We start from the raw sequence: 288358 nt of genomic DNA, 5'->3' as shown, positions 1-288358 counted from the left end.
GGAGCCGTGTGGCACATCAGGCTGTGCTCATCCAGCACTCTGTATTCACTGGAGGATGGAGGGAGCCTTCCATTATTTTACCTGGGATCAGAGTTTCAGTGATGCTGGGTAATACTAGTTCATCTAATACTTGATTTACAATTTCTTTAATTTAAAAAAACTATTAATATATTTAGCTGCTGACATTTCATAGCATTAATGTAGGAGACAATAGCATTTTTTAAATTTACATTAATTACATTAAAATACATAAAATACATTAATTTATATTAATTTCCACAGTTCTTTGCATCTAGTAAATTTTAATGTTATTGAATCCATATGGTACCTAGTCCAAAAAGATTGATATAGGTACATTTTGCTGACATGGTATTCCCTAATAGTGTAGGATACCTATTTGAATAAACTGGGAAAAATAATTCAGCAAAGCAGATGTTGAAATTAGTCAGTCAGCTTGGTGACATTTAGAAGAAAAAATAAAAATTGAGATGGATTATTTCTGGACTAAAATGGAATCTATTGGCTGAGCAGTTTGACACAGAGTGATTATTGAGTGATATGTTATTTTCTGCTGCTGTTCTACAGCAAATAGAATGATTTAGATGACGTACTCTAACAGTAGAGACTACTGAAATCAGACGTTCCAGAGGAAAATAGGTTTATTCTATTTTACACATTGTATTTACTGCTTTCTGACAATACTATGGTCATTGTAAAGATTTAACTAATCATGCTGAAAAATATGTATTTCCTCATAAGAGATTCCCAATCTCTTAAACTGTTTCGCTTACATTTTTAAGATGTACATTTTTGGCGCAGCTTTTTCACTCATGGGTTTGGTCTCTTACTATTTTTAAGAACTGCTTTGATGTAAGAGCTCTCCTGTCACTCGAGCTCTGCGAAGTCCCCGTTTAATGCCACTATTGACACTGGCTGTTCCCTCTGGGTGAGGGGGAACACACTGGAGCTGACTGTGGGGCTGGGGCTGCGCGGGGGCTGCCGCTGCTCCGCTCCCTACTGGGGAGAGAATTCCGGCTCCTGATCCGTGCCAGAGTAAATGGAGGCTGCTGCCGTGCTGCCAGCCGGGGATGGGGAAGGGGTTGTGAGCTGTGCACACGAGCGGCACAGCAAAGGGAGCTTTGCGCCAGGAGCCACTCACCAGCAGCCCTTCTGCAGCACCTTGGCACATTCGTGTGCTGTCACCCCGTGTTTCAGGGCGCTGCAGGATCACGGGGAGTGCCGAGATGGGGGTTACCCTTGCGAGCCTTTCTGTTCCCTGGCACTTCCCTAAGATGGTTGTGCATCAGGACCCGCCCCGCCGCGCAGCATCCCTGGTGCTGCACCGGCCGGGCACATCGCCGGATCCCGGGGGGCCGGAGCCGGCCTGGGAGGGCCCCGGCAGGGTCGGGGAGCGGCGGCCGGGCCGTTGTGGCCGTGCGGGGCCCGCGCCGTGCCCGCGCCCGGCGCTGCCGCTGCGGCGGGCCCGACCCGTGCCCCTGCCCTCGCTCTGCCCCGCAGCGGGGCGGCGCTGGCCGGCAGGGGGCGCGCGCGGCGAGCGGGGACCGGCCGTGGGCGGAGCGCGGCGGGGCCCGCCCGGCGCGGGGGCGCCAAGAGGGAAGGAGGGCGGGATTGGGGAAGGTCCCGGCGTGCCCGGCCCCCGCCCGCTCTCCCGCCGGGCGCCGCGGCCGCAGTTACTTAGCGGTTGGGAGCGGGCGCTGGCTGCGGCTTTTTTTGCCGGGGAGGCTCTGCCGCCGGAGTGCGCGACGCAGCCGCCCCTCGCCTCGCCATGTCTAAGGAAACGAAGAAGCCCTTCCGCCAGAGCATGGCCGAGTGGCGGCAGTTCATCTACAACCCCAACAGCGGCGAGTTCCTGGGGCGCACGGCGAAGAGCTGGGGTAAGCGCTGCCGCGGGGGACAAGGGCGGGGCGGGGCGAAGGCGAGGGGCGGCGGGGAGTGGGGCCGAGCGCGGGAGGTGGGGGGCGCGGGATGCGGGAGGGCCCCTCGCGGGGATGAGGGGGCGGGCTGGAGGGTCCCCGCGGCGATGAGGGGGCGGGATGCGGGAGGACCCCCCGCGGGCATGAGGAGACGGGGTGCGGGAGGGTCCCCGCGGGGATGCGGGGGTGGCACGCGCCAGGTGAGGCGGCTGCGGCGGCGCACGCGCCCCGGAGTCCGTTACAACCGCTGGTCTAAAAATAGCTCCGTCCGTGATAGCGGCGGCGGGGGTCGGGGGAAGGGGCAGCTCCCGGGCCGCGTCCCGAGATGACTCAGCGCCCGCCCCGCAACCGGTGCGGGCCCGCGGGCTGCTCTCCCGCGCGCTCTGCCGGGGGCCGCCGCGATGCGGCCGTGACGGGTTTCCGCCGCGAGGTGCGGGGCGGCCCCGCCCGCGGCATCGCCCGCGCCGCCCGCAGCCTGCGCGTGCCGGGGCAGCTCCCCCGCTCCCGCCGTGCCCGGCGCCCCCCCGCGCTCCAGCGGCGCACGGAATCCAGAATGAATGGGCGCCAATCGCCTTTGTACTTGGAGCTGCAGCTCGGGGAGAGACAGTAAAGGAAAATCCCCAACCCTCCTCCCCAAAAGTTCATGAGCCCCAATTCCAGAAAGTGATCGTTGTGTGGGGTTGTGCGTCATCGTGCTAAATTTGTTCCAGCGTAGGGCTCTTGGGCCTTTTATTTTCTTAAAGGAAGCTTTAAATGAAGGCTCTCCAGTAAAGACTGTGAAGGCAGTGTTTGTTTTCCTATTTTCAGGTAGTCATCCTATTGCTTTCTTGTGAGCTGGAAAGCATGTTATCGTAATCTGGTTGCTTCCAATAAAAATATTTGGCTTTTCCGAGTGTGTTTTCTCATATTAAATAGTTGTACAAATGCTTAATATTAGGATGTTTCTTCAGCCCTCATGGGACATATTTACTGACTTCAGAAAATGCTGCGTCTCCTCCCAGAACTTGGATGTAGTTGGGATACTTAATAGTTGTGCTTACAAAACCAACAAGAGTCTCAGCGTGGTGTTAAGGAACAGGCCAATACATCCTTGGCCTTGACACGATCTCAATGAATGCTGATGTTGAAACTGCGAGGAGGAGCTTTAAGCGGACTGTGCATGGGCTGTGCTTTCTCTGCCGTGCCCCTGTCTCCTGTCTGTCGGGAAAGGGCCCGAGCTCTGACAGGAGTTCCCCTCCATTCAAATGGAAATAAGAGCTTGCAGCCACTCTGCCAGTTGAATAGCAAAGGATAGGAAATTTCCACTATGCTGTTGTCTAGTGATCTTTCTGTACAGGCAGGTTTCCTCAAGTGCGTGGGTTGGGTGTGTGGATTGCAGAAGTCTGGCTGTGTCATGAGTCTGAACAACACAGACGGTAGATATGTTGGAAATAGCTTGCGAGCCTGTTGAATTTTTTTAAAAAGGTGAACGTGAAATCTTCTCTGTTTAAACCTGTCTAGTAGGATAAGTCACTTAGGAAGTTACTAGTCCATGTTAGACCAAGGCCAATAGATAGCATTTGAAGTTGAGATGATTTAGTTGGTAACTGAGTTTCTACAGTTACTTGAGAAAGTATCTGTTGACAGTTTGAATAATTTTTGCTTTGTGTAGGCAAGTCAAATGATTTTACTTCATTAAGAAGTTTTATTTAGTAGTTCAGGTGATTGGCATGTGGTTACTACTATATACCACTTCCTCAGCCTAGACATTAGAAAGTGAGTGTTCAGTAACACCGTATTTTCAGTGTATTTTTTCATCAATACTTGTTTGTTTTGGCATTGCATGATTAACATACTGTGCTTCTTTAATTTAATTATAGTCTGTTTTGGGGTGTGGTGTGTGGCTTTCTGTTTGGCTTGAATTTTTAATGGCAAGACACTAATTGGGTGACTGTTGGCACAGGAGAATATTCAGGGTTTGTTCTCCTGCTCTTACCGTAGGGGTGTGAGCTTAGAGCTCTCTCTCACTGACTACAGTTCCTTTTCTGTTGCTGATCTCTGGGCTGAAAGGCAAAGACACAGGGGAGGAGAGCTCTTATTGCTGGGTCGTTGTGTCTCCAGGGGCAGCACCATGAGAATTCAGCTGGCTCTGGTTCTTCCGTGCATATTTCTCTTGTCTCAAGACAGCTTCCTCACAGAATTAAGACAGGAGCAGTAGAGAAACTGTTAAGTAATTATTCTCAGTATGTGCCTGTTTTGCCCTAGTCTGGCATAGTCCAGGGGTGCTTATGTAAATGGTAACTGCAAGGCAGTGATTCGCTGTGAATTCCAATTTTATGGCATTGGAGTACTCCTCTGCCATCTCCATGTCATGATTTGTGAAAAGATCAAACACAAGTGGTTCCTGCACTCATTTGTCATGTAACAGGTTGCAGTTTAGAGTTTGGTAGAGTTGCTTTTCACAGCTTGGTGCAAACCCTATATAGTGTCTCCTCTTGAGGAAAAAAATTGGAGACCTTATATTTTTGCAAATTTTAGGGGTACTTCAGTTTGAACCTTTCACAAGTTGACATCCAAACCTACACACCCCCCCTGCAAACTCTTCTATTTTTAATTATTTGCATAGTCATTGTTGCTATTAAAAGAGAAAATACTGGGAAAAGCTGCTGATTTGAGGCTGTGCTGTTGTCAGCAGCAAGGAATGAGGGATGCTGATGGTCTCCAAGAGGGGATGGGAATGAGGGTGGGATATAATAGGGTTGAGCAGAGAAAGGAGGATTCTGCAGTCTGCAGGGTGGGGCCTTCTCAAAGTAAAGGGAAGAACAGCATCTGTCTCTGCCTGTAATGGCAAAGTGCCTGTGTCTGCCTAGAGTTAGCAAGAATGGGGTGAGATGATCATAAACGTCTTGTAATGAGATGCTCACTGCATACTCGATGTGTGCACTGTCTTATAAGGTTTTAAATTCTTTTTTCATAAGGTTACAGGAAAATAAACTTTTGCCAAAAAGGATGGGCAACGCAGGCTGTAGCAATATTTAATCTCTGGTCACACTAGATGTCATGTCAAGTGTATTCAAGTCTTTCTGTAAAGCTGGTTGTGTAAGGGTGTTTGAGGTAGAGGTGGCATTGCCTTGAAGTATATAGAAATTCAGACCTACTGAATTTTCTTTTGAAAATAGTTGTATCCTTTGGTGCATATATGTGTTTGTAATTACAAAGACCCCACCGACAAACCCCAATACCTTATTTTTAAGGAGACTTTCCACCGTGTCAGTGGAAATAAATTCTTGTTGGCTGCCATAGCAAAGGATCCAGCTTTGCTTCCTTTTTTTTGTCCTCACTGAATTCCAGGTTCGAATTCAGTGAAGACAAAAGAAGTGCTGCCAGAATTTTAACTGCTTTTCTGACATGGTTATTTTGTCTTCTTTATTGGTGTTTTGAGCAGGGATTTATTGCCTTAGCTTTCTTCATGAGTAGTGTAATATTAAACATTCTGACATCACTATCTGCTATTGCAGTAGAATATTTTTATTTTCCTTGACTCAGATCACTCTGAAAAAAGGCATCTTGCTTTGTCTTCTTGCAGAAATCAATCAGTATGCTCTAGTAGTACATTAAGTGTATTTTGGGTGGGGGGGAGGCACGGGGGTGTTTTAAATGCTTCATCATAGCATCAGACCCTGGATTTTGTGATTCTTCACAGGTGTTGCACTTGAAAGTTTTTATTGTCTCCTGAGGTGTAGCCATATTCTCTGTGGAGCCCTGGTTTATTGTATCATAGAACATAACATGGGACTGAGGTTATATTTCTTCCAAGTCTTTCTCTTCCTCCTTCTGCTGTCATCCAAACCTGGAAAACTGTAATTATTGAGTGTCCAAGAGATAAGATTAGTGATTATTTCATGTGTATAGTTATGTTAGGTCACAGTAAGGAAGTTGTCTGCAGGTGGACTAAAACTGTTTGATGTTCCTGGTACTGGAACAGTGGAAGTCAGTAGGAACATCTCTTGGCTGTTTAAATCCCACTTGAAGATGCTGAAGGACAGTGATGCAGGTGATAGGATCAGTGCAGCATGGAATCTACCAAACCATAAAACCAGAATTCAATTTTTGTTGTTGCAGGTAATGTTGAATAGTTGCTACCCTGTTTGAGGGAGAATTTATATTGATACCTGTATATAAATAATTGTGCATTATAAACAGGTAGATTTGCCAGTCTGATTTATGCCAGAGTAACATGCTTTTCATGTTTGGAAAGCTTGTATTCCATGGAAATGATAGCCAGGCATGTGATACCTTGCATTCACCACGGTCAGAAATTCTGTTTTTCACAGTGGAGAAGTGTTTTTATTCCTGCGAATTAATTTCAGCTAATCACAGTACCAATATGTTGGTCCAGAAATTGAAGTTTTCCAGATTTGACTTGCGTGTCGATGTGGTTAGGATATGAAGAAGTGTTTTTGGTATGGTGATACCTTGCAAAAAGAAAAGCAAACCAAAACAACTAGGTAAATTGCCATTCATAATTTAAAGTTTTTCTTCTGTTATTGTTTTGGTGTGCAACAGTTGAGTTGGATTGCATGTTAGATGTGGAAGCTGTACTTTGTTTGGAGGAAGTATAGAAGATAGCTTTTCACTGTTAGTTGGGTACATCTTGTTTCCTGACAAGAAATCCAGTGTTATGTGAAATTATTTTGGCAGAGTTTCTTGACAGGTTATGGCTTGCACACTGTGATTAGCTAAGGATAATTAGTACTAATAGGCTCACAAAGAGCAGCTTACTCAGTTTGGGGCTGTTGGAAGTTGCACAGGGGATTTTTGTTGTTTGTTTTTTCCCTCTTTAATGTGGCAAAGTAGTGTAAATGGGTCAGTTTAGTGGTCAGCGTTCTGCGGTGCATTTACAAGCTATATTAAAATAAAGATTAAAAATAATCTGTATGTGAGCAGGGATGTGCTTTGCTGGGCTGGGGGAGGCCGGTGGAGCTTCAGGGCTGTGAACAGAAGCCGCCTTTTCCAGCCATGTTCCTGCAATGCCCGGTGGTTGGGCTGCTGCTGGGAGGGACGGGGGCTGGGGAAGGTGCTGCTGCCAGCGCAGTGTCCATCACCGAGTGGGGACCAGTCACTGTTACCCTGTTCTGGTGCTCCCTCGGGGCTGTGAGGGGTCCCAGCTCTGCCCCTTGCTGGGGAAGGGGCTGTGCGGGTGGGCTGGGCACCAGTGACCCCACCGGTGGGGGAGAGCTGCCCCTTCTGGCAGCTCCGAGGCAGGAATGCAGGTGATGTGGTAGTGTTGGCCAAACCAGGACTCTTCGTAGGGCCCTGTCTGCTTAGAGCTGCACACCACGGTGCTCTGATTGCCCATGTTACACCCATCAGTTTTTTCTTTTTCAAATGAAGTTTGGCATATTGTTCTAGAAATATGGGTGTATTCTGAAATAATTTCATTGATTTTTGGTAGCTGTTTGTCTTGTCTGACATGTCAAATTCTTCTGTTCCATTGGGACTGTTCAATAAATTTCTTGTTCCCTTGATGGAAAGTATACTTTCTAGACAGTTTGATGAAAATATCCAATAGTTGATTAGCTTGTATGGATCAAAATGAGAGCTGACCAGAGGCTTTGTAAGGGAGGTTGGTTTTTTTTGGGGTTTTTTTTTTTTTTTTGGTTGGTTTCATAATACTCAGAACACTTTGGATATTAACCAGAAGATCCTTGCTCTGTTTTGAATCCAGTTAAAGAAGTTATAAGCTTATAGGTAAAACAAATTGCTGCTGCTGTGCCAAATACAGATGCAATTTTTGTAATGGCTTTTGTTGACTAGAATTTCTGCTATTTGGCTTTATGTTCTCATTTTAACAGCTAAATAGCTCCTAAGTAACCTTCACAATAAATGTCCAGCTGTATTATTCATTATAGAGTAATCTTGTTTTTGTGTTTGCATACTTTGCTACTTCTAATTGCTGTGTAGACTCTTACATCCTGGTGATTTCAAGTGTGTTTTAAACAGCTGATCATTTTCAGGTTATTGCAGATTGATAGGTAACTTCTACAACATGTGAGACTGAAAGCTAAAATCCCACTGGCATTCAGCTGGTTGCTGTTGAGAACTTTACTTACAATAAAGAATTTGGAAAGCACGTCATTATTTTATTAGATGTACACAGAGTTCTTTTGGGAGAAATAAAACAGGTACTTGGATTTTTAGGAGTCATTGGTCTCTGGGGACCATATTACACTAGAGACTTTTTTCAGTGCAAAATGCAAGCAGTTTCTGGGATGGGAGCCAGGGCTTAGGCTTCCTTCTGTCATCTTCCAGTGGATAGTACATAGCACTGGGGTACAGTTGTTTGCTTTTGCTCTTTCCTTTTCTGTGAAAGGTTAAAAAGTTCTGCACTTGATTCTCTCACAAATCAAGTATCAGTGATAGGATGTTGCATAGTGGTTTTGAAGTGCTCCATAGCTGATTTACATCTCTGGCTTCTGATAGCACACTTACAGCTAGAATATCCAACGCAAAATGAATTTGTGTCAACATTTGGTTATATTTTTTGAATTGGAATGGTTTTCAAGATGACTCTCAGTCCAAGCATCCAGTCCCCTCAGTACTTTTAATAGCTCCCATTCTTGTTTGCAAAGTCTCTGCATATGTCCTTAAGTCTCACGTGCTCAGTCTTAGAACAGAATCCCACACAGTTTTTTTAGGTTGGTATTGAGTCCTCAGTTAATGAAACAAGTTGTAGCTGATAATATCTGTCTATTTGGTGGGGTTGCTGGGTCCCCAGGGTAGATTGGTAAAGCAGGTGTGTGTTAGGCTGGAAAAATCTGAAGAGAAGGCTTGGTTTGTTTTCAAAAACATGTGCAGGAGGCATTTTCACCTTGAGGAGTATCTTGTAACAGGACATGTGTGAAGGACTGCTCTGTGTGGAGTTCTCTCAAGTATCAGCTATGTTATTATAGCACCAATTGCTTCCTCCCTGGTCTGGATCCAGTATAATAATTTTATCTTTTCCCTCAGTTCTTTCATCCTCCCAACAACCAAATACAAAGCTAAAATTCCAGTAAAGAAGGGACAGGTTTTGTTTTTTTTCCTAATGCACTGCTTAGGCATTTTTGCCAGCTTTCTTATATGGTCCAAAGAGTGGTTTTTAATGCTTTTCATTTAAAAATAGAGATGTCAAAATGCCCTATAAGCTTTAGGAACCAGAAAGTATTAAGGAAACCTCTTTGTATGCATTATTGTGCACTGTGCATTACATATGTATGCTAGAGGCGTATATGTGATTACAAACATTGCATTGCTAATTTCCCATTCTTGTTTTTCAAAATAGATAATGGAATTAGATGAAACAAAACCAGTAATTTTATCCTTTTCTTTACAGGATTGATCTTGCTATTCTATCTGGTATTCTATGGCTTCCTAGCAGCACTCTTCACATTCACAATGTGGGTTATGCTTCAGACGCTGAGCAATGATATACCGAAATACCGTGACCGCATTTCTAGTCCAGGTAACACTGTATTTATTTTTTTCATAAGCCTCTGTCCAGTTAACAACTGAGGTTCATTTGAGAGCTTTTCTGAAGTGTGAACTACTTACTGGAGAGAGATCATGGTCACTGTGCAGTTATTTGCAGGTTGCAAAAGTAAAATTTGTTGTGGCAAGTTATATATGTTTATAGCATAAATTCAGGCAGAAGCTTTTCGTGTATATGTACTATTGCTGTCTTTTCCTCTAAGCTCCTGTCAGTGGTTTTTGTCATATAGACCACAGTTTTGCCTGCATATCCACACAGCATGCTGATATAGAAGTGGATTTATAATTTAACCAGATTGCTGTAAAGGTACTTTAAACCAGTTCTCTTGGATCAGATGGAAGACCACTTTGATGAGTGTTTGATACTTTGCAGAAGGTACAGGAAAGCTGTAACTGTTTATGTGATCTGCTCAAGAGCACATGAGGACTATGGGACAGAGGGATGTGCAGAGTTTTTGTTAGTATGTTAGGTAGTTTCCAGCTGACATGGAATGACTGTAAATTTCAGGGATTGTAGACCTGTTACATAGAGAAACTGCTACACTAGAGAAAGGGTCCTGTTTTATGATGAAGCCGAGTCTGTGTAACATGGAGCTACCACTGAAAGTGGTGTCTTGCTTCCTTTGTGTACGGCCTACCTGTCTCACTGCTGGCTGTTTCAAGGAACTGTATGTTAGAAAAAACAGCCCTGTACAAATAAGAATGAGTAATAAGGTGGTTGTCTTCCCCAGTATAATAATATATTGGTGGAAGTGAGACAACATTTTTTTGAATATTTTTTTCCTTCTCTTGAATGCAAAGCTCTTAAAATTAAACTTCATTTTGCAGCTGTATCCACACTGAAGATGGTAGTGATCTTTGTGTGAGCAAGTTGCAGTTGGGTCAGTGTGATAAACATCTCTGGATTCTTAACAGAATGTATTTTGGTATAGTGTTCTGGCTTCTCTAACAAGTGTCATATTGTAAGGGATTCTGAGGTTTTGTGCCATTTTTTCAAGATAAGAATGAACTAGATGCTGTAAAGAATTAACTTTTTTTTAAAAAGAGAGAAGAAAAATAAGTGAGGGGGAAAAGAAGTGGCTTAGTTGACCATTTTTCCCCATTTCCAATGTGTCTGTTGTAGAAGTCAGTAGCATTGTAGTGGATGGAGCTGTGGATAGCTGTGGTTTAATGTTAGGCTTGAGTGACATTTGTTCTCAAGTAGTTTAGAGTATTGATTTTCCTTGGCTTTGAAATAAGTCATAAGGGATGTTTGATTTTAGAAGTGTGTATGCCACAATTAGTTTTTAATTGAAGAATTCCTGTAACATTTCTGAATTAAATCTCTTTATTAATGATGTCTTTAGTAACTTATACATTAAAGGTAATCAAATTGCTTGTTTCTGTTTTAATGTTTCTCCTTAACTCTGTCGTTTTTCATTTACAGTGAGACATGTAATGTTCCTGGCTGTAAACTCAAATTCTTTAAAAAACCCTAAAATCTACACACAAAACGTGGATGCCGTAGGTCAAAGGTTCTGCTCTTATATTAAATGTACTTGGCAATCTCACAGTTGATTTGTTTGATAATTGATATCTGACTTGCATTGTACACTGGGGTGTAATAGTATAAATCAAGTCCAGATGATTTTGAAACCTTTTTTGTTAAATCCCTCCTGGAATTGTTAAATAATGTAATTTCTTCTGCAATCCTAGATGTGATCCTGTGCTGAGGCAGTTAATTCTGTTCCTCTAGAAGAGCTCAAATCCTGCATCTCTCACAGTCTATGCATCAGTCCTCAAATAGCTTTTTTGGTAGAATTTGCATCATAGTTTTTAGGCAGAATATAATCCACTGGAAGTGGAGTAGTTCCCTCTTCATAGGATGTTTCTGATGTTCCCCTGAAGCAGTAAATGTCTTGAAATTATTTTTTCATTCATTGATGACTAGTTTAGTTAGTCATATTCCCTTTGAAAAATACCATCTAAGTCCTTAGTTTACATTCTAGTTCTGTACATAAATCTCTTGTCCCCTAAAAGCTCTTAATGTGTAAAAACTCTTCAGTGATTTTTCAGCCCTGCTACTAATTGCCATTTATTTTGTTGGATCTCAGTTCAGTGTGAAAGCCAGAAAATTACTGTAATGATGCAAAGTAGTCTGCAGCCAAAATAGTGTTTGTAGTTTTATATGGACTGTCAGTCATTAAGGCCTTTACTTGTGGCTTCCATGAAAATAATTTAATTGCTGTTATTGCAAAAACGAGGATTTATGGTTGATTTGGAATCCTATAAAATACCTAGAATAAAAAACTTTAAATTGTATCTCGATTTTTTTAAAAGCTGAAAGGTATTTTTGGATGTGAATTTCTAGTATAGATGTTTATTATTTGCAAGTTGCAAGTATTTGTAAATAATTTCTGCCTTTGGGTGAGAAGCTTGGCCATTTCTGTAGGTAAATCTTTAACAGACTTGGATGCTGAGCTACACTCTTGATAGGCTTTACAAATCCTTACTGTGATGGTTAACAGCGATAACCAAACTATCTTCCCACTGCAGTCTTACTTTCTTAAATCTTTACTTTTTCATAAAGAAGGCCTGGTTTTAAGTTTTTGTTTGTGTGATTTTTGTTATCTGCCTTAAATTGAATTAATCTAGTTTTAATTGATTTTTGCCAGAGGACAGGAAAACATGGCATCCTAAGATCATACAATCAATTGCTGTGTAATTGCAGCTTCTTTCTTTTTGCCAAATTTTACTTTGATCAAATCATTTAAATCTCTGCTGCCATATCAGGTGCTATTTCATCTGCTGCTGAAGCTGTGATGAGTGATAGAAGCATCAGGTACCTGTGTAAGTGACAGCTCCTGGTGGTGCAGGCTGGGTGTGTCAGTGTGCTTTTTGCTTTCACCTGCTCCAGAGAAATCCCAAAGAATGAACTCTGCAGCTTTCTGGGCCATATGCTGGGAAGCAGGGGCAGTTGAGCCCTTGAGAGGGCCATGCTTACTCTGTTCCACGTGTGCCTTGTTGATCCTTCAGCTGGGGCTGAGGATGGTGCTCCGTGGTGCTCCGTGGCCCGGCAGCTCCCAGCTCTGGCTGCGGCCGTGGGCGCTTTGAGCCGGAGTCCCCAGGGACACCCGTGTGGCACAGGGAGGCAGCTCCGAGCTCCCAGCCCAGCTCCCGAGCTCTGGGAAGTGTCTTGCATTCTCCATGGAACAGGTGGCACCTAAACTTTGTTTGAGGAGAAAGCTGAAAACTAACTTGGCTTGTCTGTTTTGACTGGGGTGACTTTCAAGCCACCTTTATGCATAATCAAATTAAAAAAAAATAATTTTTTGTGTTTCTAGGAGAATAATGCGATCATAGCTTCACTTTGTATTGCATAAGGCTTTCAACTATTGATTGAAGATTTTCTGAGTGTGCTTTTGGGATTTTTTTTTTCAATTATTTTTTAAGCTTAATTTGCTGAGCGTGGAAAGCGGATCAATAAAAATCTTTGATTGAAAGTGATTAAACTTGTGATTTTGCTTTTTCTAATCACTTGGTTTGGTTTGTGAATTGCAGTTATACATTGGGTTGGATTTAAATGTTAATTAATATAATGCTGATTTTGATTACTGGAAACAGGAAGCATCTTCCAATACTGTGGAATATAGGGGCAACATTAATGTTTCTTTACAGATGATAGACATTTTCCAATTTAGGGCTATTTGAGTAGGGGTTAGAGTGATGAAGGAAAGATAAGTTGCTTAGTTCCTAACTTTGAACTCTTTTCTTTTTAAGGACTTATGATTTCACCAAAGCCAGACACTGCATTGGAATTTTACTTTAACAGGAGTGACAGCCAGTCATATTCAGAATATGTTACTACACTTCAAAACTTCCTTGAATGTAAGTTGCTTAGAATTGCCCAAGTCATTTCGGAGTCTTAATGCATTATTTTATATATGTGCCTATATGTACACTTACTCTAATTATATGGAAATAAATTGAAAATATTAATAAGTTTAACCCCTCAGAAAAGTTGTAAGCCAGAATGAAGAAGGTGCTGTGAAATCTCACCTGTGTGCATGAGTTGCTTTGTTAGCTATAGCTACACTTGAATCTCTCTATATTCATAGTTTTGGTGCCTGCTAAAAGCTTCTGTGAGTAGACTTTTCTTTCAGAGCTCTCTAAGGGTTCCTGGGAGGAGTGCTGCATTTCATGACTACCTGCCTCTCCTGCAGTTCTGTGGATCTTGCATTGAGGATGAACTTTCCCTTTTTCCACTGTATCTTACTAGCTGGGAGCTGGGGTGTAAGGGAAGAGAAGAAACCATGAAGTATCTTAAATGGAAGTAATTTAGCATTTGTGACAGTGTGGTCTATGCACTTCAGGAGCACAGGAAAGTGCAAAACAACTTGAGATGTTAATATAAATTACAGTACCTGATGTAAATGTAAATTTAATATTAATTATTGAAATACTTTTAACTTTATCTGTGTATTTGCAAAAGAAACAGGTGCAAAGGGTAAGCTGGTTGAGTTTCCTGGTAAAAACTTGATTGTATTTAATACATTATTGGCTTAAAATATGTACTAATTTTATGTACAGAAATTAATGTACAGAATGTGTACAGTATTGTACAGAAGTTGTGATTGTTACAATTTGAAAAGCAGGAAAGTATTAATTCTTCTGTAATACTCTCTTATTTTTCATTCCAGTACACTGCTACTTGTCTATATGCTTGGAAAAAGTGTTTAAGATAGATGTAAAAGGCAGTGCTCTGAAAATACTTCTTTGAGAAAACTATTAGGGAAGTAACACAATAATTATTTATATAGGCATTGCAGGTTTTGGCTACTTATATGCTTTGTACCATTGATTTACAATCTGTTTTTGTTTCATAGCATATAATGATTCAAAGCAGTCCCAAAACATAGTGTGTACCCCAGGACAGATCTTTGATCAGAGTGATGCTGCTGTTAAAAAGGCTTGTCGATTTAACATCTCTCAGCTTGGACAGTGCTCTGGGAAGGAAGATGCAAATTTTGGCTATTCTAAAGGAACTCCCTGTGTGCTTGTGAAAATGAATAGAGTAAGTGCATACTTATATTTTTATTTCTTAATACAAGTGCTATCAACTACTGCTGTATGAAAAAATTACTGTGGAAAGGACTGAAATATACATTCAGTTTGCTACTCAAGATATTTGCATTTTTGAGCAGTACAATTTACTGAAACATTGAGCAATTTTGGAGAGTAGTATGAAGTGACCTTTTTGAGCATTCTAATACTTACAAGTACTGGCTTTGACAGCTTGCACCAGAGTATCTGAATCCCATTTTAAGAAGTATACTTTTCTTTGCTTTTATTTGCTGTTTTATGAAACAGATTCTAAACCAGTCTGCAAAGTAGGGTTTTACGTCATGTCTGTGTTCCAGAGCTCTAACTAGAATGTAATGCATTCTGTAACTCTTAAACTATGAATGTTGAGGAAAGCTTTACAAAGTATTTGAATTTTCAGTGATGTTGCATGTTACATGAATTGTTGACTGGTTTGAGCCATTAAAATTGCATGCTAAATGTAAAATAAGAAAACAGTACTTTGTGACTACTGTACTACTATTTTGAGTTAAACTGAGTGAGCTATTTAATTTAACAATACTTTAAATCTTAGTCCTAGTTTAAAATTGTGTTCAGTTAATGACACTGGATAGATTTGATCCCTGTATGAACTTATATTTAGTGAGGGAAAAGTTATAATTCAGTCTGTAAAAATGGTCTGTAAATATTTTAACTTTGTCTCTTTTAGATAATTGGATTAAAGCCTGAAGGAGAGCCACGTATAGAGTGTACACCTAAGGTCAGTTCAGAATGTAAGAAATAAGTGTGTTGTTTATTTTCCTTGTGATTGAGGAATAATGAAGTAGCTTATTTCACTCTTCCCTTCTTAGAGATTTTGTACTTCTGTTTGTGTTTTTCATCTTACTTTGTGTCTAATTTAGTTTTATTGTCTTTAATTTCTTCAGTGTACTTATAGAAACATTTTTTTGGTTGTTCTTTCATCCTTAGATGTGTTTGAGCTACCTGGTTTGGTTTAGAGTTGAGGAAAATGCAGATCTGTTTTTGTGGTTTTGTTTACTTATTTATTATATTTTATTTTCCCATTTCATAACCTGTATTTTTATTTTTTCTCCATGCTGCAAGTGCACCTTAGACAATTTTATAAATGATGGGTAAGACAACTGTGTGTGAAAACTAATGTTACTGCTCAAGTAAAAGTTGCCTTCAAATCAAGTATAAACTACTTTTAATAACAGCTAATCTTTGCATATTTTGTTATGTACCAATGGATTTATACAGAATGTTTTATTGCAATTATAATAATTGCTTTGACTTATGGGTGTTTTTCCTAGACTGCTTGGGGAGCAGTGAAAGCCTTGGTAAGTCTAGCTTGAGCAAGAGGCAGAGTCCTGGCTTTTAGCTTCTGGTGACTGATAAAAGTGTAGGCTGGGAAATATCAGCAGTTAATGAGAAAAACACCTCTATGGGTTTCTGCCTTCATCCTAGATACCTGTGGTAGGCACAGACTTCAACAGTTGTTTTTTATGGAGTCTTTGAAAGTTTTGATCACTCCATGGCAGTCCATAGCAATCAAAGGCGATTCCTCCTCTTACTTGAAGTTGATTTTTTTTTCCTTCCATTCACAAACCGCACATCATTGTTCTCTTAAACAATATAAAGCAATTAAGCTCCTTCTACTGTACTCTTTTTTCCTTTGACTTGTCTAATTTATAATTTGTTTTGCAATGTGATAGCCCAAACTGGACAGAAGTTTGCCACTAGCTGAGGTATTGTTAATGACAGCATTTCTCCCTTTGTGATCACATTGAAAGCCAGGTGATTTTGTTTGTAATACACTAGTCTTTATTTTGTTTTACTACTTAAATAATTTTTCTGGTTATTTCCCAATCTGTATTTGTAGATGTGATTTCTTGAAATTCACAACTTTCAATATCTTTTTGGCCCCTCCTCTGCCATTTTTTTGGATCATTTTAAAGGGATCAAGTTCTCTGAAGTGTTTTGTACTACTTAGCTTGGTGCCATCAATGAATAAACTTGGGTTTGCATCTCAAGTCCTTATTGCAACATGGAATAGGATCCAGAGCAGTCATCTTGATTTCACCTGAAATATCTTGTGTTGAGAGCTAATGTTCAAGTGATTTATAAAATATCTATGGCAATCCTATTTTATGATTGTATTTCTTCAACTTTTGCCTATTGATGCTCTGAGACAATAGTAAAAACTAAGCAAATTATACTTTTATTTACTCTCTTAACTGGTTTCATTAGCAAAACAGTAAGCTTGATAAGAACTTGATTGATAATGGTGGCAGTTTTTGATTTTTTTTTTTTGTTTGTTTGTTTGTTTTACCCTTTGGGATACATGGAGATTTATTTTTTTTCTTGCATCCTCTTTCTATAGATACAAAGTTCTGCTACCGTATCCACTTCAAATTGTGTTCTACACAAATGAGATGGTTTTGAATTTGAAAATTATTAATCTTACTAGTTATTTAGTGACTTCCAGAGAAGTATTTGTCAGGCTTTGCTACTTGGAATGCATCTATTTTATCTTTACTAGCCTGTTCTCACCCTAATTCCAAATAATTTACTTTCTTAGGACATCTTAGGTACCAGTTAGAATTTTAGAATTCATCCTGTAGATTTACTGTTCACTGATTTTTATTTTCCTTTCATCTCTATTTTTAAATATTTCTTACAATTAAGAGTCATAGAATGGATACAGTTGGATGGGATCCCAGTGGTCATCTGGTCCCACCTCCCTACTCAGGCAGGGTCATCCTAGAGCCTGTGGCACAGGGCTGTGTCCAGACACTTCTGGAATATCTCCAGTGAGGGAGACTCCACACACTCTCTGGACAATCTATTCCAGTGCCCAGACACTGCACAGGAAAAAGGTTTCTCTTCGTGCTCAGATGGAACTTCTGTGCATCAATTCTGTGTATATTGAGAGTAATTTGGAGAAGTGTCTACCTGGACTTGGCATACCATGTGACTTTTAATGGTGTTTTTTCTTTTACAAGTCTCTCAAATACAAAATTAGGTTAAGAGCTTCTGTCTGCACATCCTGCCAGTCTTGGCCACCTGAAGCATTCTAAGTTTTTCAGTGTAGAATTTATGTTCTTCAGGTATTCTCATGTGAGGTGAATCCTTTTTATTCTCCCTGCACTTTTTATATGAGATTTTTTTTTAATGGAAAAATTTTACATAGATGGGTGATTTCAGAATCAGCACACTTATAGCTGGGGATGCTTCTTCTTCTGCCCTCATGTAGTTGAAGCAGTCATCACTGTAATTTCTGTAGATGAGGGAAGTTCACAGTATCAGACACTAATTTTACAGCTAGCTCTTCCTCTTGCATCCTGTAGGAAGTAATCTGTAGTGTTGAGAATCTCCACGAAGAAACAAGTCAACAAAAGATTCTGTCTCCAGGAAGTTTGAAACATTTTAGTTCTTTAATTTGGGGCCAGAGCTGTGCAGTTTCACATGTGCTAGAATATCTTGCAGCAGTATTTATTTCAAGTTAAAACAACCTCTACTGAAAACTGGTAATTTTTTTTTTTTTTTTTTGTTCTTAACTAGAGAAAAGAGGCCTTAATTCCAAAACACTTCTTTTTCTGCTGTTTATTGACCATCTTGACTTGGTGTTATGTATCACTTTGTAGTTGACAGGAATAAAGAGGGGCTGTATGAATGACAATCTACATGCCTTGCTTTTGTCAGCATACTCAGGATCTGAGTTAACTTGCTTTTTGTGTAGAAGTATGTTATTTTACAGTTCCTACTAATGGATGCTGCTCTTTATCTTCTCCATTTCTTCTAAAGTGATTATAGACCATTCCTTCTCAAGTTCTTTCCTTGGATCTTTATTATATTATTTCAACATCTAGCAAATTCTTCTTTCTAAACTAATCTTGATTAAGACCCAGTTAGTGAGGTGGAAGTCTGTCTGTCCAGCTAAGTTGTCTGATTTTTAGATTTGCTGACTGTCAGCAGCTCTTTGTAGAAACTACGTGATAAGCAGAAAGGGTGACACTCTCTAATGGACTGATTCTTGAAGTTCTTCAGCAAATGCAGCTTATTTAGGTGTTTTTTGGTTTGCTTTTTCATGTAGTGATATTAGTTAGGATTGTTTACTCAAGAAGATCTGGAACCTCCCCCCAGCAGTTGCACTAGATAGGCAGCTGCATGTCCCAGAACCTCCCTGCTCTTGCACTGATAGCCTAATGCATACATTTAGTGTATAGTGATGACTGCATGCATGCCTTGTATTTAGCTGCTCCAGAAAGCACTACTCCTATTTACTTTGCCTATATTATTCCATATGCTGATTATTTAACCATTATTTTAGCAATATATTTGAAAAGTGAGTATTTTCAGCTGCATGAGCTTTAAGTGTAATAAAGAATAATGGCAAAAATCAACATATTCCTGCTTAATAGTTATAAATACAAGCTCAAGGTCTGAAATACTTAATAAACATATATTAATGATTGCAGTAATTTTGACTGCAAAGGAATGCGAATGTGGCCATATCCTAAAAAAATATTACGTGTTCTTTTGAGGAGGTGAAAAGAAGATAACCTTGAGCTGTAGCTTGTTCTTAAATATGTTTTGATCTTACTGCAATTGTCTTCTGAATTTTGTACGCTATCTATTAAAATTTTTAGCTGTTGTGTATGGTAATAGAGAAACAACAATGAAACTTTCTGATACATTCCAAACTTGTGAGTTACATGGAACAAGCAGTGGTGTTCTGAGGTTACTTTTAGCTTTTTGGGGGGGTTGTTTTAATGACATTTTTCTTGGTTATGGTAATATATTTAATTTATTACAGAAAGTCCCATTAGCTGTGGGCATTTCCTGGTGGTTTGAACTTGCAGTAGTTTGATATTCTGCCAGGATATACAGGCTTGAAGAATGTTGCATATAGGGAGAAGTGTTTGTGTATTGCTATACTGATAACCTGTGTCTGGACAGCTATACATTTTGTATATTTTATGGATTGAGTGACTCCTTAGAAATTAGGCAGCAGCTTTGTAGGTAGCTGCTTCTTATTCCAGGATTTAGGATTGGAGGGGCCAGTGGAGTGATAATGCCTGCATCTGTATATATTGTTCCTCTGAGGTGGTGATGTAACTCCAGTAATATCACCATTTTAACCATTTGGGTTTCTTCTTATCTGGCCTGTATTTGAAGGATAGAGGGCACCTAATGTTAGGAATGACACTGTTGCAGAGAGGTGTCATTCTCTGTGAAGGCTTTTATCACTACATGCTTGAGAGGCTTAAAAGCCTGGTTTTAAATGAACATGGTTCACCAAAATACACAGGCTTGCTTGGAGATATTTGGAATTTTAATTAAATATTGGAGGGGTTGGGTTGTTAAATTACTCATTACAATGAACATACTCTTCCCCCCTCCTCATTTCTTTGACTCATAAGTGGGAAGGCAAGCTGTCTTTGACTTGATTGCCAATTTAAGCAGTACTGCTAATCCTTACTACTGCAGATGTGTGCAGTGTTTGCCACACATTTGCCAAAAGAAATCTACTTTGGGTTATTCTATGAGTTTGTAAGTCAGTTGCCCTTCTTTAGGTATCTTGCACTTCATCATTGGGTTATCATTTTAATTTCACTTGTTTTTATGCGAGTGAATGTTAATTTCTACTTTTGTTGCTGTCTGCAATTATAGGAAGAAGGCATGGTTAACATAAATTATTTTCCTCCTAATGGCATGATGGACTTGATGTACTTCCCATACTATGGGAAAAGCTTGCATGTAAGTATCCCTTAATGATGGTCTTCACTTTCAATGTTTTGTTTCTGTGTACATTTGCAGCTGCTAGTAGCAGATTAATTCTGAAGGTTGGACTTTGTAATGAGGTGCTGCTAAGGAATATTGGAGATACAGATGTTGCACAGCACTCCATGAGGCTGGAGATGTGCTTTGGCAGACATGAACAAACTGGACATTGTCCTGATGGAGGAGTGGCTGTACACCAGCAGTCTTGAGAGTGGCTGCTCTTTTTTGCTCATAGAAATCTTTTGGAGTATTTTTGAGTGCAGGGAAAGGCAGGGGAAGTGAACTGTCTTCATATTACAATACACTTTCTAGTACTTAATCTTGGGTGTTTTTGTATAGGATATTAAGTTTACTATTCCTTATGGTGGTGTTCATTATATTTTCTTTCTGTGGCTCTGTGTGTCATGTTTTCTCTTTGCCCTGTTTTATGAAGAAGGACTTCAAGGCAGCAGATAGGTTTGGGATTTCCAAAACTTTGTTGTAAAAACCCCAAACTCACTGTATACTTTATGAACGCAGTATACATGGAATCAAAATTCCAGTTTCTTTTGGAACTTGAATTTAATTTTTTCTTGCATCAATTTGTGATCACTGTATGCAGAAAATCTGTACCTTCTATAAAATAGGAAATTATATTGCCTATTATGACCAAGTTATTTAGTCTAATTGAAGATAAAGGTACTTTTTCAAACATAAATCTGATAGATCCATAGAGTACCATGGTGGGTGCTTGTAATTTCTCCTAAGTGATTTTTGTATTAAGTTACCCTTCTGTCAGTTATTTTTCCAGTGTACTCTCTACCTGTAGCAGTTCCATAACCTTTTTTTCCTCACATGGCTTTTACTAATGAGGAAGGAGCTTGTTTTCCTTCAGCATTTGCTTTCATGTTACTTCTGGGCAGTTGTGCATTTTCTGTTGTGTTGCCGTGTTATTTTATTGGTACTCCATCTATTCACTTAGGCATGCAAATTAAAGAGATTGTGTGTGCTTCCAGCAGCTGGAGTCAGTACAGACTCTATCCTGTTCTTGGAATGAAAGAATAGAAAAGGAGAGCACTGCTCCCCTAAGCAATGCAAAGCACAGCATCTGTGCACCTTGACATGTCAAGACCCAGTTTGTACCAAGGATGGGATGAAAAACTTTACTAACAAATTCCCATCTTGCTACTATACTGATCGAAAATGAAAGATTATGAAAAGACACTAGTGAAGAATGCTATTCCTTGCTTGAATTAGGTGATGTAGAAAAAGTTTTTTTATTATTATTTTTCCCTCCCCAGTTTTTGGTTCATTGTCTTTTCATGCTCTTTGTCATGTGGAGCAGGGGCTATGGTTTTATGGATTCTTGCTTATGTGAGGCCTAATTCTCCTAATATTTGCTAGTGAGGAAAAGAAGAGGTGGTAAGGAAAGTTGTGAGAAGTTTGCATGTTTGACTAGGTCTCAAGAGTCTGGATTGATTTCTTGGCTATGCAACAGAATTTTTATATCAGTGTGGAAATGTTAAATTACTTTCTTCTGTAAAGGAGTTGAGAAGATTTGAATAAACTTCCTGTCCTTGTTCAGGTAGGAGCCAGAAAAGTGCTAGTATCTGCAATTTTGTGGTCCAGGATGGTTTTTGTCTTTTGCTGCTCAGTACAATGAACCCAACTCTGACGTTGGAGAGTGTTCCAAAACAGGCAGAGGAGTCAGTAGAACAGGTTGGAAGACACTTGTTTCTGAGGTTCTTTCATTGGAGGTCTCTAGAAGAATTGGATCTAATAAAAAACGGTGAAGTCATATGTCTCTTCAAGATGCTGTCTGTGACTAAAATTATGCTGAATATATTAGTAAAGAAATATGAAGAATGTGTTTCTAACCTGGGAAAATAAAGTGTCTTACCTGAATCAGTTTGGACTTTGAAAAGTTGGGTTTCTAAGTAGCTTTTTGCTTAACTGTTCTGGTGGATTAAATGTTAATTTAATGCTAACTTATTCTGGTCTCTCAAATATTTTCCCCATCTTTCTGTTTACTAGGCTCACTATTTGCAGCCTCTAGTGGCTGTTCAACTAGCAATTAGCCCCAACGGTACCAAAGAAGAAATAGCAATTGAGTGTAAGATTCTGGGCTCACCTAATTTAAAAAATCAAGATGACCGTGACAAGTTTCTGGGACGAATTGCCTTCAAAGTTCTGATGTCTGAATAGCTGGAGTAAGCACTCTCCACAAAGTAAATGTTGTGTTGTCTGTTTTGCATCAGCTGGACATGCCATTCTAGGATATGAGACCACCTTGAAGAATGTTAAGGTGGTTTATGGCATTCAGGGTAGCATAATAATATGCTTCCAAATTGTATGTTTAAATTCCCTTAAAGTAAATGCCTATCCTGCTTTCTGCCTGCCCCGTTGGAACAGTGTACAGACTATAGTTATGTCATAGGGACCTGTAAATAGCTGTTTTCAAACACATAATAATGGTGACCTTTGTCCTGCTCTAAAACGTGGTTTTATCCTCCAAGTGAGTGTCTCATGCTTAATGTGCTGTGCTCTGTAAATATTGTATTGATTTAACACTGGTTTAACTGTCATATCTCAATGCTGACACAGTTAGAGGGATAAATAATAAATGGTACCTGATTGACATAGTGATTTCTTTGTAAGAGTAAACACCTCCAGCATAAATTGTGTGTATGGGAGTGGGTGGGTCAGTGGATGGATGGCTGTGTGGAGATGCCTTAAATTGTAGCCTGGGTGGCGTGGGAGAACTCAAGTGGATTTTAAGAGTTGGTGTGAATATCTGAAAGTAAGTGCTCAACTAGTACTTCCTTGTGCTTGTCACTGTGCAAGTATTGTGTACATGTAATACTTGGTATAGAGTTTGGTGTTCTAGCTGAGGAATTGAACCTTTCTTTGTGTTGTTAATTGCTTGTAATATGTGGAGCACAAATAAAATCTATACAATATTTTGAAACTTTTTAGTTCAGAAATATCAATAGAAAATTTAAATAGTTCAGGATCCTAGTAACAATTGTTCAACAGAGCTGCTTGAAAGAAGTGGCCTCACTATTGTGGGAATAGGCTTTGATTTTCCAATTTAAACATTTCTGGAAGAACCTCTGTTTAAGAAAAAAAAAAGGAAAAAGGATTGTCTTGATTAAACATTCTTTAATTTATACATCTGTTTTGTCGCATCATTTTAACATTTCATGTCTTCATCTGCTCTTTCATTTTGGGCTTTCTGTGTATTTCATCACCATCCATTTAGAAAATTGATGTCATCAACTGCTTTATACAAATACCTTCTTGACTTGTGATTAGTTACTTGCAGTGTTACTTAAAGTGCAGCTGCTAAAATAACTGCAACCAGCCTGGTTTGCTCGTGACTGTTGCTGACTTTGAAGCAGGCTGAGCCATGCTGTTAGGCTGACTTGGGCAGTTGAGCTGACATGCAATTTATATTACTCTTCCCCAAGGTTTTTGTGTCTTTTGGTCTAGGGGAGGGTGGGCTTGAGCACATGGTTCACATTCTGATGTCTTCCCAGTATTAAAGACCACAGCAAATCTGCATTTGTGTAAATACCTGTATGTTGTGCTAGTTAGGCCCAAATTTGTTACTTAATAATTTTTATACCTAATTATTACAGTGGTTTTTAATATTTTATTTAAACAAATGAAGGATTTCTAAAATTCAAGATCCGGTCTTAATGCCCTGCTTTAATTTTGGGGCCAGTCTAAGCCACATTAGTGAAAAACTTTTAACAGCTGTGCAAGCCTACAGTGATGCACAGTTGGAGGAAGCTGCTCTTAATGGGACTTGAACAGTGTCTTAAACCTCATTAAAAATAGATTTATATTGATCTGATACCATTCAGCATGCTTTTTGTTGTCTACAAAAGAAAGTTGTTGTTCCTACAAAAGGCAATGAATATTTTTGTAAAAATGGCATGCATTAATACTGAATGAGATGTTCTTTCAAAATATTCCATTACTAATGTTTTAAATTATGCACTTTTAGAGCTGGGATACCTGGCTTCTTGAAGATATGACTAATTGCTTCTCGTGTATTAATACTGCCTGAAGTATTTTAATAGTTGTGAGGGACCTTAGGTGTAGATGTTGCATCTGACAATGAAAAGGACTAGCTTCATGTAAAAACTTCTCACATTTGTGTTCACTTAGGAATAATAAGTTCTGGAGAAACACTCCATTTTCAAATGAGCTTGTTTTTTGCAACAATTTCTCTCTCGACCTATCTTGTCTATAGACAAAGCATGAAATGGCAACTTTTCACCAGCACTTTTCAGACAGATAAAACTCAATAAACTCCTGTTCTCCCTAGATTCTGTACAAGTGTTGTTTGTTTGGTTTGTTTTTTTTTTTAACATGTAAAGATTATCAGTTGGGAGAAGAACAGTGGGGGGGGGGAACCAAAACTACCACTTTGGGAAGGGTTCAGCTATCAAAATAAGCATGTAAAGTGTATGTGGGTAGTAAATCTAGTGTTAAACAATTAAACTGAACTATTTCTCATTTGCATCTTGAGTAGATAAAGATACAGCAATTATCTGTGAACAGGTGTACAGACTGTTAGGATAGGATAAAATTACTGTTTTCCTTCATATGAACTTTAGGATAAAGGTTTTTTAGCCTTCATTTTAAATTATTAATGAAGATTTAAATTACTTTACATTTTGCCAGAAACCTAAAATGTTAAACTTTTATACTGGTATATTCTTACAAGATAACTTTTAGTGTCTTCAAGTCTGGAACAAAGACTTTTAATTTCAGAACTGTAAAGTTGCCAGTGTGTATCCAAAAATGCTGAGGTGCCTTCTCCTTGCCATGCCCCACTCCCCCTGCCACCCCCCACCTGAACACACACACTGGGTTACAGGGAAGCTGAGGAGAAGCTTGTCAAGAGAAAAAATGAGCTGTAAGGTTTTATTTACATCCATCATGCAGTAGATAAGATGGTGCCTTGAGGACAGCTGACATTTAGCACTGACTGGCAATTCCAGCTGGGGATGAGGCTGCTTGTAGAACAATAGTAAAGAAAACTTTCCTTTGGTAGTGAAATGTCTGTTGTAGTAGTTCCCCAGCAGTAAAGAGAAAATCTGGATGCAAACGAAGAATAGAAAGAAGAATTCTAGACTAAAGGAGTTGTGAATCAGTATGGAAACAAAAACAGGAGTGGGGAGGGTGGGTATTGTTTTTTTTGTGGTTTTAATCCTCTGCACCCTGCCTCTTTGTCAGTAGGAGATTTGGAAAGGAAAAATATATTTCTCAGCACCAAGCCTTGCTGAATGGTCTCACACAATTTTTTAAATGCAGTGTTCTCAGGAACCTGGTACTGAACCTGGATTTGCCTTGTTTAAGTCTACCTCTCTGTGAAGCTAAATACTAATACTAAAATTCTTGTAGCTTTCAGTACTAGTAATAGCCTCACCTAAAGCTCAGACATTGCAAGAAAATAGTGAAAGAAAGATCATTGAGGCACTGTAATAGTAAGGTAAAAATTGGACTGAAATGGCAGGGCAAGAGTGATAACTGTCTATTAAAGCAGCTGTTGGTGAATAATGCTGGATGTCATTTAGCCTTAATGCTTTTGTCTGTATAGGAAAAGTCATGATAGTATGTATGGTCCTTGCTTCAACCATGCTTAAAACTTCCCTTAGTAACAGAACTTGGGGAGGGAAAAAACAAAAACAAACCAACCTTTGCAGCATTATTCTGATGATCTACCCTACTTTTGATCTTGAACTAGATCTTGAACTTCAACATAGTTTGCAGTGACAAGTGTCTCCTGGCTTACTCAAACAACTCTGGTCAGACACCTTAATCAGATTACAAATTGGAAATTTCCACACAGTGAAATGTGTCTGGAGTCCTGTTCTCATGGGGATAGTAATCCAAGTTTCTCTTTATTGCTTCTCCCATTTAAGGCTTAATTCTAAATAATGATAGGAATGGTTCTATATTCTCTCTTTCCTTTAGTAGCATTAGGTCCCCGTTGGTACATAGGTTCACATTTGGTAGTGGAATTAATAAAAGTGTATTGAAGATCCTCTTTGATAAAGCTTTTAGTTCTCAGAGATGTTCCATTTATTGCTGGAGTTTGGGAAGATGTGTAGAAGACACCTTTCTTCTGAAGACAGCTGGCTAGTGGGACAAGAGAGAAGATCCCTGTACTGCTAACCAGGTCATGGTCTCTCTTCAGTCTTGCACAAAAGCTCTCATTTGAGGTGTTCTTCAGGAAAGTGCAGCCTAGCTGGGCCAAGAAAGAGCACACAGGTCAGTACCTATGTAGCAGTTTACTGACTTCACCATTTATCCTTTTGAAATAATGGGCATGGTCTCTAGCTAAAAATAATACATATGATGATTGATCTGGATGTGCCTAATGACTTGACAAATACCTTGAAAATTGAAGTCTGTTTGTTACCTGTATTTTAGTGGATCCATGTCTTTGTCTAAAGACTTGTGCTTCCTGCTGCAGTGTCACACTGTCAAGCAGAAAACTGCTGCAGTGGATCTCATGTTTCCAAATGCCCCAATGTGTTAAAGTAGGTCAGAAATTGCATAAGATGCCATTACTGGAAACTGCTGTAGGCTGACTTGCATATGAAAACTCAGCAGTGCAACTGGCAAATGCACTCTGACAAAGAGGAATGCAGCCATGCTTTAAAACATGACAAGAGAAGTCTCTGAAATCTCCCCAGGATATGAATGGCTGTTGGAATCGTGACATGTCTTTGCCCCTTCAGTTCATGTTCCTGCTATCTGCTGAGCCAGAGCTGCCTGCCTGGCTTGTCAGGGGGCTCACATTGTTCTTATCTGCAGGGAACTCAGGCACATGGCTCCTTTAACTCCTTCTGCACCACAAAAAACATATTCTGTGTTCCCCTGCTTGCCAAGCTCCTTGAGAGCAAACACACAGTACACTGTACACTGCCAGCCATGTGAAGGCAAGAATCTGTGGTAGCTCTTCCACTGACTGGGTGGTTGTGGTGATCAGTAAGGGCCAGTGGGAGTGTGGGGATAAGTGCACAAGTCTCTGCAGTTTCTCCTGTTCAGTTTTACACCACCAAGCCCAGGGAGCACTGAGCAGGGTGTGGCGTTTTCTCTCTTCCATAGCACTGTTTCAGAGCACATTCCTGGGTAGCCAATACATGCAGTATTTTACCCTCTATATAGAGTTCCAAAAACGTGCCAATGCAGAAGGAAGAATAATTGTGGAAGTATCCATCACTCCTCAGGGTGCCTGTTTGTTCTGCTGTACGTGCCTCCTGTGCCCCTGAAACCAGACTCAGTTAGGAATGTCTGTTGGCCCACTCTCTTCCATGCCCTTGTACTTCACTACATTTTACTTGCAGATTTTTTAATCTTTTAAGAATTTGAGCACTGGAAAGGACTGTCTCCTGTTTTATTTTGGTTTTCTTGCTACTGATGCTTTCATATAATCTTTTCTAACACAAGTTTAACCAGTTGAATAGAAACAAAACTCCCATTTGGGGGAGGGATTATATCCATTAGTAATCAGACTGGGGGATATTTGGCTGCAATTATCTTTTAAAATTATTATTATATTATATTTTTAAGTTACCTTTTAGTCCAGTGTATTTTTTAACTGTGAATGGTTCATTAGTCAGAAAATATACTGCTTGGTGAAACATTTTCCAAAAGTTTGAAATACGGGCACTCCTCCATGAAATTAATTAATTTGCAGTTATTTCTGAAAAAATCTCTTTTCCAGGACTGCTTTATTTCCTGGAATTGTTGCATCTCCGGTGCTGTATGTGGCCGTTTATCATCGTGCCAATCACCCATTTCCTACAGATAAATAGATGGGTCAGTACCAACCATCTCGGGAACACACAGGGTTGTACAGTTAGATGTGCTGGAAGGGTCTGCAGTTAATGTATGAACCTCAGCGAGTATCTGCCACTGCAAAAGCTTCTGCTCCTCGTTTTGCTGCTCGAGGGCCAACAAACAGGGTCTGATAAATGCTCTGATACATGGCCTCTAGACAGAGCAGCCCTATCACATCCAATCTTAATTTAATAGCCTAAATACATTGCCTGATGACAGAAAGCAGTAGGTACAAGTTTGGCATAACACTAAGTAGAAGTTTGTAAGCCTAGACAGAATGCTTAGAACTTGGCTTTAGTCATGTTAATGAGATGATGAGAAAGTATCAAAAGGTGAGATGGCTTGAAAGTAGTAACAATAAAAACCTGGGCTGTCCTCGGGCTGACATCAGCCTGGCCAACCTGATTGCACAGAGCCAGCAGCTGTGTTAACCTACATCTTCTTAGCAACAGTTACAGCAGTTTTTTCTAGTTTGGTTCGTTTAGTATTAGTAATACTTAACGACTAGTTTATGGTAATGTGGAAGTGTTATCTTAGTGTAAGATGCTGATTCCAGACTGTTCGGAAATGAGGAATGTTCATAAAAAGGTGGATTTAGGAGCGGTTCCCAGTGCGGCAGGAGCGGGGTTCGGTTCGGTTCGGTTCGGTTCGGTTCGGTGGGTGCCGGGCCCCGCGGAGCCCGGAGCCGCTCGCGGAGCTGCGGCTGGCGCTGGGAGCGGCGCGCGCGCGGCCGTTACCGCCGTTAGCGTGAGGGCAGCGGCGGGCAGGGCCCTCAGGGGCCGGAGCGCAGCAGCCGCGGGCGGAGCGCAGGTACCGAGCGCGGCGGGGACAGGGCAGGGGCAGTGCTGTGCGCGGCGGTACCGGAGCCCAGCGCCCCCGGCCCGCCCGTGCCCCTGGAGCCGGGCAGGGGAAGGCGCTAAACACGGGGCCCCGCTCTGGAACCTGTGCGGGGCAGTGGTGGGGAGACAGCAGGGGCTACAGGGCCGGGCAGCGAGTGCGGGGAGCGGTGTCGGCCGTGCCGTGGCCGGGCAGCGGGTGCGGGGAGCGGTGTCGGCCGTGCCGTGGCCGGGCAGCGGGTGCGGGGAGCGGTGTCGGCCGTGCCGTGGCCGGGCAGCGGGTGCGGGGAGCGGTGTCGGCCGTGCCGTGGCCGGGCAGCGGGTGCGGGGAGCGGCGCGGGCCGTGCCGTGGCCGGGCAGTGGGTGCGGGAGCGGGCCGGGCCGGGCCGTGGCCGGGCAGTGAGTGCGGGCCGGGGAGCGCAGGTGCCCCAGCGCTGGAACTCCCAGGGGCAGACGTGGGAACTCGGCAGATACAGGCCGGGTCCTCAAGGCAAAGACGCAGTTTCTTGGAGAGGACGGTAATACGGGTTTTCTGGTCAAAAGCTTTCATTCCAAAACAGTATATTTAAAGCAGAAGAGCTGCCTCTTAACAAAACACATGAACGTGCAAATACCTCTTTTTCTGATGCTTAACTAAGGTGTGGCCTTAAACCATGCTGGCAGCTGTGGAGGCTCCGTGGGTTTCTTTTCCACCCCCCTTGAAAAACAGCTCTTTACCTTTAGCACAGGGCAGCGTGGGCGCGGTGCGGGCCCTCACCGTGGGCTGGCTGTGGTGTGTTCACACCCTGCCTTGCCTTGCAGGAACTTGTTCTCCGTGCCCTCAGCCCAGTCCTGTTACCGGGAGCTCTACTTGCTGTTTTAATTTCCCTCTGCAGACTCGGAGGCTTGAATTGTACACGGGTCAATGCTAGGACATTTTCGTGGGGTTTACTCATTTTAAATGGTTTTTAACTTCTAAATGTGCCAAGACACTTGTGTCCTTATGGTGCATATTTGTTAAATATAACTGTCTTGCATATGCCAACAGGTGCCGTAAAAATGCAATTCACTGCTTTTTACACAATATGGTGTTAAATGTAACTTTTGTTATTTAATACTTGAAAAATAATGTTCAGTTAATAGTGGCAGATTAATTGAATGTAGTATTTGTATCTAATGCCGTCATTAGTGCATAACGTGGATTTCAATGTCGGGATGATGAAAACTTGGGTTAGCACAGGTCATTTGAACCCAGGGAGAGTATTGGCTGTGTGGTTTCATGTATTGTTCAAGAATGGTGCTTAGATAATTCTGCCATTTTGTAGCTCTGGTTGCTGCCTTATGCTGGAAGAAGAACACAAACCCTTCTGTTTGTTTACTTCTTCCTTTTGATGTCATCTCATTGTTGCAGGCTTTTCTATCACTTCCTGTGCGGCTGTGCCTGGGACAATGGTTTTCAGTTTTTTAATGGGTCTGTGAGTTCTCTGAGTGGCCGGTGAGGGATTCTTGAAATGTTACAAAACCGAGCCTGCAGTGAGTTGTCCAGGGGGCAGCTGTAAGAACCAGCGGGCAGCAATGTCTTCGAAAATTTGGGACTTTCAGTCTCACAGACTTGATTTAACCTTTGTGACAGATGGGAAGTTGTGTGAAATACGTAGGAAGTTTCTTCTGTTTTGTTACCCCTGAAGCGTGGTTGAGCAGGGAGTGGCAGTGACATTAGGTTTCGCAGCCTTTGGAGTGCCGTCCAGGAGCAGAACAGGATTCAGTTTGATGTGGGACCCCCGAGCAGCCGGGCCCTCCCCCGGCAGGCGAAGGACGGGCACTGCAGCACAGCTGAGCCTCCTCAGGAGCAACCTACACGGATCACACGGCTCGGGGCTGCACTCGTGACACGGCACTCGGACAATGCAGTATTGTTCACATTTATCTCCTATCCTACACTTGGGGTTGAGACAGAGTTTAATGAATAATAAACCTACACAAATTTGGGGCTTTTCTGGTTTTCCTGAATGTTTTCAAATATTTTTGCTTTCTAAGAGAATGTGTGGAATTCAACAATGTACAGTTTTAAATACTATTATTTTTTAACCAAGAGCAATATTTGTTGTTGTCTTAATGTTTCCATTACTAGCACAGAGCACCTTAATCCAGCAGTTACCATTGCTTGATTCTCTTTTTTAGGAAACATACAGATTTACTTACATGAAGAAAAACATAAACTAGTTTATATGATAGCATCTCGTTGGACAGTCAGAGAAACTCTAACCAAAAGCATTTGTCATTTCAGAAAGTGTTATTTGTAGACTGCATAGAGATCCGTGATGAGTACTTCTTAAAAAAGATGAAATGAGCTATTATGCTTTTACATCTCCTCAGTTGCTTTGTTGAGTTCTTGAGGAGGAGATCCCCAACTGAAAATATAGCACAAAGAACTAAGGATTATTTAGAGGAGAGTATTTTTTCCAACCAGCTTCACCACCAGCTTAAGCATTCAGAATCATTCTGATAGCAACTTATGGAGCACTGACACAAAAGGTAAGGATTTTTAGACTTTTTTGAGTTTTTTAAGAAGCAAAAATAAGCCCTAAATATCTTCATTGCTGATATAAAGACTATACCCTCTCATCCTCTCATTTCTGCAGTTGTTTCTTACTTATGAAGAAGACATTGTAAGAGTTTTTAGGTGGTTATTTGCCAAATCTGTTAGTGAAAATACATTCCCAAATATGCCATTACATTTTAGATTAAAGGACTTTGTGGTAGAGTTTCTATTTATTACACAAGAATGAACTCCCAGTTTTACAAGTCTTCTGCTATTGTCTTTAACCTTTACTTTTAGCTGATTTGAGATTAAAAATAGTGAGTCATGGGTTTTCTGTGCACATGGGGAAAAGCAAGCACCATGACATTACTTGGTGTTTTCATATTTGGCAGAGTTGGAGAACCAACACAGAGGATGAAGAGGGACTGCATCTAATGCTGGCTAAATTCTTGTCATTTGCATTCTTGCTACCAAAATAGGAGGAAAGGGTTTGGAAGGATGTATGTTCAGTGTCTATAGATGTTGGAAGGGTGTTGAACAGGATAGATCTAGCATGAAACCAGGGGAACACACCCTGGGGCCTTCTCTTAGGTGTAGTTTAGGTGTGTGTCTTGAATGCATAGGGACAATAATATCCCCAAACGTTTTGTGAGTTATCCAAATGTAACAGTTTCAGAAGTCCAGCATCTCTCCCTTTATAATGACATAGGAGGTTGCTCTGAATGACCAGCCAATGAGGGCACAGCTGCTAGACTGTGATACATTCAATAACCAAAGCATGCAATATTTCCCATGTGCAGCAGAGCAGTTCCTTGTTTTCCTAGCGAGGTGCACAGACTGGCAGGGTTAACCTTGAACGACCTTTTCTCTGCAATGTTCTTCTCAAAGACAAGCTTGGTCCTGTTGCCTTGAAATTCTTTTATTCAGTTCTTCTACAGTAAAGGTTTACATTTCAGTTCACAGAAAACTGGATGTTCTTGTCCAAAGCATACACAGCTTTCCCCTCAGTCAGACTGTCTGCTCCCCACCCCCATTTCTAAGGTACAGTTCCCACTTCCAGCATTTTCAGTAAACATGGGATCAATTGAGTATACAGAAAAAGCTTCTATAAAATTTCCATTAAAAAAATAACAAGTTTTTATTTACAAAGTGTTTGCTACTACAAAGTAATATTTCCTATTGGTTCAAATATACTATTTGCTAATGCCAGTGTTCCTATTAGGAAAGTAAAACTTTGTATATGCACTTTTTTTTATATCTTTGTCAGTGTTTCAAGCACATAAAATACTACCGCATTCTTTTTTACACTTCTCCTAGCCACATACAATGTGGTAGTAGAAATTAACACTATTTGATCAGGACAAAAAAATCAGCATAGCTTAATAGCAGACCTTCTGCAAAAATAAAACTTTAGTTCATAATTTATAGGTATTTAGAAAGAAAGAAAGAAATCTGTGGATAATTCAAAAATACGCAGTAGATGAAGATGAATGGGAAACTTGGGCTTTCCTGAAGATACCAGAGTTCAGAACAAAAAAAGGGAGAAAAATTTCCACTGTTGTGTGATGCTTTGTGCCAATACATGTTGGGAGAGCAAGATGAGTAGATTAAAAAAATTAATTAAAACTTCAAATCTCATATAATTGGCCTGCTTGTAATTGGATTTGTCTCTTTCCACCCACCATGTTTACAAAACCCTGCTTTGAGCTCAGTGCTGGAAGTCATTAAATAGCTTTGTCCATGACTGGCCTTGTTCTTAAAAAAAAAATTAATTTAAAAAGTTAATGGACTTGCAAGTGGTTTCTGCATTTTAAATATAAAAAAAAAGTGTCTCTACAATTACTTCCATGCAGAATATAGTGGATATTAAAAAGTGCTTCTGTAAAGGGGGCTGGAGGTCCAGACCTGCATTTCTGCCCCTTGCTGCCTGTTGCAGCACCTTCAGAACATGAGCTGATGGCACATCAGTCCTCCTTGCCAAGGACTCATCTACTGCCAGATTATTCTCCAGGTGCTAACAAACAAGTCCTGGTTTAAAACTCTGCCTGTGCTTGCTGGCCAGTTTCTCCTGATGCCATATAGGATATGCAAACACAAAGGCTGTGTCTTGGTGCCAGGGCATGCTTTGCAGTTAGGGCCTGAGGAATGAGGACAGGCTCACATCCTACTTCTTACAAGTTTGTTCAAAGTAGAATTCATTTTTTTTACAGTAGGTGCTTGTGAGATACAGTGTCATAACATTTGCATATGCTTCTCTGAAGTATTTTTCATGTATACAGCATGGCCTTTAAGACCAGGGAATGTTTCAGAAACTTGTATGATGGGTTGTGATTCAGCTGGTGTTTTCCTGGGGAAATTCTGGGAGATCCATTTAATCCCTGCATTAGTACAGCCAAATCGACTAATGGTTAAAGTTATAATAGCAATTTAACAAACCCATCAAAAGTCCTGGAGACTGGTTTTGTAGAGTTCACCTTTTCTGATCATTTCAACTTCTGTGGCCATTCAGAGTAGTTATATGTGACCTGAAAATGTCAGTAGGAAGGACTGTGGAGATGTGGTGTTTTTCCCTCTCTAGCTTGTGTGGGTGGGCAGCATGGGCAGCTCAGGAACCAGGCAGTGCAAGGGATGAGTGTTTGACTCAGCTTGGACTGGAGAAGAATGGGCTAAAACCAACTCACCAGTGAAGACTCATTTTGTCTAGGAAAAAGTTTATGCATAGATGAGTTTCATTTGCATCTACAACTGGATTTAAATTTGACATTGCTGTATCCTGCTATCCCATGGTGTCCATATATCCAAAGTAACCATGCTTGGAGAGTGCTTAGCATGTAAGAATGGCATTTGGAGGAATCAGATTTAAGTGATTGCACTTTTATAGCCAATATAGAAGACTAAGAGATGCAAGTTTGGGCTACTGGGAGGTTCCTGTATCTGCTTGGAATTATCATGGCTCTGTTACTAACCTAACACAGGTTAGTCTGCTTTTCTTAAATGAAGAAGTACTTATTTGTTCCATATAGTTCCTAGGCAGGAAGCTTTCCCTTGGGATTTGGATGGTTAGATCTCAGATGTTACTTCTGCCCAATTTTGAGCAAGGATTTTGGGTGTCCTGCAGTTTAGGTGGATATCCTAAATATTGGATTCTTCAATACTGTCAAAAATATGGAAGCAGAAAGAAAATATTTGGTTTTATCTGATCATTGGGTGGGCAGACAAGGTAGCATTAAAGGTGGAGAGTGACCATATAGACAATACAGAACAGCTGCAACAAACAACCCCTTCAGTTGTTACTGCCAGACTGCTTGAATGAGCATTCCCTCCCTTCACTGTCAGTGCCAGCTGGGAGGGATTCATGGATGCCACCTGAGGCACTCAGATTGAAGGAGCTGGGGTGTTCTTGCACATACAACTCTGCAGTGACTTGAAAGGATGGTAATCCTTTGCAGATGGAATGAACAACTGTGAGTAACATTGGTTATGGGTATTTTTTGGCAATATACCTGGATCAGGGGAGAATCACAGCCTTTTAAAAATACTCAACAGCTGAACAGGAAAGAGATAATCTGATCTGGGAGCTTTGTTAAGTCTAAGGAATGAGTTTCAAGAAGTTTTATGGTATCAGGATTGGGTTGTGTGAACACTTGCCAGCAAAAAAAAGTATTTAGAGCTGTTCATGTGCTCAGGTAGGTGTGTGATGTCCACAAATTAACAAATGATTCATTGGTGCATTGCTTTCAGACAGAGGCCAGAATTCAAGAAGTGGCACATTTTAAAGAAGAGACCTCCATAAATAGGTCCTTGGCCTCTCCCTCCCCTATTCATCACTAGTGCTGCAAGAGGCATCACTTCCCAGTGCTGACACCTGAGACACCTTCAGCCTCAGACCCACCTGCAGCAGAAGGATGTCACCTCAAAGTATGGCTATACTAGAATTTTTAAAATCCCAAATTTAAAAAGCACACATAGTCTTTCCCCAGCTTATTAAATCTGGTTACTTAATATCATGATGTTCCTGAGAGATCTAAATGAGGTGGTTCAGGCAGAAGAAAGCTTGCTTTGGTTTGTTTTCTCTATGCCATACCCTGTGGTACTGGCTTTGTTTTTAAATGAATCCAAACCCCAAACATCTTTAACTCACTAAAAGAAAATCAACTTTACAAACAACTGCCTGGATTATTTTTAACTGAAAAGGGCCAGTTAACTACAAAAAGCATTATTGCCTGGAGTTCAAATGTGGCTAAGTTTCAGCCATATTCTGGAATTAAAATGGGGGATTTGGTCAAAAGAAAGAACATTTGACCTTTTAAACCTTAACTGCGGAATTCGAAATTCAAGCATAATTTCATATTTGAGCATTAACTTGAAGATTTTGTTTTTCTTTAAAAAAAGGATTAATATTTGGTTATTAGGCCTTTTTGCATAATGTTACTTCAGGCTCACAGTTGATCAGCAGAAGCCCTTTTGTGGGAATTTCTTGGCAATTTCCAGCTACTCAAAAGTATTTAGGGGTATTTGCAAGCTGTAGTTGAAAACCCCTTAACCAAAATGGAAATATCTACAGCAGGGCTTGTGCTGGGTTTAATGGTGTTACTTAAGAAATACTTTCAGTTGAGCTAGTTTTATTTTCTAGATACACATTATAAGATTAGGTGGATTGTTGTCATTAATTCCAGTGTGTAAATGAGAAGACTGGTGCACTTTAATACAATTTCAAATACTAACATTATGTCAGATTTCCACATAACAGAAAAATGCTGTCTCCCACTCATAGTTTTTTATCTAGATAGTGGAGCTGACTAGTTTTTTAAAGTCAAATTTAGATTTTTCAAGTACCACAAAGTTAGTCCAGAAATAAAGTTGTTTACTGCACTATAGCTATAAAAGCATTTACATACAGCATTAGAGTCAAGTGCCTCCTGAATGTATAACCAAGAGAGAATGTATTACCAAGACACAGAAACATCACTTAAACTTATCTTAAATATAAGCTGTATGAAAATTTAAATGTTAACTTTTTCTTATGCAAAGTATGATCTACTACAAGTAGCTGCTTGATTCCTATCAATGAATGTCAGGGGTATTGCATGAGACAGGAGATGATGATGGGAAGTGAAGAGAAAATGGGAAAACCAGTCTTGGTCATGACCATTTGACTGTGGAAAGTGTTTGCTGGCCCTCAGCAGGAGGGGGGCCCTGTGTGTTGAGGCAGCTGAGCACAAGCACTGCCATGAGCTTAGTGGGAGCTCTGTTGTTTGTTAATTTTCTTAACCTCTGTGTTACTCACAATTGCAGCAGCTGCCTTTAGTGAGGTGTTGCATTTACCTGTTTTGGTTTGTGTTTTTTCTTTTTTAAATATGGCAGCTAAGATCACCAGGAATGATTGAAAGACTTGCCTGAGATCATACACAAGTGGCTCTAGCTGGATTAGGCCCCAAATTCTTCTAGTTCCCAGACTTTAGTGTAGCCACAAGACCACAGTGCTTCAGTTGAACTTAATCCTCAACTAGTACTTGGCACAAAGAAGCCCAAGGAAAGAATTTACTTTTGAAGTCTCTTCTGAATGTTCTAACTTGTTTTGTCCTTTGTAGTCAACTAGTCCAGGAAAAAAGTATTTTAAGGGCTTGGGTCAACTATCAAATAGATGTTATGTGCTCCCATATTTTTTATTTTTATCTTCAAATTGGATAGTTTGCCAGAAAGCATGCAGCTGTGCAGGTCACAGCTTTGAAGAGCATAGACATAAAAGGAGGAAAGGTGTCACTTAAGATCTTCCTCCTGTAAAGCAGAAAGCCCACTCATTGCTAATAAAACACATTCAATTTCTGGCTTGGAAGCCTTTTTTTTGGCCAGGTTCTTATAGTTCTGCTCCCCAGTAACCATTTAGTGATTTGCTGGTTTTGATTTTTACACAGATCTTAAGGGGAAATGTGAAGAAAGTGTAAAGTTAAATGTGTCCCTGATGTATTGTTAGGGGAACAGAGGTATAACTACTCTGCAAGATATTTCCCTTAAAGTATTCCTTAGGATCATGCATATATAAGTTGTCTTTGATCTGCTCTCTCCAGTGAAAGATGACTGACAGGGCAGTTTTTTAAAAAGCAAAGGGTATTTTAAGAATGAAAGTGATGATCTGTTTGAATGAAATGTCAATCATGAAGCTGACAATTCCATAGTAATATGTGTAGAGTACCTGTTCCCTTTTTCCCCCCCATTTCAAAAGTGAGCCACTTGGCTCAATGCACTATCTCAGCAAGAATATTCTTTTGTATCTGTAAAGCTTTTCTGGTATGGAGGTAGTGTTATAGATTGGGTGGAAGTGGGGGGGTATAAATCCCTAGGTCTGCTGTTACCTGTGAGCCATGAGTCCAGGGTGGGTTTTAACAGTCTTGCCCCAAGGGTGAATATCTTGGTAGGCATTTTAGTTTGTGCATTTGCCATTTATTTGTGTAAAACAGATAGCTCAGTCAAGAGCCATACCTACACACTAGTGCTGCCCTCAGGTACTCCTCACATGCAGGAATTTGAAGTAGTTGTGAAAAGTTTCTATCTGGATGCTTTGGTTTGTAATGTAAACATGCAGGTGGTGCTTGTCTACTCCTCTCAGTTTTACCTGTCCTGTGAGCAGCCAGCCCTGTGCTAACTCCTGTACATGGCCAGGCAGCTCTGGAGCTGGAGCCTCATTTCTCTCTGTAGCTCAGGCTGTGTGCTTTTGGATCTTGCTGGCTGGGTGGGTGTAGGTTTAGCTGTAAAAGATGATGTAGACACAGCCCAGGCTGTGAGAGGGACCCTGCCAGCAGCCCAGGGGTAGCTTTGCTCAGGTGAGCAACAGCACAAGCTGCCTCATCCCCCCGTGCAGGAACAGAGCCAGGACAGCTGCCTCAGACAGCTGGGACACAGACAGTGGAAAAACTGGAGATTTACCTCATGAAAAATAGTTAACTTTGGAGACTAGGCAAAGTACTGGATGCTGGAACACCATGGGAAGAGTACATCTACTGTGTATTTTGCATTGATATTCAAGGTTTTTTTTTTCTTAAAGGTCTTTATGATTGGATGTGATGTTAGCTATGGAAAACACAGCCTCCTGCTGCTAATGTAATTTAACAGTTCACATGGGATATGTGTTGGGTAACTTGAGCCACAGAATATTTTAAGAGGTTTGATACAACTTTCATAGGTGCATCAAGGTGAGTGCATCTGAAGTTACTGATAAGAAAGTCTGTCAGAATCCAAGTTGACCAGAATGCAAAACATGAAATTATGTATTCTTGGCGTTTTATTTTTTTCCCTAAGAACCTCAGCCTATGACTTTAAAAATTATGTGACCTGCCCACTCCAAATTTCAAAAGACTGCCTTGAAAACACGCTGAGATTCTTAACATGGTGGGCGGCCTCTTTAAAAAAAATGAGACATGCTCTAACATCGAAAGGATTGTATAAGTTAGAACAGTAAAGGAGAAGCTACACTGAATGTGCTGTAATCTAGAAATACAGTTTTTAAACTTATTTTCCTTGAAAAAAGCTGGTGCAGAGAATACTGGGGTTTTTTCCTGACTGTTTTAATAATGGCTAAGAATAATCACTTATAATAAATTAGGCCTGCAATATAAATGAACATATGAACCTTTCATACTAATGTTACTTTTAGAGTATCTAAAATGGATAGAAACTATTTCAAGATTCATTTAATCACTTGCAATTTATATTACTTTAAGAATCTTCTATACAGCAAGTTGAACAGAAAAACAGCAAACATTTTAACAGACCCTTCTCCCTATAACCACTTTCATACAAGATAGTTTTAAATAACGATTTTAGCACATTTGCGTGTGCTCTCTCCCCCTTTTTCTAAAGGCAGCACAGCCAAAAGACAATTCAAGAACTGGCTTTTACTGACTGACTGTTTTCTTCTCCATCTGAAAAAGACAAGGGGAAGACAGAGACCTGAGTCCCAAAATGGAAAATATGGACTTAGGGTTTACTTTGCCAAATCTCCAGGGACTTTGTTCTTTTCCTCATTTATAGTTTATAAAACCATTTTGCTCTGTCTCTGCATATCACTCTGTGTTCAGTTATACAATTCTTCAATTTCAGCTACGGATAACTTGTTTTGAAGCTTCCATTTTGGTTCACCGAACACAGTGCAAACCAAGGCAAGAAACCATAAAATCCAAACAGGAACTCTCATTAAGAATATCTGAGCAGCATTTTGTATATTCCATTTTCTACTGTCCTCATTCTGGGGAAGAAGAATCCTCATCTTCATCCTCTTCATCTTCCTCGTTGAAGGAGCAGGGTGTCTCTCCCCGGGACGCTGCACTGCTGGACTGCTGACTGCTAGGGGCAAGCAGCTGCCCAGTTGCTAAGGCCACTTCGGCATCCAAACACAACCCTGGGTTCTCACTAGCAAAACAGAAAAGGTGACGTTTAGAAGGTTTCTCATGAGGTTTTAAGCTTTTTCTTTTTGGCCTCAGCTTTTCCTTTAGTCGAAGAACTGCTACCCACAAGGAAAAAAATCCCAAAGTGTTACAGTACACACAGCTATTAGGAGAGCTGATAAAACATCAGAAAGTTGCATAAAAAGATTATTGGATGACTTTTTTTTTTTTTTTTTCATAAACAACTAGTAGAATTGCTTAATCTGAAAAAAAAAAAGAAACCCATCACAGTTTCACTAATATGCAGAAATGTTTGCAATACAAAGTGAAGCTATTAAATGCTATGAGAAAGAGCCTGCTCCAAAATAATAATCCGTATAGTAATCCCTATTTCCTCTTTTTTATGGTACAGGTAGCCTCCAAACAAAGTCTGGCTGCTGAGGTGTATTTTAGGTTCAGGTTTTGTGCATAGTGTTTTTTTTGTTTGGTTGTTGGTTCTTAATTTTAAATTCTTATTAACATTTGTGGACTAAACTTCTTTCATGAGAACTTAAACAGCAGTGCATTTAGAGAGCAGAAATTCTTATGCATTCTTCAGAAATATTACCAGGCTTTTATCCACATGTAATTATCTATTTGTAGTCCATGCCCAGGCAGGAATTTAAGGTTAATTAGGAAAAGGGGCTTGAAAGGAATTCTATTCTTATGAAACATAGGTACAACATAGCTGGTATGTTCAACATTCAAAGCATGTTGATTTGACCTTTCAAATATAATTATCCTTCAAGGAAGGCAGAATTGGAGATTTTTTCACAATCAAAATCAAAATCAACCAAGATAGGAAAATATCTCAATTCCTGCATGCAAATGGTATGAAATAGCAAGGTTACTAAAGTACCACAAACATATATTACTATTCCTGAAAAAAAGTTATTTACCTTGATTTAGCATCATAAGTGCCTCCAGCTGCCTCGAAATGGGAAACTACTTGTGCTGAACTTGAAAGTAACCCTTGGTTTATCCATGAAAATCCTGCAGACATATCTAGAAGAAAGCATAACTATTTATGATAGTTACTTACTTTTTTCTTTTCCTTTTACAATTTTAAACTTCAAATTCTCTTTGCTGTTAGGATCCCTTAATTTAGTTAAAGGTACCAGTAGCTTGAGTTTTATACTGTAGATGTGTCCTGTTTAATCAAGATGAAATTATATCCTATGTTTGTTGATGCACTTAAGCTTTGCACTCAGCTTTTCAGTCTGTCTGAAGAGGATTCACCTGGCTGGTGACTGTATGCAATCACAGATATGTGAAAAAGGAGTTCTGGAGTCATTCATGGAAACTTACTGCCACAGCCTGACCCTGTGAAATGCCCTGACAGCTCCTAGTGCCTTGGCTGCCCCACGTAGTGAAGGTACAAAAGGAATTGTATTTATTTGGGTTTGAGATAGTGCAGTGAAATGATCCAGGCAGCCTCTGTGGCTGTGTGTGTTCTGCTGGCTCTCATGGCTGGCTGTGAGGCAGCCTCCTCATTCCCTGTGCCACCAGCCAGAGCTGGCAGCAGCTGTGGACATGCAAAGACCATGGCAAAGGGCTGGTGCCAAGACTGGAAGAGAGAACCTGTTGTACACTGCATATGAGACATGTAAGGCACTCTCATTCCTAGGGATAGGAAATGGGGGGTCCAGGCCATTAAAAGGGTCTGGCAGTAATGCCGAGATTCTTGAGGTAGTTTGTTAAAAGCCCTTTGAGGGATGTGAAGAGGTTACTTACAACCCCCATAGTACTTGTTTTCAAATTCCCTAACAAGTTATGCCTGTCAGTTGTTTCCAGTTACACACATTTCTCCCAAGAGAATCAGCAAAACAAGTCCACTGACCCAATTATATTTACAGAATTGTTTGTTTTCTTTTGGTGTGTGTGTTTTTGATTTGCTTCTTAGATAATGCATTTCTATTCACCTACCCAAATTCCATCTTGACACAAAGTTAACATCAAAACAAAGTTATCAAGACTGTCTTGTTCTTTTGCATGGCACTTGCATGTGGTTCCAGCTAGATGCATTAAATCAGAAGTTAAGAGTCCTTATTGTTAAATTCTATGGCTCTGTTTTAGATAGTGGCAGTAACTGGGACTTTACTACTCATAATATCTAGAATTGTTCTATAATAGCAGGCAAGAGGAATAACTGTGTTTGTTACATACACATTCTCATTTGTCCTTCTGTGTTCTTGTCAAGCTTTGGTTCCTCTAGATTTGGCAGTGCTATCTAGCACAGGGACTTTTTTTAAGCAGGTCGACACGGCTGTGTAAACTGGCTCACCATCCACTGGGATGGATCCACAGGCTGTCTTGGTTTGTGCTGTGGAAAGCTGCTGCAGCAAGGTATTTAAACATCATGCTACAAAGCAAGGCTAGCTTTGTTACTCTAAGCAGTCCCTGGAACTTAACAAGCAAGCATTAATAAGTGGCAGTTTTAGGGTGATCTGTGAGGACAGAACAGATGAGAACAGTTAAATGTGGATGGACCTGGATGTCTTTCATTAAGATTGCCCTAAATACAGGTTTCATATTACAGAGAACATGTTTTGACAGCTTCCTTCTGTCTGTGCAGGAAGAGGTTAAACCATTTGGAATGACTGCAGTGTATTTAGATTAATAGAGTTGTACCATAGTGTTGTTCCCTGGTACTTTGAAGGAGTGTACCTGTGTGTACATGTTTAATATTCCAGAAGAATAACAAGACACTACTAGTAATCTTGTGATTTATTAACATTTCTGGATAATAGCTCATTAGTTTTCTTTTTGAAGAGAAAGGTAGAAGCATGGCAGAAAGGTGGTTCATAAAAGCATATCCCTACTTTGCATTTTCATTGCCTTATATTTCTAAATTCAATTTTCCAGTGGGCTCTGAGGAGCAAGGGATAAGAAGTTTGTGAAAGACGGGGAGTTGAAGCCATTCAAAAGTCTGTCAAAATAGAAGTGTGCCTACAATGAAAATACTTAACTTCTTCTGGCAGTGCAGATCAATTACTAATAGCTACACTTAAAACCAGGGACAGCAGTTTGAATAAACCATCCCAAGGTGGTGCAGTCCAGTCTAATAGTGGCATTGTTATGTACTACTAGGCATATCTTGTAGCTGATACACTTGGTAGAAATTTATACTTTATTGAGAAGGCTCTAAAGCAATATCCTCAACAGCTTTAGCAGTTAATGTACAAGTGCTGCATGGAAGTGTTGGCATCTGAACAACCTTGCTCAGGCAGTTGGATGCTCTTAGCTTAGTTCCAGCTCCAGCCCATTTTCTAGTCATGGCTAATTACACAGGTAAACAGCAGAGCACTTCCTCACACAGGGGAAAAAAACCAAGTCCTAAACTGTACCACTTTGTCTGCCCACTGCCTTAGTGGGATACATAAGGTGACATGCTTTTACCCCAACTGTTAGTGCCTCAGAATTTTTATTTCCTGCTTTTTTTTTAATCTGAAGCCTCATTTCTAGTAGTCAGGACTCAACTAACAAAGGTGGGACTTTGTTTTGTGTTAAGTGCCTGTAGGATGTGTGCAGCCCAAAAGACAGAGATGTTAGTTTGGCTGCTGTTCTACGAGTTTATGCTTGTCCCAGGCAGTGGAGGATTTCTGCTCAGGCAGCAATCTGGCTGTCTCCTTTCCACTTGAGTTGTTCTGGTTGGAGCCCTTTCCTAAATAGTTCAATTTAATTGTTCCAAACTCCTCTGCCAGACAAAGCCTGCAGTTTAGCACCTGGAACCAGCACAGGAAGAGCACAAAGGAAGGCACCTGGATCAAAATGCAGAAATGGGCAGGAATGTATAATTAGGATTGTGTCTTTGGGATGTGCTCTTAAACTGGTGCAAGTGTCATGTTTTAGACATTGTGACAGTCAAGCAACAGAAAGGTGTATTACAAAAATAATGTAAGATACACAGAATCTATGAGGTCAATGCACCTTAGCTTCTGCTGCTATCAGTACCATGTCATACTTGAGGATCACACCAATGTATTTCTTACAAAAATACATTTATTTGCTGAAACATGGTGAAAATAGCAAGTCTAGAAGACACTACTTTCATCAAATTTGGGCACTTGAAGAACGGCTAAAACACATGTTCCTTTTCAAAAGAAAATCCACCAAATTCCAATAAAGCTTTGAAGTGCACATCATCATTTCAGCAGTTCCAAGCAATTTGTGTGGCTGTTTAATGCAAATAGAAAGTTATTGCTTTTCAAAGCTGAGATGGTCCAACATTTTTTGTCAAGTTAAAGTTTTTTTAATTGAACTGCTGTAAACTTAGGATTCTTCCAATTGGTTCTCTAGTCCTAGTGGTAAGCATTATAGTACAAACTATTGTTAGTGTTTGGAAGTCAGGAATTATCTGAAAAAAAAATCAGGCTAAGGTCAAACTAACATTGTACAGGAAATAATTCACCTAGTCGGACATATTGGAACAAGACTGTTTCCTAGAGCACTTGTCCATGGAGTCAGCTACCAGGATCATAATGAATCTTGACTGCAGCAAATTTATTCAGTGAATAAATAAGAGACCTGCATCTGTTTTTCCTGTATAGTAGTAATTGAAGCCTTTGTTCTTCAAAGAGCCATCATGACAAAGTAGAAGTAACCATGAATTCTAGAAACCAGTGATGACCCTTCAATTTCCCTACTCTTGCTGTGTAAGAAAACGTCTAAAAACTCCCAAGGTTAAAATGCGAAGATAATAAAAACTATATAATCAGGCAAATGCTGGCTTTTCAAATATGGTGCAGAATATTTAAATCTGTTTTCTTTATTGGTCACTTAGTGCAATTAGAAACCATCACTATGCAATTCATACTTTTAACTGTAGATTTGTGTAGCGTAAGTAACAAGGAAATGTTTAAAATTAGTACATGCACTGGTACGTAAATTAAAGTACATTTTTTTAAAATACATATACTAGTAGGAATATCTCTGAGCTAATTTTTGCAGAGACTGAAACAGCTGAATGTAACCCATGTATGAAGAGTGCATTACTTGCTTTAATAATTTTTGAGTAAAAAATAAAATCTATGCGTTTCCTATGATTAAAACTCTATACAGGTTGCAAGCTGCTGGTTTGCTGCTAGGGAAGTACCCAGTAAATAGTGTCATGACACAGGGTTTTTTGCAAATGTAAGGAACCCTGTTCCCTGGAGGTAAATTAATGCAGGCTTAAAATGAAAAAGAAATTTCAGTTTGATCCTGGACACAAGGGAGCAATTAAGTAACTTCAACATTGCCTCACTATTAAAAGACATGAGTTCTTCTCCTTTCCCCTTTTTTTACATTGCTGATAAATCACATGGTAAATAGTGTTGAGTTGAATGAGCCTGCAAGGAACAAATAAAAGATTTCTTTCAACTTTTCTTTTTGTTGTGAGTGCCATCTTATAAATACTTCAGGTGTAACTTCATAATTGACCAAAAATAAAATATTAAATCTTAGTTTTAAAACCCACAGGACAAGAGGATGAGGAAAACACAAATAGGTGTCAGTTAATAAACGTAAGTACATTTGATGTAGTTTGAAATGTTAAGCCATTTGAAAGGTACTACTTTCATATGATGGCACTGAATTCTAATTTATATATAGCAGTAGAGAAGTTGGGGCAAGAGCTTTGTTCCCTTTCCTCAAAAACAAAGCTCTGTACTCAATAATTAATTTATTTACAGATAAAGTCCTGCCAGAAACTTGAAAAAATGCTGGGCAAAGTTTAAGTTGCAGCTCCAGCAAGAAGAACACACTGACAACTATAGGAAGGGACAGCAAATTTTGACAGCTCTAGTCCAGTGATACAACACTGAAGGATTTCTAGTTTTGTGTCTAAGGACAGCCTGTTCAAACAGGGAAGGTAAAAGCCTCTGTCTGGGACACCTGTCCTGAAGTCTTTGGAGCAGCTTGTTTTATTTAGAGAAGCTTAGTTCTTAGGTGGCACCTGCTGGCTCCTGAGTGATTACACCCAACCAGTTCAAGATGCTGTTTTTCTTTCCTTTTCCTCATCTTGGGAAGAGCTGCCTTCTTCCAGATTGCTCTTCGATCCATTCAATTACTCAAAACTAATACTAACACATGAAAATTTGTTCTTGGTGTCAATTTAGTCATTTAAGAAATAATTTCTTCATAATGCAGTCCACACATCACACTGTTATAAATCAGTGTGCATTAAGTCAACAGGAGGACTAAGATAAACCTTCCAAAGTTAACAGCCAGCTGGTTCATGTACCCACACTACTAAGTCCCACAAACCCTCAAATGTTGCATACATAAGTTAATATAATTAAATTTGCTTCAGTTAAGTAAGGTTATTTGCTTGTTAAGTAAGGTTATGGATTTGATCAGGAACAATATTTAACTTACCTGTGATGTAGCCTTCTAAAGCTTTTGGCACCAGTGATTTTGCAGTTCTTAGGTCCTCAGCTGAGCATTTGCCTGCTTCAAGCCCAAAGGACATTCCCATTCTCTTCAGCACCTCGCTGTCGTCATGAATCTCAAAAGTATTATCGAAATTAAAGAGGTATTCAAATCTGCATGTAGAAAATTAAAAGTGAGATGATTCTGAAAAGAGTACAGCTGTGCTTTTCTTACCTACACTTTCTCTGGTGGTTTTGGCATGCACTGAGGTAAACATCTAGTCTTGGTTTTCTTTAAAGGGTCCTTAAGGAAAGAGAAGTGCAACAAATGTTTTTTCTGAGACTGGCATGCCTACAGGTTTAAAATGGCACATTCTCAATTAAAGTAACTTCACCAATGCAGGAACAAAGTTTAAAATTTTCTACCTCATTAAGTAGATTCAAAGGAGAAGAGGGAGGCCTTATAAAACATGAACCTTCACTTGCACTAAAGCCAATAAGGTCACCTGAAGCCCTGTCACCAAAGTAACTATTTTGTTTTTCTGCTTTTACATTTCACTTTCTGTTCTAATGTGAAACACTCCTCCTGTGAACTGACCTATTTACTTTGGTATAATTTTGCTTTTTTGGATGCAGCTAGAAAAGCAGTCTGTTCAGAGTCCTGTGTGTTCACAACCCACCATGTTTCTGCTGCAGGACTCTCAGAATGTTTTTAACTGTATATAAAAGTGGAAATTGAGATATAAACTTCAGACAGCTTTAAGAAATGCAGGGGCATTTAGGCTGGCCTTACACTGTCATCACAGATATTAAAAGCCTGAACAGTTCTGGTCTGTAAAATAAGGCTTAGTTCCCAGTATCTCCTTTTCTACTTGACAAAACCTTTATCCTTGGAAAAGCAGCCCACCTATGAGATACAGTCTTTAAAAGATAACTTACTGGTGTGTCTTCTATTACCTCTCCAAGCTTATGTCACATGCTTATTTTCTTGCTAGGTTGTTTTCTAATATTTATTTTCTTATACTTGAACCAGGAAGCTTGAAAGCTTTACAGCTCTTGAGTTTATACACAGAATTTTCAATTGGGAATCTAATGCTTTGTGCTGGGTGTAATTGCCAGTTATATGCAGCATTTCTTCTGTGGCTCATACTTTATTACTTGTAAAACCTATTGTTTATGCACCTTTATTTATTTCAGCATAATCACATTAAGAGGGAAAATGTGTCATTATAATTTTTACCAGTAAAATTACATTGCTGCTGCCTAAATTGGCACAGCTTGGTGTCATACCAAGCTACTACCAGCAAGCTGTAATTACTGACTCATAACTGAATTCCAATTTATGGCACAGGATCAAAAGTTGCATTTATTGATAGCTCTGCATTTCTTCTTGCATGTGCTGTGGCCAAACACTGGATGTTAGAAAGGAAGCTAACTTATTTTCCTTTCCCAGAAAGTTTCCAAACTGAAAAATTTACAGTCTTCAGTATTTCTCCAGTTTAGTTTCTAGCAGCCTGCAGTCACTGACACAGAAAATCCCTACACTTCTACTTTGCTTTTAATAGCTATTTGAGGATTTTCTTTCAGGCACTTGACATGGACCTCTTCTGAACTTATGTAAACTTTTAGCATGAACAAAATCAAATATTATGATTTGCTTAGACTGTTACAAAAACATTCTTTTTGTCATCACCTGGTATCTTCTCTTAATGACGCTCAATTTAATAAACAACCATCTGCAGCTGTTCTCTGTGCATGCTCACCATATCACTGGTGATTTTTGAGACACCTGGGAATCCACTGTCCTCTCCTTTCTAGGCCAAAGAGCCCATCTGTTCCTTCTGTCAAAACCTTTCCATAGCCTCAGTCCTTCTTCCTGCCCTCCTGTGTCTTAGTTAAGCCATACTTTTTCCAAGAACATGAGTTTATAGTATTCATGTATAAAGCACTACATGCATCTAGTTCTACACTGCAGTCCTTATTGGTTTTTCCTAGCATAATTTCAGCTGTTACTGAAAAATCAACTTCTCTACTTTCAGAATGATCTACTGCACTGCCATACTATTCAGTATTACAAACCAGGTCCAGAGGCTATTATTATTGTGTATACAAAATTTGTGTACACTTCCTGTCCCTTTGCCATGGTAAGTACAAATTTGATCACCAGTGATTTTAATCTGGATTTTCTGCTGCTACAGGCAATTCTTTCTGTAAGGGTACAAGAGGCCACTTTCTACGTGTTCTCTCTAAAGTACAAAATCTTCTGCATTTCCCCTTAGAGATGTTCCAATTTTCCAAGTTTCTGATACATCTACTGTGTCTGAATGCTCTTTTAAAAGAAGATATTCTGGTTAGGTTTTCTTTTTCCTAGGACCAACAACATTTATACAGAAGTACCATATACACTAAAAATATTTTTCCTGTTTGACTTACTTATTCAGGTGCATCATCTTTAAAATTTGTTCTTAACTTCTTCCTTTTCACCTGAAGACTGCTTTTCCTACTCCAACTTCAAAAATGCCTGCTGCTTGGCATTTGTATGCCAAGTGTTCTGCTTGGCATCCATCTATTTTCTCAAACTCTAAACAGAACTTGCCCAATAACTTATCCTTTTTTTAAATTTGTGAGATATTTCACTCTGTTTTGGCTGTTCTTGCACAGGAAAAAGCTCACAGGACACAAACCTATTTTCCTTCTGATATTAAATTGCCCTTATATGTACGACATTTCCAAGCAATTACTTTCCTTTAGATGTTCATCTGTAAATACAATTTTGAGTAGCAAATGTTGTGAGCTTAGCTCTTCATTAGATTCACTAACATCAGTACCTTATATAAATGTTATTTGGAGAAGAAAGAAAAATGGTAGCCCTTTGAAAAGTGGTTTTCAGTCTCGAACCTAGTGCAGAGCAAGCTGACCAGTGATGGAGTCAGGCAGCACAAATACTCTCCACTAAACTACAGACTGGGAATTCTCCAAACCAAGTCACCCCCTTTGCTAACTGCCTTATTTAGCAGATCAGTGTAACAATGGTTAAAACAGTGTACTTTCTGGCACTGTTTACCTATTGCTGCTGCCACTAATTAGTTGCACAAATAATAACCACAGTGGAAAGCTGGCTTAATTTGGGTTATACACTTAATGACCTCCAGGTGACATACTACCAAAGCTGAGTTATATAAATTGAAGTATCAACAACTTCAACAATTTTGGTGTGCTCACTTTTAGTAGGAGTGTTGTCACACAGTTAGAGAGTGTAGAAGCATGATACACTGCTCTGGATCCCAAAACCCAGATTAATCTCTGACAAATCAAAGCAGCAGTTTTGAGGTTTCAGTATGAAATTGTTCAACTTTTTTTTTTTTTAAATTCAAACCTAAACGTAGAGTCATGTTTTAAAGAGCAGGAAGACTTCTATTGTGCGACTACAGAATAAGGGTATAATTATGCTAAATCAAAATAATCCTAAAATTCCCAACTTGCTGAACTGCAGTGCTCATGATTGTATTCCACAAGTTTTGTCACATAATATATTGGAATTCAGTCTAATTTTCTACAAAAATTAAACTTGTAATAGTACTGCTGTTTTGCATGTTGGTGCATGGGTTAGTAGAGCCTATTTTTGCTGTGTAATTGACTTGAACTTCAGTACAGGATTTGCATACCACAGAATGCAATCTGTAATCTACAGCATTAGAGCAAAGCCAGCTATTTTCAGCTAATAAACTGATTGTGAGCTGATTACCAGTTAACATAACAGCACCTCAAACTTCAGCCATATTTTCACAGGATGAAGAGCACAAGCACCCACAATTATTTAACTCGAAGATTTTCAGATTAATGTGATTAATACTTGCTAGCAGTTTGCCCATGAAGACAGTATTAAAAATTTCTGTATCTTTTCCTTCAAAAAACTTTTTGCATTAAAAAACATTTTCAAAGTTGTTATCATCATCCGGAGTATGTTACTTTTGTGTCACATGGATAACCTTGTGTTTCTGACTGTGTACATTTTTATGGCATACTAAGAGTGAGAATTCACATGGCTGCTTTAAAAGGTAGAATGGTCCTAGTAAATAATTTCATTCAGTTATTTCTTCCATGCAGGGAATGCTCTTTGAAATGTCAGCCTGAAGTGCCTTTTACAACAGTGAAAGTCAGCCTGTTTTAATGGGAGATTGTAAAGCAGTGTTGAAAAACTCATTCGTATTATTACTGCAGTTGCATTAAATATTTAAACAAACAACAAGAAACCACTGAATGACAGTTGCAAACATAAATACAATCATTACTTCTAGTAAACTAGAAGAATTTCCCTCACTTGTTTGAGGAAAAGTTCCAGTCCACAAAGAAAATAAAATGATAAAAATTAATTCCATAAACACTCACTTATCACTTGATATGCTGCAGTCTATAATTGTTCTTTTGCTAGTGTTGACTATCAAGAAAGGTAGCTGTATTGTGGAGGTCAATGATGGAGGGCCTTGATTTTGCTGTTCATTTTGCTGATTTCTTTGTACCAAGTTTTTAAATGCTATTTGCTGTAAAACAAAAGAAAGAAAAGGTGATCACTGACAATAAAAGAGCAGATATCAGTGTTTCCAGGAAATGAAACCTCATAGGTCTTATTTACCAACTCTCAATACCTTTAGTAATTTTTTGTCAAAAAGTTAGTTGTGGCCTTTTTTCTTGACACTAGTGAAGTTCACCAGGAGCAGAAGTTAAACCCAATTTTTGCACACATATACAATTGACTCTGTCCCCCCTCACATTCCCTGCAGAAGAAACAAGAAATGAGCAATAAGGCTTGCTGGAGCATGCTTCCCCAATCCCTTTGAAAATACTCTGGAGTCAGAGGTCCTCTCTGATACTTTTTATGTGCAATTACCTCAGGGTAGGAGATAGTTACACTGGAATAAAAATTCCACCACTTCTCATATCTGTATTTTTATTCTCTTGCCCTTCTCATCCATCACCTTCTTCTCTCTCAAAAGAATTAGTTTGGAAATTCTCCTCTGGAAGTTATTAAGCAGGTGCTGTTTGTGACACCACTAGCTACCTGCTGGTTTCTTTTATCTGACTGCACATGTATGAAAATGTGTGGGTTTAGGAAATGTTATTTGAGGGACTGGAAGTCAGTGTACTTACCCACCTGAGGCACTGCTGATTCCATTTAAGGGGAAAAAGATGGATAGACAGAATCCTAAAGGACTGGTAAACCCTTTGGCAATCAACACAATCAAGGTAAAAATGACAGTTGTGGACAGTAAGAGTCAACTCTGTCAATATTTGGACTAAAAGCTAAGAAGGCCTGAGCTGCCTTATTTTCACCAGTGTAATTTCATGTTACTGTTGGAGAAACTGCTGATGTGCTGGGTCAGACAGACAGAATCCCAATAGTATCCTAAGCAGAGAAACAGCTTTTGGTGACGAACAAAGAAGCAACATCAGATATTTGAAAGCTTCAATGAATATCAGTTACATAAAAATTTTATCAGTGTAGTTGAAGCAGGAAAACATACAGCCTTATTGCCTGTAATCTCAGAAAATAGTTTGATTACATTTAAATGACTAAAAGTCTGCACAGAATAGAATTCTAAGGAACACTCATAACTATATAAAATGTTACTTTATAAACAAGATGCATTTGAAATATATTTCAGCAATTAAAGCCAAAAGTCACCTCAAAGGTATGTGAGAGAAAGCAAGGTGTTGGATTTGCCAGCCTTCCACTCTTAAGATCCAGAAATGTCTATATTCCCCAAAACAATTCTGCACACATTTATACAAGTTCTGTTGTGAACTTCATAGATTAGGTCAAAGAAAAAATTTGAAGAATGGCTCAGGGTAGCTCTGGGGAAATTTACAATCAACAAAGGGGACTTGTGAGTTGTTCCCATTCCCACTGAGGTTGGCAAAGCTTCATCACAACACTTAGGAAAGCTTGTGGGACACAGAAGGAGAAACTGAACCACAAAGTGTCGACAAGAGGTCCCCCTACCAGAATCCAGAAAGGTCACAGGGCTCAAACTTTTCTCCTCAGTATGTCACAGCTGTTAGTTAAATCTGAAGTAAAGAATGAACTTCAGAAGGTTTAACATGTTGGATTTGCACTTGATATTTTCATTTATGGGGAAAAAAACAAGAAAATTAAATATACCTGCAGTAGCAGTTCTTGCAGTTGGGCTCGCTTCTGTTTTATTCTTTCAATCCGCTTCTGCTTTTCTATCTTAAAAGATAAATGCAAATGCATGAAGACACTAAGCTACATTGTCCATTCCCTTGTGCCAAACTGAACAAATTGCATGGGCATAAGAGTTTCTCTATTAAACAGGTCTGGCAGACTGCAATGTCTGTCTTTGTCAACAATTTTAACTCCAGTAAGGATTTAATTATTACAAGAGACTGTTATGTCCCCTCCATTCTGCCTCTTCTGTCTTGCACTGAGTGCCAATTGGCACCAAATCAAAACTTGCTCAGGGGGATGCTTTGGGGTTTTTTTCCTTTCCTGCCCTCCACTCTCTTGGAGCTGCGCATGTCCCACTGTTCTGCTAGCTGCAAGCTACTGGACATAAATATATGGAGGCTGGGCTTATGATCATCTATATCTTACCAGTCACCCCCATTTTTTGTTTGAGACTTGATTAAACTGACAAGACTGCAGCAACAAAAAGGGGTAAAAGGTAACATCTGCTACAGGAGCACAGCTCTTGCAGTAGTTTAATTCCTGTCAATTGATGTGGCCAAGCTGCTGTACCCAGGATACACAGAGCTGGGACGAGGCAGTGCTGACCCTGCAGGCACAGCAGTTCTTGAAGTGTCCTCTGGGGCAATGTTGAAGAACTGGACAACAATCATTGTGGCTGAAAGAGGTTTTTGCTCATCATCCTCTTGGTGCCAGCACTGTATCACTGGCTCCCCAAAATACTCAACTCTTAAATTACCTTTTCATTCAAGCACTGAAATTAAAGTCTTTTAAAACTTAGCTGGCCCAAACTCCTCTATCTTATTTACAAAGCTGCTCTGTGGTGGTTCCCTCCTCATACACTTTAATGTTTAAAATGCATCTTTCAGATGGCTTTCTGTGCCGGGACTCTTAAAACCCGTAAGCAATACAGATATTGTTCAGGCATGGTTTCTATATAAGCTCTTTTGCACTGATTTTTGTACTGGTAATCTTATTATGGATTTACACTGTAAGAACAGTTGCTACTTTATACAGCTTTAAAAGCAAAATTAATTTTGATTTTCACACAATGAAAATGCAGCTTTGTTTTACATTCATTTCTATTATGTTAGGAGAAGCAACATTTTTTGAAAAATATGCCTGGTTTCCATTTTGTACATGTGTAATTAGAGCCTGAAACAGTGAATTGCATATGATTATTGAAGATGAGACAATGAAATTCAAGTTCTGTATTTGCAGTAATAAACCTATACTGGAGACAATGCATCCACATTAATGCATACAAAATGTAGATTTATCCAGAATTTAAAAAAACATCCTGGAGTATAATGACTGAACACATGCACTCTCCTTGGATGGATGTATTTTTCAAGTCGCTGTAATGACCCTGCACAAAAAGAACTGTTCTGTACTGGAGATGCACCCACCCACCTTTTAAGATACCTAATACCCAAGTGTCACAAACTGAGATTATTTGCAGACAGCCATTACAGCACACTGCAGTAAATACAGTGACTTGTGCTTTTTATTTATAGCACATTTGGCCTGAAGGACAGGCAACATTTGTGCAAATAAATTCTGGCATCCCTGCAAAAACACTGTAACTCTTGGCCTGCTGAAAAAATAATGGAAACAACTGATAAATAAAACTTCTTTTTGCTTTCTCTGGCAGTTCATAACTAGTATTTAACATTCCAGCAGGAATTATTTTTCAATTTAATTTCCTTTAAATTATATTTCCAAGTACAGGCATTAATAGAAAATTGATCTCATTTTAAATATAAACTATTTTGTGATCATAACTGAACTATAAACTGAACTTTTGACTTTCTTCTGGTTAATTCAAGGTACTACAGACTTTTATCTTAAAAATAATCCTTCATTTAATTGATGTTCATCTTTGTAAGGTAAAGAGCTTGGCTTTTTTAAAAAACTAAATGTAATGTATCCTAAATGAAACTGAACTAAGTACACACAAATATATTTTTTTCAGTTTATTCCAATATCAAAAATTTGTATTTTCATAGTGCACAAGCATCAAAACCAATCATGTTCAAATTGAGAAAAAGTCCCTCTTCATAAAAAGAGCAACTCAATTATCACATGTGAACAAAGCAGAATTTCCCATGTCCCTCCCTTTACCTCTAGATTCTGACATTCCTGAGCTGAGTTTGTAGGAAGGCCAATCCATCTGATTTCCTTCTTCTCCTTTGAAATTATGTTCATTGCCATCAGGACGTTGAGGGCATCATAAACTCTCCGTCTGATATTTTTCTGATCGTAAGCCTGCTAAGAAAACAATACAATACTAATTAAAACAAAAAAATAAGAAAGGAAAAATAATTGAACACACCTCCATAGCCATGGAGAAGTCCAAATGCCAAAACGGCAGATCTGGTCAGAGTGGTGTTAAACCACGATCCTTCATCTGTGATAGCCCTTGGACCACATGAGAATGCCTGGTTGCAAATGGAGGCTTCAGGCCTTCCTAAATCATCTCTGCAGGAAATCCCATCATGGCAAGCCTGGCAGAGTTGAAAAGCCTAACAAGAACACATATACAAGAGTAGCCTTTTCTCAAACTTAGTTATTTTGGAGGTTTCTTCTACTTCATTTATAATTCAGAGGGAGTTCAATTCTTCATCTTAATTCTGTATTTTTAGATTTCAAAGGGTAAGTTAATATTTGAGAACTAGTTAAGTGGAGGAGAGTATGGACTGTGGCAGGACAGTGCAGAAGCAGAATTCTATGATAAAACAGACAAATCTGTATTGGTATAACAAAATTCAACATATTTGCTTACTGAATCTGTTGCTAGGTGGCTGTTAGAATTTGTGAATTCTGATACGAGCTCATCAGCGACTTCGTTGTATGAAGTTGTTCCTTTACGTTGAACTTTTTCACAAACTTTCATTGAAAAATGCCTCAGACCCTTCCCATTTTTATCACCTTTCTTGCTTCTCTTACTGAAAAGAGAAAAGTATTATTTTAATACATTGAATGTTAATAAGCTACTTTGTTACACAGTAAAAGGTCAACCTTTTTGCAACAGAAATGTGGACTACCTAAACGTTGGCATCCTTTCTTGTTTCTTACAAGTTGGCAAAAAAGTGTACTAGAGCCCCTTCCCCTTCCTTGACTCTTTCTACATTGATAGCATTTGAACACATGATGCTGGAAGATGCTTAAAATGGATTTGTAAGTCGTCTCCAAGTAGTCTTGCAAAAGAACAACCAAAAAAAGAGGAAAACCGCTCAGGGTGCTTATGTGCCTGAAAGCCAGGTTTATGGGGATTTCTCATGTGTGTGCCTACAACAGAAAGACTCAGACATCCCTATTTAAAATAAAGCAGGACCAATAAACTTGGTCATTAGGGGAATTAAGGTGTGTCCATATAGAATATATCCATATATATACAACATAGTATGTATACATATATATATATTTGCATTTTATGTGTCCATCATAGAATTGATACAAGAATCTGTTTTGTGGAGAGTAAGCATATATTCATTGGGTTTTAAAGGTGCCATATTAAGAACTGGCAAACTGTCAGTTCCCATTCCCCTTCTTCCAGAAAAGCAGGAGCTTAGGTAATGGTAATAAAAAAAGCCAGGAGCAGTTGTTTTTATCACACAAACTAGATCTGGATGTGTAATTCAATAGAAGCCTTTAAAAAGTCCAGCTGTGTTGTTTTGGGGTTTGTTTTTTTTTTTCTTTTTATTAGTCTCATAGTTTCATTTAACAATATGTTCCAGGGAGAGCTGTTAATCTACAGAAAAAGGGCCCCTGTCAGCCGTAAAAAGCTAAAGAAACTATTAATAAAACAAGAATGGTTTTCAAAATTGTAAATATATTTAAGAAAAGCAAATACAGGTAAAAGAAACAAAAAAGAGTAAAAAGGAACACCAGCAGACTTAAAAAAAAAAACCAACACAGCTTTGATGTGAAGGAGTGAAAACTCCTGAAAGCAGGAACTGGACAGTCGTCTTTCTGAAAGGCAAATCTGAAGTAAACCAGGTATGACTCTATACAGAAAATACACATTCAGTAACACTCACCTTTCTGAAAAATCTGACTCTATAATTTCTTGAGTCCGTTTTCGCTCCCTAAGACAAGACAATTCAAACTTAAGTTGAAAATAACATTATATCTGTAGACCAACTAAAATCACTGTATATGGGGCCTAGCTGGTTCTAGTGTTTGCTCTTACATGTTTACTGAAAGGAAAAAATACAACACACAGAGCTTGATAAAATTTGAGGGACGGTTGTTAGGACTTGTGGAGGTAGTTGTCAGAGCTTTCTGCCAGACAAATTCTATCCCAAATTTTACCATGCTTTGCCCATAGGAATTGAGGGAAGTCACTTCATCTGGAACTACGGGAAGTGCTGGTGTGAGCTAGCAGCAAGGCTAAAAAGGAAAAGCTGGGCTCCTTTGAAAATGCCTATTTAAAATTCCTCCATGTGAAAGAAAAATGTCTTTAACCAATGCATAAGATATATCCTGTATTTTCAAGGCAGTGAATGTTCAGGAATCTTTAAATGAAACCCCAAAGTAAAACATTGTTCCTGTTAAAGCTGATGCATACAGAGCTGAAGACAGACGCTGAAGAAGCAGCTGCCATGAATTTTGAACAGCAGCAGCAGTCTGCAATCACTGGCCATTTCTTAGCATCCTGTTTATTCTCACAGCAAGCAGGAGCTTTCCAAACCTGCCTTTTCCTGCTGCAGCCAACCAAGGCAGTGCCCGAGAGCTGTGCTGAGCTGGGGAACGTTGCCTCCCCATGCTTTCCAAAGCAGGGCTCCCAGCACAGACTTACAGCTGAACACCTGACACTGCTGGGGAGGAAGCTGAACAAAAATGATGGGTTTGAAAACCTGTGCTTGAAAGCCAAAACATTCTGGCTGTGTGTTCCAGAATGCACAACCAGGCCTCTCCCTGGGCAGCACCACTGGGATTTCTGTCCATGGTGCTTATCTGGGGGCTGAGCAGCCAGAGCCAGGGGCTGCCCTGGCCACGAGCCTGGAGCTGCAGTGGGTGAGAGCTGCGCCCTGCTCTGCACACCAGGCTGCCAGAGCCAGCTGAGCCCTGCCAGTCAATGTGCTCCTCTCGTTTTGGAAAGAATTTGGAGTCTCTGGAGTAAACAGTAGGTAAAGCAAGCAGTCTTCTGAAGCGTCTTCAGCAAGGGCTCGCTACCCCAGTTCAGGAACACCACACAGCCTTCCTTAGCTCTGTTCCTCAAATGAAAATATGGCCTATTGTATGGACTTGTGTAGGGATCGCTCTGGACTGGTCTGTCAGGAGCCATCTGGAGACTTTTTATGGATGAAACAAAAGACAAAGCACATTGGAAATCCTGTGTCTCCACTTGGACAGTACACAAACAGAAGGATGGTGCTTCTTGGTGGTGGTTGATGCAGAATGGCTGTTCTAGGAATTTCCACCACTGGATGACACTTGGTAAAGTGAGGTGTGTTGATTCTTTGGTCTAGCAAGCTGAGACCAGACAGTAGAGCTTGTCCCTCTTCTGGGTGTCTGAAAGAATGTCTGTCTGGCCTCCACATTTGACAAAATTTGCAGAAAAAAAAGTAATCTGACAACTCCTTTCTCCAATAAAATCAGAACTAAGGGCATTCAAAAGGTGTTTCAGGAAATGAACACACACTCAGCAAAAAAATTCAGCTTAAAAACTGCATGGCTGAGCCTGCTGTTTATTGACTCTCTGGGGGGGAACACAGTAATTAGGAAGTACAACCTGACAGACCTTGCTTACAGAGCAAAATGGACAAAGTCAAGGTACAAATGTTGCACTCTCATTTCTGTTCTTTCCTAGATGCTACATTTCCCACCGCTATTGTTGAAAAGGGTAATACTGACATTCATCACCGATTAGAAAAATTAATCTAGATGCAGAAATATATTACATTTTCAGAGACAAAGCATTACATCTCTGTTTTGAGGCAGCTAAGCTTAGCAGTACTGATATTAAAACAAAATGCCAAGAAACATTGTAAAGATCAGATTTATTTAGAAGAGATAAAGAAAGTCATGTTTGGCTGGAGCACCTCAGAACCCCATGAAACTTGTTAATATAGAATAGCAATACAAATACCACACAGATTATATTAAAAGTTTTTTATTAGAGTTTATTCTTAAATGCCTGTTGAAGTGTTTTTTATAGTCTCTCCCCTGTAGGCACCTGCTGCTGTGCTCAATAGCAGTGCTACATGGATATACCTTGAACTTATTGAAAAAATACAGGCTTCTTTTAACAGGGGTCATTGTGACTCTCCATTTTCACCAACAAACAGATACTGTCAGAAACCACAATTAAAGCAGACAGTGAAATGACTGGTGCTTATAATTTGTGTCACATGCTCCAGACATCAGAAGTGCCTCCCCATCTGAAAAACACATTCCATACTCCATTTAGTTGTGCAAGAACTAGAAACTCTAAGTCAGTGTATAGCTTCAACAGTATAAATAATGGAAAAGATCAGAACAGATATCTTTAAATGAGACAAAAGCCTTACCCTGGGACCCAGCCGGAGGCTTCTGTTATGTGTGTCTGTGTGACCATGGTTGGAGCTGGGTTATATGGACTCCCAATCAGAACACTCCCTGAACTGGTCAGTCTTTGTGGTGTGCTTATGATCTGTAAAATTTAGCAATAAAAACCACGGATCAGTTAAGAAAACAGAGGTTACTACAGCCCAAAATTCAGAGTAAGTATTTCACTAAGAAATGTAATAATAATTTTCTACCAGAAGCAGTCATAATATCCAGAAGAGATGGCATCAGAATACCTTCATACAGCAGAGCCATTACAGTGCTGCTAAGTTCCTGTTAATTGTACCATATTACTCTACTATTCATATGGACAAGAACCAGACAAATGATTCCAAGTAATTCCTAGCAATAGCAGATAGGATCTGTACCTACAGACACCCAATTGGTTTTTCATGAGTACATCTAAGCAATTTCTTGATCAATGTAATCAATATTGCCTTCTTTTTTTTCAACGGATTTGTCTCTTGTAATTTTCTATGCAAAAGACAATCTTTAGCTGCAAGCAAAGCATTCCCTGGAGTTCCTAGCATTCACAAGATCCCAAGGCACTCTGACAACTAATTGTACCTACAGAATTCAATGTGAAGTATTTACAGTATAGACAGAATTTATGCAAACCTGGTGAAATTCCAGGTATACTGGTTAACACCAAGCCACCCAGTCTTAACTTTTAAATCACATCTAAGTTCATTTTCCAAAGTAGCTCACCAGGATAATTTAAACAATATTTTAAAAAGAAACAGTATTGATTAGCTAATCTTTAAAATAAACCACACTTAATTGTTTTGATTCCATTATGGTAAGATTCATATCAAAGCTTATTGGACAGTGCTTTTTATTCTTATACTTTACCTATTTTTTTAAACTGTGTTTTACTTTACTCCATTTATTAATGACAATTTGAGTAATGAGTGTACTAAACTCTGTAGTTTCCTATACTATTTATCCAACACCTGTGTAAGCATCCCAAGGCATTCTGATAACTAACTGTTGCAAATATATGCTGTAAGTATACAGCAGATATATAGGTACTTCAAGTGTGTATATACATATATGCATATATATAGTTTGTATATAAACTACAGATAAGTATTATTTATTTGGTATCCATCATTATTGTTTTTAGACAAGTAGAAAAACGGTATGTGAAGAATTTCCCATTTCCTTAGCTCATTAAGCATTACTTCACATCTCCATGTGAGATACCATGTTGAGACTACATAGGTGTCTTTTTTGTCTTAAATACATAAATTTATCTCATTTATTGTTTGCAAATGTCCAGCTTGACAGAACCAAGGGAAAAGAGAATTTTAGAGAAACCAAAACACAGGTACAGGTTATGTATTTATTTCCTGATTGATCCCGGTGAACCAAAGGCGCCTGGCTTTACCCACGGAAGGCAGGCACAGGCAAGGTGTCACTGCTGTCACCGGGGGGCTGCTCCGGCTGGCGCTGGAGGGTGTCAGGGGCTGACGGTGTCCCGGGGCCGGTGAAAGGAGCTGGTGCGGCCGGCAGGTGCCAATGGCCCGGGCCGGCCCGCGCCGCCACCTAGCGGCACCCGGCCGCCCCTGCACCGCACCCGCCGCGGGAAATGGCCCTGCCTTAATGAATTCATCGAGCGGGGTGCTGCTGACACAGGCCGATGCTGAGGGAGCGCTAACACTGCCACTACTGAGAGCTCCTGAGCATTCGCTTTTAAACAGCCTGGCACAACACAGCTGTATGCCGGGTTTTAGAAAGCCTGTGTTAATGGCTTTTTATTAAAAAAATGATTTCTGAATATAGATCTATCCTTGAAATGCAGCAGAATAAAAGAATTAAAAATAAACAAGAAGAATTGTGTGTCTCGCATCACACAGTACCTTTTGCATCTTCTACCTGCTATAGTACCTAAACTGCAAGCAGGAGCCACTGAAACCACAGGCAGGGCTTAAGAAGTCAGTCACAAGAGTAGGAGCGGCACGAAGTGAGTGCCCTCCCTACTGTGGGCTATGTATTGCACTGCCAGGACACATCCTCGGAGCAGTGCCACAGGGCGCTGTGAGACGCAGCAGCGCTGACGCACGGAGCTGCTCTGGCCAGTGCTGGGGGCAGGGAGTGCCACGGCCGTGATGTGTGTGCCCCTCTGCCCAGCTGCATAAACCCCCAAAGAACAGCAGACACTGCTCATGTGAGAAAGGCCCAACACCATTTTTATAAAACACATCAAATGGTTCTGTACTCGGGCTAAGTGCTTGGCAAAAAGGTACAAGGTTACTAGAAATTGTTCACAGTATTGCCTATTTAGCTCTCTGGCCACCAGAAAATCTAAATTTTTTCTCAAAACTAGATCAATAATCCCTGGAACATCAAGATACATATACAGTTACCATGGACAGGAAAGGAGAGTTTTAAGAAGAGTAGTTTCAATAACTTAGAATTTCTACCAACACATCAAACACACTCTCAGGCAATGCTGGAGATTCATGGTTGCAACATAAAACATTCAAGGAGTATCAATAACGAGGGATTTTTCTTAATACACTTTTGAGTAACAGTTAAAATGTCACCTGGTAAAGCTGTTTCAATATCCACTTAAAGCCAGGAAGTTAAGTACCCCCTAAGGGCACATACAAGAGCATTGCTGGTCACCACCCTCCCATTCAGGTGAGACACTTTGTGGCTGAGGAAGGCAGCAAGTTCCTCTGGTGTTCCTGTCTTACACCACCAGGAAGTCACAGCCCGTTACACAAGCTGACACTACTGGGGCTGCAAAACTTACCATTTGGGGTCCAACATTCACATTGATTGGTCCCAAGGTTTTCGGCAAAATCTTAGTTGGAGAGTTGGTGCTGGAAACTGGCAATGCAATTACTGAAATATTACCTAAAGAGAGTGGGAGAGTTCAAAATTACTTTCTTAGTAATCTGTGAAAAACACTTTGCAAATCCTCACACCACTCTAACCCTTTGGAATCAGGTTGGCTTTGTTGTCTCATTTGCTGTGAACACACCCTCATGTAACCTCCAGACCTCTCAGCAGATGTCACAAGGACATCTCACAAAACTACACCTTCACTCTTTTACTTTTAAAATTACATATATTTTATTTCCAGAGACAAATTATTCTTACTTAATACAAAGAGCACACAGCCTGACATTCCTCAGCATTAGGAGTGAAAATGAGAATACTTCTAAAAGAAACCAACATACAAATCCTACTTAAAATCAGTCATAATCAAGTGTACAAAATATGCATCCATAAATAAACCTTCAAAGCCTTAACTATTCCTCATCTGACTGTCCCAGAGCGTTCCACAGTCATAGCTGATGTAAGCCAACCACAGCCTGCCACTGGATGGACTAAGTGATGTCTTTACACTCACCTAAAGTCACAGAGCAGGCAGCTGGATGTCACAATAAAGTCTCCCATGCCATCTCCAATGCAGCATGTTCCCATCCCAAGATATTTATCATCTTTGTGATCCCAAACTGCTTATGTATCTAAGTCATCCTGCCTTCCACAGAGAAGGACAGCTTTGTGCTGACAGCCCCAAAATACTGCTGCTCCTCCTCTATCCCAAATTGCATCTTGTACCTTGATTATTTGGAATTAATGTTTAAATCAAAACTGTTGTAGCAGCACTGCTACCCCAAGTGTTCAAACTGTTGTGCACAAGCCTCTGAAAGCCCTGAGCACATTGGCTTATCCACAGACACTGTGGTGGCAGCTGCAGCTGCTCCTTTCTCTGTGAGAGCTCGAGGCAGGCGAGCTGGGAGCTGATCAAACCCCAGCCCTGTTCCTACACACAGCCTGACGCAGCGCGGGGAGCGCTGGGTCTGAGGCACAAACAGAAAGGAGGAAGAGCTGCCACTGCCTGGTAATCCAGAGCCAGCCTGGGACTAGCGGGGTCATGAGGACGAGGATTGGTTCCTGGAGAGCTACTAATGTTCTCTGGCACTGCAGACAGCAGCTGAAGGCATCTGAGGTGACAGGTCCCTTCAGAGCAGCACAGGGACCAGCCCTCTCCCCCAGGAGCCACAGTAACACTCAGCTTACCCACATGGCCCAGGCTGACTCAGTGGTGATACACATCCTCATTCCCCTGCACGTTCTCACTGCTCAACTCCACTGCACAATTTTCTTTTCTCACTTGGTCTCTTTTTTTACATTTTTAGTATAGCTATGTTTTCCATAAGGTTACTGAAAAATGATAAATTCAACAAAACAACTCCTCTGCAACAGGAAGCAGAAGCTACACAACTGAGAGGAAAAAGGATCTTCTGTAGTTTCAGCACAAAAGTAGAAAAGATGTAGATTTATGCAGTCTCACCTTTGTAAGAAATATTCAACAGATACATGAGAAATACAAACAAATTGAGACTAGGATATTCTAATGTTCCATGTAGATTCTTTTTGCATCTGGAGTAATACTACCACTTAATTTTCCAAAAGGCAAATCTGTATCTGAAAATATCTTCAGAAGCAGCTTGCATCTCTAGTGAATAAAATTAATAACTTATTCAGTCATGTAACTCACCTAGAAAAACAAATATAAACCTCCCACACTTGCAAACCCATCCCCAAGTAAATCTTCACTCTGTTATGAAACATCTTTTGTGAGGTAATGCCAGTAAGCACAAGACAGTAATTCATGATTTACATACACTGTGTTCCCATGCCGAGCTCAAAATAGTTCTCTCACTTGGCAGTTTTACTTTTGCTAGAGGATTTTGCCCAGGATTTCTCAAGCTGTGCCAGCATATTCCATCAAAACCTAGTCCCTCCCTTATTCCAGGCTGTTGCCACCAATGAAGTGCCACTTCCCAGTACTGTTGCAGGAATTTTCCTCTTTTCTGTTGCAACTGAAACTTTTGACCCCATTATTTCCAAGATCAGCTCTCATACTATTTCTCCTTGTCCCTTTTCTTACCAGAGAAAAGAAATAAATGAGTTTCTCTGGGGTTGACAGCATAAGGTCACATGGCCAAGCACAGTAAAATTGTGAAATGTCGGTTTTGGCTCTCAGCTCTTTTACCACAGGGCTACACCACAGTGTTGTCTCCAGCTGTGCTTCCCAGCCTGCAAGAGGCACTGGGCTGTCATGTCTGTGCCAGAGTGTCCCCGTGGGCTCACAGCCCTGGACAATGAGCACAGCAGCACAGCCAAAGCACACAGCCACCCACCACATCCAGCACTGGCACAGCTATTTGCTTTCTCAGCATGCACCATGCAGACTGGGATCCATGGCATCCAGCTGCACCTGGGATTGCTTTGAACATTTGTATGGATGCACTTCCTTCACACACACCTGCAGACCCACGGCCAAAGCCACACAGACTCACCAGATTTACTGAGCAGCCCTGGAAAACTGACAAATAAACCACTGAACAGCAGCTACTGCTGCCCTTACATGGGCACCATTGGGATAACTTCAGTAAATACAAGGGTCATTCAAATGACTTGATCTTGATTTTAAAAAGAAATTTGCTTATATTAGGTGTCTGCTTAAATGTCTTTTTGGCCAGAGTTACTGTCAATAAAAAAGATTTTCATCTTCTAATCCCTATACAAATCCCTCATTTGGCAGCAGTATTGTCAAAACAATCTTAAGAATTCACCAAGTTTTCAAAGAAATGTTTTCCTGCCCTTGGTCTTACTTTTAATTTTCTTCACTGGCAAATATAAATGTGTGAATGTGATTTTTAAATACAAATAGGATGAAAAAGAACCAGTTTGTTTTTATGAGTGAGGTATTTCTTATCCACAATGGCCAGAAAGAAAGAACAACCAAATTTTTCACAGTAAGAGGGTGCTCTTTGTGCTTGTCAGCAGTTAAAAAAATAGTAAACAAAAAGTTTTATCAATTACAAATAAAATATTCTTCCCTACCATTTTCTTTTTTTCTAAATACCATCATGGTCCAGATACTCATGAACCTCAACTGCTTCAAATATTATTATTGTATAATTTTACTATTATATTTAGGAGGAAGTAGATGTGACAAAACATTAAACAGATTTCTGTATTCAACTGCAAGCAGAAATATCATCAAAGTAACTATATATACTATCACAAAGCAACTGCAAAGACTTTAAACATTACCAAATTCTAAATAAATGCCAACTCTTAATAACACCCATCATTTGGGGACAAAAAAGATTACACTGATTTATGTCCTGGGGCACAAGAGCAGTGAGTACAGTGATAAGCTGAACACAATGAGACCCATCAGCCTTGAGTCACGGTAATCTCACTGCATGGATGGAAAAGGTCAGCACAGATGGATCAAACTAGAATGATTTGTATAATAATACTCAATTCTTATATAATGTTTCTCAGCAGTACTTTCAAGGCACAAAGGAGGCCAGCATCATTATTCCCATTTACCTATGGAAAACCAAGCACATGGGAAAGAAACCCACTTAAAACTCTCATAGGGAGGCTTTAACTGCAATACACAGAAAGCCATCCCAAACTGAGCCAGTGGATATATGTAGGTTTCTCTCAGAACAAAAGCACTTTGCTTCTACATAAATTTTTTTCTTCATCCTTCAGTCACCACTATTGTTGCTTCTCAGGAAGAAAAGCTAGTGTTGCTATAATTTCATATTTTCAAATACCATAATTGCTACATAATTATTATTCTTCCTGGCACTTGTGCAATAATTTTACTGGCACACAAAAGGAAAAATTCAATTTAAATGATCTTCAGTTTCAAGCAGTCACAGATGAAGTTATTCATGCCTATGTACATGTATGCTCACATGCACAACCTAAGCAGCTCACCAAACTCAGTTTAAATCATTATGTGACACCCTAAACAGCTCAATTTCACATAAACAACATGCAGTCCTATACAAATACAAAGCTAAAGAGATTTTAGTGATTTTTTTTCCTTGTATAACTAAATCTGTTAAGTCTGCAGCTTAGTTGCAAAGATAATCAGAAACAATGTCAACTGGAGAATGTATAGAATCTGTCACAGCCAGTTTGAAGGAGACCATGGCTGATGGGGAGCACAGCCCAGCCAGCTGGGGTTACAACAAAGCACACACCAACAAAAAAATGCCATTGAATTTTCAGACAAAACACCAGGGAAGTTGGTAATTTGGATTTCATATTCAGAGCTTTAAGCAAATGTCCACTTTCTAAAAGTGCCTCAATGAACAGCTATTTTTAATAATACAGCCTACAGCTTGACGATGATGGCAAAAACCCCAGCTCAGAGCTGTGAGATAGCAGCAGCCCATAAGGATATTTTGCAATAACATATGGGGTGTGTCCTCAGATCCTCTAGTACACTGGGACATTCACTGATCTCCCAGATCAGTATATAAAAGCATATAGAAAAATGGAATTATTGTCACGTTATTAGTATACAAGTATTTTCTTGGTACATTTCTTCATTTGTGCATTGCACAAAATTACTGGGATACAAACCTAACTTTAAAAATTCCACAGGGATGAAATGAAAGAGATCTGTAGAAAAGGAAAAAATTAACTTGGGCAGACATTTTTTCAGTTTTCAGGCTTACACTGAGCAGTACAGCTTCAGTCTTTTACCATTCAATTTGAGACAGGAGTTCAAATCTACAGGAGTTAACAGCTGTATAAATCTGAAAATACCAGGGCACAGGTCTATGGATAGATGCTGCTGATGCCTTGGTCATTTCAGCAGATCTCTTCAAGCATACAATGAAATACTTCTACTACAGCAGCCCCATGCATTAAGTTTTTAGAATACCAGCCCTGTCAGGACTTAGTAAAAGACAGGTACTGTGTAATAGAAAGATGCATTGAATCAAACCTCATTGTGAAGTTGTATTAGAAGTGCAGACTCCCACCCAGAGCAAGCTCTCTACAATTATGATATGATTAATGGCTCCTCCCTCACGGAGCCAGTTGCAAGACTGCTGCTCTATGGCTGGACTCCCTTTTCCCTCCACAGCAGTAAACAGAAAACATGTAAACTCACAGGAACTGGGAATAGAGTAACAAAAAAAGTATTAACTACGGACAGCAGGATTCCTCAAAACCACTGTGTGAGTCCACATCAGAGATTTTAAGAGAAGAATCCTGTACCTGCGGCCCCAGCAGCAGCAGAGGTGCCTCATGGCAGCCTCTCCTCCCCCGGACACGCACAGGGAATCCCGGGATTCACCCGGGCCCTTCCACCCCCAGCCCCACCCTGCTGCACGGCCGTGCCTGCACACTGAAGGGGCTGAGGGCGACCACTAACGGGAGCTTTCAAGCGATGCCCGATGGCAAATCTTGATGTGATCACAGGGTTTCACACCCAGGTGCCTCCAACAGACCAGGGAGCCTTGGGTCTCCAAGCCGGCACGGGGCGTGAGAGCTGCACACATCCCTGTGCATGCAGGGATGGCTCCATGGGGCAAGGGGTAACACAGACACACCCTCTGCTTGGAATCACTGCAAAAACGGTTTGATTTACCATTCTGTAATAGAGGTGAACAGGATTACACAACTTCAAGCACTTAACTCTGACTGAGAGTCTCCCAAACAGATTAACTTTTAAATTCTCACCTGCAACTTTTTATCATGAACTCTACAGTAGGTCTGGTTGAATTCATCACAGCTTGCAACAATTACCCCAAACCAAAAGCAGGCTGCCACTATCCAACTCATTCACAAACCTAACTACACCTACTTAAGGACTAACTTGAACTATGCTGCACTTAGGCTTTTTCCTTACCATCACAACACAATAATCACAAAATAATGAAGCACAAAGGCAATTATCTCACCAAAGTGCAAAAAATAATTCTCAAAGGCCTCCATTTGCCTGTCATGTTCTGCAAAGTTTAGAAAACTAGGAAGATACTGTAGCTCCAGCCATTTTCTGTTTAGACTGTCTCATTTTTTCAATCTCTTAGGTTTGATGGCATGAGCCAACAATCAACATTCCTGCTACTACATACATTGGTTTATCACAGTGAGTAACAGCAAACTAGTATTTACTTACAAAGGTTGATTGAAATGTTTCCTGAGCTGCAAATCCTTGAGTTTTCAAATATAGATAAGGGGTTTATTTTACTGGAATACCATAGCTGTTATGACTAATCATAAGTTGTTTTATGGTTATAAGTGATTAATCTAGAAGTGCTAAGATAAAACAGGATAGGACAAAGTGTAATTATTATTGTAAATTGTGCAGAACTTTTAGAAGCATGACATCATGCCTTGTCTGTCATTTTGACTACAACAGAATCAGGGAACTTTAAAGGTGGGGTAGAAATCAGGAAATTCAACATATTGTTCACCATCAATGAATGAAAAAAAGGGCTTACTTTATCCTTTTATTATTTTTTCTACACCTTCTTTCCTCCTCTGAAATTCTGAAAACCTTCTCATCTTTGCTACTGACACTTACAAGTCAGTATTAAACAACTACAAGTGGAGATGTACGAAATGTATTAAATCCTGAGTATCCCAAATGTGAATCAATTATATGTAGTGAAGTAAGTCTTAATGTATATATCAAATAAAATTCTCTTACCTTTTGTTGGACTCTGGTTCTGATCTATAAATCCTTTCAAGTCTCCATTTGTGGAAGTCACACCAACCTGAACAAAACATTTTTGAAGTCTTAAAATATGATAAACTTTTCTATGTTCTCTAATATACAACTAACGATACTATGAAAGCAACTTTCTGCATTATGAAACATCATAATCCTATGGACAATAAAGTCTAACAAGAGCATGAGAATCAAGGCAAGGTATCCAGGACATTTACTGGGTATATATGAAGACAAACTCTACTTTTAACTGAGTTATTACCTAAAAAACACCCTGAATATTCTGACTGTGTACTACCTATGACCCAAGCAGCCCATTCTGGCTATTATGGTATAAGGCACCATCCCCTCCAAGTCAAAGTGAGCAGCTGCTACCAATAACACAGCAGGAATCTCCCCATGTCCAGTTGCCTCAGTACTAAGCTACACAGTCTACAGTCTGAGATGTGACTATTGATGTATTCTAAATACATTTCCTAGTCTTCATACACTGATTTACTGAGGGCAAGTTACTGGAAACATGGAAAACATACATAATAGTACAACTCAGACTTTGGCATGCACATAAAGCATAGGAAGGTGTAGTTTGCACAGAAATATACAAGATCACAGATCCTGGATGAGGAAGGGAAGATACTGGAAGTCCCTCATATCCCAACCTCTTTTTAAATTATTGTAAAATTTGATGACTTCCATAAATCATTGGGACAAAGGGTTCCACTATGCAAGTTAAAAGAAGGCAATCATATGATGAAGGATCAAACAGTTTCCTTTATTTTACAGATGTATGTAGCAATAATGGAAACTATGCTAGAGCCACTTGAAGAACTTTAATACACTCAAGTTGGAGTATAATTTAATTTTAAGTAAATTAAACAGTAGCAACTCAACAAAAATAAACTACACAAGATAAAAGAATACCTACTATAACCATTCAGTCTTTCAATTCTGATTAGAGACCTTGTATTCAGCAAACAATTTTTGTAGGGGAAAATCTGTACACATCATTGTGACAGACCCTTGAAAATAGTTCTATTAAGATTTTTTCCCCATCAGGAGACAAGTAAGAAGAACAACCATTTCTGCACTACTCTGACTGTAAAACACTGCCCAAATAAGCTCAGTTATGTGTTTCTATAAACAAGTCCTTGCAGATGCTCAGTTCAGCTCCTCAGTTTATCTCAGACATTGTCAGTACAGGACTGGCTCTTTCCTGCCCTTCCTGGCACACCCAGCTAGACCCTCCTACACTCTCCGGCGCCGGGGCTGTTGTGTGTCCCCAGAGGCTGTGTCTAAAGAGGGATGTCCCATTTTCCCTCCCATTCCCGGGCTGTCTCCCAGCAGGTGGCAGCAGCGATGCAGCAGGGCTGGGGAGAGTCGGAGCAGGAATGCCCAGCCTGCAGTAGGATGAAGGGAGGGAGACACAAAAACAACCCAGAATGTCTCCTTAGCACGGTTTGGTAACAGAGCCACAGGAGAAGAGCAGCACCGCAGGATCTCCTGTGCTTGGGCACAAGCAACACTCATGTGGTAAGAGGCCAGTGTGGTTCCCTACACTGAGGATATGTTCTAGAGATGTTTAACCAGAGGTTGGCACAGCTGGAAACTGCACAGTGTAAAGCACTGAAAGGCTGTTCCAGTGCCCAGCCAAGGGGCAGAGGCTGCACTGCTGGCTCGCCTCTGCTGCCTTCACCCAGTGTCAGCTCTCTGTGGCAACTATAACACAACTGGGAGAAATTTTAAATTCAGGGGAAAAATAGGGGCCCACAGAGATAAACAGGCCTCAACTCATTCTGAGATCAGGAATTACAAGGAACATCTTCAAAGACAGCACTGAAATTTGTTCACAACTGAACATTCAGCTCTAGAACTACAACTGTACATTTCCCTATTAATTCAGATTAGTGTTTTAATCAAACATTAAAGATGATGTACATATACAATGTAAGAATGAAAAATTCTTTTACATTTAATCCTCTGAAAGATTTAGAAGGAAATGCAAGAAAGGATTTGATAGGGTCTTTTTGTGTGTATGTTGTACTTGTGATCCAAATGACAAAAAATTACAGAACTTCAGTCTGTTGGAGAACTTTGCTCAGAAATATATTGTTTTCAATACAATGGTCCTAGTAGCACATTCACAAAGAGCAGCAGTTTTCTCAATTTTATATCTAATTTTTGTATCTAAGTTTAAAAGAGCGTGAAAACAAACTAGAATTTCATGAGAACTAAGGTGAGATGTGGCAGATCTAAACGAATTTGTTTCCCTTGCAGAAGAATGATCCTATCTAAGCCCTCAGAAGAAGCAATGTGTGATGCAATACTATGATACTGCTGCACAGCAAGGCCTTTATCCAATTCCATCTCGGTGTTCAAGAGGTCCCAGGCCACATTTGTTATCTGAGACAGACCTCACACTGCTTCTGGGAATCTTGTACTGTGAAAACTCCTAGGCTGAAACCAGAAAACAATCCAATGCTTAACGGGGATAATCAGTTACTTTTTGTACTGCTTGTGTGATATTTCTACTTTATAACACTGGTTCAGAGTGTCTGGATTACTGGGTATGGCAGGAGCTGGACTCCTGTTCATCTGCAGCACAAGGAATCCAGCCATGATGGAAGATGAAGAAAGCACTTGGCAGGCCTTTACATACTACTAAATATCGCTGAGGTTTGTTTGCCTTTCCTGTTAGGTGTCTAAGTTTTCAAACAGGGTGAGGGGAAAGAAAAAAAAGAGTCACAACCAGAGTCCTGGATGAGGCCAGCTGCCACGAGCAGCTTTCACAGCTTGCCTTGTAGCCCAAGTCCCTTCTGTACTGCTTGGCTGGGGCAAGTCTCCATGACCAACCTCAGCAGTTAAACTTTCTTCTATGCTGACAGGTGAAAGGAGAATTATCACAGCCATTTAATTGACCTTATCTGTGGCAAGACAGCAACCCTCTGAGAAGCACTGACAAATAACTTCACAATCAAAAAGAAGACTCTTACTCAAAAAACCTGCTGAAGTTATCACTCATTTGTTTGAGAACTGAAACTAAAAATTCGTTTGAGTAAACGAAACTAAAATAAATTTACCACAAGTATTTGCTCTTTTTTTTCTCCATTGGTAATACTGTTTTAATGTCTTTTTACCTGAAGCACCAATGGGAAAGGAGATACTAAACAGGCAAGAAAAAACAAATTTTCTCATATAAGTAAAGAATGAAATAACCCATTGGACAGGGTGATCTGAATTACATCTGGGTACAATGTATATGGTAGGCACACACATCTATTTTCCAAGAGAACCTGTAACTTTTATTCAACATTTTATTATTCGTAGCTTCTTTGGTTGTGGATTAATTTTCTAAGGAAAGTCAAATTACCCACAAACAATATTCCACAAGCAGATATCAGAAAAGGTCCTGCTTTTAAAGAAAATGAGCAGTGAGACCAGCCTGTATAATTTTCTCACCACACACCCAGAGTTAGGAAGGAAGAATAGTGATGGGGAGGGTTATTCATCCTGCATACACATTCAATGTACAGGAATATTCTGGCCCATGTTTGAAGCACAGGCTGCCTTGGACAGAAGGATGTTCAACACAGCTTCTTGCAAGGTGAAAAGCCATTGCAGACACAGCTCACTGCATGAGGCTGTGATGCAGCAGGAGCACAGACATGCCCAGCTGAGGGACAGTGACTGCAGAAGGCAGAGGTGGCAGCTTCCTGCTGTGCACAATTGACAGAAGATACATTCCCTTCTACAGTCTACTGGAAGATGCCCACACTCCAGTACTTTAAAATTTCCTTTCCTTGATGCTTCAACATAAAGAAAAATGATGGAAGTACTCTCATACAGAAGCTCTCTTCCTCAACTCATTCTGCAGATCACTAAACCATTTCTGACACTGTAACAAATACTAACCTTACCTTCATAATAGGTTTGGAGCTGCAGAAACCCCCAGGCATATACAGAATCTAAACCCTGCAACTCTGCAAATTCAGAAGCATTATGGGCCTTCTAATAGCACCAGAAAACACCAGGGCTGAGACTACTGTTCTGAGTAACCAAGGTTGGGAAAACCCTAAGAAGTGCTACCAATAAGGACACAAAGCATATGACCTCCATATGAACAGGTAAACATGAAAACTGAGTCCTACATTTATCTGTACCAGAGTAGCTGATTTTTTTAAAATATGAACCCATAAATATTAGGTATCTGACTAGGTTTGCATGAGTTTGATATGCAAAATTTCTAAGCATGCATACCAATAAAATATTTCTTCCCTAAAGTAACCATAGCATTGTGCTGCAGTAAACAACAAAATTATATTTCTATATTCAGCACAAGAGTAGGTTACCCAGACTGAATGTCACATCTATCCTTGGAGATTTTCAAAACCCAAAGCTCTGATGGAGCCCTGAACAAAGCACCAAGCAACTGGGTTCCAGTGTCTAAAAGCTTTACACAAAGCACCAGAGTAGATGGCCTTCTGAAATCTCTCCCAACTCATGCCACTCTAATGACTATTACACAACACTCCATGGATTTTATTGGGATTGGTATTTATCCTTTGACTGAATCGAACAAAAAGTCAAAGCCACAAATGACCTGGATTTGTGCAGCTGTCCCACATAGATCAGTAGAATTACTTATTTGTACTAGAGCTGAATATGACCTATGAAATAATAAGCAAAGGGCTTTGAATATATACATCAGTTTACTTTCAGTTTGGCAAGCTCAAATCAAAAAGTAAGACACCTCAAAGCTGAACTACACACCAAATGAAGCTATTAATAAAGCCAACAAATTTCCAACACTTGAGAATTAATTTAACCAAACTATGTCATTGGCAGCAGTCTTACCCAATATGCACAAAAACTTTAGCAGTTACTGAACAAAGCAAAATCCTAGGCTACCTGCACTTTCATTGTAAGGCACTTCTTTGGTGGTGTTGGCTCCTAAACCTACCCAGATTTAACTAGAATGCAGGATGCCCTGTCAAAGGCAGTCAATAGGCAAATTGCTCAGGGCCCAAAGTCAGACTCAATTCACTCATCACCAGGATTAATCAGAACTGTTCTCTATACAAGCTGTGTACCTCAGGAAGCACAGCTAATTAGGCAGAAAATTAAGGTCAGGATGTTAAGACATTTCATAAGCTTCCGCAGAACTCGGGATAGAAGAGTCAAATATAGAGCCTGGAGACACCAGTACAGGCTATCAGGATTAATGAGCAAGCAAAGAAATGAGGAGGCCTTCAGTCTTCTAGAAACCAAGAGTGTACAACAGTAGCAAAATAATATGCAGTCTATTCTTTCTTGACATTTGAGACTCACACTCAATAGAAGGATTTTACAGAGGTGCAAAGGTGAGAAGATTCAACAAAATGTGCAGCTTTCACAGAAGTTTAAAGAAATGTTAGAGGAATCACAGACTCACAGAATATCTCAAATTGGAAGGGATCTAAAAGGATCAATATGAACACAGCATCAAGCATTGCCTGTTATTAATCTGACCCATGGCTGAGTAAACTCCACATGCTTAAAGAGCTTCTAATCAGTTTAAATTTATCAAAATACTGAAGAAAATGATGGGGTATATATTTGTTGCATAGAAAAATCAGACAAGATTGCTGAATTTGAAGGTCTTTGTGATTGATTTCTTGTATTTGTCTGCACAATTCTGAAAGTCAAAAGTGACTGGCAGAATGCCAATATGAAAAGTAACATGCTGAAGAGTTATACTTACATTTTTTGCCGTCATGTCAGACAGTATCGCTTTATATTTCATAAAGCCATAAGATACCCCTTTTCATCTTCACAGAAGCTTTAAAATGAACATCCTGTAAGACAGTTAATGAAATGTCTTAGTTGAAACCCAAGCTTCCAATAAAATAATTGCCACAATTATCAGGTTGTGCAGAGATACTAAAAATGCTCATTACTTGGAACAGGCAGAGATGAAATCCTTTATATGGCTCAATTTACATAAAGGCCTGACTACATTAATGTGCTAGCAAACCATGTTAAATCATTACTAAAGTTTTGCAATTAAAACCATGCAATCTTTTGCATTTAATGCAGATTGGCTTTAAAAATGAAAGTGAGTTACTTCTCTCCACTGTCTCTTTAGCCATCAACAACAGAGAAGGCTTTTAATGAAATATATACAACAGAAAACATTCAGAATTTTTAAGGAAATGTGAGGGGAAAAAAACAATTCAGCTTTAACTCATCTTTTAAATATTTTCATGCTTTTTTATTAAACCTGTGTTGTTACAATATCAGAATTCCAGGAAAAGACAAAAATTTTGGTATACCAAAAAAACAGTGATTTATTTTTTAAATTAAAGCTTCCAGAAGTCTTAGAGAAAACATAAGAAAAGTTAGAAATCAATGCTGTCAGCACAAACCATTTTAAAAATAGAAATAACTTGACAAAGTGTTTAGGTACCTTTAAAGTACTTTGTAAGTATTATTTGCAGTTAAAAAAAGGACTGCAAAAGACATTTGAATTGCATTTGGATGAAGAAGAGAGAACTGTTCACACTCTGAAGTGTGGAATCAATTCAGTAAAATTAGCAAGGTACCTAAACTACTTATCAGAGTCACCACTACCAGCAGAACTCAGCAGCTACAATAGTATGGTGCAATTCATGCATTTCCTCTGCATTTTAGCCAATATGAAGCTTGGGAATGGCATTGAGAGTGTCTTCACCTCCCTTCAGGAAAGTTCCAGGGGTTGTCTCAATGGTTGGTGTGTGTAACTAATGAGGAACTCTACCATCACATCCCATCACTGCTTTAGTAGTTGTGGAAAACCCAGGACAATTTTTAATTCTAGGCAGTTTCTGTATGTTTCTTGGTTTACTCAGACATCATATCAATTTAACTGCTCGTGGAAAACCATTTTACTCAACTCAGAGGTGTCCTCCACTTCCTGTTGACTGAGTTGCACTCATCTTCCTTAGTGCCTCCCTTTATTGCAGCCATAATTAAGCAGTTACCCCAGCATGTGAACACCAAACAGTTCTACTAAGACATTCTCCTGTGAAAACTTGTACATTTTAGTTTCAACACAAAACATCCAAGAAAATAACACAATTTTTTCTCTGGCTTCAGAGAAGATACTACAAAGAGGTATCTATTCCCACCCTGGGGAAAGGAGCTGCTGGATTTGGTAGTAATCCTGAAACCTGAAGCCATAAAGCCACAGAGGTCACGGTAAGAGCAAGTACTGAATCCTTGCAATGCATCTGAAAATTATGATCTTTGTGCCTATTCTTTTTTGACATTTCTGACCCTTACAGACAAACTCTCCACATCCAGCATCTGGAGCTGTGGTCAAAATGCATGTTGTAGTCTGACCTCCCTCTCTCTCTTTAAGAGGCTTTACAAGTAATTTACTCAAATAAAGTGTAGTTAAGAATATAATTGCTGAGCAGTTTTAACTCATTTACAGATAAGCAAACTAGGTACATCTCTGACAAGTTACTTGCTGTCAAGCTTAATGATGCAGGAGGTATTGTCCATAAACTATTACAGTCCTTTGCCACAGTGCTCTTCAGCCAGTAAGAACAGTTGGTATTCTTCCAGCTTTATGAACACATTTTGTCAAGCCTGAGAAGCCAGACTTTGTGACCCCACCATCTGCCATGACCTCTTGTCAGGTTCAGACAAAGAATCGACACAGATGGCCTCAAAATGGAGATTTTCTTCATCCCCAATTGCTGCATGTGTTTATACCACACAGACAGAAAAACATAAAACTCAACCTTTTTTCTTCTTTAGCTGCTTTCTACTGAAATGAAGTTGCATAAAGACAGGTTCAGAGCCCAGAGTACATAAGACACAAAGATTAATTTTTTTGAACTATCTTTTCATAAGCCAAGCCTTGGTTTATAATGCACTCCCATAAATTTGCCTTTTGGCCATATATTGTACAGTACAAGGAACCAACCAAACTGTCTGACTTTGCCAACTCTGAGTTGTAGCTTCTTCTAGAATATATTTTCTTACCACCTATGCCACTGACATTAAAAAGCCAGTGTGAGCATTAAATTTACAAAAGCCCAGGTAACCAAGCTCTAGTTACAGCAAAACAGTACAGGAATTTTATCTGTACCTATTCTCACTACAAGTTAAAAGCCAGCTCTGTACTGAAGTTTTGGTGATTCCGAAGTTGAATCCCAGTGCAACAAACAGTGCAAAACAGAAATCAGTTATCTGCAGAATAACACTGCAATCTTTCTTATGTTTATTTTCTATTGTCCAAAATATTATTTTAAAATTACCCCTATAAGACAACATAACAGTCTGTTCTCTGCTTTACCAAGCTTAACTTAGTTTCTCTTCTAAGACTTTATCAGTACTCCAAGGTACTTCAAGTCACACCCTCACCTAGACCAGCAGCATGCAAAGATCCTCCTCAGTGCCAGAGGCAAGTCCCCAACAGAAAATTATATTTATGTAATATTACATCAGTACTAAACATCTACAAATGAAGACAACTATTGGACAATCATCAATATTGTTATGATGAAAAGCCTTTACAGAATACATGAAAAATAAAAGAGATATTTCAGTATACCAGAATTATCTTTATCACCACTAAGAAGCCTTTTTTCCCTTTACTTGAAAAACAGTATTGCAAAGATAAAATTACTCCAGGTAACTGGGTCAGCTAAGAAGAAAGTGATGAGTTTCAAGAAAGAAATCTGTATAACACCACCCTTTCCACAAGGAAGTAGTTGATATGCTTCATATCCCTCTCTATAGTACTTTCACTATTACAAGACTGATTTCAGAAGACAGCAGTAACAAAAAGACTCCTTATTAATCAATACAGGCTCAGTTTTAAACAACTAATTTATGCACAGCATCTACACAGCTTAGACCACCTGTTACTCATATGCTGCTTCAGCGTGTCTCAGTTTTCAGATCAGTAAAATTTCAGAATTATTAAGCACTTATCAGAAATCCACCTGCTCCCAGGAAGTGTTTCTTTGGCTTGTTCCTAAAAAAACACTTCAATATCTAACTGCTTTTTGAAAAAAAAAACTGAATTAAAAAAAAAAAATAGACAAGAATGCCATATAACATCCAGCTTGTCATTCAACGAAACTCTTCAAAAAAGCCAACCAAGGTACTTATTCAAGAAGTCACATACACAGAACGGAAAATAAGTCACCACCTTCAGCAGTCACACAGGAGTTCTTATATTGTAAATAATATTAGAAAGTAGCTCTAAGGAAGCATTTGAAAGGAACTCCCACCATGATGTGTATGATAAAGGTCTGGCAGGTGTCACACTTATTTTTCCAGCTTTTACTGTGAGGAACTGTGTGCCTTCAAAAAAGTCCCAGTAGATAACAGATGAGGTGATTAGAGAGACTGAGCAAAGGAAATTTAAGTGACTTGACCACTGAATATTACAAGTTTTTAACAAAATAAAATAATTTGAGAAGATTATTCAGTGCAAAAGTGTCATTGTTTAATCACCTTTACTTGACTTAAAAGCCTGTATCCTACAAATCCAAAGTACAGAAGTTCTCCCAACTATATGACACAAAAAGGAAATGAGGATTACTGCTTTAAAGATGCAAACAAAAGATAAAACTACCTGAACCTAATTTAAAAGTGAAGACTTCATCATGTAGTTAAGATCGAGCAAAATGCCAATAGATCATCAGAAAAAATTAACTGACATGTCCTGGCAACAGCAGTAATTATGACTCAAGTTTACACAGCACAGAATGCCTGGAAAAACAGATGAGGCATTTGTGCAAGTTCAATGAATATAAACTGTAGCACTTCAGCTCCATGAGGGAAAACCACCAACCTGTGTGGTTTGCTAAAAGCAAATGTCCCTTCAAGGACTTTGTATAGCAAATACTGAGGCAAAAATGAATCAGATCCCACTGAGTACTCTCAGACTCGATCCCAAATGTTACTCCCACCATTTGCTGCATTTACTCACTGTTGTACCCTATTATATTACTACCAATGTATTTATTATATAACTGCACATGCATACATGACTAGAAAAAGCATTGTTTGATGGAGGCTACTGAATATTCAGAATCCCAGGGATGAAGACAGGTCTGAGTGAGAACAATGTGTAACATGGGAAGAAAATCCAAAGCTGGATTCAAACTCTCTCCTAGCTGAAAGTGCTCAAAGTCTCCATTCATTTGGCTGCACTGCTGACCCTCAAGTTCTGCTGCTTGTCCAGTCCTGACAATGCTGAGCCCCCAATTCCAGCAACCTGGAACTGGAGGCTCCTTCCAACAAGGGACTTGGTTCTTGGACACGCTCAATGCCAGTACCAGCAGGAAACTACATGTCTAAGAACAGGGGCAGCACTCATGCCTTCTTTCAACAACAATGAGGTTTCTCCAGATAAGGAGAACTTTACATTAAAACATGTGGAATAATTCCTGAGCACTTGAACCTTTGAAGGCTCTTAGAATTCCCCAAATCAGCTTCTGCTGTCATTCAAGATAGAGTACACAGGGCCTGACACCAAACAGTGGGTAACATTCATGCAACACTTAAAACATCATCTAAAATGTCTTTTTAAGAAGACTTTTTTCACTACCAAGATAAATCTGGAATTAACAGAAATTTAGCTGCAGCTTTTTAAAACAGGGAATCTATTCTAAAAGGTCATTTTAGTTCTCTTGCTGTGTTTCTAGCCCATAACTGACTACTATACAGGCACAACATTTGGGAGTCTGCTGCTTCAGTGGTAAGGGCAGGTACAACTTCCTTTCAGAGTAAACAGCACACTATATTTTCACAAATTTTTGCTTTAAGAAATTTCATTTTCACAATGGACTGATATGTAAAAAAAATTTAGCGATCTATGTGATAACTGTAAAATACCTTAGTAAGATGGTGTTTGTGCATTGTCAAGAATACACCCACCAGCTCCTTTTTCAATCAAGCTCAGCTGAAAACACCATCTTTTTGACTACTGAGAGTTTACTCCAGCTTCTTGCTAACACCAGCTCATATACTGTATGATACAAAACCAGATTAATATCTAGGGCATTCTCTGATGTAAGTTTTAATTTTGAAATGTGAAGATTCCCAGAATTGTCAGTATATTGACAAATATATGGAAAAGTTTAACCACACTGTTGAGATATGCTTTTGGCTGCTTCACAGCTGGAAGGATCTTAACATCCAATGAACTGAGGATAATTTTACATTTGCATTTCAAGACCACCAAGTTATATGGCAACAATAAACTTGATGATGAAGACTTGGTAGCTATTTCTTCCATTTTCTATATAGTTTGCTAGAATCTTTATTCTAGTTTAAAGCCATTCTTTAACTTTACTCTTGCATGGGTTGAAGATTATGACAGTATTCACCAAAGGGTAAAGGCTACAAACATTTTCATACTTCTCTAATTATAATTTGATACAAAGACAAAAAAGGAATTTTTCTGGTAATGCACAAGCTCATAAATACTTATGACAGCACACTGGCTTCCACTTTTACCCTTTTCCTCCACTTTCCACTCCTTCCCAAAGCTCCACACCCTCAACAGCTCCCATTCCTACCTTATCCCCTCAGAGAGCCAGTTCAGTTCTAATATTGTCAGAATTCCAACAGTGGGGCTGAAAGTTTTCCTTATGCTGCAACCCCTGTCAGCTCCAGGGGCCACCCCAGCCTGTGCCCAGCACTAACCCTCAGATCTGACCACTGACCAACCAGCTCAGTCTGGTTTTCAGAACCACACCATGATTCCATTTCTGAAAAAAAGCATTCATGATCCCTCAAAATTTATTTGGATTGAAATATGACAAAGGTTGGATATTGTTTTTTTCAGATGAAGACTACTGTGCTTTTGAAGAGTTCACTGGGGTGTGTACATGCTTAAAAAATCCATTAGGAAGGGGGATATTTTTGTCTCCAGATCACAGTTTCCTCAATTTCTTATACATCAAAGAAGTAGGATGAATAATTTGCTTTTGACAGAGAGCAGAAGTCTGCTGTTAGACCAAATCAATGCACACCTTGAAACTGTATCAGTTGTCTGTATGAAATTATTGATCTAAAAAATGTTTGAATGTATTTGCAATTCTAATTTTAATTTTAAATAAACTGAAGCTGACAACCTGACTGCACCTTTAAGAGAACAGAAATATAATTCTCACATTTCTCAAATCTCAAGGTCAAGTTTTAACAAAAGGAAGTTACCTAACTCCTTCCTTCCAAGACATGGAGAGCCCATGCACACACAGGTTTCTTGTTTCATTCTGAGAACATAAGCTCACTTTCACTTGCAGTTTCTAATCTCACCCATAATTACTGGTCATGTTACCACCATATATTCTTGGATGACCATTACAGATCACAAGCGACTTTTAGCATTGGCATTCACAAGCCTTAATGAGCAACTATTGATATATTGGCTTTAATTCCCACAAATAGCATTATAATAGCTACTATCAAGTTGAAGAATTCCTCTATACAAGTACAAGTTCACAGCCTTAAAGACGGTGGGTACCTGTTGAAATCTGCTACTTTCTTTCTGACCTAATTTTTCTTTTTTTCCCCTCTGAAATTCGCAGTAAACAGTAAATGAAAATTGTCTCTTATTCACACAGAACATATCTGCTTACACCACCCATGGGTGATGGATTATGAATTCCTATCAAATTAACCTTCCCATACATGCAGCCAGATGTTATAGTCACCCAACAAGGTCACTGAGGGACTCTGTTGAACAAAAGTACTAAAGAGGTTGTAAGCCACAACTGAATCACTTGCTATTCCCACCCAAACCAACACAAACCTGGCAGCAACAGGAACCTGATGGAACAGGAGAAACCTGCCTTGCCAAACAGAGGAGCATACTCTAAGCTACACAGGAAAAAATTAATTAAGCTGCAAGACCAGAATTACATTCACAAATGGGTTTTGGTCTATAGACATTAAGAAAAATTCTGTATTTTGGACACAGGCACTCCATTCACTGTTAGCAATGAACTGAGGAACAGAAGTACAGTCTCTGCTACCATCACTGCTTTCTCTGACCACTCTTTGTGTAAAACCTGGTGATCAGGGCACATCCCACTGACTGAAATAACACAAAAACAACATCACCTTTATAAAGTGGATTATTGCCATGTGAAAGTTAAGTTAACTAACAGCAGGTTTAGAAGTTTTGTGAAAAACCTGGCTGTTCATGTCAGACTGTAAACCAGGAAGATCCCAGTGTTGTGACAATTCTGCATAATGCCTTCAAAGATACCTCTAAAGAAACCCCTTCTGGAATTTGTGCTTAAATGATTGGGGAAGTTACCAAAAATCAAGCTGTCTTCTCTTTTAAACGTTATCAAGTCAGAAAGAATGAAACTGTGCCAACACCTGAACTGCTGCAGTTCACAACTAAGCACACTAACAAAACCAAACACTCATCTTTCCTTAGCTTGGTTCCAGGCTCCATAGTGACAGCCAGTACTGGATGTGAGCTGGCTAAAGCATTATTTTTCACCAAGTCAGTGCTACAAAAATCTAGAAGTTACTTCAGGTTTCAGTAAAGACAAATACCCTCAAAAATGTCTTCATAAGAGGCTGTAGATTTTGCAAACCATGTTCTGAAAGGCAAAGAGTTTCTTCAACAGTACTAAGTGAATTAGCTGGACTTTGAATTATTTTCGAACATCATCCCTTTTCATTTAATTACTGTTCTCTATTTCACTAGAAGTATGATACTCTAAAAAGCTGTGCTTTTGTTACAGTTCCATTAACATATATGACAATATATTAACATTTATAATGGTCTTGCAAACTGAACTATCGTAGGCCTACAGTTTGACTTGCTTAGATTGATTTTTATGCTATAAATACTGAAAAGCATAAAAGCAAAGTTGAACAGTCTGTAAAGCCCTTTATTAGAAACTATTGCTGTACACAGGACATCAGACCAAGGAGCAAAGGATTTCTTTTAATGAAACCATGAAAGTAAGATCATTTACATCATTGCCTCAGATTCCTGCAGAAGAGTCATAGTCTACAAACCAATAATGGGGCTACAAAAATCTAATGCTGGATGTTAGAAAACACACATGAAGAATCAATCCAGGAAGTTGCTACAAAACTGTCACTCCCTACCACACCTGCACCTTTTACTATATTTCCCTGCATATCCCTGGTTTCTCAAATTCTGCCCCAGGGATTTGTGCTCTGAGCTCCACCATGGTATATGCACTATTACCACACCAAGATATTGGGATTACTTTTCATCTAATACCTAAGGTTTTGTGAGAAACCCATCTGATTCCAGTGTTTTCTTGGCTTCATGCACAAAAAAAAAAAAAAGTCCACAAGTGTGTTTCCTTACAGCAGACCAGACAGCTGATTTTCCTTATTTTAAGATTCACTGTTGGTTCATTAAGAGACATGTACAGTGAATGTAAGTGGAAAGGTAGTGGAGAAAGTTTTATACCATTACACCCCAAAAAATGAAAAAGCAAACAATTTGAGAAATTATCACTTATCAGAGATAGCCCTAAGAACATTATTTTAAGGTAGCACAACAGAAGAAATGCAATTCCAATAACTGAATTAGACTGGCTATAACCAGAACTCACTCTGCTCCACAAGAGGATGCAGAAATTTAAAATATTTCTGTCTACATATGATGGGCTGCAGTAGCTTCCCCCCATACCATGCAAGTCACTACCCTTATATGGCATTTAGAGATTCACATTCAGCTTCCACAGGCACAATGACATCTGCACTCTAAACCAAGTAAACATCATACACCCTTGAAGAGCATGTAACACTGGAATTTTGGTCCCTGTTTCTTCACTAACCTGCAACAATTTTAGCCAAAGCTGTGGAAAGATTTTCACTGGGAAGGTGCTCACAGCTGTTCAGAAGTGTGTCCAGATGCACCAGAGGTCTCTACAGCACTGTCCAACATAGACAAGAGTAGACAGACATAAGGAATTCTCTTGTACTACTGTTTTGTCCCTGCAAAACAGCACTGCTGCTGCCCAGCTGGATTGCTTGGCCTGTGCCTTTTACACTGGAGAGCTGCTGCCAAGATGCTGTTTTGAAAACTGTACCTTCCCACTTTGTAAAGTGAGGCCACCAGTCAGAACCCTCTGCAGCAATTAAGTGCATTCCTCTCACTGGTGTGTTTTCTGTAAAATTATTTACATTAAGACAGTACAAGTCAAATGGTTTCTTTTTGCTATGCTACAGTAGTGATTTTTGTTGAAAAAGGTTAAAAGAAAGCCAAATAATTTTACAGTAATATAAGATCACTCTTAAATTCACCCATGAGACTATCTTATTAATATTTAATAATTTTCATTTTTTCCCCTAGTATAGAACTAAATCATCTGACCTGTTACTCTGCCCTCTTCTAGAGGCACTAGATTTGCTTCACAGTAAGAAACTTTTCAAAGAAGAACACGACCTTTTTTCCTCTTTACCACAACTCCCACCAAGTCTTTTCTTTTCTATAATGCAAACTTCTCCTTAGTCCTCCACGTTTTTTCCAAAGTGCTATATTTAACACCCGTACATGTTACTTTGAACAGAAGTTCCTGAAATTCAATACTTCACTGCGTAAAAAACACGGGTGAGTACACACAGCACTGGCATAAGTATGGGCTGTGAAATACAGTTCTGCATTTGCCCTCTAACACTGGTCCTCTCAGTCTTTACCCCACTTACACAGCTCCCTTCTTGTGTATGACAGGATATAATATAATCAAAAGAACGGAAGTTAATTTGGGAAGGGTAAAGGAATAGAGAAGGCTTATTAATTTACTTTTTAACAGAATCCATTTTTTACCAGCATAACATTATTTTTGAATCAAAGATTGTATCAAGTTGGAATTTGTTACAGCACCATACAACCTCCATAATTTTATTATCTTCTGTCAACATAATTAAGCTACATCAGTGATAGCAATTGAAAAAAAAAAGTCACTGAGCCATATTAATGAAGAGTCAAAAAAATAATTGAACTGCTTTCAGAATTATGAAAGCTGACCAAGAAAAAATTTGTAAAAAATTTTTACCCAGCATACTGTATGAATGAAACTATTCATTTTCTCTGTCAAATCAAGAATTTACAGAGAAAATTAAACCCCAGGTCCCTTCTCCAGAGAACAGCATAAGCTGTGACACACAGCTCGGCACCCCCCCTTCACTCAATAAGAGAGCACGCTCTCATTTGCGGTTTTCTTCCACATTTCAAGGAAGTTTGCTTATTCCGTATTTTCCTCCTATTGTTTGTATTCTCAGCTCCAACAGACGGTGTTTACACTGGCTTCACCTCTGCCGCTGAGCCCTTTACAGCTGGAAGCCCGGGCAGGCCTGTAACTCCCAGGAAGAGGCAGGCAGGGAAGTTTTGTTGTTGTTGTGCCGGACTGACCCTCTCCCGATAAGACCCGCGGGTGAGAACCGCCCCGACACGAAGTTCAAGCAGCGCGGAGCCGGGCCGGGAGCCGGGCCGGGCCGGGCCGCCGCTCCTCCGCAGCCCGCACAGCCCCGCCGCGGCCCAGCCCCGCCGCGCCGCGCTCCCCACAATGGAGGAGGCGCCCCGGCTGTCACCGCCGCCCGGGCCCGCCCGCAGGTGTCGGGCACCGGCTCCCGCCCTCCCGGGGCACCCGCCCGGCCTGAGGCACCGGCGGGGCCGAGGCGGGGCGAGAGTGCGCTGCCCCGGCGGCACCGGGGAGGGGGCGGCAGGGCCGGCGGGACCGCGCTGCCCGGGGCACGGGGGGGCAGCGGCCGCTGATCGCTGGAGAAAGGCGCTGCCCTCCCCCCCACAGCCCCTCACACCCGCCCCCCGCTCCCCGCTCACCCGCGGGCCCGGCCAGGGACGAAAGGTAAGGCGGGCGGCGGCGCGGGCTGGGCCCAGACGGCAGCGCTGAGGCGACGAGACGGCGACGGTCCCTTGGCAGCCGCCGCGGCAAGGAGCGATCCAGCCGCGTCGCGCCGACGACGCCTCTCGGCCGGGCCGACGCCGCGCACCCGCCGCTGGCGAGGAGGCCCCGGAGCCGGGACCCCCCGGCGGCCCCCGGAACGTGGCGGCAGCAGCGCCCCCGGCCCGGCCCCGCCGCCCCCCCGCGCCCGCCCCGCGCCGAGCGCTGCCCGGTCCTGCTCCCCCGCACAAGCTTGGCGGCGTCTGCCGGCCGGGAGCGCCCATTGGCCGCCGCGCCGCGTGACGTCAGGCGCCCACGCCGCGCCATTGGCCCGGACTCGTGTGTGTACACACAGCGCCCGCCAATCCGCGCGGCCGGGGCTGGGGGGGCGGGGCGGAAGGGCGTGGCCGCCCGGGACCCGCGGCCACCGCCCCGCCCTCGCGGCGCGCGCCGGCCGCTGTCAAGGCTGTGGGCCGCGGGTTCGATGCCCGCGCCGGCTCCAGGCGGCCGCACCTGTCCCAGCGGCGCCCAGGTGCTGCGGGCGGTTCGGAGTGTATAAATACACGAATATATAAATATACATAGCCCTGTATTTACACACAGCGCGCGGCGCCGCGCTGGCTGCGGCCGTGCGGCTCACCTGCCAGGCGCGCTGGGGCTGCGTCCCGGGACGCCAAGTTGAGCCCTGCCGCGGGCCCGGCGCCGCGGGCGCTGCTCGAACGCGCGGCCCCGGCGCGGGGGCCGGCGGCAGAACGAGGCCGGGGCCGCCTGTGCCCCGCGCCCGGGCCCAGCTCCGCGCTCGCCGCGAACAAAGGCTCCCGGACAACAAAGCGGCGGCGGCGCCCTCGCACCTCCGGCCCCGGCCTGCGAGCCCCGAGACTCCCGCAGCCGCAAAAACCCGGGCCCGGCTCTGCGCCTTAGAAAAGCCCCAAGAAGTGTCTGATTTCAACATTTCCTTACCGCTTTAAAAAACTGTTTCAACAAAGCAGGGTTATGTTTTTTACAGAGACTATATAAATAGAAAGCACTTCTGGGAACACAAAAAAATAAATTCGGCATTAGTTCCATTGAAAGCAACGATGCAACATTTGTTAAGTCTTTCTCGAGAGCAGCCAGACACACATCCAAGGCATGAAGTTACCCATTTTGCACATTTCTCTAACAAAATTCAGCTTAATGGCACTGGGCAAGCTAAGCAAAACAAGGTTTACGGGGACACAAACACTATGTGCTTTAGATCTCTGCAGATCATATACATACTAGATCAAACATGGTAAACTTTTGTTTTTCTTGCATTACAGACAACATTAAATGCACTAGAAAGATATATTTTTGATCCTGTCCACTAAAAAGGGAAGGAACATAAAAAAAACAGGTGCTCACCCCAAAAAAATCAAGTTCCTAAATGTCAGTGTAAGGAAAATGCTTGCAAACAAAACTTTTATTTACTTCAATGGGGCAGTTTACAACTGAAAATCTTGCATGTGCCTAGGAATTTGCAGACTGTGGTTTTAGGTTCTTTTCACCCTTTATAAAACACTTCCATGACATGTAACAAGATCTTTTATCAATATTGACAGTGTTATGCAAGATACAGTCACAAAAGCAATATAAATATGCAAACTGTTGTGTATTCTCTTGGAGCCCCCTCTAAGAGGTACAACCAGGACACGCCCTGACAAGTGCAGGAGGCACACACTTACCTTAAAAAAGGAAGCAAACCAGAAGTGACCAGGTTGGCTGTTTTATTGCACTATTATTAGTTACCACAGCTAAACAAATACTTGAACCCAGCCTCAATAAAGACACTTGGGCTTCATAGATCTCTTTTTGGTTCATTGGTTTATTTACTTTTTTGCAAGAAACATTGATGAGCTGAAGTCAGATACTGGAACTGATTATGAGCATGAAGTATAGCCATTTTAACCCCCAAGGAGAAAAACAGAAAAAGGGAGGTCACTGCTGTAGTTTGCATTTGCTTTCAACAGCAAATTGCAGACTATATATACACACATATATATATGTACACACACTTGAGTTTGAGGGTGGTGGAAGACTGAGCACAAGTGATGTCCCGACTCACCTGCAGGACATTCACACCTCTTTGTGCCACTTTTGTACTTTTTGGCTCAGACCAGTAACACAACCCCACTGACTGGCAGGAAATGGTTCTTACCTCTTTCCACAAGGCTTCTCTTCAACTGATGAGCATCTTGTGCTGTGCCCTGATCCTGGAAATGGTGGGGCTAGTTGAAGGATTTTGCCATAGAGATTATGCCAGTAGAAGGTAGCAGGCTTTCAGCAACTCAGTATTTTGCCTTTTTTACTTTCTCCTGACAGGAAAGCAAGTCTAAATGCTCTTGTTAAAAACAAATGAGAACAACTGAATTAATTTTACATAAAATTAGCTGTTTGAGTAGAGCAGAAAATACTGCTTAAAAGAAAACAGTACTCAAAAAGCTTGGTCAAGTTTATTACCGTAAGATTTTAAACTAGTTAACTTTTAGCTTTTTTTTTTTTAGCACTTTAATAAAATTCATACAGCTGCTCAGTGTTTTCAACTATATGAAGACTTTTTCATCTGCCCTTTCTCTTGATATACAACAACCAATCCAATAGTAGCAAAATTCCTCCAACAATAAAGTGGTTATTATGAGACATTATTTTTCATGCCACACAGTCCCCATATTTGATAGGGCTGTATGTTATGAATTATATAACAGCCAAACTGATATGATGTTATCTACTATCAGCACTGTGTGATCTGTGAAGGCCCAGAGATCATTAACACATCTCAACTGAATTGCCAATCTTCACATGCCCATGAGCTGCATTACTGTCCAATCCCAAGTAAAACATTAAATCTCAACTGAATCTCTTAAAAGGACAAAGCTACAAACTAGTTAATTTTTGTAATTTTGTATTGTTACCTTAACTATCAAACTCAGCTGATAGGAAATGTAAAATTGCATATACTTTCCAAACTGATGAAAATAACATTGAGACCAAAAAAAAAAAAATACAAGTAAAAAAAGACAGCAGTAAAAGCTGTCATATTTTAAATAAAAGTTGGTATGAATGAGGTTCTAAAATGGTTTTAATGCTCTTCTGTATAGCAAAAATTGAGATCATACAGCACCTGCAAAAAATGTATCTATAGCTTATTTCAAGTCCATTATCAATTAACAGGTACCACTTTTAGATATCATCCCATTAAAGATTTCCTGGGAAGATAAAATCAATTTTTCTTGTAAAAGATAAGCAAAAGAGGCTTTGATCAGTAACCAAATTTCTTCAAAATGTCAGTCTGCTTAGTCTTTGGGTAACTTCTTGTCACAAGCTATGGCAAATGCTCTGATCTCCAAAAATTGCTCCATCCTGGGAGACTTTCAGATGCCCCTGTTTGTTTCAGAGCCTTACTCTGAACCTCTCAACAACTGAACTCATAACTCTGCAGGCCATTTGAAAGGTTCAGCTGGGAAATACACCAAGGCCTTTTCCCATCCTTAATTTACAGTGTAGCTTCTCTCCTGTAGATTTGAGGCTAGTGAAAGGAAAACAACTTAAATTCCTGCTTCAAATTAAAGAGTGACAGTGGTAAAATGGTTATCCAGAGTGTGTCCTCTAGGACACCACCTGGAGCAAGAGGACTGTGTCATGTCTTGGGTATCTTCTCTCTCTCTAGCTGTGCCACTGTCAGGGTGAAAACCACTACATAAAGGTGCAGTATCAGGCACATGGTGCAGAGTTGCCTTCAGCAGAGTGATTTGAACAAAATCAGGTTCAACTCCCATTACAAGTCTGTCTGGGAGCATTGCAACACTGCTTGCTCAGCCCAGCAATAATAAGAGAACCTAAGTCAAGGAGCCTTCAGCAAAAGGGCAATAGGTAGATATTATACCCAGGCAGATGTTGATGAAACTAAACTCCCTCACTGAGAACCAAGTGTAGAGTACCAGTGACTGAGGCAGTAACTTCTGCCCAGAGTGCCAAACTTAAAGCCTTTCTGCTTGGCCTTGGAGAGAGAACCCTCTTGCTAATGTGCATTTTCTTTAGCAGTGACTTTGTGATGACAGAGGAAAATCCCAAGCTGAATATAGGTGTTAAAGCAAAGCAATTGTTTCACACACCCTGTCACAGCAGAATCTTACCTTACAGCAGGAATCTCATTGCAGGGCTTTATATTGGAGTCTTGGCACTACAGCCTGGCATGTTGCTAGAAATCAGCAGCCACACTTGCTTCTGCACTTCATTTAAGGATTCACATTAAAGGAGGTTAAGGAGAATTGGAAAGATACCCAGAGAAAAGGAAACTGCCAAAATGTAGCACAGGTTGAAGGGCAGAATATAACAGAAGAACAAGAAAAATGGCACGTTAAGCTAAGGCCCAACTCAAGGTACATGATTGAAGGAAACTGAGGAAATGGTCTATGATTTGACCTTCTGTGTAACGGCACTAGAAAATTAATCACAGTTCTTCAGCCCCCTTTCAATGATGATAAATCTATAAACATTTCTTATCTCCAGTATCTGTGGAATACAAATCACCCACAGCTTGAACTTGATGATAATATGAAATTAAAGTGTTTAATCATTTTACATTTTGGAAACTGATTTACACATAATCATGAGAAAATTACAATAATATTAGAAATAAACAGATATTTAAGAATAATTAACTACACATTTCTTTAATTATATTTTATTTGTTTAAAAAATACAAAAGTAATTTATTGCTTCAAAAATAGACTTTTTACTCCCTTTTAACTAATAATAATAGGATTTAAAAATGGCCTTGAAGATACTAACAGTACAGATTTTGACAAGTTAGATAGCATACCTGGCACTAGTTTTAATGCATCTGTGCTGGCGAGTCCAGATAAGATTACTTTTGGTCTTTATAAAATTTTTAAAATTTGAGTTACAAGCTAGCTACAAAGTATCAGCTACAAAAATCCTGGATTTTTTAATGGAGTGTTGAAAGCCTTTGCTTTTGTACTTCATTTTGCATTTCATCTTGATCTAGTGCACAAATAATGTGATCACAGTGCCTAGTGTCAGCCAAAAGGTGGTAACAGGCTACTACCAAAACAAGGTCTTTGTACACAATTGAATTCCTCACAACCCAGCCCCAACAATCATTTTGTTTCTTAGCAATGCCTACGGGAGTAAATGTGCCTTTTACCCTTCCTTGATGATTAACATCCCCAAGATTTTAAAGATGTGAAGGAAGGCAGGTTGCTCAGTAGAAAACCCACCGCAGTGCAAACAGCCCATGTGCAGTACATGGTAGGACTTGAGCAGCTGGGCCACCCAAAGGAGGTCACTGAAGGGACACAAATGCTGCAGCTGGACCACAGCTGCCACAGGGATGATGGGAAGGTTCATTACAGTATGGTAATTATGGAAATAATCCAGCAGCAGGACAGGAACTGAAATGCAGCACAACTTATAATACACCATCACAAATTTCAGTTACGGGTTTTTACTGTCCTGTTAATGTCAAGATGTTATAAAATACGAATTAAGCCATCTTAATTCTTCTAAAATTAAAATGCCAATTTCTACCAGTGTGGTGAGTGTTTCATTGCTTGCAGCCATGCATCCATAGCAGGTCTGTATTCCTCTGAATCCTTTTGGGGCTCAAACACTGCTTCTACTCGCCTTAGCTTCTTTAGTTGTTTTTTGTCTGTCCAAAATCCTGTAAACAGAAAAGTCATTCTACAGCTCAAATGCAAGTATGTTATTTTTGAGTTGTTTTAATCTATTTCCAAGAGATCCAAAACAGAAACAGAGTAAGAAATAATGAAAGCTTTTCTTTACCAACAACTTTCTCAGAGGGAAGCATATTTTTAATATTGTGAAAATCCTTTCCAATAGGATCCACTTGTCTGGAATCCTGACAACAGCGCATCTGCTTATCTGGGACAGTTTCCAGGGAACAGCTCTGGTACACTGCAGTTCCCTTAGGTTTCATCCACAAAGTGCTTTTGGTTCCAGGTCCTTCTCAACAAAGAAGGGCCATAGAAACCAAGACCTAGCTGCTGTTCTACTGTCTTAAAAATTTGTATAAATGGCAAGAAACAACTGGTGTTACAGATTCCTATTAATTTATATTATTAACTCGTTCTTGTCTGTCAAGGGGCTCAGCTTTCTTGTATTTTTAATTGCTCTTTTCTATTGTATTTACAAAATGCATTATAAAGGAGAAAAAAAAGCCTTTTTAATGTCTACATACCTGAAGCAAGGCCTGCTAGAAAAGCTGCACCAAGACTAGACATGTCCACATTTGCAGGTTTTTCTATTTTCTTATTAATTAAATCTGATGTCATCTGCATGATAAAACTATTATTACTGACACCTCCATCAGCTCTATGGGGAGAAGGGAAGAAGTAGTTAAAAAAAATGTGTTAAGTGCTTTTTGCCAGCATTTTAGAAAACAACCTTTGGTATTTCACACTTATGCATAAATCTTCCTGTCACTCATGCACAAATGCATTTTCACTTTATGGGTAAATTTAGAGGACAGAACAAGATGCCAAAAAAAAAAAGAAGAAAAAAAAGTTTATAAACTCTGAGAGGAATGGTAGACAGGGACACAGGACACTGTCAAAAGCTCTGAAAGTTCTGTCTTTTAAAACTATACATCATCTTGGCTGAAATGTTAGGATTTGTAACAGTACCTTTACATAGTTATCACCACAATATGACAACAGTCAAAACCATTACACCAAAGAAACCTTTTAATGTCTTCTGAGATCTGGAAAAGTACCTTTTCCCTTACTACCAGATCTTTGTATTAGTTAGCTAAAATTCCTTCACAGTTGCTTCTTTTTAAGGGAAGGTTCAGAATGAGGATTCTGTCTATTTTCTTAATTTGAGACAAATTTAATGAAAAAACTATAACTTACCAGTGCTGATTTTTGATAATCTGAGATTTCAAAGTAATTACTCTTGCAAACAAACGAAGTGTAACAAAAAGCAATCTTTGAAATGTGCTAGATAGGTTCATTATGCTCGTGTACTCCAATACCAGCCATGTGTGGAGCTGTTGCTCTATCAAATGCGGTGCAGAGAAGACATCTAGTGTTTATTGTTATAGAAAGTGTTGGGTAATAAAACTCACTAATTATAGGACATGTGGACTAAAGCTGATGGTTCTTTCTCTGTGCTTTCCTTGACAGTGTTAAAACAAGCAAAGAGAAGTAATTAAAACAATGTCCAGAGAGCAGGAAGGAAATAATACAGGACAACAGCTAAAAAAGGAATGAATGAATTTATGGGATAAAAACAACAAAAAATCAAAGGTAACTTACAGATGCAAAAGATGTGTGGATGTAAGGATTGCAGTTTGTAACCCTACTGAGTGTGTCTCATGTTTTACCATTGAACTTTTAATGTGACTTTTCAAATTTTGGATGCAATTTTCTATGTTAAAAAGCTTTCTAAGTAATCAAAGTTCTGGTGCTTTTCATGTTTTCATTAAACCCCTAATCCTGGCTGTTTCTTCACCTTTGTCTGCTCTCTCCCAGTATGTGATGGAAAGGAGAAACTTCTACCTCCTCCCACTTCTGTACTCTTGCTTTTTCCCCACGGAGGGTCTGATTTCTGTCTACATGCCTGCCAGTCTATTCTTCCTTTGCAGAGGCACAGGAGGGATGGAACACTGGCCTTTGCTCCTGACTGCAGTGCCATGCTGACCCCTGGCTGCCTGAGGGAGCAATTTTATTGCAGAGCTTTCTGAGCCTCAGAGGGCTGGAGCTTCTGGCAGCTGGTGTGCTCAAGGGAAAGTCCCTACCAAAATGTGACATGTGGTCTTCCAGCAATGTTTCATTCAGCTAAATGTTGAGCAAGCATATTCTAGGGATTACAGTTACCTCACTAAATTTGATGTGGTTCTTCAAAAATTAAAGCAAAATCAGTGTCTTAACAATTGAATTGTCAAACTTAAATTTCTCTTTCCCTCACAACTAGAACCAGTTTTAACCAATGTCTTCAGAAAATTATCTGTGAAAAACCTAGCACAGAAAATGTCAGTATGAGAGAATGATGACAAAGGATAGAATGACCTTTGTGGTAGGCATTGCTATATACACTCTAGTGCTACCTGAAAACATGGATATGCCTTCTTTTTAATTTCTGTTTAACAACTTGAGCAGTTCATTACTCCCCTATTAACAATCATCAATGCCAATAGCTGTGGGTAGAGTCTACTGCTGTGTAAGTTACATTAACATTTGACTTGGAGATCATCTACTTCTAAACAGAAGAATTTTTACAGTAAGTTAAAAATGCATAATAAAGCTCAAACCTTTAAAATCAAACTCTTATATAAAATTTAAAAGTTACAGGGAACTTACCGAATAGTTCGAAGAGGAATGTGCACCTTCTTCACAATGATGTCATAAAGCACTTTGTTTCTTTAAAAAAATATTTAGTTGAATTAAGCATTATATATTCCATAAAGTGTTTTCAGTATCTACATAGACAGAAAATAAATGCAAGGCAAGAAAAGCCTCAGTTTTCTTAGAACTGCTGCAATAGCTGAAAAGTTTCTAGAAAGTATAAATGAAAAACCCAGACCCGCTGAAACTGGTGTTTGGTCTTTGTCACTGTTACCAAGCCACACGTGTGGCTAAACCATGGCCCATTCTATAGCAAGTGACTGTAGAAGGTTCATTTTTCCCACCATCCTACTCATAGGTTTCTAGAGATGCAATTGTTGGTGCAGCAAGTGGCTTAGACTGAGGAAAGTAGGCTAACAGTGCTATCTGGAGTTTATCCAGCTATTCTGTAAGGGGAATATCTGAAGCTTTCAAGTTTGACTTGTTCCTGAAATCTTTAGATTTAATGGGAGAAAATCTAAACACAAAGGATCTCTACTTTTTTCTAGTTATTTGTATGCAGTATTTGAATTAGATGAATTCTTAACATCCCTTAACATCCTCTTCAAGACACCTATATGTCAGTTGAGAAATTACTGCATCTCATGTTCAGTCTTACAGTGCAGGAGGAAAATGCATTAGGAACCAGTTGCAGCAAGTCAGAATGCTGACCTCCTCCAGACATCTTTTATGAGCTGTGTGAGATTTTTATGCCCAAAGCAAAGCTGTTGACTACATGGAAGGAATCCCATCAGTGCTCCCTAACTGGCCACAGTGCAGTGTGAGCCAGGCTCAACCCACACTCAGCTCTAGTTTGAGGCATGTTGGGGGGTGGCAAAGCAGTGAGATACTGATGTATCAGCAGTGACATCTTTAGCCTTCACAGATCTGGAAGCTGCTGTCCATTCACATATTTTAAGATGTTTAAGAGGCCTATTATACTTTGTTTTATAAAACAACAAAATTTCAAACTTCAAACAAAAGGTAATATAAAGCTTCCACTTTAAACAGAACTGGAGGGGATTACAGCTTCTGACAAAACACTGTCAGGAGAGGAAGGACAAAATTTAAACAGAAAACACTTTTAAAACATTATGAAAACAACATTATTTAAGAATCTCTATATGGTTACTTAATGAAAAAACTCTGACCTAACAAACATACACAAATTTATTATGAAGTGTTGAAAGAAAGGAAGCAGCTAAAACTCCTATCCAGTGTAACAGTAGTGTATTGTACAAACTGCAGAAGTCCATGTATCCATTTAACAGTGCTGATCTAAATAAAAGCAAAACATAAGAAAATATAACCCAGGTAATTTAGCCAGCAGTACCTGAAAGCTACAGATTCCAATATAGCTCGAACAAGATGGTTTCTGTTAGTGGAAGGTTTCAGCCCTGTGAAAGAGGCACATAAGTATGGGTCATCCCCAGAAACCTGCAGAAAAGATGTCACCATGAGTTCAGTGAATTGTATTTGCAGGCTTTTGTGAAAGAAGTTAGAGTAAGAAAAAAATAACTTACGACAATTACAGGCAGCATAGTGAAAGAAGAAAATTGAAAACAATATGTAAGAGGTATATAGTGTTATATTAGCTTACTCAGCTAACAGTTTAAATGGCTTCTTTCAACAGCAAGACATTTAAGTTACTTCTTCCAAATCAGACAAACTAAAAAAGACTAATCCACATAATTTCCCTTTAAAATGAATTTAAAGTGTACACTAAGTGTCTAGGACAGGGTGCACTCATATTACTGATATTGCTGTTCTCTCACAAGATTTCACACACACCCCCTCCTGAACTCCTGAAAAAAAGACAAATTAACTTCCAAAAGTAATACTGAAAAGGACAATAACATTTTCTATTGATGTATACTACAGCCTGTTATCAGTGACACTGAGGGAAGCTGATCTATCTGGAGAAGAAATTAAATACTTCTTTGCTTTGTTCCATTAGCATACAGAACTTAGACAAAGGTAAGCTAAAGATGTTAAGTTTCTTCATAAAAAACACTAGGACACTGGGAATGATCAAACTGAGTATGGTTAACTCAAACTTTTAGCAACACACCAAGAGATGAGCTCGTATCACTGAAGCCAAACAGTTACTAAGAATTCTAAGAGAAAAGTCTATTATACTTAGTTTGATCATTCCCAGAAGTGCATAAGTATTATCTTTGCTTTTTATAACACCAGGACTTGCAATCTTGCTAATATTTAGATACTTTTAAATATTCTGATGAATTACAACCTACACCCTGAAAAATGGCAAAATAAAATGAATTATTTTAGAACAGCAATTAGAAGTATTGTCTCAGTGAAAGCTCTGCACTTCATAGCAGAAAAGCTGTGACATTGGTTTGTGTCTCTGCAGGCATTGATTGTGTTACTGGGGACAGATAACTTAATTTATTTGTATATCACTAATTTTCCTATTTGGCAGGGTTTTCCTCAAGTGGTGGAATGGCATTTAACCATTCTGATATGACAATGGCCTTCCTGTAACATGATGAGCAACAGACAATAAGAACCTCAACAGTACAGAATAAATATGTGATAATATGTAAATTATTACCTTTAAAAAGTAAAAAAATAATTTTAAATTGGGTTAATAAAATATATTGATTGCATTATTAATAATATTTTACCTGTAAACCTGGAATGAAACAAACACCTTGAGAATCAGAAATACTCTGTGCCATTTCTGCAGTTTCATTTACATCAGTGAAAAGTTCTGTAAAGATACATAGGTTGTATGTTATTATTTCCTTCACTTTGTCTCACTAAGATAAAAAGAAAAATAGAGTCAGACTGCTCTCCTTTTGCAATATTTTCAAACTATGTGTTTCTAAGGGAAAGAACCTTTTCTCCTCTATTTCATGTCCATCAGTCACATCAGTAATCCCAAACTATTCAGATGAAGGCTAAACTCAAAAGGATCCTCTCCTATTTGCTATGCTGCAGCCTTTTAATCTTCAAGACATAATGGGAATTAAGAATGGTAACTGCACCCTAAGAGTGCTAAAACCTCAGATTCACAGAACATATTTTCCCCCCATGTTGTTACTGTCAGTCCAATCACCTAATAACATTCAGAGAAAGTCCTTAATATTTTATCAGCCCCTTAGTATCTTTACAAGTGACAGATAATAGATCACCTCTTATCACAATAATGTCTCTTGGATAGACACTGCTTTTATTCTCTGTCCAGCCAGATGACTCCTTTCCTAACTCTACAGACATTCCTCTTTACTTGTTCTTTACCCACATGAGTGTGTGAAGAGTGCTAACATCCCTTCCATAGTTATAATGATGTCCTTATGTGGCCACATAACGATTTTACAGAAAACTAGAGGTCTCCTGTACATGAGAAGTATTGCTTTTTCTCATCTAAAAAAGTGAATTTTCCTACTAAAGGCAAATTAGTTTAATCTAGCTCAACTTACCTTAGAAAAGCCCATCTCAGTAACTTATCAAGAGTTTCAATCTTTGTAATCTTCATGAATTTGTGGGAAAACTATGGATTCTACTGTGCTCAGACTTGTAAACCTAAATCACATTTTTTCCTTCTTGTTGTCTTTGCTATTACTGAATTATGCATATAGCACCTCTATGCCAGGACAAAAAAATCAAAAATTAAGTAAGACTGACCTTTTGCTCAAATTCCACATACTACTACTTTGCCAAAATTCTTAGAAGTTATATGATTTCACTAAAAGAAGTCCATCAAACTAAGTCTGCCTTGCTGTAGAAATTACTATTTCCAAACCTTTATCACTACTGTGTCTCATCTTCACCATGTTGAGCTTCTCCACTCTTATTGAGGCCATTAGCTTACCTTGTGTTTTGGCCCAATTCCTTCTGTAGAGCTAAAGTTTTTCCATTCTCTAAAGCAGAGAAAAGCTTCTGAATTCTGCTTCTCTGCAACAGTATTTTCAGAAAATAAAGGCCTTACTTGTTACTGAGTTTAAAGCAGTTTGCCTTTTATTTATCTTATCTCTAGAACATCCTCCCCTTTTCTTTTTCTATGGTAGCAACTGAAGGTCATGATCATTTTACTACTGACTAGCTAAAAATTCTTTTATTTGCATATACCAGTGATATCCATTTTAAGTACAGGCAAGTTCCATATGGATAATTACCCATTTAATTATGGAATCTGAAGTAGCAAGCTTATATATGTAGTACTGACACTTGAGTCTGCAGCACTGAACTGTATTGAACTGAGTCATTTCCTCCAAAGCCTAGTGGCTGTCACTCTCTAGGCTTAGTTGAATGCTAGATGAAGATGTGAAGACTAATCTGAGTCATACTCAACCCTTAGGGGCACATACCAGAGCACATACATATACATATGCACCTAAAGCTGACAGCTTCAAGAAATGTGGAATTTTATGGTGAGTTACACTTGAGGAAAATCCTTCCTAGGCAGTCCAAAGTTTGGGACAATAATCACTTTTTTCTCATCCTAGTAAAAATGTACTAAATTTCTAAGTAAGCCAAGTAAATTTTGAAGTTCTAATCCGTCACTAAACTGAAATGCAAAACCTTTCATTAAAAATAGTAACATCAGTCAAAAGGTACACTACTGCCACGTGAAGCAACATACTGTTACCTGCAAAGTTCTTCATGTTATTTTCATATAAATCAAACCTGTTATTAGCTATGAGATGTACAGCTCAAGACCTCTTGAAAGGAAATGAGGAGTAAAATGTTTCAGGAAAATAAAAGCCTAAATAGGCAGGACAGTCTGATGCAGAGACTGAAGAGGAGATGATCACACAAACCGAATTCCCCACAGCAAACACCCCCAGGAGAGTACCTGCTTAAAAGACTGTGCCTTCTGCTGTCCAAAACACAATAAAATCAAATCCAGTAACATAACTATGAACTCATAAAATTGCTTCTTAAGCAGGTACATATTTCATCCTCTGTAAAATTAAAGAACTCACCTATATCCAGAGCCCATTTTATGGCAGTGCCTATGTTTGAAATAGAGCCTTCAGTCAAGTAAACAACTTCTTCCCCAATCTTCCAACCAATCAGGGGATAGAGACCTTAATTTCCATGAAATGAAACACTCAGTTAAATTGAATGTTTCCAGAAAAACATACACAAACATTCCTCACAATAAACCCACCTAAAAATATAAATTCCTTTATAGAATTCAAGCTAAAGAAGTCACTGCTAGAGGATAAATATGTTGTTCAAAACTTTAATGATGGGATACAAGAGACCTGAGCAACAAGTTGTTAGAGCAAAGCTAACCTAAGAAAATGCTATTAAATTACAAAACACCCCACCTTTACACTGAAGATCTGTGTCTGCTTTTATTTTTGTATATAAGAGATTGTGCATACCTAAAAATTTATCAATGTATTTCTATTTAAGTCCATCCAACCTTCCCCAAGGATTTCTAAAAATGTAGAGTGTTTTCCCCCAAAACATAAAGCATGAAAATTTGACTATTATATGGGAAACACAAACTGCAACAGACATAGACATGCAAAAAAAGTAACACAAACTTATTGACAGAAGAGGATGAAAGTGATACACTTTTTAATTCCCTGTTTAATATGCCATGCTTCCTCACAAAGAAAGCAAAAAATAAAACAAGTTTCACCTGTACTGCATCTAAAGAAATGGCTTTTCAGGTAACTAGAAGTAGTCTAGTGGTCACTGCAACAGCCTCACCTGATCAAGTACAGTAACTACTGGAGTGAAGAAAGCACCCAGACCTTATGGAGCCCTGCCAAGGACTCAGAGATCGTGGGTAGTGCAACAAAGGTAAAGGAGTCCCAGTGTACCTTTACAAGAAAAACATCAGAAGGATCTAGGGGTTCCCTTTGCCTCCTCAAAGTGACTTTGCTGATGTATATGCTCCTCACAGAATCATCTCTAGTTTGCTTGCCTGTGTTCAAATGAGTTGCATGGGGGCACCAGTGCAATCACAGAAACTTTTGTTACTGCGGGAGGCACTCTAGTGCTGACAATATAATCTGATTTTTACAATATAAAACCATCAGCAGCACTGATTAAAGTCTGTATTTGTATCTTGAAAAGGGTGTTAATATACATAACTCCAGATTATCCATGAAGGTATCCCTTGAAATCTTTGGTTTTTACCAAAGGTAAAGCCACAAAGAAAAAAGCCCAAAAGATTAACACAGCCACAGATCTTAAAGAAAACCAGCTAATAAGGGACAGAGACATCCATCCACAACAGGGCCTCCCTAAAGATGCTCACACCAGAATCTTCAGCAGTGAAACATAATCCTACCTCTAGGGAAGGGATCCCCATGACACTTGGCATGACCAGAGGTAGCTTTTAAATCTATACAACATAATTCCATCACTGAATTGTGGGGCAAGCTGCTCTTAAAGGAACTACTTTATTTTTCTTTTTTTTTCAGCTGTTCTATGTAGGAGCTAAATGTAGACCAGAAAATGGAACAGCTGCTAATGAATAGCTTGCACAAGGATGCTGCAGGGACTTATCCTGCAGTCTTAAATACATATGTGAACTTTAAAGATTGAGCACATTATATTTCATGCCCAGGCACTGAGAAAGCCAGGCACTTAACTTATTCCACTAACCATATCCCACAACAGCCAAAGAATAAAGGGAAAATAATTTTAACATAAGTAACAGCCTAAAGAATAACAGTTTCACAGCACTGCCTTTGAAGGATACAACAGCTAAACTGAAAAACTGTACAGCATGGTTTTTCCTATTACATTTTAACAGACTACATATATATTATTTCCTAAAAAAAAATATCATGACAGTGACATAACTAATTATCATAAAAAGCATTTGCATTTGTAGGGAAATCAATGTCTATGCTTTTCAGTTCTGACACATCTCATATATTTGCCAGGGTCCTTCAAGACTTGAGTTGGTAAAATTCTCTTTAGCACCCTGCTGTCCTCCTTCCCAACCCTGCCCTATTTTAAACAGCAGACATCCTGAAATTAGTAACTCTTTAAAAATACAATAGACAGAGACTGTGTAGGCAAATTTACTTTAGTATCATCTTTGGTGTTGCTCTCTTGACAAATTAACAAGCTTGACACACAACAGATGTTCAGAATGACAAAGTTTTTGACACTAGAAAACACACTAGGGAGCCCATTTTAAAAGAAAAGCAGTAACTTCTAATCCTGCATTATCTCATTGCAGGTGCTTCCATGCTAAAGGGCTCAAGGGGAGAAACTTGTAATGATTCACTGCAACTTTTGCACTTCATTTTGAAGTCAGAGGATCCCTTTTTTCTCCAATCCTGCTGTACAATACTGCTATGAAGAACAGGTGAAGGAAAAAACAAAACAGGAGGGATGCAGGTAGCAGATATAATTAATGATGCTACTTAATTTCTCTCCCTGAGAAGCTTACTTTAGAATAACCAAAATTTACATAGCTAATTAAAATTTTCCACAGTCTTCTCTTCTGAAAGGATTCCCAAGATGTTTTTCTAAACCTATAGACAGAAGGAAAAGGACAGCTCTGTTTTATTCTTTTGTGTACCCTCACCATTAACAGCTATCAAGGAACAGCTGAAAGAATAAAATCCCCTAAAACCAGAACTCTACTGTCTTACTTCCTTGTGATGCAAAGAGATGCTCTCCAGTATTCACATTCCAGAAACCACCTGTTCCCATAGTCAGTTTAACATCTCCTGGGTGAAAGCAGCATTCTCCAAACATAGCTGACTGCTGATCAGCTACCTGTCAATCCAACAAGAACAATGGGACAAGTTAGCTACCAGCTACCAACCTGCAATGTTGGGTTTGAAAATATCTCTGAAAGCACTTGGGAATTCTGAATACAAGTTCTGAATACAGGAACTGAGCATTCAGAGAGGACTCATTTACAATTTCTTAAGTATTGGCAGGCCATCACAACAGTCAGCCTTAGGCACTTGCCATCTAATTACAGGAGGTTTGGACACAATGTGAACGTCTGTAGTACTGCTTGCAACACTGAAAAACATTATGGAAACAAAAGAAGTATTTTGTGGTTTAATATTTAACAAGGATAAACGGGGCATTTACAATCCCAGGGAGCAGAACAGAGTAGTTTGGCCTGAATTCCTTTTTCTCCAAATAGAAAGTTGAAGTTTTGAGGTCTTGCCTTTCTTCTTCCTCCATATCCCTCCTGTACCAAATTACTCCATGCTCCATTTCTCAACAATGACGGTTCTTAGATGCATTTACTTATATCTTTGCCTTGGTGAAACAGTAAATTTACAGCTCGATTTAGCCCACAGTTCTTTAAAACAAGACCAAGTCATGTTAGCTAGGGGACAGTTTTTTTCATTAGCTCAATTCAAGAAGATTTTGCTCTAAATCATCACTTTAGGTTTTCTTACCCAAATTCTAACTACTGAGCAAAGAACGTGTTATTTGCCACTTGTTTTAAGTGAGAAATAAAAAAGGCATAAAAGGTACCACAAGTGGATCTGTTAACAAATACTCTTACAGTTGTTCTGTCCTACTGAAGTCAAGCCAGAATGGACTCTTGCATAACTTCATACAGAACAACTGATTTTAAGCCACACACACATTACCAGGGCTTAGAGTCCTACATTCAGTACTTAATGATTTGGTCACACAACCTCAATGGACCTCAGCCTCTAGAAATCCCTTCTTGATCCTTTCTCCTCCTTCCCCCTAAGGCTGCAGACTGGCTTTTGAAGAAAAATTTAACAATCAGTTCTACTGTAGTTATGCCACAGAGAATGAATAGAGAATACTAATGAAAGAAGCAAGTACTAAATCAAAGCCAAATAAATAGAGTATAAACACACAGATTTAAGAAAATATTTTCACTTACCAATGCCATTATTGGAATAGGTACTCCAAATATTTCAGAGTCAGTTGATCCAAAGTTGAAGCTTAAAACAAATCACATTAAAATGACCTTTTTGTTAAAATGAATCTAGGTATGTACAGCCTAGATTATGGGTCTGGATCACATGCAAAAGATAATGCTACTGATTTATTTTAAAGAAAACATTAAAATGATCTCTTTAAGAAACACAGTAAAAAGTTTTTAACTCAATATACTTTTATGTAAGGTAAAACTGCACATAAATTTTTTGTGCATCTGTGTATTATTTGGCCTATGCAGAATATTTTGTATTTCTTAATTAATCATAATTAATTTAGCAATTAATTTTAAAGTTATAATACTCTTTTAATAATGCCTTCATAGTTACCTTGTGTCTTTCACTGGTGGATAAATAGATATTGGAATAGAAAGAAGATTACATAAAGTGGGATTCCAACATTTCTGAAATTAAATGGAAAGAGTCAAAATATTAGCAACACTCTGAGAAGCACAATTAACAACAACAACATTCTCTGTGAACTGCACATACCGTAAAGGGTTCAAAAATGCCTGTAGAGCTGGCATTTGAGTAATCTGTAGCATACACAGAACCTAGCATGAAAAGAAATACAGCAAAGTTAGGATGTTTAGATATCCAAATATTTAATAGTTTTTTAAAACATGTCATTGGCTCCCATGCAATATAAATCAAGTGTGTGTGAGCAAAATCGCAATGATAGGATGAGTGCAGAGATTTTACCTGCTGCTCACTGTAATGTGCACCCATTAATTACCTTATTTCCTCTGATGAATCTGTCTAGAACAGCCAACAGCACCACACCAACTGCATTACAATCATAATTTGACTCCTCAGACATTAGTCCTCAGGACAGAAACTTGCAATTCTTCCACATTTGTAACAATTCTTTTCTCTTTTGCTTTCACAGGTATTTTTCTTCAATCAACACCAATTAGCTCTGTTAGTCCTCTTTAAATATTATACTCATAGAGGCTGAATAAATATCTCCCTTGCAGGCAGGCCCAGCAAATAATTAATTGAGACGTTCTTTTTCCAGAAATAAATACATTACAATTTTTATCAAATATACAGAAGTACAAATTGTAAAAACGTATCTGAATTCTAGGATATATAAATGACAAATAATGAACATAATTTCTTAGATTACAGTGTAATTTAGGGTTATTTAAGAGGAACTGTAATATTCACCTTTAGTCAATCTATACAGTAACCACGTGTCAACCGTTCCAAAGCAGCAGTTATTTTTTTTGGCAGCTTCTTCAGCCTAGGAAAAAAAAAAACATTAAAAAGAAAACTATTTACAACTGAGTACAATAAGAGAAGTATATTTATTTATTCATTTTATTATTTTCTTCATTATTAAGAATGTCCTTAGAAAATAAGTCTCTGATTGAAAATTTTTCTTCTAAATAGGCTGAGTTGGCTATTTAACTAATACTATCCTACAAGTTCATGCTCCTAACAGAAAATAAGAACACTTTCTCATAGCTGTTGCTATGGAAAGAAAAGCAATGAATCTGCTACTGTAGGGGCATCACAACCTTATGAAAAGAAACTTACAGTCATAATTATAAAAGTGGTGAAACAGTGGTAGATGAAGAAAACAAGGTCCTGCATAATGAGTATTAGAGAAATGAATATAGCAACACATAGCTCAGGGCTCATTAAAGCACTAGATTAATCCAGCACAATTTATTCCACATGCATATTCCAATTCATAGAAATGCAAAATAAATTGTGCAATATGGTATTATTTGTGAAACTGCAAAATACTGGAACAAAGCAGAGTGAAAAGGTAAGAGGTCCCATTGAAAATAAAATCATCATGCAAAATCAGAGTGCAAACAGCTTCAAAACAAGTACAATCAGTAACTGTATAAATGTATCAAATGAAATAAGATGCTTTTATTATGCTGCTTATGAAGCCAGCTTTTTGCTACTACACATTTTCAGAATGAGAGGAAAAATTTGTATGAATGTAAGTCACTATTTAGGTAGACAGGCTTTGAACATGAACAGAGAAAAAATTATTTCTGGTTCTTCTGAGAAGAACAAGCAAGACAAAACTGAAGCAATTACAGCCAACAGTCACAAAGTCAAGGAATGGCCTGGACTGGAAGGGACCTTAAAGAGTTCCAAGTCCACAGCCATGAGCAGGGACACCTTCCACTAAACCAGGTCACTCAAAGCCCCACCCAGCCCGGCCCTGGACACCTCCAAGTCACAAGCCATCATTATGATCTAAGAAACCTATTATTTTTCCCTTTCCAGCTTACCTCATGAATGTTTTTAAAAACCCATGACAACTTCATAGAAGTTTGATGTGTTGAAAAAGTAAGAAAACTGGGTGCCAAATATCGATCATTCCCAGTCAAGAAATGAAGCACTGTAAAAACAGCATGGATTACCTGTTTCAAAAGAAAACAGTTACTTAATTTTTAATCTTGCCCTTTAAAGGTTAATCAATTACCTTTAAAGGATGACAACATAGATGAAAGTTGCTGACATGAGATTAGAATCAGAAAGCTGAATCTCCTTTAAAGGATTCTTCTGTAGAATTATGTAAGGCTCTTCATATCAACAGGCAGCCTTCCTGCAACACACACTAGAGGAAAGAGCAGCTGCTCTAACTAAGGCTGCTTTAGCACCTTCTGCTGGAGCACTGACAGCCACTGCTCTCCATTGTCAACACTGGTCACCTCTGAGCACAATGCATGATGCTGCTGACAGCATTACATTCTGTTATTCCAATGGAAGTTCTCTTACAGTTGACAGGCTCAATCATGACTTAATAGATGTACCAAAATGTAACCATTAATTGAGTTTTCACAAAAGAAGTAACTGGCAAATCCAATAATTAAATTTTTTATTGTGACTTATTGTGGTTAGTTTCCACTGAGAGGAAAAGTTACTTCTGTTTTTGCACTTAGAACAAATCTTTCTCCTCTAAAGAGAAAGACAAACAGCATAAAATGCATATCCTACAGATAATCTGAGCAAAGGGTACATGAAAAAAACAAGCCAAGAAACCAAAAGCCCAAACCACTTTCAGTGCAGACCTACCTACATCTAAAAATCTATGCTGTAATGGTGTTAACATGCAACGTTTTAATATAACAGACTAAAAAGTAACAAAATGAGCCTTAGACTTACAGGTATCTTTTCCCCTAATAATTACTTTAGGCTACCAGTACTGAACTTTTTCTCTTGGAACTATCTTCCATGCTAATACTGCTCAGTTAAATGTTTTTAGGCCACAGCACATCACATGACCATGTGAACAGGACACTTGCAGTATTCCATATACTGCCCTTACTTGTCATAAAAGTTAAATGGCTCTAATATATCCAAGCAGTATCTAGATCAGTGCAGTTTTACCTTCAGCAGAAGGGACTTATTCCAGGAATTCACAAGGTCAGTACTTCTTAGGTCTTGCCAACTTATGAAATTATGAAAGGGTTTCCCTGTCCTCCTGAAAAACAGTATGTGAATGTTTAAAGCTAGAGAACACAAATTGCCCAGGACATTCAACATTATTCACCATTTCTAATCAGGAAAATAACACTAGGTCAGTTCCTATAATAACTGCATATCCTTCTGGTGGATCTGAGGAATTACCAAATCAGCACATAGACATTTGGAATGTCAGACTTCTCACCAGAATTAAAAATACGTGTGCATTCATTTCTTCCAATGTGCAAAGAACAAAAAGGCCACACACTAACAGTCTGTTCTGAACTGCTCTAAGGTGTGGCTGTGCAAACACAAGAGAACATGAGTGACCTGCCAGTTTTCGCATTTGAGTTCAACACTTCTACAGCCTGGTTCCATCCAGTCTATGAATACAAATGAATACAAATTCATTTTAAAGAACCCCCAACATGCATACTTGTGCCATGTAATGAAAGTTCCTCTCTGGGTGGAGATGCCAAGACCAGCAATTTGCCTCATGTGAAGTCCTGCAGCTAAAAACCGAAAAGAAATGACAATCACAAAATAAGCATTTACTTGGAGAAGCAAACAAAACCATAACTTCTTTACTATAACTATAAAACTTGTGGAATATTTAGGAAAATAACAGTTTATGAGAATATAAATCTCTGCAAATATTGTTCAACTAAGTGTTTAGAGCAGGCAAATATTAGAGAGTTCCGAGTCAGGAAATTGATTCCAAAGCAGATAAACAAACCCATGTATCTTCCAAAAACAGATGTTGCACACTGACCCTCTCCACCCTCTTGAAAGGTCTGTTGATATTTAATATAAACAATCCCAGAGACAGGCAGGTAGATTACATAATGTCCACATAATCAGTTAAATTGCGTTTTTCCCATGGATGAATGTGAATGAAAGCACCAACAAAAGTATCTTTACAGACTTAGGGAAAGAATTTCTACAAAGAAACAAAACTAGATTGATCTTGCAGGCAGCAAACAGATAAATGTGAATATGCCATGACTTTTTGCATCACTTAGATATTGACATGTCTCACTTTAAGTATTTCTTAAGCAATGTTTCCTAAGAAAGAATATGCTTAAGCCAGGTATCACTGAATGCAACAAAGAATATTTTAAAGTCAGAAGTACAAAAATGTACATTTGAATACACCAATTCTGCTGTTAAACCTTACCTTCAAAGAACTGTTACAGAACATTTTTTTCTAATATAAGTGTAAATAATTTAATATGTTCACAACTATTTTCAAAGCAACTCTGGTCAGCTTGCTAATTACCTCCAGACATACTTACAGAAAAAAAATTACACATTAAAAGAACACACATTAAGAAAATACACATTAAAAAATTTACACTTAAATGACCGACTACCCACCCTGTCCTAAGTACTGTTACTCTGAAGAGCTCTCAATCCAGCTTCTTGAACAAATCACAGGTTAAGTAAGTCTTGCTCAGACGTGGTTCTCATATAAATTTTCATGTGCAAAGTTGCTCATTTGTGTGAGCATGTCCTGCAGACTCTACACCAAGCACCCTGCCAGTGACAATTACAGAAGGGGCTTCACAGAGAAAGGGCCAACCTGGGCTGCCCAACTCTATGTGTGCATCTGCACTTCCTCTTACACTGGGTCCTTGCAATCCTGCCAGCAGTGCTGTCAACTCCTCAATCAGCTCAAAATTAAATCAGTGCTTTTGCAAGGCAACCTGCTCCACCTGCCTGCACAAGTGCTGGTGGAAGCAGGAGTGTACAGGAGGAGGAGCTGGGAGTGGGTAGCCTGAGAACAACACTATTTTTTTTCAGGCAAAACCATACAAGCACTTCCACAGCTCACTAAGGACTACTGGCATGTGTTACTCCTTCCCATCTTCACAATCTGCACGGTTCTACCACTTTCCCTGTGTCAGCTATCATGCTCTCTAGACACCCACATAAGTGGAGCTAACTTCCACTACAGACAAAAACAAACCTAAAGTCAAACATGAATATTTTTCAGTTAAGCTGTCTTTTGGATGGAGTGCCACAGAGTTGGGACTGTGCAGCCAGAAGTTTCCACCTTTAGGTAGCACTGAACTACAGCAGCTCATCCACAAGTGCATGGAGTCACGTTTAGCCCTGCAAACCTAAGTCACTGTGCTCCTGCTTCCAGACAGTCATCCCTGCCCCTGCTGCCACACCCTCTCTTGCGTCAGCACAAACATGGGTGAAGCTCTGTTGGCATAAACAACCGAACAGTGATTCGACTCAGGAAGCTGCTCTAGACTAGAAACAACTCTGTAAAAAGGGGGTGGCACTGCTTCTTTTGACAGCACTCTGAGTTATGCTGATTTACACACCCACTTAAAAATTATTTGCCAACAATGTGTGCAGCTTGGCCACCAGGAAATCTTCCTTTTTCAAAACTAGCTGAAAAGTCTTGCTTCCTGATTTGTCCTACAGAATGGAAATGAAGGAAGACCGTAAAGTCTTCAGGGGTTGAGGTGGCATTGCTATTCTTGTGACCAAACAGTTGTGGCTGCTGACAAAACAAGAGCCCAAAATAATCAGCTTCACCTTACACCTGGTGATATTTACTTTCCCTGCTCCTTAGGCAGCCTTCCAAAGGAAGGGACAAGCAGTTCTGCCATGATCCATGTTTGAAGGCAGAGCAACACTGGAGACCAAGCAAGGGCTGAACAGGAAGAACTGAATGAAAGAGTGCAATGTAGACACACAGGACAAGGAGGCTGGGGTACTGTGGGAAGGCAAACTAGGGTTGACAGGTTCAACAGCATCCACATGGCACAGAAGATGATCCAGGATGGATGGCAGAACACTGAACTAATATGAAAGCTGTGAGAGTTGTAGAGAGTAAGAGCTAGGTTAGATCAGCATCCAGAAAAGCAGGGGAAAAAAACCCACCAGAGGTTCGTCAGAAAAGGGAGTTGTATATATTTAGTGTGTGGAGCACTAGAAATTCTTAAGCTAAAGTACAAATAGAAAGGAACAGTAATACAGGAACAGGACAGTAAGAACCACTTAAAGTTTGAATGGGAAAAGCAGGAATATCAGGTTGCAATTGAGTGAGCACAGCTCTGCAGCATCCTGCACTCATTCCCTCACACACACACATACAAAGTGACAGTAGAACAATGGGGCACTGGAAGGGGAACAAGCCTGCTCTCTGTTCCTGCACAGAGGCATCTGGAAGAACAGACACTGGGGAAGGATGCATACACAAAAAGCTGGAGCAACAAAGTGCTGGCACTGATGCATAAATCAAGTACTTCAATTGCTTCTGCTTCTACTTCAATCCTAATCTGGCCTCAGCGAAAGGAAAAAGGTAAATGAAGCGTACTATTTTACAAAATTATTGAATAGTAAAAGCATGTTGTAGATCTGTACCCAGTGATGATTTTCAGTACTAGCTAAAAATAGTTTCATTATCACTCACTTTACTGATTTTGATAAATAAATAATTTCTCAAAGTTTAAGTCCTTACATTGTACAGCCTCTTTTACTACTCCAGTAAATTGATTCCATAGCACTTCAGGATCAAGTTCAACCCATCCAGGACAAGGAGAAAGTGATTCTACCTGTTTGGGAAACACAAATAGCATTAATATGATCCCCAGTTAACAGAAACCAGCAAATATATTTGGATTTGAGTTTTTCTGTTTTGTTAATCTCCTGTAAGAGTAGAAACAACAGTATAACTTTTAAAATATTGTTCAATGTGGGTGTGTGATCTCTAGACCTCCTCTATTCAGGGGGAATAAAGAAGCTCAAACCCCTTGAAATAAATAAGTTCAAACCTCTTGGAAAAAAAGGAACCTGTAAAACCTTTTTCAGAGCTGTAAAAGGGAAAGCAGGTATCTCACAAGCCTTTTCTGCTACACAGCCTAATTCAGACGTTGATGCCTCTGAGCTTCTCAGTGGCAGCACAGCAGGCCAGAGAGCACCTGTCAGATGAGATTCCAGGGACAAGGGAGGGTCAGCTCCACCAAGAGCAGCCCCCTCCATCTCTGAAATCCATCGGATTTCTTACACTTCTCGCTGCAAGCTTCTCATTGCAATACGTAACAGTTTAAAAAGTTAATTCTGGAGACTGCTTGATCCTAAAATCACGAGCCGTACGAACTAGAAGCAGCCTGAAATTCATGTTCTAAAGCTGACACTTTTTCACACTGCGCTGTTACATGATGGGACGCGTCTAAACACAAGTCCTACGCAAGAATGAGCCATGCCCTGCTAACAAAAGTGGTTTAGATCAAAGAGAGATTACTCCATAAGTGACCGAAGGTAAGGTAAAGGGGAAAAGTGGGATGGCTGAGCGCCGAAGCAACGGGGTGAGTGCCACGGCGGTGCCGCGGGGGTCGGGGGCTGCGGCTTTGCTGTCACGCCTCGGGAAGGGCCGCCGCTCCTGTCCGCCGGGCTCAGGGGATGCCCGCGCACCGGGAGCAGCCGAGCTGGGCGAGCTCCTGAGAACGCCGAGCCCCGACGGCCAAACCCGCAGCCTCCCGGGGACCCGCAGGGCGGAACCGCCCGGGGCAGAGCGAGCACGTTCGGCCCCGCCCGGCTCCCGAGACAGGTGCTGCCCCCGGCTGCTCTCGCCGCTCGGCCCCGCTCCGACCGGCAGCGCGCCCCGCACCCGCCCGCACTCACCTTCCTGCAGCTGGAGCCCCTGACGGCGGCCGCCCGGTCGTAGACGTGGCACTTCACCACCGTGCTGCCCACGTCCACCCCCAGCACGTATCGCGCCGGAGCGGCCCCGCTGTCGGGCTGCCCGTACGGCATCGCCCGGCGCGGCCCGGCGCGGAGCGCGGAGTGAGAGCGGCCGAGCGGCCGTGCCCGGCACAGCCCGCGGGGGCGGGCGCTGCTGCGGCCTAGGGGCACGGGCAGCGAGCGGGGCCGCCGCGCGGGCAGGTGGCGCCGCCGGGGGCGGCCGGGCCAGGCCGCGGCCTGGGAGCAGCGCGGGCGGTGCGGCCCCGCCCGCCGCGCCCTCACCGGGGAGGCGGCGCCGGGCCCTCGGCCCCGGCATCCCACGGACACCGCAAGAGCGCGAAAGCCAAGCGGCGCCTTTCGTCTCTACAGACAACACATAAATTTACCACGTGCACGTAAAAAAAGGCTTTTAGTCAAACACCAAATGTTAAGGGCTTTTCTAAAAGGCTGGATTCAGCGAGCGCCGCTGGGAGAGATGTCCACGGTGCGATGCTGACCCCCGTGATGGGAGCGCCTGAGCCCAAGTTCTCCCTACAGTAATCTCCCTACAGTATGTCTGCTCCTGGGATTGGAAGGCATTGCTTATCAATAAACAAATTACAGATAGTTACACAACTATCAGTCGGGAGCTGCAGAAACTCTCTGGTGCCATCAGTTTGCTTTACAGAGGGGACAGCATTTAAAATTACTGCTGAAACAGTAAGTGACAGAAATGTCCCTTTACTGCCCTTAGATGGGGTGATTTTTGAAACAGAAATAACCAGAAATATTCACAGTAAACCAATAAAATTCAGAATGCCTAACCCAAAACTAGTACCAGTAGAATTCAGTTTTAACCAAAACGTAATCAGAAGAGTTAATAAATTAGTTTTAACTCATTAATTAGAGCAGAAAAAGCAAAAACGAAAAACCACATTGAAAATATTTCCCCCTTGCACTTGTGGTTTGGCTCCTGTTAGAAAAAAAACTACACTATGAACAACAAATCAGTATAATACGAGACAAATCTAGATCTTTAAAGCAAGAATACTACTGACAGTGAAAGTCTTACTAAGAAGAAGCTTCTCACCTCACATGGGCAGTCACAAGGTCACTGGGACAAAGGTACAGATCACGGGGAAGCAAAGGGACATGAAAGAGAAAGCCAAGAAACTATTGCTTTACTTCTCCTCCCTAAGGAACAACACACTAAAGTCACAATCTCTTTGACTTTTTATTCTCTTTGACTAACTCTTGACATACAGCTAATAGACGTATGTCAGAGGTACCAAGTACTTCAGTATCTCATGAAGAGTACTTCCCTTCAAACTAATTTATCAAAACTAACAGCATAATAATTACTTAAAAGTTGATGAAAACTCCCTCAATAAGATTGAACATGTGTAACTGGTATAAAAAGTGAAAACCTCCCCAAACATTAAAAATTTAAGAACCCTTACAAAAAAAAAAAAAAAAAAGCATCTAGATATCCTTTGTGTTTTTACAGTATCAATACAAGCAGGGCCAGCCTCACTGCAAGATTAAGCAAAACATCAAAAAGAAAATGGATGCAGGTTTCTTTTTTCTTTCTCCTAATTTAAAACTTTTGATTGTATGAAAGTGACCATGTAAAGTCAATCCCTTCTTGCAGTTCTTAAATTGTGTTTAATATGTTAACAAAGAACTTAGATGTGTGGTAAAAGATAACCTGAACCAACTTGCAAAGTGTCAATGCATACATAATCTTAGTCATAGACAGCATATATTAGTTTTGCTTCATTTATGAGAAGCTTATAAAATACAAATGTTTTATTATTCTGTTTGTAATGTCATAAAAGTAATGCAATAAGAGGCAGTTTGTTTTGATATGTGCAGAGCATGTCCATACACGATTTACCTGGCGTTAGTTTATATTGTTCTGTCATAAATAATATCACTCCCACACAGGCACTCTTGGTCTATCCAAAACCTCCATCACACTCAGAGAAAAATGTTATTGTCAATATGCATAAAAGCCCTGAGTTCATCTTTGCACAGGCAAGAAACATTCAATTTGAAGTGAAAATGCATGGACACTTTGCTGGTAACAAGGCTGCATAACCCACAGCAGGGGTTATGAGCCCTGTTTGGCTGAGAGCATGCGAGTGCCACGTCCCTGCTCAGAGAGGGAGCTGGCACACCCGGGGTCACATACCTAGTACCTCAGCAGCCATGTCCTGTACTTCTGCATCTTCTCCACTGAAATCCTCAGCTTCTTTGCTTTCTGGAAAGCATGGCTGGACTTATTTTTTACTGGGTTGTCAAACCAAATGAAGGAGTGGAGGCACTCCAGGGACCGGTACAATGCTATAGCAAAGGGAAGAGTTATTAAGTGAAACCAATCAAAAGGCAGAACATCAGGTTCAAGAAGATCCTACACTGCTAGCAGGGACAGCAAACCCTTAGCATGAGTAATTTATATTGAATATTTCTAAGCAATGTCATCACACTCAGTGTGTTTCAGTAAGCAAGAAATACACTTTATAGGATGATGCCAAGCTAGAGACTTTGAAAGATGGAACTGCTACAGACCCTGCATTCCTAAAAAAGAAATGTGATCTTGACACTGTCTTGGTATTTTCTAGGACCGTATTATTAAATAAAATTTCCAAATTAACTGTATTTTGAATAGTTAACTTTTTAATTATTTTTAATAAAGTATTCTCAAGTGCATTTGTTGTGTGATTGATACACTGGAGAATCTTCATTCACAAAAGGCTTTCATTGTGAACCAACTTGCCACTGGCACTGCTAACAGGATTCCAGACACTGATATTTTGTAGAGCAGGACCCAACATTTGTAATAATGCTTGAGGGTTTTATCTTTTCTTCCTCAGCTGTTTTTTCAGTCAAGGTGCATCTATCCTCCTATTGCCTCCTCAAACTGTGAGTTATTTTACCCACTTACTTCGCTCTATCTCTTTAGCAAGTTTTTAACATTATGAAAGCATTGACCTGGGGCCTTTTGTCAGTTTGCACATAGACAAGAAAGAGCCCACTAATTTCTGTTGCTCCACTGGCTGGTGTGGCCCACATCCATCATTTCCATCCTGAAAACTTAACAGACAGACCAAAAAGAAAATTATCTTTATGCAAATGTTGCTGCAATAATTTACCATATGACCATTTCTCATAAGTTCCTCCTATACTCCTGCCATAAGTTACCACTCTCCTCAAATTCATCAGACAGAATCACATGCAATGACATCACTTGATGAATCAGATTTGTGGGTAATTTGAGCTTTAGGCAGCCATGGGATGTTTCTCAAGCAGTTCCACTCTTGCTAAATTATCCCACCCTCACACTACAAACTGTACCAACCCAGCTGTTCTTGGGGCTCCATGATGAACTATTAGGAAAAATAATGCAGGGGAGACTGCCAATCAGATTAATTCCTTGATAAGGTTCATAATGTGACAACACAATTTGGCATGACCCAAAAGGAGCAAGCAATGAGACTGTTTAATCCAGGATTATCACTACAGCATTGCACATCAAATCTGTGCCCACTTGCAGGAGGTTTTGCACTGTGGCTGAGGCACAAGCAGTCCTTCCTTTCTGCCAGCTCTGCAACACAAGTAAACTATGACAGGAAATGAGATGGACTTTAGGACAATCAAGTTGTAAGCCAAGAATTTATCTGCCAAAGCAAGTGAAGTGGAAACTGGTGTACTTACTCTGTTAATGTTTCCTTATTTGCCCATTATTTTTATTCGGCCTAAGGAATATCTGCATTTGGAGAAGAGCAATGTGTCCATCATCCTCTGGATGTCTCTTAAGGAATTATTGCGTGGATTCAAAATGCCAAAATTATGAATAACTTCAAGAAAATGAGTGATTGAGTTCTTGTGTATATATATGTGCGTGTGTACATACATATGATGGCTACGTGTACCTAGAAAATCCAGGGCTGAATAACTCTTTAAAAGAACATTTATTTCAAGTCTAGAAATTAACAAAAAAAAATTAAAAATTCAGAAAAATGGCCATCAATGAGGCTTAATTAGAACAAGATAATAGATATATTAGATGCTAGAGGGATGAAAAAGCATTTAAGAACTATTGTTACAGTAAGACCTAGCCACTAAAAATAACTGCAATTACACAAAATACAGGACTGTGATTATCAACTTTAATAAAAACATCAGTGCACTGGCAGTGCTTATCAGAAAAAAAAGTTTTAATGAAAAATGCTTTTTCTGTCCTTTCAAATAATAGGAATCAGGTTTACTATATGTATCTGATGGTGTTGTGACCATTCCTTTGATGCGTATTGTATTTCAAAGCAGAAATGAAACAGGAAATTCATAAATTATAGAAAAAAAAGAGCAAACACCAACTCAAAAATTGACAGCAATAAAGAACTGTTGTTGAAACAAGGATTCTTTTAATAAAAAACAGCCACTTACCTCATGATATCAGAGTCTTCAAAACATTTATCAGTTACAGTCTTAATATTCAAGGGTCCTCATGCACCTGAATTTGAATTCTTTTGGCCAAGAGTGAGTATTCAGATTGCCCTTATGCCCTTGATGTCACTTTGTCCCCTTTCCAGATACAGAAAGAGAAGAACATAACTGTCTCTCAGTAGTAAGGAGGGCTGATTATAGAATACATAAGGAGATGACAGTGCAAATAGAACTAAAAAACATCCTTAACTGTAAGTAAAATTACTTCTTTGAGATTCCTCACCCTCAGGGGTCATCTATATAATAGTTCAGAACAACTCAATTAAATTGAACAAAAGTACTGTAATTTTTGAATGGGAGCATCCACGCAAGATTTAATCTGCAATAACTGATATATTTTCAAGTTATCCCTTAATTTAATTTTCTCAAAATTAATTTTCTTGTATTTTCTTTAGTGCTATATATTGAGATGGCAGAACTCACCATGCAGGGTAACAACAGTTAAGAGTTAATTGACTAATCATTTGAAGACAGTTTATGAAATGCAAGATTTTGTTCTGGTGTCTTTAAGTTGCACAAGATGACCTGAGTGTTTACACCAGACTTGTTCTATACAGAAACACCAAGTTGCAGCAGCTGGTCATGCTAAGAGTGTACTCCATTTTTTATGCTGGTTGCTTTAAGCAAGCTAATTTAAACATACTAAAATATGTAAGGAAGACATTAACATTCTGGTTCTCAGCCACCAACTGGTTCTCCACCTTGTTAACAATTACTAGGACTGAGCTTACTGGAAATAAGGGGTCGGGGTTTTTTTAATCTAATTGATGACAAGGCAAAAAATTTTTGGAAGATCAGTATCATGTTAAATGCTTTTAATTGCAAGGTGACCAACAGCCTTTTGAAAAAAAAAAAAACTTTGTATTTTGATCTCAGTTATAGAGAAAGCTATCAAGAAACAGTCAGGAGGGCAGGTTCTGCTTCTGGGAATCACAGAAACTGAGTAATGAGATTCAATTCATATAGTAACCTCTGGGCTGGAGCATACACAAGTTCCCATGTAGTATTTGGAAATAAAACAGTGAAAATAAGTAATGTTTCTTGTTTCAATATTTAATCCAAGCAGACACAGACACAGTTTATAAAATTACTCTATTGCATTAGAGTTCTATATAGCATTTAAGTTTTATGAATGTTTTTCCTTCAATGTAGCATATATTCATATTCCAAAATATCTTTGCACAGTCTTTGTGCAACTACATGCTAAAAATCTGGAAATGCACACTTAACACTAAACAGCACAAAAAATACATTCTGTATCCATTTAAATGCAAATTTAAAACATTTCACTTGGCAGATAAACAATGAAAAATTATTTTAAAAAAATCAGAAACTACAAAAATGCGCACATAAAAGTCTTCCCTTTTGGATTTTTAGTAAAATACTGCTCTGTATAAGATCTAATGAAAAACTCCAGTGCTTAGAAAATACTTTATATCTATGAGAAAAAGAAATGCTTAAATTTATATCTGTATGAGTTAAACATAATGACCTTGTTAAAATATATAAATGAAATCAAAGGGGACATGGCAAAGATCAATGCAGATGTCACATCTACCAGGACATGTAAAACTGTAATTAACTGGGCACCAGGCAGTCACTTTCATAGAATTGAGAAAAATCAGAGACTAATACAATACTCAGTAGCTACAGAATAAAGGGTTTAACCACCTAAATATACTACACATAGCAATTCCACTTGAAGAGGGAGCAGAAATCTTAGTCTGAAGTAGAATAATTAAAATATGCTCAGCTCACTGGCATGTATGAGTATAGCATCCTCCATAACACTCAGAAACCTGCATCAATTGGCTGTACAGACACATCAAATTCTGTGATGCAAGAGTCTAACACGGCCTCATCTCTGTCATGGCAATTTTCAAACAGGTATTTTCTTTTATGATCCGATCATTCAGATAGATACAGTGGACTAACTAAATGTCACATAACCACTTCTAAAATATTGCCTTGGCAGCATCATATGAGTCTTATGTTGCTGATAAAAATGAGAATAAAAAAACCCAAAAAATACAACTTTCCCTTCACAGAATATGGCTTTGAACCTCTTGAGACTAGATGACAATAAAGAGAACAAGAAAATAAATGTAATTTAGGACTATATGTAGGTTATTCCACAAGTTTTGTAATACTAAGTAAAAGAAAATTTCTTAATCTTGTTTTTTACCTCTTTGATCCTTTTCACAGGGCTTGCTGCTATTCTATAAATACTGCTGAGCCAACAACTGTTTTGGAGAAATGAAAATTTAAAAATTCTGTGAAATTTCATACTACACCAAGAAATGGAGGCAAAAAAACAAATGAAAGAAAGTCTATGGACTTGCAGACCCATAATAAAACCTATTTAGAAGCAACAAAATTAATTACTCAAGTTAGCTTTATTTCTGGTTCCTGGGCCTTAGAGGAAAAATACTTCTTTTTCTAGAACAGACGAAAAATTTAATTCCATTAATGCCAGTAAGGAGCACCAACAGAGGTTTCAAATTTTTTCTTAGACTGAATATTTTATATTAATAAACATAAAAATGGCATATGTGAGTTAAAAACAGTACAAGGACATTTGAGCCTTCTTTTTTTCCTATATGAACAAAAAAATCCCATAGTTCTGTCCAAAAATTAAAGTCAGCCTTTTGTCTGAATATTCTTATGGAACCATGAGTAACACTTCCTGATAATTTAATTTTGCAACACAGAAATCCTCTCACAAGGCTAAAAAAAATAAATATTAAAAGTCACTAGTAACAAAAAATAACCTACTACAGAGAAGGTTTCAGGGAACAGTCTATTAGAGGAAGAAATGGAATCTGAGTAATCATAACTTTGACAGCCATCCAGCATCTTTAAACTCTGGCCATTTTTATAGTTTAGAAAAAAAAATCAGGACATCACAAGCATTTAGGAGGCTATGCACATCTATAATAGATAACTTTGTTATTTTATCATCAGAAAACAATTAAATTGGTAGATTAAAAAAAGTTAAGTGTACTTTACCAAAGGGGTCTCTACTTTGCAAATATAATTTTTAAAAATCCAATACATTCCATAAATTAATTTCCTGGAACAGAAGAGCAACTAGTTTTTGCTACTCCAATACCAGACAAACACTAACAGCTATGTTCTGAAGCTGTAAAGCTGTTGCCCTCTAGCACAAAACCCAGCAGTTTGTACTTAGACTGGATTCGGCAGTTTCTTGGTAGTCAGCTTTTAGTTACACTGATTCAATTCAGAAGGACTTGGAGTGCCAATATAAAAGCTGCATTTAAATAATTTTTACTGTCTGTTTTATCCCACTATTTAAAATGAAGCTAGAGTACAAAACATCATGCTAAACACTGTTAGATGCCCAACTTATTACTGTTCCACATCCTTCCCAAAAAGCACATCCAACCTGAGTTAAGGTTGCCATTGTTATTGCTGCTTACCCGATATTGTCTGTAAGTCACTGTTTAGAAATCTAGGCACAAGGGATGGCTTGGCAACCCTAACTCAGTATTTCTTGGCTTTTGCTGATTTAAGTGAAAAGAAAGTTTTAACATAATTTTTATGGTTTTAACGACAACCTCAAAATCACGGCAAATAAAATGTATTTCCTTCTATATTATACTTAAAAGTGGCTGGTCTTTTCCATAGAGATTTCTGATTTTTTTAAATGATAGAACATAACAGTGGGAAAAGAGTTAAAGATAAAATACACCTAGCTACCAGATTTATTCTGAAGATTTTGGTGCGCCAAAATTGACAGCCAGTTTTCTTGGCTTTCGCTTGCTGGAAGTGTTTGATGTTGATTTGTTATGAGGAACACTTGGAGTAGCCACATTGTCTTGAAATGAAACAGTGGACTGAGCAGCTTGAGGAGGTTTTAAAGGAGCTGAAGAACTATCTTGCTGAATGTGATCAGAAGACACTGGCTGTTCATTCTTTAGTGGTGCAGCTTGAGGGGAACTCTGAAACTCCTTGAGTTCAAAGTTTTTCTTGCTAGCAGCCCTTTTTTTAGTTACCTTTAAATCAAATAAATATTATTTAACAGAATGCATTCTCAAAAAACTGCAAATATTCCACTTTCAGAAAACATGCATACTTATCTTAACAACAATTTTCTAATACCAAATAGTACTTCACAATGGGGGTGTTGTTGAATTCATCTTGTATAAAAATGCAGTATTAAAACAAATGTGCTGCTCTTACCTGCAGAGGTATAAACTGGTTGTGAGAACCAACTGGTATAGTTCCTGCAAGAGACACATTTCCTGGATAGGAGCCAGGATAATAATGCTTAGGCACTGGAGTTCCCCAGGACACTGGACCAAACATGTGGGATGATGGAGGCATCATATTAGCTATGAAAATAAGAAACATTTAGCTCTCTTTCCTCCAAAAAACAAAAACAAAAAAAACCCAAACCAAAACAAACAAATAAACCACCAAAAAAACCCCCAAAAAGATACAAACTCCCCAAGAGCTCAGGACTACCCCAACTACATGTTTGCATGTGATCTATCTTCGCAGCAAAGCCTCATATGCTTCATATTTACCTCAAAATACCTAAGCATTTATTTATCATCAAATGCCCCCAAACAAACAGAACTACATCTACATGACAACACAATTAAGAGCACTAAAGTCATGGCATCTGCAATCCAGACTGCACATTATGTGGGATCTTCACATCCCCAGCTAAGCCAACTGTATTAGCAGAAAGCTGCAAGTCTAGACCATCATTTTGGAAAACAGCAACAACAGAGAAAGCCCATAGAGAAGAGATGTAACAGTTGTATAAGTTTCTAGGATGCTACAACAGTGCTGACTCATTAATTCCTAGCTGTGAAGGGGAACTTCAGTAGAATACAAAACAACTGAGAGACAGAAATAGCACCAGGACTTTAAGCAATTTTGGGGGGGTTACTTACCATGCTCATCTTTGGCAGTGTACAAGGGGACTGATGAAGCACTTCAGTGGAAGTAGGTTACAGACAAATAAAAAGAGTATTGCATGGAGAAACATGAACTATCTGGGATGGGGGGAAATCCAGGTAAAAATCAAGGAAGCTGTTTCTTACAAATTCCAGACTGGGACTCTCTGTTTTCAAATAATTACTTTTGTTTTGAAGGAAGAAAGAAATTTAAAAAGCACCTAAGACCGAATTGATAAATAGCTTCTTGGGGAGAATAAATAATTAATAGAGATGATTCTTTATACTGAATTAATCTGCACATACTGATGCAAAGAGGGTCATGAACTGTTTGCAGAACTGTTTAGACATAAAAGTAAACACGTGAAGACCAAAAAATGGGGCTTTCTGGAAAGCATTCATTTTCATATAAAGAACCAACACAATTAGAGGATATAATGATATTATTTGAAATGTGTAGTTAAATACCTACCAGGGGGCTGTGCAAATACTGGAGGAATTGATCCAGCTGGTACATGAACTCCTAGTGGTTGGTAATTTGGAAACACTGGTGGAGGCGAAGCAAAGTTTACTCCTATAGAACCCTATGAGGAAGGAAATAGAGGCTTACCAACAGATGCAGTGCACAGAGACAAAGATTTGAAGAGATTTTTCACATCCTCACCAAGCGCTGTAAAGCAAAAAACGCAGCTTTCTCCTTGGCTTCCGCTTCCGAATGACACTGTGGTCCGTGAACCAATAAACCATTTGACAGCTTTATGTGGCAAACTGTCATGGTCTAGAAAAACAGAGAAGATTTTTTGAGGGATTTGTATTGCTGACAAACTGTGAGACAGAAGCAGAGATGTGTCTGTTTGTTTGTTTTAAAGAAAGGCAACAAAGGGAGCTAAGGTATATTTTAAGAGAGATTTCAGTGGTCAGTCCAAATATTTAATATACAGCAGTTGATAGAAAGTTGCAAACCTGTATTTTTGCAGAAAAAACATTTTACCTGTGGTGTTTTTAGGAAAGAGAAATCTGGTTGCGACATTCCAAGAAGAGAACAAATACGGGAAAGCTCAGAAACAGTAGATGGTGCAGGCTGTGGACAAGTGAAAGGGTGACCTCCAGTTTCTATTGCTGGTGTGTTCTGGGGCCCTCCAGGGTTATGCTTGTTCATATAAGCAGCTGACAAAAGGGGGAAAAAATAAAAGCTGTATCACAATAATTTCCTTCACCAAAAGAATGGCAACATGGTTATTAGGGGAAAAAAAAAAAAAACCAACACAAAAACCACCCAAAAAACTTAATTAACTTTTTCCTGGTATTTTCATATTGTTAAAAAAACCCAAGAGACTTTATCTGAAGAGAGTTTTAGATCCAAATATAGAAGTAGAACTTAAAAAAAGATGGAAATTTTGTTACTATATTTTGATAAATAGTGTTTATCACTGCTAAAACTGTGTTATAAAATGTCACTACAAGGTGAAGGTCTGAATTATGAGCTGATGATTAAACATACCCATTTTTTTTGTAGGTCTGTATTGCACAGCAGTTCCATGGCAATCCTGTCTACTAGAAGGAGCAGGAACATCATTAACTTGCGATTTCACTTCATTCTTTGTTTGCAGATCTGAGCCATCTATCTTCAAAATCTCTTTGAGCATCTGTGTTCCTTTCTTTAAAAATGAAATAAGCCATTCAGGAACATGGTGGCATTCAGATAACATGATCTTCATAACATTTTTTATCATAATTGGTAACAGAATCTGACTTTTTATTTTCCAACCAGTTATAGTTTACCAAAGCAAAAGTAACAGCATCTTAGCATAAACTAAGGTGTTTGCTAATTTTCTTTGAGAATAACTAATTAAAAAATCATTAATACATTTTAAAAAGCAGTATGAGATTTCATTTTTAAATAGAAGCATTGATGCTAAGATAGCAGGTGCTAAACTTCAATGTAAAGATTCTGCAGTATACAGACCATAGCAAACGACTGTGGTGACAGATGTTCCTCGTTTGTAGCTCTCACTTCTTTGGAATAAGTCTGCACTTCATTTTCTTTGGAAATTTTCAAAGAAGCTAGAAGGCTTTCCAGCTCATTGTCCTTCTTAATAAAAGAAAAAAGGTACATCAACTAAATGTATTTACAAGCAGATGCAGGAAGAAGGGTATATGAATTTGAGGTTCATTTTATTCTCATTTAGATTTTTCTTCTCTTAGCTTGGGCAGATCATAGTCATATCTGTTAAGAGGGTGAACAGATATCCAGAGACTGCATCAAGATCTGTGTGTTAAAATATGCAAACATTGACCAAGACAGAATTGATTTAAAGAACAATCAAAGTCACACAGGTTCGTTGTATTTTTTAAACATAAATCTGCACACAAGTAACCAGGAACAATTGGAACAAAATGAAAAACTGACAGTTCACTCCTTAGGTCCTACCTTTCCACCTGTACAGGGACCATCAACTGCAGCCTTCTGAATTACAGGCATGTTGGGACTTCCATTCCTCTTCAAAAGTTTGACATTGTACTTATTCACACCTGCAAAATTCTGAAATAAATTGCAGCAATTATTACTGAATACTCTATTACTCATAACACAATCATATTAGAAATGCATCTGCAAAGAGCTTTCACAGGCTAATATCCTTAGAGGCTTTCAGCTTATTGAACATCTAGCATGTGTGTTTTCCCTCTACAGCATAGCTTTTAGAGTCTAAGAGGAACAGGAAAGTTGTTTGGTATCATCATACATTTTATGCATATTCTCTCATACTCTGTCTATAAACCTCCAATGAAAAAAAAATCACCAAAATAAATTTACCAACTAAATTTAATGCCAGTTAAAGACAAATCTTTAAAATTATAAATCACATCAGACTAAAATGAAAACAACAGATTGACTCAGTACAGACAAAATTACCTGTTGGTTTGACATTTTATTATGTGGTTGACTTTCACCTCTTGTAATTTTGGAATCTTCTTTAACTACAAAAGAATGCATTCTTTTGAAATGCCCTTAAAAACTGTAACATTCAAGACTCAAAACAACTGGTAACTCTATAGAAATACACAAATTGCATTAATTTGAATGGTTTTATCAAATGTTTAATTCTTACTTCATAGGTCATTTGGTGTCTGCTTTTCTTCTAGGATAAGAAAAATGAAGTATATCCAATAATATATCTAATTTTCTATTCTACAAATATGATCACAAGCAGATTGCCAAAGACAAGTACGATTTTTTGTTTGGTTTTTGCATTAGATGGGTGGCAAGTCAACAGAACACAGAACAACTTGCCTAGAAGGCTCAGGATTAAGTGTGGAACAATTTAATATGCACACCAGGAACATTATTTGACAGTAACAAGTGCAATGTAGTATTTGTAAAACTACAACAAACTATTTCCTTTCAATAACAACAAAAAGCCAAAAAGCTCATCAGACATTTCAATGAAGGCCAGATAAAACAAATAATTCCCCTAAACAATGTTTTTAATTATAGTACTTACATTTTTTATAAGGCTCCTGTTTTCTTTGCTGACATTTAAAGCTGCCGTCATTGAAGCCTGGCTTATAAAACTGATGGCCAGTTCCCAGCTTGATTTCCTGAGGTAGAACTGCACCCTAGGGTTTCAAACATCAAAGCTTAACCAGAAAACTGGGTATCTATTATTTATATAGCAGAGCCCCATGATTACCCCTCTGCAGAGCTATGCATACTCTTTCATGCAGAGGATTTATTTGTAACGTGAAGCTTTCTGATACAATTAACTCATGTATGAAATTAAGTACCTTCATATTTTGAATGCAGAGATCTGTTCAAAGTTTCTATACAAACCTTCTCATGCATGTTTTGTTGTACGTGATGAGACTTCCCAGAACTCTGCAATGACTGCCATATGCTGCAGAATTCATCATCTTGCTTACTCTGTGCCTAACAAAATAAAAAACAAGACCCTCAACAAACTCAACTTCTGAACAGCAAAGTACATACCAAGACATTCTGGAAATCATAAGGTTCAAGTTTATCAGTCCTCAGATGACAGATATTTTCATATTGACACTAGTGTAAGTTGGAGGTAATTAATTAAGAAACAAACTGTTGTAGTTGATTGCAGTTACAATTTTTACCAAGAATCACCACTAAACTGAAATGAGCTTAGTTTGATGATTAAGTATAATGAAACTCAGATAACAGTTCAGAATGCTTTCAAAAGCATGCTTTCATACTGGGAGTATTCTTAGATTTTATCATTAATGATTTATTCTGTAAGGTCTTGCCAACAAGGTTCAATTACCTCACTACATTACAGGTATATTACCACAGAACTGAAGCCCAGCTATGCAAAAAAACACTTTTAAAAATCTAATATCTAAGCAAGGATAACCCAGGATATTATATTCATTCAAGAACTGAGAGCAGTTCTGCTCCAGTCTGTATCTGAACTAAAACATCTGATGTACTACAGCAAAGCCATTTATTAATCATGAGAAAATGACACCCACCCTGAACAGAGGGCCAAAACAGAGACATTTGGGTCTGATATTAAATTAATCCAAACACTCACTTTAGTTTTCTGATTGCCACTCAAAAATGATCCTTTCTGGGGTGAGTTAGAGTTGCCCTGATTTTCAGCCCTGAGATTGTAATGCTGCCTTCCATTCAGTTGCTAAATCATTGAGAGAGGGAAAAATAAGTCAGCAGTGTTTCATTGACACACATTTTCTTTTGCAAAGTACTTTTTCTTGTATAAACTTGAAAAAATGAGACAACTGTTTTCAAAAACTTGTATAGCAACATGAAGTTACTAATTAAGGTAAGTTTTTTTACAGAAATCTCTTGCTAAAAAAATACAGTGTAATTAAACCACCAAGAAACTCAATTCACTTGTAATTTGTCCTCCTTTACTGTAGTGTCAAAGTAAATTATAACTGAGAAGCAAAACTCAGGACTAGAGAAATCATGTCTTCCCTTTCTAAGCATGGACAAACAGTCTATAAGGAAGAATTAACTAGATCAAAGCTTTAAGGAAATAATTGCAACTCTGTCCAAACACATTATTTGTTGACACCAAATATGGTGTCATTGCTCCGAACTAAATATCTGTCTCTCAGAAAAGCAACTGGAGGTACTCAGAGCAAAACCACTGTCAATAAGGAAATTTTAGTCCTTTTCCATTACTAGATTAATTAATATCTCTAGCATAAGAATTATTCTACTTCTAATATATTGACATAAAAACCAAATTTTGTTTGGACCAATGAAAATAACCATGTCAATATTTTTCAGATTCTAGAGAGAAACATTTTTGTACAAATGCAAGAAAAGTCTTACCTGAGTAGGAACAAAAAGGGAGCGAGGAGAATGGTTGAGGCCTCCCAGATGCACTTTTTGTGAGCATACAGATGACAGATCAGATGCATATGAGTTGAAGTTATTCACTGCTGGCTGAGGTTTAACTATGGCCATCAGCTTTTGATTTCCCATTTCTGACCGACTACCATGAGATAGGTTAATTAAGGCACTTGAGGGCAGGCGATAACCTCTGGCAGGCGAGCACCTTGAGAAAAGTGAATTCCACAGTTGTTTCATGCAGTTCAATTGTTGCCAAAAGACAATGACTCAAGTTTGAACAGAGGCTGAAAACTATGCAATATTGAAATCTAGTAGCATTGCAGACAACCTGAAACCCACGGCTCCCCTTTGCCCTCTGGCTGTCAAACAGTAATTAGCACTACTCTCAGTTTATATTGTACCTTTCAGTGCCGAGCTTAAAGAAATTTTTAAGATGAGTGAATTGTTATAGCACAGTTCTGTAGTAAATATTTCTGTAAAAGAACCAGAAAACAATTTTCTTTTATTTTTCAGAAATGAAAACTAAGTTTCAGGTTCAGTAGCAGAACTACAAATTGAAGTTAAGCAGCATTTCTGAACACTGAGTATTATCTGTATTAAGGACATGCAAGGGCTGTGATTGCTGAATGCAGGTAGTAGGGAAGAACCTCAGTTCACACAAAAACAGTAAAATGAAGCCTGCTGGGTATATCTGAGCACTTAGAAGTTTAGATGTTTACTTCAATACAGAAAAGTTATCACACTTGTAAAAACAAAAGCACCTCCACCTCCTGAAGAACATTTAAGGTTTTTAAGAGTTGGAATTCAGTGTCTAAGTATCAACTATTGAGTTCAGAGTTCCTCCTTCAGAGGAGCAGATGCCTTCTGGTGGTTTTTAATGTACATGTCAAATACATACAGATAAGAACTTACTTTCTACATATTTGTTTAGAAAGACATCTGAATCCAGTACTTTATTATGCTGGTTGATATCTGCTTTCTTCAAGTCAGAAGTTTATACGCCAAAAAATCCTAAAGAGCATTTCCACAATATAACATGCTCCACAAAAATTATCACTACTCAAAGAGAATCAAGAAACACAAAAGAAATAAAAGCTGACCAACACTGTCAAGAAACAAAGTTTTAAGAAGAGGCATTAAAAATACTCAACCAAACCAAAGCCAACAATTTCACGCCATCTATACCAATAACATCTCTGAACTCCCCCACACAAACCTTATAGTGAGGCCTCCAAGGAATTCTTCATCAAACAAAACTTCAAAGAGCACATCTGTTTCTCTAGTAGCTAAAGAAAACAAAGTAAACAATCATCCTATACAATTACTTCCATCTATATTATGTAAATATCTATCAATACTAGTTATACAATAAACAATGAAAAATAATTTCTGAGTAATTTCTAGCAGTAATAATTTCTGCCAGACACTGGCAGAAAAGAGATGCAAGCCACTTCTCCATTCAGGAAGATAGAAACTAACAGCTTTAATGCTAACTTCTTGCATAATGATAGACTAATACACCCTTAAAATTTTAGTAGTATCTAAGAATTATGGAAAAAAGAGTGTTTTTTTTAAAAAAACTGCAACCAACTCTAATCTATTGGAGATTCTGTTAGATGCAAACTGAATGGGAAGTCAACTATTGAAATGACAGGTAAGAAAACAATTTGTAATACTCAACTTCAAACTGCTACATTCTGTGAGGCTCTATAAATCCTTCTTGAAAAGATTAGTAATCTTCTTCTCAAACAAGGTATAAATCCATGCCAATTAATGGAAATGGAATATCACAGAATAAAAATACAAATTCTAAGTAAAACTATTTAAGATTTCATACTTGATAAAGTTTTATGTTTAATGTAAATATTAAGGCTAATACTTGGTTTTATGTCTAGTTCACTTCACTTTGCCCATAATTTCCTATAACTTCATTTTGTTCCTTTTCTGATCTGCCTTCTTCATATTAAGAAATGAAGAGTAATTTCTAATTCATATAGGAAGAAACATAGTGTAAGCAATTTCTTATTCAAATAACAGCTGTGTAACACATGAAATTAAAACAGAAGACTCACAGGTTTGATTCAAAACAGTAAATCTGTCATTAACAGCTTCAAGTTGCATATGCTTCATAGTAATGTGCATTCACAACCATTACAGAAAATACTACCCTGAATCCTGCTTTCATATTACTAGCTGAGCTGTAATGAGGAAAATACTACCTCCTTTAATTCCAATAATGGTGCCTCGCAGACCAACAGGAACAGAAAAGTTCTCTCTGACATTGACAACACGGTCAAACAACCTGTACTCAGCATCTCGATCTGGAACAACCCCCTTCTGCTGTTCTAATGGCTGACAAGAACCAAAAGACTGTGTTAATGCATGCAAAACATTAAGGATTACAATAAAAATGCATTTATAATGATATCTGAGACACATTATAAAGTAAACTTTCTGGGGAAAAAAATATAGAGATTCCTCCCCCCCCTCCCAGTAAAAAATTTCCCTTTCTAGATTCAAAGCAAACATTCTTTTTTCACCCTTTCACTGCTTCAGCCTGAAAATGTGTTGTACACTAGTTGATCAAGAGGATCAATTCAGACAGAACCCAAGGGTCATGTGTAACCTGGCTATATCAGTAACAGGGGCAAGGTGAGCAGCTGGTTCTAGGTGAAGTACTGAATAAAAATTAAAACATGGGAAAAGAGACAGCAGAAAGTACATTTTATTTTGCCTCCATTATAGAGCCAGTAAGAACTGTAGAAGCATAAAGGACAAAGTAGAAAAAAATAAATTTAGTGCCCAACATCACAGAGTTAGTAGTCAGAGGAAATTCACTCTCCTTGTAGTGACAGACTACTGCTTTCAAAATTGTTTTATAGAAGGCATAACAAAATCTTTCCTTTCATCAATACTGTCATAAAATTCCATTCTCCTCAATTTGGTAAAATAAATATGATCTGGACACTTAAACCCTCCCTCCCAACCCATTCACATCACTTACTCTGTACAGCAAATGGGGTTTCACAGTTACTCGCACCTTCTTGTTGCTCTTCCTCTGCTAAAGGAAAGGAATAGAAAGCCTTTACAAACCAGTGTAGGAACAAGCACTGGAATAGGTAAAATAAAAATCCAGAAAAGATCATGTAGAATTCTTTAGTTTCTTTTAGATAATGGTATAGAACTTTAATCAAGTCTTTAGAGCAAGCCTAGTTTTTAAAACATGTTGGATTTCATACCAAACCATCAGTTGTCTAATTCCAGATTTCACACCAATTTTCTAAGATGTCCTGGCAAGTTATTTATAAAAAAAATCAGCTCATTATTTAATTTGGCTTTGTCCTTAGCTTTTACTTCCACTTTTTTCATCTGTGGCCTTCAGAAAATATCTTCCTCATTTTCTGCAGACCAAAGAGAAACTGCAAGGGAAGAACAGTTGGGATCGCATGCAAAAAGAGCACCTTACTAATTTTCAATATATACTGATACCTGTTCCTTTACAAAAACCACCAAAAGGCACAGCTCAGAGTATGTCCCACTGCTGATAAATCACCCCTAAAAGAATGAATATCTTACAAAGATCAATAATGAGCTCTTCTGAATTTCTGGGATAATTCACATCACAAATCTGGATTTTACATTATATTCTGTGCCTTCTTTCTTTGGAATGACAAGTTATCTCCAATTGTCTTATTTAAATTTCAGAACTTCAAAAATAATGAGCATTGCTTTTTGGTTCACCCCTGCTCACAATGACATGTACCTTGCATTTCTCTATTTCTTCCTCAATTTTCTCAACAATGGCTGCATCCAAAATTTGCAAGTCACAAGATGAGCGAGACAAAGCAGACACAGGATGTGCTTTCAACCAGGCAACAATTTCTTGCACTTTCTCAGCTCTGAATAAAAAATGGAATGAATGAAAGCTTTTAACTACATAAACCAGGCATTTTACCCTGTTCCCTAATTTAATCAGTCAAGTATTATCATACAGGCACACTGATTGTATATATTCATAAAGTAATGGAATCTAAAGGTTCTGTATGACTTAAGAAAAGTCAGAATTGTACAGTACTGTTTCAAAACAATAATCTAAAGTTTTGTTTCAGGAAAAAAAAATTAAAATAATTAAAGATATTCAGCAAATTAAGTTTGCATCCAACACACAAACTGTGTCCACATGTCATTACTGGTTCTGTGACCAGTTGGTTCTCTCAACAGAGAAAGAAAGAACTTCACAGGGCAAGACTCCCTGGTAAAATGGAAAAAAAAAATCTGGGACTCTTCTACGAGAGGAGTCTCACACTGGTGTATTACCAGGTAAGAGTACAGCAGATTTACTGACTGAAGCCCATAGATTTGGTTTATTGTCTAATAATTAAAGCTGTTTCAAGTTACCATACTGTATCTGGAATTAAGTTGTTATTTTTCTCCCATAAATATATACTAAAAGTTTGCAAAATACTTCTAGCTCTGTAGGACTTATTTTTCAAATTTCAAGTGATTTTAGACAATCACAATTATTTGGGTTTTTTTAAAATTATTTATGACTAGTCATAGCTATGCTTACTGAAGGCTATTTTAAAAGCAAGAATTATGAAATAGTCACTGAAAATGATATTTCTCATTTATTGGACTTGAGGTTGAAGTCTGGCAGAAACTTGGACTCCACGACTGGAAAGTCCAGCATTCAAATAATGTTTTCAATCATCATTGAACAATCAGCTGCTGGAGGAACAACAAGACTTCAGTTACACAGCAACCACCATACATTCATTACCAATTTCACAATTGTCAGTCTTTATTGTCCTTATGGTAGAAAAGAGATAAGGACCATGGCTTACCCATTCTCATCCTCTCCAGGCCAAATGTCATCTTCATAGCAGATATCTTCCTGGCTGTTCTTGGCTACATAATTGAATAGTTCAGGCACCCTAAAACCCCCAAAATACATGGAAGATAACTTTAGTTTCACATCAGCATAGACCACAAAAAAGCCCCATCAAAATGAAGTCTGGTGGGCTTCAAAAGTTGTGAAACCAGATGGGTTTCTTTTTACTTAATTTAGTATCATACTGCTAATTTTTCAAAGGTGAGCTGCTAACAAAATTACTCCATCCCAAAATTGAATACTGGAATACAAGAAACAATCTCTTCATTCTTAGAAGATCTGTGACCAGAGGAAAAATTCCAACAATCAATACAAAGGTGGGTAATTTGGATGAAGCTTATATCCAATAATTTACCTTTCTAAGTACTCAGCAAGTAGCTGTTCTACTGCAGAAGAATACATCCATTCGTTTCCAACTTTCTTAGTATAGCCAGGAACTTCTTCATTTTTCTTATTGAACTTCAGGTTTAGCCCCACATTTGCTTTGTGATCACCATGAGGACTGGAAATAAGAAAAAATTCATTAACTTGCAATAATGTGTGTTTATATACATCTAAAAATCCCTCATAAACATACATTCTTGGCCTTAAAACACAGAAAAATTAAATTCATTGTATTGTTTACTTGTTAACATTGTATCAGCAGTAAACATCATAGACTAAAAGCTGTACTATGGTAGCTGTTCACTTGTGTGCCTATAGTTCATTGCAAAGGCAGGTAGGAAATACTTTACATTTCTTGCTTAACTGAGATGTAATCAACCACAATCAACCTAGCATTTACCAAGGTGTAGAAGGATGTCCTTGAAAATCCATCAGGAAGAAATGTACACATTAGATCACAAGAAGATGCTAAGGCATCAACCACATCTTTAGAGAGGAACTACAATTTTGACATTCAAAGGACTACATGGATTGCCTCCCTTACACATTTTAAAGAAGTCTTAACTAGTTCTGAAAAAAGCTACAGGTACAATTAATCTCCCTTTATAGTAGCAGTAATAAGTACAATGAAATTAGATCCAAATTCCACTTTTATATTTTCACTATGGCCAAGTCAGTTTAAATTCCTAATTCAAATTTGCAAATAGCTAACCAGGGAAGTCCATTTTATGTCTGTCTACAATATGAAAGCAAACAGAACTACCCAGTAAACGAAAATTTAAAACAGGCTTCTAACAGAAAAATAGCACAGCATATCAACTTAGTTTACACCAAATATACTTCAAAGAAAGCTTCAAATCACAAGAGTGTACACTTAAATACAGCACTTAAACACAGCAAAAATTTGTAGAATTATAGCAGAATTTAGAAGCTTCTCTGTAGTCAAAATTCACTTACTTCTTCTTTGATCCTCTTCCAATAAAGATACTCCCTGTAAATCTGGAGACAAGATATCCACTTACTCCAAGACGACTGGCCAAAACATATGCAGGATTGTATTTCACAGAATATTTCTTTAAAACAAACAAACAAAATATATTGGCAATGCCTAAAGGATAAGGATTGTTATACAAAGGGCAAATGAATTATATGGAAACATCTCTTAAAGATATTTACCATTGCAAAAATCTATTTGATACATTGTTTAAGCTTTTACAGAAAAGCAGAAGCACTCACATGCTGGTTCTGTATTAAAGTATCAAGCTGGGGTTCACATGGAATATTAAAAACTACCCGGATTCTACCTTCTGAGATCACATCATGTGAATCTTGAACCTTGGAGAGAAACACAATTGGTTAAAAACGCTATAAAAGTGCTATTTAAAAACAGCAGTCTTTGCATAACAGAGCTCATGTTCTACTTTATCGACAATTTTGCTGCAGTATGCACAGAAATGCTTTGGGATTCATCACCTTGCCTTGACCTGTACCCTGCTTCCTCATAGAGCCAATCAGTCAGTATTAAATCAAAGGAATTAATGACTGAAAATAAGAGAAATGGGAACTATATGTATTATCCCAAAGAATTAATAAAAATAATCCTGCATTCAAGTTCTGCTTTTTCCTCTTAGACAAGCAACAAAGACAGGGAAAACAGAAGATCCTTCTCTTTCTTTGACTAAGCCATTAGGAAATCCTAGATTTAAAAATTTTAGCCACCAAATGGTAACTACTGTCACACAACATCTTAGATAATTTTAAGTTTGCAAAAAGAAAAAAAATCTACAGGGAAAAATTATGAAATTACTGGAACTAACTTCTCCCATGCAGCCATAGTAAGGAGACCCCAGCATGAAGGCTGTACTTCCAGGAGGAAACAAATCATCCAAAGTTTTGATGTTTGAAAAACGACAGTCGAAGGCTTTGATATCCTACATGAAAAAGACAACAGTGACAATCTTAAATACATTTCAGGTCCAGCAAAATAATTTTAAAAATTGTCTAAACAGACAGTTTAAAACACTGAAGAGTCTGAAATAATTCAGAGGAAGTACTGAATTTGTATACTTACCTTGACAACTGTTTGGTAGACAAAAGGAAGAACTTGTTTAGACCACTGCTTCTCCAAATAAACTTCTCCATTTTGGTTTAGTTGGTATCTATTACCAGTGAGTAACTGAGCATATACAACTACTGATGTTTCATGGATAATTATTCCTTTCCTTCTCTGGTACCTGAACACAAAGCAGAACATTCAGCTTCATGACAATAAATAGAACTGAATCAAGAGGGTAGAATAAATTATTGAAATAAAATTACATAAAATAAAAAAGCCCTCTTTAAAAAAGTATTCTAATTTTTTAGTTTTCTTCTTATTTTACAAAAAAATACCCAGAGTAAATGGCTTAACCAACTTCTTACTCACTGCTGCACAGCCATCACTACAGAGCACAGAGTATTAATTTAAGCAGATGCAATTTTTACAGTGGAAGGGTTAGGGGTAATTAAATCAGCTAACTCAAATGACATATAATAAAATGCCAAACCAGTGCTGAGCTGATTTTTGCCTTTTTGCTTTTATATATTCTTTATATTCTTTACATATACATTCGTAGCTCTGTAGCCTATCACAGTATTCATAGCTAGCATTTGGCCTACTATGTTAGACAAAGTAAATTCCCCAGCAGCACCAAGCTGGACATCCAAGATTAGATTCTCTGGGAAGCCAAGGTTGCAAAAGGCTCTCCAATACACACTTTCATAAACAAAGTTTATCTCCTGCCTAAGGGGAGTGGGGGGAGGGAGATTCCGAAAGGATAGAAAGGGTTGAACCAAGGGAGAATTACCATATCACTTATGTCTCTAACTGGGGATTCTTGTCAGTTATGCTAATTGGCTAAACACATAAAAATTGCATGTGTTTGATGTTACATGTGCATCTTCAGGTGCTTTCCATCCTGTGTGCTGGACATCTAAGGATCTTTAGAAAGGTAGCCCCTTTTTATCATCTGTGTCTGGCTCTTGATTTTAGGAACAGCAAAAAGGCATTTAAATTACTGTAACTCATTTATAGTCCACTGAGCACCCACGCTCTAGAAAAACAAGAGCTGTATATGATTTAACAAAGCTAAGCTATTGGAGTTGCCAGTTGATTCTATGTTACTTTATTCTACATACTTCCTGCAACTGAAGATTGCTAACAACAGAAGAGAAAATTGAGAGGGAGAATAAATACTGAAACTCATTCATTTGAGAGTTCTTTTGTAACAGCATCTAAGTTTAGTTACCTTGGAATTGAATCCATACATTCTGAAATATCAAGATAAGCTCTTTTATGTTGTTGCTTTAAATTTAAGCACACTTGATTAACCTTTATCATCAAGTATGCAGCAGCTCTTCTGTGCTACTTAGGTCATAACAAGAACAAAACATAGCCAAGACATAAAATGCAAAGCTACACTTTAATTTTTGAAGTTACTTACTGCTCTGAAATGCCTTGAACTTCTTTTACCCACATGCTTTGCTCCTTGTCTCCAACATAAGTCACTTTAGTTGGAGGCACTGCATTTCCCATGTAAAGCTTCTGTGTGCCATGTGGCTCTTCCAAATAAAACCTTGAGAATAATTATGACAGGTAGGAAATTTAGTCAAAAAATATTAACCTAGACATAACCAATTGTGAGCAAAACATAAAATAGTTAGAAATTACTTGTTAAGGATGTGGAAGACTTGCAGCATTATTTTCTCTATCCCTTCCACAATGGGCCACACAGCATGTTTTTAATAAAAAATACCAGTACATGTGATATTTATAAAGGAGGATTGCATAGAAGTGTTCAGTATGTGGATTTCTGTGCATGCATTTTTCCCCTTGAAAAAAGGTGGTCTCCCAAGCTTCAACATCTATAATAAAACAGCCAAAAGACTGGAGTGCTACAGAGGTAACCAAACCTCAAACAATATTAAACATTCTTCACCAAGCAACCTCTATTACAACTGGACTAATTTGTGTTTAGTTTTACAATAAAACAAAAATTTCTGTGCACCCCAAGAAAATTGAAATTTTCAAAATTACTTTGAAAAAAAGGCAAAAGGACAACAAAGAACTGTATATTAGTTAACTCACTTGGTTTCTCCATCTGACACAGCAACAACTCTGGCTTCTTCAAGGTGGGGCCAGTTAACAAAAACTCGCTTTCCGAGTACTGAACTGGCAACATTTTCTACCATCTGAAAAAAACCCCAGACGTTTTGTTATCAATTGTTTATCACATTGAAAGATTTTTTCACAGTATTTTCAAGCTGGTTTTGCAATAAAATCTACAGTATTTACATAATAGATTTTCTTGCAGAATAAAAAACTAATTTTATTTTAATAAAATATATTTGATACATAATCCCTAATTAAAAATATGGCTCCTAACACGTTTCATGTGGTACTTGAAGACCTGGGATAACTTGCATGTCTCATGAAGGCTAAGTACTTCTTTTGTTAAATCACTTAGAACTTTGTGTCTCTGGGACACAATCAACAAAATAACAATTTGAGATTACTGAAGTGTTTTGTATTATGTACTTTGCTTAATTATCACACTGAAAAAAAGGAACAACATTTATGTCCACAACTTGCTAGCATCTGTAAATTCAACCTCCCATTATGTTCTATTTTTTTCTAATGAGTCTCTGCTATTTTTTAACATAATAATTTGGCTTATATGATTTTTCTTGCCATGTATCTTAAATACATACTCTCCCTATCTCTCTACTGTAAAATTATATCATATTATATTGTTTTCCCTCCTCTCTCACTCATATTATTTATTTCTGAAACTGTTTCTTTCCTGCACTTTTCATTTGCTACTTTGACTCTTTCCTCTACTTTCACTATCAAAAAGCCTCCTTAGAGTGGAAGGCACTAAATCTGCTTTGTTAATTAAAAGGAAACACTTTTTCTTCAGTTACACAAAAGAGAAACAACACTGGTCCTGAGACTGGTCTGCTCCCTTGCATTTGTACCATTCATTAGCCTCCAGCTCCTTACCCAAGAACATCTAAATGTTACCACAGAGAAAGGCCAGAAACTCAACTAAGGAAACTGGCATTTCATATTGTGAAGTCAGAAAAAATTTAAACCTTTTAGCAGATACCCAAAATTCTGGACTATTTCCCACACAAATTTAGCATTTTAACACCTCAAATCTGATTATTTTAAAAAATTCAGACTTTTTAGTAAGTTGCTTGCCCAGCTGTGGGATTGTTTTTTGGGGTTTTTTTGTTAGATTTTGGTCTTTTGTTAGGAGCTGAATACTTACCTGGTCTTTTGAGTTCTCATCAACTGTGATTTCTAACATCATGTTCTCTCCATGGCTGCTTTGCTGAAACACTTGTACACCACTTTTTTTAAGATAGAACTGGGTAAAAACAGAACAGCACATAAAACTTGAGCTCTTACACAGTAATCTAATAAATACAATGGAAATGTTGGAAGAGAAAAATCTTTTACCTTATGTTTAATGTGCTTTAAAGTGGGAAATCCACAAAAATATAATGCATTCTTGTTGATTTTAGTTATCTTATTGTGTGTTATTTCTACATGCCAAGCATCCAAAGGTATTGTTTTATACCTAAAAAAGAAGTTGCACAACATTTCCTCATGCAGACTGATCTTCAGCTCTAGAAAAATTAATTATTCATTCACTCATTATTGACAAACCCTTTGCTTTTCAGCAACTAATTTGTCACTTGGAATATACAGAAAGGACTATAAAATCCCCATGCTATTGCTGCAGAGACTATTCATCAGGAAAAAGACACAACTTTATATGTCAAAGTCTCTATTTTAAATAATTATAACTACCAAATTCTAACTAGCAATGGTTCCATAGGGTATCATTCATCTTCACATTCATTAAATGATCACTATTGATCAGGTATTTGTACCAGTCTTTCATCCTCTGTCATACAAAGTTTAGTAATTCCCTAGATTGTTGTTGTTGACTTAGCACTGGTTCGTCTGTTCTGCAAAATAACATCTGAAGGGACAAATACTTCTACTGTGCCATCCAAAGCAGGCAATATATATTTCAGTATTTTTCATTTCTCATCTTACATATTGACATATGCAAGGTTTGGTTAAAATGTTTGTGAAAGTCTTCCAACTACTTTTAGCCTCCTCTAAAACAGTTACTCCAGGATTACCTTGTGTGACATCGTTCTATTGCAGGGAATTTCTCTGGCCATGGTGACAGGTACTGGAACTCAGCATCTTTGTCATACCAGTACATTAAGCAAGAACTGTGAGTGTTTCTTCGTTTCTCCTCTTCTTTTAGGCCCTTATTACAGGATTCCATGGCCTGCAGCAGTCGTTTCTAAATTTTAGAGGAATTAGCACATGTGAAACTAGAAACAAAACTTAGCATAGAAAAAACTACACTGGGAAAGTAACCTGGAAAATCCAGACACCCAACATGCTCATTGTCCAGTTGCAGTCTTACCCTTTTTCATGTTCCTGATAAAAATGCCCTCTGAACAATTACCATGAAATGGCTTTTCTGCAAGCCTGCTTCCAAAGGGTAGCCTTGTCTAGCACTGTTATCCTGTATGCAAAAGTAAAGTACTATTTTACTGCTCTCCATTAATGCTTCCCTATTACTGGTGTTTAAGTGAAGAGATTTCCTGTAAAAATACCTTTTAAGTGTTAATTTTGTTTTACCTGTAGATGGTCTCTATTTTTATATGGATATAGGAGCAGAATATTTTTGTCAAAAAATCCGAACCAAAATATTTGAATAGCTCATTAAAAAAAAAAAAAAGACCTCCAAATCCACAGCGCTTACTTAGGACTTCTGCTACCTGAAAATAACTTTGCTTGTGGCAACTTAATCTAGAATTACAAACATTTATATTTTTCTGTGGTCTTATCCAGTGCAAATTAACACTGGATAAGACACTGGATAACTTCCACTTAATTGCATGTCTAACTGTTGATTAATTAAGAAATTTAGCAGTCTTGTTTGCAGCTTTTATGGACAGCAGATGCTGAAAGAACTTACCTCATCAATAAACGGGATTAATACTACAGCTTCCCATTCCTGCTGTTTACCATTTAGGTCAGTTTTAAAATCAGGTGGATAATATTCTATAATAGGAGAGTCTTGACTCGTCATCAAGTGCTAGGGAAATACAATAGAGATGATATCAAAGGTAATTTAGCACTAATTGTAGAAGAGACAAAGGAAGGCTGGTATTAAAACCAACTCAGTGCTGTACAGGAATGAAACACTCAATTGTTCTAGTTGGAAATTGCTTAGCAAATGTAAAATTTTGTGTTAATTACTAACTTTATAATGGACTACATATAGTAACAAGTAGAATATTTAACCATAAACCTAAAATGTAGGGAGAGAATATAATTAACAAGACATGCAAAAACATAAAGAATCAAGTAAAATAAAATAAAGCAGACAACAGGCAAGCAGTAGATAGATAATGCAGTTTAATTCCATATCTTACCTGGTAACATTTAGGTAGCAGATCTTTGCTAGCTGCTGGAAGTACAGCAAGAAGCTGTTCAAATGGCATGAAAGGTTTTCCAAGTTCAAATTTGATTTTGAGTTCACTGATGTTGTGAATATCTGACAGGTAAGGTGCATAATGATAAGGGTAGTACCTGCAGGTTAAAAAAAAAAATCCCTAAATTATTTGACTTAGAGAACAGCAGTGTTCACAGATTAGAAACTAACCAAACTTTATTAAATGTTCCCAGTATACAAGATGAAATATCACTCTGCTTTTCAGTAGTTTCTCATTTGATGTCTTTTCTTACCAGCTCCATGACTGAACTCCATGGTAATAATAATGTAAAATCCATTGTATTGCCTGGACATAGCATTCAGCTTGATCAGCCAAGAAGGCACTTAAAAGAAAAAGGAAAGGTACTTATTAGTTTTCTCATTTCCACTGGTACTAAAAAGTACATAGCAACTTGTATATAAGGATCAAGATAGAACATTTTGGGATCCTAATAACATCATGATTTTCTAGATTCATTTCCTCTCTGGTCCTCAAATACTTATTACAGAAAACTTGATTTACAGCTCTTGTTGTATTAGGCAAAATCATCACCACTGCAGTACTCAGCCATGTGTTCTCTGCTTTTGACATGGGATGAATATTCTGTCTTTTAGTAGAATCACAAAAAGTTGGGGGTTGTGAAGGGACCTTACAGAACATTATCTTCTCTGCCAAGGGCAGGGACACCCTTCCATAGACCAGACTGCTCAAAGCCCTATCCAACCTGGCCTTGAACACTTTCAGGGATGGGATATCCACAGCTCCTCTGGGCAGCCTGCTCCAGTGCCTCACCACCCTCACAGTAAAGAATTTCCTCTTTATTATCTAACATCAACCTACTCCCTTCAAGTTTGAAGCCATTATGCCTTGTCTTGTCACTACACACTCTTGCAAATAGTCACTAATACATATTTACAAATGTATGTCTCTAATACTTATCTACAAAGACTTGTCTTCAGCATTTAGGAATAGAAAAACAAGTATATACTTACTCAGACACTACTTCTACACCCATTTTAGTCATGTAGTAAGTTCTTTTGTATTGCCTAAACTCAGTTTCAAACAGATCATCATCTTCTGGTTCATCTTCCAATGTGGCTGGAAAACCAGTCATGAAAGAAAAGGATTAATAGTCACTTCCCTACTACAATATGGTTTGAAAGCATTCACTTCTGACATAATGCCTTAACTTTACTCCTCAATTCAATGCTATAGGTGTTCACATCTTGCTTGCACAGAAAGTAACATGAAACAATCAAATAAAATCTTTAACCAGAGAAATTCTGGAATTTTTAAGACAGGCAACCCATTTTTACCCCAATTACAAGAACAGAGAAGATAATATAAGTCATCAGAAAAACAGTGGAGAAAACCTGAAAATTAATTTTAAAATTTAGTTATGTTCAGCAACATCATCTAATATAATAACATTTATACATTTTTCACAACTAATTTTGCTCAAAACATGAGCAAAAAACTTCGTACAAGTAGAATGAGTTTAAAAACAACAACTAAAAATCCTAAAGCCATACAAAAATCTGTTCCACTGTCTCCCCATCTACCTATGCATAGAATTACCAAAAACATAATATTGTTGAAGGTTTGTTCATTAATTCATTTAAGTCATCATGGAAATACAGGGCAGGGAAGAACCACCTCTAAAGTTTTAGCCCTGCTCTCTCTCACCAGAGCAGTTCCACTTCCCCAACAGATGATTACATAAATCCTGCATTCATGTTAAGCTCATCTCTGACATGCAGTTCTTATAGTTCTTTGAAATCTACACACACATTTTTTGTTATATGTGTACAGAAAAATTATTTGCACTTACTTTTAGGGGTCACTTCACCTTCATTTTTTTCTAAAGCAGCCAAAGATATAGAATTTTCCTGAGCCTATTAAATTAAGATTTGAGATAATGTAAAAATACAGGTTAATACGCATGAACCGCATCCAAAACTTGCAACTTAAAATGCTACTACCAAACTGCAAAAATATTATTTATTATAAACCCCATTTCCTTCTCTTACAGTTGCTTCAAGAAAATTATTTAAGCAGACAAGAAGGACAGATCAAACAAAAGGAGCAGTCTCAAAACATTAACTACTTCTATAAAAATACCTGAATATTTGTGTTCAAACATGCTACTCTTCCCAAAACTGCTCTGAACACAAAGAACAGGATAACAATATACAGAGAGATTAAATGCAAAGGAATTTTCTCCTGCTACTCTACACCCTGCTGAAGCATACAGAGAAGGGCAGTCAATAGAAGTGGTGGTAGGGAACTTGACACTGGGGCAAAGACAAGATATTGTTATGCAGTATTACGCACAAATATACAAGGTGCTGTTCCTTATTAATTGGTTATATCTAGAACTGCAATACTAATCTGAGATAGCTCACCAATGAAATTGCTCTTTCCCTATTTGTTGTCCAGCAGTTAGCGAACACCAAGACATACATGAATGTTCTATCAGTGTATCTGAAATATATGGAACTTCCAGCAGACTATGCATTAAAAATTCAGATTATGAAGCATAGCAGGTTTGATCATAACTCACACAAAAGCACTGCTTTTGAAGAACAGCTAAGCATTAAATACAGGTTTACAAGACTTTAAATAAAAATCACGAGCACCTGCCCCTGACTGAACCAACTCATCACTCACAACCAGCAATGCACACAAGCAGAATGCAAACTGTTATATTTTACTACCTTTTCTGGTTTGAAAAAAAAAAAAAACCAAAAACAGAGGTTTATGCCACTTAATATTTCTGAGATCAAATTACTGATTTGCAATAAGTAACATTCTTATTTCTGAAATTGTGTATTTAAAACACTGACCTTTTTTTTCTTTTGCTTATTTTTTCTGGCTTCCTCTGCTGCAATCCCAGCTGCCTCGTTGAGGTATTTATTGCCCACTTTACTTTCAAACCATTTTAGGTCAACAAAGACTTCACTGAAGTGTTCACGATCAAACTGTGAGATTAAAGTAAATTTTCAAATATTTGAGGGATGTCAAATTGAGAATGCCAGATTAACAATGTCTTCTTAGTACATAGAGTACATCTAGAGTCATCTGTACATCAACATTTTGCCCTAGAGACACAACTAAATAGATTAATACTATAAATCCTGTTTCTCAGCAATATGTAACATAAGCCAAGCCATATTTATTTTCTTTCAGTGAGGCAGCAAGGTGAAACAAAAAAGAATTAAATAACTTCTGCACTTTAGTATCAACTCTACAAGCAGCACGCATATAGAGTCTGGTTAATGCAGCCTTGTGCCACAGATCTAACACTTTCACAGCTCTACCCAAGAACCAGAAAACAAGGCTGAAGCAGGGACAACAGATGATCTCCCTCTGTCCAAGTTCAGCAGAAGGTTTAATCCTTTCCATTTCTATATGGCCTGTACCTTACCCCATTTCTGGATTACTGCACCAGCACTTAACAGGATTACCTCCTGGACACCAGTTAGCTCATGAACAACACTGATGCCTGCCTCTCAGAGAAGCTCCTTGATTTTTACTAGTGATCTTCATAAAAAACCTGCAAACAAGTCTCCTCTCCAAGACCTTCAGACATAGCTTACACCACAGGAAACTACCAGCAGGGGAAACACAGAACACAGCTGCCTGCTGCAAGCTTCAAGAATACATGGAAATCAAAGACAATTCTGAGCTGGAAGAGACCCACAAGAACCACTGAGTCCAACAGTTATGTGAATGGCCAGAGAGGGACTGAACCCCCATCCCAGCCATTACTGGCACCTGCTCTAGAGGGACTGAACCCCCATCCCTGCCATTACTGGCACCTGCTCTAGAGGGACTGAACCCCCATCCCAGCCATTACTGGCACCTGCTCTAGAGGGACTGAACCCCCATCCCTGCCATTACTGGCACCTGCTCTAGAGGGACTGAACCCCCATCCCTGCCATTACTGGCACCTGCTCTAACCAGCTTTGCCCAACACTGCCATACACTTTAACTGAAGTGAGGACCATGATTCTACTGGTGAATCCTCATTTGACTTGCAGTATTAAAAGCGCTGTGCTGGCTAAAGCACAGATCAAATGATTCAATCTTTTTCCTCTTATGTTATAAGATCAGACATCAACTGATTGGATTCCATCTGTTCCATGCTAGAACAGCTGATTAAATCACCTGTAAAACACAGCCATTTAACACATCATTAAAACTGAAGTATGGTTTATTTTAGGGTACAATATTGAATTTAATTCAACACTTATAAATTTCAAAGTTACTTACATCTGACAATCTTGTGAGATATTTCTCAAAACGTTCTAAATTCAGATGCCCATTTTCATTGATGTAGCCTGTTGAGAAAATAAAGTATACTTTTGAACTAGCAATTCAACAATTTTAGAATTTGCATTTAAATGCCTCACAGATAATAAAATGCCATCTTGCGGCCTCTCTAAGGAAAGTGTAGTAAATGCTAAACATTCTAATGTGGTTATAAAGGTTAATAAACACAAATACACCAATGTTAATGCTTCTCTGTTCCACAACTGAACTTAGTTTTCTCACCTCCCAGTTCTGGCAAGACAGCCATGTATGTTCTATAAAGTAGTGGCAGTGCATCATGATTAATGTGTAAATGAGGTAGATGAGGAATAAAATCATTTCCTACAAGGAAACCCATTAAGATCCAATCATCGATTATCCTTTCAATATCATACTCAAAAGAAATCTTGTCCTGTAGGAAAAAAAAGAAAAAAAAAAAACATTCAGGAGCATAATTTTTGTTACCATTTTTGTTTAAAGACTTCACACATTCACACATTTTTTTCCATCTCAGCCCCATTAGAACTTACTTTTACCGGGGAAAATTCATAATCAATATATTCTCTCATCAGTGATAAGTGCAGTAAATGAAACGTGGTTTCCTCTGGTGCACATACTCTGTAAATTATTCAAACCACCAAGTTAATTATTTATAAACACACTTTCAACATTAATATTAATACGGCCAAGGTTAGCTATACCCAAGAAATTTTACTAGGATTGTATCTTTGCAGAAGAAATAATGTATAAGCATTTCCTTGAATCTATTTTAGGATTAATCTGGTTTGGTCTATAAAAATTTTGCAGTAGAATCTTCTAAACACCAGATGTGAATGTATGGAGAAGAGCTTTGTGGAGGTCCACACTGCAGTAACTATTTCCAAAATCCTTATCCCATTGCTCAAAAAAGAGCCAAATCAGCCTAATTTGGCACAGAGCCTCACCATTTTAAGGTCTTTTCTAACCAGTCTGAATAAGAACAGATTACACAGATTCACATCTAAACAAACTGGGTTACATCTGCAGTCATTTGAAATGTTTCTTGTAAGAGATGAATATGCTTAACTTGAAAACATGTCTGTATGTATTACTTTGTGGCTTCAATGCAGCACTAAAAGAATAACAAACCTACTGTTTGTTCATGGCATAGTCAACACATATTCTGCTGTCCTTTCTTCCTCTTCATTAAAACTACTCATTAAAATCCTAAGCCAACATGAGCAGCAAATCAGTTAATACCTACACCAAAAGATTAATGTGCTAAATGATGCATTTTAAATTAGGAAAGGACTACTTCACCTTGTCAATACTATAACTAGTTGACATCACCTCCAGTGACAAACCAGCATAAATACTTGTGTCTTCACACATAAATAGGAAATTCTAGAAATAATTCTGTAAGGAAGAAGCAGCAGTCTCCAGATAAAGTCGTGTAGGACAAACTCTGAGCTACACTGGGCTTCAGAACCAATTCTGGCACTTTCAAAATACAATTTTCATATTGGTATTAAAGAATTTTGGCCAGTCCAGCTTGATGCTATAAGAGTCCAGAAACATTCTGCCCTTACTCTTCATTGCACTAGACCTGAAAATCCTGATAAAACAAGAAATTTCTCTCAATGAAAAAACTGTGGAGAGATATTAATTTATATGTATTTTTAGGATTTTCAAATTTCCAACTGTAAGTAAACTGTCCGTAAAAGTGACAATATTGACAGAAGGCAATTCCTGTAACTTACAGTAGAAAATTCTTGTATTGAGCAAAATTATTCAGAAATTACAATATGGAACAATGCTGGGGAGGGAGAGAAACAAGTAACATTTTGCCTTTTGATTTCATACTTTCACTAATTAATCTTTCAAAAAGTAATCATACTCTTATTTCACATTAATTTATTTTTACAAAAGATAAAATCAAGGTTTCACTTTAATTAGATGTAACGTCTTCAAAAAATATTGCAGTGCTGCATGCCAACACTATCCATGAGTATCAGTAAAACATTGACTGCAAAGACTGAAAAGAAAGCTTATTTCTGATTTTCATCTTATTATCCTAGGCAATAAAATATTCCTTGATTAGCAAAAGTTTTTCATTTAATCTAAACATTTATGACTTGTCCTGTGTAATCCAAAATCCTTTCAGTGCCAGCAATGTTTATTTCTGTCTCTCCCATCTTCTCCCTTATAAGCAATATATGCTTAAGGTCTTTCAAGGAAGGAACCCAGCCACAGTAAGAGTTATGCATTAATTCCTCTATTACTTCAAGACAGCTCCAGGTGCATGCACAATCCTGGAACAAGTCACCATCTGACTGTTTATAGGCCACGAGTTATTTCAATTGGGCAAACCCTGAATAAAAGCATCTACCCAGACATTTTAAGAGAGTTTATTTTAGTAATTTTTCTAATAATTTATTTACATGCACAAAACTTCATATATATATATATACACACACACACACATTTTAGAAAGTTAAGTTATGGAAACAATGTCAATACAGCCCATGTTGCTCCATTATAACATGAAGAAAAAGTAAAACACATCAAAGCTTTAAGGATTTTTTATCAGCTGTTATGACATCATACATTCTTTTCATGTAAGTCAATTCAAAGGCACAATTCAGCACACCGAGTTCTCTATTTCATGACTTTCCTAACCCAAAGAATAAACTAAAACTTCATTAAATTATTATGCAATCAACTAAAAAGAAAACCCAAATCACCAAACACACACCTGTTTTAGTCATCCAGTATATTCTGGATTTAATTAAGTCATAAATAGAATAAGAGTAAAGTTAAACCAATTCACCTTTGAGCCTTTTTACCACCAAATCTGACTTCTTCTCTTAGGAGTGCAAAGTGTGCCTCATGACTTGTTAATCCCAGCATTATCTATTAAAAAGAGATATCAGAAAGATCTTACTTGTATTTTGTTTTAAACCTTTCAAGCCATATAAAGAAATTTTGATGTTTGGTTGCATTACAAATTCAAAAGTTTGTGGGAATACAAAAATCACATGCTTGTTTCAAACCATTTTAGAACCCTATGAGCTTAGGAAGATATAAAAAATGTACACACTTGACAAGTTCCCTGTTGTTTGTATTATTTTAGTTGCACATACCAGGTCAGCATCTAAGCCATAGAGACAGTGTCTTGTGTTTGGATCATGATGGGGCTTTGCTTTTTCTGATCTGATGAACTCCATAATTTTATGCTCACCTTCCCCTGGAGTCTGGACATAAACAAACAAAAAACAAACAAACAAACAAAACCACAAAAAAAAAAATCAGAAGTAAGTATTATTCTGTAAAAAAAAAAAAAAATAAATAAAACAAGATAGCAGAGAAAATATTATGACCTCGTGGCCTGATAAGTAGACTGTTATTCCTTGCCAGGATTTGTCTGTGGAAATCTTCATATTTACAAAATATTTAAGGTGTTCATTCAATCTGGCCATGAATTCAGTTCCTGAAAATAGAAACCTAAGTTAAAGCTTTTCACTATTTTGCATTTACATATCAGAAGTATTCTTAAAAATGCCAGGAGATAAAACTTCTGCCAGAGATGAAGGGAATGACTGGTTTTTTTCCTAAGACATTTCACTTTTTCCATAGTAATCTAAAAATTTTTTAGAATGAGAGTATTCCAACCCTACGGAATGTTACTAAAAATTTTGTCACAAACTTACTTAAGCCTTTCTTGATTCTATCTTCTATTTTTCAAAAAAAAATCCTTAAGATAGGAAAATAGCACAGAAGACAAACTATAAATACTTAAATTTAAATAACTGACAAATTATCTTACCTGGTGTAATACAGTTGGAGTCAAATCTGGCTTCTGTAGGGAGAGTTTCTCCCTTTTCCAATGCCTTTTTTATTTTTTCCTCTGCTTCTTTTGCTGATCTAAAACAAAACAGCATTAGAGAGAGAGTAGAGAACAAATCATCTTATTCAAATGTTAATATTTTAAGTACAGCTTTTAACAAAATAAATACAGTTGATTTTTTTAGAGTGTTTAAAAAATAAAAAGGACAGAAATTAAATTCCTGAACAGAGAATGAAGTTATTTCTGATATAACTAAGGTGGCTTAAAAATAGCACTTTTTTCACAGAAATGTGACAATCTGTCACTATTCAGATACACTTAGTATTTAGATTACCAAGGTGATCATACAATGGTTGATCACAATGAATAGCTATTAACATTGAAACAACAGGAATATCTGTAATCTAAACATCTGAAAACACTACCCCAGAACAATAACTGTAACATAGTTAAACAAAGCAGCAGGTGTGGAATTCCAAAGGAGTCACCAGTGAACTAACAATTTAATCATGCCCAGCAACAGAGAAACTAATAACATCATGCCAGACTTTGTTGGCAGAGAATTTCCTAAACACTTTTGAACCAGAAACGGAGAAACCACCAAAGTCTTAAGTTTCTGTCTGGCTCTCACTTCTGCTACAAATTTCTATTTAGAACTCTTAATCTCTGCTTCTCCTCAACCTCCTTTATTCCTTAAAGAAAAACTTAGATCAAAAACTAAACCACAAAAAAACAAAAATCCAGTTGCTTGAAAATGTTTTATCTTTTTCCCTTCCCACAGCTTGTTTATGCTGCATTTCACCCACCATCCATGTACTGCCTGACCACTGGCTTTTCTTCCTCACAGCAATCTTAAAAAAGTTTTCAAATCTCCCAAAACATTACTGTAATTCTTAATCTACTTGTAGCTCTGTATCTGAGCTAGCTTGGTAACTGGTATCAACTGGAAATCAGTTTCATTAGAAACTTGACTTTTTCTATGACTTCCACTACAGCTACCAAATAGGCATATCTAGAACAAGCATTCCCAAATATTAAAGACTCTAACAGGTTATGAAGCATTTGAAAACATCTGCAAGAGCTGCACTGCAGAGTTGTTTCACAGGAAATCTCATAAGAAAAAGCTCTCCTTGTCACCAAGTGACACAGACACAGAGAAAAATTCACGTAACAAGCAAACTTTCTTTTTGGAACCCTGATTTTAACATTTTACAGGTAGTTACCCTCGTTCAATTAAAACTACTGTGAAAGGCACAACCACTCACAATCCTCACTCTTCATTGCACACATTTCAGTAAGTGGGTTCTTTAAAGTGTTTACTATCCTCAAGACAATAGTTAGAGCTGATCTTCTTACCTAAAACGTCTCCCACGCTGCTGATTCATTTTTGCTCTTGGAGCTACTCCATCAACCGCCATGAAGAAAACCTTTCTTGGTTTAATAATGCGAAATAGCACTTCCAAATAGTGAAAAATATTGGCAAAAATCTTATCTTCTGAGATTCTGAAGTGGACATCGTCATCATTTGGATGTGAGCACTGATGTATAATGCCATTCATGTCCAGGTACAAGTTGTCAAATTCTGGAATCTACAAATGCCACAGTTAGTATCACTTGGTGAATGCAGCCACTGCCCAAGGCAGTGCACTCTGGAAATGAGCTGAGGTGTAAAGACCTCTGTGGAGCCTCCTGCACACCAACAGCACAGTAAGAATATCTGGACTGGGTGTGGGTCTGTCTGTACATGCAATGTTACTATGATTTTACACAGTGAGCCATGTCTGCTGAACAGATTCCTACTTTATCCAGGCTGTTTCTGGAACCTCAGGACTTTTGTCCCCGTGCTCAGACTATCTTCTAAACTGTAAAATCAAAAAGCAAACCCAAACCACTGTCTTTAGGAAAACTTTTTTTTTCTTTTTTTACAAGCCTGCACATTTAATTGATTCAACCTTTCATAGCTGCACTATAAGCCATAAAAAATTACACAACTGAGTATGCAACTTCCAACAATATTTCCAAACAAAGCTAACTTAAGAAGCTTTAGAGTTCTCCCCCTGTTCAGCAGCTCCTACCCCAACCACTGTATGCTGTCTCTTCAGCTATGCTTGTGAGCACCTTGGAATCTAGAGAGAGGCAATTAACACCAAAAGCAGTGAGCTGGTAATAATAACATCAATTTCTAAAACAGACTTTCCAAATAGACTTTCTTTTTCTTTGTAGTTCTCTGCTCTTCCAACAGCCTTATCTGTAGCCGTCACACTCTTTTGAAGGAAAAAGAAAGCCTTCCTAAATGTACACAAGCAACATACAGAGAACAAACACTGGTACATGTATGATGCAAAAGGGCCAGTACTACCTCTGCCTGCCCAAAATGCAGCACAAGAGCAACTGGTATTAAAGCAATCTATTCCTTAATCCCCCCGTAAAACTGTTCACAAATATTCCCCTATCATCACACCTAGGAAAAGGCACTGCCAACTTGTTACAATTTTTTATAGCACTGCTGCTGACACATCTTTGAAAGTGCCTCATTGGGCTTCTATTTATTCTCCAGATGCAAGAGATGTAACTGTTTTAGAAAGAGGAAATGGTGAAGAAAATAAATTAGAGGCAGGATCAAGAATGATCCTCACTAAACTGCTGCAATTAGTCTTCTGCTGCACATCATGATCTTTAGTATGGTTAAATTCAGTAACCAAACTGCTCTCAATGCTTTCAGATAAACAAGCAGGGCAGAGCACAGGCAGCAAGAGACAAAAACTAAAGCTTTTATATGGAAGCAACGTACATAAAAGGTACTACGTTTTCTTCAAGAAGCCCAGCCATAATATGATTTAACAATAATGCTGTTTTACATAGATAGGGCTTTTAATTTGTTGGTTTGTTTTTGTTTTGTTTTTTTCCTCTTAGCAAATACTCTAGATGTCAGTCTGTATATTCATGTGGTCTGGAAGGGTTAAGTCTGTTTATTGTTTATTTTAAGAGCTCTAACTGCCTCTTTCAGAAGGCATCAAGGGTAGCACCCCCTGCTGCCATCCCTCTGGTTAGAGCAGACACTGCTGCCTCCTCAGCTTGCCACAGCTCTTCAGCACAAGTTTAAAGATGTGTAAGCAAGCAGCCCAGGCATCTACAAAAACAGAACAAAAGGCAGCATAAACTGCTGCTGCCTTGCTACACATAGCATTAGACACTACAGAGAAGTCCAACAAATCATAAACAAAGACCTAAGCTTTGAAAACTGCTTTGAAACTAGCAGGAAAGGCCAAACATCCACGCTGGGAACCACCTGAGCTGGGCATCTTAGTTACACTGACACAACAGCTATTTAATCTTTAAAAATCACAGGTGTTTAGGGAAAATGCATTAATTAAATGTATTCAAACACACTCTCAATTACCACCTATCTCAGCACACCCTTATTCAATCTATAAAATCACATATTTGACATCAGTTGAAAACTGGTGAAACGAGAACTAGATAATTAGAAGAGCTTGTATCCAACAGGTACCAAATACGACGTCTCTGAAATGATGACGTCTTTGTCCAACTGTTAGAAGTACCATTTACGGCTTTCGTTTTCCAGGCTTGAACATACTTCCCGGTTCAGCTGCTAATAGAAACCGTCCGACGCCGGCGACAAGAAAGAGCTGTAAAACCTGTCCCTCGTCATTACCACGCCATTGGCCGTCAGCAGCTGTAACTTTTCTGAGTCCAACAAGGAGTAAACTCCGACCTCGGGCTGCCCGCGGGTGCTGAGGCAGCACCGCGGAGCTGCCGAGGGGACCCAGAGCGAGGGGAGCGAGCCGGGAGCGCCCGGGGGCCGGCAGCTCCCCGGGGAACAGCGCACTCTGGGTCCGGACTGCTGGAACCATCGCCGCCCCCAGCCGCGGGTCCGGACACTGCTGCCCGCCAGCGATCGCCCACCGCCGTCCCTGCACTTTCGGCCGCTCCGAACGGCGGCTCCCCCCGCGCTGCCGGCGAGCGGGCCTGGCTGGGACTCGGTCCCTCAGGGCCGGCCGGGACGAGGCCCGCGCCTCGCCCCCCTCCCTCGTCCCGCCGAGGGCCGGTCCGGACCCCCCGGGGCGGGTTCGTGTCAGGCGGCGGCGCTCCGCCCCCAGCTCACCTGATGCTCCTTCAGAACCTGGCTGAGGCAGGGGTACCGCTCCGAGATCCAGCGGTAGAACTTGGGGACCCCCATGGCCACAGCTCCCCGCCGCCCTCAGAGCCTCGCCGGAACCAAACACGGCGGGCCGCGCTCCGCCCTCCTTCCGGCGCGCCGCGCTGACAGCGGCCGAGCGCCCGCAGCACCGAGAGCGAGCGGGCACAGAGCGGCGCCGAGCGGGCGGGCCCGGCCGGGGCGGGGCGGCAAGGGGCGGGCTCGGGCCGCCTCCCGCCCCCGGCTGCCTCACCGCCGCCCCCGGCATGCAGGGCCCGGGAGCGCAGCGAACGGCAGGGCCCCTTTTGTCCCGCCCGGCCCCGGGCCCCCGTGCCCCGCTCCGGCGATGGCAACGCCCGGCGCGGCAGCTCCGCGGGCGGCTCTCTGCGCTCCGATGAACTGATAAAGCCTGGGAAAAACAACAGGACGTCAGCACTCAAACACAACACAGGAAAAAAACATTGTGTGTTCCAAATATTTTACTAGGAAAACTCGTCTCGTTTATGTGACAATGACAACACTTCTAGACAGAGAAACAAACGCCCTAAAGCAGTTGCAGACCCATTATTTTATTTTCCCAAACATCTGGATTTCAACTAAACGGAACAAACACTCAAGTGCCACACCACAGTGTCAGCCTGGGATCAAAACCTAACAGTGTTGTTTGTCTCTCAGAATAGCAGAAACAAAACCACTGTACAAAAAATCTAATGATAGCCTACTGTAGGTTAAAAGGGTATAATTTTTCCTTATCTCCCCCACCTCTCATTTCACTATAATTTGGATGCCTAGAAAGCAAGCATTACTATAAGCTAGCATTTGCCTTTCAACCATATTTTAATCTACTTTTGTCTGCGTTAAAACACCTTTTCTGAAATGGGGTCTAAAAAACACTCCCTAGAGCCGAATCTACACGGATGTTACACTCACAGCTATAACCACCTGCCTGCTGCCCTGGCCTTACAGCTGCACTGCAGGGTCCTTGAACTCCCAGCTTTGTGACGTGTCCTTCTGCAGGGTTTTTAGAGCACTGCACTCAAGGGCTAAGGAAACAGGTTCAGAACATGGTACCACTCTACCAGTTTACTCATGCTAAGATTTAACATCCCAAAAGCTTTCCTAGAGATGACCAGGCTACATGGAAGAAGGTTGAAGAAAAGTCTACTGCTGCAAAAAAATACTAATAATTTTTAGAAAGCCCTTCTGAATAGGAGTACAAAAGTTGAAATAACCACTTTACATCCTATCAGTATTAAACGAGAAATATCTTTACAAAAATATACAGTACTTTACAGATTGCATCTGTCAACATTGTGAAATTTTTTCACACAGACACTTGCAGAGCCCTACATAGTGTAATTTTTAAGCAGTTCTTATGAACTGCCTTCTACGTGTGTACAAAAAGTAAGTCCTAATACCTTACACATCTGCATTCATAGCATCCTTGCAAGGCACTGTACATTTTACACAGATTTTGGAAGACCATAAGCCTGTTCTTCTGCTTGCAGCCAAAAATCAACAGAAGTAACCAGGTACCAGTGATTGATTGCTTCCCAACAATATTACAGCTACAGCACTTGTGGCTAGTATTATTCCAAAGGGAACAAATTTCACATATATGGAGCCCAGCCCATATACATCTGGCAGAGCAGGTTGTCATCACTTGCTTCTTGAATGAGGTAATGAACATGCCCTTCAATAGATAAAGGTAATCCTTTGATTCTGTTTCTAGTCTTAATGACACCTTGCAGTCGTTGTTCTATATCAAGGACATGTGTTTTAGCCTGGAAAGAAGAAGAGAAAATTGTTACTATTCATGAACTTCCACTTCTCAAAATAAAACCAGTATTTCTTAGGATGAGTTTGAAGTCATATTATAATTTAATACAAAATCCAAATGCCTATACCAGCTACACTGAAATCAAAGGCTACCCACTTTTAAAAACAGTTCTCTAGAATGGATATATTATTGGTCAAGCTACAATTTTTGCCTAACATTTTTACAGTTAAAAGCTACCAGAGAAGACTAACAGAGCTATATAAATATATCTGAGAATTTTTAGAAAACTTTACTTCATACAATTACTTTAAAATAAATGCAACATTTTTCTAGCCTTGTTCCTGGAATTCTGGATGAAATTTAAGTCTGGAAAATTTAGGTCAAAATTATGAGCCACTGAAAATGAAGAAGTCGAATTAAAAAAGTTGTGCTGAGCATCTCAAAATGAGCTGTTCCAAGGTTCACTGGAGCTGCTAGTTCATACCAATTACACTCACACTTTTTCTTTTAAAGCTCAAGCATAACGTTGGCACCTCTCCAGAAAAAGCAGTTAACATATACAACTATGTGGGTGGTATTGTAAAAGAAAATTATGTAGACACAGCCTGGTTAGTAACTGAAGACCAGATTTTCTGTGCTGAAATAGCCCAGGTAAGCTCTTTGTTATTGTACAGTTTCAGTGATATAATTTTTCCTTATTTTCGCTGTTGCGTTTGTCAGTGCTCCCTAAGTATTATCTGCTATTACACATTCATTTTCATTAAATAATCCTTAAAAAAAAATAAAAATAGAAAGGGACAAATCAGAAATTTTGCACAGGGGGAAGATAATAAAAAAAAAGTTGTACTTTGGATGAATAAGACAGCAGCAGTTATTAAAGAAACAGTATGAAATTTTAATTTGAATCACGTAATTCTTGATATGTACCAAGACATGTATTTATTAAATAATAAACATCCAGTCAAGAAAAGCACAAAAATACACATGGAATGGACTCCCAATGTTACCATCACTGTAAATCTGGAGGATGGTACAAGTGAGGGGTAACAAGATCCAATGCTTCTGCTGATCTTGTCCTTGATTTAGTAACACAAAAGAATTACAGACTTTTTTGGTTTGATTTTTTAATAGATAAATTACATTTTTTATCAGTATAAAAATATCTTTATAGATCAAAATTATGATCAGAAAGATACTAAGGAACAATAAGAGAAATTTTTGAATGGAAGAAAAAAAGAGATGAAGTTTCAATTGGGAAATATGTAACTCATAACAATAATAGACATTTGACATTTGAATAACTTAGGTTGTGTTTGTTTTAAACTCACCTTTTCATTGACAACTTCTCCAGTTTCATTCACCTGGGCTTTTGTGTTCCCTTTAATAGGTTTACTCCATTCCACAAGAGGATCATGGAGGAAAGTCTTCAAGACACTAAATAAATAAATAAAAAATTTAGAAAAGAATATGATACATAAAATACATGTAATTTTCAAAACACAAACACTGTCAGGAGCTGTAGTTATACTATATTTACACAGCTTTGTATTTAGCTCCATGCCATGGTGAGAGTGAGCTGCAGGACAGGCATGTGCTGGAACTGGCATGTTCCACAGCAGTTACTGTTTCCCAGCCTTAGACTGCAGCCAGCTTTGAGGCATTTGTAGCACAAGCAGCTGCCCTACCTCATCAGAGGCTCCCTCTGATCACGCATCAGCCTCAGGGTGACTTCACAGGCTCTTCGGAAGAGACCTTCTGTTCCCATGGGGCCCATCCCATTAACCATGTTGTGAGTCAGGCGGAAAGGAACGATTTCCGGAACTTCAAAAGTTTCTCCCTTTACATTGAGAAAAAAAGCGCCCAAAGTGTTTTGAGCATTATTAAAGAGTAACATTTGCATTTGCTTTAGGTTTTTTCCTCCGTCTTTGTCAGTGGCAGTTTCCCAGCTGGCAAGAGATGTTTGCTCAGCTCATAGTCCTTCTCAGATAAGGGGAAATTACAGTGAGTAAATAATAACTTTTCCAAATAACCTCTTTTTCCCTGTTTTAACACACTAATACATATAAAATGTGTACAATTTAGTTCTTAAATATATATTTATGCTCTGTAGTCTCATTGCAAAATGCTAACTTTTCTTTTATAATATGCAAGTTAGCTTAAAAACATTTTTTTAAAATAAATGTTACATAGGACAATTTAGACTTACTAAAAAGAAACCAGAAGAAATAATCTAACAATATTTCTACCTCACTTATCTAAATTAAAAATGCTACATGTCCCACACCATAAGCATCTTTCAACTGAAACACCAAAACTCCAAAACCCAATCTGGCCACAACTTCTGCTGTTTCTTTTACAGAACTGTTAGAAATTTTGTGATGAATTTGTGTGAGAGAGAACAAGAAATTCTCCACAGCAGCAGAATTCTGAATTTAGCAATTACAGTTTTGTTTGGAGGGTGACAGTGGAGAGAGAAGAGTCGCAGGAGTCTAAAATTTGGGCTGTTTCAGTGTATCCACATCAGGTCATCTGATACTAGCCAAATCAAAAAGTTGGTTTTCATTGAATGCAGCACACAGAACAATTACATCCTCTTTATATACCCCAGGCTTTTTTGGGTTATAAATACAAGACAAAGTGAGGCAAAGAACACAATGAATATGTGAAAGTAAAAACTTGGAAATAACCCCAAGACAATAGAAATGTATAACTTATATACATATAACATACAGAGCACATTGAGCAAGTGGCATTTCTCACCTTATTGAAAAGGCAGTTGAAATCCACATGCACACACTCCCCAGTGAAGGAATCAAACAAGATGTTCTCCCCGTGGCGGTCTCCCAGCCCCAGGATGTATCCCACCATGGACATGACGGCCACGGAGCGGCAGTAGGCTGACCTGCTGTTGTACCTGTGGAGATACAGCAGGAGCTCTGAGGCACTGCCTGCCTTAGCTTCCTCATCCTGGAGTCCCATTAAATCTTAGGGAAATACAGAAAGTAGATGTTCTTGAGCTGACCCAATCTCAGCCACTCACCATGAAGTCGGGTCAGGAAACGTTCTAAGAAACCATTCATGAAAGACAGGAGGGTGACGAGGCAGAAGGACCTCTTTGAACATTTTCAGCTTTTCAGGCAAAGGTGCTGACTTTGGGAGCATGTGCTGCCGCAGTTCTTTCCCAGTCATATAGATACCTGCAACAGACTTCCTCAGTTAGGCAGAAGAAATCCCCAAATACAAAGCCTTATATGTACTAATACTATATGGTGATTTAATGAAAATAAATGTCCCCATAAAGTTGAAATAAAGGATCAAATTAAAAATAACCTATAAACCATATCAGCTGTGGGGTACAGGAAAGATTTTCCCCAAATTTTTGTTGCACTTATCGGAAAGCTGCTTTAACAAGAAATTCAAAAGAAATCTGATCTTTCCTCTGGAAAGGTGCTGTATTCTAAACCTTGATTCAATTGTTTATTATCTTAACTATTGCACATAAATGTAACAGAAATGAAAAATAACAAATCAAATGGAACGAAAAAGTTTGCAGTATTTTTTATTATTCAGTGCTGCACACATAATCCTCATGCTGCTGATACAATTTACATCACTGTATGTAGGAAAGTACTAAGATGACTGTGGTATCAGTTCTTGTAAGGGACTTGTTCATTCCAAGCACCAACCATCTTCCATTTTAGAGCAAAAATCTATCACACATATGAGTAATAATATATTACTCATAATAATTATAATAGACTAAAATACATGTGGCTACATCTTCCTAGAATGCCTGTCTCTTGCCATTTGTTTAATTTACTTAGTAAGATACAAGCACTTTAAAAACATCAAAAAACTTTTACTATAATCAAATCTATTTCTTTACCTTTCTCCTTATAAAGTTTTATCAGGATATTTCTTAGACCAGCAGTATTATTCACCCACTCAATTATGCCACATTCATCATTTAATGGAATCACTGCGTAGGTGCGGATATGGAGCTCTCGCCTACGGGACTCTGCATCTTTTCTTAAGCACTATTCACAAAAGGAAAATGAGATTAACACATAACACAGATAGGATCATAATGGATCTATAGCATTTGTATTCTAGCTATACTTTCCAATCATATAATCTAGAATTTACAAATCTAAGCTTCATAGTCTGCAGCAGGTGAAATGAAGGCAAAATGTGTATCTGTTCGCAATAAAATAGTTAAATTGTATAATTTGTACATGGCTTAAATCCCTTAAAAGCAATATTTGAAATAAATGTTTTAGTGTTTCAGAGATGCTGTCATTTGCTTTAACCTCACAAAGAAAACGTGGTACCTTAACCTTAAGCATATTGCTGGAAAGCAAAATAGAATTAAAATGAGAGGTATGGCAACACCTAAGTATGAAAAGATTAATTTACCTATGTTTTATAAAAAATATTAGAAATTACTAAGCAAGAAATATTAAGCATGACAGCAGAAAATCTGCAGTTATTTATTTTTTGTATTGTCCTTTTTTTTTTTGTTTTTTGTCTGGAATAAGTAATTTCTTGGCAGAATATTGTAATTTATTATTGTTTTCACAAGTCTGTAAGAAGTCATACAGTACCAGTTGCTACTGGTTTTTGCTGAAATAAGGAATTTTGAACCAGTTTACTTTTCTGCCAGTGAGCTTTATCTCAAGCTAAATTGGCTTTTTTTGTTAGCTAGCTCAGTGCTCTGTCCTGGTCAATAAGTATAATGCACCTGATTGTCTCATTTATCAAACCTTATTAATAAGTGAGTTGAATTCCATGAGCCGACAGTCTTTTCTTAGATCATCTTTTGGCTTGCACATCATAATGTAAGATTTCCCATCTGAACCTCTCAAGGTGATCTTTTTTGGCTTTTGAAGTGAGGCAAGAATTTCCACCTAAAGAAAAACGAAGTTCTTTACCAACATCTGTATCAGATTATCCAAAATAAAGCATGCAATTGTAATAAACCACTGCAACCAATTGTGTTTGCACTTCCACGGTGCTGCAGCACATTAACTTCAGACCAAAACTTTATCTGAGTGCCAAGGGGCCACACCTGCCTCAGGCTGCTGTGACAGAAGCCACTCAGTTTCCACAAAAGTAATGATGGACTTTCCCTATTCCTTCCTCTCATTTCTAGAGAACAGAGATGTACTTGCAGCTGTGTTTGTTTAACACCAAGTGAAAAAGCAGGTGCCAACGAGAGCCTTACCACATCATCAAAGCCTGCAATGTAGGCCCAGCAGCCAGGAAAAGGGTCATGGTTAGCATGGGCACCAGGAATTGAAGGAAGAGTTGGTATCATTACAGATTGTAAGGGAATGAGAATTTGACTGAATGTGGGCTCTTCTACTAATCTTTTCAGTGCCTTGAAATGAATATTCATGCTTAATGTCGAGCTATTTCCATCAACCTTGGAAAAAAAAAAAAGATCAAAATTAGAAGTAACATTTAGAGTTAACAAACACTTAAAATAATACTGTCCTTTCACATTAACTAATAAATAGACTAGAATAATAAATGCTGATTGTAATAGGAAGAACAGCAAGTTACATTTTAAATTAAATAATCAAGAAGTAAATATATCTGGCTGTTATGACAGACTTATTTTTCACTTTGAATGTAAATACAGAATAATGAAAGAATTAATTTGGTTCTAAATTTATTATCAAATTAATTTGCTCTTAAAATCACAACCACCCTCTTTTTACAGTAAAATTCTGAAAATGAATGATATATGAAAATACAAATAACGTAAAGCCCATGCACTGTTAAACAAGCATTATGTACTGAAATATTTTAGTGTATTTGAGAGCTATTTTAAATATTTTACAATTTAGTGCAGTTTCTGCTAAACTGCAGTAATATTATGAATTAATAATAAATATCGATATATTATAATTATTAATATAATAAAATACTATTACTGAAATAATATTATGAATTGGCTAATGAAAGCAACCAGAAGCAACTTTTGCATGACATTCTTGAATAATCCTACAACATGCATTAATTGGTTTATTTTTGTAAATACTGGTTTGTTGCAGAGTTCCAACAGCTTGTCCGTAAGGCGTGTGGCATCTCCAACAAATTTTCCTAAAGATTCCTTCATGTGAATAGCTCTGTTTAGAATCTCCTTACATCTATTGACACGCATAGGGTAAGAGGACTGGAAAAAAAATGAAAGTTAAAATTTATTAAACAATGAGCTGAACAATTTTACTTATTATCCTCTATTTATTGCTTATCATATTAAATATCTGGAGAAGGATGTGCTTCAATTGAAAAGCTGAAGTGGTATTGTTGCTGAGTGTGTGGGGGTTACTACTGAGACCATTCTTGAGAGTCCCATACCAAAAAGGCCAATATTCAAGAATATGTCAGTGTATCATGAATGTTATTTCACCAGCCTAAAGATATAGCATGCAGCACACTTCCCAGTCTGCTTTGGAATGACCTTACTGCCAATTAATTAACTGTACATCTATCTACTAAATTGATTCTTTGATTATAGGACTGTAAGTACTATAACACAATTAGTAAATGTAACAAAATCTGTTGCCCATAACTACACAATTAATCAGCCATTTGTTATTCAAATTTCCTTTCCTAATACACCATACAAGTTTGGATGCATATCAGCATTTTAATTTGGAACATTTAAACTGTAATATTTGAATTAAGACTGCAATAAAATAATTTGCAGTGATGGCATTGATATCCTCTTCTACAACAAATGCAACTCTCAAATCCCTCTTATCAGCTTAGAGTAAAATAGGTTATATTTACATTTCTGAGAAAAACAGTTTTGTAAACTAAATAAAGGTGTAGCTATACAATCAAGGTACCTTGGACACAGCAGTCATCATCCACATTGCTTGCTGTGGATAGGCTAAAAACACTTTAGCAACAATCACCATCAGAACTGCAAAGACTTCATCATGAGAATGGCAGATTCGGGAGATGAGCTGAGAAAAGGCTGTCAGGAACTGGTAAGGTGCCAGGTGATTTGTGTGCTCTGTAATCACCTTGTTTATTTTAGCCAAATCATTTTTCATTTGAACACGCTCTGAACGACCTGCTGAAAAATGGAAAGAAAGGACAATGTTCCTGGTTCTCCCCACTGGAAATGGAGTAATTTAAATCAAGGCTATGGAGTCATATTTTGTTGGCAATTTAATAAGCCAAAAAAATTGAAGGCAACAAAAAAGCTCCTACTGTAAAGTTCTTTTTAACAGAGCATACAGAGACTGAACACATACGCTATTTAACTAAGAAAAATACCAGGAAATTAAATCTCCTTATAGATCAAGGAACACAACTGTCTGCTTCACTCCAGACTTTCAAGCAATCTTTGCAACTTTGATTTGTACCAAAATCTCCCATCCAAAGTGCATCTGTGTTGTTAGTTTCACATGCCTGCATGTTCCTGCCTACAAGATTTTTTCCCCCCTTTATTTCCCCTTTCTAAAACGAGGCGGAAAATGTCAGTAAAATTCCTTAAAAGACTGGAACCAAAAAAAATGGTAAAAGAAGCCCCAAAGTCTAACACTTTACTGTAGCAAGTGCATACAAAACTACTACTCATCACTCATGAGGCACCTTAAAAGTGGTGATCAGGTGCATGCAAGGATTTTCCCTTATCTAATGACTTCAGGTACCCAAGGAATGATGCTGTCTTATCATATAAGTGAAAAAATTCTGGAGGATAAATTAAAATAATTAATACTGTCCTGCATATCAACATCCTGTATTTTACAAGAATAGTAGTACTTTCTTGTTTCCATATAACATCAGGCAATAAATCTAAACAAAGGACTGTAAATATATTTCACTGCTCTTTCAATCATCTATTCAAAATAATGACATGGGAACTATGTATTGGGAACAAATGTTCTACCTTTATCACACTCATATGCTTTTGCTCCAAAGTCTAGCCATAAAGACAGCATTCTTGGCATTGACTGGTAGATGAATTGGTTTCCATACTGTAGAGACCTGAAATTACATGTTTAAATCAAAGTATGTTAATGATGTATATTAGAAGTAATACAAATTTTACATTCTCATTTGTTTAACATTTTATTCTAACTGTAGAAATTTATGCCAGCATTTTAATGCATCTGCAACAACTAAAAAATATACAAAGGGTTTGTTTTTATTACTCAAAAACACAGATTAAATAATTAACTGTCTGACAAAAGACACAATTGCTTAGTCAGAAGGATAGTTAATTATGTATGAAAACAAAAAGGAAGCATGCAGTATTTTGTTTTACAATAGAGCATAAAAATCTGAGTCAGTTCGAATTGGTGAAAGACAGTCTATTCCTACAGAAATGTTTTTTCCCAGTATAATTGTCATCCTTTATAGAAAGTAAGCAAAGTTCCCCTCTAACCTCCCAAAGTGATGAACTATGTATCTAATCAAATCTCCTTGTTTTTCCATCTTGTTGTCAGTTACCATCGGCATTAATTTATCATAGTATTTGGCAAGATAAAAATGTCCGTCTTCCCATTCTGGCAAGAAAACTGTAACATCCTGCAACAAAATCAAAATTAGATAATTACTTCTGAGAGGATGCTAACTTAAAATTAAAAAGAATTAATAAAATTCACAAGAAACAAGAATCTAGTATGAGTTACATAGTGCTGAGTACATGCAAAAAATTGTTGTTAACCCTGTAACTCCAAAAATTCTAATTCTGCCTAATAATTGCCTCTTCAAACTAGAAGTCTGTTTTTTAAATACCTTTTTGTTTTGGGGACAGACAATTCAAGACATAAAATCTGCATCTCCTACTGTTTTAGGAGGCAATATTAATGCCAAAAAGTATTTCACATGCATCACAAGATGAAGCATGCAGTGCTGTGTTAAGATAATCATACCAGTTATCCCTTGTCCTAATTCTTCAGAGACTGGAAGCATATTTAAATCACAGTTACAAGTCACTACCAGAGAGAGAAATAACACTGAAGAGTAGTGCAATGGATCACCAAGTCAACTCTGTGTATTTAGAGTAGCCCATATTTTAGTGAGGAATTCTAATCTGTTCAAGCATGAGAAAAAAGCCATGCTTGTGTAAATCGTTTATTTTAAAAGAATTATATGAACTGCAGTCTTCCCTGTACTGATATGTTACATTAAACCTGGGTAAGACACATAAATCTTTACAAGAAGAACTGCTTCCCTCCTACACATCAATGCACTATTTAATCCCATTTATTCTATACTTGGTTGACATCATCAAGAACAGAACAACAGCTTACTTAAGGAATACATTATTATTATTGAAAGCTCCTGCTTTGTTAACAGTAGTATTCCAGATTACCTTATACTTTTTCATGACAGCATTGCTTTCAAAGTTAGCAGTTTCCTCCATAAATCTGCCCACTAGCAGCATTGCCCGACCATGGATGAGCTGATTTTTGCAATTGGAGGGTGCTTTATTTTCAGGGAAGCATAACTCAACCCCCTTCTGGAGAACAATTAGTGCTTCATGAACTTCACCCTAAGGGAAAGACAGAAAACATTTTAAATACTTTAAATAAGAGAGATGCAAAATTCCACTCTTAGAGCTGTTATTAAGGCAAGGCTATGTCTCCCAATGTGTTCTAGGCCATTCTGGCTGTGGTAACTGAATACTGCTGACTGCAAATGCTTCTTGTATTTCCTTGTTATCTCAGCACTGTTGTGCTTTTAGGTGTACCACAATAATTTCTCTCAAGTTTTCTGCCTACTGCTATTAGTTAAAAGGAAACAAATTAAGAAGAGGTCTACTGTTAAGATTAAGATAATTTAAATTTGCATTGACAGAGGCATGTAATCCACCAGTTTTATACAAAGGTGCCAGGATGGTCAATGGGTATAGAACAGGGCTGACCAGCACCTGGAGGATCAGCTGCAATGTGTTGACAGTCCCAGCTGACACATCTTGCTTTGCATATGCTGATTGTGTGCCTTTTATTTTTTTTTGAAGAAAACTACAAATATTATTTTCTTGCATTTAGGAAGTTAAATTCCATTTTTGATTTCCTTACCTTGGACCAGAGCCACTTTGCTCTTTCTACATAAAGCTCGGAGAGCGTTGATTCCCCAGCGTTGAGCAGAGCGTTGTAGGCAGTCTGGTGATGCCCAGCTTTCCTTGCAACTCTGGCACTCTGGAGCCAGCACTGACCAACAAGCTCACTGTAATCCTGGCTGCAGGGACATTTTTACAGAAAATGAAACATTTCCATTTTGAGAGCTACTTTAAAATCTGAAGTAAAAGTCACAATGTGTTGAAAGACAAGTTGAATTTCTCAAGAAATAATATACTATGTAATGATAATTGAAAACTATTTTAATACATTTGTTTCACCTTTTTCCATTTAGAACTAGAAAAAAATACACTTTCTGCCTGTTTCTTGCTTCTCTTTCCTTTATACACCACTTCTACTTCTTATTTTGAAGGTACATAATATCAGAGTACTATTTCTGTCTGCAACAAATTCCCAGAGTTTTATCTTCTCTCTTCTAATACACATATGGAAACCCAGAGTATTACTGAGAATACAACACAGACAAGAAACAGTCATGTCCTCACCTTTTACTGAGACTAAGCAAAGCCCTTCTCAGTGCTAAAATGGGTTCTTTTGCTCTGTAAGAGTTTTGGGTCATTTCAATACGAGCACACCAGTTCAGGGAATCTCTACTGTGGTCACCATCTGGTTGCTGAAACATTGGACCAATACTGTGCTCCAACTCACATAGCATATGCAACCTGTGTTAGCAAAATAAAGGAAAAAAATTGGTGAGAATTGATTGCTGTTTGAAACATACACAAATTTTACAAAGTTTTTGCAATTTTCTTTCTAAAAGTTTGCCCTGTAAATAGTGTCACACAGTAGGATTTACTACACAAAGCAAAAATGCAGCAAAAGCAAGTACATAAAATCAAGGATTTATAAACTGAGTAATTTTTTAATCAATATTCTTTTGCCAAGGTGCTTAACAAGTGAGACAATGTAGATCACTCAGAGAGGAAGTCAATCTTTAGAAAGAGTATTTCTATCCATTACTTTCAGCAACAATTCTTCAGAAAGTCTGACATTTTCAACAAATCCCATTTTAAAAGCAATATACTTTTACTTAAAGTGAAGTTATTCCATTTATTTCAAAATACCATTACTGTTAGTATCTGTCACTGCATAGATGGAAAGCTGAGTGGTTGTAAATGCCCCACTTCTCACTGGCAGAGAAGAGTGGGTACAAATATAGTGGGTACATCTGACAAAGTGATCCTTGAAATGCTTCCAAACAGCTTGGATCAGTGGCTAAAGGAAACTACTTTAAAACACTTCTTTCTCAATACCCAAACTTCATTCCTCAAACAGCACTGCAGAAATCACCAACAGAAAATAGAATGGAGAAGCAACTAAAACATGCACTTCAGCTGGCTTCAGCCAGTATCTTGCCATAAGGATGCACTTACAGTGCAAAGGAAGTATTGTCTTTTTATTCAAAAAGGCTACTCACTTTTTAGTCTACTGCAGCTGAATTAAAAGCTTATTAATAAAGAAAAGGGATGAGGTTTAATTCTCACTTGATAAAAAAGGGTGTGCTTTTCAGCCTCCATACAGATAAAAAGCAATGCTTTTAAGTTAATGGAGTTACTGGCCTATTTGTACTACTTCAAGCAGGGAATTAAATTGCTGGTTTTTATTACCTGATGTTTACATTTGCTTGCTAGCTGATTTGGAAAGACCATATCACATAGTTTTATTGTGAATGTTTTCCATGGACTATAAATATAAATTCCTAATTAATCAAAGGCCTTCAGTTGGATGAATATTAAAAAAAAAAGTGACAAAAAAGTACCATTTACTGTAGAAATGAAAAATTCTTGCTGCTGCATACTTGATCACATGATTTTTGAATGTAACAATAGTGACATGAAAATAAGAAACCTGATAATGTGTTCATATCCTCGCTGATAGGATCCTCTTTCAAAGCTTGCTGCTGAAAGGGGCACAATCTGTTCTGCTCGAACGACCTTGAGGGTCTCGTAAAAAGCTGCTTCATTTTTCTTCTTGGCTGATAATAATAAATGTCCCAGTCTGACACTCCAAGTAGTGGACTTCACATCTTTGGGGAGAAAAAGAAGACTGCTTCTTTAAGCAGCATAACATGAACATGCTCATTTGTCTTAATATACTACTGGAAAAATAACCTTTTCTCAGAACTAAGTAATTGCATGTTAGTAACACGGTGTAATTCAACTCCGAAATCCATTCAGCCAAATAGACTCAAAAGAGACATGCACTGGAAACTTCTGCTCAAAGACTACACAATCAAATACAGTTACAAAATCCAGAACACAATCAGAACCAACCTGCCTACAAGTAAAATCCAAACCAAATTACAATAGCTGCCCCTGGATTCAAAATGATTAAAACATACAATTGTTCAGAAATTAATATTTATATGTTATGGTAACTTACCTGAAGCCAAATAATTTTCCAGTAAATCCCACTGTGATAGTTTCCAGGCTGCTTCCACTCTGTAAGTGTTCAATTCAGAAATCCATTCAGACCTATTAAAAGAAAACAAAGGCAATAGAATGTTGTGCTGTCTCCTCTCAGTTTGTTAATCCTACATTATATTAGCAAGCGTTCTTTATATAAAACTTTTCTTACTTGAAAAGAGGCAAGATAAGCTTGCTTCTAAAGAAAGTCAGTAAAACCAAAGGACATGCACTGATAACAAATAAGAGCTGTGCAACATGATCCCACAAATGCAATCTCCAAAGAGTGTATTTAACTTTTGTGGTATACATCAAAAACTACCAGCTTTTAGTCCATCTACCTATTAGACTATAAAAGACCAATGAAATCAGTGACATGGAAAACAATATAAAAATTCTATCTAAGAAATTAAAGCACATACCAACACTGCTCACAGTACAGACAAGAACTACGAAAATTTCTGGACTTCTTCAAATAAATAATTTATAGATAATGCACTCAGAGTTTTCTAGCTTCCTGTTACTAATTCAATTATGTTTAATTGAACTAATCAAATGTTTGATAATGAGCAGAAATGGCTACTGAGACAGAGATTTATACCAGAGCTTCATGTTATTCAAATGAACTGTGTATTAGATGCTTACAGTACCTGTTTGCAAGCACTCCATTGACCTGAGTTATTACAGCAGATAACTGACCAAGGCCTAACATGGACTTCACTGCACCATGATAGTGAATAATCTAGAAATAGGAAAAAAACCCACCAAAACAACAAATTAAAACTCCACAAACACATTATTGAAATTTGTGGCAATCTGAAGAAAGAAATATGCCCATTTGTGTGCTTTTTGAATACAAAAAGCATAACTAATTGTACCATAAAATAAATGATCATTCAAAATATCCAGTAAGAGATTCGTTTCAGTTCATAAGCCACTTCCAGCAGCAATAATTATTTAGCAACTGGCACAATAAACACTTAGATTCTTATTTTATTTCAATATTCTGAAGAAGTTCTTTTGCCTTAGTAGTCTGTGAGCTAAGATTAAAAAAAATAATATTTATTAAAAAGAAAAAAAAAGGATACCTGATCAGGTTCCAGCTGGATAGCCCTATCATAGCAGGCTGTTGCATCTCTCAACAAGCCAATACTTTCATGTTCAAGGATTTGTTCTTTGAGAGATGGCTCTGCCTTCCGAATGGCGCTCACCCCAGCCACTCCATCTGGCTCATGCATAGCAGCATACAGTTTCTATATTCAAACAGAATTGGACATGGCTATTAAAAACAAGCAGCTATTTCATAGATCATGTGCAGAACCACAGAACTGCACGAATATGGAGCACACACTACTCTGTAGAACTCAGTGACAATAAATTTTCATGGCAGATGTCAGTTTTGCCCGGTTCCTTCTAAAGTTGAGCTCTACTTCTGCTTAGTATACAGTAATATTTATGATCTCATACTATTGAGAGCATACCACATAAAGTTGCCTGAAACCATCTGTATCAAGAGCAAAATAAATATCCTATTATTACATGGTAGCATAAAGATTATTACTTTTGCTGAAAAAGCAACATACTAAGTTTTTTTACAATTTGAAATGTCACTGAGAAATATAAACCATAGGGAACCACAAACAGGATCATTCCACAGGTTAAAATACTTCTTGAAAATAATTTTTATAATTTGCAACACCTTTAGCATTGGCTCTTTTTCTACTTTAGAATAAGCCACTTGGAATTTCTTCAAATGCACTTTGGCACCTTTTTTTTTTATCATTATAGTTGGCTGTATTTTCTGGCAAAAGATACAAAGCCAACCTCAAAGGAATAAATGTTACACTATCAACATTTATTTTCAGGAATTTACAATCTTTTGTTATACAACAGAAATCTCCTTTTCATGTAAAAAGCATGCCAAGCAAGAGAAAGTACTAAATATTACTGAAACACAGATGACTAAGCAATTGTATTCAATAAGTACCCAAATAAATCTTTTCTTCTTCCCATCACAAAGAATTTGACCAAGCTTTATTCCTACATATTTCCATCTTAAAATAGAAAGCAAAAACCAGAAAGAACTTCAGAACCTGAAGAAATCCAAGATGTTCCTGAATATTTTGTTTCTTCTCTGTTATAAATGATTCAAAGTGCATCACAGCCCTTGTGTAAGCCTTGGAACGAAAGGAGGCCACAGCCAGTGTATCCTGGGGAATGAGGTCTAGAAAACGTGTCACATTTTGATATTCTCCATAGTCCTCACTTGATGCTGTTGAAGAGACATATTAAAAAGTTTGTAAATTGAAATTTCATTTATAAGTATTACTTTATGAATCAAAATTCAATTAATTCATTTAACAATTTAGTGAGAATAGCACTAATTAAAGAATACGGTTTTCTCTTCTGTCAACAATAATTAATTTAAAACCTTTCTAGTGAACTTTCTATATTTTAGTATATATAATACTATACATGAAATATAATATTATATTCAGTTAAACGGAATGTTTAGAAATCTATCAGGAAATTAACATTTCTTTTTTCAAATTTTATATCTCTATTCCTTGCAACAAGCATTCATAACAATCCATTTGGGGTGGAAAGGGTGACAACCACAATATAGTATTAAGAAATCATAAAAGAGATTACATATTATACTAATACATTTGTAAATGGTCATAATGTGAAGCTGCAAACATAAAAAATACTTATTTGAATAATATAAATGCCATTTAAAATAAAATAAGCATCTCTCACTTTTTAGATCACTTCTGTCTTTGCTAGACTTGCCAGCACTTTTCTCAGCAATGAGTGTTTGGAACTTATGTCTCGCCCACTGAGTGAGATGGTCCAGCATGGAGAACACTGTCTGTGTGCTCAGCTGGCTCAGATCAGATGCACTGTCCTCAAGTCTCCTGCTGGACTGGTCATCATGTTTCAGAACAGCCATGATCTCCATGTAAACCTACACAAAGGTAAAATACACAAGTGTTATACCCACAGCAAAACAGCAGGAAATAGCAATTAACATAAAAGTCAAACTAAAATACTAAATATTTTAAGTGCACATTTTGATAATTTGGACATTATTTTCATGATCTTGTTGTCCCATTATCTCAAAAGGAAGAAATGGCAAACCAAGCAGGAGCTGTTTTCAAGGGATTCCCTATAGGGAGAAAGTCTTGAGGTTTCAAGACACAACAAATGCTACAAAACCTCTTCTACAAATACAATACTTCAAGATTTGGTATGAATACAGTTATCTACTGGTCATGAGATTACAGATTTACTTTTCTGCTTCTGTTCAAACAAATGCCACGACAAAAGTATCTGTTTCTGTTTGTTTTAGTCCATAAAATATGAGTTAACATAAATAACAGATGCTTATTTTGGATGCACTTGCTCACAGAAGAAAAATCAGCACATGCCTCTACACACCCACAATATTTAAACACAGATATTTTAGCTGTGAAATTTCAAATTAATGGAATGTAAGTTATACTTTTCAGTATTTTCTAACCCCTTTGTTTCAGCCAAGACATGCTTACAAAGAGTCCTTGCAGACTTGCATCTCTCTGTATATGCATGTGCTGCTCCCAGTAAAAGTGGCAGCACTTGGGCACATGCACTGACAGCTCAAGTAAATGGAAGGAAAGCAGGATGACTTCTCCCCCACCCCTGCTTTGTAACAACATATCTATGAATCCTGTTCCACATGAATCTGGCAGCTGAATAGTTTGTCCACTGAAACTGTAATTGTATGTAAAGGAGAGGAAAAAATTATGAGTCTGAATTCTTGGAATTATAAAGTTCAATTTACTGGCAGTTTTTGTTGCACACTTCCTCTTTGTACCACTCCAGCTGTTGATGTTACTGCAGTCATAATTAACTAATAATGTCTTATCTTAGGCCCAACTGATGGAAATCCACAGAAGAGCCATTCCAACACAAACTTGTATGAGTATATTCAAAACCCTTTCAGAAAATTTATATTATTATTTATATTACTAATACACAAAAAGGAGTTTAACACCTGAACAATTTAGTCATGTAGGCCTACAAAGCTGAGCAGCTCTCATGAAGAACAGCTCCTGACCACTCCTGTGAAAAACAATACTATCTTAAAAATCTCACCTCTTGTTGATCCTCTTGACTGCATCCCAACAAAACATAGACAAGGATGTGTGGAAGCAAATAAATTGTCACTTTATAGTCATTTTTCATCATAATACTGCAGCAATCAAAAACTTTTCTGGCAAGATCATGTCGCACCTATAGTAAAATATTATTTCCAGGAAAAGCATCATTACAAAAGTGCAAATACATAAACAATCAACAGATTTCATTCTGTTGATGAACATAAATTCCATTCCATCAAACAATTTTAAGATACCTGTCTCCTACAGAAGGTTCATCAGACTTAAATCTGCAACAGGGATGCCAGATGGCAGCTGCTATTACATGTTACCGACAGCACAAAAAGACAGTTAAGCACTGCTTACATTTCCACTTCTGCATGTGCTTTACACCACTGTGAACTTGCACTGGCCATAGAAAAAACTTTAAGGCTGAGAGTCTATCACTAAACTCAGCCTCTCTTCTGCCCTTAAAAGCCTGCAGACAGTAGGATATTATGAAGACATTCAACTCTTCTCTGTCTGAAAGAGGAGTTACTGAGCTATTGTAAGTCAATTCACTTCTTATAATGGCTGATTTGGAAGTGACGTTTTCAGTGGTTCACCCAGATATTGGAAAGGGAAAGGAAAAAGAAGATACAAGTACTTTTTATGTGCTGGGACTGTAGAGCTACAGGGAAATCTTTCCAAAACTGAGAAGGTAAATCCAGAAGCATTTCAGACACTTTTCACAAGCATTTGTCATGCCCTCAGTTTCACAGAGTGTCAGAACAAAGGCAAGTTTCCTTGATTTTTAGCTTCAACTCTGTGAAGCCTCACAGGAACCAGTGCTGGGAAAGGGGAGTGCAGTACCCTGCTGAAGAAGCAGGGAAGTCCTATAAGAGGCCTGTAGCCAAGAGACATATTCATTCATCCACCCCTAACCTGCAGAAACTGAAATGAGGTTTAAAGAGCCTTGCTGTCTTACGAAGAGCATTACAGAAAGATTTATTTTCTTACCTTTGTTATAAGGTAACCTGCCCATGTTGCTGACCATTCTGCAAAATTATCACCTAATTTGCTCAAGTAAATTGGCTTCTTCACCTTAGACCAGTTTACAGCTTTCTGATAACTCTTATACCTGTAATTTTGAAATATCCATTCAATAAAACTAACTTTTCATTTAATACAGTAAATAATAGCACAATGCTAGTTATGAAATTCCCTATCTAGAACAGTATAAACTCTGTCTTCTGTATCTTTAAAAACAGAATTAAAACCCCCACTTTCAATAGTCAATATCTTTTATTCTAGAGCTTTTTAAAATGAAACATGACATAAAAATTCTCATAACTTGTTAGATTGTTTGTAAGTATATTTTAAAGTGCTATTCATAATCAGTTTCAACAAATGGAGTTTGATTAATATTTGAGTACTAAGTTCTTGATAGGAAAAATCCAGAGCATAAATGAAAGCCGAGAAAGGCAAAAAAGTCTGTTTTCTAAAAAGGTAAAGCTTATCGCAGGAGAGCATGACTGCCTTCATGAGGAAATAGCAGGGAAACACTGATTATTTCAAGTTAAAACAGCAATATATTTTGAAGTTTCATTTTGTTGAATTAATGATAAAAATAATGTGGAGAAAAAGTCAAATTAAAACTCAGTGAGCTTCTTCTACTTCTATAGAAGGTAGGAGTAACAGAATGCTAATAGATTTGAGTAGAGGGAAAATAAAACAACCAAAAACTTCAAAATACCAGATAAGTCACTGTTCTAGGGACAAACAGGCAGACCTAGGCAAAGTATAAGCTCCGAGTTTTGCTTGATTGATTTAGAGAGAATTACATTCAAGAAATTACATTCTGCTTTTAGTAGAAAGATCCTATTTCAATTTTGTATATATACATATTACTCTTCCCAGAAGAGTGACAGTCACAAAACCATATGAGATTAATACTAGATTGAAGAAAGAAACCCAGATCTGTTATGAAAAGCTCTTCCTTAAGCTGTCATATACCGTGTGTTTAAGTGAGGTTCCAAGATCTCCTGCACATGCTCAGGAAACCTCCTCCAAAGTCTGGAGCCAGGGCAGTCAGTGTTTGTCTCTCTACAGTCATAGATGGACAGTAACTCCTGAAAAGGCATGGTTTGCATCACAAAGTTAGCACTGAGAATTTTCATGACCACAGTCACAAAACCTCGTGCATATGATCATAATCCATGTATATGATATGATCTTTCTAACCAGAATGATTCTATGATAAGTAATGAGAGAGAAGTTATGGAATGCTTAATTCAGGAATCATAACTGCAAAATTGTCATCCAACACTATTAATCCCCTGTTACTAGGCAGTTTTGATTTCAGCTATTGATTCCCCACATTTTCCAGTTGGTGCTTGGACCGTATTATCTTGTATTTTTGTATTCTTCACATCTGCCAATAAGCCAAGACTAAAATTTAGTCTGATGCCTCCTAGTGCAGGAAGTGCACTGTCTTGTGCAAATGCTAATAAAATTCTTGTCCTGCTGACTACATAGGGTCACCTATCTTCTCCTGGACTAAAGAACAGTCCTGAAGTTTTCACAAAAATATTAAACATCAAAAGCAGCAAGAACTAAAAAGAAACACACACACACACCCCCCTCCACTAAATAAAACCAGCACAGAAGACTAGAGCCTGAAAATAAGGGTAGACTCCCTTTCAGCTGCATCTTAAAAGTGTAAGCAGAAATCATTTTAGGAATACTGCTTTTCATTTCTGCCTCTGCAACTTGAACTAATTCTAAGCCACTCTCAGGGCTACTCATTAATCCCTATGCATGGACTGCTAGCTACCTTTAAAACATCAGATGTCTCCTAACATACTGTGACACAAAAGCAAACAGATCTATTTTATTTGAGAACTACCCAGAATACTAAGTGTACTTTATAATTTAAACCTGCTACAGGATGAAGTTTCAAATACTTAAACACATACTTCAAAATGAAATTTGTATTACATAGCTTTAAGTCCAATGTTACAGAAAATAATCTGTGAAATAAAAGTAGCATTTAACCACGTATCTTACCTGAATCGCATATGCTGCAGAATCCTGAGCATGAACATTGTCAGCATAAGCAAGGAAAGCTCTGGTCAGTTCCATTAACAATCCATAGGCAAAATTTGGATCTTCCACTCCAGCCTTAATCACAAACAGAAACAGAGTAATAGCTGTATCTTTAAATAATCACTTGGAAGTGTCACTCCAAACTGTTTTAGGTGAGACAGCAAGTCCAGGTTTTCAAACGGTCTAGAGATAAGGGGGTCCCTCCTTCCAAGGACTTTTAGAAGATCTCTAATGCTAAACAAAACACTACTGCAGTGCTTCTTACCACAAATGTGAAGTGCTTTCCTTGAGTTTCACTTGTTGAGAAATCGAGCCTGCCAGGATCTATGGCTCCCAGTTCACCTAAACATTCTCCACAGAGCAGTCGAGCTTGGGAATTTGCATCCTGGCAGCCGATGAGAAGCACTGTCACCAGCTGGGAGATGACTGGCTCCACGGTTTCACTGTCTGTGACATACTTGATCAGTTCTTCCTAGGAAGATGAATAATGAGGATGAGTTATTCCACGACCATATTTATAAATAATCTCGGAAATCTTTCACCTGTAACTCACTTCTGACTTCATTTAGCCATGACTTCAGGTTGTAACTACAGTCCAATTGCACTAATCTGCTTCTCACCCTAGGAAGGACTAAGCAAATGTGTAAGGGATTTGGGCCTCAGTTAATAATGCTGTCATGGCCAATACTGTATTCATTATCATGCACCTTTCTACTAACTTTGTCTTTTCTTTGTCTTACTAAGTACTTATTTTCTTTTCTACATTATCTTTTCCAGTTATTTATCCCCCTTATGTGTTCCAATACTTCCTCCCAATTTCTTTCATGCAACTGTTGTCATACCTTCTGGGTTTGCTGCCATTTCTATTCTTACTATTTGCCTTTTTTTTTTGACATTTCTTCCCTCTCAAATTCTACAATGCCCAGGATTTCAAGTTCTTTGACCAATGCTCATCATTTAATTGGGTGACCTTTCACTTTTCTTTTGGCCCAGCTTTTATTCCTCAGTTTCTCATTTAGTTCAAATACAGAAAAAAAACCAAGATGTTTGTCATTGTTCTGCTTAATGAAAACTGAAACCACAGTCAACATAACAGAGCAAATAGTCCTACAAGCTGTGGAACTAGTCAAGTTTGTTTTGCCTCAATTATTTTGCTAGACCTCAAACTCAGCAAGGCAGGATTTTGTTGATCTGAGCTGCAAGAATTATTGGTTGGCCAGCAGTACACACAATGATTGTTTGTTCTTTCAGCTGGACTATTTTTTTTCAAATTTCTCGCTAAAGAGTCCCACAGTCTTAAAACTACTAAGGGTACAGATTTATTACTTTTTCTAATGGGTCACATACACCCTTTGGGCTAATAACCCCACAGAATTGTAAAGCACTGTCTTCAGCTTATACATGGCTATAAAATTTATTTGAATATGATCAATAGATTCAAATTTGTGAAAGACAAAGAAGGAAGATTAAACAAAAAGATGAGAGGTGGACAAACACATCTTAATTCTTTCATATATTACACACACACGCACACACACTTGCTTTTATGAATGAGGCTCCTGATGCAAAAGCCACACATGCCCTAAACAGACAATAAGCCCACATAATAAATTGAAATGGACTTCTTAGATACATCTTTTATCAGAATTGGAAAAAAAAAAAGTACACTAGCCTGGCTGAATCACAAAATTTGGAGGATTTCAAAGTCCACCTACATGGAGGTGTCATTAAAAAGAATCCATTTTCCCCATTATATGAAGAAACAGCTAAGTGAACTGAGGAGAATAACCCAGTTCAAGTGAACACCTTGTAACAATAAGAAGTTTTAGACTTTTGATCCAGATGCTAGTTTGGTCTATTTTTAGTTCTATTGAAGGAGGTTTTCTATACCTGGTTTCTATACAATGTTTCTTTCAGGCTGGTAAGAGCATGAATCCGAACATCTACATTCTCGTGCTGAATAGCTCTCATAGACAGCTGCAGGGCTGTCTGCAAGTCTGTGCTTTTGGAGGATTCCTGAACAGGACATAAGAAGTTCAAGTTAAGTGTAACAGCATCTCAAAGAACACGAGTATGAACACATGGAAATAACTGTATTTTTGCCTAAATTCTCACCTATATATGTATACCATTGTCTTCTTGCCTATTTTTAAAAATGTTTTATTCAAAAATGTGCTATATTTTACTTTTGGATAAATATAATGATGGTGTAAATAAAAATTATAAAATCAGAAGGAAATGCTTCACTTAAAGTCTGTCTAAAATCAAATTAATTTCTACCTTTGTTGCATCACTCCTACAAAGTAATTCCCATTTACTATCTACTTCCCATCTATTATCTAATCATTCTGATGGCAAGCAAATTAAATGGACCATAGATTACTCCTAGAAAGAGACAAACTTTGCTCCCTGTAAAGTGAAATATGCCAATAGTTAAAACTGTTGACTTCTCATTTTATAACCTGTCACAAGAGAGATGAAAAGTCAAGGTTCAGATGATGCTACAGAAACAAGAATGTTGAACATGAATATATTTTTTCAATCCTAAACAAGAATCAGAACATGCTTTAAACTATGCCTGTGGTGGAGGCAGATAAAAATATTTCCACTTAACAATACACTTTACATATTTTCCTGAGTTGTCATGAATTCATTTGATGCAATAAAGCCAAGCAAATAAATAAAAGAAGCTGTACCTTTCTGTATTCCTGAAGGACAACCTGAACTTCTCTTAGTTCAGGAAGGTCAGGTAGAAAATATATTTCATGTAGAAAGTCTCGTACTACATCCCTAATAGTTATAAAAAAAATATTGCAAAGAATATGACAAACATTAGTTGAATCAGAAAAACCTTAAAAACCCATCAAAAGAAAGCAATGAAGAAATCTCTTTCAATATTGCTACTACAGCCTTCTATGACAGCCTTATTATTCCTATCACTAGCTTTTATTGTAAAAACTGTTGGATGAAAACCCAACAAAAGTAATCAAGATATTAAGTATCAACATTCCTATAAGACCCCTTTTAAACTACAAAATATAAGATGAAAAAGAATTATGACTCAACCTTATCTTCAAAAAGGTTAAGTCATGAGAATTAAAGTATTTTGTATTAAACTTTCATTTTATTTTCAGTTGGTGTGATCATTTGAAGGGAATGTATGAAACCTTACTAAATATAATAATCTGCACTTCATAATTAGGCCTCCAATTACTGAAGAAAACAAAGAACTAATTTCCTCCCCATTTCCAATTCTGTACACTTCTCTTTAGCTTAGAGCAAATTCAGCAATCATCATTATTCTGTAGAGGGAAGTAATTTTCCATATCAGCACAATAAACATACTGAGGAAAACCTGGTAGGTCACAGTGTCTGAATGGACTGTAACTAAGACACATAATCATATATATTTATAAGGACAATATAAAAACCCCTTTTCAGATGAGGCTGTCACTTGTTACAATTCAAGATCTCAAGACAATTTAGAGAAAGGGTAATTTTATAAAACAACAACTATTTAGTGGAAAAAGAAGTTTCGTCATCTCAGTGCTGGATGACTTGAATTTAGAGTTATCCCCATTCCTGTCACAGGATTTAAACCATATCACTGAAAATGCTTTGTTCAGTACCTGTTCTCCACTATGAGGAAGTGGAATATTGCTGTGGTTTCCTTGGGTTGGATATGTATCAGGGGCAATAACACTACTATCACATGGCTGAGCAAGGAGCCAAGGTAGGAATGGTCCAGACTTCGAACAAAGCAATCCCAGGCTCTAAACAAGAAAAGGCAATGGAACAATATAATCAATTATTTTTCTCTGCAGGAAATATTTCAGGTGAGTCATGAGAAGCACTTTAACCTATTTCAGCATTGTTGTTTAGATTACTGCCCAGAACAAAACCAGACAGTCTATTAAAGGACAGAAATAGCAGGGATTTCACTGTTTGGGTACACCATCAGTTCACCTGCAACACAGTTCTGGGAAGTCATCCTTGTATCTCAGGGCTGTTCTCAGTGTGGTCATCATCTTCACTCTGACTGAACTGACGTGTTTGGGACCCATGAGTGTCATTAAAGACCTCAGGCTGTTTAAAGCCTAGACACAAGAAAGTAATTTTAGTGTATTAGATAAACAGGAAAACATGTAAGAGTCATAATTTCATTTGTTGTGTATTAAAATCAGTCAGCTCTTGCTTAAGAAATCATACTCCAAGACATCAAAATTAGTTTCATGTTTTAATGAAGAATTTAGGTTTAGGAAACAAAAGGGTGAAAGGGAATCTCTAATGACAAGATTGTAACAAAATCCTAGATTACTTAGGCTGCTGACAGATTGATGAGGGAAGAACAGTAGACACCAAAGGAGTTAATGATTATACATGTCTATCATAAGACATGATTAACTATATATCCCAAGCTGAAAAGGAAAAGCTTAGGAAATAGAGGAAATAAACAAGCTTGCATTTAAAAGAAAAACCAAACCAAGAAAACCCCAAGAGAGTTGACATACAACTGCTCACAGAAGTGACTAGCAAGCATCAGGGAACAAGTTGTCAATGAAAAACAGAAGAGAAAGACTGTGATGCAGGAGACATTTCAGTCACAGTAACATTACACCAAAGAAGGCAGCAAAATGTCCAGCATGACAGATCAGTAACACAGGAATAAACCTGAGCTTGAGAAAAGGTCATGCAAGGGGAAACTCAACAAGAACAAAAAGCAGAAGGGAAGATAGAAACAGTAGCAGGTGCAGCAAAAGAAATGCTATACAAATTAAGAAATACAGAAAGCATGAAGAAAGGGGGCTATGAAAATGAGAATGTTTTAACATGAATATCTGAAAAGCAAAAAAAACCAGAGAAAATGCAGTCTATCAATGCAAAGATTATGTACATTCTAGCATTGAAAACTTCCTGCAGAAATCATTTACACTCCCTCTGTGAGGAGGCTAAAAGGTCAGTCTTGCAGTTAGAAGCACTGCCTCAGCAGAATTTTCACTGTCTTAAATAGTGAGCTCTAATTTCTCTAAGTGCTCTCTAGTGCAAAGCTTAAAGGAGCTGTTCTGTGAGAAGCAAAACTAATGAAGTCCAGTTTCTCCTGGATTTCCATCTTTTATCATTGATTTATCATTGCATATGCCATGTCTGACTGAAATATGGAATACACTATCTGACCATTAAACAAACCAAGAACTTTTGAGCTTACACAGAAGTCCTACCCACAGTGAGACCATCAGTTTTAAAGAATCATTTTGGGACCCTAGTATCTTTGAGACTTCTCTGACAGTTGCATGATCACACAAGTAAGTCTGGAATATTACAACAATCCTTGCTTATTTTTATTTTAATATTCAAAATTAAGTTTACAAACCATTTTTTTATCCTCAATGCCAACACTGGAACTCAGTAACTGCATGTTAAAAAATGCCAAGATACCAAGCAATTTAGGTTGCAGATAATCAGCCTATGGAGAGGAAAACAAAAGTTAAAATCCAAAATAATCTTAAAATTATCACATTCCAAAGCCTAAGAAATTTAAAAGCAGGTATGAAGTGCTAGTTCTGAAATACATATGAGAAGAATCCCAAATACATAACTACTTAAGGAATACCAGTTTTATAGACAGACATCCATAATAGGCTGAGGGTTTTGCTGTTTTGTAGGATGTTAGGATTTACATATGTGCTGTTGGTTTGTTCTGGTACTTTCTGTTTTGACTTGGTTTTATGCACACTTGGTATGGATCTCTCTGTTACAGAAACACTTAATAGAAAATGTCAGCCTTTCTTTCACTTTTTGCCTGAAATAAGTGATGTTCACAGAATGACAAATTGCCTTCATTCTCACAATGGCCAAAAAGAAATTATTGAAAAAATGGAGTGGGAATATTTTAATGTCCTTACCATTTGTTCTGGTGAGGTTATTTCCCTAGGCCCCTGATAGGGATCATCCTGAGAGGAAAATGAAGCCAATATGGACAAACCATTGAAGACTTGCTGGTAGTGCTCCCCAATCCGCAGCAATAATTCGTTATGCAAGCCCTGGTAGTCCTGTCTCAGCAAGCTGCCCAGCTCTATCTCAGTCTCATTCTACAGTCAAACACAAAGTCTTCATTTAATCACAGTGTAATTAGCAACCAAGAGACAGAAAACATTGGGCTCCATTGGTTCGTTATAGAAATCAAAGAAAAAGTTTTCAAACAACTCAGTGCAGACAAACCAAGGTTTTTAGAATTTGCTAAGTTCATAAAATATCTTAGAAACATTCCTCAGAGCCAATGGAAGTAATTATAAATAATAAGAACAAAACTTCAGCATATGCAATTTCCCAACCTCTGCTTTGCAATTTAAATAAATTTAAATAAAGCAGAAAGCTCACTATGCATTAACTGTTGCTCCTAATCTGCAGGTGTAACACAGCAAACACCAATTTACCTTGAGGTAATGCAGTGCTCGCTCAAGCTCATCCTTGGTGCAGGAACAGACCAAATGAGAGAAGATGTATTTGAAGTTATTGATTAAAATCTCTCTTCGGTTCACATTCAATTGCTTTGCTAAGGTTCTGATGAGTGTGGAGGCTGCAGGACTGGCCTTGGCTGCAAGGTCAGGAAGCAAAACTTGCAGGGTCCGCTGGTAAATTAAGAACTACAGTTAATGGAAAAAACAAACAAACCCTGAAAAAATCCAGGATTAGGCTAAGTTCCCTTTGTGTCAGTACCATAACACACATGTCTGGTCATAATCATAATCATAATTATGACCAGTGGTATGAACAGAGAAAAACTTTAATAAGATGAAAATACGTAGTGAAAACACAGATAGAACTAATTACTTCAGGAGCTGTTTCATCTAATCCACACTAGGAAACACAGAAATAAAAAGTGAGCTAGCATTTTTTGCATCAATCCAGATTGTCCACAAAAGGAAATCTTAAAAAAGCCCTAAAAGAAACCAAAAAGTCAACATGCCCACACAACACTCACCCAGGCTATGATTAAGCTAGAACACTGCTGACTTAACAGTTGGGCACTTCCCATCTACCAATAAACAAAACACAAGTTTGATTCTGAAGCTACTTAGGATTCCAGTAAAACAGATATCTGTACAGGTATCAAAAAGATCTGTATCCACAGAATGGTAGCATTCTTCTTTTGAAGTAAGAAAGCTGATACCATGCAAAAATCACACCTTACAAAGGATGCCTCCAAGTGGACTAAATCATTAATGTAGAGATACTTAACAGGCATTCTAAACTTAAGCTCATTATCCACCATACTTGACTTGGCTATTACTTGGCACTGTAGCCATCCCTCTAACTCCTTCATAAAACTGTTCCTCTGCATTTCCACTCTCAGTTGCAGCATTCCCAAGAGAAAGAGTAGATTAAAATCAAAATTCACAAGCAAAGGCAGAAAATGTCAAAAAGACTGACCAACTTACTGAGAGAAAGCGATTTAGATCTGGAAAATCAAATACACTGGCAATCTCAGATAGTATATCCAGTGCCATTTCTCTCTGGTGAGCAGCTGTTTCTTTCTGCAGCTCATTGCCCTGGCATGGGGCACTCAACACCACCATCTGGCTGGAGTGCAGTGATTCCACTAGAAACTAAGCATTAAGAAATAGGTATTTAGTGTTATTTTGCCCTTGCTCACTCCCTAAAACTAAATACAAAAGTTTCACTGCTCTTTCTATGCATCTGTTTTTCTCTCTCATTTATTGCACATAAATCTATGATTATTACTTTGCAACAGAACTGGATTATCATCCACTTAGTAATTACATTCAGTTTTGCAACCCTGGATTCAAATATTGCATTATTAAAAAAATATTCAAAGTGAGAAAAGTCTGCTTTTGACAATTTTCTTTTAAAGAGTCACTAGGTAATGCATAGAACAAAAAACCTAAATCAATCATGGCAGAATTATGCCTATGAAATGGTGGCTTCAATTCCAATTTTAAGCCATAGAGTCTTGCAGCAATAGTACTACAGAATGCAAGAGCCTCTATTTCAGAATGAAGCTTCTGAGGAATAAAATAGAGAAGTGACAGTGTTGAGAGAAGATCACAACAAACTTAAAGATTTCCAATTCCTTCCTGAACATTTGCAGGGTTATTTCCTTAAAATAATTTCCTTCTTGCCTTATGAGATCTCACCTTGAGCAATACTGCAATTTTGACCTTGAATTCCGTTTTCAAAATGCATACAAAGAACCCAAAACCATGCACTTTCTAAAGCACACACTCTCTTTACCTGACAGATTGGCTTCTTGTACTGACTGAAAAAAGCCTGCAGTTTCATAGCCTTGGCTGCTGCCAGGGCCCGGATTTCTGTGTACGCTGCTCCAGCCACTGAAGGTGACTTGGACAACAAACAGTGCAACAAGTGCAAGAGGGCAAATGGTACCAAATCTCCTTTGGATGCCCTTACAAAGTAAGCAGAAGAAAAAGGATTAAAAAAGAAAACTGAATTGTTGCATTAATAAAATTACTTTAAAACATGCAATTGCCATCATGTAAAATGAGTCATGGTTGCATTTGCATGGCTTATCTGTACTTCCTATGTCAGGGCAGAAGAAAATGTGGAATGTTCCACAGGAATCAACAGCTCTGTACAGTAAGACAGGGCACTTTGTATCACAAATTGACACAACTTGGCAATTTTCAAGATACTATCAAAAATACCTTCCAATATCTCCTGTTGTGAGAATCAAGGTATCTTTTAGCTCATTATTTCTTGATATTTTGGCATTTGTATAGGCTTCTTTCATCCTTGAAACAAACAGCTGGTACACAGGAAAACAAAAACAAATTACAGTTACTGTTTGACACTAGTGAAAAAAAACACAGTAAGTTAGGAACAAAACCCAAAAATAAACACGAAATTCACCTCTTTTATGAATCCTTCTTCGGAGTCTAAGGATTCAAGTATGTTCTTTATGCAGCTACTGAAAGCAACTCGTACAGCTTTGTCTGGATCTTCCATTAGATTTAATAAAGACCCAACAAGAGTCTTCACACTGGACTCATCAGTTTTAAAATCCAGGTGTTTGCAAAGATGAGGTATATTTTTTATAAATGCTGGGTGATGTGGTTGGAGGAGGAAAGGAAAACATATTTTTAATACAAGTTCAAAATCTACTTAAGTGCCCAAAAGAGTGATGCAAACAAACCACAAAGCACACTTCGCTTTTTTAACAAAAAGAATATTGTGAAATCAGAGAAGATATTTAAAATAGGCCAAATTTAAGCCAAAGTAGTTTAAAAAGAATATCACTAAAAGCATTAAGTATCAGCAGTGATGCAAATTGAAATACAAAACTTCAGACATCAATAGAACTATTAAAAACCCAACACAGAATAAAAGGAATGGGGAAAGGTACAGAAATAGTGACTTTGTACCTCAGATGGAAGTGTAAAATGTTAGTAAAGGTAAAATCACTTACCTAGCTTTACTGAACTGGGTGCTTTGCTCTCAAGGAGAATGAGAAAGGGCTTGAGAAAACAGGCTTGCACAGAAGAGGTTTTGCTATGAGCAGAAGTCACAGTAAGGCTGCTACACAAAATATCATGAGTAACATCCTTAATAGCAGAGTCTGCTAAGGAAGGTTGTACATGGAATGGACCAGAAAGACAACAAGCTAACTTCCCAACTATAGTAGCACAAGCCTCCTTGACTAGTTCAGACTCATCTTTGATTTGATTTCTGAAATGGAAACAAAAATGAAATAATTTTAATAGATCATTTACCTAGAAATTTGTTTTTCTACATTGTCTGAGTTCTCTACCTATACTGACAGTACTATCAGGACAGCTTAAGGATCTGTCTCACTAAATCATCTTTGTCCCTTTCAGATTACCCTCATCTTCTATTAAATGTTTGAAGTAGCACTGGGCATGGTGAGGTTGGCATGCTGTAAAGAAGAAACTGAAGATTAACACAAAAGGACAGAAGACACCAAGACATATAAAAAAGTTGGAAGAACTACAAAGATTTTAAGAGACATATAGACAAATACAACATGGATTTCACTGACAAAGATATCTCCTTTCCCCTCTCTAATTTAAATTGGTGTCTTCAACTAGCAAAAGAACCTGTATACTGACATGGTAAGTGAACACCATTCTGTCACACAGACATAACCATGTGCACCTATCCTGTTGATATCCGAAATTTCTGAAATTAAGATCTAGCAAATTTCAGATGAAATAAACATTTATTTTTGTGCATATACACCATTTATTATTTTCCCATTTTTCTTCTTGCACAAAGACAGAAAAGTTGCATTAATACATACAAAAGAGCTCTGGGAATCATGCTGCCAGACTGCACAGGTTGAAGCAGCAGAGAGAATCCTTTAACACAAGTAGCCCGAATTATTTCATGGTGACTTTGTAATGCCCAATGATAAACTGATTTTCTCCAATCCAGATGAATATCTCTTGGAAAGAGAGATAGAAGGAACACACAGTGTGACTGAGTTTGGGGCGCTAAAGAGAAAAAACAAAGCAAATAATTACTTGATTTAAACTTCTAATACCATCAATCATCAAAAGAAAGCAAATAAAATAATTTTATCATAGAACAATCATTCCAAAGTGGAACTAGGTTTTATATACTTTAACATACTTACAGAAACTCTGTGCAGTTTTTTGACTCAAAACTGGAGGACCAAACCCCCAAATAGATGGCTTAAAAGAAGAATCATCAGGATGGCTGTAAATCCAGGGCAGAGACAGCAATCCACATATGTCATCAAGAATCTGATCACCCAGAGGAATTTTCACTAGGGGAAAAAAACAGCAAAACAACAAAAAAAAAACTATTTCAGCTCTATGGGCCTTAATTCGCTACAATATATTAGTTTCTCATCAACAAAGATTAGTAACACTATTCCCACATGTTGATATCCTACTTTCTAGGCAAGCAATAATAAATAATGTAATGCTAAATCAGAATAACCTAAAAATCTCATGAAGCAGATGACAAAATGTAACACATGGCAGCAGAATGAATATAAGTTTGGTATCTCCAGACTTGTGCGAAGACTTTCAGATGGACTTTGGGGTGTCTGGTAAACTGAACTCATAAAAACATTTTTGTCTTGGTAACTGAGTCTGTCCTCCATCCTACAAGTTACTTTAAAAAAAAAACATGGAAGTAGTCAATATTTTTGGTACCACGCATGCTATATTTGCTGAAGTGGGTCACAAGCTTTGAAATCATTGAGTGGAACAAAGATAATAAAGTATGCTGCCTCTGTGTGTCTTTAAAAGAAAACTGCTAAAGTTTGTTCCTTTTTTATGCATTTTCACTATCCCCATGTATTCTCTTGATCAGATAAAAATCAATAGAAGTACAAAGAAAAAGAAGTAAATTATGTTCAAAGAGGAATGCACTATTTAACCTTTTTTGTAAAAGAGTTGGAATACTAGCACAAGATTCATAATTTCAGTACCTCTATCAAAACAGACTTAATTCCTAATTAAGATGAATTCCTAATTTACAAAATACAAGACATCTTAAAAGGTTTATTACCTTGTGCATATAGTAATGCATCAAAGATTTTTACTATTCTGTCAATCACTTGTTCTAGATTAACAATCTGTGTAGCAGCCTCTAACAGGTTTCTGCAGACTTTGACTACTCTTGTGGTAAAATCAGAGGAAATCCACTTGAACTGTATATTCACCAATGAATCTGAGGAGCTTGCAGTATTCTTATATGTATCAGAGTTACACGGACGAGACACTTCATGCTCTTTACTGTTAAAACAGAAATCACATCAATGCAACAAATGCAAAAAACATCTAATATTGACTGCTTGTAAGCCAAGTTACTATGAAAAAGTACTTCTTCAAAACATACAGGACCCATCCAATATTGATCCTGATACACAGAAAAGCATTCATTACACAAATCATAACAAGAGTTACAAGAAACTCTTGGTCCCAGGGTTTCCCCTTTGTACCTTTACCTGGTGGAATCTGTTGGGGGAGAACAGTGAACTATGCACAGAGCAGCCAATCGCAGAATTGTAGTGATCCCCTCCACAGTCTGAAGAACATCTCCTGGAAGAACTTCTTCCTCAAGGAGAGATAGCAAGGATGCAGCTTTCTTAGTGATGGCATTCCAGAGAGCACTCTTCAGTTTCATGTTTACAGGACTAAGTCTGTAATTAGACCATATTAATTATTTTCCAATGCATACTTTATTTCAGAAAATATAAATAATCATAGCAAAAGCAGAGCCAATCCCTTTTTGATATAGGATTAGGAAAATTGAAAATGAAGCTTTAGCTTAAAAGTGTTCTTTGGAAGAAAAAGATCCTAACTCTGAATTTTAGTATGACTCATACCAGACTTATCTAAAGGCTATAAACATATAACTCTACAGTCCTTGGAAGGTCTTGGTAACCTGGTAACAAAAATGCAAATGTTATACCCATCTTTGAAAAAGGCAAAAAAAGAGAATCCAAGGAACTATAGGCCTATCAGCCTAATCTCAATCCCTAGAAAGATTATGGAAAAAGTCTTCCTTGAACTCATTTCTACCTGCATGAGGGACAAGGTGACTGGAAACAGCATGGATTTGTGACAAGCAAATCATGCACTCTATGCTCTTCTACAATGAGACAGGCAGTTCTGTGGAGAAAAATGGGCTGCTTTCACAAGACTTCAGCTGTCTACAAAATTAGGCTGACAAGAACTACATGGAAGTGTATGACAAGTCCTGCAACCGGCAAAAAAAACAACCCTGATGCAATAGAACAGATGGAAATCTGACTATTTAATGAGCAGCTTTGGAGAAAACGACCTGGTAGGCTTGTGGAAAAGTGGAATATTAGAGCAGTGTGACCTTGTTTCAAAGATGGCCAACTACACAACTACACAGAGTGAAGGTTGAACACAAGCCCACACCTGGAGTACAGCATGCCTGAACCAATTTTGAGTGCTCAAAGGCAAGAAAGAGAAGAAGCTCTTTCAATCTGTTAAGAAGAAACTGCCTCAAGAAGTTGTCATTTATATTATTCAATAGCCAAATTACTATAAAAGTAGTTATTAAGTAAGGGTCATACATCAAAGGTGCAGGTGATTTCCTTGGATGTTTTGTGGGTAGGCTCAGTCGTTGTCTTTTCTCTGGAACTTCATCACTGCTGCTGCTCCACCCATCAGTCTCTGAGCTCTCCAATTGGTTCTGCTGAAGCTCCTCAAAGATTTCTTCTGCTTGTGTTTTTAACGCTGTATAAAGTGGACTCACCAGATACTGGGATGAACAAACAACAGAGATACCATGATGTATGCTCTGCCTTACTTAAAGATGTGGTATTATTATTTCTCATTTAAAATACTAAATTTCAAGATATCATGATAAAAAAGTTCATAAAAATTAATGATTTTTTCTGTTCAAAAAACTTAATTACAAGATGAAAGCTCTTCTGAGCAACGAAGTTTCCTGTGCTGCTACCAGAGAAGATGCAGCTTGTTCAGCTGTTTCCCAGTTTCTGCCATAATACCTTGCTACAAAAGGCATCACACAGACACAAAGTTTAGCAAACAGGAAGGATACACAGATAAATGTATGGAATAGAGGCACTCAGCATATCAACAATTCATTATCAACACCTTGTTATGGTTTTTAATTAAAACAAGGTTTATATAGGTTGAGCATCAGGAAGAAATTTTTTATTAGGAGGGTGGTGACACACTGGCACAGGTTGCCCGGAGAGTGGTAGATTCCCCATTCCTGGAAACACTCAAGGTCAGGTTGGGTGGGGCTCTGAACCTTGATCTAGTTGAAGCTGTCTCTGCTCATTACACGGAGTTGGACTAGATGGCATTTAAATGTCCCTGCCAACCTAAACCATTGACTCTATTTTAATTTAAACTTTTCTGTCTACCTGTCTCTAACAAACATGACTAAGAGCATATGGTTGGAAAGTCAGAGTATCTCAAACTACTGCACACTGCTTGCAAAGGTACCCTCATATGAATGCACTCTGGGCCTTACTCCCATCTTATATTATGATTATGGACAGACACTTATGCCTGCATAGCCTATAGACAGTTTAATACATATGAAAAACATAGGAGTCCAACTACATCCAACAGATTTAAGAACCCTGACCCTGATGTGAAACAGTTGAGAAAAAGGAGTATCAACCTAAACATGCAACTAAAAATAGCATTTCCTAGATTTTCTTCTTTGCATAGGTTTTGGTTTTTGTATATGATTTATTCACACAATAAATTTAGTTTTTAAAACAAACCTACCTCTTGTTCTTCCTGAGTTCCAAGCATATTCACAAAAATTCTACATATGTTACTGATACGGGCTTTTCTTATTTGTAAGGCAGATTCGTAGCCAGTTGGAACAAACTCCAGAAAATACTGCAGTATATGGCAAAAAGCACTTTTCAGCTTTTCACACTGAAGACATGTAAACATATCCCCTTCAAACAACAAGCAGAGCTTCTCTAGCAGCATATTCAAGTAGACAGGTTCAATATTTTTGTAAGAATCTGCTTCAAAAGGCAGCAATGTCCTCACCAACAGTAAGAGTGGCTCTCCAAAGAGTTCTGACTCCTCAGTATCCATTTCAAGTGCTGATTGTAGAATTTCAAAAAAGACTGTGAAGAAAACACTGGCCAGCTGTTCTGGAGATCCTCCTAAATGAATTAACTTCACCACAAAATTCATTGCCAAAGTTTTAACTTTTGGACTGCCATATTCTAACAGGGAGCAGCCTATCCCCCAGAGAATAATATCTTGTCTGACAAAAAACATATCTGCAGCAATGTTTGTCAGAATAGACATTAATACCATTTCCAAGTATTCTATATTTGGCATACCCATCAGCTGTAATGGTGCCAATCTTAAATATCCCACTTTGTCACTTATATTGCTGGAAAATCTCTTTACAGTCACTGGCCAGACTACTCCATCTCCCCAGAGATGCTTCTGTGCATCTCTTTCATGTAAGATGATTAGGTCTTGAAAAAGCTGTAGCAAGTCTTTAGTTAGTGCTTCAAAAATGGATCCACTCTTCATTTTAAACAGAAAAAGTAAAGAGCAGATGACATCACAAATATTCTTATGCAATGTGTTGCAGTTTGGAGTTGCAGCAATACGAAGAAGCCTTGTTATGATCCAGTTACTAAATTCTAGGACAATAAAAGAGAATCTTTATTATTAAGATAAAAATTAAAATCTCCAATTGAGCACCTCCCTAAGAGCAGACTACTCATCACTAAAACAAAACTCCTTGAGACAAATGCATGTAGGCTCAGTAAACAGAGTCTTCACTGGGACATTGTTTCATTGAAAAAGAGGAAAAGAGGGGGCAGAACATGAGGGTTGGGAATGGAAGACACACATTTTACAGTGGTATTTCCAGACATTTTCCTCTGTCAAAAAAACATCCTTAGGCAATGAGTACAGCTTACCTCATCAACACTATATAATAATATATCTATGCAATGGTAATGAATAATATCATAATCTGTCCTGAGAAATTTCCATTATCACAAGTGCTACTTCATTCACAATATTCAAAGTCTATCATTATATTAATTTTTAAATTTAAAATTATGAACTTATATATCTGCCTTTTCCCCTTTGTATTTGTTTGGACGACCCCACTGTCTGTACATTAAAATCCTGAAAATACTAAGCTTCAACATAAACATTTTCAACAAACTCACCAATGCAACTGCATTCAGTTTCCTCCTGATTTCCATCCACATTTACAAACATAAGTGGGGAAGATTTCATGATATGTTGAATAAAATCAAGCAACATCACAGAACTTGGCTGTGAATCTGATTTCTTAATCAGTTCCAAAGCAACTTGAAAAGCAAAAAAGAACACAATATTTAAATCAGCATTGCAATAAACCACTTTAACACTTTTGTTTTGGGAACCAAATGAGATGAGAAAGATTTCTCCTTATGATAAAGATTTATTTTAAATATATATAAAATACCATTATATGGTATTAAACCTTCCAAATTATTTATTGTGAGTATATTTTTTTTAAACCATGAAGATAATTTCATACATATTGTAAACCCTCTATGTGACTCCAAACTGCATGAAGTATAAATTACTCATTAAATATTATTAACCTCAAATGCATTAAAATTCAGTTAAAATTCCATCTAATACTTAACATTTCACCAGGTTTACAGTCTTGCTAAAGAAACAATGCTGAAAATTGATTCAAACCTCCAGAATATAAAAGGTTTGAAATTGTAAATTCAGTTAACTGAAGCAGAAAGTTTATCAAAACACTGAACATATGTATTGCTGCTCCATTGAAACAGGTATCTGAATCATATCAGATTTATTCAGACCCCTCAGGGAACCTCTCCAGTGTTAGTACAAGAAGGAAACTACCTGAGATTCAGACATTTCAATTCTGAAAGATACATAAATATTAAGAATTGCAAGTTATGTTACTCATGAACAGTTACATTACATGACACTCCTGCCTTTCAATGTTGTGAGCATTTGTATTCATACAACCTGCACTGCATTCACTCCCTCCTTCTCTGGGGGTGTGTGTGTATGGTTTATTTGCATAGGGAATTTCATATCCTAGTAGAAAATACTTCATCATGGACTTTATTAAAAAATAACTCATAAATGCTACTATATTCAAGTAGAACCTTGTTAAAAAGAGAGTGTTAACTTTTATTTCTGGCAGAAATTACTTAAAGTTTAAAGCAAACAATTTCAGATTATAGGAAAATAATGCTTACCAACATCTACATCTGTAAGAATTCTGTCAATGAACTGGCAAAGTATTTGTCTTGGTTTCTGCACAACTGTGTTGTATTCCTCTGGACTAGCACTAAAATTAAAAGAATGACATTGTGATGTTACCAATTTTAAAGTACAAACCAATTATTTGAAGTCTATCTTAACTTAAACACTGATATTTTTTTTTCTTCTAAAAGTCTTCAGAGATAAATACAAACTTATTTCCTAGTGTTGTGTAGAAGTTTGGGGCAGGGGGGGTTAGGGCTTGTTGTTTTGGTTTATTTTCTTGTTTAAGTGACCAGCCTGTGCCTCAGCAGTCAGTCTTACAGAATCACATCTTCAGTGTAATTGTCCCTCCGTACCAGCTCGCTGCCTACTGCAAAACAAAGCCACGGTGCTCGTGCTGCCATTGTAACTCCGGACAGAGCCCGGCTCCCGGTGAGCGCTCCCAGCACACGCAGCGCAGCCCCGGGCCGCTCCCGCAGGCCCTGCCAGCGCCACCCGGGAGGGAGACAGGACAGACCCCGGCAGGCGGCGGGAGAAGGCGCGGGCCCGGCCGCAGGACACCTCGCACACATCCTCCTCCCTCTGCCCGCCACAACGCCGGGCGCGCTTCCCCAGTGCAGCACGGCCCCGCACGCACACGCCCTGCACGGCGGCCGCCGGGCCCGTCCTACCCGGCGAGCTCCCGCAGCGCGGGGATCATGGAGGCCATGCCCAGGCCCTGCTCCGCCATGGTTCCGCTTTGAATCGGGCGGCGCGGCGCGGGGCGGGCCCGGCGGGACGGCGGCCGGCAGGGCCCAAACCTCCTCCCCCGGCGCCGCTCGGCTTTAACTGTTTAGTCCCGGCACACGGAGTGGCCGCGGCGGCTCCGGTCTCTGATGGCTCCCGCGGGCACCTCGCCGCCCCAGCGGGGCTCTGCTGCGCGGAACGGTGACACCCGGCGGGGGCCGAGCGCACCCCGCCGAGCATCGGCCGGTCCGGCAGCAGCACTGAGGGACTGCCCGGCACCGGCGGGCGCCTAGCGGAGTACGGGCAGGGGCTCCAGGGGATGAGAGAAAGAAGCGCCACAGTACTGAGAGTGGCTTAAGCGAGGAGGGAGAGCCCGTTCTGTGAGGAGCGGCAAGGAAGAAACTTCGGTGCCAAGGGAGCGCTCGGTGCCGCTCCCTCCCGGGCCGGCCGTGGCAGCGCTCCCCGCGCAGACGGGCGCACCTGGGTGTCAGGTGCGGGACAGCCCCGCCGGCCGCGGAGCCCGGCCCCGAGCGCCTGGCCCGCCCCCGCCCCACCATCGCCATCGCCCCGCCCGCCCGGGCCGGCCCCGCGGCAGCAGGTGGCGGCGGGACCGGCGGGGCGCTGGCACTGCGGGACGCGGCCGCGGGGCAGGCGGGCGGCGAGCGGGGGCCTCTCGGTGCTGCCGTGCGCCGTGTCCGGCGGGAGCGCGGCCGGGGGCGAGCGGCGAGCGGAGCCGGCGGGAGGGCGCGTTCGGCAGGTGAGCGGGCTCGGCGCTCCCGCACGCAGGTAGCGGTGAGCAGCGTGTGTAAGACATACGTTCTTCTTTTTTATCATTATTACTTTCTGAGCGCGTTGCTATACATTATGTTTCCTTTGCGAAACGTTTGTATGTGGAGTGCGGAAGGTGTCGATGAGAGCCCCGCAGGGACGCGCCCCGGGCGGTGCCGGCGCTGAGCGGAGCGTGTGGCCCCACCTGGGCAGCGAGTCCCGAAGGTTCAGGTGAAAACAGGCTCCAAACAGGGGCCATGGGCAGGCAGAGAGAGCGCGAGGGAAACACTGAACTCTGTGCTTTGTTTTTGTCACTAGGAGCTCCGGCTCTTTCTGCATTTGTTTATGAACTTTGCTTAGCGTTGTTTCTGGGTTGAAATAAAATCCTCTCGCAGGATAATTCTGTTGCCTGTTTCCACTGTGCTAGGACTGTGTCGCTTGCATGTGAAACAGCCCACGTGCGTTTCAATTACTTGAACCATTTCAGCTGAATGCTTTTGGGCATCTATTGCTAATATTTCATTCAAAGATGGGTATTTTTGCTCTGCAAAATATAAGCTTGTCAATTCAATAAAATTCCACTGGCCTTTTAAAGGTTGGTGAATTGGCAAGGGCCTAAAATACTTCAAGAAACTTTACAAAATATAACTGGGTTTTATCTTAGTTTGTTTTTCAGCATATATTGCAATGTTTTCTACCATCAGACTTTATAAAATGTTAGTCTTTCTAGAGTTATTTCTAGAGAGAAAGCATGAACCATGTAGCTATGTATGGTTTGATAAACAGAACTTTAATGGTTCAGGAAGACCAAGTACATCTGGTTTTTGTTATCAGTGTTATTTTGAACACAAAATTTTCTAGACCATTTCAATTTAAAGTATCTGTTATTGTGAAAACAATATTCTGATTGTAAATTTCCAAGACTGAAGTGACAGTCAGACTAAGAAAGGTGAAAACGGCACTGCTTGCCAATTTGATGTAGAGTTAAAACTCCCATGTCATCCCTGATGAACATAAGAGAAAGCAGGATACCATTGGTATATTAGGAAGCTAAAGAAGACTCTATTATCCTAAGAAATAAGCTAAATTTACTGAATCATAGGGTCGTTGTTTTTGCTGATAAAGCATAGGTGTGGCATATAAAGTGCTTAATTACAAAAAGTGCTTTTGCATGGAAGTCTCTGGAGTCAACAGTGAGATCATATTAATATAGATATTGTAGAAATGCTTTCATTTGTCACAGATAGAATGCTACATAAATATGTGGTGCAGCTTCTGTGAGCATTTACTGAGCACTTAATTCAGGCTATTTTCTTACTTGGAATAAGTACTTCTAACAATTCAATAAAGAGATCTCCTGTTCCTCAATCTTCACAGGGAATTTTTCTTCCCAGTTGCAAACCCCCATCTACTGATTCTCCACAGTACCATCAGATTTCCCTAGCTACCATGGTGTCAGAAGGCTCCACATGAGAGTGCCCATAACAACTTCATTGGGCTGTGAGGATGTAAGAAGTCTCACTCACACAAACTATTCTTTTATAGATCATCCAGGAAACAGCACCTGAAACACCTGGTCTCATTTCTTGCTTTTCTTAAGCACATGATAAGCATTTCCTTGTTTCTTTCTCATCTTGTTATGTTGCACTATTATGTCTGTTGGCCCCCAGGAGGACAAGCAGGCGTGTTGTCATGCATTTGAAGAGAGTGACTATCTTGCTAATGAAGATAATGTGTGCCTGGAGATCTTTCTTTTCTCTTCCTATGTGGCTGTTTCATATTGGTGAAAGGAATCTTAGATGAGCAGAGCCCAGCTTGCAGTACTTGGGACAGGAGAAGAAATTAATACAGATAGATACAACTAAGTGTCAGATACAGTGTATACAGCACTACCAAGATTTCTGCCAAAGCTGCTGTTACTTCTTTATTTTTTTTTCTGTTCTCTTCCTTACCTGAGCAGTCCTTTCACTGCATAGTCGCATGATTCTTCCACACTCAGGTCTCTTTCTTTCTTGGCTTTCATCATTTCTTTACCACATGCCTCTGTAGGTCATTGTACTAATTTTAAGACACTGGGGGACTTTGCATTGGACCAGCAGGTCTGAAAGCACAAGAGCATGTTAATTGCACTTTTATTCCCCCTGTTTAATTCTGAGGCATAATGACTGTTGTCGGGGCTCCTGCACTCTGTGGATGTCTGTGAGCTGTTCCCCCAGGAGGCTGCCATGACTGCAGCTCAATCTCAGCCGTCCTGCAGGCAGACAAAAGGAGCACATGGAAGTGTTCGGGTGTGTTCTTGGTGCCTCCAGGAGCGGGGAGCTGTCACCTTACAGGCTGATAGCGGTGGCGAGGGGAAATACAGCTGGGATGGTGCACGGGGGTCCCGGGAGCTGGACTGAGTATTGCACTCAGTACCAGGGTGTACTTCTGGCTCCTCATCTGCAGGGCTGCTGTGAGAACCAAGAGGCTGTGAGTGCTCCAAGTCACATTGCCCTGTGCAGCCATGCAAGAGCTTGTCACAGCAGGTGCCTGACCTTTGGACACACAGTGCTGCTCCTGTGCCCTGCAGGAACGTGGGTTTCAGCACTCGTGGCTTATATCTCTGCCTCTGTTGCTTAGTCAACTGGGCTGGAATGAAGTGGCACAGATTAAAATTATGTGTCACCCTGAATATTAGTCTGATGATTAAACAAAAAAGTAAAAAATGGAAATAGTAAATGGTGGTAAGGACAACAGGCAAGCCAGAAACCTGAAAACAGATTACGTACATCCAGCTAAGCAAAAACTAACAGGTATACAAGAGGGGAAAAAACGTGGGAAAGGGAAGCATATAACACTAAAATCTATTTGACTTCTAAATATAATCTTTGCAGGAAAAGGTTTATCAACCCACTTTCAGGGCTCTCTTGGCAGATGTTTCCTTAATAATAATAGTCCCTGGGGGGAAAAAAGGGCTGGATCCAGTATTTCCCACTTTCTTTCAATTAGTGCATTCATCCTGTCATCTCATTAATAATCAGTGTTATAATAGACTGATTAAAAACATTGTCATGTAGAAAAGCTGAAATATTAAGTCATATGTTATCAGCAAGATTATATTTATGTGAATGCCATTTCAAGTGTTTGTTTCTGTTTAAGATTCAGGACCTAGTTGTTTCTTTCAACCAGATGTTTTCTGATAGGTTCTCTTTCCCAAAATTTTTGTAGTTTGGAGTGTTTTTGTCTTGCTGATTTATCAAGCTCTTCTTGTGACTCCACATCTCTCCTTCTCCCATTGTGTTTGCACGTCCTACTGCTTCTCTTTGTACTAATTTATCACCTTATGACAAAGGGAAATTAAATTCTTTCTTTCATAGCTTAAAGGTAAGGCAATGCAAAGTAGTATGAAGTTTTAATTTTCCGTTGAGCTGATTATTTTACTTCTGCAATGTTTCTAGTTCTTCCAAGTTTGATTTATAAAGTCAACATATGTTTAATTTAAGCTAGTGAGGATTTCCTCCTCACTTTCCAGGTAATATGATGTATTCAATGTGAAATAACTGAATATAAAGATATATATCATTTTACTTATCAGCCAGTTAATTGTGGTTGAGTCTTTACTTGTATGGCGCAGAATATTTTTCACATCCCAAATTGCAAAATATGAGAACACATAAATTTAGATTTTATCACTAATTTCTGTTTTTATAAAAAGAGAATTAGTTATCATTTAAATTGTATCAGTAATTTTTTAAACTCTTTTTTAAGAGTTAGTTGTCATTTGCATAGAGTTCATATAGAGGTAACTACTTCACTAGTGCAAGGTCAATTGGACAAATTCTTCTAAAAGCTGATATCTTGTTCATCTTAGTCATTGACATTTATATATCTTTGATCTCTCAAAAAGTATTGCATTATTCTACTATTATCAGAGATTAAAAAAATAATTAAAACTAACTCCTTAAAATTTCCAGAATCTTTGACCATTCTGCTTGAAACTCAAAGCTCCCAATTGGCCTCTTTACCATGGGCAAGGTGGTTTCATCACCTCCTGCCAAAGCTGCTCTCAAGAGAAGCTTGGCAGCAACACAAGACTTGTTTTTTGTTATGCCAGAGCAAATCCCTACTTCTGGCACTCTTGTTGTGTTTGTTTTCATAAGGTGGCTTGCACCCTGAAATGGCAGCCCTTGTGCTGTGGGGAAGACAGCTACTGGGTCACCCAGACTGGGCTTTCTAAATTAAGTTCTGTCTGATAGACTGACTGCCCTGGGGAAAGTAGAAATTATGACATTTCTATAATAATAGATGCACATATTTTGGTTGCATTCCAAAATTTCTTCATGTTTTCCCTCCTGATTTTTTTTGGTGTGGTAAATCTATGGAACAGACTCTTCTCTCATGTAGTTTACTCTTTAAGATGGCATTTTGCTTTTTACTAAGTAAATTAAGATCTAGGCATTTAAACTCAATAGGATTAATCCATATCAGCCCTCCCCAATGAAAGAAGCATATGTTGGATGAGTGATTGACTCGAGTCTGTGTGCACTAAGAAGTGCTTCAATAAGATGTCACTTCAGTTGTGCTGCTTCCCACTGGACTCCTCACCCAGCAGCAGACAGACCAGCAATAGTAGGAAAGCTTGGGAAGGTAAGCATAGTACTGACTTGCTGAATGACAGTAACAGCACAATAAATATTTCTGTGTCATGTTTAAAATCTTAAAAACAGGGGATTAAATATAGGGTATTGTTTAATGGTCAAGAGCATTCATTTTGGAGACTTAGAAATATGAGGTTTTTTTCATTAATTGTCATCATGTAAAATGACAGTAAACAGTGGGACAGAGTTACTGAGTTTTTGTGAAGGTCAGTAGGAGTAGGATGATTCCTTTGGTGTAGACTTGTAGCTAACTTAAAATACAAAGCATATCAGTTAAAGTATTACATGAAATAAAATACTTATTGTATGTGATCTCTTCCAAAGACATTTTATCCTTATGAAAAAGCTGATTTACCAACAAAGTGATTAATATGTTGGTCATGGTCGATCATCTTATCATCAAAGAGTCACTTTTTGGTTATGTACTTCATTTGCCAAATATGTGAAAATCTGCTCTCAAAGTCTGAACAAGTGTTATGACTTAGGAGTGGTGTAAGAAATATGAGTGTTTTCCTCTGAAAGTGTCACAGTTTGGAAAGGCTTTGGGCTGTAATTGGGCAGCTTTGGAATGCTGCAGCATGCACTGCAGGCTGTGGAAGCAAACAATTGTCACTTTATCGTGGCACATCTTAAAATGGCTAACACAAAACAAATGCACATAGATTATATTTAAGAATACTCAGTGTTTAAACAAAGAGGCTCATTACAAAGGTGATCCAGCTTACAGTATTTCCTGTGTTGTAAGTATCATTCCTTATAGTTAGTACATGCTAGATAACTGTATAATTGTATCTTTCTCACCTTAGATGACTTTAGGTAATTAATTTTAAAGCACCAAATAATTTTTTAAACTATATATATTTTTTTTTGTAAAAGTTTTTATTAATCTAACATTATTTTCTAAGATGAGTTTTTTCATTATACTTATAAAAAGGAAACCAAAATTCTAATTAACAAATATAATGAACACTTTTATGCTTTGTTTTCCAGCAATTAAATAAAATGTTAGATTTTAATTGTTTCAGTAGAAATGCTTGGATATATCTTTTGTTGAGATTCTTTTTTTAAACTTATGATTTTGTTGCATAATTACAACATATTATTTAAATGCTTAGGGGTGTCTGTTCATATTGTGAGCTCAAACTATCAAAAAAGAAATTATTTAAAGCCAAGGTTTTGATAGGTTTAATTTTTTAAATTTTGATTTCTGATGTTTGCATAAAAGATGGCAGTTTTCATCAAAGCATCAGAAATAGTTTTCATTAAAGAATATGAAGTTATCTCCTAATCATTGGAATCCTAAGGCTGAGATTTTGAATAATATAGGACAAAAAAATTTGCTCAGGAATTTTGTTCTTTTTCATCTACAAACTATGATTAAAAATGACAGTTGGCAACAACAACTGTAGATGTTTTATTCTGGCCTAATTATTAAGAACTACAGTACCAGCAAATGAGCTTCCTGTTTGCCCCAGATAGTCTTCTAGTTTAGAAGGTACAAACAATACTCTATTTAGCTTTAGTTACTCAGATGTACTAATGTGCTCCTTTTATCCTCAGCACTTGGACAAACATAGCTCCTTAAAGCTATGAGCAAGCAAACAGGTGGCACTTGGGCATCTGTGGGCTCTGCAGAGACTGGCTTTGAAATGCTGCCAGTTGCTTTTGCCATGTATTGTGGTGGACCCTCCTTTTCCCCCTAGCTGGACCAATGAAAAAAGAAACCCAAAAATAACCTATGAATTTTCCATGACAGAAAATCCTGCCTTGCTTGCAGTATAGTAGCTGATCAGTCTAATCTAATAATCTTTTGAACCATGTGGAGCTGAAGAAGGCATTAGTGGGTGTCAGAAGGCCATACTGCCATCTGATAATTAATGAAAATGGAAAATATTCTGGCACCATGCATGTATTCGGTACTATTTTATAATTGCAATTAGCCAGAGTATGAAGAATATGTGGCTGTAAATTCAACTGCTAAGAGCAGAATGAATGCATTTCTATTGTTACTCTTAATGATATTCACGTGATTAACTTCTGGGGTGACCTTAAAACTAAGTTCATTAGTAAGAGTTAGCCTGTGTCTCCCTGCTGGAGTTTTGCTATTTGTAGCAAGCTGAGGTTTCCTACCTCAGCTACCAAAGAACAGGCACAGGGCAGGATAAAGGCAGTTTTGTGGAGTGTTGCAGTTGTGTTGTTTTGTCCTCTTCTGCCTGTCAGGCTGTTTGTTTACCGAGAGCTTCCTTCATGGTTCTGCTCTTTCAGTTACATGCTAACTAAATGTTATCTTCATGCTCAGAGAAGAGAAACATGGTTCAGAATGCTCTAGTTGGCTTAAGAAAAAGATCCTTTTCTGAAGTTATGAATGCCATAGAAGGCTAAAGCCTCTTCCTCAGCAAAGAATAGGGAGTACAGTATGTCCTGCCCCTCAAGTGGCACTGAACCTGGAAGAAACAGAGGCTTGCGACAAATACTGACAGCCTTGCAAAAGATCAGTGACATTGTAACAGATTAAATAGTCGAAGGTGAGTACACTTTGATTGGAGTGGACAGAATGCAAAATCCAGCAAAGTCTCAAAAACTATGAAGCTCATAACTTGTGAAATTGCAATTTGGCACAGTTTGTGGAGTTGAGAAAATGCACAAGAATCTAATTCTAAAATTTCAAGTCTTTCCAGTTACTGGAAAGCAGGGCTTAAAAAGTTAATCTGATAATAATAGGAAGTATTTGGAAACAGAAGACAGGTATTATTCCATATTTTGTGGTGTTTTTAGTTGTTTAGGGTCTGATTTGTGGGGAGTTTTTTGGAAAAGTTATTTTTGTAATCCAGACTATTACTTCTTATTAGCTTTTCTGTTTAGTAAATAACTAGTAGTGCTATAGTTTATTAAGGAAGTAAAAGATTAATTAAAGCACTAACTCCTACCTACAAATCTTATTTGCGAATACTGGGATACCCAAAAAGTCCTACTGTCAAATGAGGGTTCTATTAACACATCATGAGTTTTGAGGATGGGTTTTTTTATTGATACAGGTATTTCAATAAGAATTTCAGAAAGTTTTCCAACTGAAATTCCCCTTAAAAATAATGCAGCTTATATTTGTCATTACACTTGCATGCTAACAAAAGCTGCATGTTCCTAAACCTAGACAGAGAAAGAAAGAGATTAAGTATCATTTGCTGGTGTGTCTTTTAACTCTCTCTTTTGCTGTTGTAAACTTGATATGTAATGTCAGCCTAGGCACAAAAGAGTGACTTGAGGATGGAGTTCCTGAATGAACTTGCTTTTAGTAGTGTAACCTTTCCATTTATATTTTAGTGTAGTTTGCTCTAATGAAATGTCACAGACACATCAAGTTTGGACCTTAAAAATAGTTCTGTTCTTCAGAGCAGTTACAGGTAATCAAAAGAGTTTTGTAAGTAAACTGTTTACTAGTTTCTCATCGAATTTTCTCTATTATTGGTACTCTTTCCTTCTAATGTGTATTTGCATGCTAAAACTGCTATGATGCTTTGACCTTTGTAGGAATTAATTTTGCCACAATTCCTGTGTTTAGCTGATGTAGTTTTTATTCAGCCTGTATTTTTTCCTTGCTTTTGGTGTCAGCATCTGAGGTAGCAGCTTCCAGTGTTAATTGGAAAGCATGATCCTTACCAACTGTGGCCCTCCAGAGACAGGGCATTTTCCTGGTCACTTTGTGGAAGCATTCAGAAGTGATGCACAAGCAAAGATACATGGAGACAAGGTCAGTGAGGCAAGGGAAGCCTTTGGAGCAGGAAGAGCATGAAAGGTGCTTGGTGGGGGCTTGAGCAAGTTCTCCAGGAAGGAAGGTCTAGCACAGTGCTCTACCTGGGAGCCAAATGATGAGTCACCATGGGACATAGGTTTCAGTATGATAAACTGATTTTTGGAGAGTATCAAATGACCTATCCAGAAGGCAAATGATATTGATGGTGAGAATATATAAGAATATGTCAGATAAATGGAACAATACATTATATTGGTTGAACTTTTTCTGTTCAAGACTCAGTCAAATGCTTCCTGGACCAATGTAAACATTTTGATGTTTACACATGTAAAGAAGTCTCTTCTACTAATTCACCTTAATTCTAACTTCCTTGCTAATTAGTTTGAATATAGTTCTGCAATCATGGATTGCTTAAATACACTGCCATGTGTGAAGTGGAAAAGCAAGAGTTTTGCTTCAGAACAGTGCCCGTAAATGTTTAATTTATGCTCAAAACTCCAGGTACAGATTCTTGGATATAAAGATGAGGTGGTGGGGTTGATTCACTTATGTTAGCATTATTTTTGTGGGTTATAGTGGGTTGTTTAAGTAGTGTTCTTGAGCTGTCTAAGAAAAACATATTAATGACTTATGGGAATTAAGTTTTTCATTGGAAATACACAATACCAGAAACACACAATCAGATTAAAATGGATCTCTCAAATCAAACAGCAAGAATGGGCAGCAAGTTTTATACCAGGACTTGTGCATTTCCTTTGTAAGCACTAGTTTTAACTGTGTCAGTAAAAGGTAAAAAATATTCTAGATTCTGGACAATAAGGTGAAGCAAAGCAACCCTAAAATGACTCACACCGGGAAGGTTATAACCACACCCACAAGGGTCACAAGTATTACAATTCTAGTGGTTTCTACAAATGTACATTTTCCAATAGGCTTGAAGAGACACTTGTTATAGAATTTGCTCAACAAATGGAAAGTCTTCTGTGTGATCTCCTGTCTCCCAAGGGAATTTCCCCGTCCTACTTCTGACATTGTTTTTGCCCATTGTTTCTGTCTTTGTGTTGCAGTTGTGTCATTAACAGCATGTGGACTTTATTGCTGAATGCAATACTTCCTTATTGAAAAATCAGAATAGTAGTATATCTATGACATTGAGTGTAATGAACTGTGGTACTGAGAGTGTTTGAGTGTTTACACTAACACTTGTGTTTCTTCCATGGTGGCACCAAACAAGAACTGCTTCTATCTCTCTCACAAGGAAATTGCAATTGCATTACACTTACTTGTTTCCCAAGGTTTTCATTACTTTATTTAACGCATAATTATTAGAGATTCTGAAAATCAGCAAATCCAACTGATTCCAGTTGAAGCTGTTGGAATACAACTGAAAAACATGTTCTTAATAACCACAGTGCCCTTGCTGTGGTAATGAGGAAGATGTCCTGTACCTGAATATCAAGGTAACTTATCTCCCTTAGGCCAGCTGTAAGGCTTGATAGGATGTTCCAGAGCTGAACTGCTTTAGGTTGGCTTCCATGCTTCTGATGCTATCCAGGCACTTCAACTTGTGTTTCCAAGCTATTTGCCTACCAAATCATAGGTCAAATCTCTTAAAAAAAACCCAACCTAACAGCACCATCCTTTTCTACTGTAGAATGTAGTAATTCTATTCTTATTTATTCTATTTAATAAGCTGCCTGTATTCACAATGAATTCTGAAAACACTTTTTAGTGGAAACAGTCTTATTAGTGGATAGTTGGTATGTTTATGTTAAAGATTAAGTCCTTATGCCTTTTGTGTTATTTTTCTTGATTAAATATTTGTGTTGTTGAGGAATGAAAACCATGAAAGATGTTGAGACAGCATAAAAGATAATTAAGATTTATATGGCTAGAGTATATTCAGGTTCTTCCTACACTTCCATTTTCCTTATGTCAGTATTTCTGACATAATTTGGATGCCATCTACATGCTGTTATTGAACTTTCAGCAAGCTAAAGGCTGTTCATAATAAAAATGAGAGCAAGTGCCACTTCAGCAGATTTGCTGTATCAAACTTTTACTTTGGCTCAGAGTTTTTTGAATCTAATCATGTTAAAAATCCTGTAGGGAAACTTTATTTTTGTGTCCCTTAATTTGCTGTTCTATTCTGGCACACACTTATTATATTGTATTGTATACTTTGATTCTGTACTCTGTGATTTATTGGGAAGGTAATATATTTAAATTACATAAAATATGAAGGTTGTTAAGATATACTGACTTTTGACATTTCATCATGGAAAACATAAATCTTGTCTCAAAAGTAGAATGATTATGCTTCAAATTAAGGGGTATGTTGTTTTTGTAGAAAGTCTCATCTTGTGTTTTGAAAAACAGAATTGTTGTGTCTTATCAAGAGATCTGTAAGAAAAATCTTGTTTCTATTTTTTCTAATACTGATTTTCCTGGTGTTTTCAAGTCCTAAAGAAAAGCTACTTGTTGCATGGAAACAGCTTTGTTTATGTATTTGCCTGGAAATGGTTTGCTCTCAGGTAGGGAGCCCTGGACACACAGTATTACAGAAATAAAAAATGTAACTCCTTTGCTGTTCTGTTACTTGCAGAAGTGATCTAACCATAACTAGTGTTAAGAATGACAGTATTCATAAACTTCAGTAAATATATTTATAATGTAGTGACTTGTGTGCACAGCTCTGCAGGGCTGGTGGTATTGACTTACATCACCTCAATGTCCCAGTTTCACAGAGAATGTTTCAATTTGCTCTTGATGACAGTACTCACAACTCTGTGGTGGAAGTAGATGAAGCTTGTAGAAATCTCTAAAAAATAACTAATTAACCAAAGCAAGATGGATCACATGTGGCCTGAGATAATCCATTTTGGTAAATTCAACCCAAAATGTTGGTATAGCTGGACTGTAAACAGGTTAGGTTTGCAGAACGTTTCATGAAAGCTTCTTCCATGAACTCAGCCTGCAACAGCTCTTTCTCAAAATTACTTGCTTACAAGTGCATAGGTAAGGTTTCTGTTGATATATTTTATTTGGAGTGCTGAATGCAACAGCACAAAGCACAGGCAGTTTGAGATCCTCTTGAATGATGCATGCAAAGGAAACTGCATGAAACTGATACTGTCGATAAATTTGCATGGCTGTTCTGTGCACTCAGCAGCCAAATGAAGCTGGAAGCATTTTGTTTGGATGAAAAAGTATCTTTCTGAATTAAGCTTTTATCTGCCCTATAAGAGAGTTGCTCTTAATCCTCACCTGAGCATCATGAAATTGTTCTGTACTTATACCACAGTAAGTGAACTCGAAGCAGACCCACAACCAGTCTAATAATTAGATATCTCTGCTTGTTTTACTGCTTATTCATGAGTCATCCAGGTTTATCATAAAAGTATAGAGGAAATGTTGATTCTGTTACTGACCAGAGTTACTGCACTATGTTGGATAAATTCCTATGGAGTAATTAATTTCAGTGCACATCTACTCCTCCCTTCATGAGATACATATTTTGTGGACACAAAATTTATCACAGTGGCTGGTTTGATAGGCTTCCTTTAGCAAAGGTCAGTTTTGGGCAAAGTTAAAAATGCTGTTTTTCAGTCTTAAATTGTACCTTTTCCACTTTGTAATGCCATTCATAAAAGACTGAGGAAAATTCCATGGATTATTGGTTTATATGTTGAATATTGGTTTATATATTTCTTCATTGTTATCCTCTAACTTCTAGTAATTAAACACTTTCAATCATTATAAATATATCCAGTCATGTTTATAAGCCAGGCTGAGAAACATAATCTGAGTGCTCCAGGGTTGTGAAGCTTCAGATTGGCTGTATCATATTGGAAGAACTGTGCTCTTCCTAATCCTCTGCTAATAACTGTAATTGATACAATAATTATACCCTGTCTTTTCTTTCAAAAATTAGCCATGTGCTTGTGATACCTTTATTGATACATATGCACACACACAGGTATATATATGTGTATAGCTAATTACTTTGTCCTTTTGGTGTTCTCCTGCTTCTAAGATTGACTAGCATTGTCTTTACTGCATTTGGAGTGGATCTATTTTTTATCATTTTTCTTTATAAAGCCCAGTGCTCATCAGTCTACAGGTCTGTTAGATTAGTTTGTTCTGAACTAATTAGAGAGCCATACCTGGGATACTGTGTCCAGTTTTGATTCCTGCCACAGAGAAAGATGCTGAGGGGGTCCAGAGAAGGGCCACAAAGATTATCAGAGGACTGGAAGATGCCATAGGAGGAAAGACTGAGAAAACTGGATTTGTTTGGCCTTGAGAAAATAAGTTTTAAGGGAGATCTTATCACCAAGTTCCAGTATTTGAATTGTGGTTACTTGCTTTTAAAGGAAATCATATGGAAAAGAGGAAGGGTGATATCTATAGATTGCTCCTGGGGACATTCCAATTGGTCACAAGACAATTTTCCCAAAGAGCAACAGTTAGCCATTGGTATAACCTCCCCATGGTAGTGGTGCATTCCCCAACATTGGACACTTCTAAGATTTGGCTGGGCAGGCTGCTGGCCCATCTTCTAGAGAGTGCTTTTGCCAAGAATAGTTGGACTGGCTGGTTCTTGTGGTGCCTCCCAACCTGCCATTCTGTGATTCCGTGTTCCACAATCAAGGCTTCTTTCACCTTGGATACCTTACAGTGCATTTCTTTCCTAATCATGTTTCCAGCAGCCTTACCAGTGATACAGGAAAGATAAGCTATCTTTCTGTATCCTATACCAGGACAAACAGCAATAATAATAAAATTATAAAGTCACTGAGCTCTAACGATTAGTCATTTTGTCATAATAATTGATACTTACCACAATAAGATAAAAACTTAATCTGTATTAAATTAGGAGAAGGTAATCTCCACACCTGTTTTATTACAGACCACCAGTGCAACACCTAAAACAATTTCTCCTTTGACGTTATTGAAGGATTGATTCAGTTTTTTCCCATTAAAATCGATGGCAGGTTCAAAGCCAAATAAGAGGAGGAGAATTTTTATGTTTTGTAATTATAGATGGTACATGGTAATAACCAGCTGGTTGTTGACATAAAAGCACAACCTGGATATGCAAATGATGCTCACTTGGCTGTAATTAGAGACAACAGCTTTAAGAATGATGCAGCAATAGGCAGTATTGCAGCAGGGATGGAGGAGGTGTGTCCTTGATGCAGACAAAAAGAACAGCAACAAAAGAAAATAAGCTCTCGAGTCAGCATTCTGAACTCCATTGTCACTGCAGTAGCAGCTGCGTGTGGAAATGAGGCAAATAGAATTTGAAATGAAGAACTGGAAAAGAAATTACCACTTGCCTGCATGGATGGAGACAACTATTGGGCCTGATTGCCAATTAACTGTTCTGTTTTTTCTGACAGCTTTGATAACAGGTCAAAAATGTGGCAGGAGCTGCTCTTTGACCTGCTCACTTCATCCTTTGCGGTTGCTCAGCCACAGATGCTCCTCTGCACACAAAGAAATACCACAATGGTACCAACTGTAGTTTGTATCTCTTACCTTGGATGTCGATGATTTCCAGCAGAGTCCAGTGAATTGTCTTTAGATTGAAAAAGCCTTCCATGCATAGAAAGCAGACTAGGACCAGGTAAATATTGTCAGGTCACATGAAGCATATTTTCAAGGACTGAAAAGAGAATCAAGGGTACCTCATCAGCATAAAAACAGTTTGTGCCTGCCCTGACCTGAAGTGGCAGGAAATGGTTTAATGTAGGCAGAGACTACAGAAAATTTAAATGTCATGAACACCCTCAGGATTCAGAGAAATGTTCTCTGTAAATGAATATACCTTTCAACAGGTAGTCATAGTCCAAGACACAGGTACCTCTGGAGGCTAAATCTTGTCAGAATTGCCTATTCCCTGAGTCATCTTGGGTGGTGATGAGCCTGGGTGTGCAAGGTATTTATTAGAAGGTAGAAGGTCCCTGTTTGTGGACTGGAATTGTCTGAAATGTCTGACTAGTTAAGGTGTTGTCTCTGAATGTTTGACCTCTGGCTCTCCTGAATTCCTGAACCATGCTTGCAGCACTTCTGCCATTTAATTGACCAGATAATTTACCCTGTAGGGATATCATAGGCTATTAAAGGCTGTCTCTTTAGAGCAGTTATTAGCTTTATTTTTCTGCTTCATTCAAGAACAGATGTTTCTACTGTGTAACTGAAATAATCAACATCTTTGGAAATCAAAGATTGCTATTTTATGAAATAGAGTATGACAGAAAATCTGAATTATTAATCATAAAAGGGCAGGGCTGAAGCTAATTGCATGCAACTTTGCAGAAATTGATAAGATCTGAGTCATGATAAAAGCATGAATGGTGCCAGCAAAAATGCTGTTGTCTTTTATACTTGCTTAGCTAAATATTTCGCTTAGGCTTTGTCATGCCATTTCTGTATTTCAGAGGAGTATAATCTGTTAGCTTTTTGGATTTTAGAGGGTTTTTTTAGATTTGGAGCCCATAAAATTTCCTTGGTAATTTGCATTTAAATGAATTTTTATCATCAATTTTCTCCACAGTTCATTATTTCTTTAATTACCACATCAGGTTCCCAGTGAAGGTACTTGCACTTCCAGAAACACCTGTGTGAAGGGTTATTTTTTTCTGAATATATATTTTAGCCTTTTTTTTCTTTTGAGTATGGAGACTGGTACATGCTGTTAGTAAGCTTAGCAAAATGGGTAAGAAGGATTTTAGTACTTAAATAAGATCTAGTGACATGAAGGAAAAAGACTTAACTTGCCACCCACACTCAAGGCCATATCCTGTGTGACCCACAGGAGCAGTCCCAGTGAAGACACAGAAAATATTAACTCAAGTAAAGTAGACAAGATCTATTTAAAACAACCCACTGTTGTTTAAGAACTCTGTTAAAATAGCATAGTGGAAGAAAAATTTTCCACAAAATCTGGGAAACAAAGGTACAGTGTTTCCTAAGGGCATCCTGCATGATTTATGGTAAAACCAATTGTTGAATTCAGATTTCCTCTTGTTGAGTCTTGTTCAGTGGAAAACAGTCCTGTTCTGCTGGTATGCATGATTTTTGGAGAAGGAGCAACTGCATATAGCAGATCTGAATATATTTATTGCGAGCTTGGTCTTTGCAGGAATATATTTTTTCCTGCTCTAAAGCAAAAGCACTAAACCATAAGGAAAACTTGGGCAAATTTAGAACAACTTTGATGGGAATATTTATGTGAGGTGGATTTTTTGCCACTTTTGGCTTATAAAGTAAAAGCAAAGATGAAACTTGGACATTGAGGACAGCTACAACCCCACCTGTAGTGCCCTGTGCTCTATCTCTTTCTCCAGCCAGGTGCTGCTCAGAGCTTAGAGCAGGCAGGGTTGTGTTGTCCCAGTCTTGCCTTGTGTGTGCCAGGGGCACTGCACAGTGGAAAATGGCAAATACAAACATAAACTTGTGTGCTGAGACAACTGCATGTGACTTCTTTACAAAGCTGCACTAACTACCAATAAACCTGAATCATCCTGTTGTAGTAAAGCTTTGACTACAGGCAAAGTCTTTCATAGGAGTTTATCAACCCTTGTGAAGGTGCCTTCAGTTTTGTTCAGCTTTTCCAAGGAGATCAGTAGAGAAAGATTGACAGTGAGACTCCAGTCTTTGCTCAGTGAAAGCCTTATATGTGTCTGGAATTACAGCCTGCCTTTTATCTTCCCTGTTTATTATTTTTAGATATTAGCAATTGAGGACAACAATTCTGCTGTCTGAAGATGGAGAACAACATTACTACTATATCTCGTGAAGAGCTTGAAGAGCTACGAGAAGCATTTGGCAAAATAGGTATGCTTTAAATAAGGGAATCATAAAGATGCCATTAACACTGCAAAACTGGTCAGGATTTATGGAAGCAATCTTTATGGACCACTTGGTTTTGATAGGACTGTGTTTTCCCTCTGTATTGCCAGTAATATCTAAAAAAATGTAAAAAGAATGTTTACATAGAGCCCCTTACTTTCACTAAAACTATGTGTGTTAATATCTTTCTACTTCAGCACTGAAAACAGAAACATTTTCTTGCAGGGTGGTTGAATTTTTTGTGTTATTATATCTGTTACATAATGGGTCTCAAAAGTCAGATTTTTTAACTCCTTAATTCTGAAAGACATTTAAACTTTAGGTGTTGTATATTTTCATGTTAGATTACTGACACTTGGTTTTTCCTTTACTTGCATGCTTTGGTGAACTAATAATTTCATTTACTCAATCAGATTTTATGTTTTAAGTAAACTAAAGTTGGAGATTTTTTTATCTTTTGTAGCTAGCCGATGTTAATAAATAACTACAGTTTTGTATGCTTGACAGGATGTTTACAGATTAATCAGAGCACACAGAAAGTGTAAGAAATTATATAGCAACTAATAATTTTTTTCAGATTGCACTGCTGTTGTGAATGTTCATATCTGCTTTATTTCTTATTTACTGCAGTTCTGAGGGGTGATGTGTAACTGTGGAGCTCAGGAAATCAAACAACCATGATTGTAATCAGTCATGACAGGGGGAACAGGGTCATTTTAGGCAAGAAGTCTTAAATTTTAGGAGTCTTTACTTGGTAAAGAATTGGGAAGCTGTATGTTAGAGATTTGGAAGACCATGAGTAGTATGCAGAAGTGAAGAGGGAATTATTCTGCCAATACAGGTATCATGTGATGCCTAGTAGAGAGTCAGGAAGATTAAAATGAAAAGAACCAACTTCATGATAAATAATAGAACAATGAACCCATTGACTCAGGATGTTGTTGAGACCAAACAAAGAGTAGAAATTCTAAAGGGAGTAAGATACAACCATGGAAGATAATTAATGAATTGCTGTTAAACAATTATCAGGACATCTATAGCTCAAGTAGCTTACATCCTGCAGGTGCTGGAATGACACACCAAGGAGAAGAGCACTACATACCCATATCAGTCTACTGAGAAATGTTAGCATAGATAGAGACTCACTGGTGTTGTCTGACAGCTTTTCTATAAGTTTGGTTTTTACCACCTGTAATCCTTCTTTCTCTCCATTCTCCACCTACATATTTCCATATTTCTTCTTTAAGAATTGTCTGCACTGCTCCTACTCACCAAAAAGCATTTTTTTCCTTATGCTTTCTGTAAAACATAAAAGTTAAGCATCATTAGGTTTTTTGTTTGTTTTTTTTTCCCACATTTCTAATGTCTTTATGGATAAAGTGCTTGCAGCTACATTGGTAAACTGAGAGAAGGCATTTATTTAACTCTCAGCTTGTCATCATGGAAACTTACCCTCAGTGAAAGATGAACCTAGAGAAATAAAATAGCTGGTAATCTGAGTGAGCTCATGAGCATGTCCTCTGCTGGTTAGACCATCCCTGTTATTATGTGTGGTCTTACATGTCTGCAGGCCAGTGAATGAACTAATGCATATACAGACATCAAGTTTGTGTATTGATTTGTGAACTTTTGATTGTATCAAAACCACAAAATTATTTTTTTTTACTCTGTGTTTTTAGCCTTTTGTCTGCAATGAAATATGGCTGCCTTATGAAGCTGTACAGAAGCTACATAGTGTAGTATGGGTTACAAGAAATTACTGTATAGCAATTAATTATGGCTGGAGATGAAAGCATGTTTCTCTGCTTGTCATTCTGTAATGAGAGGCACTCATACCCTCTGGTATTATTGACTGAGTTCTGATATTAGACACAATATGAAGAAATGTTTTTAACTAGTAAATGAGAAATAAACTCCAAAAGTGGGAGCACCTTGGCAAGTTAGAAAAGTGGCAGCATCATCTGCTTCTGTTTGTGATTCATTATGATATTCTCTTAAATTTCTTACAAATATATCATTCATTGATCTGGGAAAATACTATTAACTAACATTTTTCAGGAGCTTTAATATGATCAGAAAAGTCATTGAAAATTGTTGTCAAACATGGAAAATATTAGCATTAAATATATAAAACTGTGGACATTTATCCAGCTTTACTTACGCAGGATATTATTTCTTTTGGACTTGAATTTGATTTGGCTTCATTTATACTGTGTATGAACTACAGATTTTTTTGCTTTTAAAAGTACTTCTCTTCATTATGTAGCCAAGGCACAGGTAAGGCTATTTTACTGGGCATTCTGCTCAAATTATGCTTGTATAATTACGTATATATGTATATATATGGAATTATGCATAGATTTTAAAAAATAGGAACAGGTAATCCAGTTGATTCATTTATGTGTTACTTTGGATAAAAACATGGATGTGTAAAATGATTCTTTGTTGCACTAGGATGCATTCAAGACAGCCTTCTGCAAAGACATTGGCCAAAGGTGAAAGTACAAAGGGTATTTTTGATTGTTTCTGTTTTGCTGCATTCTTCATTGTGAATAACACAAATTATACTCAATTAATTTCTTTCCACAATTTCAAACCACTTTTTGAAAAAAAAAGCATTCTGGTACTTTGCTGTACATAAACATTCCTGCCATGTGGCCTTGGGAGCTGAGTGTAAGTGAAGGTGGCAGCTCAAATTGCTCCCAACAGAACCAGTTAATAGATTAAGGAAGGTCACCTTTAATAAACAGATACAGATCATCCCAGACTTGTTCTTCAGGTAAGCCAAACCACATCAAAAGTTTTAAAGAAAAGAAAATGTGCTAGGATAAGAAATAAAATGCAGTTAGGCAAAGGTCTTGTGGAAGTAGTTTTTCTTGTGGTAATGTGGTCTTCTAAGAACAACATTCATCAGATTTGAGCTTCCTGATTGCAAATGGCTTAATATTGCAGTAAGCATATATCAATTCATGTTCCTTTGACTTGAAGGTTTATAGATAATTTTGTTGGGAGTCTAAAAAGAAAAAGAAAATCTTGAACTTCACTATTTGCGAATTTGCTATCTAGTTATATCTATGCTCTGGGATTATAAAATAGTTCCAGGGAAGGGATATAACATGATGGCACAGGTCCCAGACAGTTGTGCCACAAGCATTCCTTCATACTTATATATCAGAGAAAGAAACACTCATCTCCTAGAACTGCATTTATCACACTTCATTGATTCTTAACAGTTGCCATACCTTAGTACATGAAACTGCATAAGTTTACCTAAGTATAACAACTTGTGCTTTCATTCTGCAGATATTGACAACAGTGGGTATGTCAGTGATTACGAGCTTCAAGACCTGTTTAAAGAAGCAAGTCTGCCCTTGCCTGGTTACAAAGTCCGGGAGATTGTAGAAAAGATCATTTTAGTGACAGATAGCAACAAGGACGGCAAAATCAACTTTGAAGAATTTGTCTCTGTAAGACCTTCCCTTTGGATGTTTCTCTACTCTCTGATATCTATTGAGAATTAAGTAGTACAGCTAAGTACTATTTTTATATATAACTGTTATTTTGAGGTTTTTGTGACAATCTAGAATATCCTATAAGTTATTTTCTAATTTTTATCTTTCACACTCCTGTTTAATTTGATAGTTCTTATTTCAGCAGCATGTGAAAGAACAGTAGTTGCAATCAGGCTTGTTTTCTGTGTCCTCCAAGGCAAGGGGAAGAACTACATGTTGTTGGGTCAGCCCTGCTCTGACAAAAGAGCAGACAATTAGTACCAGCCTCTGAATGCTCTTAGCAGTGCTTCACTATGCTTAATCTCTATACTAAAGGCTGTTTGTTACTGGGAGTGAAGTATAAGTTTTCCCTTTCACTGAGCAGATTTCAAAGCTTTAGGATTTTCTAAATGAGAATCAATCACTGTTTTAAAAGAAACACGAATTTACCAGGCTGTTGGTTTGTGGGTGTTTGGGGATGATTATGTTTTGCTTTGAAGTTAGAGTATTGCTGCTAATTGCAGAAAGTTTCTTGTTGAATTAGTTTTTCTGAGATTCTAAACATGCAAATATTTACTTCCATGTATTAACTGTGTCTTTTACTTAGATTTCATTGTCAGTCTGAGACCTCTGCAGTATTTGGGCAAACCTGGGGCATATTAATATATCCAATGTAGTTTACATTGCAAACAGGTGGAAAATAGTATTAGCTTGATAAAGGAAGGGCATGTTTAACTCTCATGTCATAACCCTTTCCATGGAAAGTATGCGGGGAAATAAGTGGCAAAAATATACTAACATCTTCAAAAATGTGTCTCTTTAGTTGTGTTCTTCAGTTTACCAAACTATCTGTGGAAAAACTGTGTAGATATTAATATATCTATTTTTATAGATAGCATGGCTTAATAGAGGTATTCACTGTGAAATAATGTGTTAGATATCCATTATAGATGTAGATATCCAAACAGTAATTATTTCTTTTTAGAAAGATGTCAATATAAATATCAAAGAAAGTCAGGTTAACTACTTACTCTAGACTACTTACATGAATTAACAGTTATTTGAAGGTACAATAAATCACAAAATGCTGTTCATTTTTAAAATTTCAGATAATTCAGGAGTTGAAAAGCAAAGATGTTAGCAAATCTTTCCGAAAATCAATAAACAAAAAGCAAGGTATTACAGCAATTGGAGGAACATCAGCAATATCTAGTGAGGGGACACAGCACTCCTATTCAGGTAAGAAGTAATTAAACATGGGCAAGTTTTCCACAGAGGAAAACTCTTTAAGTTTGCACTACAGATAAAACAGAGCCCAACTGGAAACTTGGCTGTGAAAGCAAATTAACACAGCAAAAGCATGTGGAGATATACAAAGTTAGTGTGGGTGATAGTTTATTAACTTTGTTCAGTTGTTGCTTAGTTTCACTCTTAGTTGCACTTGGAAGCAAGTTGGGCATCTGTGTGAGAGCAAAAGAGGAAAACAAGCACTGACATCTGGTGTGGGAGGAAATGGCCCCTTTAATACTTCTAGTAAAGCTAGTCAAGTTTTCACCTTCGTTATATGCTAATGGACTCTTATTCCTATATTCAGATAAAAAATGAATCCTCATTTTAATTTCCACAGTGTTAACTAACAGGAACTAAAACCCCACTAACAAACAACAACACATCCTTTCTGGATGGAGTGGCCTCCTCAGCTGTCTTTTCCATTACAGAATTGTTCAGTTCTATGTGGTTTTTGCATAGACTGTCTCACACTGAAGAAGCTGCTTTTAATATTTGATCTTGCTACCTCCCCCTGCTGCATGTAATTTAAGTTGGTAATTGTGCCTAATTGCATTGCAGCTCCTGGCCAGAGTGCAAACCACCTTCTAGGATCATATTGCAATCAGCAATATTGCAACTTTTTGATTGACTTAGGTCTGGAATTTGTGTGGTTCCAGATTGTGTTAAGGTTCTATATATGAGGAATATTTACCTGGACTAGCCAAAGGTGGCAATAACCTCTCTTTCAGTAGGATTCCAGCACCAGATATACCTGGTACATCCTCAAAGCAGGGGATATGCTCTATCTCAAAGGATGCTTGTAGGGCATCAGAGGTGATTCTTTAGGTGCAGTTTTATTTTTGGTGGAGAGAAACAAACCCCACGATTCACATGGCCTTGCCTCACCAGCCATCTCTTTTATGATGAGGTTGAAGTGTGCTCTAGAATTTCACATTGTTACCCACTGACAATGAAAGAAGTGTAATGAGTCAGGTGTTTCTTGAGGTGAGGTGACTACCACATGTACTGTTTAGACATTTGGATACTGAGACTTGATTTACTGTTATCCAAATAATCTTTCTTAGATACTTAGTAATAAATTATGTACTGAATATGAAAGAGAATTTAAAACTGAGATATTAAACTTCTGAAGTTTCTCATAGCTAAAGACAGCTCAGCAGTTCAGATCAGTCCCAAAAGGCTGCCAGTCTGTGAAGTCCAGCAGAAGGCTGAATGAAGCACTGCATTTTAAGCAAATAGTGCATGGAGTGAGATGCTGCATATTTCAGATGAGACATTTTCCCCTTTTCTTTGTTTGTAATTGCTGAGAAACAGAATTTGAAGTCAGCCATGAGGATACTTTCCCTATGATGTTCCCATAATTTTTATATTATCCTTCAGAAAATCACCTGATACTTAGGAGGTGCAATGTGAGAAAGACCAATCTGTACTTACTGGTTTTGGTGTTTTCTCATTGGTCTGATTTTTTAATAACTGTGAAACTAAGGGGTTTTGTTGCAGATGAACCTCTTTGACTCAAGTATGCTGTTACTATTACATGTTCAAGGAAATGTTAATCTTTTATTTTAATGCTGTCTTTCTTTTCAGAGGAAGAAAAAGTTGCTTTTGTTAATTGGATAAATAAAGCTCTACAAGATGACCCAGACTGTAAGCACCTCCTACCCATGAACCCATCAGATGCCAGTCTGTTTAAATCCCTTGCAGATGGCATCCTTCTTTGGTGAGTCCAATGCTATGAAAGAAAAGAAATTAATCTCAAAGGTTAAATGCTGATCACAGTGACATGAATTAGAAAACTTTAGACAGGCTTTAACATCAAGACTCCACTCTTAAATATTTTAGTCTGGGTGCAAGGTGAGGAAAATCTGTTTGCCATAAAAATGTGATTTGCAGCATATTTTCTGTGTGACTCTTCTATATTATAGAAACAGTTTTGCACTTCAGACTCATAATTATACATGCCAAATATGTGCAGACTGTTTATAAAGAAGATAATTAAACAGTTCATTAATTCATTACTTGAAATAATTTGAAAACTTGACTATTTTAAATATTTTTTTAAGTTACTAATTATAGTCATTAAATCGTGGGATAGCAGTAACAGAAATCTGAATTAAATTCATGGCAAAACAGAGAACATATAGTAGGTCTCTTAACTTTAGTCTGCTGTAACTTTCTAGTTAAAGTGGATTACTTTAATGTGGTAATCACACACCATGGTAACAAGGGATTAGTTTATTAGTATTGATGTGAATGAGTCTTTGAGAGCCATGTAGATATTGGTACTACAGAAATGCAGTGCAGAAATACACTGATTATACTACACTTTTCCAGTGGAGACCATTTAAGTTACTTTGGTTTACAGTTTTAATCTCAATAACTTTCTTTGACAGTTATAGATATGATCTATTAGTTTTAAAAGGAATATGCAACATATCTGGGGCATTCTTAATGAATGAGCAATTATTTAATGAAGGAGAGGAGATTTAGAGGATGTTCTTTTTTTTTAATCTTGTCAGAAATATATGCAGCTAGTTTACTGTTAGTAGTTTAGAATCAAATAATATATTTTCTGAGGAATGGAAGTCTGAATAAACTCTTGACTTTTCTTTCTTAGCAAAATGATCAACTTTTCACAACCAGATACAATTGATGAAAGGGCTATTAATAAGAAAAAACTCACTCCTTTCACTATTTCTGTAAGTACTGCATGGATAGGAACTTGCCACAAATGAAAAAATAAAGTATTTTTCTGTTTTAATGACAATTCTCCTGGTGGAGAAAAAAATTTAATAATTATATGTAATAAAAAATTCCTGAAGCATGAGATTGTTTTCTAACAAACTCTACTGCATTCTCCTTTTCTTAGATTATTTACAGAAAAACTAGTTTTTTCTTGCTTTCCCTAATACTTTCCCTATTATCTAATTTTTTTTGTCTTACTGAGAACCTGAAGAAAATAATTTTAGACTTTGCATGGATGGCCAGGTTGTATTTTAGCCATGCAGAAAGTATCTGCATGCTGTATACTCTATGATAGAATAATGCACTTTCAATCCCAGAGAGCAACTTGGACAGAAGATGAGTTCTATTTTAAATTGTGTATGAAGTAATGGAAAAGTTTAACAGAAATCGGTTTTAAGAACTGAGTTTGGGTTTAAGAAAACAGATCTGGAAAGGGAAGTAGGTCTGTAAGTTACTGGCCCAATGAGAAAAAACTGCTAATGAAAAACCTGTTAAATGGCAGACTTTTCATTTTAGCCAGTGACATTAAAATATAAAAAGTTCAATTATACACGCTATGTTCTAAATCCTCCAAATGGATTTTGTTATTACTATTTATTTAAAGTGTTATTAGTCAAGATTTGTCAGCAAAGGTGGTACTGCATGTGTTTATGTTGCCTCTGTAGATAGTGAAATATGACACAAGAAAATAATGACATTGATGAGAACTGCCAGCTATTTTTTCTTGGAATCTTTGTCAATATCTTTGACAATCACTAGCTTTACTTTAAGTGTCAGGGTTTTGAATTGCTGTGATTTTCTTATGCTTTTCATTCATACAGTTTAACAATTGCTTGAATAAATGTGCAAGATTTAAAATGAGATGACAGTGATGTCAGTATCCTGCACAGGACTCCATGCAAGAATTCTATATGAACATGTTTTTTAGGATCAAGTCTCTGATATTTTGAGCAATATTGTTTAATTTATATAATTGATACTTAGGAGTTGCAAAAAGTATTTTGATTAAAATATTCCTCAGTAATCTCAGCTGCAGAAGGTGGGATTTTTTGGTGAGTCCATATGTCATTATTTCATTAAATTTCAATAAGTAGCAAGGTAGTTCTCAAAAAACTCCCAGAGTGCAGTTTTCTATTGGACACCATTGAACTAATGCATTATTTCTTCCAAAGTTTAATATGAACAATCTCACAAGTATGTGAAATGATGATATTCCAAATAGGAAAACCTAAACCTGGCTCTGAACTCAGCATCTGCCATTGGCTGCACGGTTGTCAATATTGGATCACAAGATTTGCAAGAAGGAAAACCACACTTGGTGTTGGGGCTCTTGTGGCAGATCATTAAAGTTGGCCTTTTTGCTGATATTGAGATTTCCAGAAATGAAGGTAAGAGTAATGCTAGGTATAGCAATGTCAGCCATTTGGAATTAGCTCAGACATCAATAGCAGTGATTTCAGCTTTCTTTCAAACTTGCTTTTAGCTCTTATTGCCTTGCTAAATGAAGGGGAAGAGCTGGATCAGTTAATGAAGCTTTCCCCAGAAGACCTCTTGCTGCGCTGGGTGAATTACCATCTGGCCAATGCAGGGTGGCAGAAAATCAGTAACTTCAGCCAAGACATTAAGGTATGTAGTTATTTGCTCTCATAATCAAACACAGTGCATAGAAAAAAAAAAGTCAAATCAGAAGAATTTAGATACAATAGTAATCTGCTTTCTCTGGCTGTAGGTTTATCCTGCATTTTTCAACATTGAAAGAGAATTATTTTCATCTCTTCTATACTACGTAGTTGCTCATCCCTTTTATTATCATAGCACAGTGTGAAGTGAACATTTCCAACAAGCTGATACTCAGGGAAGTTCTAATGTTGTAAGATGGCTATTAGAGTTATTTAGGATAATTTGCACCATCCTATTAGCTGCCTAATAACTGTTAGTCACTGCTTTGCTGGTGTTGTCAGGTGACTGACACTGGGGCTGAAAGGTTTCTTGGGGCAGGTGGTAGAGCTGCATAATTCTCTCTTCAGTCATTCTGCAAAGGCATGCAGAGCATTGTAGTAGCCCAGCTGATGAGAGAACACAGCAACTTTTTAAAACTGAAAGCAAAGGAGGAAGATTTCCTAGGGTGATTAAACCTCCTCTCATTGGAGAAAACCATGCCCTTAATTGCCAGTTACATCTTTTCAAATGCTACCAAGAAGGCTGTTATTTAAGCAGATTGTAACTAGGGTTTTATATGAAAACTGCTACTATGGTAAAAGTATTACATGGTGTTTAAGAGAAGTAGTAAATATTTTAGAACTAGTAGAGGTTTATTTTTTCTTGTTGTTTGTTACTGCAAAATTGATCCTTTTTATGGATGACCACATAAATTTGCCCTGAATATCTTTCTTACACCAGTCTAGCTGATATTCAACAAAATAAATTTAACTAGCATTGTCCAAAATAATTAGCAGATATTCCTTTTCTCTTTCATCTGGCTAAGTAAGTTCTATGTGAAACAGGGTAGTAAAATGGCTGTATGACCTCATCCATAATCACTGAAATTAGGCTGCTGGTTTTTTGACTCTTATGACTTTTGGATTGGACTAGTAGGAAAGACTACATACTTGTTTTTTTGGTTTTTTTTAATATTACACTGTTTGTTTTAGGATTCAAGAGCGTATTACCATCTGTTAAATCAGATTGCACCCAAAGGAGATGATCGTGAACAACTGCCCATTAAAATTGACTTTACAGGATTTCATGTAAGTGTTCCAGTCTATTTTTACATTTCTGGACAATCTGAGACCTCTGTATGCATCCAACATTCTGGTTACCTGATTATCCCTGAATCCTCTTTTGTTTCCTAACGTGCAAAAAACCAGCCAGATTCTTCAGTGTTACAAAAGCTTAAATGGGCAAAAACTTGAGTAAGTTCTACAGTGCTGCTGAAACAAGATAATGCATCCTGCAGTCTAAAGTTTGGAGCCGTGTTTTAATTGGAGTAGTGTATATTGATTTTCAGTTGGGTCATCCAACATGAATATTAGAACACCCCGCTCAGTTCTTCTCTTTTGGAATTCAGACAAGGAAAAAGAATTGACTTCATCAACTGTTGCTCCTTCCTCTAACCAAATAGCATTTAGAAATAACATGAACCCTTCCAATAACCTTCCAGCAGGAAAGTGTGGCATCAAGCCTTAAGTTATAAAGGGACAGAGGGTCTAAAACCAGTCTACATTGATATGAAAGCACTTGTTGGAGCTGTTTCATAATGCCTATTGGAAGGATTATTCTGAGAGTGCTTTTGATATAAAATTGAACTGCATGCCTGAAATACTTGTAATCAATCAGAATCTAAAGTAGAATCTCATTATTCATTATAATCATGAAACCCACATGCAAGATTGTTTGCTTACATGCTTAATGCTCTTCATGCATAGTTCTCTTAATTTCCTTGTTTACTTTATTTGCTCTTGTTTTGGATTTTTTGAGAGTGAGAAAGGGTAGAAGTTAATGTTTTCCATGTAATTTCCTGCAGTTCATATGATCATGTTTTGTAATGAACTAGTATATTACTAATAAAGACCAGTGAACACAACATATAACTTTCCAACTTATGATGATTAAGAGGATAAATTATTAAAAGACAGATGTGATTTAATATTAAAATATTAAAAATATTTATATATTTTAATTTAATATTAAAATATTAAAAGAAGCATTCCAGCTCATACTGATGGTTTTGGGCATCATCTGGAATTACTGTGCTTGAGAATATCAGTTTCAAGCAGTCAATCTTTGGTTTATGTAGAAGGATACGCAATATGGGAACCAACAACCTGGAAATATAATCTCTACACTCTTGGCTGCAGTTGCTGTGATTCATGAGGAATGCTGTGCTGACAGCCACAGAAGTGGAGGACAGTAGAAGGCTGAGGGGAATTGTCATGGGCTATAAGAACTAGCTCAGGCATTGGCAGAATGAGGGAGGAGCTGACATGGGTCATTTAAAGATTTCCCTACCTTGACAATTTGGTAAAATCTAGTACTAGACTTAACTGTAAATTAACTTTTGTTTGTTTTTCTTTTTAGGATAAAAATGACTTGAGGAGGGCTGAATCCATGCTCCAACAGGCAGATAAATTGGGCTGCAGACAGTTCGTAACTCCAGCTGATGTGGTTGCAGGCAACCCTAAGCTCAATTTGGCTTTTGTTGCAAATCTCTTTAACACATATCCAGCCCTGCACAAGCCTGACAATTCATCTTATGATCTCAATTTATTAGAAGGTACTCAACTTTCTAACTATACAGAAGAATATTAGAGATTTCTCCTTCTAGGTTGTGATATAGGATCCCTTTGTGCTGGTGCCTGTGTTAACTTACTAGCAGCCAATATAAGCCTTAGTAGAAAACCCCAGTGGTGTCTATACTGTTCACTTGTGTTAGGCTGACCAAATGGTTATTCCTGAATAACCTTCTGTCATTCATTTGCAGGAGCAAAAACTGTCCCCCTACTTTCCTTTCAGTTTCCTGTGCTTCTTTCCATGCTATTTATATTTTAGCTGATGTACAAATTCTAGCTTTTCTTTGCAGTGCTATATTATGCAACTGTAATAGTCTTTAAAAGTATTTTTCACATAGTGCATTCATATATGTGTGTGTGTGTGTGTATTAGTTTGTTGCCTTTTAAAGTAGGAAACATTTATTTTATAAAAGGCTTCTGTATAAGCAGCCTGTATTAATCTATTGCATCAACAGCCTGTATAGATCCTATCGTATCAGGGAATTTGGCCTTTAACTGCACAGTTCAGATCTCTAATGCCAGAGATAAAGGGATAATTGGTAACAATCTTTGGCTGTTGCCCTTGCTGTGGACCAGCTAATCTAGGATAATGGAATGGCTCCTGCCAGTGTATTTCACAGTTGTTCACTGATCTCAAAGGAATGTGAGAATCAGGGGTGCCGCTCTCGGGAGAATCATCAGCAATGTTCACATAGTCCTCTGCACTGCCTTCTCGTGCCTTCCTCTTACTGTTCCTATCAGGTTTCCTTTCCATCTAGGTGAGTCCATCTTCCTTTGCCTGTTCTTTCATAATTTGTCTGTGCTGCTACATCCTTGTGTCACAAATCTTATACCCCTCAGAGCATTCCTGTTTCAGGCTTCTTGCTCTTCTAGCTTCAGCTGGGTGCCAGCTGTGATATGATAGAGATTGTAGAGCACAGGACATTGTCTTCCCTTTTCAGCTGTGATAACCCTGTCACTGCAGTCCCTGCTGGCCAGGACAAATGACTGAAGGAAAGGCCTGCTCTTCCTCTGCTTCAGTTTTGTTAGAAATGTCAGCTCTTGGAAATGTATACAGGAGCTGTGTGAAGGTGGAATATGTTTAGTTCAGCTTCTCTGCTTTGAAGATAAAATTGCTGGTGTGATTTGAAATAATGAAAACTTGGTTAAATTTGGAAGAGTTTTCAATGGCATGAGAAAAAAACAGTTGAATTAGTTTCTGGACTTTCCTGAAACATTTAGATGAGATCAAAGTCTCAGCCAAACCAGTTTAAAAATTACCATCAGCTGAATGCTAGACTTTGATTTTGTAATTTTAAACACCAGCCAAATTTAACTTATTATTTACAATATATATTTTAGATATTATAATCATGGCAATGTTATCTGTTCAAAGAAAAGTAGATGACTCCTTTTTGCCCTCAAATAATAATTCCCATGGTGTCAAGTAGATCTAAACTATAAAATAGTTCTTTCATCCCAAAGACAATGTTGTTAATTTTTTTCCTGTTAATGTATTATTTGTTTTCCATTAAGTCCTGTGTTTATACTGATGTTTTCTCAAGCTAGTGATTAAAAATATGACATTGATTTCTTTATAGTTTCATCATAGATTGTCTGTTGAAATCTGACTCATAATTTATAATGCTTTCCTGTTTTGCTTCATGAAATGCAGATTTGACCCCTCCTAATGTAGGTACTGTATTTAGTACTTTTCTGTACTCCATAAAAGTGTTTATTCTGCAATTTTTCATTCTGTTTTTTCCCTATTGTTTAATCATCTCTGTCCTTTTCTGGTTGATTTTTTTGCATTGTTCTTACATTTTTCTATTGTTTTAATATGCCATCGTAAGTAAAAGAGAAGGAAAAAAACCCCACAGCATATAAAATGAGGGCAGGAGTTGCAGTAAGTCAAATGTCATACAGGTATTTTGGGGGGGTTTAACTGGTAAGGGCTTTCCGTGAACTGAGACATCAAGCTGTAGGCATGTGTGGGTGAGTAGAACTTCCTAAAAGTCTTTGTTTTCCTGCATAAATTCCATATTTTCAGGGACTGTCCCACCTGATCAGTGTGGTGTGGCTGTCCTCTTTACAACAGTTAATGCTGTGCATAAACTGACATCTACCCTGATAATACATCTGGTGATGTGCACTGAAATATGGAGAGCATATCTCTCAGGAATACTGACCTAGCAAAATGAACATTTGCTATTGTGTGGGGATGGAGAGGCAGTCCTGAGCTCAGTTATTGCACCACTTTTGCATGCTGCTGCTGATCCAAGCTGATCCTCTTGCTTGTGGGGAAAGCAGCAGTTTGGAGTCAAAGTCATGCAGAAAGCTGAGTTCTTGCAGGGAGGAAGAGAAGGGACTTGTTCACTCACTTTTCCTCCAGTGTAGATGTCCTGTGCTGTTGCTTAGATTACTGGCAGCCTTCATGGCTGTCACAAGAGGGTTAAATACTCCCACTCAGGCTGGCTGGACTTTGGTGCAACTGTGTCTCAAGATCAGTTGTGTTCCAAAGATAATCTTAGATATATTTGGAGCTCTTTGGATTCTTGATCCCTTCCCTATGCCTACTCTCCACTCAGTTCCACAGTGTAATGATCTCAAAAAAGAGATGGCAATAAATATAAAGGATACTACCAAATTTGCTCCTCTCTCTTTTGTGTAGCTCTGCCCCCTTTCTGCAGTTTTCCAATGATTTTGGCTATCTCCTGCACCACTCAGCAGAAGATATGCTCCTGATAGGATCACAAGGTATATTTTGAATACAAGAATAGAGAGAAAAAATTGATCAGTTCTCAGCCATCTGGAAAAATTATTAACACTCATGTATTGCATGATAAAGGGTTTTGTTTAGAGTGGCATATTAAATATAGTATGCTGGGTTTAGTTCCTGGACTCCCACTTTCCAGAAGGGTCCTGCCCAGCTTGCATGCTCTTGCTCCTGCTTGGCTACTTTGGATTCTCCTGACAATGTTAAGCAAGCATTTTAAAATCCTCAGTCTGAGTGCAGTTGCTGAGTTTCTGTTTCTGTGGCTATGCTGTTAAATAAGAGTTCACTAAATAACCTTGGTACTGTCTTTCTAATGGACAAGTGTTCCTAAGTGCACCTTGTAGTCAGTATTTTAAGTACTGCAAATCAACTCAAAGCTCAGTAACCATAAAATCATAAAAAAAAGCACAAGGCACTTGCTTCAAAATACCATAATCTCAAAGATACTCTTTATAAACTTACATTATATATAATTCTTGAGTTATGATTTGTTTTTTTAAATGGAAAAACTGATATTTTTAATAACTGTCATGAGGTGTGAGTCTTCTTTTAAATTTTAATGTGGCAAGAAATATGTGAAACAAAGCTCTCTGATGACCTGGCAGAATAGTATTTTTCTTTGTTTCTTCTCTTTCATCAGTGGCTCTTTGGTTATGTTTGCAAGTAAATATTTGAAACCAACACTAATTTGAATTGCATATGAAAAAAATAATAATTTTTAAAATGTATCAGTAAGATGAATACCAACTATTTCAAAATAATTGGAAAGGAAAGAATCTGGTAAGGTGGACGAAACTTTTACTTTAAAACTTATTCTGTTAGAAACTGTAAAATACAGTGGAAGCTTCTGAAGTTCTGAACTTTTATATAAAAGTATAAAAGGCCTAGATTAAAATGGTAACTTTTATCTAAAAATTTATTTTATGACATAGGTCTAGGCATGGAAAAATAATGTTAAAGATTTTATTTCTAGTCTCATGATAAAAAGATGTTTACACAATAGCTTCATTTTACAAAAGCATTCATTATTCTGTAGTCAGCCTAGAACTGCATTACTAAATGAGTTTTCATGCTATATAAACCTCATCAGACAAATGTGGTACTGTTACCCTCTAAGGAGCAAACGAAAACAGCAAAGAAAAATCTTGCTTAGATATGTCTGCCTCAGTCTGGACAAATCTGTTCTTTCCTTGTTTGAAGAGGTTTTCTCCCTCCTCAGTGCCATCCCTGTTTTCTTAACTGTGGATTATTAACCCAGGGGAACAAAATGATGACGTTATTCCAGGCTCACATATTCAGGCTAAATGTTTTCTCAAATGCTCCTCTTAGATCCAAGAGAAAACATCTTATGCAGCACTGATTCAAATGTAGATGGCCACAGAGATCGGAGAGTTGTTAAAATTTAGGTAGTGTTGTATGTAGAAAATTAATGAATTATTTCAAGCTGTAACTTTATAGAGAAAGAGAGTTAGGTTAGGACTCATGATTGCAATAATAAATGAATCTAAGTCAGGAAAGTGAAGATTGGGATTTACTTCCTAATGAATTTTCTGCAGTTCTTGTAAGTAGAATTGCTGGTTAAAACTGTGAGGATAACTGCCCCCCTTGGCAGTATAAATAGCTTCACAAATGTAACCAATACAACACTGCCTCTCCACATTTTCAGTGCAAAGAACTAAAAAAAATTAAATTCGTTTCTTTGGGGAGCCTCTTTGCAAATTAATACTGTCAATTTCTGTGAGGGGAGAGTGGAGTTGTAGTGCCTCGTGTGTTAGTACTGACTTTTAATAAAAATGTCATTTCAAACAGATCTAATGGTACTGTATAATGCAGTTTCCACTATTTTTAGTTTCAGCAAATTATTATAAATCATCTCCATGATATGCTAATCATATTAAATATAATACAGTTTATTTCTGTATTTTATCAAATTGCATTTACTCAAATAAATGTAGTCTAAGTGTACTACTGTACTATATACTGTCTAATAGTACCATGTAGTGCCCCTGCCCTGTGCCCAGAATTGAGTGAATCTGAATTGGATAGGATTGCCTTGTAGTATAGACTGGTGTTTGGGAAATTACAAACTCATTTTGGGGTGGGATATGAGAAGTATTTAAACATTGCTTAATGAAGTATTTTCTCCAATAACTTATATAGAATTACATTTGTCACCATAGGAGAAAGTAAGGAAGAAAGGACTTTCAGAAACTGGATGAATTCACTGGGTGTAAGCCCATATGTTAATCATTTATACAGGTAAGATATTTTTAAAAAGAATGATTTTACTTCCCTTGGGTGACAGGGGAAGAAAGAAATAAGAGGGAAAGTTGTATTTCTACTAGAGTAATGATTTCCAGGTTTCCACTTCAAAACTGGTCTGTAGGACCGCATTAAGCAGTATCTGCCTTGAATATTCTAGTCATAATCTAGATAAACTAGAAAACTTAAGAAGGTTTTAATCTTCCCCTCTCACTCACTTGTACATTTGAATTACATCTTTTAAAAAGTTGAGATAATTGTGTTTTATGATGCATAATTTTTATTTTTTCAGTAGACTGTAAGAAGCTCTGCAGTGTAGTATTTCCTCATATGAAGGGCTTTATAAAAACTTTTAGATGCTTCTGGTCACCTTCAAATTATGCCAGAAGTTGATTCAAATCCTGTTAATAAAAGATGAGATTGAGGGAGCAAATGGGAACACCTGCTTCTATGTATATTTACTAATTGGTTTCATTATTTCTGTTTTCTGAACTCTGTAAGATGATCTGTAGGTAGCTTAACATGGAGAATTTCATTGATGAAATAGCTGATGAGGATTATCAGTAATGCAACATATAATGGGAAAATAATACTTTTCCTACTATTCTTCTAAGTTTGTTGGTTTTGATTATTCTTTAGCAAAATACTTCTGTAGGCATCTGCAGATAAAGCATGAGTATTTAACATTTGGGAAAGTCCTTAGAGAATTAAAACTACATCAATAAATTAAACCCCTTTTAGCAGCTATTTTGTCTATGCCTGCCCTATGAAAGTAATTATTTAATTGAAGTTACTGACTGTGCCTGCTTCACTAAGATTTGTGAAAATAATGAAATTAAATGCAGAGTTTGGTGTAGACAATTGCAGGAATCAAGCAATAGCATATAGGCCAGTTTCTTTACAGAACATCACCAGTTTTTGTTTAAGTGTCTGGAATTTTTCAGCAACTTAATTACACTATGACAAGTCTCAAGTACTTACTTTCATTGTCTGTGTTTTTGTGCTTAAAACCATGGTTTTTCTCTGGTTTAGTGACCTTTCTGATGCTTTAATCATCTTCCAACTGTATGACATGACACGTGTACCAGTTGACTGGAGCCACGTCAACAAACCTCCTTACTCATTGCTGGGTGGCAACATGAAAAAGGTGGGTGGATGCTCTGGGAAGCAGCCCAGCTTCACTGCCTCCCATTGTGCTGATGGCAGTCTCTTTGTTGAGATTTCTCTGCTACTGAGACAGTCCTGGGGAAGAAAAGGATAATCTATTTTTCAGATGTTATCCCAAAGAATAAATAGTATATATAGCACTTATCATCTTAGTTTCTAAATGTGGACACCTTTAGGCAATATTTAATTTGTAGCCTGATTTGGATCTCTAAGTGAAAGCTTCAGGCCTGACATGGCTGTTGTTGCTGGATGCTTCTATACTGTGAGACATTTCCTCTCAGAGGATTTGGGCAAGACTTGCAAAATCCAAGCTTTCACTTTGTTTTGTGATTGTTGTGAAGCCTGAAATGTAGAGGATTAAAAATACTGCCTGTGCAAAAAGAATACATTTCAATATCTTTCAAAGTGTAGTTTTGATATAAATATATTTTATTCACTGCCTTAGTGGAAACTTGGTTTTCTCAAATGTGGAAAACACGATCATTGGAATCTTGCATAACTGCATTTATAGTAAAAACTATGTTATTTTAATCACAGTGTAGCCAGACTGGAAATCTTTTCTACCTTCAGATCTCATTGTAGGTAACAGTAAGCCAAAGTAACTTAAAATGCATGTAGGTTATAGGTCTGTATGGCAGAAATATTAAGGTGTTTTCATTATTTAAACACAGATCGAGAATTGCAATTATGCAGTAGAACTTGGGAAGACAAAAGCCAAATTCTCACTGGTTGGTATTGCTGGACATGATCTAAATGAGGGTAATCCAACTCTGACTTTGGCTTTGGTATGGCAGCTGATGAGAAGGTAAGTTAGGAGCAGTGTGTGATAGATGTGTGCATGTGTGTCTGTAAATCAAGGCAAATTAAGGGGAATGTTCAGGTCACCCAACTGGTATTACAGAGAGCAATCTCTAAATATCCCTGTTCTCAAAGACAGAATTGGACATGTGTTGTGTAAGTTTACATACTGTGCCGTGATTGAAACCACAAATTATAGTGACAAAATCTTATAAACTAGAAACTGTGACTAAAATTAATAATCCTGCAGTAAGTAAAAAGAGCTCAACTTAATTCATGTTGATTCCATGTATATTTCTGTAAGTAGAGTAATTTAAGTATTTGTAAAACCCAAGGTGTACCTTACGAAGAGGAGTACTTGGCATTGTTACTGAGAAAAAGTAGTATTTTACCTTTGCTTATAGATTTGTAAGTGGAGTTCTACCACTCATTTTAACTTGGGCTCTTGTTCTCTTCATTGAAGGTATACTTTGAATGTATTATCTGACCTAGGAGAGGGCGAAAAAGTAAATGATGAAATTATTATTAGGTGGGTGAATCAGACACTTGCAAATGCAAATAAGAAAACTTCAATTACAAGTTTCAAGGTAATCAATTTTATTTACTTTTCTTTCCACATATAATAAGACCTGAGATTTTTAACCTGATTTGTTAACGATTTGGTTTTAACAGCAGCTCTCCTATCAGCTAGCAAAATTGTTTATGGAAATACTTCAGACAGTCTTTGAATCTTCAAAATTATTTTAAAAATCTGTCATAAAATAAAATAAAAGGAATTATAGTAGCTGCAGTAAGATACAAAACAAAAAGCCCAACAACAAAGAAAAGAAAAGGAAGTTTAAACTTTCGAAGGGGCTTCTGGTTGAAGCTACCAGTGTTTTTGGATATGGGCACTCTTATGCTCGTACAAGCAGAAAAACGATTTTGGAAATAGCGAGGGCCCGGTGAGCACTCCTAGGAGCTGGTTCCAATGATCTCCCGTGTGGCAGAGGCGGGAGAGGGACCCGCGGTATCCAGCGACACCTTGTGTCCTCCCGGGCACTGCTGTGCGCGGCGGGCGGGGACAGGAGCTGCCCCATTCAGCACGTAACAGCACTTTGATAAAAGATGCTTCCCTTCCGCAGAAGTGTTCAAAACGAAAGAAGCCATATGTGTGCCAGGTGTGTTATTCTGTGTGGATCTCTTGCTCTAGAAATGGCTGATTAATAATTGCACGCAAGTGTTACATTCTTGTTCAGGTTTATTTTGTAACCTGAAGCAGTTATGTTTGTGGTTCAAAATAGGAGAACCTAACAAATTAAACATTTGAGAGTTCATTGTGTTATGAACTTTAATTAGGTAAGCGTTATTAATCAGAAAATTAAGAAAAAATTATTCCTTTTTAGTCTTGAATGTAACTTGGGCCCCTTCATTTTCTTATGAGATGTTGCTGCTTCTCTTATTTCTACACAAATTGTTATAATGGAAGTATTAAATAAGTTTAAAATATTACAAGAATCTATCCCAATATCTTGCCTTTGGTATGCCTGTGGTTTTGGGAGGACATTGATTGTGGTTTTGAGGTCGTTCAAATGGTATTTTTAAGGTAATTCAGCTAATGGTTCATCAATAAAGATAAGGAGGTACTGATGTAAAGTGACACTATTCAGTATTCTTTTTTTTTTACTACTAATTTTTAACAACATTCATATAAATATTGCAGATTCCTTAAACTAATCTTGTGAGTCTTTTTCTTTTAGGACAAATCAATTAGCACTAGTTTACCTGTCCTAGATTTAATAGATGCCATTGCACCAAAAGCAGTTCGTCCAGAAATGGTCAAGAGAGAAGACCTTTCTTACCAAGACAAACTGAATAATGCCAAGTAAGTTTTAAATGAATGCTTCATATTTTCCTGAAATGCAGGAAGTGCATGAATTCATGGTGTAATGCATTATTTGCAGATTTGTTAAGAGAAAGATAAAACTAATAGAAACATTCAATAGAATATTAATTCTAATGTTACTTATTTTTTTAGTGTATCTAAAATATGAACTCAAATTCACAGCTGATATGACCTACCACCACCACACTGTAATTGGTTTCTTAATAGTCTGCCATACCTCATATTGTTTTTGACAAAATAAATGCTCTGATAACCAGTAGCAAAACATCTGCCAGTACAATTGTCACTACATGCTTTCCTCACAGTAATGTCCATTTTCTGGTAGAGCCTAAGTACTGTTAAATAGGCATATCCTGCTATTGAAATCTGGATTTGTTGTCGTGAATGCCAGAAAAATAACAGTATTTGTTTTCTTTTGTTTTCCAAGGTATGCCATTTCAGTTGCTCGAAAAATCGGTGCTCGTATTTATGCTCTCCCAGATGATCTGGTTGAAGTGAAGCCAAAAATGGTGATGACAGTGTTTGCATGCTTGATGGGAAGAGGACTGAACAGAATAAAATAATGCAGACATGTTATCTAACTTTCTGCCATGTTAAGCACAATGAATGCCTCGCAGTTTACAGAGTTCTGAAACTTATATAAGATGAGAAAAATTGTATGCACAAATACACTCATCAATTATCTTTTAATAATGTGTTTATATTAGTCAATTTTCTTCAGTTTCATAACACATGAATTATTTATGGCTAATACTGTTTTCAGAACATGTTCATTAACAAATTAACATCATAGATTTGTATTGCTTGGAAAAACCCATATGAATCAAGCTTCATTTGTATTAGTTTCCATAGCACTGTAAGAAACTTGCATTGTTTTACATATGTTGTTTCAGAACCAATTATGAAACACTGTTTGATTTTTGTTGGTGTTAAGTGTAGTCATAAAGTCTCAAGGTGCATTCCAATCCTGTTGGATTGGTCTCCAAACTGCACAGAAATTATCATCCTTGCCTTATTCTTGGAGAGCTTAACTCTTGTTGGAGCCAATGAGAGTCTTGTCATTGACTTCAAAGCAAGTAAAGGCCTGTGATAATATCTGGTAACTAATGAATACTGATTAAACTGATGAAACTTTTTTTGTGGGAATTATCTTTAAATATATGTAGTAGATTTGTTCTGTTACTTAGCAGAAACTTTTACAAACCATGTCGTATGAACAAACCAGCAATAGAAAGCAGAAATGTCCTGTCACTGTTAGGTCTGCATATGTGCAAAGTTTTGCGGTTGGATTAAACAGCTGTTGTTTTTTTTAACCTTTTCATAAAATACTGTATTAAGAAAACAATAAAGATCTGGCTAGTCCACTATGGGATTTCTCATTACTGTACTGCATTTCCTTATACATCTTTCCTTTGATTTTTCTGAAGTGTTTATTATGTGTGCAGAGGTTTTGTGTAGAAAGACCAGTGCATTGTCTGAATGAGAAGAAATCTGTATTTTTTCTTAGTAAATTTAAAGTAACTATTTGTACTCCTTTTTCATCAGCTATAAATTTTCACTTATGCTGGAGCTGGACATTTAATAAAGTTGCTACCAAAAGCCAATCACTAAGAAAACTAAATCAAAATTAAAGAGATTATTTTTTTAAGTATGAAGCTTCTACTTTCTACAGGTCCTGAAGCCAGTCCTAAGTGTGGCAGAACCTGAGAATCCTGATGGGCAAGCAGTTGGTCTAAGTTTTACATCTTCACTATCTTGCATACAATATAGCAACAGTAAAGGATGCATCCATGCAGTTTCCATTATATGGGATAATGGGACTGGAGGGAATTAAATGCTTGGATTTGAATCCATTTGCTTCTGCCTGTTTACTGGCCTGCATTGTTGGGATTTACTTGGTTTCTAGTCCCATTCCAAGCTGATGATAGTTTCAGACAGAATTCGAGTTCTGGAGACAACTCAGTCCAAGACCTCATTCAGGAGAGGCGAAATGGAGGCTTACTTAGTCTCTAGACTAAAAATAAATGATCTCTTATTAAATTATATAATAGTATTTACCTGTCAGGCACTTGGTGCGTTACTCTATAAAGGCCAACATTTCCTATTTTATAAACTATTGCTGTAAGTGTCCAGAAATACTTCAAAATTGCTTCGAGGAAATTGAAGTGAGTTTTAAGGGAGACCCCTCTGATGCTGTGATGAGCAGGGCCATAGTTACTGTAGCAGCTGGCAGAAGAGTGAAGGGCAAGCGCAACCCTGAGGCCGCTCCGTGTCCCACCGCGCCGTCCCTCCCTGCCCGGCTGCGGGGGGCGGCAGCGCCGCGCTCGGCGCCCCCGGGCCGCGGCCGCAGCGCTCCGCCCGCCCGCCTGCGCTGCCGGGGCCGGGGCCGGAGCCTGCGCACTGCGGCGGGGAGCGGCCGCCGGCCCTGCCCTGCCCTGCCTTGCTGGCCCCGCCCGGCCTTGCCTTGCTGGCCCGGCCCCGCCCGGCCCTGCCCGCCCGCCAGGGGTTACCTGGCCGGGGCCGCTGTCCCGTTCGCCTGCGGTGCCGACGCCGCCCCGCCCGGGTCCGCATGGGCCTGGCGGAGCCATGGCCGCCCTGTACCAGAGCGCGGACCCGTCCGCCTCGGCCTCGCCCAACAAGCTGCTGGCGCTGAAGGATGTGCGGCAGGTGAAGGAGGAGACTACGCTGGACGAGAAGCTTTTCCTGCTGGCCTGCGATAAAGGTACCGGCCCCGCCGCCCGGCCCGGCCCCCTCGAGGTCTCGGCCGCTCGCTGCGGCGGCCCGAGCCGTGGCCGGGTGTCAGCCCCAGGCTGGCCGGCCCTGGCCGGGTGCGGGTCCCGTCGTGAGGCTCCGCGGGGCCGGGCCCGCCGCCTCCCGCTGGCCCCTGAGCGCGGGGCCGGCGCCTCCCGCCCTCGTGAGGGCCTTCGCTTCGTGCCGGGGGAATCCGAGACGGGCTCGCTGTTGAAAGAGCCTGAGTAGAGAGAGCTGCAGTAGAACTGGGGCGTATTGAGACATCCCCAGGATGTGTGACCAGTGTCCTGCGATTTGCACCATTGGTGGCGGATGGGAAAAGATTTGTCTTTCTAAAATATGCTGCTTGCTTTAAGCCTATATTTGGTTACTTTTGAGTCGAAACGTGGCCTTAAATCAGACTGATGTAAAAGGGTCTGAAACGTTGGTCTCCGAGGAGTGCTTTCACTGGTGTGCCGCTGCGTGCTTGGGCAGTGCGGCCGCAGGAGCCGGGCTGGCACACGGAGCTCTGCTGGCCCCGAGCACACGCACAGGGCTGGCTCTGCTGGCATTCGCCAGCGGGCTCAGCAGTTTTGCTCTGGGACTCTCGGTGGTGGGATGCCTTTCATCTGCACAGCCGGTGCAGTCTGTCCTGAACATCAGAGGAAGCCATGGCTTTCTCTCTGTAACTATTAACTGAGGTTCAGAGAGCTAAAAGGCTGCGTAACATAAAAACTAACAAAACCCAGTTGTCTCTATAACAGCTGGTTCAGTACTCTTGTTATGTATTTTACTGTATTCTAAAATCGCTTCTGTAAATATTCTACACTGACAATTGTCTTCTGTGCTGCAAAGTAATTTGTTACCCTAGAGACGGTTTTGAAAAGCACCCCATGCTTTTGTGTGTGTTTGTTTTTAGGACTGGAACTAAAGGGATGGATTAAAGTACATGTCTAGTGCTTTCCTGAAGACAAATCTGAAATATGTTTAGTTTTTTCCCTGATGAGAGAGTGCTTATCTACCTTGACTTCTTACTTGTCTGAGTTACTGTTGTCAGCTATGGAATAGTGTCTTGTTTGTTGGTAGCTGGTACTTAAAATGATCACATGCTTTTATTGCTTTATTATATGAAGTGATATTTCTGCCTTACTTCTGCAGGTGACTATTACATGGTTAAGAAACTCTTAGAGGAGAACAGCTCCGGTGAAATGAACATAAATTGTGTGGATGTGCTTGGACGAAATGCTGTCACCATAACTATTGAAAATGAAAACTTGGACATACTACAGCTGCTTTTGGATTATGGTTGCCAGGTATCCAGCACATGTTACTAGAAATGTTTGGTGTAGTCATACATCTTCTTTGTTAATCTGTCAGAATTTAGACATAAATGCAGTCTGCCTTTTAGGCAGTTCAATTCTTTTTCCAGTAAATTGGAAAAAGTAATTGTGAAACTGGTTTCTTCTCACAAGTTGACTTTTCTAGTGGGATTTTATTGGCATGGCAAATATATGAGTAACATGTTCTATGATATTAACAAGTTTGAGTTTTATTTTAAATGTTACTCCTGCTGCTGATATAATGCATACATTATCCTCAAGAAAAATGTACATGGTGTGAGTGCCTTATATTAAAAGTGAAAAGTGCAAAAATCCCTTTGGCTGTAGAGTATATTAACTTTTTAAATGGTAACACAGAAAAATTCACAATATATTGGATGATTTTAAGTTAAGGCAAGCATGCATTTCTGCAGTACTTTCTTATAAAACTTGATCCATGCTTAACACTTCCTTAAATGTGTGCAGCATCTCTGCTACTGGTGGGAGAGGTGAAACTATGTGTTGGATTGCATAGGTAAGACAGGGAAAAGTAGCATCTTTTGTTGCATTGATATTGGACATGAATAAAACTACAAGCTTTTCCATACCACAAGCTTTGCCATGTGAATTAGTAGCAGTAACAAAAGCTGTGTGTTTTATTTTTTCAGTGAAAATCTAAATTTTTGGAAATTAATCAAGAAGAATAATATAATCTGTAGGAAAAATAAAAGGCTACTTATCTCAGCATAATAGAAGGTGCAGAAGTAATTGGTTACTAGTCAAGAAGCTTATTTTCCTAGCCATACCCCAGAATTACAAATGCAGGGCTGAAGTATCCCATGTGCCTGAGCTGTGTTACACTAACACTTGCTTTTAATCTGACTAATAACATGGTAAACTGGGTCTTTAAACTAGATTTTTGTAAGTCTCCTGCATCATCTTTGCTGGAAAATAATTTATTCAATTGATTCCTCTGCTTTTGGTGCAGTGATGCAAGTTGTCACTAATGCTCTTTGGACTCCTGCAGTGGCAACCTGAATTTGTATCCTGATCATAAGCCTGGTGATAATACAGAACGTAATTTTACTACTTTAAAATTAAATTTTAAAAAAATATATTAAAAAATGCAGTTTGGCTTGAGTTTCTCTTTGTGCTGTTTAAGTTACTGCTGTTTTCATATATAATTGGTTTTCTTTACTTAGTCCTCAGATGCACTTTTGGTGGCTATTGACTCAGAAGTGGTGGGAGCTGTTGACATTCTACTTAATCACCGACCAAAACGATCCTCCAGACCAACCATTGTGGTTAAGTGTTGTTACTCCTTGATTTTTGGTTGGGGCTGTGAAGGTTATTGCTTTTTTGGGGTATCTGTAGAATTTAAAACAATGTTCTTAAATTCTGCATCTGTAAGGTGATAGAATCTGGACACCACGGTTTATTTTTCTAACCTGTTTTGTCTTGAACGATGGAATACGTTATTTTGTTTTATCACCTTGAAATCCAGTGGCTTTGTACCTACCAAAAACATGCCTAGTTCAGAAAAGAAAAAACCTAGTGGTTATAAATCTTTTCTAGTAGTCTGTTTCCAAGGTAGTTAGCAGCCTTGACTTATAAATTGTTTATTTATGTATTGAAGCTCCACAGATTTCAGAGCAAATTTGAAAATATCAGACCTTCATCTTGAAATTAAGCAGTTGAAGCTTACCTTGTCAATGCTAAATAGCAAAGAACTTTTAAAAGCACAAAGTGGAGGTGGAGATGGAGTAGGAATAAGGTGTTATGGAACAGAGTATAGCATATTCAGGATAATTTTTCTCCACTTCAATAGTAAATACAATTATTTTTCACAAACTAGAGCTAGATAAAAATTTCTAATATCCTGTGTGTATTGGAAAAATAGGCAGCATTTCCATGTAAATTAACCAGAAAAGTATCTGGGTCTGTTATTCTTTTTAGTATCTATCTGACAGGTGTTCAAATGCTGTTTTGTATTTTTCTTTCTGTTCATGTATGAAACATTGGAAAGTATTTTGAAGGAGAAGTTCTTGGCTGAACAGTCAAAAACCTCTTTACACGTAGTAGAAGTGTAGATAATAAATTTATATACTTCCTACATTTTATTCCAGAAATTAATGGAACGCATTCAGAACCCAGAGTACTCAACAACCATGGATGTGGCACCAGTAATTTTAGCTGCTCATCGTAACAACTATGAAATTCTCACCATGCTGTTGAAGCAAGACATATCATTACCCAAACCTCATGCTGTGGGCTGTGAGTGCACACTGTGCACTGCCAAGAACAAAAAAGATAGTCTGCGACATTCCAGGTAGGACTTAGCAATCATAAGCCATAATAATAATAAAAAAAATTAATTCTCTGGTATTGCCTGGGTCATATTCGGTTTCGTTTTTGTTTTTAAGGTGAAGTTTTTGAGTGGATTCCTTTAATATATTGTAGCTCTTATTGTGAGAGATGGTAATTCTTGGGAATGGGTTGTGCCTGAAAAGGCTGGTGGGAGGGAGTGGCTTTTTTCCATTTTATTTTTATACTTTTAGTCACTGTGCATAGTCACTATGTGCCTTTCTTTTCTATCAGGTGTGTCTCAAACATTCTAGCTACCTTTGGCTTGGAGCCATAGGAACTATGCAAATAAAATTTTTCTCAAGTTAATTAATATTTGGGAGTTTCTGAGCCAAAATGAGGAAGTGGATAATCTTGAATCCTGTTTCTAAAAGTGATTATGTGACATGGATTGATAAATGCAAACTAAAGACATTTTTCTCTTTTTTTCTTTTTTTTCTCTTTTTTCTTTTTTTCTCTTTTTTTTCTTTTTTTTCTTTTTTTTTTCTTTTTTTTTTTTTTTTCTCTTTTTTTTCTTTTTTTTTTCTTTTTTTTTCTTTTTTTTTTCTTTTTTTTTCTTTTTTTTTCTTTTTTTTTTCTTTTTTTTCTTTTTTTTCTTTTTTTTTCTTTTGTTTCTTCTTTAGTATTTTTGGAAGTAGAAAGCTTTTTAATAAAGATTCAAATGAGGAGAGGGATGTAACAATCTGGTAAATATTTTGTGTACAAATAACTTGAGAACATGTTTGAGGGTTGAAAAAAATTTAATATGAGAGAATATGGATGAAAAATCACAGAGTTCAAAGATCATAAGTGTACTGCAGTTATAATACACGGTAAATACTAAAAAATAAGAGAAGTGAAAGGATTTAAGTTTTTGCTGTTGAGCTACCACAGGCCACATTCTGGTATCCATCGTGTTCCCTATGTCATTAACTTCAGTATGAGAAAAGATGACAGGGTATCCAAAGCAGATAAGCAGTAGAAGTATTTGAGATAGCAGCTCTTAATTTAATCTAGAACTTCAGCTGATGCACTGATAACAGTGGAAGTAGTGAGGAAAAGCAGAGGGAACCAGTTCGGCTGATTTTGGATACTTAGGGGTTCTAAATATATTGGGTACCTTCTAGGACATACTGGAAGTGTAGCAGTCTGATTTTAACAACCCAAATTGTTTTGTCTTTCAGCTGACTGTTTTAGGCAAACCTTTGGAACAGGTTCTGGTTTGAAGCTGATAATGAAATAAAGCATCTTCATTTTGTTTGCTGTTTTTTTGTCACAGATTTCGTCTTGACATTTATCGGTGTTTGGCCAGTCCTGCCTTAATAATGTTGACAGAGGAGGATCCAATCCTAAGAGCTTTTGAACTTAGTGCAGACTTGAAAGAATTAAGCCTTGTTGAGGTTGAGTTCAGGTAGGAATTGAAAACACAAAACAGTTTCAATATTTTTATGAAATTACAGGTGTAGAAATATGTATGCGTTAGAAAAAGTTTATTCTTAATTTTTGAAATGAGATTGTCATATTACATGGTGAAAACTGCTCAGAGCTGTCTTAAGAATGCTTGGACCTTGACATGGGACTTCTGAAGTGATTTCTTTTAATTTGTCTTAGCATAATATACAATCCCAGCCAAATGTGGCTAGTTCAGGATTTAATGGAAAATACAGGACCAGTGTAATAGTACATACTGCTTCTGTGTGTTTCAGAAATGATTATGAGGAGCTCGCTCAACAGTGCAAAACCTTTGCTAAAGATTTACTTGCACAAGCACGGAATTCCCGGGAGCTGGAAGTGATTCTGAATCACACCTCCAGTGATGAACATGTAGACAAGCGAGGATTGTTGGAAGAGAGGATGAACTTAAGCCGCTTAAAACTTGCAATCAAATATAATCAAAAAGAGGTTTGTCTGTGCAGTAACTTGATAGACTTTCTGCATTGTAGTTTGCTAGTAATTAATTACTTTATTGTTCTGCCTCTGGACACAGAAGTGGAAATAAATTTACAGGAGTTATAGAAGAGATGGTAATACACAGGTATCAATCAGTATGTCAGACAGGGATGCTGCGAGATACTGAGTGATTCTTTAGTGTTTACTATGGGGGTGAATGTAGTATTTTCTGTATTGGAGTATAGGCTACTGCTTTTTTATGAACAGCCCTGGTAGTGGTAATTATTTATTCAGTTCCTCATTAAGTCCTTGCCTACAGAGGCATGGATCCTTAGGTGTCAAACATGATTTATCATCTTCTCACTGGTTATTAACTGTTCAGCTTTGTCTCAGGCCTTGCCTGTGCTGTTCAGTAATTAGGTTGGACCTGTGCTGGTGTAACTGAATAGCCCCTCTGTTCCAATATAGCAACACTTTTTATGCCATCAATATGAAACTTTCTCCATGCAGTAAGTTATTGTCATTTTTGTCCCTTCATAAATTATAACTTGTTTTCTGTGCTGGAAGGCAAATGGGTATTTGTGGGATTCTAGTACAAGGACCAATGACAGAGTGGAAGTTTCTTTTTCATGCAAAATCCGTTTTCAGTTAGCATTTGTAAAAGGAATTATATAATTCTCTCAGTTCTACATGTCTAAATGTTACACATTTCTGGCCTGCATTCATCAAGCACACTGAAGGATTTCAGTGTTCCTCTGGGTTTGAGCATAGCTTGCTTTTACTACAGGCTTGGAAAATAGCAACTTTTTTTTGTAGTATACACATAGTTAGAAAATTAATTTTATAATGCAAGTGAGTAATGTGTGTTAAGAAACCTTAGAGTGATTCCTTGTTTGTTTCTCCCCTTCCTTTCCCCCAGTTTGTTGCCCAGTCTAACTGCCAGCAGTTTCTGAACACGGTGTGGTTTGGGCAGATGGCCGGCTATCGGCGCAAGCACACCTGCAAGAAGATCCTGACTGTTCTGATGGTTGGCATTTTCTGGCCAGTTCTGTCCCTGTGTTACTTGTTAGCTCCTAAATCTCGAGTAGGTCGAATAATTCACACTCCGTTTATGAAGTTTATTATTCATGGAGCTTCATATTTCACATTTCTGTTATTACTTAATTTGTACTCCCTTGTCTACAATGAGAATAAGAAGAACACAATGGGACCAGCCCTTGAGAGAATAGACTATCTTCTGATAATATGGCTTATTGGTAGGTATGATTTGAGTGGATTTGATGACAATTCCTAAATATATATAAAAATTGCCAGTTTAGTGGTACATCAGTGATAACTAATAACTCAGTCTTTCATGACCAGTTCTGTAATGCTTGATTGGAAAAGTAGTTAATAGCAAAATTTGGACTTGCTGCACAGTTGGTATGTGGCTTAAAGATAAAAGTGTATGTTGTGTATGTTTATGTATGCATGTTCCATCTTTTAGTCTAAGAGATTGGAGGTGTGCATTTACCTCATGCTTGTTTCAAAATACAAGAACAGGTATTATTTTCCCATGTTATGGTTTTCTATGTCTGTATGTCACTGTCACCAATTATCATAACTGTACCAGAAAGGCTGCATGTCACTTCTGGTCGATGCAGCAGAGGGAGCACAGGTATAATTTTTGTTGAGCTCTCAAGAACTTTTGGTTGAAAGTTCATAACTTTTACCTTGGTTTTGGTTGTCTGGCATGCTATTGTTTGTACATTCAAATTTGCCTTTCTTAATGCAAGATAATTAGATAAGTATAATTTTTTTCACTGGACTTGTCAAAAGCAGTGATATGGTAAGAAACAACACAGTTTTTATCTAAGTAGTTCTGAGGGTGATTTATTTGATATTTTAATTAGTAGGGTTTTTTTGTGTAATGGTAATTCCTTTCACAATTGAAGTGTATTAAAACTGTTGAGCAGTTCTTGCAGATGTAGGAAATAAGTAGTATCCCCCACACAAACACAGGCAGGTCTTAAAAGAAACTTGAGAACTTCAAATTTTGAGTACAAGTCAGAGTCCTCCTTTGCTTTGAAATTAAATATTATAATTTTATAAATTCTTCTATTCCATCAAGTCTGCTGAAGACAAAGTGTGTCGTTAGGCAGTTTTGGTAATTTTAATTAAAGGCTATAAAAATATATTTTTTTCTGCATGTAATATTCTAATGTGGATTTCAAGTAAGATTTAAAAATTATATCTAAGCAACATATTCATTAAAATGGGGCTATGTTTCACATAATTGAATCTCAAGTTTTTAAATCATAATTGCATTTATAACTTAAATGCTTATTTTGTATTGACATTATACTTATTCAAAATATTCTAAGTTGATAAAGAACGTATTTAGAAAATACTCTGCAAAATCAAATTGAATGAAAAGAATCAAGTAACAAGGATTCATTTACATTATTGTATTCCACAGTCCCATTAAAATACTCCCTAAAAATCATTGTCAAAATGGCCACAGCAGAATTTCTAACACCTCAGGTTAGTAGCTTTCAAAATCATGAATACAAATGTCTTTCATGGAAAAATAAAGCAACAGAACCCCAGTTCTTGTGTGTGCAAGTATCATCTTCTCCATTTGCTTTTACTGATTATGTAACAAATTCAGTGTAAAATACATAGTGATCATATAAGCAATACCTGTTCAGCACAATGGCTTCAATTTCCTGGGTTTTATTTTTTTCCTGCAGGAATGGTGTGGTCAGATGTTAAGAGGCTCTGGTATGATGGTCTAGAAGATTTTTTAGAAGAATCCCGCAATCAGCTCAGTTTTGTCATGAATTCCCTCTATTTGGCAACTTTTGCCCTCAAAGTTGTTGCCCACAACAAGGTAAGCACCAATTTCATAGATCCAAAGCTCCTCTGGGGCTGACTGAGCAAGCATGATTTTAGTGCATTGCTGCAAAATACCTGGAGAAGTATTACACGTGATGTGTTAGAAGTAGGCTGTTGTGTTTAAGTTTACAACATTGGTAATGTTGCCTATGATGTGGTGCAGTGTAGGCTTTGGGCTTAAAAGTCTGCTTGGTATGGGCCATGGAGTTGTCAAGACCTTGGGTATTGTTGCACCTTGGTGTTCAAAGCACAGGTGATCAGGCAGATGGGAATTAGAAAACACATCAGGACATGTCCAAGTACTTGGAAACCCCAAACAGAGCTACTGTCTTCCTTCTAAGGACTGGCTGGTATTCCAAATGGCTTGATTTTTCTTTAGGGAGCTGCATCTCATCAGGTTGGCATTTGAGCTTGCATGATTCCATTCAGTACTATGCAGAAAGCTAATAGTATTCTCTGTGTTTGGATTGTCTAGTGCATTTTTGTTACAGAAAGTTTTATTTAGCTTTTGATTACATATACTCAAATGTCGTAAGTGGTGGGTTTTTAATTGGGTTTTGTTTGATTGGGGGTTTTTTTGCTTGGGGTTTTCTTTGATAGTAAGGATAAAAGGCCTGAGACCATAGAGGAGCTTTGTCTTGTCTCTATGAAAAGCCATCTGGATTTGATTGAAAATAAGAGTTTTGAAAATGATCATTGCCATTCTGTTGCATGTGTTGTTAACCACACAGCACATGGCAAACTGCCAGACCAATTGAATGTGAATATTACAGCAAAATCCAAGCCAGTGCAGTAGCACTATTGTGTCTTGAAAACTGCAAGTTGACAGCTGTCTGGCAGTTGGGAGGGGAATAAACTGGTTCAGTTCTTCCCAACTTGGTGTTTGGCTCATTTCCCTATGCTAGCATTGATTCAGAGGCTGGTAATCATTTGGAAAGGAAGGCTTCATTTCTTGGAAAAAAACTAGAGGGAGAATGCCACATTGGGCTGCTTTCCCAGCCATTTGCTTTGCAACCAGCAAGTCTCTAGTACTAGTTCCTTTGCTAAGACCCATTGTTGGCAATTTAAATTGTAACCTTTTTGAAGATGCAGGGCACAACAGGCATATAACGGGATAGGGTTTGCCTCTTTTATATGGCCAAATTTATAGCTTATAAATCATATAGAAAACCAAATAAAAGTGTTCAGGTTCCATTGTAGGCCCCAAAGCTGTAAGAAATAAAGGAAGAATTTCTGTAGCAGAAAGATTTGTACATGTGCATTTGCAGTGTGTAACAATACTTACCCCTATTTCTTGCCATATTTGTGAAGCAGACTTTTGGGTGTTATTATAAAGCAGCTGGGAGTGCCTTGATTTTTGAATGTCCATTTTGAGACAGCAGAAGCTGGTATATATAAGTGCTGAATGTTTACAGCCAAACCAAAAGTTAGCAATCTGTGGACATTCCCTGAATAAGTTGAATAGTAGTACTTAGAGGATAATATGTCAAGCAACAGTTTAATTGTGACTCCCATTCTCTGTAGGCATTCCTAAAATCTGTTGAAGGAACCCCAAGTCATAAGTCTTTCCAAAATTGGTTAAGATCAGCTGTCACCACATTGCAATTGCACGTGTATGTTGGTTTTCTTTGTAGCATCTCAGTGTTATTTTTGACTAAGGCCTATTACACAAGGCAATGCACATGTTTATAAAGTGCCCAAGTCCTTCTTTCAACAGACCATGCAAAACAGAGTAGAAGTGAAACCAGAGCAGAGGAATAAATGTTTTGAACAAGTGAGTGGCAGTTAGGGGTTGAATTTAAATTGTCTGATTTCTGTCTGTCTTTGGAATGGCTTTTAAAACACCTTTGTCTGAAGGAGGTAGGACACCTATGAGTGATATAGATTAATTTCTTTTATGCTCTTGCCGGATTTGGAAGTAGAAGTAGGGAGAGGTGTATGGGTATATTTCTGTATTTATAATGTTAGTGGTTTCAACTTGTCCTTTTTTATGTTGCAGTTTCATGATTATGCTGAAAGGAAGGACTGGGATGCATTCCATCCTACCCTAGTGGCCGAAGGTCTTTTTGCCTTTGCCAATGTTCTTAGTTACCTGCGTCTCTTCTTCATGTACACCACCAGCTCCATTCTGGGGCCACTCCAGGTGAATATCATTACTGTTTGAAAACATATTAAACCTAATTTGCTATCTTATTGGAAAAATGAAAAAACGTTAAAGAAAGTGGAAAGTAAAAAGAAGTGATACTGCATTGAATTTTAATTTTTTTAATTAATCTCTTGTGTAAAATATACTGATTCATATGAGAAATGGTAAGAAAAAGGCTGGAAGACCTTGTGTAGTTCAGTTAATGTATTTTTCCGTGATAGCTGTACCTATACTGTCTTTTTGTTTTCATCTATTTTAAGCTTAACGTACCGCCTGTGTTTTCACAGTTTGGGAAGTATAAGGACCTGGTTCTTCCTGTAAAGTTTTATGCAAATAAATGCCTTAGCTTCTTATCTCTAAAGAGATAGATGAATAACTGTAGCAAAGAAGAACAATCAAAAGCCTTTCTGTTTATGTCTGTGATATCATTAAAGCTGCACTTTGAGTTGTGCAAATTGCTTTTGTTTGAAAAATATAAATCTCTCAAGAGTATTGAAATACTCATGTATTTATTGGCAGTTATAAGGAGGGAGAACAGGTTTCTTCTTACTTGATATTTGTTGGAGCCTTCCAGTAATGATGTCAGTAACACCTCCCACATTTTAATTATCTAATTTTCTGTTATACATTTTAAATGGATATGTACTTGCACACTTTAAAAAAAAAAACCTGAAGTCTTGATGTTGCATTAAGCATTAGGGTTGTACAAATTGATTGAACACTGAAGACTCTCCACATTTTAAAGAGATTCACTGTTTCATGTGTATATTTATTTATGTACTAGATCTTTCACAAGTTTTTTATTAGGAGGCTGTGTTATGAAATTTTCCAAGTAAATAAAAACAGTCAACAGTCACTCCATTCAGAGGCACACAGGAGCTTACATTATTACTGCTGGCCAGTGGGGCTGGTGCAACAACTCTTACAGTATTTTCTGAAAGTAGGTCACAAAGTTCAGATGGTGGTAATCAAATATGGCATGGAAACCCAACAGTGGGGGTGGGGGAAGGCAGCTACTGTGTTCTCTTGGCTCTTAGAGTTATTTTTAAGCCTTCAGTTACTTGACTCATTGGCTAATAAAACCTGTTGTAATCCAGATTTGTAGATTGACTGTGTGTGGTGGATTTTATTATTAACAGAAGGTAAAACAGTACTTCACTACACGAGATAATTAGATTTTGAGTGCTTAGAAATTGTACATACTTAGAGAGGGAAACCATGAACCTATGAAGAAAGCAACTGGTATTTGAGATGGGTTATTGCACTCTCTTCCAAACAAAATAGTTTTGGGCAGTTTGCACTTTTGTGCATTCCTGCTTCATCTACTGTCTCTTGGCTGGAACCATGTGTTAAAGGGACAGTGTTTTGCACTGGGATTTGGGTTGGGCTTTTTCATTTAAGGATTGAATGTGATGAAACAGTTTAATGGGGAGTACAATTATCCTGTAACCAAAAGTGCACTGAACTGGTGCAGAGCTCTGCTCACAGCTGCAGAATCTCCATGACCATTACAAACTGTACAGACTCTGAATGTGCTGTGCAGCAGGAGGCACTTGGTGAGTTTCCAGCAGCAAAGGAGGGAGCAGAAATTCATCTCCCAGTAAAGCTGTACTTGCTAAACCTGGCAATTGTGTTACAGTTCTGGACTACGGTTTGGTACAGATTTTGATTCAGGTAGGACTGGGATTTCCACACACTGATTTATATAGATTAAAGTCACCCAATCCCACATTACATACATTTGCATTCTTTATAATGGTACATTGTTCTGAAGAAGTTTGTAGGAAGACTAATTAAATTATACAAGCAGTTTATGCTGTGTCTATAAAAATTTGTGCTTATGTCAAAAGCAAATCAAGGTCTTTCCTATGTGTGCCTTCACGTGTGTTTATTTAAAACCATACATAAAATCTACAGTAAACTAATTTTGTATTCTGCAACTGGGCTTTTGTATATTACTTTTTTTTTAATTATTCCAAATGTTTTGATGAATTCAGTGTTCTTCTAAGTGTTTTCTTAACTTTCTACGATGGCATTTATGTTCAAGTATATTTTATTTACTGCTTCTGTCTGTTGACCTGTCAGTTCTTTATTACTATTGGTATTGCAAATGAACAACAAGGCATACATACTTTTGCTTATGGTTATTTGGAGCATACTAATTTTCTAGGTTAAAATTACTTGCATATTCTTTTTAATACCAAGAATTTTTCTCTGAAAAACAGTACAAGGTCATGTCCTGATCTTAAGGTCTGTTTAGAATATAAAATTTTAACTTCAATATTTAAAATGTAAATAGATTTTTTGTTAATCAAAGGAGACAATACAAAGAAAAATAACTACATGTTTTACTAAAATTGGAAATAAATCTATTTCACAGATTTCAATGGGGCAGATGCTACAAGATTTTGGAAAATTTCTGGGCATGTTTCTTCTTGTCTTGTTCTCATTCACAATTGGATTGACCCAACTTTATGATAAAGGATTTACTGTAAATGAAGAAAAGGACTGTGCGGGCATTTTCTGTGAACAACAGAGCAATGACACGTTCCATTCGTGAGTCTGAGATCTATAAAATAACTGTATTGTTTTAGCCTTTAATCCCTAGTAATTAAACAGAACTCAATTTTTTCACTGATTTTGAAACACTAAACACTTGTGGTGTTAGGTTGACCTAACTAGATTTTTCCCTTGTTTCTGTAGGTTTATTGGGACATGTTTTGCTCTGTTCTGGTACATATTTTCCCTGGCACATGTTGCAATCTTTGTGACACGTTTTAGCTACGGTGAAGAATTGCAGTCTTTTGTGGGTGCTGTTATTGTTGGGACCTACAACGTGGTGGTTGTGATAGTACTAACTAAACTCCTCGTGGCAATGCTTCACAAAAGTTTCCAGCTGATAGCAGTAAGTGGTGTCTGATTAATTACCAATTACCTGTATCTTTGGGTTTTACACACATTTCTTCCTATGATGTGTAAACTCATGATCTATAGACCTCATGAATGAGCACCATCTGTGAGCTCATATTTTTCCTTCAAATTATAACTTTTTTATTTACTTTGATAAAAAAATTATAATTTCCATGTTGAATATGTGCAGGGCTTTTGGGCATTTATACCTTTCTTGATACAATGGCTGTTCAAATGCTGGTTTTGATATGTGTGGTGCTCCACCATTTGATCTGAGGTTATCTCTTCTGAATTTTATACTAGAATATATAGGGAATTGAAGAAAGATGTTCTTGTTTTAAGTAATTAATACTAGAATATTCAAGCAAACCTATTAAAATATACTGTAATCAATCTACCAAAAAAGCTATATAACCAAGATTAAATAATGATCAGTTTTTCAGGTATGAGAAATTTAAACTTACAAAATCACCTATTAATATTTCTGCTTCTTTACTCTGTTAATGTTTCTGATATTTTAGAATCATGAAGATAAGGAGTGGAAGTTTGCTCGTGCCAAGCTTTGGCTTAGCTACTTCGATGATAAATGCACACTCCCTCCACCTTTTAATGTTATACCCTCTCCCAAGACTATTTGTTACCTTTTCAACAGTCTCAGTAAATGGATCTGCTCTCATACATCAAGTGGCAGAGTGAAACGTCAGAACAGCCTCAAGGTGAGGAATGGTTGGGCAAGTTTTGGGCTCTGCAGCTGGAAAGGTGCTGCTTGCTGAAATGAAAACACAAATTGCTGCATGAAGCTGTCTGTCAGAAGGTGAATGCTGCTAAGATAAATAGGAACTACAGAATAATGTGTGTTGCATCCAAGATAAATAAGTGTTACTTATTTCTACTTAAGTAAGGTTTTATTAACTTTCTGGTCTGGGAATTGCAACTCACTTCCCTCCAACCCCCAATTCCACCAGAAACAGTCTGAAAAGAAAATGTTTTGATTGAATGAAAACACATAGAAACCTCAAGGAAGTATGTGCTAATCTCAAAAATGGTGAGGTTAGAATATTCTTTGTAGGAAGTAATTGGTTTTAAACATATTACAGAAGTGTCAGAATAAATAACCAAAAAAGATCACTGAAGCCTCTCATTGTTAGGGATTTTTTGTTTGTTTATTTTATAAACATTTTTTGTACCCTGCAATTTTACATACTAATTTTGCATCTTCTTGCTGACAAAAATAACATTAAATAAACAAATTTAAGCACTTTATGGAATTTACACTGGGAGACATTCATGGTTATGGAACTCTTGATTGCTCACAGAACAATTACCAAGCCAGGTAGATAAAAATTTCCAGTTTTGCTGGTACAGCAGAGTATAATTTAATTTGGATTTTGTGTACAACTTATACACATTATATATTTGTGTACATCAAGATGTATTTAAAAATAGCTTTGTTATTTTGTTCACCTTTCTTCTCTGTAGAATTGCATACAGGCTTTAGGGCCCAAAAATCACTTCCATACATATGTTATGTTTGTTTGAAGGAATGGAGAAATCTGAAGCAGAAGAGAGATGAGAATTATCAAAAGGTGATGTGTTGCTTAGTCCACCGTTACTTGACTTCCATGAGACAGAAGATGCAAAGTACAGATCAGGCCACTGTGGAAAACCTCAATGAACTGCGGCAGGATTTGTCAAAATTCCGGAATGAAATGAGAGACCTGCTTGGCTTTCGAACTTCTAAATACGCTATGTTTTATCCAAGAAACTAAGGCCTAACTTTTAAACAAAAGGTGCGTGCTTTTAGATACCCATAGGTGAAAGTGTTGACCTCATTCTGTTGCCAGATCATATAGACAAGAAGATTATTGCACAAAAATACATTTGAAAATGCGTTTGCATGAATTTCAGCTCGATGCCCAAGTGGTAAAATGAATGCAAAAACATACACTAATTTTCTTAACCTCTTAACTTGGTGTGTATATAAAATTTGTATATAGGAGTTTTTAAAATGTTCCTCAGACTGTCTATGGCTGTCAGATGTTAGAGCTCCATAACTAGCACAATGTGTTTCTTTCTTCTATTTTTGCTGTTTGGTCTCTTTTGATACTTTTCAAGTTGTGGAAGAAGATAGGCTTTTTAAAATGAAAATCCAGCTTGTTTATTTTTAATAGAAAAGTCAGAGAAAGAAAAATAGAAAATTTCCAGCACAGTTGGAAATTATGTATGTTAGGTTACAGTGCATGTGAACACTGTATGGCAGAAAGAGGCAGTTCTAGTTTTGTACATTAACACTGACGGTAAATTAACATTTATAGGATATAGCAAATCAGATAATCAAGACTCTTTACTTTTGTGGGAACACCGACGTTTTGAACACAAAATAGACCAACCATTTCCTGAATGTTTATGGTTATGTGTAAGACAATCAAACCCTGCTTAGATTTTTCAGCAGTGCCTCAATAGTACATTTTAATATACGTGAGGATTGGAAACCGAATTGAAAAATTAATCTGTGAACATTTAATGTTTAGTATCTTGAAATTTTAAAATCTAGATAAATTATTTGGATTATTAAAACCTGAGTTTTCATGAAAATGAGGTGGTGCACGAGTGCTATTGTTTGCAGTGCTGAACAATACATGTGAACCATTCACTCTTTCTGTGAGGTCATTGAGTCTTGTCATTGCAAAGATGTACTTTAGAAAGGTCTGCTTGACACAGGGGTTACATATCCTACTTTTAAATTTGGTTTTCATTTTTTCCTGTTTTTAACCAGAATTGTTGCCAAGCTAGACTTCTTTTTAATGTCCAGTATACTGTGTTTTGAGAAAATAGTTTATCTGACTTTGATTACAATGGACAGTAAGGGCTTTGTGGATTTTCTGTGCTAGAGGGTCCTATATGGCTTTATATGCTTATATATAATTGAAGCTGACAAACTGTAACTGAAAAATGTGAGATTCCTGTATTTTTAATTACAAAGTAAGTATATTTATGACAGCTGAAGGATTGATTGACAGTTTGACTGTTATGATGGTGCTCTTCTGAAATGGTTGTGTGTCCAGAAGGCACAGGTAGCCATTGTGGTCTTTGACTACAGTTGATTTTGGGATATTGACAGAGTGGGGGCTTACATGAATGTTTACTTTTTTGAAGGAATTCTTATAAAACTCTTTCTTGTAAAGGTAATATATTTTCCGTACTATGAAATTATGTATTTCTGAACTAGGTTTTAATACTCTGCTTCCAAAAGTGTTAGAGTATAGAGGGATTCTGATATGTGTTGGCTTTTCATGGGAATAGGAAGTTAACCTACTGGTTAAAAAAAATGAGTTTTGTATTTGGATTGAGATCTCATGTTTGCATAATGCACCGACATATAAACTGTGCTGTATATGTTATGTATATTCAAGAAAGGAAGCAAATAAAAGCTCTTGGAAAAATATGGTTGTATTTATATTTGCCATATTGCAAACACATTATATCAGTTATCTGAACTGTTATCAGCAGATCAGTTATACTGCAAGTATTTTCTTTGTCATGTTGAGGTAATAGGTTTAAGGGAGGTAGCTGATGTTAATGTGTTCCTGCCTTTTTCCTTCTGGACCCAGACTGTTTATTGAAATGGCTTCATGCAGTGCCATGAAGTGATGCTGGTTCCCAGCTGGGTTGGATCCCAGGTGCACCATCAGCTGTTTGGCACTGGGATGGTTAGTTCTGGGAACCTGGGGTGTTGATATTATTTTCCTACATTGAGCAGGGTCCATCAGAGCTAGCTTGGTCAGTGTCCTCTGGCACTGCATTCTATACAGTGTAGATGGCCTTAGGAAGAACTGTTGCACTTCAAGGCTCTCAGGGGTTTTGGATTGGGAGTTCCAGAGTTTTTACTTGTCACTGAAATACAAACCTGCAGAATGAGAGAAAGTTTCTCTGCCATGCCTCAGTTCTATGACACAATACATCTGTTTGATTTGAAAGCTGCTGTGCTCTTCTGATCTACATGGCTACTAATCAGTACTAAGTGCTTTGTACTCAATTTGTCTCATCATTTAGATTTTTCTACTTCATGTGTGTTAAATATGCTATTGCTTTCTCATTTTGCAGTTTAGTACTAGCTGTTCCAAGATCTCCCTTATGCAGACTCCCAGAGTAGTTCTAGACAGGCACAGAAACAAAATTTCACATATTAAAAAAAAAAAAATTTGGAGAAGCTGAAGTTTACTTGGCTAGAGGATTCAGTTTCCTTGTACAAATTTTTCTGTGAGTCATGAAAGGACTAAGTAGAGTTTTTTAGATAACTGGAAAAGGTTTTTCTTCCCTCTTATATTAATGTCGGTTTTGTCTTAGAGTTAACTTTGCCTTGATAAATGAAAAATGGAGATGAAAATTTTCATGACTGCATTTGGAGCAGGAAGGTCAAAATCACTGCTGAAAGTCAGCTTACTTTATGCTCTTGCTAAACTATGGTCTTGTTATTTCTGTAGAAATTATTTCAGAAATCGTGATTAGATAATTATGAATTCTGTTTGGTTGCAAGTTGGACTTCAAATGTTTGAAGTTTACAGTCACTCTGAACTGGGTTTAAAAACTTATAACAGTTGTTACCTGTGTTTTGTAACCAACTCTTATTTGAGAAAACTGGCATTGCTCCATGTTCCCTGTTTCAGGGCTACTGCTACCAGTGCATTGATTTGGGAAAAGGACTGGTGCAAAGGGAGTGTTGAGAGGGCAGGCAGGAGCTCTCCCTACCTTCCATTTGGCAGACTATGAGTAAGCTGCCAGACCTTTCTTGCCTCACTGAAAAAAGCTGCGTGACAGATGGGCATGTCATCATAAATAAAAATAGTTGTAGTTCAAGACAGCTCCGAGCATGATTTCCACATTGCTTTCCCCATGCTGCTGCCAAGAAATGCAGAGTCTGTGCATAAAACCTCCTAGTCTGCATAGGAATTAGTGCTGGAAAATTAAAATTCTTATTTAAAACTTTTAAAATTACGAAACTACATCTGCTTTGCAAACTAATGTTGCTGTTGGTTCCACAGAGAAATGCTGTTTGGTTTGGTCAGTGGGGCAATGCAGTCTTTGAAGTGTGGCTGCAGCATGGAGCATGTGAGCTGCCAGCACAGCCTCTTTGTACCTCTGTGCCACCCTCTGATCCTTTTGTCCCCAGCCCAGCTACCCATGAAGTCTTTGGAAGGGAGGCTGCTGTGCTGCAGAGCTGTGCTGTGGCAGTGCCTCTGGGCATTGTGTGAGAATCCATCAGTGAAGACAATGGCAATCTGCATTCCCTTGCTGGAATAAGCAATGAGTACTTCCAGTAGGGACTGTGTATTTCATTAGTTTCCTACCCATGCTCACAGATTATCCAAAGAACTCTGGTCTGGTATTTATATACAAGGAAAACAAAGGGATCTTAGATTCTATATGCACCTTACCACCACTAAATTAATTCCTACCTTCCTCTACCTTATTACCTTATAGAATTTACTAGTGACATTGACAAAGTAGATAGTCATCAATGGAGAAAATTGTGGTGCTGTTTTACAGCTGTCTAATTCTTAGAAGAGTTCCTGTTCAGATCAATGATTCACTGACTTCTATGCAAGGAAAATCAGACTCTTAATCAGCAAGGAAGTGTAGTTTCTGTTACAATGTGTGCAAGGCCCAAACCATCAAAAGCATGAAATGCATGAAAACAGTTTCTATATTCAGCTGCCCCACTTTATAAATAATTAATAACTAGTTGGTGTATGATTTAATCTTAAAATATTTTATTAAGCACTGATAATAATGCAGAAATCCATGTAATAAAACAACTTTAAAGAAATAGAGCTAAGTTAAACTGAGTTGCTATAAATATTGCACTTAGAATTCTTATTTTACGTACAAAACTCCTTTAAAAATTGGACAGTTATAAATTAACATCTTCCAAGCAATTGGAATTTATATACTTGAGATCAGATGGCTGTGCTGCAAATCTTAGGCTTTCAGCCTTAGGAGGGTCTGTTCTCATCTTGTACAAGTAAAGGATTTCACTTTGTGCCAGTGTGCTGATGTGGACATGAAGGAAAGAAGGGTCAGCATGGTGGTACTGCTGACAGTCAGTTGCATTTCCATGACTTATGCTAAGTTAAAATGGTTTCTCAAGACAGATGAATGCAGCCTGCAGACTTCAATTTTGACATGTTTTGTTTTTCAAGGCATTTAAGATCTTTGAGTTCTTAGTTTTAAAGCTCATGACAAAGCTGTTGGGAAAGATTTTGCCTCTGCCATCTTCATCTACCTGGCCCATGATGATGTAGTTTAAACCTAGAAAGGAGAGAATAAGATTACAAGACAGAAATCTGGGGTATCATTTGGTAAGCATAGTTCTTCATCTGTGTTTTCTGCTCATTTCACTGTTTGTTACCAATGCCTTGCAACATTTTTTCCTTCCCACCTGAAACATTTACTCTCCATTACCCATCTTTGCCGTGCATGTTACACCACCAACTATAGTTATGTAAAAATCAAGTAGGTACACCTTGACACAGACACAGTTAAGTGTCTATTACATAATTAAATATACAGGGGACAGTCTTTAAATGTAGACTGTCGAGGCACTAGAAGTGCTATCAACACTGGATAGCCTAACCACTGTCTCCCAGGATGGAATATGTCTCACTAATTTTGAATATTTTCACATTTGCTTAGCTTGTAGATTAATGCTCTTAAATGATAATGCACTTAAATCTTTTCATTTCCTTTCCCTCCCCAGAGATGTAAATATTTTCTAGATAAGTACAGAAGCATTCAGGCACTTAATGGACTTAATGAGTGGTAAGACCTGGCTTTGGACAATTCAATTGGATCTGCATATTTTTATGCCTTAGAAGAGTTGGGGATTTGCAGTGTCTTGGGCTGGGAGGAATGGCATCACAGGGATATAAACAGAAAAGTTCAGATACTAAGTAATGCCTTTTCAATAATTAATTGAGATTTAGGATTAGAAACAGAAGTGTGTGGTTTGGAGCCACAAGTCTGCCTACAAGGAGACAGTTTGTTCCACCAAGGATATTTTTATGTCTCCCACTGTGTAGTTTTCAGATAACTAATGGGACAAGTTAATTTCTGATCATGATTTTTCACTTTGTTACTGCCCACTTTGAGTTAATATGCTTAAGCCCTTGTAGTATGTGGAATGGTATTAGGGGTTTTTTGATGCTTTTTTAAGTTATTTTGACTGTTTCCTGCTACGGCTCTGTTTATGTTCTCGTGTTCTACCTGTTTACTTATGAGGCAGAGCTAAAAACAATTTTATTTTTTACTTGGTTACTTCAGTAAAAAAATACTTCCCAGTATTTAACACCTCTATCACTTTTTTTAACTGGAATTTATGTTGGCTGATCTCTGTATAATATCATTTAAGGTAGCCTTTAGCAGTACTGGCTGTTTGCAGATACAAAATGGGCCTAATACTGTTTCTATAAATACATTCAGGAGATACACAGCAGTGGAACTTGTTGATTTCTGCTATTTCCTGTGAGATACTGCTCTTCTAGGTTTAGCAGCTACTGTCTTTCCCTTCTAAACAACTGTGTATAAAAACTAGCTCCAAAATACATACATGTCAACACAAAATCTATCTCAGCTTCATCTGAGAGACCCAAATCAGATTTTATCTTGCATCACATGACTTTTAAAGAAAAAAAGTTTTTCAAACTTCTGTGATCTATGTGAACCTATTCCTTTTCCATTAAAACAGAAATGCAATGAACCCCTGGATTACTGGTTATTTTAAATTGATTGCAATACTAACTGCTGATTATAGAAAAAACCACAGTAATTTCATTGATTTTTATGGTCATATTTCAAATAGTAGTTTTTATAATGGTTATTTTTTACAAACACACAAAGCATTTATTACTGTGTACTTACCTCTCCTGATCAGAGGACACTGCTTACACATAACAAGAATCTTGGCACTCATATTCTTGCCTGCTTGTTGGATTGCTAAATTTCCCTCCTTATATACATTAATGATGGATATTGTTGCATGCAGACTGCCAGCCCGTGTTACTGCTGTGATTACAGTTCCAGTGATTACTAGAAGAAAATATATTTGATATATTCGGTACATTTTTATTAGTATTAGAGATAAATTTTGAGGCCTCATAAAAACTGAATAAGTATATTATTTCCTAATAAGGAAACAAACAGTACTAAAAATAAAAATATGAGTATCACTGCTAATAACTAACCCACTGCTGTCAAATTTTGGTGGAACCAATCTACAAGGTGTCAGTCTCGTGCAAGCCCAGATCTCTGATTTCACTTAAACAGTACAATGTGATACTACTTTTAATGAATCATTTTCAAACAATGGAGAAATTGAATTGAAACTCTTCCAGCCAAAATCTGAATTCCCACTTCTCTGACACTCCCAGAGGAGTAGCAGGGAATAGTTAATACCCTAAGAACTAGATTTTGATCTGTCTGAGGCCCGATACAAACTTACTTATTTCAGCTGAATGTAGTGACAGAATTGACCATCATATATCCCAAATACCTCTCAGTATGAAAATCAAGATACTTTCTTTTCCCTAGGATGACTAAATTAACTGGTAAACTAATCTTTATTTATCAACAGGAAATGGTAATTGGTATTAACAGTTTGGTTTCTTCTCAGGTCATCTTTTTAAATCACATGTTCTATCCTAGGATAGATTGGCTCTTCAATTATCAAGTATATACAGCTAGATTATTTTACAAAACTGCATAATCCACATTCTGGGAGTTTGTAAATTTGTACATTTATCTTCCTTTAATGCAGAGCTTTTAATTAAATAGAATGTTCTAGTTCAATCAAGAGAGAACTGTGGATGTTAAAGTGCTGGGTATTGGAGCTGTATTTCTAGAAACAAAAAAAAATGAAATGAATGATGAAAGAGAAATAGTTATTTTCTAAAATCATAAAGTCTGCAAATAAACTTAGAATAAATTATATTCTATGAACAACAGACTTCCTATTCTTACCTAAGGATATGCTTGCATTCACAGTAGCATATAAAGTGTTTTTACTCTAACTCCTGTCACGGAAAAGACTGAAAAATGTCAAGTATTTGACAGAAGATGGGAGAGAAGAATGTGATTTATTACTGTGCTGCTAGAGGAAAAAACCAAGCTTTATATAGTATCATTTACCATGAGGCTCAAGAGCTGAGGTGTGGTCAGTAAGAGGAGACCATTTATGATCTGGGTTTTTTCCCTACCTGTTTCTTTTTGTGTTGGCTGCAGATTGGAAGAGGTGGTCAGGGATGGGAGGGGCTGCCCTGAGTCAACCCTGCCTCAGGGTACAGAACAGCCCTCCACTGCTGCTTGGGCAGCATCAGGCAAAGCTGCCCTCAGATACCCCTCAGATTGCCTCAAATCTCATGGGATTAGTAATGCAGGAAGAGACAGACAGCTTAAAATGAAAAAATGGTGGTGGCAGGGAGTTTTTCCCATCAAATTGCCAGGCATGTCATGGGGATTAAAAAAAGATTGCAGTATTAATGTAGGAAAATAGCCTGACACATAACTGCATAGATCAGCAGTGACAATGCCATGCTAATACACAGCAGACACTGTTTTTTCCTGATTCATTTATGTCTGTGTACAGATAGCAGTGCTTGGAAGCTTCCACCCCTTCTAATGTATTTTCAAAACATTTTGGAAATCTATACACTGTATTGTGGAACAGTCAACAGGTACAACATGGCATGGATTGGCTGGTTACAGAAAACAGAGATTACTAAATAGAGTAACTGAATCTGAGGTTAGCTTACATTGTTATTTGCTTCTCAGATTGAGAAGGTATGTTTGTCTCAGCTATCTGTGCAGTGCCTATTTCAGAATATCTCCAAGAATGTACTGAGTGAATCACAGATACTAATGTCAGAGACATACATAACATGGTGTAAAAATATTAGCCTATATATTAATGGTAACTCAGAACTACATCTGGGAAAATTTCCTTGAGTCTAAAAACAGAGTAGAGAATGAATAATAAAAAAGAAACTTTGCTTCCTTACCGAAGTTGCTTGAACAGTAATTGCTTTCCAGAGTCCCACTCCTTTTACACTTCTGCTGGCACAGGGCAACTGTAGGTTTCACAACTTTTTGAAAAACAAAAAGTAAATTGAAATTAAAATGAAGCATTTGATACAAATGCAAAGCACTACGTTTAAAAAAGACAAGAAGAAAGATGAATAATACTGATACAGGCATGAACTAGACCTGGCATTTCAGGGATGAGCACCACAGTATCAATATTCCTTTTCTCTGCTGTCACCTCCAGTCATCATTTTTTCAGGTGTCTCAGCTGTGTCTGTTCTAGTGGCCTGAGGGAATGGGATGTTACCCAAGATTTGTGTGGCATCTTAAATCTGTCATTGCTGTTGCCATACAGCCCTAGTAGGACACCTGAAGTTCCACAATATGATATTACAGTAACACTTCTGAGGGAAGGGGTTCCCTTTTATTGGAAATTACCACACTGTGATGAAAGGGATCAGAGTTCAAATTCTGACCTTTGTTCCCCCAAATTTTTCACGTACCTTCATGTCAGGCAGTGTTGCACAGTTTTTCTTCATGGCATTTTGAAACACATTTGAAGTATGTATTTAACATTAGGGATTGTACATTTCCTTTCTGAAACTGAATGCTTTGTTTATAAACAACTGAAAACATTTGGCATCTTTTCCCTACTTAGGTGGATGTTCATAGTCTCTGTACATCATTCCATGTAATATATTGGGATGCAGTACTTCAAGGTTTTTATATCCTTTTCAAATTTGTTTGGAATTAGTCAGTGACATAGGTATTGGAAACATGTAGGTGACATTGACAGATTTAAAAAACTCCACAGATCCCTACATAGCCTTTCCAATTTCCATGAAAAACTAAATTAGCTATGACAGGTATCTTTGCAGTTTTTACTTTAGAATGGAGCATTTTGCAGACATTTTATTCAGCCTATATTTTTTGAAAAATAACTTCTGACTGACTTTCAATCAGTAATTTATGCTTTTATACTTATAATTCTTTTAAATTGAATAATTTTCTAATTTTCTGAGAATGAACAATATTACATTAAAATTACTTTGTCTTTAGTGCAATGGCCATGACTGTTGGAAGATCTGCTATGCTCATTGTTTTGCCTTTCAAATCCAAAGATTAAAGGTTGGGCTTCATAGTTTTTAATTTATTTTGGGATGGTTTTTACTGTTTTTTCTCCAGTCTTCTTGGTATTTCAGTCTTTACAAAGTTAATGCCTCCCACAAGGAAAAGTGTTTTAAAGAACAAGTTACAGGTCTGTCAAGTGCTTCCAATCTCAATGCTACACACAGCACACCAAAAATTAAGAATTTAATGTTCCTTGAGTCTACTGAGCAGGTGTCCATAGTAGGAGATTAGGAAACCCAGCACGTAGATGACTCCCAGGTGCATGCCAGCATGGCAGCTGCCAAAAATTTATTGAGGCGCTCTGATTTTTCTAGATTTAACTCTGGGATTCTGTGTTACAAAATAGTATTTTCTGGTCCTTTTAGGGCACTTTTTTCTTTCTTTTTTTTTTAGTCTAATAAATTTTGGTTGGTGACCAATTTTGCTATGACTTGTCAGCAGAAGCTGTCTGTTGTTTGTAAGGTACTTTAGCAAAACATGAACTGGAGAAGAACTGAAATTAAAGTTTAGTTGTCTGCCACTTTACATGTAGGCACACTGACAGGAAAATGCATGACTTTATCCAATGATATAAGGAAGTAATATACCTCACTACAGGTATTGTATTAATCTTCATTACTTTTACAAATGTATTTACAGCATTTATTTATTTCTGCAAGTACTGATATTTTTATGTTGCATAAAGACTGACGTAATTCTTGAAAGGGCCTACTTAAGTTTAATATTTTATTCATGCCTGGAGTTCTGTGCAAGTTTAAACAGATCTGATTTGCAAGATAATAAGATGTGTCTCTTTGAACTGGACACTTCTGAATGCAAATGACTGCTCAGAAATGCAACTGAACTGTAGAGGCTTGGTTTGCTTTCATTTGTTTTGAAGATCAGAAATGCCTACACTTTGCAAAACTGATCACACCTTGAAAGGACTTCTTTCTGTCTGCCTGACAAGTCTTTTTGAACTCTGCCTCTGTTGTCCTCTCTCAGATGAATCTGCATGTTTTTACTTTCTAACACTGATGCTGTAATGAAGATTGATTTGGAGTTAATTGGTAAGTTCACCTCTCTTGCTTGTGCAAAACCCTGAACAGGGCTATTGACAGCCTGAGTTACTTGACACCAAGTATTTGAACCAACAACATCATTAACAAGTGCTTTAGAGTGAAGAAGAGCTGAATTATTTATTGTTAGAGTCACATCAGAATGATTTACAGGTCATTGTGATTTCATTTTTTTAATGTTTATTTTCATCACTTTTAAATACCTTCATTAGCAGTACTAAACCACCACAGCCTCTTGGTTTCCTGCCAACAAGGCCATTGCTGCCCTGATTTTTGATGTGTTTTAAGTACAAATCAGGTTATGTCTTGCAAAAACATCATAAATAATTTGTTTTTCTACTATAATTATATCTGAAATGCCTCACATTCAGGTTATAGAAATTCTAAGAATTTATCTCTTCAAAATGTTAGTAATGAAGCATTTTTGGCAACACCTTCAGAGAAATCCAGCTCTGATCTTTCATATACGCTGTCAAGTCTTAAATATAAAAGGAGACTTATTTTTAGTGAGACATGTTTCTCTGCAAGTTCCAATCCCTGAATATTTTCAAATAAAAATTATTCTAGGGGAGTGTCATATTGACAGGGTGTTGACAGAACCTGAAGAGGGCTCAGGTGGCTTTCATACCAATTATGATTGATCTTAATAACTACATGAAGAATAATACAATAAGATTTTTACATATCAACTTGTATAGAACAAAGAATTCCTTTAAATAAAACTATTTCCTGAAATATTCAGAACTTTTTATTGAAAAGAAATTAGATTATCCATTCTTCTATGGAATACACTAGTTAACCATCCAAAATTGAGAAGAAACAGGAAAATTCTCTCAGTTGGAGTAAGTACTTTTACACTGAACTCTTGCCTGGATAGATTTCCTTTAATAATGTTAAGTGGACTCTCCACTGAGTATATTCTGGTATTTGAGTATATTAATTTAATTAATTCCTTCAACATCTAAAATACTAAAGAAACCTTAAAAGTTGAATTTTTAATATCATATCTATTTTGTATTTCTGTAATTTCCTCCTTGTCCTGGAATAATGAATTTTTATAGGAAATGAAATAAAGCCATTAAGACTTACTTGAGGTAGCAGGGACTGTTGTGGTTGTAGGCAGAGCTGTAGTTGTGGGTAACTTTTTTGGTCTAAATTTATAATGGCCAATAAAACCATCAGCTGTTAAGCTTAAATCAGACAAAAACTGAACGAGCAACTCATTTTTCTCAGACAGAATTGGCCTAAAATAGAAAACCAAAATAAAACATTTCCATTCTTTCACAAGTCAAAGCCAAAAAGCATGAATAACATTCTTTAAAAAAAAACAGCACCCCACACAAATACTGAAAAACACATGGTTTTTGTCTGGCATGTCACACACTGGTGTTTTGAGGGTGAAACTCCTTTCCATTAATCACCTAAAATTCTAATTCCTGGCATTTATATCAATATGAGTATTGTTAAATTCTTCTGTGTGACCTCATTGCAGACTGCACTTCCATGAAAAGGAAGGAGTCAGATTAGGAAAGTGGGAAAATACATTGAAGAAATCCTCAGTACACAAGGGGAAGTAAGTAAATGGGCTTTTCTAAATTTTGATATTGCTTAATGAAAAAGATACTGCATGATTGGAAGGGCTATGAAAATTCATAAAGTATTGGATTCTGCAATTCTTCAACAAACCTACCAAAAATAAAATGTTTTGAGTTATTATTTTTGTGGGCCCATTTTTTGTCAATGATTGTATATTGATTACCAAGGATTTCCTTGAAACACTTAATGAGGTCTTTGAAGTAAAAACTTGTCATTGTTTCCCATTTTTTTTGGCAGATTATCAGAAATCAGTTTACTCTGATGGCTGGGTCTGACATAACCATAAGTAAGGAGCTGGTTAACTGGAATTCTCTGGATTTACAGCTGCCATGGGGGTTGCCCAGATTAGACTTTCCTTGCTGCAGTTATTGACACAGCCTGTGGACATAGGAGGGCACTGATTATCAGCTGCCAAGAGCTTTGTTCTGATTCCTGAACACCAGGACTACAAGGCCAAATCTGAAAAATCTGACCCAGCCTGTGTCTTTTTTAAAAAGGGTCAAGAAGAAAATGAGTCAGATAAATGAGGAATGATCCAAGGGGCCAGAGAGCTCAGCTGGATCCTTGTACTTCAGTATCTATAATCAAAACATACATACTATGTTAATGTCCAGCTACCACTACTAGTGGTGCTATGCCAGTATCAGTAGCATTGGGATTGGCACTGGTGGTGTTACACAGTGGTCTAATGAGGCTTGTGGGACAGGAGAGAACAGGGGCTGGAGCCAGGGTTAGTCATGGACAGAGAGAAAATAGAAAAAACCTAGAGAGAGACAAGGTACTAAGCAATTTACATGTTCAGTTGGAGACAGAAAACACCATGTTTAGTTTAAAAATTAAAATCTTTTAGAGGCCTTGGTGAGAACTGTTAGCAAAATGACACACAATGGTAGTGAAGTTCACAACTAAAGAACCCTACTTACGCTGGGGGACTGTCTCCACAGTACTTCCCAATTCTTTTAGCATCGTTGATTTCCCCTCCATTGAACACTGCAACATAGTCATATCTGCAGTAGTTGTCTCTCTCCACATCAAACTTCTCAAACTTTAACTCTATTAGCTAAAGGGAAAATGGAAAGAACTTATTAACATACAGGTAATAGATACAACATGCAGAATTTATTAATACTGCTTGTAGTAAGTGGCATCTTCATATGAAGTACTATTTCATTTTTCTTTCGATAAAGGAAAATTCCTTAATCCACTTAATTGTAAAGTATTTTACCCCATATGACATCTCCAACTAATAGTTCTGCATGTAACTCTAATATTCTGTAAAATGTTGTCTTCTTCAATGTAGGCAAGTAACTTCTGAAAAATTATTTTTATGAGTGAATGTTAGTAGGTGTTAGGTGTTACAATGCTCTTAAAATAACTACTGCAAGTATAAGCAACAGAAAAGGAGCTTTTAATGTCATTGCTCATTCAAGATACTCTAAAGAAAAAGCAAAGTTGATACAAGGTGTTTCACTGACTTCATTAACAGCAGGGGCAAAATCACTGATGTTGCCAATGCTGTGTATACCTGATGCAGAATTGAAAACATTAGAAATTAAAATGTTGGTAAAAAGAAAATCAGCAAATAGTAAGACTAAACCCAAGAGAAAGTACTTAAAAGAACAATGTTTCCATGTCAGATTTCCATAATTGTTGAAGCTTTACAAATCATAAATGTGAACTAGTATCATTCTGGTATTTCTAGTACTTACATTATTATTCTCTGCAATGACTTTTATTTATGGAATTTTCTACTTAAGGAAAAAAAAAAACAACGTACAAGAAAACAAAAATGGAACCCAGTACTCTGAAATGAAGTCTTGCAGAATGACTCTGTCAGTCATGTGTGGCAAGGAAGGGAAACACAACCTAACTGCTGCATGGAAACAGAGGTAATATAGTAATACATGCATTTACATTTCTTCTTTAGATAAAGCACAACAGTATTTAAATCACCTTCCCATAAATAGCACAAGTAAGGCTTGAATAACAAGACTGATTTGTGCTGATTATATATCAATATTTATAAAGATCCTACTCAAAGATGGTATTAAATCTTCTAGAATTACACAAAGAAAAATAAGTAATTTGTACATGGCATGTACTTTATTTGATTACTGGCATAGTAGAAGTTATTTCATTCTACATTCATAGTAATGATAGCCTGTTATCACCTGATGTCTTAGTTTTGCTTGGATATAGTTTTGCACTATTAAGATTTTTAAGGCATAATTTTGTTTCCCATTAAGTATGAGTAACCTTGGGGGACTTGATTTCAGAGATGACTAACAGGCTCGTTTCACAACCCTCAGTATCATGATGAAAAAGTGCACTTTAAATGGAATACCCATCTGAATAACATGCTTGTGATCAAAAAAGATGGTATAGAACGAAGTAATGAAAAGGGGAACAGAAATGCTAAATTTTTCCATAGCAGGCAAAACAGCAGCCAGAATATCTACCATTGTTCAGTAAGTGCACTTTGCACTAGTAAGTATTTCATGGTAGAATAGAAGCTCTTCATGAGCAGGAGAAGTTCCTTCATCTTCTGTAATAAATTAAGTAATTACTGGTTTGTATTTGAAGCAACAAAACAAGAAAAAAAAAAACGAGTGCCTTTCATGCTTATGAAAAGGAAATAGAGACAATGACACCTAAATTCTGGCAAATGGAAGACTGGGGAGCTTTTTCTGTGTACTCAAAGAGAGATGCTTATTCACTACTTCATGGAAAATGGCTTTCATCACTGTAAAAATTCTGCCTTTTTTCCATGCAAACAACCACTGTTGCACTACATGAATAATACATATTGGGAAACAGGTAGACTTATGGAATAGAATCATCAAAAGGCACAGGATATAATGCTCTTATTTTTATGTTGATATAGCCTTTCTCAAATCTTCTGCATGAGCTTAGGAAAAGTTCTTAGGCTTATCTAGAGACATTTGGAAAGAACCCAAGTAATGTGCAGTTTACAGATAAGGGTTTAAAAACCACTGCCTATCTATAGGATTATTAAATGACCTGTATCTAGCAAACAAGGAACATGAATTAAACAGGACTACAGGAAAGACTAAGCTGACATACTGCTTCAGTTCAAGGAAGGAACTGTCTTGGTAAAAGGAAAAGTAGGAAAGATCAGAAGAATGTATTTATCTGGGGCAGCTTTTTTTATTTCAAGGATTAGTCATGAGGGAAGATGAAGAGGAAAGTTGTCTTTATATGTAAATGAATTTTAAAAGTTGGATGTGGCAAGAAAAGCAACCTACCAAACATGCTTGTCAACCAAAACATTCAATCACTGTAGACCTCCTGCTAAGATACAGAACAGATGGCCCAGCAGCAACCAGAAAATGTGCAGCTAGGATTGAGATTTGCCCTACAGTGTAGGGAACACCCTTGTGTTTGCCATGGCACAAGAGCCCTCTCAGTCTGCTCTCATCTCCTCAGCTCTTAATGAAGCAATAACATATGCTCTCATCTGGCTAATTAAGCAAGCATCTTATGCGATGGAGCCTTCAAAATACGAAATAAAACTGCTTTCATTAAATTCAATCAGCTCTACTTGGGTACCTCAATAATAAACTGCAGCAACACCAAAAATGCTCAAATGTTAGACTTAAATACAGCATTGGTCATCATTGTGTTTGGTGCTGAGATGATCGCCTGCTCTAACTTAATTTGCATGGTATTTTTTGAATTAAGAAAATAATTTTTAAACTCTCTCTGGCTTAAAAGCCTCAGCAGTCACGGGCGCTTCAATGGGTTTTGTTTAGAGGGTGTGGCAGTGCAGGAAGCACAGAGTCAGCGGGGCGATGCGGGGGCGGCCGGCGGGCTGGCCGGAGCCGGAGCCGGAGCCGGGCTGTGCTCGCTGCCCGGCCACCCCTGTGCCAGCCCAGGGCACTGCAGGGTCCCGGGCAGCCCGGGCAGCCGGCTGCTCTGAGCTGCTGCTCCCCGCAGGCTCTGCAAGCTGAGCTGTGCCAGCAGGGCCATGGCAGCGCCTTACCTGGTTCTTCGGGGCCACAATGTGCCAGGAACAGGTGACTCCCGCGGGGTAGTCCCGCTCCGGCCAGTTGGGCGTGTGGAAGGTCCCCGATGGCTTCTCCAGCCGTCCCCCGCAGTACTGGTCCCCTGCAAGGCACCACAGCGAGACCCTGAGCACAGCGAGACCCTGAGCACAGCGAGACCCAGAGCACAGCGAGACCCTGAGCACAGCGAGACCCTGAGCACAGCGAGACCCTGAGAACAGCGAGACCCTGAGCACAGAGAGACCCTGAGCACAGCGAGACCCTGAGCACAGCGAGACCCTGAGCACAGTGTGACCCTGAGCACAGCGAGACCCTGAGCACAGCGAGACCCAGAGCACAGCGAGACCCTGAGCACAGCGAGACCCTGAGCACAGCGAGACCCAGAGCACAGGGAGACCCTGAGCACAGGGAGACCCTGAGCACAGGGAGACCCTGAGCACAGCGAGACCCTGAGCACAGGGAGACCCTGAGCACAGGGAGACCCAGAGCACAGGGAGACCCAGAGCACAGGGAGACCCTGAGCACAGCGAGACCCTGAGCACAGGGAGACCCTGAGCACAGCGAGACCCAGAGCACAGGGAGACCCTGAGCACAGTGAGACCCTGAGCACAGTGAGACCCTGAGCACAGTGATGCCCTGAGCACAGCAATGCCCTGAGCACAGCATGACCCTGAGCACAGCGAGACCCTGAGCACAGCGAGACCCAGAGCACAGCGAGACCCTGAGCACAGCGAGACCCTGAGCACAGTGATGCCCTGAGCACAGCGAGACCCTGAGCACAGCAATGCCCTGAGCACAGCGAGACCCTGAGCACAGTGAGACCCTGAGCACAGCGAGACCCAGAGCACAGCGAGACCCTGAGCACAGCATGACCCTGAGCACAGTGATGCCCTGAGCACAGCGAGACCCTGAGCACAGTGATGCCCTGAACACCTGGAGGCCCTGAGCACCGCAGGCCGCCACACCCCAGGCCCGCCCTGAGGCGCTGCAGGCCCGTGCTGAGGGTCTGTGCCACAGCCCCGCCACAGCCACAGCCCAGCCCTCCGCCTGGGCTGGGGACACCTCTGGGAAAACACAGCTAATAAACAGCAGCAGGAAAGAGAGAGAGGCATTCCTGCAAACCCTGGAGCTGGACGGGGAGGAGGCCGCAGGTACTGGAGGAGCCAGAGCCGTCCCCACAGCCCACGGGGCAGTGATGGTGGGATGGACATTCCCACAGGAACTGCAGCCTGTGCAGTGTTCTGGAGGGAGATAGGTCTTTTTCTTCTGTATCTCCTGCCTTCAGTTCCAGATTAAAAACTCCATCAGGTATGTAATCTTTATTTACAATATTATTATGAACCTTCTTATTAAATTAACTATGAATTAATAAAAAGTCTCTTAGTTTCTCAGTTCTTGGTCACAGTGTTGTAATTTAGTTTTTCAAGAAGTTGTCAATATAAGGTTACCACTGAAGGCCTGATAAATTACTCATCGCTTGCACTGCCTCTGGTATCATGCCAATAGCAAGAGCCCTGAAAAAGAGTCACGAACTAGGGCAATACCACCTCCCTGTGACTGGTCATACTCTTCCCAAGCACCAGGCAATGTCTTTATGTTCCATAATATCTGATGAATTTTGCTTTGATATGGTTTTTAAAGTGTTTTTAAACTAGGGTAGAAACAGACAATCCACACTATCCCCTGGCACAGTGTTCTACTACTTCACAGGTCACAGAGCAAAATCATCCTCTCCTTTCCTTTGCAGCCACTTGCTCATCTGGTTTTTATATTGAAAGAGATGGCCTGTGGTCCCCAGCCACTGTGTCCACACCAGTCATGACTGCTTTAAAGCACTCCCCTGCAGCCCCTTTGACTTTCTCTTTTCTAGCATAAATAAGTTCATGCTGTCCAGTTGTTCTTTGTGTATGTGAAGTTCTTCTAACTCTATCATACTTGTTGTCTCTGCTTCCTTCTGATAATTTTATCATATTCAGTTCTGAGATGGGAACATCAGAAAGAGATGCTTTACTCGAGATGTACATGCATTATGGATTTATAATGGTGTAGTTTTTTGTTGTTATTGTTTGGTCTTTATTTTCTGAAAATTGTTAAGTTTCTGTTTCTTTTCTGATACCTATTAAGCAGTGGATTGATGCTCAACTGCTGTTTTCATAAAATATTTATTTTAAATCTAACATCTCATTCCAAAACTGTAACAGTCAGTTCAGAACCTGCTGTACTGTACAAAAAGTTATGGTACTGTAGTTATGTAGTAGTTATAACAAAGTTATGGTGTTTTCCCCTTATTTGCAACATTTATCTATATTGAATTTCATCTGCCCTTGCAATGACTAGCTGTTACCAGTTTACTACTAGGTACAGTTCTTCCACTACTCTTAGAAATGTCAGCCTTTCTCTTTACTACTTGATGAACTAAGACAGCTAAACAGTTACATTTTGCTATTTGCTAAGCAAGGCAGTTAATAAATATGTTGAATATCACAAAATATTTAATATCTCTGGTGCCACATCTTTTTAAGCATTAATGTGGCTCTGCAAAGACCTGTGTTATATTGGTCTTCGGCACATATAAAATAGTTAATTACCTCTTTCATGTGGTTCTGCTGCAGAAAACTTTGCAATGAATCCACTTCCAGCAGTATTGGCATCTGAAGTCATCTGCACCAACATTTTATTGCTGCTGGATACGAGGGCGCCGGGTTTCACGGTCCCACAGAACCTGCCGATGCGCTGCCCACTGCCGTGGCCGCTGTAGATATCCACAAAGTCATACCGGCACAGATTGTCGCTTTCCAGGTCCAAATGTCGGAAAGAAAGAACCACCACTTTTCCCTCTGGGACCTGCAGAGAGAGGGAGGGAGGGAGAGATGCACCTGGAGTGTGGCCATGTATCTATGGGATCCCACTGTTGGCATAACTGTTTTCATACCCTTCACTTCCTGTCAGATGAGGTTTTTCGTCAACTATATTCCAGGCAAAGCAGTTTTTAAAGTCCTTGGACCAATCCTAAATACAAAGCTTTGGCCATGTCTTGCCATCATCTTATTTCTGATCCAGAGTATCCTCTAGTCAAGCTCATGCAGTTAATTATAAACTAGTTCAGCCTGGTGTGTTTCTCTTATTTTCTGCTGAAAGTATAGAATTAGCCATGCAGCTCCCTGTTACCAAGTGAGGTGAGGAGGATGAGATTAATATGAAAAAAATATGGAACAAGGAATTTACCATTTTAAACAAACAAAATGGCCTCTCTTTCTGATTTGTGTTACCAAGTTTCATAGTTCAAAGGTTTGGTTTTTTTATTTACTGACAGACATCTTACATTTATAAATAAAATTGTAAACTTTACAGCCAACACCATACAACCTTAATATTTAGCTACTGGAGTGGCTGCAGTGAAAAAATTGTATTTGGAAAGACAATGTAAAACTATAAACAGAGAATTCAAAAGAACCATTAGTGGGTATCCTCAATATAGAAGAGAATTTTGCTTTCTGAAACATCTGAGGAAACATATGGGAAAATTTTCTTACATGTCTGTATCTGTGAACATTACAAAAGAGACAAGAATACAGAGAAGGATATAAATTAAGACAACATAATAGTTTACAAGGAGGAGAACATTTCCTGGTATACAGTTACATGCTTTTAAGAGAAAAAGCAGCATAATGAGAAGTGAAAACTGTTCTAAAAAAGCATTTAATGCTGTGGAGCAGAACTGAAGAAGGGAAACAATATTTTAAAGTATAGAGAGACCCTAGACAGGCAAGTGTAATTATCTGCATTCAATCCATATCATGGTAGAGTGCTTAGCTATTAAAATAATTGCAGCTGTTCTGCTTTACTGAGACACTTCTATAATTTTCTGCTTTAAACACATACTTAATATATCTGCATTAAGTTCATATTTAAGCCACATTATTTAAGAGTTCATGAATTTTTTTCATTCCTTAACAGTGACTCATTTTAAAACACTGGTTTGAAATAAACTAAAACTAAAATGTTCCTATATGAAATCTTCAAACAGTTTTAACATTGAGTCTCAACAGTTAAAAATTGCTTGTCAAGTATAGATAGAAGTGCTAGAAATGGAAGTGACTGCTTTAACCCACAGAAGATACCAACAGAGACAGCAGCTCTAGATGTACTGAAAAATGTACTGTAGGTGTGTTCAGGTTACTCATTCACGTGGCTGTTTTTCTGTCCAGTGCTGATAATAATCCTGCAGCAGGACAGACTTCTGCTTGAGCTGTTCTCAGCTGCCCAGGGTCCACTGCACACTGCCTGACCAGCTCCAGTTCCTGCTGCTAGTTTCAGAGAATTTTCCTTTAAAGTTCAAAGTTCTCTCAAAAATGCATTCAGGGCCCCTGTGCTGACAGACATCACTGCTACCACTACAAAACCACAACTCACCTAATCTGGAATTTGTTGAATCACTGCTCTCATATCTAAATCTCATTGCATTCACTTGTCTTTTGGTCTGAATCACTAAGAAGCATTAAGGCTTGGTCATTTTAACTGAAAATAAGCTAAAATGAATTTGGTATTCCTGCCAGAAAACATGGATATTATTTACGGTTATACTACAAATTCTGTGTGACTGGACGAGTCAATTCAGAAATCCTGACAGTAAAATTAGTTAGATAAAGTCAAATTTAGGCAGTTAGATGACAGAAGCCTTTTTTCCAGAAGTATGCACATAAAATAGCATGTGCTCTTTTGGGGTGGAACAGTCATTTTCATAAGTTTGTAAAACTGGTATGACAGGATGCAAATGGGGTGACTTTTAAAGATTATTGTGTTTTAAAATAAACTATTGTGCCTACAGTTAAGTTTGTTCAACATATTCCACAACAGTGTCTTGCAGCTTTGGCTAGAACTTGCCTGTCTTTAAGATATTTCCCCTTTTCCTTCCCCTGCTTTTGAATGCTGAGCAGAAGTTGCTCTAGCCTATTAGATTAAACAGTTTTATCAATCCTTATGAGATTTTTTTCCCTACTTTCTCAGCCTGAATTACTTCTTTCAATATACTTGCTCTCTCCCAGACTTTGAAGAAGTGGAAATGTGAGAGGTGGCTGTTTTTGGGGCAAGAAAAGGTCTTTTTGCTGTCCTTGTAGAATTGCACTCAGATTTAGCCAAGTGGTTGCCCCTCAGTAATGCCGATGGTGCTCACTGACAGCTTTGTTCCAGGAGTGCATTGACCCAGCACTGCTCTGAGGGGGACAGAGGCAAACAGGACATGGGACAGACCCTGCACAGGAGGCACAGTACCCTGGCAAAGCTGCCCAACCCCAAACTGCAGCCAGCCATTCACTCAAGTCTTAGGTTTTCTGGTTCATGCTATCAGTCATTCTGTGCAGGGTTTCCTTCTTCCCTCCCCACCACTGGCTATACAATACTATACAGCATTACACTTTCTAATTATATTTCATTGTAGCTTTTAATCTTTGCTTCTGTCAGTTTAATCTACTTGAACTTGGTCAAGACTGTTTCCCATAGATGTACTGACTTCTGTTTCATGACAGTCTGTAAAAAAAGGTGTAGGAAAAACTCAGTCACATGGTCATGGAGTTTAACAAGGAGCCTGCTGCAGGTTTGAGTTGTCTGAATAATCCTTCATGTTTAGCTGAATTTGGAGATGTAAGTCATTTAGAGAAATGTGTCAGGCCCTTAACTACAGTCACTACTTACTGCTATTACATTTATTTTAAAAATATAATTGCTTATTAAAATATTTGTCATTCACAAAAATAATACATATCACTTAAAATGTTGTGGTCTGAGTAGATGACAATGAGAAGTGCAGAGGATGGTGGTTCCACATTCATGCTGTGGCAGCAGCTGTTCCAGTTTGCTACTCCCAAGAAATCTGGTGCTAAACACAGGCATCTTTGCAAAGCTGTACTTTCCTTTAATTTCTATCATTTTGCTTCTTTAAATGTTGATATCTAATGTGCTAAAATCTGCCAGTGATTATCCCAGGACATTTAAAATATTGTTCCATGAGAAACACGGGGGAACAAGCAAAGACCAGCATGACTCAGTACTGTTTACTTTGAGCCACATCTGAGCCTGATACAGTAAGAAGATGGGATACCTCAGAGGAAGAACTGGAAGGAATTCAGCTCTTAAAAGAAAAGAGAAAAAAAAAAGAGGGAGGAGTCACAGGGAGAATGATGTGATGCTTCCTCTGCAGGGTGTGCCTTATTTTTGCTTTATTCATCCAGCTGGTATCTTTCAACAACAGAGGCACTTCATCCTCTGCCTCTCCTTGACCCATACTCACTCTCAGCTTCCCTTCATTTTAACCTTATGAACTTCTTTAGGTCCAAAAATTATGATGCTAAACTAATGCAAAGGATGCCTTACTCCTATGGAAAGGCAAAGAAATTTTTAGAGGGAATTTTTCTAGAGCATAATTCCCTAAAATCATCTGTGTAGATTACTAATCTATTCAAAAGGACATGATTATTCCATATATACAACACACCTCAAAATAAGGTCCTACGATTATTTTTTATTATCATTCATTGCAGATATTTCATAAAATGTTAAACAAAGTTCAGTTATCTTTAAATTAGTGAAGCTGTTTTTCTGTAGTTGTTCTGACTGAATACAAAGTCGTCGTCATCAAAATGATGTGGTTTAGACTATTTACTTTGAAAATAATCTTTTTAGGGGAGGAAACCCCTTAAATGCCAACTTTCATAAATATATTTTGTCTAACTTTTAAACCTGTATTGGGTTGTATACATTTTGATGCATGTTTAATACAAAAATGCTGATTGTATGTTTTGTTATAGCAATCCCAGGCAGAGTTGAAAAATACATCAGCTACCTGCAAACCAAATGTATCATTTCTCTCTACTGAGAATGAATGTGGAAGCTATTTGGAGTTACATCCTGGGAAGAGGCATGATTTCTCCTTAGTTGCTTGTTTCCATCTCCAATTTTAAAACTTTGTATTATCTTGTTCTTCCTGACAAGGGCAATAGGTTCTGTTCATCTCTTTATTTTCTGTCAATACAACCAATGTGTAAAGACCTGTTCTTTACTGGAAGGGCAGTTTTACAATGACATAAGAAAATGAATGCTTAAAACATAGAAAAAATTATTTAAAATATTCTGCTCCCTCAGGGCAGATTCCCAACTGCCCTGATGAGTAAAATTTTTTTAGCTTTGCTTGTTGTCAGCAAACCTGCTGGGACGCAGCTCCTGAACCTATAAAAACATAACCTTATGTAACTCTGACAGTTTTCAGTATTATTGTTGCACATAAAGTTGTTGGAGTTTTATGGGAACTAAGCAGTCTGCCAGAAAAATTACAGGACGGCAGTCCAGATTCTTGGACTATGTGACACATTTATATGAGGTGATGGCCAAGAAGGATTACAGAGTATTAAAAGTAAGTGTATATGACATATTTTAGATAAAGGTATATACATTACTATAGGAAAGGAAGTAGCTGTACAAATGACTTCTTAGCAAAGCCAGTGAAAAGCTGCTGGGTAGTCTGCCAAGGCTGTAATAGAACCACAAGCATATGCTGAACACTTCTTAGAGCTCTTAGAATAGAGAAGCTGTTTTCTTTAGCCAGTTGAAAAAGTCCCAGTCTCTTGAAATAACAGAACCATAATTGAATTAGAGAGACTCTTCCAGCTTTAGCAAACTAGTTGGAAAGATTTCAGATGATATCTATGCTACACTGCTTTATCTGTATTACCTGTAATGTTTTCTAACCCTGTTTTTCTCTAAAGAACAAATTAGCTCTCATTCTGCCTCTCTTTGCATTTCGTGTGCAGAGATGAGATCCTGCAGTTGAGAAAACAAGAGCTTCATGCTTCTCGTGACCCAGACACAAAGTGAATCAACGTTTCTTTCAGTCTTGCAGACTTGTCAGATCCTGTATTAGCAGAGTGTTTTCAGGAAGGTGTTCACAGCCCTTGGCTAAAATGGACAGGCAAATGTCTTAGTCACTTTCTAAGACCAGATGCTAAATGAGGAAGACTAACAGTAACTACAGAGTATTTCTTCATGGCAGTGTAACTAGCTCTCTTACTTGGGTGCTATTGCAAGCTATTCTGAGCCTCAGCAGTATTTGGTGAAAGGATTTTGTTGTTTAAATTCAGGCTAACCAGACCCTTGAGTGCAGGACTTTGCCACAGTTCGGTAAACCATGGTCTTTTTAAAGAGAACACAGGCTTAGTCTTGCAAGTTTATTAGTCCTTGCCTTCCCTACATCCTTCCTGCACATCCAAAAGACACAGAGCATTCTACAGTTGATGGGGAAAAGAAATCAGCTTGGCTTAGTGAACATTATTGTTTAATAAAATGGGTTAAATGGAGTGAGGGCACAAGCAAGCCTGGACTACTCAAATTGTGCAGCTCTTCTCTGGCTTTGGGCAAACTACAGAGGACAAGCAGGAGGCAGTCAAATGGCAGCACAGCAGAAAACTGGGAGTCATGGTGATCATGAAATGACAGAAGCCATTGAGTTCCTCCCATTGGCAAGAAAGCTCAAGTGCAGCCATAGCTCTGCTACCACTTTGTAGTAATGCTTCTCACCATTCCCAGGCTCACCTGGATGCTGGCATCTTGTTAGCAACAGCCACATAAAGTCTGCAATGAAATCACTCTGTATGGACTTTCAAAGTTTTTTTTTTTACTTGGTAAAAACTTCATGCTGTTATAAACAAAATTATTATTTCCCTCCAGATTTAATTTTAAACTTTTGAATATCTGAGTTATACTGTTAAACTAACTTTGCATGTTTTTCCCTTTTATTTAAGGCATGATTCCAAATGCAATTTTCATATATTTTTCAGATTGCAAGGTGGGCCATGCTGATTGCTGTCACCTCAGCCCCTTGACAGCAAGGAAGCAAGTTTCTGGGCACACACCATGTTTCACATCCTCTTCTGGCTGAGGTCAGACATGGATCAAAGGTAACCTCTAACTAGGCCCCAGTAACAACTCGCCAGAAAGGCACGGAAAGCAACTCTGCAGCTTCATTGGCATGTTTCAGATAAAACTATTCAAATCACATCACTCATTTGGTACGAGAGTTGTTTTAAATGGAACATTGTAAACAGATCAATGTCTCCTGCTTTGCGTCAGCATCTCTATAGTAGCAGGAAACAATTATCCTGTGACATCCTATTGTCCTGCCAACACCTAGCCTGTGATGCAGTCTTTCAACTGAAGTTGTCTTTAGTGATCCTGTCAACACACACAGTAACTTATTTTTTATGCCTTCTCACTTTTTCTGTAGGCCCAAATGTCAGAAGAGTTATTGGTGAACCGTGCCTAAAAAAGAGAGGAAATTTGGCGGGCAGTTTCAGAGGGTTTAATTTGTGCAGATGTGAGGAAAAGTAATCATTCACTCACATCCCTTACTCTGAGTCTGTGCATAAGGACATCTAAAACAGGAGTATTTCATCCTAGTCATTTCATGGAATCTGGTGTCCATTAATATGATATCTTTGCCCTGCAGTCTCATTTCAGCATCAAAATATCAACTGTACCACATGGTTCTATTTCACATAGTCATTTATAAATGTAACAACACCTCTCTACTGCTGTCAGCCTGCTGTATGACAGACTCCAGATGTCCTGGCTGGCAGAACACTGCTTGCAGCACACTTCAAGCAAACCTGCCTGAATTTTTTGGGTTTGATTGAAACTTTTTATTTATCTTCTTGCCAAGAAATTTTGTTTTTTATAATCGCCACCTCGAATCTTTTCTTTGATAGAACTCATTATTGCTTTCCACAGTGACAGAAGGGGAGATGTTTTCTTGTAAGTGGGTTAATTTAAAACAATTAGAGGTGCATCAGGGAAGTCAATGAAAATTTGCTTCTGAGGCAAGGCCAGTTCTGTTTCAGCTGCTGTTATCATATTACATCAACCCTAAAAAGCTCCAGATAGTTGAGCTACTTTGAGTTACAGAGTTCATTATTGCACATATGTTACCCCATGTAAAACACAGTTTAACAACAAATAGCTGTTCATTGTCTTCAGCACTGATTTCGTGGTATTAAAAATTCTTACTGTGATTTTCCAAGTACATTTGCTGTTTGGTGGGTAGACGCCAGGAAATCCTTCACTCCCAATAAACCCCGACTCTCCAGATACAACTCCTCCACATGTAAATGTAGGCCTGAGAATAATAGAAAAAATATATTTCATTTATTCTTTTTATAAGAGGCACAAACTGTCTCAACAGCTTAAATACTTAAAATCATTGCTAACATGAAACATACTTAATTATTTACACAAAATCAGTATTGACATAGAATGTGCAATTTAATGTGTGAACTTAAGTGTAGAAAAAAATCAACTACTCGGGCCTTAATTCTGGGTAGGGACAGACTGTTATCACTCCCTCCTCTTTTACTTCCTAGGAGCAGTGGTGTCCCAATGTGATACATCACTACAAACTGCTATCATAATGGAAAAAAAAATATTAACAAGTCATTAGCAATGACTTTTTATAGTACATATAATAGCAATTAAAATAGCACAGATATAAAAAATACTTCTCCTTCCTTTCTATGCTTTGAATTCATATGTTTTCATCAATGAAGTCTCTGGTACTTTTTTGTACCTCAGTAGCACAACCCACCCCGTACTGAGCCCCGCGGCCCAGCTGTGCTCAGGTGAGCTCGGGTGCTGGTGCTGGCTCCGGAGAGGAGAGGAGCCCTGGCAAACCTGCGTGGAACCACTGCTACTGCTGAGGACACGAGGGTGAGCGAACGCCCTGCCGAGCTTTAAACACCGGGATGCCTCACCGTATGACACCGCTATGTTGGAGAGGTTACACATTACCCGGCACTGGGCTGCTCTCGCAGCGCCCCGGGCTCCGTGGGAAATGCTCCTGCCTTGATGCAGTCACGGGCACTGAAACACCCGCGCACCCCACGGAGGCACGGTGAGAACGCGACGGCGGGGGACCGAGGGGAGGAGCGCGGTACCTGCGCGGGGACCAGGGGAGCGCCTGTGCGGGGCAGGGGGAGCGCGGTACCTGCGCGGGGACCAGGGGAGCGCCTGTGCGGGGCAGGGGAGGGCGGTACCTGTGCGGGGACCAGGGGAGCGCCTGTGCGGGGCAGGGGAGGGCGGTACCTGTGCGGGGACCAGGGGGAGCGCGGTACCTGCGCGGGGACCAGGGGAGCGCCTGTGCGGGGCAGGGGAGGGCGGTACCTGCGCGGGGACCAGGGGAGCGCCTGTGCGGGGCAGGGGAGGGCGGTACCTGTGCGCAGGAGCGGCGGGACGCGCCGCCGCCAGCAGCAGCAGAGGCGGCGGCAGCAGCAGCAGCAGCGGGACGGCGGGCGGCATCTCAGAGCGGCAGCGGCGACTGGGGCAGGGCTGGGGCCGCGGAGCCGCTACTCCGACCGCCGCCTGCTCCTCGTGTGGTTGCTGGGGCCGGGGGAGGAGGCAAAGGCTCCCGCGGCCCTCCGCCCCCGGGGCAGGGCAGGGCAGGGCAGGGGCCCGGGCAGGGCCGCCCTCTCTCCCGGGTGTGCCCGGCCCCGCCCCGGTGCCCCCGGGGGCTGCGGGCTCGGCCCGGGGCGCCCCCGGCTCCGCGCATTTTGCGCTGTCCCCGCCCGCGGCCCCGCCCCGAGCCCGCAGCCCCCCGCGACGCCGCGCTGCCGTCCTCAGGTGGCACAGTGCGGGTGTTTGTCCCCGGCATGAATGAACTCAGTGTTACCGGCTGTGCAATCGTCTGCAGCTCTGCCAAAGCCTGAAAAATAGTAATGCTGCTTTGAAATTTCTTCTTTATTTAAATTCTAAAGTAAACTTGAAATGCTTCGTTTTGTTTACCAGTGGGTAATCCTGACCCATTTAGTAGCCTTTGCGCTCTGGCTGTGAAGGATAGTCTTTAAAAGGCTGTGGCAGAGCATACAGTGATGAACTCAATACTTGGGTATTTTACAGGATTTTTGCCAAAGTTGTATAACTGAAAAAAAAAAGAAATGAAAAATTAAGTCAGTATTCTTACTTTGAACATAGTATTCTTATTGAACATGGCATTTGAAAAACCACATTGTTAGTGCTATTGAATATTGGCATACAGATTATCACATCGATAAGCAATAATTTATGTTCTGAGTATTGCTTTATAAAGAACATGTTGCTCTTACTGTTTTTAAGTACTTCTTCCCATATATGCCTCTTGCAGAAGGAGGTAAGTCTGTAGAAGTGTTCAGGCACAGCCAATTGTACAAAGACTAGAGGAACTAAACAGAAATTCTCCTGCATATAAGGCAGAACATAAGACTATTCTCTTATTTTTAGCTCATATATGGAACATTTAACATTCCTATTCCTGCAAAATACAAAGAAGAATGGTCCCACTACCAAAACTTATAAGAAGTGCAGTTGCTTAGAGAGGATGTTCCGAGCATTAAACAGAAAGTAGATGCTGCAGTTTAGCAGTCATGACACCTCTACTCTGCCTTCTGTAATGCTGGGTGAAGGAGGCAGTAGACTAACCTGGATCCATGCTTGCTACATTTCCAAAAGGGATTTTGTGGGAGAGGAGCTGCAGCTGCTGTTGGAATGTCCCAGATCTTTGGCGGCAGCCTGCAAGATGGCTGGCGAGTAAGAGGTGCCAGCAGTGTTCTCGTGTGCACAGAGGCTCTGGAAAACAGGGAAGAGCAGAGGCTGGGGTTGTGTGGGTTTTGCAAGGCCCAGGTTTTTAGAAGTGCATGTGTGTTGGCAGCCAGGTGAGAGGGCCTGGCCTGCAACCCTGAGGAGAGGCTGCCTCACATCCCCCAGTGAAGTAGGAGGAAGGAGAGGGACACATCTAGGAGAGATTTGGTGGAGGGTTCGGTCAGGGAGTCCAGCTCACAAAAAGGGAGCTGTGGCACAGAGATAAGACATTGTGAGAGCAGAGACTATGTTTGCAACTGAGTTTCGAACTAATTTTAAGTGACAGAAATGGGAAGTGAGAAAGCTTTTACATACACTGTGACCAATAAGATGCTGGTTAGCAGCTAGAAGTTTAACTGCTACCATTAGGTATATTGGGTGTAGTCATGAAGGCAAAATAATGGTATAATATTTTATATTATACTAGGCATATTATAATGATAATAAAAAATGGTAGATCTGGAAGTCAATGTATATGACAGAAAGTTGTGTAATCCTCACAGCACAGACACATGAGTTCCTTGTTGCTCCTTTCTGTGAACGTTTTCTAGTTTAGAGAAGACCCTCTATTTCATAAGAATATTTCAGGCCTTCTCTCCACCCAAGAGCTCTGCTCCATGCCAAACCACCAGCAAAGACTATTAGTTCCCATGGATTGCATGTTCGAGGATTCCTTTTACATGTGTTGCTGCACATTTTGTCTCATCTAAAGGTAGTTTTAAACTTGAGAACAGTTAACACCTTAACAGGTTCTGCATTGCCACCCAAGCATAGCTGCAGATCTGTGCAGCAACAGAGCAATCCTGTTGAGCAAATGGAGGTGATGAACCAGCTGCTGGAAAAGCCCCCAGCCCATGCACAGCCCATGCAGCCAAGCTCCTGCACCTTTGCCAGTCAGGAAAACAGCAGCATCACTCCCTGGCACTGCCTGTCCAGGAACACACCCAAAATATGTCTTCCCTAAACACCCTGAATCTAGTGTGCTCAAGTACTTCTTTAGTGCCCCACTATTAGATGGATTATGAATACCGCAAGTAGTAAATGACAGACTATAAACAAGGCTCTCAAATTAAACTGCATTTACCAAATGTAAATGATGTTGCTAGAGAGAATTCACCCACGAACTAACCCAGAGATGTCTGGCTGGTTTCCATCAATGGCTGCAGAAGGAACAGAAAAGTAAAAGGACAATAAGTAGTTACCCATAAATAAATGTGTTAGCATTGACATTAATCTTCAGCTAAATTATTATCTGTTAGAAATACAGAAACAGGAATAACCTTTCTTGTTCACAAAGCCCAGTCCTCTCCTCTTGCAGGGAAAGAAATAAAATCAACCCTTTAATATACTGATGATATTTCATTTTTGAAGTCAGGAAGCTCCTCAATCAGCACCTGTTAGTGTCCCTGGTTTTTTGGGATAAAACCATGGAATGCACAGTCAGGAATTGTTTTTAGGTACCAGATATAAATTCAGCTAGAAAGGTTTTAAGCTCAAACCCAAAAGATGGCAGATTTACAGTCTCATGCAATCTTAATTATGCTGCCTTGTGTATGTATTCTTGGCATAAATGATGCATAGGTTATGTGACAAAAATAGTATGGAGTTTCATAAGCAAACTGTCTTTATTAATGTGAACAAAAGTTATCTAACTTTTGACAGTTGACATTGCAGCAAAAGTTTTCAACAGTAGTTTCTTTCTGAAGGTAGAACAAAAACTATTTTCTGTCATGTGTCCCTGAAATGACAGATCTTCAGGCTTGGAATGATGAATCTTTAGTGACAGACATTTAACGTATGAACTACAGAGCTAGTGCCATAGTAATAATAAAAAATGCCTGCTGTCCCAGGGTATCATTGCCTCCTGCAGCAGTCAGGCAGAAATGCCAGCCTGAGTGACCCCTCTTCCCCCAGCAGCTGCTGCCAGCAATCCGGGGCTGAGTTAGTGATGTTGGTGATCCAGGGGTGAGGGCTTCTCCCTATCAGTCACTGAAGAAAGATATTTTGTACACAAAGCTGGCAAGAGACAAATTTCCTAATGAATGTCTGGCAAATGGACCTTGTCTGCCTGAAAATGAGACAACTACTGAAGTGGAAAGTGGAATCTCCCTGAAATGTAACCTTGTGTGACAGACTGTCCCTGAGATATTATTTGAAAACACTCTGTAAATGTTGGTGCAAACCTCCTGTGCCTCCATGTAACCCTGATATCTTTCCAATGACAAAGTTAATCATGATGTTGCTGTGTAGTGGCCAAAGTGGCCTCATGATCTGACTGAAAATTAAGCTTTCTTTATGCTTCAGCTTTCAGGCTTCTCACCAAATCTTTTCTCTGTGGTGAGTCACCTGCACAAAATACCTTGGCATTTTGTGCCATGCCAAAAGACCTTTCAGTACTCTCTTGGTGTTTCTGTACAAGTCTTGTTCAGCTGACAGTGTGAAATTAATTTAAATTTACATAAATACTATCAACTACCACTCTATGTTTCATTTTAATTATAGAATGGTTTGAGTTAGCAGGGACCTTTAACGGTCATCTAGTCCAACACTCCTGCAATGAGCAGGGACTAGATCAGGTTGTTCAGAGCCCCATCCGATCTAATCTTGAGTATTTCCAGGGACAGGGCATCCACCACCTCTCTGGGTGTTGCCACCCTCATAATAAGAAATTCTTTCCTCATACCTCACCTGAGTTCATACTCTCTTAATTTAAAACCATTACTCCTTGTCCTCTTGCTACAGGCCGAATTAAAAAGATTCCCCCCATCTTTCTTGTAAGTCCCCTTCACTTATTGAAAGGCTGCAATAAAGGCTGTTCTTGAGCCTTCTCCAGGCTAAACAACCCTAGTTCTTTCAGTGTAGTCTTAAGTGCCAAGATCTTGATATTTTCACTTCCAAAAGAACTTTGGTATTTCCTGAAATTGCAAGCTGTCCCTTTTTATAATCACATTGGAAAACATGCAGTAGAGGATTTATCTCTATTTTCTTGATAATCCAAGCACCTTAAAATGACTCTTGCAAACTGATATACCCAGCCAGTTCCTAGGATTCCCAAACTTAGTTAGATCTCTAAGACAAAGAGCTATCCATGTTATGCCTTCAACTGAATCTGCAACTTTATAGAAATAAAAACCCACACAAGAATTGGCACTGGAAAACTTGCAGAGCCTCCACCCTTCCCCAGGCTGGAATATTCACTCTTCCCTCTTTTTGTCTGTCAAGCTTTGCTCTTGGCTCATTTATCAAATGACAGTATGGTTTCTGGCTTTATATAAAAAATGTCTGTGATGAGCCATAGACCTCCTCTCCCCTGGTTCTTTTGATACTGAAATACCAACTGTAAATGTAATATTGACAGTATTCCCACACCTTAGGAATTTATGAACTTGTTAGGAATTCAGCTTACAATCTTTAATTATGTTTTTTTGGTCTCTTTGCTAGTTTTACCTCAAGTAATGTCATTTTTAATACAGTTGCAAAACTTCATATTTCATTTTAGCATTTAGCAGAGACTGAACATGATGCATTAATCATAAAAGCAGTGCAGTTTTTCAGTGTGGTTTTTCTAAATTACCTTCTGATGTTTCCATTTGTCAGTTTGGATAATTCTAATACTAGTTTCTACTTGCCTCTTCTCTTTATAGAAATACAAACTGGTATATAATAATTATTTTTTAAAAATGTTTTACCTTTTATTGTTCAAAGTCAATTGCTTATTTGCCAGCATAAGAAAATATTAAGGAGAACGGTGCTGGTTTATCATTACTTGAACTGTTTTACATCCTACTATAAAAATTATAATTAGATAACTACTAAATTGCAAACATTCCTGTAGCCAAAAATATCTAATAATGATTAACCAGAGCACTCATTATCAAGCAGGATGCTTGGAACATTGATAATATTGTGAACAATACTCCTTCCTAGTACGAGCCTCCTAAAGGATAATTTCAACACTTCCAATGAAGCATCCCAGGGTCTGTGGACCAAGAGCAGGCACTTACAATGACTATATCACACAGCAGGTGTAGAAATGGCTGAAGTACCAGTCAGAAGAGTGCATTCTGAAAAAAAACATTTTTAAACAAGTGTTATGTCCCTAATAGTGAATTTTAAACACATTAGTCTGAGGAAAACACTCAATATATAGAAAGCATAGATTATGGAGTGAAGGTATGGAGTAGAAGGCTCTAAAATAAAAGAAAGGCAGAGCCTCTGAACTGTCAGTAGGTAGCTGTAAATCAGGCAGTTCCATGGCCAAATCTTCCAGCAGCAGACAGAGGGTAGAGGAGCAATGCACCTCAATCTCTGCAGGTCAACTTCAGAGCTCCAGCAAGGGGCAGGGCATCATCAAGGGCCACAGGGTGCTAGTCTTATCTAGAGAGCTGTGGAAGCTAAGACAGATCAGCTAGCCAGTCTTGATGTAATCTAAATCATAATCTAAATCTCCAAGTGAATAATATTATGAAACAAAATTATAAAACAGATTCCCTTAGCTTTAGTGATTGTGGGAAAGAAACAGAGACCATTAATTGTGTTGTGCTTGGGAAGGAAATAGGAGAGCAGCTAGAAAACTGTGTCACTAAAATGGAAAGAGTAGATTTTCTACTTCTTGGTACAAAATAGAATTAATTTAATGAGGGATATATATATAATTAAAATCCTTGGAGTCATTGTTCTCATTTAATTATAAGACTCACTTATGTCTGAATGTGAGTAAACTTCTGGAGACTTAGATCAGAATCGGGTTTATAGACTGAGTCATGAAGAGAGGTAATATTTTGAACAATCTACTGTACAATAGCATCCTTTCCCCTCCAAAAGCACCACCTCCACTAGACACTGTTAAACTCAGCTCTGACCTGAGTAAAGACAGTGTGAAGCCAGTGCTGTTGCTGACACAACTGGTGCTAACAAACTGGTGATGATCACAGCCACCTTCCCTTTGAGCTGGCTGCAAGTGGCACTGGAGGCACAGGGCAAAGGCACATGGGAATGCACTCAGGAGTGTGTGCAGTGACAGGCTGACAGGTACTCTTCCTGCAGAAGTAGGGAAAGAAAAGTTACAAAAGGCATCAAGGGTACTCCAGAGAAGTCTCTTTCAGGATGAGAATATTGCTTTCAGCAAGAATGTTAAAAATAAAACTGGAACTTCTAGCAGAGAAGGTAACTAATTTTTGTGTATGTGCTTTAATTATCTGGTGTTCAAGAAAGAATTTTACATTGTCTATAAATAAGTAGATTTGTATTAAGGCATCTAGCTTCAGTTCCCTCCCCCCATTTTTGTTCTTTCCTATCTTCTGAATTACAAGATAGAGATATTTCTAAAGAGAATCAAATGTATTATGCTGTCATACTCTATTACATAGGTGATACCTGGGACCTGAGTCTTACAGTGCAGTTTCACATGTAACTAGTTTGCTGTTACTGGCAACACAGATTTGAAATCAGAACTAAGCCCTGTGAGAAACTGTTTCCTGCCAATGCTGTCGTTTCTTTTCCTGAATTTCCCTCTACTATTATTTATAGGGCTAGACATAAAAAGGAGAACAGTTGGATCTAATCTATCTACTGCAAATGCTGAGGAAGAAAAGTGTTGTTCAGCCAACTAAAATGCTACTTTCTTACTTCTACTGATAAGAAAATTCACTATCTCTTCCAAATTATCATAAAGGAGACAATGAGGAAAAAGTACTTCACAAAATGGGCAAATAATATGATAACAACAAGAGATGGCAGAATACAATCAAACTTCCATCAGTTGTAATAACTCTTGCACCTGTTTTATTGGCTTGAAAAGGAGTCCCTAACTTAACTGAGCAGCTCAACAGCCACATCTGAATGATGAACTGGGGGAGCCTACATGCCTACATCTGAAAGACTTCCTCCTTAAAGATGAAAATTCAGAACAGGGAGAATACCTGAATACCCCTTCTTTTAGAGGCAGATTAGGCCAAGCCAAGAAAGCCGAAGTAATTGTGAGAGAATGTCTTGATACAGTCATTCTGTGCCAGGTACAGCATCATATTGATGGTACAGAAAGATTTCCTGGATTCCTCCTGCTGCTCATGCTAAACCCTCAGTTGTTCTTATTCAGCGCAGGGTCCCTGGCAAGCAAGTGGCTGTTGCATCACTGATGTTCCTGTGCAACAATAAATTGTACCAGGGCTGGGCAGTTCTGACTACAGGAATTACAGTCAGTCCCTATGGCCTACTTCCCCTCAGAGTACAGGGGTCATGGAATGCAAAATTGGGGCCAAATTATTTCACTGGTGGCTGGAACTCAGCTATTTGCCATGTGCATTACAATAGTGAGTTTACTTTTTCTAAGTGCTGAATTACTCTCCTGGGAGATGCACACATGCATTCCAGACCAGAATTCAGAGTTTAGCCTAATATGATGTTTTTTAAACACATCTGTGATCTATTATGTTGCTGGGTAATGATTTTTCACAGAATCATTGTTATTTAATATGTAAAAAAATGTCACTGTCAATATCAGTCTCAGCATGGTATTGCAAAGGTAAGTATAAATAAGTACTTCTTGCTATGAGCAAAATATTACAGGTCATTAAGATGTTAAAGTATTAAGAAGAAAAGTTGTAAAAAATTAAAGGAAAATACATGGAAATTTTAGGAGCTGAGATAGGACTTCTAGATTGTAGTAATTTTAGTTGCAAAATGTATCCGAAAAGTAAGATAAACACTGGGAAAACATTATAGAAACAGCATTGCACGCCTAAATTAGATATATACTTGGTATAAAATGCTTGAAACTTGTATTCAGTTCTAACTCAGCAACAGTCATTTAGTAAATTAGGAATCAGAAGTGCAGTTCCAGAATCAAACAGTTTATCCTTTTTGTATTCCAGGAGTTTTAATCCTTTCAAGAGCCTCGGACTATTTTTGTTTTAACAGTCTCTGAGGAAATTTCTCATATTCACCAAACAAAATAAAGGCCAGACTGAATAAGTAATATTGTAATTTAATTTCAGTGTTCCTAAACTATACTTGACTTCAGTTTGGATATGGACACTTGAGTAAAGGCAGCTGTTTTGAAAGAGTCTTTATGTTTAAATCTCTCTACTCACTTATTGAAAGGGTACTTTGAGATGAGAAAAGTCTTCCCAGAATCTAAGCCTGGTCTTTGGGCTCATTCTTGAGATAACAGCCAAATTTCATTTTAATCCCAGCAGGAAAGGAATGAAGTCTGCCTGCCTCTACCACATAATATCTTCTGGTGGATAGGAGGCATCTTTGAATAGGAAATCAGAGAATTTGCAAGGATTGGTGAGTATTATTTAAATTTCTATTACCTTTTCAGCTGTTGGAGAGCTGTACTGCTGTAACTTCTTCCACTTCAAAGCAATCATGCCTGGCTTTCAGTGTGCATGAAAGGCTGATGCAGCTCTTGGGCTCCTGTTTTATGTAATCCATCCTTCTTTAAGAGGTGCAGTGCTTTGCCTGAAGTATGCTGAGCCAGCATTCCTTCATCTTTCCAGATGTACTGTAGTGCACTGATAATAATTATCCTGTGCAGTGTCAAATAGCAAGGAATTCCTGCAGTAAATAGGTGCAGATGTAGATATGTGATGTGAGGTATATAGATTCTTGAAAGGGCATGAGAAGAACTGATTCATGTGGAGCCTGGGTTCTAAGTGCAACCAATAGATCATGATTATTATACTGTCTATCTAGTACATCTCTGTATTCAGCTTTCCAGTTAAGTGTTCAATGCTCTGGGTTCTTAAGAACTTAAACACTGCTGACACTTCTCTCTGCCTTGACACCACCCTAAAATGTTTTCTGCCCTGTCTATTGGTAATCATCCTTCTCATGGTTACAGGTTTTAACCCAGGTAAAAGTGTGACTCTGTGAACTCCTTAATAATTTTCTGTCATTATTAACACCAGAATCACCTCTTAAGTACCCTTATTCAATTATCTCTTTTTAAGTAAGTGAAAGTCCAGTACATCTAATTCAACTAAGTAAATTCTGAACTCAGTGTACTGTGTAGTGTCTCTGATCTGCCCTGGATTGTTATTTTCTGATTTTATACCTGTTCTGTGACTTTTACATTTTCTGTAGTGCAAAAGATTCCAGCATCCATTTCCAGTCAACTGTAAACTGTAAGAAAGTGATCAGAGGTCTGATCCAAACACAATAGGACTTTGAGTTTTACTGCATCCTTATGTTCAAAGATTTTTGTGACAATTTTGAGTCCATTGCCAAATTCTTCAGCTACTTTGTATTAATATAAGAATCAGGGGTTAAATCTGTCATTCAGTTTTGGGTAGTTTAGCACTCTATTCCACTCCTAAAACAGTTTATCTGTTTTGGTTTAGTTTGATATTTGAACTATCCTTAAAATATTAGTCTATTTGTTAAACTGAATGTTTTTCAGTTAAGGAAAATGAAGTTTTTCTAGGCTGTGGATGCCCAAGTTACCCTGCCTTTCACAGAAACCCTTCACTCTATGACAACAAGGTATACTTCATAAAATCTACAGTTTTTAAAGCAGAAATTATCTACCTGATCTTTGATTAGGCTAAGATAAAAGGCATAGAATTTGTGGAGCCCATACTGGTAAACAAGATATTATTTGGGGACTTTCTAATTTAGTATGAGCTAATAATTGGCTGAATACTTGAACAAGAAAGAAAATTTCAGTATCCAGGAGCTGAATATGATTTTTCAAATTTCTAATGAAATTAATTTCCAAATTCAGTTTCATTTGGTGCAAACTATTCCATTTAATGCTAAAGAAGCATTTTTAATAAAGTGTCATTGTCAAAACAATGGCACAAGTTGATGTGTAAATCCCACAGAGAAAGTGAGGATTGCATTAGTGCTCCTGAAGAAGTCAGTGCATGCCTCACAAAGTCTAACTCCTACCTATATCTGAGTGGAATTGAGCAGTGACCTAACCATCAGCCTCTTTCACTGGAACAGTCCCACTTTGTAAAAAATACTTAAATATTCATGGAGACAGCTGGTGAGAGAAAAACAATGCTCTAGTTTGATGGTTCAGTAACCCTCCTGGGGAGGGTGGAGGTGTTAGTCCCAGTCCCAGTGAATGTGTAATTATTTACACAAAGTAGAACAGTGTCAACAGAAGTGACAAGTCCCGTCTCCCAAAAAGTTTCCTTGCAGGAATGGAGAAGTCTAAGGAAACAATAATGCATTTGCCAGAAATCTGCCAGGTATAGTTAACAACAGTTTAAACAAACTCTAAAAATAATTTACAGATTATTCCTGAAATAGCTGAGCTTTTGGATGAATGGATGTTCTTCCACATCTCTGAGACAGACCTTGTTCCTCATATTAAGTGAACAGATCTTTCATCCTCCAAAGCAAAACAGTTCTTAAAAATAGAAGTCATTCAGAACATATTTTAAGAACTTAACATCTCACAACATCATACCTCCATCCTTGCTCCTGTTGATATCAATAGAAGGAAAACCAGTATTTATATGTCCCACAAGCAGATCTGTCTCTTGGAGAATGCTGCTCTATAATGACTTGTGTCTGACAGGAATAAAGAACTCTTGAGATCTGCCTGCCAGTTGAATAGCCGGGGCTGTATGGAGCTCCAGCAGTAATGTTTGTGCAGAGTCTTTCTGAGAGCATCATGTAAGGCAGGGTTCTACAGCATAAATGAGTTTTCATTGGACCAGCTAAAAGACAGACAATGTTTCAGACAGCAAATTCTCATTCAGGACTAAGGCAGAAGGAGCAAGATTTAAGCAATATGCAGGCTGAGGAGAACTGTTCTCACTTTATATCATTTTATGAATTCAGCGGTGTGTCACAATTTTCTAACATCTTCTTACAGTTTGTATGAGCTTCCATTAGAAAACTCAAAAAAGCATAGATAGTTCTAGTGCATATGCCTGATCTACAGACACCCAGCTTGACAAAAATGGCATCAGGAATTAGAAATTCACCACCTCTGACTTTAAAAAATGAATAAAAAAACTCTAAGAGGTTTAAGCTTTAGTCATCAAAACCAGAGCTTCCTGAAAATTGTTTTTAAAGTTCAGCTATAAACAGTGTTGTAATAATTCATATTACGGTAAGCATAGAGTCATATCCCTTCTGTTAGTCATATGTTTTGCCAATAAAATTACTTTCATAAAACAAAACAAAACAAAAAAAATAGTGTGGAAGGCCTTTCAGAGGACTGTATAATTAAAGCACAATAGTTTCTGACATCTGGAAAGATATCATTGACTGCAGAGCAAGAAATGACCTTTAAAATATACATTTTCAGATGAAATATTTTTACAGAAAATTTTGAATGAAAGCTTTTGCAAAAGCAGAGAAGACTGTCTTGAAACTCAGAGATAGATGAGACACAGCAGATTTCTGCATCTACACTTCTTATGTAAAAGCTGTAAGGAATAGGAAGCTGTCAGCAAGAGGTAAGAATCCACCAAGTGATTGGCATTAATACTCAAACCTTAAGGAGTTAAATAGTACAAAGGCTCTGGCAGATGAAAAGAGAATGACCAAGCAGCAAGCATTGCATCAAATCTAGTCTATGTAGCTGACGCTTGTAGTGTACAGCAACATGTTCATCCAGATTTTGAATTAAAGATGAACAAAACTTAGATTATTACAACAAATTAAGAAGTTTTAGTACTTCAAAAGCCATAGCAAGAAAATGCAGAATTTTTTATTCTGTTGGCATTTTTTCCATGTGGTGCAGGTCAGCATTTCAGGCCTTTTTCTTTAGGAAAACATCAAATTCTGTTAAAAAGGCAGTGGCAGTGTAATAAAGCTGGATGTTAACACCATATTCCTATTGAAATTCAGTGTGAAACTGGTATACAGCTCTTAACTGGTGTCTTTCAAATATGTGGAAAAAACTAAGTGCAGGCATTACAACATGTATAGAAACACTGTGAGTGAGTGCCATGGATGCACTCGTGTATTTTTGGAGGAAGCAGCATTTCTCTGTTCCACTCACTGCTCTGCTGTTTCACCACAGCACCATCCACAAAACTCAGCCCAGCCCAGGAACCAGACTTTGGGTTAACAGCATGAGTGCCCCTGCCCTTGGGAAATGAGTGCAGTGAGCCACTGTCTAGCTGAAGCTGAGGTGTCCTTCAGGCTGGGGTGTCCTGCAGGCTGTCTCTGGCCATCTGCTCACAGGAAACAAGCTGCTCTCCTGGCCATGATGTGCACGCAGTGCAGATGTAAAGCTCTCTGCAGGTTTAGTTTATAGCTGCCTGTCCTGTGTGATCTGGATTTTCAATCATGACTTCATGATTGAAGCTCTGCTCCTGCCTGTGGGCTGTGGCTGTGGCATGCTGTGGTGGTGCTCGAGGGTGTAAGGCTGAGCTGGTGGCACTGCACTGCAGGAAGCATGAGGCTGGGGTCCCTGGGCAGCTGTGGCCGTGCAACTGCAGGATATGGGTTGATGAAGGTTTTGCCTCCTGGCTCAGAGACCCCTGAAGCCTGGCACCTCTGCATTATTTTTGCCCTTCCCTGTCTGTGTGTGTCTCGTGAATTCTCTGTAGGCTTAAGATAACTCTTAACTGAGCATTGGTGAGAACACTGCACAGTAACACCAGCAGGACCAGAGAATTACTGCCCCCAGTAGTCAAAGCTGAGCAACAGCTTACAACTATGTTATTTTATTTTGTTGACAGCTAGTCTCAAAGCAACTGATACTTTTGCAACTTGATCTCTTCATTGAAGTAATTAAGGCAATGTGAGAATTTTCAAGAAAATTCTTTCAGTTAAGGGATAATGTGGAAAGTTTTATTTCCCCCATTACATTCCTATTTCTTCTATTATGTTCCCAACATAAAATAAAAATCTTTGAATATACAATTATAAGTGAAGTCTGAAACTAAAAATCTAGCATCTGTATACCCTGGAGATGGTTGTTCTTCCTACCTGTAAAGTGCTGTATGAAACACCCAGAGTTCTGTTGAAATTTGTGTAAGAGAAATTGTAAACATACCACTGAAACTTGCCCTGCAAAAACCTTCTGAAGAGTGTTGTAGAGGAGAAAGCTCCCTGTCATGTGAAGCCTTTCTATTTTTGCCATGTCACTAGGAAGGGTCACTGTTTACTGTATTAGCTATAACCTAATGAGATGCGTCCTGTGGCAAATCCAGGACTGGAATTGTTGGATCAGTTGTGGTGGTTCTATTATTAGAAATGTGTTACATTTGACATTGAGCATAAAAGATGTGGCTCATACTGCAGAACATTTTTTATACTCCTGAGAGTAAATCCCAGCTGCTGTTACCAGAAAAGATGCTGAAGCTTCTGAGTTCTTACTGACTGGACTCGCAATAGATCAGTCATGTTGAGATATGCAAAATCTGTTGACAAAGAAATGATGACTGATATCCTAAGAACAAAATCTAATGATGAAAACAGTCAATCTTGCTATTGACAGAGCAAATTCCTCAGAGACCAGAATTTCACTCTCAATGGTTATTTTGTATCTAGACAGGTTGTGTGTTGGCTTAGTTTATATAACCTGTCTGAAACATCCAAACTTTACCTATAGCTGGGCTGTGTGAGGAATTAAATACATTTAGTTTTCAATGGCATGTCAGAATAAAATATGGTATTAATGGATTTAACTGAATATAGAAGCATAATTACATGTTGCCACATTTCAACCATATTTCAAGTGGGATGTAGAGTTATTTGCTCTTTAGTGCTAATACAACCAACAGTATAAGACACGAAGAGAAGACTTTTGAAAGGCTGCAGGCAGTAGGGAAGTCAGTTACATGTCCTGCCTGTGTGGCAGCAGCACAAGCAGCTACACAGAGCTACACGAGCCTCAGGCAGGGCACGGTGTGGCACTGACAGAGGGAGCAAGTGCCCTGTGTGCAGCATGGACAGCCTTCCTGGCTGCTCCACCTTGGTTCCTCTCAGAGAGCTTCCACCCACAGGCAGGGCAATTGTCAGTGCTCAGCTTGCATAGAAGGAGTCAGATCTGAAGAAATTTTGCTTCAGGCTTGAAATTTGTAAAGGGAAATGGACAAGATAGTGAAGTAGGACCTGAAAGTGGGAAAAAATAAATGAAAGGAAGAAAGTAGTAAAGAGAGTTGGAAACATTTTGATGAGATGCTACATGTGCATCCATACAATGAAGCTGCTGACTTTCACAGTTTATGCCAACACAAGATGTAGGGATGACTGGACAGCTTGCACAGGAAGTCATAATACTGTAAAAAAAAAATTCCATATGTTGGTGTTTAATGAGAAAGGAATGGACCCAGCTTCCTTATATCCCAACTTTGAAGAGGGGAGATTTGGATTGTGGCTGTGCCCAGAAGAGACTTATTTGAAAGATGAACAGTGGTCAGGAAAGTACAGCTGTCTCGAGGGTGCTGTATGATCTTTGGCAATAGGTTGGGAGTGAAGTGTCACTGGCCAAAATGAATGGGAGCTCCCCAGGAGAGCTTGAAGGTCATGGCAAGCTGAGAGCTGGTGTCTGTGTCTGTCACTGAGAGGATGAGTGTCAGCTCTGCCCTACAAACAGCACAGCCAGTCCAACAGCTCCTGCAGTAAACTAGCACTCAGGGACTGAGTCATTGCACTGTTACAATACTCCAGTTAACACTGCAATGTCAGAGCCAAGAAGGGGACTGCAGTATTTCAGAAAGTATATTTTAATGCCTAAGGTGTTGAAAACTGCAGCAAGAAATATATGTGCATTGTTTGACATCAGCTGAGAATGTGGTAGGCAGGTTCTGTGAACACAGATCAGTCTGAAACCTGAGTAGCAGAGTACAAGAGTAGTTCCCATCCAGCAGGCAACATGCTGGCTGTGGCAGGGTGGTCATGGCATTGTGCCAGCCAGGTGTGTGCCTCATGGCTAAATCAGGCTTTACCAGGGCTCATCCATCCCTCTTGTTCTGGGCCAGGAAAGAGCCATTTCTGAACTGATGACTTTCAACTGCTCAACCTTGAAAGGTTAAATCCTGCATAGAAAGATACTTTCAGATTTATTATATTTTTTTAACTTCTTGCCTGTTTTGTTTCTTTGCTTGCTTGTCACACTGGTTTTAAACTAATATGTAAGTCTAATAGGTATGTTAATCTGCATCTGCTGTGGTAAAGGAAACAGATCAAATGAATTTATTTTAGTCAA

At 38.3% G+C, this 288358-nt stretch overlaps 8 protein-coding genes across 27 annotated transcripts; 3 read left to right on the top strand and 5 right to left on the bottom strand.

Annotated features, from left to right (window-relative positions):
• The first annotated feature begins 1614 nt into the window (after window positions 1-1614).
• ATP1B3 (ATPase Na+/K+ transporting subunit beta 3) lies at window positions 1615-24607 on the top strand. The gene is made up of 7 exons (XM_079314733.1): window positions 1615-1895; window positions 9289-9417; window positions 13203-13310; window positions 14309-14496; window positions 15214-15264; window positions 20181-20267; window positions 22305-24607. Exons 1-7 carry the CDS (start codon window positions 1787-1789, stop codon window positions 22473-22475), a joined length of 843 nt encoding a protein of 280 aa, XP_079170859.1. The 5' UTR covers window positions 1615-1786; the 3' UTR covers window positions 22476-24607.
• Window positions 24608-39050: 14443 nt separating this feature from the next.
• Window positions 39051-85691, bottom strand: TFDP2 (transcription factor Dp-2). Of its 4 annotated transcripts, none has more exons than XM_079314729.1 (13): window positions 85378-85691; window positions 74284-74377; window positions 68526-68592; window positions 61785-61888; window positions 58987-59108; window positions 56512-56559; window positions 55254-55416; window positions 54593-54739; window positions 52424-52492; window positions 50653-50804; window positions 46271-46437; window positions 40813-40918; window positions 39051-39899 (listed from the first exon to the last, which is right to left on the bottom strand). In XM_079314729.1, exons 2-13 carry the CDS (start codon window positions 74323-74325, stop codon window positions 39731-39733), a joined length of 1356 nt encoding a protein of 451 aa, XP_079170855.1. In that variant the 5' UTR covers window positions 74326-74377; window positions 85378-85691; the 3' UTR covers window positions 39051-39730. The 4 variants fall into 4 exon arrangements, with proteins under 4 accessions (XP_079170855.1, XP_079170856.1, XP_079170857.1 ...); XM_079314730.1 differs by having other exon boundaries at window positions 54593-54736; XM_079314731.1 differs by lacking the exon at window positions 56512-56559.
• Window positions 85692-87335: 1644 nt separating this feature from the next.
• GK5 (glycerol kinase 5) lies at window positions 87336-111183 on the bottom strand. Of its 3 annotated transcripts, XM_079314728.1 has the most exons (16): window positions 110793-111061; window positions 109630-109723; window positions 106585-106660; window positions 106074-106167; window positions 104972-105103; window positions 103884-103959; window positions 103206-103267; window positions 103044-103117; window positions 102659-102719; window positions 101424-101550; window positions 98775-98879; window positions 96471-96556; window positions 95156-95259; window positions 93799-93858; window positions 91677-91810; window positions 87363-91139 (listed from the first exon to the last, which is right to left on the bottom strand). In XM_079314728.1, exons 1-16 carry the CDS (start codon window positions 110922-110924, stop codon window positions 91003-91005), a joined length of 1554 nt encoding a protein of 517 aa, XP_079170854.1. In that variant the 5' UTR covers window positions 110925-111061; the 3' UTR covers window positions 87363-91002. The 3 variants fall into 3 exon arrangements, 2 of the variants coding, with proteins under 2 accessions (XP_079170853.1, XP_079170854.1); XM_079314727.1 differs by lacking the exon at window positions 109630-109723 and having other exon boundaries at window positions 87336-91139; window positions 110793-111183; XR_013775423.1 differs by lacking the exons at window positions 87363-91139; window positions 91677-91810; window positions 93799-93858; window positions 109630-109723 and having other exon boundaries at window positions 96471-96605; window positions 110793-111183.
• Window positions 111184-113025: 1842 nt separating this feature from the next.
• Window positions 113026-151098, bottom strand: XRN1 (5'-3' exoribonuclease 1). 6 transcript variants are annotated; one of them, XR_013775422.1, is made up of 44 exons: window positions 150732-151097; window positions 147962-148194; window positions 146585-146682; window positions 146139-146248; window positions 145902-146012; window positions 145589-145671; window positions 143310-143397; window positions 143023-143191; window positions 142741-142808; window positions 141312-141446; window positions 140297-140360; window positions 139458-139563; window positions 138719-138808; window positions 138406-138562; window positions 137946-138065; window positions 137092-137261; window positions 136397-136517; window positions 136206-136304; window positions 135020-135123; window positions 134376-134507; window positions 132965-133127; window positions 132711-132824; window positions 132130-132228; window positions 131851-131966; window positions 130865-131011; window positions 130463-130552; window positions 129382-129517; window positions 128623-128679; window positions 127838-127970; window positions 126835-126904; window positions 125598-125823; window positions 124831-124932; window positions 124101-124196; window positions 123772-123886; window positions 123183-123247; window positions 122700-122810; window positions 122235-122360; window positions 121770-121926; window positions 121260-121435; window positions 120933-121046; window positions 120741-120852; window positions 119544-119695; window positions 115281-115448; window positions 113026-113177 (listed from the first exon to the last, which is right to left on the bottom strand). XR_013775422.1 is itself a non-coding variant. In XM_079314721.1 (43 exons), exons 1-43 carry the CDS (start codon window positions 150804-150806, stop codon window positions 115407-115409), a joined length of 5052 nt encoding a protein of 1683 aa, XP_079170847.1. In that variant the 5' UTR covers window positions 150807-151097; the 3' UTR covers window positions 115107-115406. The 6 variants fall into 6 exon arrangements, 5 of the variants coding, with proteins under 5 accessions (XP_079170847.1, XP_079170844.1, XP_079170845.1 ...); XM_079314721.1 differs by lacking the exon at window positions 113026-113177 and having other exon boundaries at window positions 115107-115448; XM_079314718.1 differs by lacking the exons at window positions 113026-113177; window positions 115281-115448 and adding an exon at window positions 118647-119356 and having other exon boundaries at window positions 150732-151096.
• A 577-nt stretch (window positions 151099-151675) lies between these two features.
• ATR (ATR checkpoint kinase) lies at window positions 151676-189824 on the bottom strand. Of its 2 annotated transcripts, none has more exons than XM_079314716.1 (47): window positions 189728-189824; window positions 189050-189141; window positions 187991-188134; window positions 186561-187450; window positions 185366-185553; window positions 184265-184459; window positions 183826-184052; window positions 182921-183073; window positions 182585-182777; window positions 181733-181992; window positions 181177-181367; window positions 180972-181072; window positions 180541-180712; window positions 179727-179894; window positions 178722-178916; window positions 178191-178376; window positions 177659-177751; window positions 176254-176384; window positions 175917-176060; window positions 174984-175077; window positions 174178-174303; window positions 172553-172759; window positions 172249-172362; window positions 171196-171311; window positions 170200-170320; window positions 169199-169336; window positions 167822-168029; window positions 167155-167333; window positions 166150-166314; window positions 165712-165803; window positions 165039-165130; window positions 164505-164682; window positions 163142-163318; window positions 162597-162756; window positions 161888-162067; window positions 160955-161097; window positions 160457-160554; window positions 159405-159637; window positions 158591-158725; window positions 157769-157969; window positions 157308-157451; window positions 156431-156581; window positions 155585-155741; window positions 155305-155458; window positions 154230-154381; window positions 153873-153978; window positions 151676-152548 (listed from the first exon to the last, which is right to left on the bottom strand). In XM_079314716.1, exons 1-47 carry the CDS (start codon window positions 189784-189786, stop codon window positions 152375-152377), a joined length of 7977 nt encoding a protein of 2658 aa, XP_079170842.1. In that variant the 5' UTR covers window positions 189787-189824; the 3' UTR covers window positions 151676-152374. The 2 variants fall into 2 exon arrangements, with proteins under 2 accessions (XP_079170842.1, XP_079170843.1); XM_079314717.1 differs by having other exon boundaries at window positions 159405-159634.
• A 511-nt stretch (window positions 189825-190335) lies between these two features.
• On the top strand, window positions 190336-228847 carry PLS1 (plastin 1). 7 transcript variants are annotated; one of them, XM_079314706.1, is made up of 17 exons: window positions 190399-190487; window positions 190526-190539; window positions 206676-206783; window positions 210102-210265; window positions 211399-211528; window positions 213167-213299; window positions 214197-214278; window positions 215547-215712; window positions 215808-215950; window positions 216976-217071; window positions 218402-218597; window positions 223549-223627; window positions 224663-224777; window positions 225469-225602; window positions 226059-226182; window positions 227335-227459; window positions 227908-228847. In XM_079314706.1, exons 3-17 carry the CDS (start codon window positions 206714-206716, stop codon window positions 228041-228043), a joined length of 1893 nt encoding a protein of 630 aa, XP_079170832.1. In that variant the 5' UTR covers window positions 190399-190487; window positions 190526-190539; window positions 206676-206713; the 3' UTR covers window positions 228044-228847. The 7 variants fall into 7 exon arrangements, with proteins under 7 accessions (XP_079170829.1, XP_079170833.1, XP_079170830.1 ...); XM_079314703.1 differs by having other exon boundaries at window positions 190336-190539; XM_079314707.1 differs by having other exon boundaries at window positions 190336-190574.
• A 1041-nt stretch (window positions 228848-229888) lies between these two features.
• Window positions 229889-247138, top strand: TRPC1 (transient receptor potential cation channel subfamily C member 1). Of its 2 annotated transcripts, XM_079314699.1 has the most exons (13): window positions 229889-230202; window positions 231369-231523; window positions 232732-232833; window positions 233656-233858; window positions 235152-235283; window positions 235579-235774; window positions 236682-237018; window positions 238495-238634; window positions 240639-240782; window positions 243166-243341; window positions 243489-243690; window positions 244217-244411; window positions 245237-247138. In XM_079314699.1, the coding sequence occupies exons 1-13, from the start codon at window positions 230067-230069 to the stop codon at window positions 245462-245464; spliced, it is 2346 nt and encodes a 781-aa protein (XP_079170825.1). In that variant the 5' UTR covers window positions 229889-230066; the 3' UTR covers window positions 245465-247138. The 2 variants fall into 2 exon arrangements, with proteins under 2 accessions (XP_079170825.1, XP_079170826.1); XM_079314700.1 differs by lacking the exon at window positions 232732-232833 and having other exon boundaries at window positions 229902-230202.
• Window positions 247139-249444: 2306 nt separating this feature from the next.
• Window positions 249445-273084, bottom strand: PCOLCE2 (procollagen C-endopeptidase enhancer 2). 2 transcript variants are annotated; one of them, XM_079314711.1, is made up of 9 exons: window positions 272828-273084; window positions 271630-271738; window positions 264168-264423; window positions 261558-261682; window positions 258478-258614; window positions 257048-257202; window positions 253748-253831; window positions 251613-251780; window positions 249445-250004 (listed from the first exon to the last, which is right to left on the bottom strand). In XM_079314711.1, the coding sequence occupies exons 1-9, from the start codon at window positions 272911-272913 to the stop codon at window positions 249868-249870; spliced, it is 1257 nt and encodes a 418-aa protein (XP_079170837.1). In that variant the 5' UTR covers window positions 272914-273084; the 3' UTR covers window positions 249445-249867. The 2 variants fall into 2 exon arrangements, with proteins under 2 accessions (XP_079170837.1, XP_079170838.1); XM_079314712.1 differs by lacking the exons at window positions 249445-250004; window positions 251613-251780 and adding exons at window positions 252742-252763; window positions 253502-253586.
• Between the last annotated feature and the right edge of the window lie 15274 nt (window positions 273085-288358).

This window comes from Erithacus rubecula, assembly GCF_903797595.1.
Source record: "Erithacus rubecula genome assembly, chromosome: 11".
NCBI classification, from domain to species: domain Eukaryota; kingdom Metazoa; phylum Chordata; class Aves; order Passeriformes; family Muscicapidae; genus Erithacus; species Erithacus rubecula.
This window is presented reverse-complemented; position numbering and strand designations above follow the sequence as displayed.

Bases quoted from the DNA above. Each gene is read 5' to 3' on its own strand.
- ATP1B3 (XM_079314733.1), top strand. From the start codon at position 1,787: ATGTCTAAGGAAACGAAGAAGCCCTTCCGCCAGAGCATGGCCGAGTGG. The intron at 9,418-13,202 runs GTAACACTGTAT...TTTCTTTTTAAG, and splicing joins TGACCGCATTTCTAGTCCAG to GACTTATGATTTCACCAAAG. The intron at 15,265-20,180 runs GTCAGTTCAGAA...CTGCAATTATAG, and splicing joins GTATAGAGTGTACACCTAAG to GAAGAAGGCATGGTTAACAT.
- TFDP2 (XM_079314729.1), bottom strand. From the start codon at position 74,325: ATGAAATATAAAGCGATACTGTCTGACATGACGGCAAAAAAT. The intron at 59,109-61,784 runs GTAAGTTTTGCA...TAAATTTTACAG, and splicing joins TGAATGTTGGACCCCAAATG to ATCATAAGCACACCACAAAG. The intron at 55,417-56,511 runs GTGAGTGTTACT...TTCTCTTTTCAG, and splicing joins GAGTCAGATTTTTCAGAAAG to TAAGAGAAGCAAGAAAGGTG.
- GK5 (XM_079314727.1), bottom strand. From the start codon at position 111,168: ATGCCGGGGCCGAGGGCCCGGCGCCGCCTCCCCGGTGAGGGCGCGGCG. The intron at 96,557-98,774 runs GTGAGTTCTTTA...GTATCTTTACAG, and splicing joins AAAATGGGCTCTGGATATAG to AACTTTTCACTGATGTAAAT. The intron at 91,140-91,676 runs GTATGTAGACAT...TTCTGTTTACAG, and splicing joins TCTAGCAGGCCTTGCTTCAG to GATTTTGGACAGACAAAAAA.
- XRN1 (XM_079314718.1), bottom strand. From the start codon at position 150,806: ATGGGGGTCCCCAAGTTCTACCGCTGGATCTCGGAGCGGTACCCCTGC. The intron at 129,518-130,462 runs GTAAGCCATGGT...TTTTTTATTCAG, and splicing joins CCTGGAGAGGATGAGAATGG to AGCTGAGAAAGTGCAAGAAA. The intron at 124,933-125,597 runs GTAAGACTTTTC...TCAATGATTTAG, and splicing joins CCCTTTTTGTTCCTACTCAG to CAACTGAATGGAAGGCAGCA.
- ATR (XM_079314716.1), bottom strand. From the start codon at position 189,786: ATGGCGGAGCAGGGCCTGGGCATGGCCTCCATGATCCCCGCGCTGCGG. The intron at 188,135-189,049 runs GTAAGCATTATT...TTGCTTTTCAAG, and splicing joins TCTTACAGATGTAGATGTTG to TTGCTTTGGAACTGATTAAG. The intron at 181,073-181,176 runs GTGAATTTCGTG...CCTGTGTACCAG, and splicing joins AAGAAGGATTCATAAAAGAG to CTGTTTGTTTCAAGGATGAA.
- PLS1 (XM_079314703.1), top strand. From the start codon at position 206,714: ATGGAGAACAACATTACTACTATATCTCGTGAAGAGCTTGAAGAGCTA. The intron at 213,300-214,196 runs GTGAGTCCAATG...TTTCTTTCTTAG, and splicing joins GCAGATGGCATCCTTCTTTG to CAAAATGATCAACTTTTCAC. The intron at 218,598-223,548 runs GTACTCAACTTT...TTGTCACCATAG, and splicing joins TGATCTCAATTTATTAGAAG to GAGAAAGTAAGGAAGAAAGG.
- TRPC1 (XM_079314699.1), top strand. From the start codon at position 230,067: ATGGCCGCCCTGTACCAGAGCGCGGACCCGTCCGCCTCGGCCTCGCCC. The intron at 232,834-233,655 runs GTTAAGTGTTGT...ATTTTATTCCAG, and splicing joins CCTCCAGACCAACCATTGTG to AAATTAATGGAACGCATTCA. The intron at 243,691-244,216 runs GTAAGTGGTGTC...CTGATATTTTAG, and splicing joins AAAGTTTCCAGCTGATAGCA to AATCATGAAGATAAGGAGTG.
- PCOLCE2 (XM_079314711.1), bottom strand. From the start codon at position 272,913: ATGCCGCCCGCCGTCCCGCTGCTGCTGCTGCTGCCGCCGCCTCTGCTG. The intron at 271,739-272,827 runs GTACCGCCCTCC...TATTATTCTCAG, and splicing joins CCCGCCGCTCCTGCGCACAG to GCCTACATTTACATGTGGAG. The intron at 257,203-258,477 runs GTAAGTAGGGTT...TTTCTATTTTAG, and splicing joins TGTGGAGACAGTCCCCCAGC to GCCAATTCTGTCTGAGAAAA.